At 42.3% G+C, this 267,633-nt stretch overlaps 2 protein-coding genes, 1 long non-coding RNA gene and 1 pseudogene across 7 annotated transcripts; 1 reads left to right on the plus strand and 3 right to left on the minus strand.

Moving 5' to 3' along the window:
• Positions 1–2,010: 2,010 nt before the first annotated feature.
• On the plus strand, positions 2,011–203,678 carry ZNF609 (zinc finger protein 609). Of its 5 annotated transcripts, none has more exons than XM_025296497.2 (10): positions 2,011–2,155; positions 28,236–29,109; positions 148,432–148,657; positions 192,832–192,919; positions 193,629–195,969; positions 196,861–197,227; positions 198,713–198,888; positions 199,137–199,353; positions 199,773–199,851; positions 200,156–203,678. In XM_025296497.2, the coding sequence occupies exons 2-9, from the start codon at positions 28,363–28,365 to the stop codon at positions 199,844–199,846; spliced, it is 4,236 nt and encodes a 1,411-aa protein (XP_025152282.1). In that variant the 5' UTR covers positions 2,011–2,155; positions 28,236–28,362; the 3' UTR covers positions 199,847–199,851; positions 200,156–203,678. The 5 variants fall into 5 exon arrangements, with proteins under 5 accessions (XP_025152282.1, XP_025152283.1, XP_025152284.1 ...); XM_025296498.2 differs by having other exon boundaries at positions 199,788–199,851; XM_025296499.2 differs by having other exon boundaries at positions 199,272–199,353.
• On the minus strand, positions 18,887–24,467 carry LOC102410431 (annotated as a pseudogene).
• On the minus strand, positions 143,054–162,039 carry LOC112587961. The gene is made up of 3 exons (XR_003112520.2): positions 161,892–162,039; positions 156,849–156,985; positions 143,054–143,261 (listed from the first exon to the last, which is right to left on the minus strand). It is a non-coding gene; the product is annotated as an uncharacterized LOC112587961 (long non-coding RNA).
• A 2,103-nt stretch (positions 203,679–205,781) lies between the features above and the next one.
• On the minus strand, positions 205,782–218,586 carry OAZ2 (ornithine decarboxylase antizyme 2). Its single transcript, NM_001291404.1, is given in 5 exon segments — positions 205,782–207,022; positions 207,247–207,332; positions 208,195–208,370; positions 209,517–209,674; positions 218,360–218,586. Coding segments are annotated over 5 exon segments (570 nt in total). The 5' UTR covers positions 218,380–218,586; the 3' UTR covers positions 205,782–206,891.
• Positions 218,587–267,633: the final 49,047 nt, after the last annotated feature.

A 267,633-nucleotide genomic window follows, 5' to 3' on the forward strand; every position in this document is an offset into this window, starting at 1 on the left:
TGTTTGGAGTAGGGGTCAGCACACTTTCTCTATAAAGAGCCAGACAGCAAGTATTTTAGGCTTCTCAGGTTATACGGTCCTTGTTACAACTACTCAGCTTTGCTATTGTAGTGCAAGTGAAATGAATCCATAGATAATACATGGGTGAATGAGCATGGCTTATGAGCTGCTAAAACTTTATTTATGAACACTGAAATTTGAATTAACATATTAATATAATTTTCACATCACAAAATAGTCTTCTGGTTATTTTTCAGCCATCCAAAAATGTAAAAACCATTCTTAATTTATGGGACATATTTGGCCTGTGGGCCGTATTTTGCCAAACCCTGGTCTAGAGGAATAAGGAGTCAAAACTTAAGATTCTTTTACTGTATAGGACCTCAATTGCTTGAAAATTTTTAATGGTACTTCTAAGCTTGAGAAATTTCTCTAAAAATTCACTGTAGGAATGTTTGCTTTCCTTTGTTCCCCATTTTTGCAATTCAGTGTTTTCCCATGGTAGAGTCATGCTCTTTAGTAGGAGATGCCACTTTAGTGTTAACTCTTAAGTCATACCTGTCTCAAATCTAACCCTTCTCTTTGTCTACCTGCAAGTAGCTGAATCGTCACTTGTAACATCATCACCTGGGGTCAGTTTTATTCTTGTACCGTCCTAGAACGCTGAATATGGGTGGATCAAGGGGAGATTATTTTTCCTAGGCCAGAGCAGCTTAGTGTTCATCTTTAGCTATTACCCCCTGACACACACACACACTTTTTGCATGCATATGTGGAAATGGAGAGCAAAGGGGTTTTATGATCTGCCTTTATCCTCAAATCACATGCTATGGTGAGTGGTACTGTTGAAGGATGCCTCAGGGTAAGGGAAAGGAAAGATAAAAACTGCAGAGCTGGGACTTCCCCGGGGTCCAATGGTTTGGACTTCCAAGCTTCCACCGCAGGGGACACGGATTTGATCCCTTGTCGGGGAAGTAAGATTCCAAGTGCTGGAGACTGCAACCAAACAAAACTGCAGAGCTGACTAAGATGGCAAGGACACAGGAAGGACACTAAGACTTGAGAATTAAGATAAATTTCTTCTCGCTAGGAAAGGGAGTGGACGTTTTAGGGAAGAGGTGGTGAAGTGTATGATGAGGTTCGTGAGTGAGAGGTAGGTGGGAGGGTTCACTTAAAGAAGGGCTGAATGCCTACTAGATCGTGTGCTGGGCAATCAGACGAATGGCAGATAAGAAAAGATAAAAGCTAAACTCGTTAGAAATAGAATGGTGTGTTGGAAAAGGACAAAGTAGGACTTAGGGATACGGGGTGGCAAGGTGAAAGGTGATATTGGATTAGAAATGGGTGCTTTGAAGAGGAAAACTAGTGGTAATCCTAAATAAGAAATTGGAGAACAAAGGATGAAATATTAGGGGTTGCTACTTTCCTGAACCAAATGATAAAGTGGATGAAACCACGATGAGCTTTGCTGATTCTTTGTGATGTTCACGTTCAGACAGACCCTTTGCTCTTCCCATGGCTGGACACCTACAGAACTGGTGTCTTCCGTGTTTAAGGTACGATACTTCCCCAGAGACCTCTGCGAGGAAGTCTGGTCCAGGGAGAGTTCTTTCCACGAGGAGAGAGCGTTAGGTTTGAGCTCTCCAATCCAGGCTGCTTCGAGTTTATCTCTGTTTTAACTGGCTTGCCGGGTTTTCCAGCATTCCCAGAGCTCCGAGTCTCTAATCCGGGCTCCGAGTCTCTAATCCGGGCTCCGTGTGACCGCGCGTTTGGAGACCCAGGATTTGGCTCCTCCATCCAGGTTCCGGGTTTCCTCTGCGCTCTACAGCTCCAGACGGCACAAGGATCCGGATCCGAGGGCCCGGTAGTCCAGTGTCCGGGTCTTCTGGGCGGCCCTGGTTGTCCCGGATCGCGGCGGCGGCGGCGGCGGCGGCGGCGGTGGCGGCGGCTGAGGGACCCGCGGCCCCGGACACAGCGGCACCGGCGGGCGGGGCGGAGCGGCGCGAGGAGGGGGCGGAGAGCCGGAGCCGAGGCGGGGTGGGGAGGGGGGGAGGGGCCGCGGGAACGGATGGCGGCCTGGGCCCCGTAGCAGCAGCGGCTCTACGGCCCGGGGCCCAGGCGGGCGGAGGTGGCGGCTCCCGGGACCGGCCGCGCGGTGAGTCCGGAGCTTTGTGTGGAGCCGGGGCTGGGGGAGGAGAGAGGCGGCGGCGCTCAGGGGGCCGGGGATAGCGGCGCCTGACGGAGGAAGTGGGGGTTGGGGGCCGGGGAGGAGCGAGGAGAAGGTGTGTAGGGCGGGGGGGTGGGGGGGGGGGTCGTTGCCTTGTTGGGGGAGGGGGCGTCGAGGGGCGCAGGGTGAAGTTCAAAGCGTGGCCAGGGCTGGTTCAGGCAGAGCATAGGGGTGCTCGAGAGGGGATTAGGGTCTGGCCAGGTTGTGGGGACAGGCCAGAGAGTTTCCGAGGCGAGTCTGGGTATCTTGAGGGGGCCCGGGGCGACTGGAGCTAGTGAGGGAGTTAGGGGGGTTCAGGGCGAAGGGCTGGGAGCAGGACGTGTGCGTGGCCCGGGGGGTGGGGGGGCAAGGTGGCTGGGAGTGTGCAGTAAGTAGGCTGTGGGTGTGTGCTCCTTCCAGGCTTCAGGTCACATTTACTCCTGTCCTTTTCTTCAAGATGGAGGGATTCCTGGGCCTGGCCTTAACTGCTGTCCTAGTGCCCCCGGGAGGGTTTGTGACCCTGTCCTGTTTGGAAAACCCGTGCTGCCCTCTTTTCCCTTTATGTGTAATTACGGTTGGATCATCTCTGTGCTTTGCTCAGATTCTCCTTCCTCCCTCTGGGGTTGAGGAGGAGGAGACACATCTGACCAATTAATGTGTGTTTGTGAAACAGGCAGCAGCAAACAGTCATTTCAGCTTCTAGGAATTAGGCTCACACAGGGTGGAGAGATCAGAGCCCTTCAGGGGGAATATTTCTGAACAAATCACAGATGATTAAATTCTCTAAGAAACAGCTTCCTACCTAAATGAGAGTGGGAAAGATGGGGGAGAAAGCCTGTCTGTTTCCAGCCATGTGTCCAGAGCCCCAGGGGTTGAGAAGGGTCCCCAGTCCCCCCACAGGCCTCTCTTTTCTCTATGAGGCTTTGCTCTGCAGCCTTGAGTTAATTTCACCCCTGCTGCTTTGTCTTGGGGGAGGGAGTGCTGGTTTAGGCTGTTGTGAGGAGATGACTGTTTTGCTGCCACACACAATAGTCGTGTCATTTTATCGGGAGAGCTACCCCAGGGCTGAGAACTGCTGCTGCAGAGATAAACAGGTCCCTCTCACCCGCCTATTGTGTACACAGTGAAGGTCATAGGTTCAAGTCTTGTCTGAGAGCTTTGGATAGGCTCCATCTCCCAGGCTCCTCAGTGCCATTTTCTTCCTTTTCCAGACTGGGGCTTGCCATTGGAGGAGGCCAGACAGAAAGGCTCTTCTTTTTGAGTGAGGAACAATGCAGAGCTCATTGGCACACATTTTTCAGAAGAATAGGGAATGCCAGCCATGTTGTGCCTGCCTCTTTGGCTAGGCTGTACTAAGTTGAGGAGAAATAGTGGCTGGAAGACTCAATCCTGAGATTTGTGTCAGACTTCTAAGGAAAAAGACTCTAAGCTAGTTCAAGCCAGCCAATTTAATCCTTTTTATAGAGATGGGACACTCCTACAAAGATGTTTGTTTATTTGTTTAGGAATACCACTAAAAACCTGTGCAGGGTTAAGATAGGGAGTCACGGATCAAGTACCTTTTTAATGGGGACTTCCTGGTCAGAATAATTGCACAACAAAAAACCCCACAGAATTTGCCTATCTGGATAAGAGCTGGGGGAACCAAAATAACTTTCCTTTTTATCTTTAATTCTGATGAAAGGATGTGACTTGCTCATTGTGCAGAAAATCCATATATGTGTCTGTGTTAGGGAGAAATTTGCCAGAGTAACAAAAAAATTTGAGATCTTGGGAGTTATTATTAATGAGAGAAGGATGAGAACAAGCTAGAAGAAACCCTATCCTTGTATTTACCTCATAGAAATGCCCGAATAGTACTACTAGTTGGGTACTTCGGTACTGTTAGTTGGGTAAACAATTATTAGGGACTAGAAATGAGGCTTCCCTTTAGGACTTTAAAGAAAACTTTTCTTTGAAAAGAGATTAGAAATCAGTTGTCATTGTGAGAGGACAGTTGTACACAACATACGTGGTACACAATAGCTAGCCATTTCCTATAGGGTGTCATTGAAGAGGAACCTGAGCCTTTGGTTGTGGTAAGGGTCTTTCCAAGGCCCTCAGTCTGACGACGTTGCCTCCCTTTTCTCTTTATTTCAACGAGTTTCTTGAAAATGACGGCTTGCCGCTGAGGTGTTAGGCTTTGTTAGGAGGGAACAGGTTGTTCTGACCTTTCTATTTCTTGGTGACAGAAGTGTCTTAAGGCCTTGCTAGAGGTGGTGACTGTCTTTAGACTGTTTCCAACTGTGTGTCCTAGGTCCCTGAGTGAAGTCACCTAAACTGAGTCCAAAACTTTTTGCTCTTGGGCTGTTGACTTTCATTTCTGAATCCTGTCAGGTGACAGTGAAGGCAGAAGCCTCAGATTAAATTTGCCCTGATTAGACTTAGTGGTTTCAGAATTGGGCCCTTGCCACAAGGAAACTTACAAGTCTTCTGATTGTGACCATCTTTCAGAGAACACTTTGGATTTCCACCGGCTCCCCCAGCTTCTTGTTAGAAAATGTTTCCTTGTGAGAGGTCTAGATAGCTGGACAGATTAGTGCTTATTTTGTGTGAGGATATGGAAGCATAATTTTGGCTTCTGGTAGTAATTATGTTGCAATTAGCATATAGCAGCTAAATGACTGGAACAGGATAATTTGTTGAGGGGTTTACTGATTGCTCTGTCAAGTGGAAGTGCCACTCCTTACTTATTTGACTCAGAATACCACTGCCTGGGCTCAGCCGTGGAGACTTAACAAGTACAGGAATGATGTGTGGTCTCCAGAAGTTCTCTGCTTTCTCTCTTATTACTGCCAGGTACAATAGAACCTTCTAGTGCCACTTTCTCCTGATCATAGGTACCTAAGCAATTGTTATTTCCCTTGTGGAAACTGGTCGTGAATGGGAATACTGCCAGACAGATGGGGCCACTCTGAAATGAGGCAGCCTTATGTTTTGTGGCAAATTTTCTTTTAAGCAGCTGAATTCTCACTTCTGCCTGATTTTTAAAAATCAGTTTCCTTAAAAAAAAACTTGCAAAATACAAAATCACATAGTGACTAAATATACCTTTGTGATATCTCATAAAAGTTGGCTGTGACAGAGAAAATGAAGACAGGCAATGCTGATTGGCATGTTCTGGGCCCACTAAGAGTCAGTGAAGGGCTCTTTTCACTAGGGAACAGGTAATTCACCAAAGCACCTGCCTGGCTGGGCATGTGGAATTGGCAGCAGCTGTGCAGCTGAAGAGGGATTATTGAGCAGGTGGTTAAAGAATCACATGCCACAGTGACAAGAAAATACTTGGTCTTCCGTGGTTTAGGTTCAGTTCATATGTGTGAAATTCTTCTTTGTTTCACATTTCTTAATGTCTGATGCTGGTGCGTTAGTGAGGCGATAATGAAATAAAGGGAAGAGATTCTTCCTTCTCTGTATTTCTTTTAGATTACTGAGTAGCATGCCTTAGATGTGGTCCTAAAGGGCCCTATTGTATTTCTGTGAGTTCTGGCTTTATGCCCTGTGAATGGGAAGGAAATAATGGTAATTCAGTGTTTCTAGCACTTGTTTATTAGGGGGATAGGGAAGGAGAAAATTCTTTACTTTTAGTGTGGTGAAAAAGATTTAGCCCACTGGGATGATACCCAGCAGGTTTTGTGCAGAGGATGTAATTGACTTTTTGTGTTAAGTCTACCTGACATGGCTTACTTAAGACTTCCACATGTGTTTTTATTTTATGAATGTAATTCTCCACATGAAGTTTGCCATTTTTAGTTTCTCCCAACACCTTTATAACTCTTTTTTCCTGGCTTTGAGTTTAACATCACTGTTAGGATCAAGTCATCACCAGAAGACTAAATCATGTCAAGGAAGTAGCTCAAGTAAATATTTATCTTAAAAACAAGTGTAGCATTTCCTATAACTTGGAGGAGGACTTTCTATTTTGAGGTTTTCTGCAAATTCCCAGATTTTCCTCCCAGGTTATCATCATCTTCTGTTAATGTGATTTCATTTTTCTTTCACATGTTCATGCCACTATAAGTGGCAGTGCTGTAGAGCCTAAAATTCATAAACAAGCATCTTGATGTTTATTTTGTGACTTCTCTGGTGTCCTCCAGTCATTTTCTGTATTAGGCTGACAAACTGTGTGCTTGAAAAACACGCATGCGCACATATACACATGCGCAACCTAATTGAATTCACAAGGTATTAATTAACAGTTGATTGACAGGAAAGAAGATATAGTAACTGTTTTGGAGTTCAGAAGTCACTTTTCCAAGTGAAGTGAAGGCTTAGATCTGTTAGAAGGATTGAGACAGATTTGGATATTATAGATGGATGGATAGATTGATTTTTTTGATTGATTCAGGGAAAAGGGAGGCAAACGGTGGACCACTGCAAAGACAGGGACATTTGCAAGAATCTGTTTACACCTAGTTCGTAACCTAGCTATGAGTAGCAGCCTAGCCGTTCTTTGTATAATTTCACTTCTGGGAAAGAATATAAACTTCTCTGTATCCCTGGATGAAGCCATCACAGGTGTTTGTTTGTTTTAAACTGTTCACAAAGCACCATGTATTTTCCTAGCATTCTCAGTAGTTTGCTTCCTCCTGTTTTCCCCCCTCCCCCATGGCCCCTCCACATTCTCTGCTCTGAAGAGTTCTCCAGCAGCTTGGAAACACTCTAATTACTGTAGCTATTATAGTCACAACGCAGATCTTCCACCTCCTTCCCACTCACCCCTTTCTGTCTTCCTTCCCCCTCCTCTTGCTCTAGCAGCAGGAGTTGAACTGCAGTCTCATGAGCACAGTCAGATCTATGAATGAGCTTTATATCTTGTCAAGGCAGAACTCCAGATCCAACAGGGCTGATTTTTCATGGTTCTCTTGCTGTTTGTTCTTGGATCAGAGTCCCAGAAATAAGAGATGGCAAATACCTATTAGGTCATATCTAATCCATCACGCAGGAGCAAACCTGTGATCTTTCTTTTGTCTCTGTAAGAATCTTTTCCTTCTTTCTTTTGCAGGTGAGAACTGTCTGATGCCAGGCAAACTCTGAAACTGCTTTCTTTTTATTGTGCTCTCTGGTCATTAGTATCAGGCCAGCTTTGCTCTTGGATTTTTATTCTTATCTCATTTTCAGGATTACTTGCTCCCAGCAGAATATCCACCCTCTTCAACTCGGTCTTCTCTTCTTGATTGCTGGCGCCACTTGTGTGTATGTGGGTTCCTTTTGTACCATCAGTTATCTGTGCCAGAAGTTACCACTTCTCAAACCTTTGCTACCAGAGTCACTGTGGCATCCTCTTAAGGAGTTTCATTTGATGAAAGCACAGGACACAAATACCCGCAGGTGATAATTAATAAAATGGCTCAGAAAATATGTGCCAGGTTGTGCCCTCAGGAAAGCATGTACTATATGAACAAATGCTGCTTCTTTCTGTTTGATTTGGGGTACTTCCTGGTCTAACCCTTTGTTCTCTTTATATGGATAAATTTTATTTTTGTGTGGCTTAGTTACAGTTACTTATTTTCTGATTTAATAGTGTAAAATGTTTGCTAATATGGCTTTTTAAAGCATAGAGGAAAAAGCATGGAATTGTGCGCCATAAATCCCAGATTTTGATCACTGTATTGCCTCTAACAAGCTATGTAACCTTGTGCTAGTCACTCCTATGTTTTTCTTTTCCTTATCTGTAAAAGGAGCATATTAGACATGATCATCTCTAAAGGTTACATGTAGTGTTGAATTTTATGATATCAAGATTGTGATGAAAGAATGGGACAAAAATGATTAACATAAGCTTTTTTTTTAAATCGTGTCAGTATTTAGAAGGGCAAATAAGTGCAATCTTAGTTTCAGGGGCTTGATTCTTACTTCTCTTTGATATGTGTATATTGGGTTTTTTTTTCCACTAAGCTGTCTTCTTTTGGAGAGTCTTGTATCCTCATTCTGCAGGTTCATCAATTTTTCAAATATATCTTTTTCTAGCTTGCTCCAGCTATAGCAGTTGGGATCAGAAAGCTGTAGAAAAAGAACCTCAGCTTGGGAAAAGGAAATCAAACCTAGAAGGATTTACCTGATATCAATAAGAAGTAATTTTGTGTATTCAGCCAGGGATTTAAGATCCTTAAATCTCTTATATCTGAAATCTTTAGCCAAATGGAACTGATATTGGAGGTAGGATTGGGCATTTTTCTGTTTCTGTCCAGTTAGTGGGAAACCTGCTTTGAATTAACTTCTTGGCATTGCATAAAAGTTGCCCACTGTTTTGTTTAGAAAATAAAATTGTTATTTTTAATGCTCGAATGCAAAATTGGCAGTTTGACCAACAAGGGGGAATCTCTGAAATACCCCCTAAAAGGGATTGAGCAATTTGAAGCTGATGGGTGACTTTAGGAACTTTGAAATTGGTAGTACAGTTGATCCTTGAACAACACAGGGGTTGGGGTACCCCCCCCCCAGTGAAATAAAAATATCCTCATATAACTTTGTAGTTGGCCTTCCAGTATCCAAGGTTCTAACCAGCTTCTGATTGTGCAGTACTGCAGTGTGTATTTATTGAAAAAAAAAAAAAAAAAATCCAGATAGACATGGACCTAACATCACAGTTCAGACTCGTAGTGTTCAAGGGTTAACTGTGATGTTAGGAAGTCTTTGCTTTCAAGTAGTTTAAAGGAATCGGAGAAGGCAGTGGCACCCTACTCCAGTACTCTTGCCTGGAAAATCCCATGGATGGAGGAGCCTGGTAGGCTTAAGATTGGGTCATGGATGTCGCTAAGAGTGGGACTCGACTAAGCAACTTCACTTTCACTTTTCACTTTCATGCACTGGAGAAGGAAATGGCAACCCACACCAGTGTTCTTTCCTGGAAAATCCCAGGGACGGGGGAGCCTGGTGGGCTGCCATCTATGGGGTCACACAGAGTCAGACAGGATTGAAGTGACTTAGCAGCAGCAGCAGCAAAGGAATAAAAGTGTATAACCTAGTTGTTAAGCCCCCAAGTTAGAATTTTAATCAGCATTTCCCAGTTAATTTTTGGATTTGGAACTTCCAATAGCAGCTTTTTGTTGAATGTTAAGAGAGTGATGGTCTTTTCTTTCTTTATTTTGAGAGAGTGTATGTTAACATAACAAAATTACATGTTTAATCTACCTTTGAACATTGGAAGAAGCATTCACTGTTCTTAAATTTATACTTAAAACATCCATCAGTCCATAATAGAAAAATGTGGTGGGCGGAACTATTGTTTATTTTGGACTCATAGAAAGTCCTGAGAGTGTTCTGCTTTATTCCCAGCCATCTGTAGAGCATTACTAATTCTCAGGTAATCTAAAAGTTATTTTGGGAAGTGTTCTACTTGAATGAGAGTTTTGAAAGATTTGTATTAGAAATATAAGTGTCTTTTGTAGATAGATTTTTTTTTCCCCAAGTGTCTGGGTTTTGAATTGGACAGTGGCCAGAATAGGTGCTGTGCAACCTTTGGAAATCGTACTACACCGTGATTGAAATCCAAATCTGGCAGTTAGGCCATTGCGTTGTATGCTGACACCACATTGCATGTTAATACCTGTAGTTTCTTAGGCTGTGGTTCAGTATAGAGTAAGGCAGCATTGTCTTACCTATTCTATGTACACAGTAAAGCCAGTGGGTTTTTGGTATGTTACCAGAATGTTCCTGGTAATATTCCTAGGTGAGCTCTTTGGGTTTGGTTGAGATGAACATTCATGTGAGCAGTAGTGAATTCAGGAATGTACCTTGTAAACTGCAGTTACAAATTCTGAGGTTTCACGTGAAGCTCAGCAAGAATGGTATTAGCAATGGAGCTAGAGAAATTGGAAGAGACATTGAAATTGTGAGCCTCACCAAGTCTATGAATCTGAATGGGATAGAGGAAAAGGGGAATTTTTTTCCTACTTGGTATTTGCTTTCAAATGTACCTCCAGTCCATCATTTCTGGAACTTGCTTCCCCTTTTCTCTGCTAAGCATTACAGTTCTTCCAGTTGCCATGACACAAAACTTTGGGATTGTGTTTTCGTTCTTTTTTCTTCCTTACCACCTCATCTCATCACCTCATTCACTAAACTTGAATCATTCTAGATATCTTTTCATTTGGCGTTGCCTTTTCACCTGACCTAGTTTATGCCTCCATATTGTGTATTATTGTAGTAACCTCGTGGTTAAAGCTTCTTTCTGTATTACATGTCATATACTGCTGCATTATTATTATAGTTTTTATTTGGTTTATACAGACATCCCTTTCTTACTGTGCTTCACAGATACTGCATTTTCTACAAATTAAAGGTTGGTGGCAAGCCTGTGGCAAGCATGTCTGTTGGCACTGTTTTTCCAACATGTGTTCACTTCATGTCTCTGTGTCACAGTATTTCTCTAGTTCTTACAGCATTTCATACTTTCCACCATTATTATATTTGTTATGGTGATCTATGATAGTGATCTTTGACGTTACTCCTGTGACTTGCTGAAGGCTCAGCTGATGGTTAGCATTTTAAAATTAAGATATGTACCTTGTTTTTCAGACATAATGCTATTGCATACTTAATAGACTACAGTATATTATAAACATAACTTATATATGCACTGGAAAGCAAAAAATTTGTGTGACTTGGTTTACTATGATATTTGCTTTCTTGTTGTGGTCTGGAACTGCATCCCTAATGTCTCCAAGGTGCGCCTGTGTTTATCGAACACTGTGTGCCAGACCAGATGTGGTCTCTGTCCATTCAGGACTTACACGTCTAGTTGGGGAAACCAGCAGTCAATGAATGAATGTATGATTATGAGCTCTAGTGCTCTGAAAGGAAAGAATTTGTTTCTAGAAGAGTATGTAGCAAGGAATTCTAGTGTGGACTTTTCAAAATGTAGTTCTGATCATTTTACTTCTTTGCTGAAAACCTTTAATCACTCCTTGTTGCCTGTATAGGCCAGCACTTGATATCCTCTATAACCTGACCAACCCTGGCCTTCTTCAGTCTCATTTCATTTATTTCTCACTCTTTTTACAGCCATTCCTTCTGCTTACCTTGCATTTTTCAGTCTCAACACCTTAGTTTTTTTCTTTTCTTTTTTTGTTGGAATGCCCTCCCTTACTCTAAGGCATTCAACTTCAAATTTGACTCTTCCTTCAACCTACCAAAAAATTTCCTCTCCTTCCTGAAGACTTTAACTTTCTTCTTCCCATCTGCCTGTGTCTCCAGAATTGATTTTGTATTCCTATCTCTTTAACTCTTTGCTACAAACTCTGTTATAGCACTGTGTCATACCCTGTCTTTGATTATAATTAGATGTGAATATGTTTTTTCCTCCTTCATTCTAAACTCCATAAGAGACCTCAGTCTCCTGTTTCCCATGACTTTCAGCCCAGTGCTTTGAATATAACTTTATTATGTTAATGCTTGCTGAATTGAATTGGAATTTGTTTTTTTGAAAATGGAAACTTCTTGAGATTTTTTTTCCCCAGAACTTTCTCTGTGTTAAGACAACTTGCATCTAACACATTTTGTCCCAAACTGAATAACCTGGGAACAAGGTGCAGACTACGAAAGCCTTCAGGAATCCTTCAGATCAAGGACACTCACGTGTCGCCCGTAGTTGTCTGCAGTACTGCTGTGGTTCCGTGTATCCTAGCTGATGGAGGAACTGGGATGAGGAGAGGTAGTACGCGACAGACAGAAGTGCGGTAGGTCAGGCACGGGAACCAGGCTGATTCTGTTAGAGGAGCACAGGCATTGTTGGGCCTTCTGGATATTGTTGGCCTCCAAGAGGTCTTTTTAGTTTTTCTTATTTACTTCTTTCACTCCATACATACTTACTGGAGTCCTGCTATATGTGAGGTCCTGTCCAAGCTGCTTAGGATCTATCAGTGAGCAAAATAGACAAAAAATGCCAGCCCCATGGATCTTTTAACAAAAGGAAATAGAAATAAGCATAATTAATAATTATGTAGTATAAAGAGGGTGATAATTGATGAGGGGAAAAAATAGAACAGAGTAAGGAGGATTAGTAGTGTAGAGGAGGGATAGATGAAGGAAATAGGAAGCTTGCAGGTTTAAATAAGATGATCAGAGTTGGCATCTTTGAGAAATACGGTGCAAGTGTGTTACTGGGTTGTTAGGCACTTCCCTGGGGTTGCTGAATGTTCTTCTGCCCAGAGGAGAGAAAGAGGCACTGTCTGTAGTTGTTCCAAAGGGTCTAGCCGACAGTGAGGGGGAAATATGTTCTTTTTTCCTGGCTGCTCCTCTGGCTGGCATTCCTGGAAGTTAATCATGGTGAAAATTGCAGTTATGTCTGGAAGACAGCAGGGGTAGAACAGAAGGCCTTATAGCCAGTTTCCCTGAGGAGTGGTATTTGAGCCTTGGGTGCCTTGAGTAATAGGTGAGTTAGGCCTCTGAATTTTCTCCTTCCTCAAAAGGAAAAGCCCAATATCATGATAGTCCCTCTTTCTAGTGAGGTCTCAGCAACTCTGGGGGTTGGGGTAGCTCATTAAAAATAAGCTTTCAGGGACTATACACTTAGCTTCCAGCCTAAAATTTTAATTTTGAGGTTTGTGTTATTTTGATTTCCTCTCAATGCATAGCTGGCTTTGTTCTGGAAGTCTCAGTACCTAATTCATCAGCCTGAGGGTGAAGATGTCTTGTGATGTCTAGCTGCTCTCGTTTGACTTGTGTTTTGTAAATTTTCTTATAGTTCCCTTGCTTGCTTTTTCCTAACCCTTCTAGTATTTCATTATTTTTCCTGTTACCTCTTCCCTTTTTTCTTTACATGAAGCTGATAGGCAACAAAAATCCCTTAGGCCGACTGCTGTTTGGTAATTGACTGGAAGCTAAAATTCCTACCTAATATGTAGAGATGTAATGTCTTACTTCTGTCCTTGGGTTGTATAGAATGCTCCTTGTGGACATCAAGCTCTCAGCCTGTTTGTTATACTGTATGCCATTTGAGGTAGCTGAAAGGTGCCGGGTACCTGTATACTCTATTTCTAGTTATTTATATCATCAACTTGTGTGGTTGCAATATACAAGGAGGCCTATTTGCCATTCTATACTATACTATGTGCTATTTTTGATATAAAATTTTAGAAGAAAGGTTCTTAATGAACTTGGGATTGATGCTTAAGAAAAATCTGTTTTAGGCAGAGAGGGTCCTAGGCAAATATCACATTGCTTTTCTTTGTCAGGATTTGCTACATGTCAGACTTGACGTCATAAATTCTCACCACATACGCTCAAGTGGTACAGTAAAGTATGACTGATATTGTGAATTTTAAAGCCGGTGGCTGTTAATTCGTTATGTCATTAATTTTCTGTAGTGGTTAAAAAGGTCTCAGTTTAACTGACCAGGTAGTTTTGCTTTATTAGTAGAAATGCTTTTAACATAGTTTAGTTTGCTAGTGATAGTTGGTTTTTTTTCAGTAGTATTGTTTCTGGGGTTTGTATTAGCAGGCCCTTATAGTCCTAATAAAGCTAAAAATCTGGCAGTGTGGATTTCAGATGAGTTCAGTAACACCATCTGACAGAGAGGGAAATGCAGGACAGTGTCTGGTAATATTCTTTTCCTTATGGAGCCTTTCTAAAAGAAAGAAATTCAGTTTTAACAAGATCACATTGAGGTGGGTAATATAACAGTGAAGTGACATTTTCTTCCAACAACAAGTCTGTAATGTATTTTACCTGAATTTGTGATCAGAAGCATTAGATTTATTTAAAAGTGTTACATAAACATGACGAGTGCCATTTCTGTCATCCTTATATAATTTTTTTCCTTCTTTCTTGGTAGGCAAAATAATGATAAACAGTGAATTAATTCACATCTCAGATACTTGATGGAAAGAAACAAATTGTTGAAGTGTGGTGCTGTTAGGCTGTGCCCTTCATAGGGATGACACAGGCAACAAGCGATTACATTTTTATAAGGATCGAAATCCTTAAAATGTCACAGTCCTAATCAAAATAATGTGACTGAGTTGCAACTGTTAAAGGAGAAGCTACAAAATTAGGCCAGATAATAATAATACGGGGTTTATTTACTCTTCATAGATTGGTTAACTACTTTATTAAGAGCAAATTTAAAGTATGGTTTTGAGTAAAATAAACTTCTCTGCACAGTTGGCAGTTTTAGATCCTATAGTGCAAAGAAATAACCAGGATTTTTGCTTTGAGGAACAAACAAGAATTGAGAAAGGTTTCTGTAGGTCAACACTGTTTAAGAGAAATCATATCTTGATTAAGCTCAGCATTCTTCAGGGAGAGGAAGAATAAAATCTATTAGGTGGGGGGTTCATTTTTAAGAAATTGAGCTGCGATAAAGTGTGTACAGTAGGACAAGTGGAAAGATTTCAAATAGCAGATAACCCACTGAAAGTTTAAAGACTTAAAAACCATTTTATTAGAAAGCAAGGGATCAAAAGCACCATACAAAACAGATGGTCATTTGGCATAGTCTCAGAGGCTGTCGAGAGGAGAAAAGCATCTTTAAAAAAAACTTAAAAACATTTTCAGTCAAGACCAAAGAAACCCACAAAGTGATGATGGTTAGTCATGCGTGCTGCCTAGAAATTTTAGGTGAAAGAAGAAAAAGATGTTGAATTAGTTAAGTTCTTTGCTAAACTGATGGTAAGAGTTTTTGTTAAGAGCTTTTTTAAGAAGACCGCTAGAAAATTGGTAAGACTACTCGATCATTGTGTGAAAGATCCATTCAGGGATGAAGAGGTTGGAGAATTTTCACTTCTGTTTTTCCCTCTTTCCAAGCAGTTTAAAGCTTCTGGTCAAATGATGATAAGCTTAACTTTAAAAAATAAGAAATTGGGACATGAATTAATCTCTTTTAATGCATATAAAGTACAGAAAAATGTATAGAAGTCCCAAAAGTTATTCCAGAAGTGGTAATATTTAGTTAGTCGTTCCAACACTTTTTTTTCCCCTAGCTGTCTAACTTTTCTCGATCAGATCTCTAAATCTATCTACCCTAGAATTGAGGAAAAAAATCCAAGGATAAACTGTAACTCCCAGTGAAAGCACATCACTTCAAATTAAGTAGCATGATCATTACATGAAGGGACTGGAGTAGATTTCACCATAAGAAGGGTTTGGAGGTAGCGGGAATAAAATCTATATTAGAAAGTTGATCAAATGTAAATTAAAGATTGAGATGACTTGGTATCATTAATATAACTTACTGGGGCCAAGGCAATGGGTTAATTTACATAAAGAGAAGTCACATATGACAAATCATTGACAGTTGTGTGTGGGCAGAGTGGTTACCAGTAGACATCATTTAGTTTTATTAAAGTCAGGCCAAAGCTGTTTAAAAACTTTAGCCTTGGAATGGGAGAAAATGTTTTGTTTTGTATTAGTAAATAAACTGACTTTTTGACAGTAATCACATCCATCTAGACCTATAGTTCCTTCTTTGTAGTTCTGAAACCCCCAAATTCTGAAAACTGGTTTTTTTTTTTTTTTTTTAAGGTAGGCACAAACCTGACTTCAGCTAATGAGGCTATTTATGGCTATTTTCATTGTGGTTTGTTCTGTTTCAAGTAAATATTCATTTTATTGTAAGAATATTAATGAGTTTGATGTCAGGGTGCTATTCTGGTTTCTCCTGAGAGTATTACACTGTATGGTATATTAATTATCTCAGCTTTTTATAGGTGAAATAACAGAGGCTCAGATAAGTGCAGTGACTTGCCCAAGATTCTTAAACATCTTCAGGGAGAGTAAGACTAGAATTGAGCTTTTCCTGCCACCTCATTTGTTTTTTTTTTTCCATTGCATTGTGCTGGTTTCTCATGACATTACCTCCAGAAATTATCTCAATGATAAGTTCTTCTAGGTGGAAGGGTTTAAGCAGTGACACTTATTTTATTTGACAGTTTAATAAATGTTTTACAAAAGTGACATATTCAGGTTTTCTCATGACACTAAGCTCTTTCAAGTACTTAGGTTCCCAATTGTTTAAGATTATACTTCCAAAGTATCTTGGCTGTGTGGGAGGGATGAAAACTCAAAGATGAGCTTCAGTGTGGATAGTATTACATTAAAAGGAGGCAGTAAGTCCAAACCACTTTGCTAGCATGAGATTTTCAGCCCCTAGAGGAGACTGGAAATCTTGGTAAGCTATTCCTTGAAAAATTAGTTCAGTGTGCTGCCAGGGAAAGCTAGGCATCATTAGGAAGAGAACTAAAGAAAGATAAAAATAAACATCCCCCTGTACAAAACCAAGTTTTGTCCGTGTTTGTAATATTGCCCCTTCTTTTCATCCCTAAGAAATATGTATCAGAACTGGAGACCAAATGAAGTGAAGGGTTTAATGAAAACATGTAAAATGATTTTTTTAAAAAATCCAGTTTTTAAAGACAGAGGTAATATTATCAGACTCCATCAAGCGATGAGAAGAACTTGTTCACCAGTTCTTAGGATCTGTATTGGATAGAGAGCACCTTTTCAAATTAGAAATAAATTTAGCTTAATTACTGGGTTGCTCTTATCAATAGTAAATAAATAAAATTTGTTAACAGTAGAAGTAGTAGAAATTAGAAATAGGGTCTAGAAGGGTTTTGTGTCTGTGTGTGTGTGTTTTTAATTAAAACTTTTAAGCTAATTGTAGGAGTCTCATGCATTTGTAAGGATAATACAGAGGGATCCTTTGTATCCTTTACCAGTTTCCCCTGGTGGTAATGTCATGCAAATATAGAACAATATCATACCCAGATATTGACACTGATACAATCTACTCAGGTTGTTCAGATTTCCCTAGTTTTAGTTGTACCCACTTATGAGTGTGTGTATTTGTGTTAGTCACTCAGTTGTGTCCAACTCTGTGACCCCATGGACTGTAGCCCATTAGGCTTCTCTGTTCATGGAATTCTCCAGGCAAGAATACTGGAGTGGGTTTCCTTGCCTCCTTCAGGGGATCTTTCCAACCCAGGGATCAAACCCAGGTCTCCTGCATTGCAGGCAGATTCTTTACCATCTGAGCCACCAGGGAATTCCCACCACAGTCAAGATACAGAACAGTTTCATCACCACAAAGGTACCTCACATTGCCCTTTTATATCTGCTTCACTCCTGCCTCTCATAAGATTTTTGATAAATTATTGGATTAATATGTTTTATAACTTGTAAGGGAATCCAGGAATATTTGGAGAAGTATATATTTTTATAATATTATTTTTAAATATTTTATTTATCAGATTAATTGTTGTCATTCAGTCTCTAAAGTGGTGTCCAACTCTGGTACTGCAGACTCTTTGCGACTCCCATGGACTGCAGCACACCAGGCTCCTCTGTGCTCTCCTATCTCCCAGAGTTTGCTCAAATTCATATCCATTGAGTTGGTGATGCTGTCTAACCATCTTATCATCTGCCACCCTCTTCTCCTTTTGCCTTCAATCTTTCCCAGCATCAGGGTCTTTTCCAATGCGTTGGCTCTTGGCATCAGGTGGCCAAAGTATTGGAGCTTCAGCTTCAGCAACAATCCTTCCAATGAATATTCAGGGTTGATTTCCTTTAGGATTGACTGGTTTGATCTCCTTTCAGTCCAAGGGACTCACCACCACCACAATTCAAAAGCATCAATTCTTCACCTCTCAGCTTTCCTTATGGACCAACTTTCTTGTACGTGACTGCTGGAAAAACCATAGCTTTGAATATACAGACCTTTGGCAGCAAGGTGATGTCTCTGCTTTTTAATACACTGTCTAGGTTTGTCATAGCTTTCTTCAAAGGAGCAAGCATCTTTTAATTTCGTGGCTGCAGTCACCGTTCGGAGTGATTTTGGAGCCTAAGAAAATAAAATCTGTCACCACTTTCACTTTTTCCCTTTCTATTTTGCCATGAAGTGATGAGACCGGATGCCATGATCTTAGTTTTATGAATGTTGAGTTTCTAGCCAGCTTTTTCACTCTCCTCTCATACCCTCATCAACATGCTCTTTAGTTGTTCACTTTCCACCATTAAAGTGGCATAATCTGCATTATCAGATTAATACGTACACTTTTTTTGTTTTTGTCCTCCATGAGCTTTATATTAAAGGTCAAATATTGCTTTTAATGAAAATCCGTAATCCACTATTTTTTTTCATAGTACACTTTTTTATGTATCAAATATAAGGTTCAAAGTAAATGATAATAGATGTTTTTGAAGCTAGGAAAGTAGGTATGCCATTCCCAGTCAGATGCAAACTTAGTTATCACATACATAAATCAAAAATGACACGAAGCAGGAAAAACAGAAGAACTTCCTTTGCTTTCCGAAAACAGCCAAGAAACCAAAGAAAATTATTTTTAAAAATTCAGAGAAGAATTTTTTTTCATAGTAGCCAACATGCCTTCCTTAGGTATTAAGACATATTTCTGTTCATAACCTTAATACAGCCATATTTTTACTCTTTATGAAAACCAAGTCTCCCAGTAAAAATGGTATTTTACCACACTAATCTTTCAATTCCATCACTAAAAATGAAGTTATACTGACCAATTTCTAACCTCTTGGAACATTCTGCATAATGAACTTTAGTCACTGGAATGAGTAATTGCCCAGAAAAGCAGCGCTGTCTGAACTGTGGTATGATTTGTAGTCAATATTCTTGTTTTCCAGTAAAAAGGAGATCTCATAAGAAGAAACACTGGGCTCCTTGTGGTTTCATTGATCAGGAGAATGTTTCTGATCTGCTTCTGAGCAAACATTTCTTAATAGGTTGATCACCGATCTGGGGTCTTCACTCATAATGACACTGCCAGACACGATCATGTTAGCTCCTGCCTTTGGCATCATATCTCATGAATTTCTGCCCTCCAAACCCAGGTTCCACTGTCATAACCAGTGCTATATCTATCTGATTAGCCCATGGTACCAGATACTCAACTGTAGTTCCTGGTTTGATCGCAATGCCAACCTTCATTCTGTTTTCCTATGTGTCTTTGATCAAAGCTCCTGGGTTCTCAGTAGCCTCGAGATGAAACATATATTAATTGGCTCCTGCTATAGCCATTGGTTTTACCCAGTTTTTTTGTCTGGACACCTTCATGTACATGTCAAAGAAAGGGTCCTGGTCTAGCTGCTTTTGGAGGCTTTCTACCACAGGATGACCAAAGGTGATGTTGAGAGCAAAATGCCCACCCGCCTGTTACATCCAGGTGCAGATAATCTACCTCAGAGTCCAGCATCTGGAGGCACTTGGCCCCTAAACTGGCCACATTACTGTTGAGGATGGATGAGCCAGTTTGTAGCCAGATGCCATGGTGCTGTTTCTCTAGAGCAAGTTACTGCTCAAGAGCCCCAGCTAGATGAAGGCACCTTACCCCAATTGGCCATGCCATTTTTAGTAATCCACTATTTACCCCTTCCTATCACCAAGTCTCACTCCCAGTAGGCAACTGCTTTAAGATTTTCAGTCTTTTTCTTGTATTTACTTCTGTATTTCTAAAAAATAATCTGCTATCCTATTGTGCTCTCCTTATCAAATCAAATTTTTGCTTTTATCAGTATCCATTAGTAAGTAAATATTTCTTATTGAACTATTTAGTATACTACTATGTTTTCTTATGCAACTTATGTTTTTTTCCCCAGGGTTTAATATCATTAATTACCTCAGTGTTTTTAGTTTGTCATTATAATTCATTCAGACTCTCCAACAGATGTATAAATCTCCTCATAATATAGTGAAGCACAGGGTAATCCTTAAATGTAGTTTCTTTCCTTCTTTCCTTTCTTCTCCATCCCTCTAAATATCCTAACCTGTGAAGACTACTGGCCTAATTCCTGTCTACTGTGATCACATAAAATGCTCTTTTAGGAACAGGACCATGATCCAGTAGTATAGTACCTTTATTCATAGGTGTATGATTTTACCTTTTTTAAAAAAGGTAATGTGCATATGATAAAGTGCATTGAGTATACCAATCTTCAGTGCATAACTCAGTTTTGCATGTATAAGTAGCCATAAAACCACCATCCAGTTCAAGATAATAGAGTATTTCTAACACCTCACAAGTTTCCCTCATGCTTCTTCCCAGTCAGTAAACTCCTCTCAGAAATGGCCATTTTTCTGACATTTGTCCTCTTTGATTCATAGGTGTTTAAAGTGTGATACCTGGACAGTTTAAGTCTGATAGAATATATCATACATTTAAGTATGAGGGCTCCCAGGGGTTGGTTATATCCTGGTTTGTGGGCTAGCCCTATTTTGGGCAACAGCTCTACATGGATGAGGCTGAAGGCTGAGAGGATTCTGGAGCAGTTAGGCATTTTAAGACATGTGAGGACTGGATTGTTTTCTAACTTTCCCCCTAGACTCTTAATAAATCTGTATCCTTTTTATGTATCTTAGAAAAAAGAGAAATCCACTCTCTTTTCTGGTAAGTTTGAAGCCTGTTAGGTAATTGAGACAGTTTATAACTAGTGACAAATCAAGCTCAAGTAAGAATGAAGAAAAGAAATGGCAGCCTTGGCACTGTTGTGGTTCTGCCCATTGAGGAAAGTAGTGTTCATTCACTCATTTATTGACCAAAATATTTATTGAGGGAGTACTGTGACCCAAACCCTGTTATTGGGATATAATGATGAACAAAAGAGAAACAGCCTCTTGCTCTCAGGGTGCATGCAGTCAGGTGGAAGAAACAAATGTTAATGAAATCGTTGCACTGGGAGGTAGGGTGTGAGCAGGGAATGTCTGAGGTAAACGCCATGGGGCAGTAACGTGGGAATGGGGTGCAGAGGACTGTGTCCATGAGAGAAGGCTGGAGAAGTCAGTCTGGCTTAGACATCCTAAAGGATGTGGGTGTGTGGATCCCACTAGTTTTATGGTTAGCCTGACAGTGTAGATACTGTCTTTTAATAGAGAAGTTTTCTTTGTGTACACTTTAGAGTTCTATAGGATAGTAGATAAGAGGTTTAAGAAGGGAGATGAGGTCTAGAATATAAAAACGAAGGTAATTCCTCATGTTTCCTGAAAAATGCCTGAGTTTTTTCCTTTCCCTCATTCCTGTGAACTTGACCCACGTTATTCCCTGTTCTAGAGGTGAGGAGACTGAGCCATAGAAAAGCTTTGCCACAACAGTTCTGTATGGAGGCCCAGTTTCTTAAATCTCCTGATTCCTAAGCTAACTCCACTTTTTTCTTGAGAATTTGACATCACCTCTTTGGTATATAAAGTTTACCTCTGGGGAAGAGAACTGAATTATGAAGGGTTACAGAGCCCTGCTGTTGGGAGAGAGAGGATGGTGAAGTGTTACCGTCTGTTCTAGATGATCTTTGTCTTCGGCTTCTTGGCCTCCTTACACAGAGGCCTTGATAAGGGTTTTCTCTGTGAACCAGTTCCACCAGTGAATCCCTGCAGGGTTGGGACTGAATTATTTGCATATTTAGTATGCTATTTAGCCTGTTCGAAATGTATGCTGGTACTAAGCAGTGTTGACAAACACCAAGGCTCTAAACCTGAGCCCTGTTGAATAGCTTTGTCTAGTGGAAGTGTCAGTTGATGATGTGAGATGAAACAGGTCAAGCCTCATAGTCTTTGTCTGAGAATAGCAGCCTGTGAAGACCATAAAACTACTCATGATATGCAGCATATAAACACTGAGGGACTGAGAGATGCTGCGCTTTTGCTCTTCTGTCCTTAAGTGACATGTGGTCAGAGGAGCTCTGCTGAATTGGATCCATCTTCTCAAATTGGCACTGTTTGTCTGTATTTGATTCCCATTGGAGATATAAGCTAAGAGCCGTGGTACTTGAGGATATGACACAGTTCCTTTGTTACAGTAATGAATGTAATAAATTAAGGGAGAGACCCAAAGGAAAGTTGGTTGATTGTCGTTAGAGCCCTAGTTGGAAGTTCAGTTCATGAGTGAGGTCTAGTGTGGCAGGTAGAGAGGGAGATGCCTGTTCCAGCTGGATAAGCTGAGTCACCACTGCAGGTTTACATGTTGTACTGGCCTCACCTAAGGTTGACTGAGTATGATGTGATTTCAGGGTAGCATCTGAAATTCAGGGAAGATGGTATAGTTTGGTTTTCTTCTTGCAACTTTTGTTTTATCCCACTGATTTAGTGACAGTTTCCTGGACATCAAACCCTGTGAACCTCACACAGTTTAGATTTGAAGGCCTGTTGGGGGTTGGGGGGGTGGTGGTGGTTGGCTCAATAAACTAGTAGATTGGAACAGTTTGTAAAAGAGTTAATCCAGAGGTTAAAAACATGAGCTTTGGGATTGGTACCTTGGCCCTGAGGGATTTTTGAAACAAAATGGAGTCTTTCTGTCAGTCACTACAGTGTAGAGTTCCATGAGCCACATCTGAAGGTACTCCTAGCCTCAACGGAAAACCAGGACAACTGAGTAGTTGAAAGAAGAAAGGATTGCCATTTTCTTTCATAAAACTCAAATGGATATCAGTACTACCTATAATTTAATTTGTAAAAGATTTTCAAATATTTATTTTTCCTTTATTTAAAATACTTTAGATCCCTGTACAGCTGTGAAACAGTCCTCTTATAGTTGAGACCCTAGAACATTATGAGAATATTTGGGTCATTTTATTTTTTTGATTGTCAAATTTTTTAGATTTGGATCCTCATAATATGCTTAGAACCATGATGAATTCTCCCTCCATTTTATAATAAAAAATTAATATTTAATAAAGCAACTTGACTGACATCCTGGCTAGGATCATTGGAAATTTGAGTCTGGAAATCACTTCTCTTGATTCTAAGCTCAGTTTTCTTTTTTTTTCTACACCATGCTGCCTTCCTGGAATTGAGCATTGCCTATTTTTTCTTTGTCCATACAGCTTTTGGTGAGAGCTAGCTAGCCAAGACTGATCACCCTCACATCCAAATGTGTGTGACCTGTCTGGTCACAAGCAGATTATACTCACTCAGACACAACTGTCACTTGCTCAGACCAAAGCCTGTGAGAAGATTGATACAAAAACTGTAACAACAGGGGAGGACAGTTAAATTTACAGTGAAACAGCACTGGACAATTTGCTGCTTAGACCAGATTAGCTATAGGTAATTGGCAGTTAAAGAGATCCTGTGTCTTTGAAGTCCTCTACGATGGATATAGAGCTCTATCTAGCAGAAAAAGAAGTATTATTTTTCTAATTGTGTTTGGACATAAGTAGGGTCAGCTGCTGTTTGTGTCCTCTGGGCAGAGCCAGAGTCCTCTCATGAAGACTCTTTTTCCCATTCTTAGCCTGGAAGAGAGGCCTTGCTCATTACTGAGGTAGGGAGGTGGTGTGATCTATGGCATATGTCCTGATAAAAAGCAATTAATGACCTGAAATGTGTGATTACAAACCAGTCTGTGGGCTGGAAGTCTGAGAGATGGAGTTGGGTTCCAGAGAGGAAACGGGAATTTGAACATTTGTTGTTACAGATACAGGGAATGGGGAATGATTGTCATGGCCTATTTTGGTCCCTTAGCTATAGCCACTCAGAGGAGAGTTCTTGATCAGGTGCAGAACAAAGTGCAATAGCAGTGGCAAGTAATTCCAGAATTTGGTACATAGGGAAGTATAGTACAGTTAGGCAGAAGGAGACGAGAGAGGAAAATATATACAGAAACTCCTGCACGTTGAAAGTGCTTTGTGGTCTCTGTAAGGTATTGGCCCTCCTGATTCTGTACTTTCTCTGCCATAAAGTAGCAGGTCAGCGCTTTTCATTTCCAGCTACCATGTTGGTTACCCTTCCTTCTGTGGTTAAACATCTCTGCAGTGACCTGTCAGAGAGTTGATTATTAACTGCATAAAGCCAGGGATGCTGGAGGGAGCAGATGGAAAGTGGTTTGGCTGCTACAGCCAGACTGGTAAAGAATCCTTGGCAATTTTTCCGTGTATCTTTGGAAAGATACCTTCGAAGTTACTATGAAGGCTGCTGGGTTTGGAAAGCTGAATTTCTGAAGATTCACCTGGTTGAAAAGTGGTAGTTACTTAACACACTCAGAAATAGGAGGGCAGTGCTCTGTATAGAACATCAGAACCACTACTTATTGGTTCTCAGGATATGTTTTCTTTGTTTACATTCTGGTCATTCAGAAATTCTAGGTAGTTTTCTAGTAGGGAAGGCACTTTTTGATAGGTACATTAATAGAACTTCAGATTTGAAAAAGGCCCTGGACATGTCCAGGTTACGCCTGCCACACACAGAATTCTTCATGTAATTAGCTTGACTGGAGATGATGCTTTTTCTGATCACTGCTTTTGATAGAGATATGGCTTCATTACGCATTGTAGGTCATTGTTTTGGGAATTTCAGATTATTACATTTTTTTCTCCTGAACTAAACATCTGTCTTTCTGTAACTTCTACTCATTGGTTCCGTTTATACCCTCAGCATCACAGAATAAGTTTCTCTTCCACACTGCAACCTTCATACCCATCTCCCTTCAGTTAACTCCTTTCCATACTAAAGAATACCAGTTTCTAAGACCTTTTCTCTTATGAGATGGCTTCTTGATGTTTTACAGTACTCTTGGCTATCTCTCCATTTCATGAATATCTCACGGAAGATATGGAACCTGAAAATGAGCACAGACCATCAGGTGTTCTTTTCATCTCCAGCTACTTTTTAAGAAACACTTTAAAAAAAATGTTAATGGCAATATTTCTGCTTACTAGAAAAACCAAAGCAATTTGCCACAACAACTTGGAATTGGGACAAAAAGAATTTGAGGAAGTCTTTTTTTTTATTTTTTTACTGATACTAAGGCTGTAATTTTTGAGGTTCGACATTATTATAAGCATTGATTTTGCCTCATATCTTCTCCAGGAATATATGCATTGAGTTTACCCTTAAAATTATAAAAATAACTTGATACTTATGTTTACAGGAATTATTCAAATTTACACTACACTGAAGTGACTTTAATGTTTCAGATAGTTTTTAACAAGATGGATATATGTATGTTACATATGGAAAATCTGTTGTTTTAACACATAACAAACAACGTGACTCAGTGTAAGATTCTTGAAAAATAATTTTCTCTTCAAAACTATAGATTTTTTATTCTTTTTTAACATTTAATGTTACAGAACAGTCTGAATGTTACAGAACAATCTAAGGTTGGCCTAATTTTGTTCTTTGTAATTTAAAAATTTTGCTAGAATGTGTGCAAGTTTGGCTTTTTAAAAAATTGATTTTGCTGAAAAAATAGTGAACTTTTTCAAAATCTTTTTCAGTTCAAGGTGTTAACTTACATATTATGTCTTGATGGGTTGCTTTTTTCCCATTTGTTCTAGTCTCTTCAGTTTTGCTTTGAGTATTATTAAATACTTCCTTTTAATTTCCCTCATTATTTTCTTTTTACTGTCCTTTTTCCTTTGAAATAGGATCCTCTACTATTGGAATAGTATCCTCTACTACTCCAGAGGAGTATCTCAAATTTTCTTGTAATTTCTTCCACAATTTTAGTTCTGTGCTTTTTTGATTTCTGTATGAATTTTAATTGGTGTTACCACCAATTAAACCACCAATTGGTTTAATTGGTGAATTTTAATTGGCTTTTCATTTCCTTGCATATTCCTTTTTTTTAAAAAAAATTACATTCTTTTAAGTTCATATCTTTTCACTTCAGCCTGGTATCTTCTTAATGCTCTGCCTTACTGTCATGCTTTGTTTATCTTGCTCCATACTTGACAGGTCAGCCCATACAGTAGAGTGAGAACTATCAGGAGCTCTCAGTGAGCTCTAACATTTTCTTGTACTTTATATTCTTTCCTTTATATACCCTTCCAGAGTCTCTGTTTCATTACCATCCTGTTTTGTAGAGGAAGAGTTTTTGTTTGTTTTTTAGAGGAAGGTCTTTTGAAAGTTCTGTTGTTTTTCCAAGAATAAAAAAGCATGGGATTGTTCTAATGGTTTACATTACATACTAATGATGGGGCAGCTCCAGGGGAAAGAGGGTCAGTGGTAGGTGAATGTGGGTTGTGCTCTATGCCTCACAACAGTTGCAGAGATTGAAGAGGTGATAAATTATGATATCGGGCAGAACTATGCTTTAATAATGCTTTGTAGTGCAGATTCAGTTGGCGTTCCCATTTCTTTGCCCTTCATAATACAATTATTTTCAGTATTGTGTTTCACTGCCTTATTAACTCTCATTTTCTGTTGTATTCCCAGCGCATAGTTTAGTGCCTGGGACTTAGTAGGCAATTAATACATTTTTTTTTTTTTTAATGAATCAGTAGATAGCATAGAGAATTCCAAGCATTTTACTAAAAATTTCTTCAGAGTTTTAGATCATTTTCAGCAGTATCATTTCTCTAATTCTTCAGAGATTATGTTGCTTTTACCATGCGGGTCTCATTGTTTCGTAGTTCCTATGTTTTCCCTCATGGTTTTTGTTCATCCTTTTATGAAGTAAGATCTGTGTGGACTCAGTGCCAACTGTGGTCAGGTGCTGTTGCACTAAGCTCTCTACTTGGTTAAAGGATGTATTTTCTTCTCAGTGCGTGTGTGCTGTCGCTTTAGTCTTGTCTGACTCTTTGTGATCCTAGAGACTGTAGCCCACCAGGCTCCTCTGTCCATGGGATTTTCCAGGCAAGAATACTAGAGGAGGTTGCCATGCCCCCTCCAGGGGCTCTTCCGACCCAGGGATCAAACCTGCATCTTATGCCTCCTTGTTGGCAGGTGGGTTCTTTATCACTAGTCATTTTCTTCTCAGATCTGTGGCCAAATGGCAGATTAAAGTGCAGTCCTTTCTCTCTTAAATCCCAGTTGCTCTCAAGCATTCACTTGGTATAGCGCTGGTCTCCTAGGGTGACATCTTCTCTTGAACAGTTTCTCTTGAACCCTGGTTCTTTGACACTGCCTTGAGAGAGAAGGCGGAAAAGTACAATTTGTCTTATCCCTGTTCTATCTATAGCATTTACCTGTTAGATTTTTACTTCATAGGATTCATCGTGCCCCCTCTGGTTTCCTCTTTCTGCTCTGCCATCTTCTGAGGGTTATTTTCTAAATGCACATAGAAAGATGGTAAACAAGGGAGTAATTAAGAACAGAGTTCTTTGGCTTCATGATAAAGTAATATCTCAATGGTATATTTTGGCTGTCAGGTTTTCAAGATGGTACACTCCCCAAGGAAATATATATATTTCCTTTTTTACCACCCACTTCACCCACCCCTCTTTTTAGCTATCTCTGTTCCATGTTGTGAGGCCCTGATGTTTATCAATATAGTGTCATCAGTCTTAAAAGAATAGGGAGACTTATACCACATTCTAGCATTAAGTTTTTTAGTACTGTTCAGTTATTGATAGGGTAACATTTTTTTCTCTGTGTGAGTGTGTGTGTATCTTCATGAGGATTTTAGTGGGAAAGACTACATTGAATTCTGCTATTTAGACATAATTTGAAACCTGGAGTTTAATAACGCTGGCTTAACTGAATGTAAGCTGATGGGTTAAGTCCTCTTTGAGGATTGTCTCCTCTAGTTGCAGTTTTTGTCCCTATCCTGATATTGTATTTTTCCCCAGTCCTGTTTACTTTTCTCTTTTGCTTACCTACAATTAGATACCCTCCCCCTGCCCCATATTATTTTTAGTAGGAACAGGCCCTGTTAGTAGAGGGATTTAGCTTTTGCTAGGCAATGTTCTAAATCTCTGATAATTCAAGAAGAAGTATGGAGAAGTGATGTGAGTAAAATTGTGCTGGGGGATGTGCCAGGGCCCGTATTGACTGAGGGAAGATTGCCAGCTGGCAGTGGTAGTAGAAATCAGTCTCTTGGGAATGGGAAACTAGAGGATTCCTAGTTAAATCTTAGCACAGACTCTCCAGGCAGTTGGAAATATTGTACTGTCCCCTGGGGAGATGGAGTGGGAATTAGCTTTTTCCTTGATCCAAAGTGACTTGGCTGGAAATACAACTGAACCTGTTTGTCTTGTCCATTGTGATGTGATAGCCACCTCGCAAGGGACTGTTTTGTGTGGGAGTTTATTTCAGGCTGTCTCTTTGCCTGTATTGTTTCCTTTAACAGCTCTTTACATTTTCTTTTTCCAGCAATGATGTTGTCCACTGGGCATGTACTGACCAATGTGGCAGGTCTGAGAACGTAGCTGAAGCTGAAACTAGGAAAGCTGGGGGCAAGGAAGAGCCTTGAATCTTGAGGTGGGACGTTGACTCTAAGATGTCCTTGAGCAGTGGAGCCTCCGGAGGGAAAGGAGTGGATGCAAACCCGGTTGAGACATACGACAGTGGGGATGAATGGGACATTGGAGTAGGGAATCTCATCATTGACCTGGACGCCGATCTGGAAAAGGACCAGCAGAAACTGGAAATGTCAGGCTCAAAGGAGGTGGGGATACCAGCTCCCAATGCTGTGGCCACACTGCCAGACAACATCAAGTTTGTGACCCCAGTGCCAGGTCCTCAAGGAAAGGAAGGCAAATCCAAATCCAAAAGGAGTAAGAGTGGCAAAGACACTAGCAAACCCACTCCAGGGACGTCCCTGTTCACTCCGAGTGAGGGGGCAGCTAGCAAGAAAGAGGTACAGGGACGCTCAGGAGATGGTGCCAATGCAGGAAGCCTGGTTGCTGCTATTGCTCCCAAGGGCTCAGAGAAGGCGGCTAAGGCATCCCGCAGTGTAGCGGGCTCCAAAAAGGAGAAGGAGAACAGCTCGTCTAAGAGCAAGAAGGAGAGAAGCGAAGGAGTGGGGACTTGTGCAGAAAAGGATCCTGGGGTCCTCCAGCCAGTGCCCTTGGGAGGACGGGGTGGTCAGTATGATGGAAGTGCGGGGGTGGATCCAGGAGCTGTGGAGCCACTCGGGAGTATAGCTATTGAGCCTGGGGCAGCGCTCAACCCTTTGGGAGCTAAACCGGAGCCAGAGGAAGGGGAGAATGAGTGTCGCCCGCTAAAGAAAGTCAAGTCTGAAAAGGTAAGAGGTGGCCAGATCTGGCTGCCCACTGCCAGTCAGAACTGCCCTGGACTAACCACCTAATGTTATGTGCACTCTGTGGGAGGCTCATTAGTTTGTGGGTAATGACCAATTACAAGGTCAGAGCAGCTGGTAATGATAATGTGGTTTTGTTCCAAATTAGGGGATTCCCTGCAGATTCATTAACAGCAGGCCTGGACATTTTGGAGAAGAATATCTGTTGTTGGGGGCAGCTGCTTGGTAGAATGAATTTTCTATAAGCCAAGAACCTCCCACCTTGTCCTTGTCCCACACTTGTTACTAGAGATTGGCATCAGTCTTTATGTGGTTCCCAGCTTGACATTTCATCCTTAGAATGATTGATAAACTTAACAAGTTGATAAGCTTAACAGGCTTTCAGTTGAATGCTGTTTTTAATGGGATAAATGGTGATGCTGGGTCTCTGGAAGAGACAAGGGTTAAATAATTTTCATTGCATGTAATCTACCAAGCGTTCTATTGGTGACTGCCAGAGAGCAAAAGGACCCATTTGGGGCAAGTAAACAATGGAGCAGGAGGTCCTGAAGTGCTTAATCAGCTCTTATGAATTAGTGTTGTGGCCATGCAATTTTGGCCTTGAAAGAGTGTCTTTGGCCACTAACGTATAGTTCTTGGCCAGGTATCTACCTCAACTATTGGTCAAAGTCTCCTGGTGGTTTAATAGCTGCCAAACAGTGTAATGATACCTTGCCTTCTGCTTGACTTGGAAGGACAGGTGCCTACAGCCCCACCAGGGGCTCTCCTTCTTTGGGGAAAGTATCTTAGTTCATGTCTCAGTAAGTGGAACTTGCAGGTCTAGAGCAGAGTGACTGTGCGTCCAGGGTCAGCTCAGGCTGCTTAAACTTGTGCAGTTTACAGTTTCCTACACAGTGGCTGGCCTGGTAATGAGCTCTTCATTGGCTCTTGATTTTCTGCTGTCTGCTCACCCTGTGCTTTCAGCTGATCCCAGTAGATGCAATATAAATTGATTTCTCTGTAATTGCATCAGCTGCAACAGGGAATACCTATTTCCATATGTAAGTGTTAATAAATAGAGGCTGGATGTGTATGTTTGGGTGGTAGTGTCCTCTCAGTGCTGGCTTGTGTTTTCTTTGCTGTAGGTATTTTGGCCCTTGCCTCTGGCACATCTATAAGTCTTAGCAACATCTGGGCTTCCCTGGTAACAGTGCTGTCAATTTTTTTTCCACTAATAACCCAATGGTCTATTCCCTTTTACCAGTGGCAACTGCCAGAGAGACTGCCTGTTTAGGTGACAGATGCTACAGGCCACCTCAGTAGAGTCAAGTCCAGCAGGTTACTGGTGTGGGGCATCCTGTGCTGGCTGTGATTTACCATTTTCTTTGGGGTGCAGATGGGTAATAAATGTTTTAAAGAGGCCTAGGAGTACCAGGAGTTCTTGCTTCTGTTCCAGGCCCTTTAGACTGTTCCCTACATCTGGCATCAGTAAGCTTTTGCCACATATCTGTTCATGTTCATAATCTTTGTTCTTCCTGTGCTGCAAAGTGGCCACTTCTGAAGGTGACCTTCATTTTCCTTTCTGTTTAGAACTCTTGACTCATGTTGCAATCTTCTAAGCCCAGTAGTGGTCTGTGGGTGAAAGGATTAATGATGCTTAGCTTCATGTTGGGTTTAAGTCTAAATGTCCTTAAAAGTCTCCAACAGAGAAGCAAATGGAACCCTTTTTCTCTTACAGGTTCAGGGACTAGGTAGGTGGCTGCCCTTCGGATTATAATTGGGCTGAAAGATACAGTATGTTCAGAGAGGAATATATTTTGGTCAAGGGAAGTTTGCTTCTTAATAAGGTAGCTGTGTTACACACTTTGTCTCCCAAAAAGACTGAGAATGGGGCAGTGGAATGAGAGAGAAAAAGGAGAGAGACTGTGCTTCTGTTTTTGGAGGAAAGATGAAAGTGCTGAGAAGTACTTTTAAAAGAGGAGATTTGCTGCACACTTTGCTGTTACTCTAGGCAAGAACCTGCTTTCTCAATTCTTTTCCTTGTTCCCTCAACCCTTCTGGACTGTCTGGTTCTGGGGGGTGCCATTCTAAAGCATTTGGCTGTCGGAATAGATAATTATGTAAATAAATGTTTGGAAGTTGCTAGGAGATGAAAACACTGTGCAGAGAGACAGCATTTCTGGAATGGGAGGAGGGGAAGATGCAAAAGGGAACACAGGTTAGGAATCTTGGAGTAGAGTAGTGTTTGAGAAACAAGGACCCCAGGGTTTGGGGCATAAGGGGTTTTTGAGTCAGTGTTTGATGATTGATAATTTACCTTAAAAGCTAAGTCTTGGAAAACTTATTTAAGGTTTTTCTCTCTGAGCTATGGGCTTGCCTATGGCTTAACTGGTTTGGAATGTTCTGTCCATGTGGGGACAACCAACAGAACCAAAACAGCAAAACAGATGTTTTGATACAATCTAGGAATTACATATGCTGAGCTGGAAACTGTCATGAAGAGGGGAAACTCATAAAATTTGGAAAGGTTCTTAGCTGGAGTCTCCTTAACCCATACCCACTCCTCTACTGCTGCTGCTAAGTCACTTCAGTCGTGTCCGACTCTAGCCCCTTGGAAACAGGAGAGAAGAGAATGGAGTTTGTGGTATAGGACAGAATTGTTACATGTCTACTGCTAGCTAATGAGGGGGATTTGAATATTCAAATTCTCTACTTCAGGATGTTCTTTCTTATCAGGGTATAGGTGTCTCAGTCTCCGGCTGAGCAAATTCCTATCAGCAAAGGAAGTGGATTTCCCTTCATGGGATCTCACTGCCGCTCCCCACACTGCTCTCTGGCAAGGCTCACTGTGCTGTTTCCCAGAGTTCTAGGAGAGACCAGAGATGGCTCTTAGCAACTACTGCTGCCCTAAATTGTCATCGAACACTCCTGCCTCATACTTCCTGCCAGCTGAAGAGATGGGGGAAGGGAATGTTGAGGCATAAACAAGACAGAGCCTTCCGGCTCCTGTCTGCTCCCTTGCCTCTGATTTGATTGATAGGTTGTCAGGTTAGGGATGGAGGGGGAGGTCCTATGAGGGAGGGTGCCGGTCTGAATGTCCCCAGCTTAGTGCTCGCGCTGCTGCTCTGACAGGCAAGAAAAAGAATTTCCATAGCACCGAAGGCAGTGATCTGTCTGGACTTTGAGGTAGGGCTTAAGCCGGGAATTTAAGGTGACCCCACCCCCGCCCGCAAATCTTGTAAAGTTCTAGTGGCTAAAGGATCTAGAAATTTGCAACCAGAAGCTCTCCTTGTCTCTTTAGCTGCTGTTTTTGATCTTGGAAGGTAGAAACACTCTGCAGTGTGCTTTCCCCACATTTGTGTCTCAGCTGCTGCTGCTCTCAGAATGCTGCATACACATACTTACCACTTCCCTCACTAGTTAGGATACAAAGAAAGCTCAAGTGTGCTCTTTGCTCTTTCGCCTTCCGATCATGCTTGCTGTCATATCCTGTGTTCTAAGAGCATCTTCCTTTGCCCTTGATTTTGTTTTCTTGCCCTAGTTTATGCCTTCCAGCTCATTTCTCTCGTGTTGCAATCCCTCATTGCTCAACCAAGGTCAGGTCTCTTTTATTCTTTCTGATCCAAGGCTTTCTCTTTTAACGCCTTCCTCCTTTGCTAGCTGTTCTTTCTCAGCTATCGATGACATAGCAGTGAGCCTTGCTTCCTGAAGCCAAATGTCAAGCATTTTCCTTCATGGAAAAAATTAAAAAGAAGTTGAGTTGATATTTATGGGGGACAGAGATGCATTCTCAAACTACAACGAAGCCTGAGCTTACTTTCAGTTTTTCTTCAGCAGCTAGGTTTTCCACCTGGGTGTTGTAATTCAAGGAGGGCCCTGAGAAAGATTATCTAGTCCAGTCTTCTCACTTTATAGAAGAGGGGACTGAGACCAGGGAGGTCATGCGACTTACCTAGACTCTCAGAGGGAGTCAGTGGCAAAGCCGGGGTTTTGTTTACCAAGTTCTTGTGGCATATCGTTACTCTGGGATTCTTAACAAATCCTTCTTTGTTATGAAGGATTCTATTTTCCCACTCTAAAGACTACCTTAACAACATTGGGTATATTAATAAATGCCCAGATGCTCTTAAGACTGCTTTCATTGGTTTTCTGTATTGATTTTAATATTGTAGGCACTCAGTAAACAACGGATCTTTGAGTTTCGCTTTCTTTGGTAAGGTGATGATGTTTACAAAGAACAACCATTCGTAGCTGATGCTGAACCTCCTTTATTGTATATACAGAGGGAAGAATGTTACTTTTAACTCTGTACTTTGAGCTTGACTTACTGAGAGTGTGTGTGTGTGTGTTCTGTAGTATTATTGTTCAGTCAGATTTTCATTTTATCACTGTGGCATTGCCAGCTCCCTCTTTATTTGGCAATTGCAGGTATGAAAAAACAAAACAAAACCCTGCCTTTGTGCTTCTTGAATATATCACTAATAGGCAGAGCTTAAATGTGTTAATATTGTGGATATGAACCATTTTGTAAAGACATGATATACTGTTAGATACCATTATCATCTTTCATTCATTCTGTGTATTAATGGAGTGCGTTTTAGATTCCAGATATTATGCTTAGGACTGGATATATACTGATGAACAGAACAGAAATGGTTGCTGCTCTTTGAGGAGCTTACAGTTTACCGGCTAGGGCAGAGTTCTTGAAATTGTGGCCCATAAAACCATGTGCATGATATCATTCGAGTGTCAGAAATGCATATCCTTGGACTCTACCCTAAATCTGCTAAATAAGTGTTAGGGGTAGGGACCCAGAAAACTCTCCAGATAATTGCTATATACTTTAATGTTTGTGAATTTTCTTTAACCATTGTTAAAGATGGGCACTTCGTAAGGTGGGCATTGAGAGCCACTTCTAACCTAAAACACCAGTCTTGTAAACTTAAATTGCACATTAGCTCTTACTTATAATTTAATGGTTAAGAGTATAAACTCTGGAGCCAAACTACCAGGGTTTGTATCCCAGCCTTGCCACTTATTAACTGAGTGATATTGAACAAATTACTTAACTGAGCTGCCTCAGTTTTCTCGTCTACACAATGAGGAAAACAGTAATTCTTTACTAGAATTTTTATGAAAGTAAATTAGTTAATCCATATAAAACACTTAGAAAAGTGCTTGGCACATAGGGAACATTCGATAAATATTGGAAAAGAAGAAAAACATGACTTGAGTTGAAATATGTCTCAGTTGACTCTAGGCAGTAATAAGCTGAACTATCACAACATTCCACCTATACAGGAAGCCCAGTATAAATAGATAAGCACGTTGGCTAAGACTTTATCAGCACTGTTCTCAGAAGACATTCCAAACCTGGATTGGGACCCGTATATGCTTGTGATGTGTTCTAAAGGCCTTGGTATTTATAGTGGGGTTTGGTGAGGTAGAAGACCAGAAATTGCTTTCCAAAGATATTGCAGCGGCCCGTTGAAATTCAGGTTTCATATGAACTGAGTTTCCTTCTTGGCCAGAGCCCTGGCGTGGGGCTGAGTATGTTGGATAGATACTGCTGTGGGTTTGCCAGCATGTGCAGTCTCATGTATGCTGGAAGAGCACTGAATGTTTTTGTTTCTGCACAAGAGTGCATGGAAAATCTAAGTCCTATCCTTAATCTTCCTCCCCCAGTGTGAACTTGTATTTTTGCCATTTGGGTATAAGAGCTGTTACCAACAGAGCTCATCCAGGGAGGTAGCAGGGCTTGGGCTTTCAGGCTGGAGGTGGCTGTAACATGCACAGCTGAGATCCTGCCACTGCTGGCTGTCTGAGCCCTCCTCTCTGTGGTTTTCACTCTTCAAGCCATGCTTGAGTAACCCGCCTCCAGAGCTGCTGACAGGGCTGTGTTCAGAGGCCTTGGAAATTACACTGTTCATTTCCTTATCATCCCCTGACCTGCAGTGCAGAGCCTTCTGGTGCAGGAACAAGGCAGAAAGAAATCCAGACGGCTCCCAGCCAGCATGTGTCAGGGACTACAAAGAAGGAAATTGGACTTGCTCACTTAAAAACCATGGGGTTAGGCTTTGATTTTTGGTTCCTGCCGAGACTTATTTGTGTGTGTGCGCATGTTCTATCTCATTGTGCATGTATAGAATGAGTCTGTACATGGCAGAGCTGTAGAGGAGGAGCGTCTGAAAGTAGAAAGCAGAAAGGAGATTGCTTTTCTCATCAGTTAATTTCCCAGTCTTGCCACTGGGTTGGGCCTGGAAGGATCACCATCAGGAAGGTGCCAGGCCATATTAATATTTTAAAATATATATCTCTCTAGGTACAGTTTAGTCATGGTTGAGAGCACCCACCCAAGTAAGAAGCTTCCCAGGCTAGCTGAGGAGACATTTTTAACAAATCCTATTCTCTGAAGTTGTTCATCCTAGATGACATTGACATAGTCAATGTTTAAGCTACCTAAGAAAGTAGAGTTTGGCCAGTATCGGGTAAAAGGGGTAGCTCTTTTGTGATGGGGGGTAGTATGACAAGGAAAGGTAGGAAGAATTTATAGCATTTTGTGACTTTTTTTTTTTAATTTCTGGTGCAAAATTCTATTATGTTTTCAGAGCGTGTCCCTGTGCTTTTGTCTTATGATCTTATGAAACAGTCTACTTCTTTTTTTCTTTTGGCATTTCTCTTGCCCTAGGAGACCCAAAGGAAACACTTTTCAGAATGAAAAAGTACTATGTGTATGGTAAGGTTCTTGAGCAGAGTGTACAGTCATTTGGACCTTAATTTTCCTTTTTCTGTATTTCTACTACTTTAATGTCCCTCGTGTCTCAACTGGTAAAGAATCTGCCTGCAATGTGGGAGACCTGGGTTCCATCCCTGGGTTGGGAAGATCTCCTGGAGAAGGGAACAGCTACCCACTTCAGTATTCTGGCCTGGAGAATTCCATGGACTATGTCCATGGGGCTGCAAAGAGTCGGACACAACTGAGTGACTTTCACTTTCACTCTAGTCTATAAAATGCTTGCTTTCTGCAGAGCTATAATATTATGCTGTCTGCTTGCAATGTTGGTTGATATAAGAAATGGCCAATGTCATTTGTGATATTGGAGCCCTTGTGAAGTGGGAAAAAAAGAAGTCTTTTAAGCTTTCAGTCCTTAGAGATATTTTTAAATCCTAAGTGTCTCTCTTGTTGGAAGTGCTCTGTAGAGAAGTGTTTTTACATGAGAAACATGACAGCTAAGATGAGAGGGAATTATTTCCTTTTGTTGTTGTTGTTCAGTCGCTAAGTCGTGTTCGACTCTTTGCAACCCCATGAACTGCAGCATGCCAGGCTTCTCTGTCCATCACTGCTTCCCTGATGTTCACTGAGTCAGTGATGCCATCCAGCCATCTCATCCTCTGTCACCCACTTCTCCTCTTGCCCTCAGTTTTTTTCTAGCATCAGGATCTTTTCCAGTGAGTCAACTCTTCTCTTCAGTTTGCCAAAGTATTGGAGCTTCAGTTTCAGCATCAGTCCTTTCAATGAATATTCAGGACTGATTTCCTTTAGGATTGACTGGTTTGATCTCCTTGCTGTTCAAGGGACTCTCAAGAGTCTTCTCCAGCACCACAGTTGGAAAGAGTCAGTTCTTCAGTGCTCAGCCTTCTTTACCATCCAACTCTCATATCCATACATGACTACTGGAAAAACCATAGCTTTGACTATACGGACCTTTGTTGGCAAAGTGATGTTTCTGGTTTTTAATACACTGTCTAGGTTTGTCATAGCTAGTCGTACCTTCTCGTAAAGCAGTGAACCCTACATCAGCAATATCAGCATAGCACCTGGAAACTTGTTAGAAATTCAAGTATCAGACCCCACTCCACATCCCCAAATCAGAAACTTCAGGCTTAAGGCCCAGAAATTTACGTTTTACCATTTGCTCTCCCACTGATCATGTTATACTTTAAGGTTTGAGATCCACTGTGGTAGAGCACGTTTCCTCTTAATAGTGAAGATCAAATTCACCATAAAGTTTAAAAGGTAAAAAATAACTCTGGACAGTAGGTATGATTTTTTTTTTTTTCCTCCTGAATGATGTTCAGATATATCTTTTTCTTTATGGACAAACTGACAGGAACCTAAAATTGGAAAGAGTACCTAAGGATTTGGGAGTTTGAGAGCAGAAGAGATATTTAAATTATTTATAACTTTTCTCATTCTCACTTTTCTCATCTATAATGTGGAAGTGAATAACTACTGACTTCATAGGATTATTATGAATAGATTAAATAAAGAAGGTTAAACACTCAGCACAGTGTCTAGCATGTAAAGTTGAAAGTAAAGTTGTTAGTTGCTCAGTTGTGTCTGACTCTTGGTGACCCATGGACTGTAGTCTGCCTGGCTTCTCTGTACATTGAATTCTCCAGGCAAGAATACTGGAGTGGACAGTCATTCCCTTCTCCAGGGTATCTTCCCAACTCAGGGATTGAACCTCAGTATCCTGCATTGCAGGCAGATTCTTTACCATCTGAGCCATCAGGAAAGCCCATCTAACATGTAGTAAGAACTCCGTAAATATTAGCTGTTGCTGATGGTACACTGTTACTAGCTATGAGGTGCAGGGTAATTGTGAAATTAAGGAGAAAGGATATCCTTTGAAGAGATTAGCCCCTAGAGGTTTTGGAAAGTAATGAGTTTATGATAGCTAATATTTTTAATCCTGGTTTCCAGGAAGGCTTAGGAAGAGACTGATTCAGAGCATTTGGAACCATTAAGGTTTGGGATTTTATCATTTGCTGGTTAGTTTGAAAGGGTTTGTTGGACTCCTTTTGGTTACAGAGCTGATCTCATGTTGAAGAACATGGCTCTTGCTTAGCTATTTCCCATTAATAGCTAAGGTTTGATATAAACTCCAGTCTTCTGAATTATTTTTCTCAGCATTGGAATGGCCATAAAGTGATTATTTTGTGGCAGGAATGGGGACCTCTTCCAGGGCCCTAGAGTGGGCTCTTGTCTAAGACTCAGAAATGTCCAAGGAGACACATGTGCTGACAGCAAGAGACTGTATTGGGAAAGGGCTAGGTGGAGAGCAGCAGGGTAAGGGAACCTAGGAGAACTGTTCTGCCATGTGGCTTGCAGTCTCAGGTTTTATGGTAATGGGGTTAGTTTCCAGGTTGTCTGTGGCCAATCACTCTGACTCAGGGTCCTTCCTGGTGGTGTGCGCTGCACTCAGCCAAGAGGTATTCAAGTGAGAAAGAGTCTGGGAGGTTGGCAGGACATATGGACTGGAGTCTTCTCTCTCCTTTTGACTTTTCTCTAATTCTTCCTTTTGGTGGTAGCTTGTTAGTTCTGTATTCCTTACTAGGACCTCCTGTTTTAGATAACTCATTCAAGTGGTTACTGTCAGGCCTAACCAGGGTGGGTGGTTTCAGTCCGTGGTTCCCCTAACATTTATAGTTTAGAGAGTTTTTTCTTCCCCTCTGTTAATCCTTCAAGAGTGCAGACTTTAACCTTTTGAAAGGATTAGAACTACAGGTAGTCCAAACAGTCAAGAGAAGAATAAGGATTGAGATACTTCTTTTTGTGAAGTTGTCACTAGCTGCAGGAAATAAAAGAGCAGTCCTTAGGTTTTTAGGAACTGGTCCATTTTCAATCTGAAATGTCCACTGAGAGAGTACAATTTGACTGTGTGCTTGAAAAATACACTAATTGAATATTTTTAAATTTGAAACCACTGGGTTCCAGCCTTAGTGGCACTACTAGCTTGGTTTAAATGAACCAGACCGGGCCATTAAATCCTTTCTTGTCCTTTTTTTTTTTAAATTGAGGTACAATTGACATAACATTATGTAGTTTCATGTGTACAATGTAATGATACCATGTTTTTGTTGCAAAATGATCATTTCAGTAAGTTCAGTTACGTCCTCATTGCTACAAAATTTTTTCTGTGTTAAGAATTTTCACGATTTACTTCCTAGCTACTTTCAGATATGCAATAGAGTATTATTAAGTGTGTGTGTCTGTGTTAGTCGCTCAGTTGTGTCTGACTCTTTGCAACCCCATGGACTGAAGCCTGCCAGGCTCCTCTGTCCATGGGATTTCCCAGGCAAGAATATTGGAGAGGGTTGCCATTTCCTTCTTCAGGGGATCTTCCTGAGCCAGGGATATGTGGTCTTAATTTTCCAGAAATCTATGACACCCCGATATAAAATAATAAAGACCTTATTCCTGAACCTGCTTCTGGACACATTCAAATTAAATACACTCTTTTAAGAAGAGACAGAATCACTTCAGATAGGAATAGTAAAGGTTCACTGTCTTTGCTTTTTTTTTTTTTGTAAACACATACTATTTCCTTGAAATCAGGAAGAAATTAAATGTTTTTTAATATAAAGTGTTTCCCTGGTGGGATTCTAAATCTCATACCCAAGAAAGAGTAATTATAGTTAGAATGCTAATTGTTATCAGAGATGAACATATACTTGAATATGCTGCAAACTCATAGTTAAAATAATTATGGAATATCATGTTTGGGGCAAAATCATAATGATAGAACCTTAAATTTTCATATAATAGTTTTGTTTTGTTTTTTAATTTGATTGCACTACATGGTATATGGGATCTTAGCTCCTCAACCAGGGATTGTACCCAGGCCTCTGCAGTGGAATCATGGAATCTTAACCACTGGACTGGCTAAGGAAGTTCCCATATAATAAAATTTAAAACATAGTTTTTAGTACTGATACAAGTGTTATCTATGCTATCAAGATTTACATTAATCTGTACTTTAGATGGATCTTTTTTGGTTTTGGTGTATGCATATACCACTGCAAAGGAGGAGAAAAAAATGGCAAATGTAGGGAAGAAATCATACAAAGTGACTGCACATTTATATACACCATATTAGTCTAGATCTTAATTCTCTCAGTATGCAGATTTCTAAACATCTGGTAGAGTGTCTGTTTTAGATAAGATATGCCATAAGGCATTTTTCATTTCACTTATACATATGTGCTTAGATTGAGAATGTGATTGCTTATTACAATTTCAGAAAGAGGTTGAGAAATTCTTTAATTTATGTTTGTTCTCTGATATCTCTCCTGTCCATTCCCATCTCTCACAAGGATCAGGTTCTAAAGTCAGGGTTTGAGATACTTGGTCAGAAAGTACCCTTGAAGATTACATGGGTGGTACCATGTTAGAGTGCCATACAGACTTCACAAAGTCAACATAAACAATTTTTTCTTTAGCATTGAAACAAACCATCATTTCTTTGGTTGAAGTCTCATGTAAAAGCTGGCTTTTATTTGAGGACTGAATTGATGAAAAATATGTTTTTGTAAATACTAGAATTAACCAAACCCTTCAAAATACGTACACTATGAGGAGACACAAGGAAATGGAAACCAGATAAATGAACAGCCAATTCAAGTCTCCCATCTCTGGCTCCCTCCAGAGTGTATACTCAATGGATGGAATAACTGCAAGGCCCACACCATTCACATTATTCTTTGTGTTTGTTGTTGTTTTGCCAGTCACATAAAGTTGATTTGTTTATGTTATCTGTTTAGCGTACAAAAGTATTTTATGGCCGAAGACATCTTGGGCTCCACTTTCTCTCTATAGTGTAAGATTACAGGTCTGTGGATTGAATCCAGCCTAACGATTATTCTTTTATAGCATTCCTACCAATATAAATATTCTTGAGTCTCTTTTTTAGGTCTAGTGCCTTTGGTAGCCTCTTTCAGCTACTCTTCATTTTCTATCCTTTTCTGACTTAGAATCTAAATCATGCTTTTTTAATATCTTGTAGTTGTTTTATAATAATTGTTTTTTGTTATTTATGATACTCAGTTTTACGTTTGTGAATAGGTCCTGCCCTAACCAGATGGGATTATATTTAGTTATGGAGATTTAGAGAGGGAGCTTTTCTCTTCCTCTCCAACTGAAATAATTAACTAGGAAAAAATAGTCATTTTTATATGCTCTACCATGGGTATTCATTACAGTCTGGGCATAGCATTGGTTGTATCAAGAAAACCACTGTACTACTGACTACAAGTCTTTACCCATAGTTTGAAATCACTATTAGCTACTGCTTAGGGATGATGCTGTTGTGATAGAATGCCTTATTTGAAGGCTTGGTGCCAGTGCTGTGCTTTTGGCTGTGTACTGGTGGCAGCTCTTGGCCAGCACATTGCAATTGCCCTATAGGACTGGAGAGACAGAAGTTTCCATGTTGAAGAGCTAAGTGCAAGTGTTTCTGGGTGTAGGCCAGTACATCTCTGAGGAAGAAGAAAAGTACAGTTTGCCACTCCCTGGGAAGCAATCTGGCCAGGGCAAGCCTCCCAGAACTGAACGTTTATTGATTTAGGAAGGTCTGGGGGTTTGTCCCTCAGCCTCTGTGATATGGAACTAATTTTCAAAGCAAGGGAAGGGATGGGATAGAGCAGACTTAAAAGTAATGTCACTTCTCAACTCTCTAATGCCCCTTTTAGAACTAAGCAGGTGGTGGTGGTGGTTTAGTTGCTAAGTCGTGTACAACTCTTGCGATCCCATGGATTGTAGCCTGCCAGGCTCCTCTGTCCTTGGGATTCTCCAGGCAAGAATACTGGAATGGGTAGCCATTTCCTTCTCCGAGGATCTTACTGACCCAGGAATCAAACCCAGATCTCCTGCATTGCAGGTATATTCTTTACTGACTGAGCTATGAGGGCAGAGCTAATATTACACAAAGAGGAGAAGATTGATTGTTGTTTAGAAACCAAGTAGTTAGGGCTGTCCCTAGCTTCTGCTGCGTTAGTGACCTGAAATGGCATTTAATGTAGAGAAAAGTCTGGGAAAGTAGTTGGAAAATAATACTCCAGTGACATTTTCATGTTTGACTAAAATTTTTCAGATTTTTTCACTTGTTTTTATTTTATAGTTACATTTCATCTTCTATTTCATATCTAAACAAAAGCAGGAGCAAAGGGCTAGGTAAATCACACTTTAATCCTTCCCATTCCCTTGTCGGAATAAAGCCTGATACTAAGGAAAGCTTATTGAAATGAACTGGGAGCAGCTGGATAGGTAGCTTGGAAGATTGTGAGGAGGTAGTGGAGTTGGGTTTTGAAATGGTGTGTGTGGGGAATAAGTGCGTAAATATAAACTTTGATGGTTTAGTTTTATTTTTAACAAATAACTACTTTCCTTATCACCTGTTTACTTGCCACTGGCAAGAAAAACAGCAAATGGCTAGTTTACCACCCTTTAAGGATTGTTTTAACTAGGAATTGGAGATAGGGTAGTTTAGGAGTTGATAGTAAGAGATGATATCTTTGCTGTAAGTAATACAAAAAACAAACTTTTAAAGGAAACTTAATCTTATTTATTTATTTAATTTATTAATTTATTCTTTTTGGCCAAGCCAAGGGGCTTGCAGGAGTTCCCTGACCAGGGATTGAACCTGGTTTTATGATATTGATAGTGAAAGTCAGATCAGAGATCAGTCGCTCAGTCGTGTTCGACTCTTTGCGACCCCATGAACCGCAGCACGCCAGGCCTCCCTGTCCATCACCAACTCCCGGAGTTCACTCAGACTCACGTCCATCGAGTCAGTGATGCCATCCAGCCATCTCATTCTCTGTCGTCCCCTTCTCTTCCTGCCCCCAATCCCTCCCAGCATCAGAGTCTTTTCCAATGAGTCAACGCTTCCCATGAGGTGGCCAAAGTACTGGAGTTTCAGCTTTAGCATCATTCCTTCCAAAGAAATCCCAGGGCTGATCTCCTTCAGAATGGACTGGTTGGATCTCCTTGCAGTCCAAGGGACTCTCAAGAGTCTTCTCCAACACCACAGTTCAAAAGCATCAATTCTTCGGCGCTCAGCCTTCTTCACAGTCCAACTCTCACATCCATACATGACCACAGGAAAAACCATAGCCTGGACTAGACGAACCTTTGTTGGCAAAGTAATGCCTCTGCTTTTGAATATGCTATATAGGTTGGTCATAACTTTCCTTCCAAGGAGTAAGCGTCTTTTAATTTCATGGCTGCAATCACCATCTGCAGTGATTTTGGAGCCCAGAAAAATAAAGTCTGACACCGTTTCCACTGTTTCCCCATCTATTTCCCATGAAGTGGTGGGACCGGATGCCATGATCTTCGTTTTCTGAATATTGAGCTTTAAGCCAACTTTTTCACTCTCCACTTGCACCTTCATCAAGAGGCTTTTTAGTTCCTCTTCACTTTCTGCCATAAGGGCAGTGTTATCTGCATATCTGAGGTTATTGATATTTCTCCCGGCAGTCTTGATTCCAGCTTGTGTTTCTTCCAGTCCAGCTTTTCTCATGATGTACTCTGCATATAAGTTAAATAAACAGGGTGACAATATACAGCCTTGACGGACTCCTTTTCCTATTTGGAACCAGTCTGTTGTTCCATGACCAGTTCTAACTGTTGCTTCCTGACCTGCATACAGATTTCTCAAGAGGCAGGTCAGGTGGTCTGGTATTCCCATCTCTTTCAGAATTTTCCACAGTTTATTGTGATCCACACAGTCAAAGGCTTTGGTATAGTCAATAAAGCAGAAATAGATGTTTCTCTGGAACTCTCTTGCTTTTTCCATGATCCAGCAGATGTTGGCAATTTGCTCTCTGGTTCCTCTGCCTTTTCTAAAACCAGCTTGAACATCAGGAAGTTCACGGTTCACATATTGCTGAAGCCCGGCTTGGAGAATTTTGAGCATTACTTTACTAGCGTGTGAGATGAGTGCAGTTGTGCGGTAGTTTGAGCATTCTTTGGCATTGCCTTTCTTTGGGATTGGAATGAAAACTGACCTTTTCCAGTCCTGTGGCCGCTGCTGAGTCTTCCAGATTTGCTGGCATATTGAGTGCAGCACTTCCACAGCATCATCTTTCAGGATTTGAAATAGCTCAACTGGAATTCCATCACCTCCACTAGCTTTGTTCGTAGTGATGCTTTCTAAGGCCCACTTGACTTCACATTCCAGGATGTCTGGCTCTAGGTCAGTGATCACACCATCGTGATTATCTGGGTCGTGAAGATCTTTTTTGTACAGTTCTTCTGTGTATTCTTGCCATCTCTTCTTAATATCTTCTGCTTCTGTTAGGTCCATACCGTTTCTGTCCTTTATCGAGCCCATCTTTGCATGAAATGTTCCTTTGGTATCTCTGATTTTCTTGAAGAGATCTCTAGTCTTTCCCATTCTGTTGTTTTCCTCTATTTCTTTGCATTGATCGCTGAAGAAGGCTTTCTTATCTCTTCCTGCTATTCTTTGGAACTCTGCATTCAGATGTTTTATATCTTTCCTTTGCTCCTTTGCTTTTCGCTTCTCTTCTTTTCACAGCTATTTGTAAGGCCTCCCCAGACAGCCATTTTGCTTTTTTGCATTTCTTTTCCATGGGAATGGTCTTGATCCCTGTCTCCTGTAGTCTAAACAGATTTGACTACAGTAGACTACGAATCTTAAACGATAGACTACTGTTAAAGTAGTCTTGAGCTTCCCTGATAGCTCAGTTGGTAAAGAATCCGCCTGCAATGCAGGAGACCCGGGTTCAATTACAGGGAATGGATCGGGAGGATCCACCCCCTGGAAGAGGGATAGGCTGTGGTGGTGGTTTAGTCATTAAGTCATGTCCGACTCTTACAACCCCATGGACTGTAGCCTGCCAGGCTCCTCTGTTCACGAGGATTTTCCAGGAAAGAATACTGGAGTGGGTTGCCATTTCCTTCTCCAGGTGATCTTCCCGACCCAGGAATCGAACCCAGGCTACCCACTGCAGTATTCTAGCCTGGAGAATTCTATGGGCTGTATAGTCCATGGGGTCACAAAGAGACATGACTGAGCGACTTTCACTTTCACCAGAGAACTCCCAGAAACTTAGATTTTAGTGTAGTTCTGTTAAAAAAAATTATTTTTTCTTATATATTCTTGTGTTAATCTTATCTTAGGAATGGTTCCTTATCATTACATTTATCCTGCTTATGTTCTTCTACGTGTTTCAGAAACATTTCCAAAGTTTGACTTGTAGCTGCTGAGTAATAAGTCTAGTAGGAGGGACAGAATGTAATCAAATAAATACATAAGCTTATGAAGGCTAAGGTCAAAGAAAATATCCATGAAGATATCTGAAGAATGAATAGGATCAATAGTTAGTTTGGCGAAGGGAGTAAAATGAATGAACAACCAAGTGGAAATGTCCCTTAAGGTCTAGAGGTTATGAGAGAAAACTGGAAATCTAAAGATGTGAGAGTTACTAATGTGAACAAATAAATGATAATTGATGCCATGAAGGTGGGTGAGCTTACCCAAGGAGAATGTGTCTGTTGAATGAGACAAAAAGAAAGGGGCCCAGGATAGATCTCTGAAGAGCACCGAGAATATAGCTATATAGATGGCCTATTAGGCAGTGCTTCCCTGTGTAACGGAGAGAATATAGAACTGCAACAGGGGACACATGTCTACAAAAACATTTAAAAATTCTCTGAAAGTGCTTATAGAACTTGCTTAGTTCTATAGTTAGATTTGGACTGAGTCATGCTTTAAGGGGAGAAGGCAATGGCAACCCCTCCAGTACTCTTGCCTGGAAAAGCCCATGGATGGAGGAGCCTGGTGGGCTGCAGTCCATGGGGTCGCTAAGAGTCGGACACGACTCAGCGACTTCACTTTCAGTTTTCACTTTCATGCATTGGAGAAGGAAATGGCAACCCACTCCAGTGTTCTTGCCTGGAGAATCCCAGGGACGGGGGAGCCTGGTGGGCTGCCGTCTATGGGGTCGCACAGAGTCGGACACGACTGAAGTGATGCGGCAGCAGCATGCTTTAAGGAAAAGTGCCTTTCCCATGCTGCTTGTGAACAATGAAAGAGTGATCTTCGGTTTTTACTTTAACCACTTTCCATACTTTTTCTGCTTTTCACAGCCTCTTCCAAATCATACTTATCTTCCACCGTGGAATTAAAATGAAAGAGTAGACTTTGTAATTAGACCTGTGTTCGAACCCCAGCATTGCCACTTAATAGATGTGGAATCTTGAAAACCTCCTCTCTGGATCTCATTTTCCTTAAATTTTTATGGATTAAAACCACACTGTAAGTGCACAGTATATGGTAGTCTGGTAGTTGTTAACCAGCAACAAATGTTTGTTCTGTTTTCTTTTTTCTTCCTTGAAGCTTCTCCTGTTTTTCCCAGGCAGGGTGATTTTTTTTTTTTTTTAATCTGTGATCATGTTAACCGCAGCTTTTCTGCTAGAGCAAAGGAGTTTTGCATTTTTGGTAAAAGCCCTTACTAGAGAGGAAGTAGAATGAAGGCTTCCAGAAGGTAATCCAGAAGTTTCAATGACAGCATCATTGGTAGTTGGGGCTAGGGGCAGTCAGGTGTATTGTAGGATGTTTAGCAGTGGCTTTGCTTTTACCCACTAGGTGCCAGGAGCATTCCCCCCAAGCTGGGACAACCAAAAATGTTTCCACACGTTGCCAAATGTCCCTGAAAGGACAGAATTCCATTTGAGAACTGTTTGCTAAAATACTTTTTCTTGATATGTGTGTTACTTACATGACTGTGTTTATGTAATTTTATGTTTATGAAAATGCAACGAGTTGCATAATAAATGCAGTTTTCTGTTGGAAATGTTATGTTCCCACACACAAAAAAGTCTATAATTCTTTTTTTACCAAAAGCAATAGAGAACCAGGCACTAATCAATAACTGTGTCTTAAGTATGTCTACATTTTCATCCTCTTTCAATCCCTACAAGATGGTGTAGAATTAGCAGAAAGAGGGGTCTGTGGTAGGATGGAAAGGCAAAAAATAGCCTCAAAACTTGGCTTCCAAACGTCTCTTTTCAGCTCCTAGTTAGTAAGATGTTGAATTTCGAAGATTTCAGTGTTGAACTCTGGGTTCAGGACAGAGTTGAATTATTAGCAAAGCATGTATCTTCCTCCCACCCTCTCTTCTGTACTGTGACAGCAAAAGAGAAGGTCACCCAATTTGGTGACCCTCTTTCAACTCTCAGGACCTCATTTGAACTCTTGGTACCTCACTGAAGTTACTTCTGAAAGTGTTTGCTTTTATCTTTAATATAAAATCTTTCGGTTTTTCTCTACTTGGTATGGGTGAGTAGTGTCCTTTGGTATTGGATGATGTTGACTGCTCCCAGTGAATACTAACTGTCCCCAGAGAAGTCCTTGACTAGGACCTAAGCTGGAAGCAGTAAGTTAAGTAAACCACCTCAGCGTCTTTAGAGGAGTCCAAAAAAAGATCCCGTTTTGAAGTTTGAAAGATCCTGTAAAGAGAGGGCAGGCCTTAGGCCAAACAGCCTTTGAGGTGGTAACCGGCTCATAAACGAGAACTGGCATGTGCCAACAGAATCTCTCATCCCGGCTCCAGAGTTGGCTGAGGAGGTTAATGTGTGGAAGGCTCTGTAAGTGGAAGGATTGTTCTTGGCTTTGGCTGTAGTGTAGCTGGAAACAGCAGGGCAGGAGCTTGGACCTGATCTCTGGCATCTGGGTATTTCTCTGAGAAGAAGGATTTTTTCCCTTCTTTTTCTTGTTGATATTTTTCCTCTCCCCTCCCCCCTTCTTCGTATTAACATTTCAAGGTACAGGAAATGGTTGGATATTGAGTGTTTTACAGCTCTTCTATTAATATTGGTCTGCCAAGACGAAAGCCAGAAGGGATTTAACTAGGTAGAATCAAGGCTCATAACTTTTATGAAAGTGCCCCGAGCAAGGTATACTCAATTTATTTGGAAATGTTTAAGTTTTACTGAAATCCCATCATTGCCAGCATGTTTTTATAAAGAGGATAGACAGCCATGGTGGCTAAACCAAGGAGAAACCTTAAGACCTGAAGTTGGCAGCAACACAAGCCATCTGAGTTCAGAAGGAGAGCATTGGTATGGCCAAAAAATGCAGCTATGTCTCTGGACCCCTGTCCCCTCATTATTCTCTACTGGCCCTGGCAGCTGCCAAAACTTGCTCAATAGAGTTGTGGGCTGGGGATTGTTTCTTAATCCTTGTGAAGAGTACCAAACCTCAGCTGTGTTATCTAGGCTCTGAGCCTCTGGCACTTGGCGAAGGAACTTGCTGAGGCATCTGGTGACTCTAGACAAAAGCCTATTTTGTCAGTGAGAAGACTGGGGCAAAGTACAAGCATTGTTATCTCTGATGCCCTCAGGGCAAACTGTCTACTTGGCAAGTGGGAGAATCTTGACCTTGTGAATTACAGCAACCTCTCCACTGGGTTTTAGGTTTCTTGGAGATTATTTTCTATTTGTCCACTACTAATGCTTTAAAAAAAAAAGTTTTAAAAATAAAAGCATTAAGCGCTTTATTATAAAGAAGGTAAAAGGAAGAAGAGAAAAATCATGTTTAATTCTACCATGTTTATTTTCTTCACAGAAGAATTTCTTTAATGTTGTGAAACTGGTTGAGATTATTAGTTCACAGTTGGTTTGTACATGACCTGTACCTCATGAAGCTCACCCTTGTTCCCTTACGCATCTTTTATTTTACCATTTGAGAACTGACCTGGTCTGGCTTTACTTGGCTAGATTTCATTACATTTGATGAAATCTCACCCTGGAGTATGAAGTTATCTTCTATATTTAAGTTTTTGTAACTTGTCTCAAGCCAAGTTTTTATCTTCATCTGTGATTGTCTTTAGAAGGCTGGTTGTTTGTTTTTTAAATTAGTGATGGTGAATTAGTCTGCCGGGGAAAATGATTTTGTTAGTGACTAATAGATAGCTGGAAAATTTGGGGGCAAGCTATGAACTGAACAGGTTATAGATGGAGATTTTTACCCCTCATACATATTTTTTTAGATTAAGGTCACATTTCCTTTTTTTAAGTGTTTAACTCAGTGGTTTTATAGTCACAAAAAATGATGGTGCAGCCATCACCATTTCTTAATTCCAGAATATTTTCATCACCCCAGTTAGCAGTCTCTCTCTCTCTCTCTCTCTCTCTCTCTCTCTCTCTCTCTCTCTCTCTCTCTCTCTCTCTAACACACACACACACAGCCATTTTCCCTTTCCCCCACCCCCTGTTGACAACTAGTCTACTTTCTATCTCTGTGGAGTTGCCTATTCTGAACATTTCGTGTAAATGGAATCCCACAACACGTGACCTTTTTGTGTCTGGCTCCTTTCCCTTAGCATAATGTTTTCGAGGTTCATCCATGTTATACCATGTATCAGTACTTCATTTCTTTTTATAGCTGAATAATGTTCTATTATATGGATATATCACATTTGTGTGTCCATTCATCATTGATTGACATTTGAATTGTTTATACTTTGGGCTATTATGAATAATGTTGCTGTGAACATTTGTGTATAAGTTTTTGTATAGATATGTATTCATTTCTCTTGGGAATATTCCTATGAGCGGAATTCCTAGGTCATGTGATATTTAACTTTTAGAGGGATTGCCACCTTTTTCCTAAAGCAACTGCACCAATTTTCCATTTCTACCAGTGGTGTATGAAGAGTCCCATGTCTCCACATCCTCACCAACACTTGTGATTGTCCATTTTTTGATAATAGCTATCTTAGTGAGTGTGGAGTGGTGTCTCATTGTGGTTTTGATTGACATTTCCCTTCATGTGCAGCTTATCACTTCATGTGCTTATTGGCCACTTAGATATGTTCTTTGGAAGTCATGTCTATTCAAATTCTTTGCTCATTTTTTTTTCTCTAAAATTTTTGTTTTGTTTTGCCCATATTTTTAATTGAGTTGTCTTTTTATTGTTGAGTTGCAAGTCTGTCTTTATTATTCTGGATACCAGTCTAGTCTCTTAATAAATATATGATAGGCAAAATTTTCTGCCATTTCTGTAGACTGTCTCCTCAGTTTCTTGATAGTGTTCTCTGAAGCACAGAAATTTTAAATTTTGAGAGAGTTGAGTTCATCTTTTTTTCCTTTAGTTGCTTGTGCTTTTTGGGGTCATATTTTATTTATTTATTTTGCTGTGCCTTGGGGCTTGCAGGGTTTTAGTTCCCTGACCAAGGATTGAACCGGGGCAACAAGCAGTGAAAGCACCATGTACTAACCACTGGATCACCAGGGATCTCCCAAGGTGTCATATTTTAAATCACTGTCATGAAGATTTATGTCTATGCTTTGTTCTCTGTTTTATGATTTTAGTTTTTACAATTTGATCTTTGATCCATTTTGAATTAATTTTTGTACATGGTGTGAGGTAAGGGTCCAGGTTTATTCTTTTACATGTGAATATCCAGTTTTCCCATCACCATTTGTTGAAAGTGAAGGTGAAAGTGAAAGTCACTCAGTCGTGTCCGACTCTTTGCGATCCCGTGGCTGTAGCCCACCAGGCTCCTCTGTCCATGGGATTCTCCAGCAAGAATACTGGAGTGGGTTGCCATTTCCTTCTCGAGGAGATCTTCCTGACCCAGGGATTGAACCCAGGTCTCCCACATTGCAGGCAGACGCTTCAATCTCTGAGCCACCAGGGAAGCCCCCATTTGTTGAAAAGGCTATTTTTTTCCCTATTGGATTGTCTTGACACTCTAGAAGAGAACTGCTGCTGCTGCTGCTGCTAAGTCGCTTTAGTCGTGTCCGACTCTGTGCGACCTCATAGATGGCAGCCCACCAGGCTCCCCCATCCCTGGGATTCTCCAGGCAAGAACACGAGTGGGTTGCCATTTCCTTCTCCAATGCATGAAAGTGAAAGTGAAGTTGCTCAGTCGTGTCCAACTCTTAGCGACCCCATGGACTGCAGCCTACAAGGCTCCTCCGTCCATGGGATTTTCCAGGCAAGAGTACTGAAGTGGGATGCCATTGCTTTCTCCGAGAAGAGAACTAACTGACCATAAATGTATGGGTTTTTATCTGAGCTCTCTATTCTGTTCCACAAATCTCTGTGTCTATCCTTACACCAGTAGAACCATCTTGATGACCACAAGTTTGGTGTTTTTTTTGTTTTTGTTTTTTTTTTTTTTTTTTGGCCCTGTTGGGTCTTAGTTGTGGCACACGTGGGATCTTTGTTGTGTCGTGTGGATCTTTTGTTTTGGTGCATGGCTTGGACTCAAGTGTGTGGGCTCAGTATTTTTGGTATGCAGGCTTAGTTGCCCCATGGCATGTGGAAGTTTAGTTCTCTGACCAGGGATTGAACCTGCATCCCCTGCATTGCGAGGCAGATTCCCAACCACTGGACCACCAGGGAAGTCCCAATTACTATATCTGTATAGTAAGCTTTGAAACCAGGAGTTGTGAATTTTCTAACTTTGTTCTTTTTAAGAGTTTTTGGATTCTGACTCCCTTGCATTGCCATAGGAATTGTAGAATCAGCTTGTTGATTTCTACAAACAAACAAAAAAGCTAGCTAGGATTTTATAGTGAATTGAATTTGTCACATAATTTACAGAGTATTGCAGTCTTAACAGTTTTCCAGTTCATGAACATAGGATATTTTTCCATTTATTTGGATGTTTAATTTCTTTCAATGATGTTTTGTGGTTTTCAGAATACAAGTCTTACATTTTTGTTAAATTTATTCTCAAGTATTTTATTCTTTTGATGAAATTTGTTTTGTTTTTCTTTTTCACATTCTTTTCCCATTTAGGTTATTATAGAATATTGGGCAAAGTTCTCTAAGCTCTATAGTAGGTCCTGGTTGGCTCTGTGTTTTAAATATAGCAGTGTGTACATATCAATCCCAAGCTCCCAATCTGTCCCTCTCTGCCTCCCTTCCCTGCTGGTAACCATAAATTCTCTGTTTCTGTTTTGTAAATAAGTTAATTTGTGCCCCCCCCCCCTTTTTTTTTTTACTTTCTGTGTATAAGTAATATCATGATATTTGTCTTTATCTGTCAGACTTACTTCACTTACCATGATAATCTCTAGGTCTATCCATGTTGCTGCAAATGGCAGTTTTACCCTTTTTAATGGGTGAGTAGTATTCCGTTGTATATATGTACACATCTTCTTTACCCATTCATCTGTTAATGGACATTGAGGCTTTTTTAGCTTTATTTGTTTATTTAATTTTGTGGCTGTGGTGGGTCTTCGTTGCTGCATGTGGGCTTTCTCTAGTTGTGGTGAGTGGGGGCTGTTGTCTAGTTGCAGTTCGAGGACTTCTCATTGCAGTGGCTTCTTTTGTTGTGGAGCACAGGCTCAAGGCATTTGGACTTGAGTAATTGCAGCGAGTGGGCTCAGTAGTTGTGGCTCACAGGCTCTAGCTCTTGAGCTCGGTAGTTGTGGTGCACGGGCTTGATGCTCTGTGTCAGCATGTAGGATCTTCCCAGAGCATGGATTGAACTGGTGTCCCTTGCATTGCAAGGCGGATTCTTAACCACTGAACCACCAGGGACACCCCTAAAATGGAATTTTGAAGGGAACATTTATACTCTTGAGATTTAGGAGTATTTTTATTTTTTAAATTTTAAAAAATTTTGACTGCTCCATGCTTACGGGAACTCAGTTCCCCTACTAGGGATCGAACCTGGCAACAGCAGTAAAAGCCTGAAATCCTAACTACTAGGCCACCAGGGAACTTTATTTTTCATAATAAACAGTCCTTGAGGTAGGTGGGTGTGTGTGTGTATTTGGAGAAACCTGTGTAATGTAAAGTATAAAAGATTGAGAGCACCTGAATTCTAGTGCCCATTCTACCACTTAAATTATATAACTTAGGACATTTTGGTTTATTCTCTTGCTCCCTTCATTAATGCTTTCTTTTCATTAGATATTTATTAAACGTCTGGTTTGCCTTATACATATTTGAGGGTAAAACGACTGAAGTCATTGTCCTCGGATAAAGCCTCTTAGACTCTGTGCCAACAACTTCAGTTTTTTTATCTAAAGATAGAGGTGTTGAGCTTATATTTATTTGTGGGCACGTGTTAAGACTCTGCTTATTTTCAGAGTTCAGCATGGCTTTGGTGTTAGACTGGCCTTATAAGCAGATAGCATATGTGTCAATCGTGTACTCTCATTTTTTAAACTACTGTAGTCACAGCTGCTGCTGCTGCTGCTAAGTCGCTCCAGTCGTGTCCGACTCTCTGCGACCCCATAGACGGCAGCCCACCAGGCTCCTCTGTCCCTGAGATTCTCCAGGCAAGAATATACAACAAGGACCTCTAAATCCTTGTCCTCTGCCCTGACCTCTTTCTAAAGTTAGGCCATGGTTTCCAGCTACCTAACATTTCCTTACTTGGTTGTCCCAAACATAATTCAAACTCACAATGTCCAAAACAAAATTGTCCCTAAAGCCCACCTCATGCTTACTCAGTTTCAGTAGTGGGATTATTTCCTTCCTTTTGCCCAAACTAAAAACTCCTGAGTCACCCTTCCCTTTTCCTGTCTGCTCACATCTGATGTATCACAAAGACCCTTTGAGAGCCCTTCTCCTGTGTATCTCTTGTTATGTCCCCTCTTTTCTGTACTAATTTCCACTTTTTTGTTCAGACATTTTTCATTTCTTACCTAAACCAAACTCGACTCTCACCCACTTTGATTCCCACTTGGTAAATTAATTGTCATTCAGGATCCAGCTTGAATGTCACTTCTTTTCGGCATATTCTTATTAGCCAAGTCCTCAGGCTTCAAGGTGAAATGAAACAGCTTTCTGTTAATATTATGGAGAGTTTGAATGTTGTATAGGTATTAATAACATCCGTTGAAAAATCATACAGACTTGAGTTTGAATCCTAGCTAGTTAGTAGCGTATTATGCAGCTTCTCCAAGCCTCTGCTTCCGTGGTGGCTCAGAATCTGCCTGCAATGCAGAAGATCAAGGCTCAGTCCCTGAGTCAGGAAGATCCTTTGGAGAAGGAAATGGCAATCCACTCCAGTCTTCTTGCCTGGAGAATTCCTTGGACAGAGCAGCCTGGCAGGCTACCACAGGGTTGCAAAGAGTTGGACACGACTAAGCGACTAATACATACACACACTCTCTAAGCCTCAGTTTCCTATCTTAAAGTAAAACTAATAATTACTTCATAGAGCAGAAGTAAAGACTAAATGCAGTTATGAAGGTAGTGATTATAGTAATCCTGGCTATGATATATTGAACATTAAATACAATATAATACTTGTTTCAAATTGCATATTAAAAGCATCTAGCTTAGTACCTATTGTATAGCAGACATTCAGTTTTTAAAAAGCTAATATTTTCTGTGTTGTCTTCTTCCACTGAGCAAGAATCATGCCTTATTTTTATGATAGTGTGGTAGATCATCAATAAACAGTTGTTGAATTTGAATTTATTTACTGTGATTTGATGAAATGTTGGGAGGGTCTTATAACATTCCCTGCCAACTTGACTGTAGTTCTTTTGGGATTTAAAGGTTTTGAGTTTCCTGTTAAAGTAGATACCCCTGGAGAGAGATAATACCTTGCTATGTTATCAAGAACTATCCTGTGGGAATTAGTTGTTTATCAGCTACTTTCTAATCTGCAAAAGATCTTGCAGGATGAGACTGGTGGGGAAGAAAGGGGAGAGGAAGAGATCTGAGCGCATAGTATCATGGGGAACAAAATCGCCGTTTCCCATTTGCCGCAGAATTATTGACTCTCTTTCCTAATTTATAATGAACATCACACCACCTAATATGCAGGGGCAACATTTGGTAGTCTTGGCTGTAGAGCCACAGGATTAGACCATGTAAAAGTAAGTCATTTCTATTCCTTGAAGGTCTGAATTAGTTACCACTTTGTGATGTTACTAGCGTGATTGCAGACTCACTCCCTGTATAGACAGTTAATAGTTTTATATTTAGTACGAAGAGAGAGGATATTCTAGACATAGTTCCTGATTTTGGCCAACTGTCTTGTAAATGGATGTCAGCTATCACCTACCCAATGAACTGCCCGGAGGATTGCTGAGCACAAGATCAGATGATAGACCTAAAAGCACTGAAAAGGCTACACAAATGCAAAGTGTATCATTCCAGAGTCTAATACAGTAAGTCTCCTACATTCAAACAAGTTCCTTTCCCAGAGCACATTCATAAGTCCAGTTTGTTCATCAGTCCAACAGAGTTACCTTAGGTACCCAACTAACACATTCAGCTATCTAGTACGTACTGCACTAGGTTTATCATACTTGTCATACAAATAATACATAGAAAACAAACACAAAAACTAAACTATTTTAAATCTTGCAGTACAGTACCTTGAAAAGTACAGGAGTACAGTACAACAGCTGGCATACAAGGCACATTCGTTTGTTTGAAAGTTCATAACTTGAAGGTTTGTATGTAGAGGACTTACTGTAGATGACTTTGGAAAACTCGTTTAACTTCCTAAGCCTTGGTTTCCTTATCTCTAAAATGAAAAACTTGGTAAAAGATATTTCCAGTACTTCTGTCAGTTCTAAACTTCTGCGATACTCTATTCTGTCTTGCCTTTTAACTGATGTCCCTTGCTTCCATGCAATCTTAGCACATCAGCCGTAGTTATTCTATTAAAGCTTGTCAGTCACTATGATTTCTTTCCCCAGAACCCTCCACTGACCCTTTGTTTCATCCTGTTAAATCTGGTGGTCCATAATGCCGTGCATGGTCTGTACTTCTCCCTGCCTTGCCTCTATGACCTTATCTCCTGTTTTCCCCCTCTCAACTCCCCTCCAGCTTTTCCTTTGAACATCTCAGGTGTGTTTCGGGCTCTCACACTGAAAGTTTCTGCTTCTAGAGTTCAGAGACCGCAGCATTATCAAGTCCCTCATCTCCAAGTTTTTACTCACGTCACTCTGTTTTAAATTTGCACCTGCCTCTGCACTGCCTCCTGCTTACTCCTTTACCCAGTCCCGTTATTTTTTCTCAAAGTATGTATCTCCTTCCAGTGTACAAAATGTGTACTTTATTATAATGTTTATTGTCTGACTCTATCTTAGACTGTAAGCTCTACTCACCCTTGTTTCCCAAGCACCTTTCATAGTACTTGCCCCATTAAATATTTGTTAAACATGTGGATGGGCTGTGCAGTGTGGTGAATACTAATTTCATTTTTAGCTGATATAAGCCTCAGTTGACTCATTTATGAAGTGCTGGTTTTTTATCTCTTATCTTTTTTTAAGAGGTTTTCCTCAGATATTTGATAGTCCTTGGATGTCTGCTCATGTTTTAAACATCTTTGAGATGGAACACTCAATGATTGGAAGCTGAGTGCATCAGCAGAGCATATTATAGTGAACTTCACAGTGAGACAGTTATTAAGTTGGCAAACCCTAAATTTCAATATCTCTAGGTCTTTCCTCATGAATTTACCAGATTCCTTAGAAAAACCTCTTCTAATCCTCCTGCAAGGTAAGGACTTACTGCCAGCTTTCTTTGTTCAAGTGAAAAAAGAGGATTGGGGCCTCGGCCTTCAGCAATCAGTATGCTTAAGTCCATATTTAACCCCCTTATATTAGATGTTCCTTGTGCCCTCCCCTATGCCTGAAGTACTCTAGTCCAGAGATTCTCTTTGACTCTTTCCAGAGAATAAATCTCTAAGCTTCTTAGTTGGGGAGGGTATCTGAGTGAGAAGATGGACTAAGGATATAATTGTTTCTGAAACAATTTTCAACCAGCCTTATTCAGACTAAATCACCAGGCTACCACCTACCCACTCCCAGCTTGAGTTTATCTGGCTCCACCAGTTCCTGAGCTCTTGGAGATAAACTTCTGTGATGGTGATAGGTGTAGTTGAAAGTTTTCTCTATTGCAGGATTAGTAGTCATCATTCTTATGTTGACTTAGTCTGTTTCAGTACTTTTCTTTGCTTTCTATATTCCAGAATGTTAACTGTTGTCTCCTCCTCTTCCCTTCCTTTTGAGTTTATCTTTTAGAAAATCCTTCAGTGTGGTTTTAATGTGTTTTTGTCTGCTATATTTATTATAGAATTTTCTTCTCTGTCATTTGCGTTTTTAAAAAATATTTATTTATTTACTGCCTGCATCAGGTCTTAGTTGTGGCACCTGGTATCTTTCTTTGTGGGCATGTTGGCTTTAGGTTGCGTGGGTTCAGTAGTTGGGGCTTGCGGGCTTAGTTGCCCCACAGCATATGGGATCTTAGTTTCCTGACTAGGGATTGAACTTGTGTCCGCTGCATTGGAAGATGAATTCTCAGCCACTGAACCACCAGGGAAGTTCCTATCTTTTGTTTTTAATTGACATTTTATTTGAGATAATTATTTAGAGTCACATGTAGTTAAAAGAAATAATACAAAGATTTCCTTGTACACTTTACCCATTTTCCTCCAGTAGTAACATTTTGCAAAACTATAGTATAATATCAACCAAGATAATGACATTGATACAGTCCACCAGTCTTGCCCACATTTGTTTGATTTTGCTTGTTTTTGTGCAATCTTATTGCATGTGCAGGTTTGTTTATCTAGCACTATCAAGATTCTGACTCAGTCTACCACCACAGTCAGCGTAATCCTCTCAAGATTCATCAGGGTTGTTTTGTGTATCAGTACTTCATTCCTTGTTATTGCTGAGTTTCTGTGGTATGGGTGTGTATGTGCCACAGTTTAACCAGTCACCTGTTGAAGGACATTTGGACTGTTGGCCGTGCTGTGCTGTGCTGTGCTTAATTGCTCAGTCATGTCCGACTCTGTGACCCAATGGACTGCAACCTGCCAGGCTCCTCTGTTCATGGGAATTCTCCAGGCAAGAATACTGGAGTAAGTTGCCATGCCCTCCTCCAGGGGATCTTCCCAATCCAGGGATCGAACCCAGGTCTCCCACATTGCAGACGGATTCTTTGCCAACTGAGCCACCAGGGAAGCCCCGGACTGTTTCCAATTTGGAGTTTCAATGGGAAAAATTGCGGTGAATGTTCATATACAGGCATTTGCAAACATAAGTTTTTATTTCTTTGGGATAAATGCCCAATAGTGCAATTGCTGGGTCATATGGTAATTGTATGTTTGATGTTTTAAGAAACTGCCGAGTTATTTTTTCCAGAGTGGCTGTACCACTTCACATTCTTACCAGCAATGGATGAGAGATCCTTTTTTTTTTTTCCCCCACATCCTTGTCAGTATTAGCAGTGTTTTTACTTTTGTCATTCTGATAAGTGTGTAGTAATGTTTCATTGTGATTTTAATTTGCATTTCCCTAGTAACTAACAATATTGATGATTTTTTGTGTACTTGTTTGTCATCACATAACCTCTTCAGTGAAATGTCTCTGAATGTCTTCTGCCTTCAGTTAGGGTCAGTGATTCCTCCCACTTTATTTTTCTTTGTCGAGATTGTTTTAGTTATTTGTATAGAAAGGCCAACGCCTTAGTTTATCTTTATCTACAGAGGACCTTGGTAGGATTTTGATAAAAAATTATGCTAAGGGGAGAATTGACATATATCAATTTTTTTGTTTACTTATACATGTTTTTTATTTAATGAAAGTTTATATTTTATGAAATCTGAAAGGTTTTTTTTTTTTATGACTCCTGAATTTCGTATCTAATTTAAAAAGAACTTCCTCATCCAAGGTTATAACAATATTAACCTGTTTTTTTTTCCTTTAAGTTTTTTAAACCATCCAGTATTTTTTAGGTATCCTGTAGGAATCTAATATTGTGTGTTTTAAAATCCAATTGGAGAGTCAGTTGCTCTCATTATTTACTGATTATTATTCATTGATTCGAGATGCCATCTTTATCATAATCTGAGTTGTTATATGTATTTGGTCTGTTTCTGGGCTGTCTTAGTCAGTCTAGTCATCTATTACATTATCATACCTCACTTCTCATCTTTTGTAGGCCTATGAGACAACTACTGTCTAGGAGGAGGCACAGCATGATAGTTAAGAATTTAACATGGAGGTTCAACTTGCCAAGTTGAATGCTATTGATAGTTCTACCTTTACTAGCTAAACGACTTAGTATGAGTCATTGAAATTCTCTAGACCTTAGTATTATCTGTAAAATGAGGCTTATGATATTATATACATTAGTAGATTATTGTAAAGAGTAAAAGCATTAATATATGTAAAGGTCTTTTAATGTATAACAGAGCCATGTAAGAGTTAGACTATTGTAACAGGAAAAAGTTGTGCTAATAGTCTTTTCAGATTAGCTTTCAAAATGTTTTTTATTCTTCCTCAAATCCAATTCAGCTATTGATGGAATTACATTGACTTTATAAATTTAGTTTGAGGGAGAAACAGTCTTTATAATAATGTAATAAGCCATTGCATTATCATTATACGTTATTTGTTTACCACCCAAGAACATGGCATAATCTCTTCATTTATTCAAGTTTAGAGTCTTGTGTCAGTTCTGGCTTAATTAATGGAGAGAATATTTTTTGTTCTCTTCCAATCTAAAACATGAAAAGAGAGAAATATTAGAACCTATGTAAGCTTCACAAGTATAACATTGCCTTTCTTTTTCTCTAGAATAGCAACGCTGGAGAAATGTGATACCATAGACGACATCATTAGGTGCTCTGTAGGAGTTTGTACCTATGTTGGTAGTTTAAACACATTTTCTCAGTGTTGTCTCACATTTCTTTGCCCTAAAGTACATGAGTGTTTTAGCAAATAAAGAAGAAAAACTCAAAGAATGGTAACCTTTGGAATGATAATAAAACGCAGAATATATGTGAAAAAATATATGTGTATATACATGTGAATATTGAATGAATATATGGAAATGAAATATACAAATATAATTGATACCTTTGAATTTGGCCATTGGAATTTTCCTAAGTGAGAGCCCCCTGCCCACCCAGGTCCCTGCTTTAGGAGAGAATGCCTGTATATTCAACCCCTATCTTCTTTCCTCTCCTCAGTCTTTCTTATCATCTGCGTACAAACGCTAGCTATATTCTTTACATTTTAGATTATTCATTTTTAGAAGAGAAACTGCTTTTGATTGTGTGTAAATGAAATACTTGAAACCCAATTCCCAGTCTGCATGTATCAGATTAACTGCTTCAAGAAAATAGCAAATTAAAAAAAAAAAAGAAAGTACCAAGTAGAGTGAAAAACTGTTTAATTCCAGTGAGGGCTGCGGGAGATGTCATGTACACAAGTAGTTAAACCATGCTTGTTCTTGTTTTTCTGATTTTTCTCCCCGAATTCTTTAGGTTTGATAAGTGCTTATATTTATAGTAGGAAGTGGTGGACTAGGGATAAACAACAATATAGCTGTATATTTGGATAAGAAGTTTTGAGTTGAAGGACAGATCAGTAAAGATACAAATCATGATGCACCAATATATACTATTCTCTCTGTATATTTGAAGTTTTTAACAACATTTGGGAGTACAACAATATATGTAAGTATATAGAGGTAATAATTATCAATCATATAGAATAATATATACTAAAAAAAACCATGTTATTATACATAGAAAAAAATGCACTAGTTGTAAGTTTACAGCTTACAGATTGACAAATGTACAGCTCAATGAATTTTCTCAATTTGAACACACTCATGTAACTAGCTTGGAGATCAAGAAACAGAACATTACTAGCCCCTGGAAACTTCCCTTGTGCTGTTTTCTAGTCATAAGTCCTCTAAGGCTAACCACTATTCTGACTTCAAACAGCATACATTAATTTTGCCTATTTAAAATTTTTTTTTAGTTGAAGTGTATTTGATGTACAATGTTACCACATAGTGAATGACAATTTTTGAAGGTTATGCTTCATTTTTAGTTATTATAAAATACTGGCTGTATTCCTTCAGTTGCACAATATATCTTTGTCAGTTATTTATTTTATGCATAGTAATTTGTACCTCTTAAACCCCTGCCCATATCTTACTCCCTCCTCTCTACTCCTCTTCACTAATAACCACTGTTTGTTCTCTATATTTGTCAATCTGTTTATTTTTTGTTATATTCACTAGTTCTTTTTATTTTTTAGATTCCACGTGTAAGTGATATTGTACAGTATTTGTCTCTCTGGCTTATTTCACTTAGGGTAACACACTCCAATCCATATATGTTGTTGCAAATAGTAAAACTTTATTTCTTCTTAGTATTAATAGTAGTCCAGTGTGTGTGTGTGTGTGTGTGTGTGTATTTATACACCTCATCTTTGTCTATTCATCTCTTAAGGGACACTTAGGTTGCTTCCATATCTTGGCTATTGTAAATAATGCTGCTATAAACATTGGGATGTGTGTATCTTTTCAAGCTAATGTTTTCATTTTTTTCAGATGTGTACCCAGGAGTGGAATTGCTGGTTCATATTGGCAGTTCTTTTTATAAGATTTTTTTCATGTGGACCATTTTTAAAGTCTTTATTGAATTTCTTATAATAGTGCTCTGTTATGTTTTTGGCCACGAGGCATGTGAGCCTTAAGTTTCCTGACCAGGGATTGAACCCATAGCCACTGGACTGCTAGGGAGGTCCCTCTGGGAGTTCTATTTATAGTTTTTTCGAGAAACCTCCATATTGTTTTCCACAGTGGCTATACCAATTTACATTGCCACCTGCAATGTATTTTTATATAAATGGGGAGTCATACTTTTTTTTTTTTTTTTTTTGACATGTAGGGTCTTAGTTTCCTGACCAGGAATTGAACCTGGCCCTCCTGCAGTGGAAGCGCAAAGCCTCAACAACAGGACTGCCAGGGAAATCCAGGGGTCATATACTTTTGAACCTATCAAAGTCATATACGTTATTGCATGTAGTTGTAGTTTATTCACTTTCATTGATCCATAGTAGTCCATTGTGATAATAAACCACGATTTATTAGCAGTTCTATTGTTGAATATTTGAGCATTTAGACTTTTCAGGATGGGCTTCCCAGGTGGCTCAGTGGTAAAAAAAAAAAAAAAAAATCCACCTGCCAATGCAGGAGAAGCAGGTTCAATTCCTTGGTTGGACATATCCCCTGGAGAAGGGAATGGCAACCCACTCCAGTATTCTTGTCTGGGAAATCCCATGGACAGAGGAGCCTGGAGGGCTATAGTCCATAGGGTTGCAAAAGAGTCAGACACGGCGTAGTGACTAAACAGCAAACTTTTCAGGGTACCTCTGGCCACTTTTTAAATATCGGGGCTGTGGACATTTTCTGAAATACACTGTTGAGAAAATCTGAAATTTCTTATTTATCAGTTCCCTACTTTAGAAGCTCCATAATAGTGAATATACACCTTTTATTTTAGAAATTTACAGTCCGCATATTCTCCAAACCCATTGTTTCAGTTACCTGTAACCTCAGCTGGCTTTTGCTGTATAACAAGCACTCCAACTTAATGGCTTGAAACAACCATTATTTACTTAGCTTTTTCTTTTTTTAATTCTGAGGGTTAGCCATTTAGGCTAGGTTCTGGGCTTCCCTGGTAGCTCAGTTGGTAAAGAATCCACCTGCAATTCAGGAGACCCTGGTTTGATTTCTGGGTCAGCAAGATCTGCTGGAGAAGCGATAGGCTACCCACTCCAGTATTCTTGGGCTTCCCTTGTGGCTAAGTTGGTGAAGATTAGCCTGCAACGTGGGAGACCTGGGTTCGATCCCTGGGTTGGGAAGATCCCCTGGAGAAGGGAAAAGCTACTCACTGCAAGTATTCTGGCCTGGAGAATTCCATGGACTGTATAGTCCATGGGGTCGCAAGAAGTTGGACAGGACTGAGCAACTTTCACTTTCACTTTCTTTCTGGTGATCTGGGCCAGACTTGGCTTACCTTGGTTGGGACAACTGGGCCACCTTCTCCATTGGTTTTATATTCTGTAGCAGGCTGTCTGGGAGTTACTCACTTGGTAGTTAGCCCCCTCTCCAAGAGGAAGTGTGAGATGTGTACCAGGCCTCTTGAAAAGTGCCCAGATAGAGAGCTGGCAGTGCTTTGCTTCCTCAATTTCTTTTAGCCAAAGGAAATCACAGGGACAACACAGATTAAAGTGGTAAAGAAGGTGAATTCCATCTCTTGATGAGAGAATTGCAAGTGGGTGGGGTTAGGGACGAAAATAGTTTTTTACTTTTTTTTTGTTTTGCAGTCTATCCACATTTTAGCATTTTTTCTTAGGGAAATAAATCCCAATGTTCCACCTTGACTGACATCTTTCTTGTTTTTGATATGCATTTGTATAAACTTATTTTCACCTCTGTTTAAAACAGTGTTTGGTACAATAAGTTGAACTAGGGCTTTCTTGTGTTAGAGTGGTATTTTAATTTTATTTCTTCTCTCCCTGCTTTTTTTTTCTTCCTGTGCTAGCCACCTCATCATTCAAGATACTTAAGAATACCTCTTCAACAAGCCTTTTCTGACTTTGTGTCCCCTACCCTGGCATCTTTCCTTTGAACATCTCATGACAGTATTTAGTAACATAACATTGTATTACATTCAGTTGTTTTCATGTCTTTTTCTGTTATTAGACTCGAAGCATCTTTCTGTATCTCCAGTATCTGACATGCAAGTTTTTAAAAACGATAGATGAAATCGTGACAGAGCTGCTAGACTTTTTTATTTATCAGATCTGTCTTCTCCGCTTTTGTTTTGTTTTGGCCTTGCTGCACGGCATACGGGGATCTTAGTTTCCTGACCGGGAATTGAGCCCAGGCCCGTGGCAGTGAGAGCATGGAATCCTAACCACTAGACCGCCAGAGAATTCCCTGTCTTCTCCATTTTAGTACAGAATTGTTTGTGCCTATGCTTCTGTTGGGTGTAAATGCTGCTGCTTTGACTGGATGACAGTTAGTACTGATATTTAGATTTAGGTTACTAAGAAAGGTCAAATATCATCATCCATATATAAAATACTTGTTGTTACTTATTTTTGTAATACTTGTGTTATTTTGATTAAATATAATTTTTACTTTCTCCTAAGAAACTATGCTTTATTTAGAAAGTATTATTTTATATAAATATGCATTTAATATTTTGGAAGATGAAATAATTCATACAGCTAATGACATTTGTCCTTTTTTACTGCTACCAGTTATCTGAACCTCCAGCCATTGGGGAGATTTCCTCACCTTATAAGACCAGTGTCTACTGTAAAATCAGAAAATGCCACATGCTTAACTCGACTAGCTCTGTTAGCAATAAGGGCTTGAGGCCTGACCCAGGCCTCACCAGCTAAGGTTGTCACCCCTGGTGTTTTCAGTCAGTCCCTGATGCCCAGGAGTAGTGGAAGGTTGTTTACAGTGCTGGTGAGAGCACCATCCAATATCCAGTTGCATCACCGGTTCACTGGTGGCAGCAGCGGTGTCCTTACCAGACTGATAGTGTGGCGTGATTTTGTAAATGGTTCTGGTTGTATAGCCTCTTCCTGTGCCTACTTGTTTTCTGAGATTTACTCTTCAGACTTTCTGGGAGTTCTGTGAGTCACCCACTTGCATCATTTGCTCAAATCAGCCACAATTAGTTTCTGTGAGCAACCATGAGAGATACAGTAAGTAGGTGAATTTTGAGAGTGGAAACCTCAGTATATATCAAAGAAGCTCATCTTACCGAGAGACAAAACGCATGAAATAGTAGATCTATGTTAACAGGAAATTGATAGCTTATGTAACACAGATTAAAAGTGATGTAAGGAGAACATAGGCAAAACACTCTCTGACATACATCACAGCAGGATCCTCTATGACCCACCTCCCAGAATATTGGAAATAAAAGCAAAAATAAACAAATGGGACCTAATTAACCTTAAAAGCTTCTGCACATCAAAGGAAACTATTAGCAAGGTGAAAAGACAGCCTTCAGAATGGGAGAAGATAATAGCAAATGAAGCAACTGACAAACAACTAATCTCGAGAATATACAAGCAACTCCTACAGCTCAACTCCAGAAAAATAAATGACCCAATCAAAAAATGGGCCAAAGAACTAAATAGACATTTCTCCAAAGAAGACATACAGATGGCTAACAAACACATGAAAAGATGCTCAACATCACTCATTATCAGAGAAATGCAAATCAAAACCACTATGAGGTACCATTTCATGCCAGTCAGAATGGCTGCGATCCAAAAGTCTACAAGTAATAAATGCTGGAGAGGGCGTGGAGAAAAGGGAACCCTCTTACACTGTTGGTGGGAATGCAAACTAGTACAGCCACTATGGAGAACAGTGTGGAGATTCCTTAAAAATCTGGAAATAGACCTGCCTTATGATCCAGCAATCCCACTGCTGGGCATACACACTGAGGAAACCAGAATTGAAAGAGACACGTGTACCCCAATGTTCATCGCAGCACTGTTCATAATAGCCAGGACATGGAAGCAACCTAGATGTCCATCAGCAGATGAATGGATAAGAAAGCAGTGGTACATATACACAATGGAGTATTATTCAGCCATTAAAAAGAATACATTTGAATCAGTTCTAATGAGGTGGATGAAACTGGAGCCTAAGAGTGAAGTAAGCCAGAAAGAAAAACACCAATACAGTATACTAACGCATATATATGGAATTTAGAAAGATGGTAACAATAACCCTGTGTACGAGACAGCAAAAGAGACACTGATGTATAGAACAGTCTTATGGACTCTGTGAGAGAGGGAGAGGGTGGGAAGATTTGGGAGAATGGCATTGAAACATGTAAAATACCATGTATGAAACGAGTTGCCAGTCCAGGTTCGATGCACGATACTGGATGCTTGGGGCTGGTGCACTGGGACGACCCAGAGGGATGGAATGGGGAGGGAGGAGGGAGAGGGGTTCGGGATGGGGAACACATGTATACCTGTGGTGGATTCATTTTGATATTTGGCAAAACTAATACAGTTATGTAAAGTTTAAAAATAAAATTAAAAAAAAAAAGTGATGTAAGGAAAGGAAAGATCAGTGGAAGGGTATGAGGAAACTGATTTATAGAGAAAGTGGGACTCAAATAGTGGGTAGAATTTGGATAGAAAGAAGAAATGTTTAGAGAGTTATAAGTCTTATACCTGTATTGTTAATTATCATCACTGAGAACTTTTGAATTATTGTCACCCCCTAATTCAAACTAGGTGAAATGGGGAAGGGGATGTTAGGAATAGGAAAAGAGGGCAGTGGTTAGGACTGTATATTAAGGAAGCTAGATAAGTTTGTCCTTTCACTGTTAGCACTTCTCATGACTGTATATGAGTGTTACAAGTCTCCCTATGGAAAAATATGTAGACATTTACTTTTTCAGAATTTCTTGTTTTCAAGTTCACTTGAAAGCTATAAATAAAGTTTTTTGAGGACAGGGAGATTTCACTGTTTCTTTCTCTTTCTCTGTCTCTCTCTCAAACTTAAAAAAAAGCTGTTTGATACATGATTTATTTTCGAAGCTTATACTCCCTAAAATTTCTTGATAACCAGTAATCTATTCATCAGTTATCCTAAGCCTCAGGGAGCATGTTGGAGCTTTCTCTCTCTTTATTTGGTAAATGTATTTAATTTTATTGGAGTATAGTTGATTTACAATGTTGTGTTCATCTTGGCTGTACAGCATGGTGATTCAGTTATGCATATACATATATGCATTAAAAAAGGAATTAATTTTTTTGTTCTTTTTCAGATTATTTTCCCATATAAGTTATTACAGCATATTGAGTAGAGTTCTCTGTGGAACTACTGTATAGATCCTTGTTGGTTATCTATTCTGTTTATAGTTGTGTGTGTATGTTAATCCTTAGCTCCTAATTTATCCCTTCCCCTGATATCCTTCCCCCAACATTTCCTCTTTGGTAACCATAGGTTTGTTTTCAAAATCTGTGAGTCTTTTTTCATTTTGTAAATTAGTTCAATTATATAATTTTAAAAAATTAGGTTCTGCATATGTGTGAAATAATATATTTGACTTTCTCAGTCTGATTTACTTCACTTAATATGAAAATCTCTAGATCCATCCATGTTACTGCAAATGCCATTATTTCATTCTTTTTTATGGTTGAGTAGTATTCTGTTTGTATGCATCACATCTTCTTTATCCATTCCTCTGCACATGGACATTTAGGTTGTTTCTGTGTCTTGGCTGTTATAAATATTGCTGCAATGAACATTGGGGTGCATGTAGCTTTTCAAATTATGTTTTTCTTGGGCTATATGCCTAGGAGTGGGTTTGCTGGATCATATGGTAGTTTTGTTTTTAGTTTTTTAAGGAGCCTCAATGCTGTTCTCCGTAATGATTGTACCAATTTACATTCCCACCAACATTCCCACCAGTGTAGGAGGGTTCCCTTTTCTCCACATCCTCTCCAGCATTTATTGTTTATAGACATTTTGATAATGGCTATTCTGATCACTATGAGGAAGCTTATTGTAGTTTTGATTTGCATTTCTCCGATAATTTAGTGATGTTGAACAACTTACTTTTTGGCCATCTATGTCTTTTGGGGATAAAAGTCTATTTAGATCTTCTGCTCATTTTTTTTTTTGATTTGGTGGTTTGTTTGTTTTTTGACATAGAGCTGCATGAGCTGTTTGTATTCTTTGGAGATTAAGTAAATATTAATGTATTTTATAGTTGACTTTGTCCAGATAAAAGTAAAGATTAATTGAGGCCTGTTCTTCTCCAGCAAATAGATTGCAAATGAGTATCCTTTTTCTTTGCTCCCAGGATTGTTTTGCACTTTATTATGGCACTGATTTGTTTTATTCTATTGTAATTTTTGTTTTTGTCTGATTCCCTCCCCTCTCTTACCTCCCCCATCCCAGTCTATGAGCTATTTGATAAGGACCAGGACTCTTAGGGCAGTGGCACCCCACTCCAGTACTCTTGCCTGGAAAATCCCATGGGCGGAGGAGCCTGGTAGGCTGCAGTCCATGGGGTCGCGAAGAGTCGGACACGACTGAGCGACTTCACTTTGACTTTTCACTTTCGTGCATTGGAGAAGGAAATGGCAACCCACTCCAGTGTTCTTGCCTGGAGAATCCCAGGGACAGAAGAGCCTGGTGGGCTGCCGTCTCTGGGGTCACACAGAGTCGGACACGACTAAAGTGACGCAGCAGCAGCAGGACCCTTACTCATCTGTGTATCTCCAATGTCTGGCTTGTAATTGGGCTCTATAAAATTTTTTTTTAGATGTAATAAATTATTTCCTTTAAGTGCTCCTTAGTAGGAGTTGTGAGGAGAATTAAGATTTTTTTTAGCTCAGAGTTATCATGGACATTAGGATTGTCCAGTTGTTCTGATATGTTTGTTTTGTTTTGTTTATACAAAAGCTTTAAGATACCTTGGTCAAATATGATTTGTTTTGGGGTCCTTCTTTTTCAATGATTCTTTCTTTACCTTTTAGAGCATTTTCGGATTTACATAAAAATTGATAATAGTATAGAGTTCTTATATATCTCAGATTCCTTTACTATTAACATCTTCTGTAATAATTTATATGGTATATTTATGGCTCTTATTGAAGCAGTATTAAAACATTGTTATCAACTAATTTTCTTACTTTATTCAGATTTCGTTAGTTTTTGCCAAATGTCCTTTTTCTGTTCCAGGATCCCATCCAGGAGATCACATTGCATATAGTTTTTTGTGTCTCCTCCTCTAATTCTTCCAGATGTGGAAATTTCTCAGATTTTCCTTGTTTTTCATGACCTTGAAAAATTTGTCAAATTTTATAGAATGCCCCTCAGCTGGTATTTATCTGATATTTTTCCTTAAGATTAGACTGGAGTTACAGATTTGGAAAAGGACCAGAGCGCTAAAGTAACATTTTCATCCCATTACTTCAAAGGTAATGCTGTTTACATGATTTATCACTGTTGATGATGACCTTTTTCCCCTAGCTGAGATAGGGTTTGTCAGGTTTTTCCACTGTAAAGTTACTCCCCGTCTCCCCATTTCTGTAGTCTTTTGACCAAAGTCACCCTATGTAGCACACATTTGAGTCAAAAGTCCAAGTGCTGTCCCTTCTTGAGGACAGAGTAGCTACATAAATTATTTGGAATTTTTCAGCATGAGTTACTCTGTTATGGTTTTTTTTCCTTTTCTGTAATGCTTTTTAATGGTGATGGAGGAATGTGAAAAGGTGCGGGGTGTTCAGTAGAACTTTGTATTTCCTTGCTCCATGGGTCTTGTCCCTGTTCTTGTTTCTGTAGGTAAAGTCATGATTCTTCGGTTGAGATTGTGCTCTAAGTTATTCTTTGGTTTAGGTTCCTTTTGTTTCACCTCCTTTTGCTGCCTAGACTATCTTTGAAAATAGTATTAATAAACCTGTGGAAAACACTGAGAGCTTTGCCTGTGTACCGTGTCCCCCCAAAATATACCTCGGGCTCTGATGGTTTCTGAAGAGCGAGCTTTAGTTTTAAGGAAGGAAGAAGAGGTTTTATGATTACATATATCCATACTGCACATTGAAAGAAAATATTTGTTATAGTGCTTTAGGAGTCAGAAATCAAGATCTACTGGAGTCAATAAAAGAAGGTATATCTTCATTTTTCCTTAAATGTTTGTATCTGGTATAGGACTGAAATATAACAATAGTAAATATTTCACTAGTACAGTCCATTAAGTTTAGGGCCATGATTTTTAGAGTGTGGGCCCCAGATCAACAATGTCACCATCATACGGAAGCCTGTGAGAAATGCAGATTTCCATTTTCATCCCTGAGCTACCATCTTGAAAGCTCTAGCAGTGAGGCCTTGCAACCTGTCTGTCTTAAGCCCCCTAGCCCTTAAAGATTCTGATACCCTGTGAAGTTTGAGTATCTGTCTGGTTTATTGAGTGTGAATGGTAGCCTAAAGAGCAGTTCTTAGGGTAGACTGGCTGTGTGTAGCATTTGCTTTTCCTACAGGGCTATGAAAAATCTTTCTTCTTTTAATCAGAATGTCTGATATCTGAGATGTTAGTTTATATTTTCTTCCCTTAAGATCATATTTACTGAACTGCTATATCTCTAACAGTGGTTGGCAGACCACAGACTACAGGTCAAATCAGAGACACCCCCTGTTTTGTAGTCTGAGCTAAGAATGGTTTTAACATTTTTTTTAAAAACGGCTTTATTGACATATAATTCACATAACATAAACTTCAGCCATTTAGAACATTCAATTAAATGATTTTAATATATTCACAGAATTGAATAGTTTACCACTATCTAATTTTATCTGATCTGATCACCCCCCAAAAGAAGCATAGTACCCTTTAGCATTCAGACCCATTTTGCCAACCCTCACCCTACCCTAGCCACTCTAACCCAAGGTAACCACTAATCTTTCTCTCTGTATATATTTACCTATTTTGGACATTTCATATAAATGAAATTATACAGTAAATATGTGATCTTCTGAGACTAGCTTTTTCCGCTTAGCATAATGTTTTCAAAGGTCATTCACATTATAGTCTCAATACTTTCTTCTTCCTATTGCTAAATAGTATTCCATTGTGTGGGTACATCCCATCTTATTTATCTATTCATCAGTTAATAGACATTTGGGTTGATTTTTACATTTTTAAATGGTGAAAAAAATAAATATTTTGTGATGTGAAAATTACAGGAAATTCAAATTCATATTGTCCATAAATAATATTGATACACAGCCATACCTACCCCTTTGATGTATTGTCTATGGCTATTTTCATGCTACAGTGGGAGAATTGAATAGTGACAGACTGTACAGTCTTCAAAGCTTAGAATATTTACTATTTGGCCCTTTGGAGAATAGGTTTGTAAACAGTACTTCTCAACCTTTTTCTTCATGATTGTTTCCTAAGGAGCCTTTTTTGATACTTTTTTCCCTACTTGCCTTCCTCCCCATGATATTTTAATACCAAAGATTGCTATCTCTTTGTATATTGATGCCTTGGTGGAACACAGACTGTTACAATAATATCTTTTGTGGGTTTTTTTTTTTGTCTCCTCAGGGATGATATCACCCTAATTGAGAGTGATACTCTAGAGCAGTGTTCTGGTTAGGTTAATATTCCTTTGTTACAGTAGGAGGTGAAAATTTTTTTCAGATCGGTTATATTTCTCTCAGAACTGTTTCTAATGTTGAGGTATTTAAGCATTATGTTATGATCTACTGTTAGATCTCTAAGCTATGTGTCAACATAGAACACAAGATATTACCATATTGACATTTCTAAATTTTGGAAATTTTTGATGATTCTTCATCAAAATACTGCTTTTGATATTTATATCAAAGCAAAGGCTTTTGCTTTAGTTCATATTAATAGGTTGGTTTATTAGATTATCAGTGTTTATTAGTAAATTTGACTATAGGCAGAGGGCGGAGAGTTTAATTTTTTTTAATTTTGTCTGTAAAGAGAAGAGTTTTATTACCAGTTGGTTTGTGGTGTTAGCTGTCTGCATTTCTCCTAGGCCTTATAATTCATTACAGAAAAATTCTTTTATCTTCTCCCATCCTCATCTTCTTTTCTTCCCTAGAGTGTATGTTCTTGGAGAGGTAGGAATATGCAGGGCTTTATGCAGATTTGAAGGCAGGAGAGAAGAAGGCTGGTCAAAATAGGAGATTCTGTTTACAATTTACTTTGTAAATTGGAGCAGTCACTGTGGAGAACAGTATGGAAGTTCTTCAAAAAACTAAGAATAGACTTGCCATATCATGCTGCAATACCAGTCCTGGGCATATATCCAGACAAAACTCTTAATTTGAAAAGATATGTGGACTCCAGTGTTCATAGCAGCACTATTTACAATAATCATGATGTGGAAGTAACCTAAATGTCCATTGACTGATGAATAGATAAAGATGTGGAATATTATTCAGCCATAAAAAGGAAAGAAGTAATGCCATTTGCAGCAATATGGATGGACCTAGAAATTATCATATTAAGTGAAGTATGTCAGATAGAGAAAGACAAATATCATATGATAGCACTTATATGGAATCTATATCACATATGGAATCTAAAAAAATGAAACAAGTGAACTTATTTACAAAACAAAGACTCATAGAAAATAAATCTGGTTACCAAAGAAAAGACGGGGAGGGATAAAGTAGGAGTCTGGGATTAACAGCTATACACTAGTATATATCAAAATAGATAAACAACAAAGACCTATTGTATAGTACAGGGGACTATATTAAATGTCTTATAGTAATATAACAAACAAGCTATAATGGAAAAGAATTTGAAAAAAGAATAGGGGTGTGTGTGTGTGTGGCTGAATCACTTTTCTGTATACCTGAAACTAACAGAACATTGTAAATTAACTATGGTACAGTTTTTTAAAATGTTTTTTAAAAAAGATTCTAATTTAAAGCAATAGAACACTGATGCTAACTACCTCTTTTCTTTTTGTCAATCTCTTCTCTTTGCCCTAGCCTTTTGGGTCCTGCTATTTAGTGAACTGTGTCTTTTTTTCTCATCAGTTTACTTCTTCTCTTTAGATTGTTTCTCTCCTGAGAAAGGTGAGCCCAGAACTTATTCCCCAGTATATATTTTCTATGCTATATGAGACTAGGGAAGCTTAAAAGTGGTCTAAAGCTATCCTTTCTCAGACTTTGAACTTGCCTTGCATTATTTAATAGGCCTCTTGGGCAAAATTTGAAATATAATTTTTGCCAGAATTCACTGGAATTGTTTTACAAGTAGTTTTTTTGAGAAATGGATGAAGAAATGATAACCTATTTCAGGCTCTTACATCTATGAGAATGTTATTCCTAACTTAATTTCCTCTCTGTTATTTTTCACATCATTAATGGAATGTCAGCCCTGTAATTCTGAATAGAATTTAAATATTGTCACCTTTCAAGGTTCCATGTACTATAGTCTAGTACTCATTATATTTTAATCAACATATCTAAAACATATCTTTCCACTTAAACTGGATCGTCTAGTAGTAGTCTATATCTTGGTGATGCTTAATGCATATCCATTCAGTTGTTGAATCTGAAGAAGTAAATTGTCCTAGATTGTCTCCTTTTCACTTATCCAGAGTCAGAAGTCCTGTGAATGACTCCACTTGAAAATGTCCTCTCTTTTCCTCTAAGACCTACAGTCCTTCAGAATCCCATCTCTGATTTTTCCTAGTTTCATCTTCTACCACCCCTCCTCTATTTCAGACATACCAAAATACTTGCACTTCCCTAGACATGCCATGGGGTTTTATACCTCCTATTGTTTTATACAGTCGTGCCTTTGTATATAATTTTTTTCTCTGCCTAGAATACTTTTCTCTTCCATTTTTGATCAAATAACTTCTGAGTCTGCTTCACAAATCAGTGGAAGTTTTACTCTGGAGGGTTTTTTCCAAGACCTCATATTTATTTGTGTTATAGCATTTATCACACCATATTATAAGATCTAATTCTCTTTTCCACCGAGACTGTAAGTTTGTTTGAGGGCAGGTATTGTATTATCTTTATCTTAGGCTCCGTATTATTTAACACTGCATCTTCTTCCAAGTAGCTACTCCATAAATGCTCATTGACTGAATTCACTCATTGCTCAATGACTGAATGTCATTCATGTTAAAAAGAAAAAAATTTCAATGAAGCAGACAGGTTTTCAACTTGAGCTTTGAGCCCATTTAAGTAATATTAATTAGACCCAGGGTCCAATGAAATCAAAGAATCTGAAAGCACTTTGGGGCCTGCTGAAATATAATTTGGTGCACTCTATACATTTACTGATTTCTGGTATCCAGATTCATGCAGAATGTGATTAAAGTAAATTTTAGACAAATGGTGTTGAAAGTTCTCTTTTCAGGCTGATTTTCATTCCTTTGTATTGAAACAGCAGGCAGCATTCTCTTTTGGTTATAATGAAGGCGTGGTTTCTTCTACTGCCTCATCTGAAACCCCTTTACAAGGCCATGGGTCACTGTCATACTTTGCTCAGTTTTCTCAACAGCAATGTCAGGACTAATCCCCTCTCATAAATCCTCTAAGCTGTCAGCAAACAAACCCCTTCTTACCAGTCTCGCACGAAAGCCATGAGCTAGGAATACAGAGCAGGTACATGATTTATTTAAGGGCAGTTGTTTTTCAGTTTCGAGATTGCCAGTCAGTGCTTCTTTCTCTGCTGTTGGCCCATCGAGTTGTAGGTGTTGTGCTGGGTATCTCAGGGTTGTGCCTAAATGTTGAACACTTGCAGAAAGCTGTGATTTCCCTGTTATGAGAGACCTCTGTACCTGTGGTTTCTGCCACTCTGATTAGCAGGTAAAAGAGATTAAGACTGACTGTTTTCAGGATTAAGTGAGACTAGAAATCCACTTCTTTCTTAAAGCCTTTGCGTCATTCCTAGAGGTACTTTCAGCTGATTCTTTTGCAACCAGAGCTGTTTGATGAAAGGGGAAAGGACTGGTATGGTGAGAAGAGGATCCAGATAATCAGGACTTTTTAAAATTGTTTGTTGAGGTATAATATCTGTACAATAAAAATCATATATTTCAGTTATACAGACAGATGATTTTTGACAGATGATTCCATCTGTTTAACCATCACCCAAGCCAAGTTGTAGACCATTTTAATTTTTTCAGAAAATTCCTTTGTTTCCCTTTGTAATCGGCCCCCTCCCCACAATCAAGCACTCATCTGATTTCTATTTCTATAGATGAGTTTTGCCTGTAAGGAACCATATAGAATTTATTCTTGTGTGTTCAGCTTCTTCCTCTCAGAATGACATCTTTGAAACTTGTTCTTGTTGTTGCATGTATTAGCAGTTTCTTTCTTCTTATTGTCTTATTGTTGAGTATTATTTCATTGTATGGATATACCAAAATTTGTTTTTTCACTAACTGAAGAAATTTGAGTTATTTCTAGCATTGGGCTTTTATAATTATATAAAGTTGTGAATTGCTTTTTATGGGTTTCATTTTTCTTGGATAAATACCTAAAAATGGAATTAACTGGGTCATATGGTAAGTGTAATTTAACTTTATAACAAACAGGCAAACAATTAAGTGGCACCATTTTATACTGTGGCCAGCAATGTGTGAGAGTACTAGTTCTGCATATCTTTGCTAAAACTTGGTATCTCTCTTTTCATTGTAGCATTCTAGTGGATATGAAGTAGTATTTCATTGTGATTTTAATGTTTGATGCTGTTCTAAATGGTATGTTTTTAATTTCATTTTTCATTTATTTGTTGCTAGTACATGGAAATGCAAGTGATTTTTGAGTCATTTAGGTCTTCTAGCAGTTTTTTCTTTTTGTGTGTGTATTTTTGTTTTCAGATTTCCTACATAGACAATCATGGTATTACTATTACACTTACCTTATTCAACTTTAGGCAGTAAGATGAGATCAACATAATCTGGATTTGGGGCTTGTTTAATTTTCTGGATATTTGAAAATCTTATCTTTTTAGGCCTTTGCAAGCATTTTAGGATGACATAATTGAAGTGTGAACCATGAATATGAAGTGGATAAATAGAGTTGCTGTAATAATGATATGTAGAATTGGCAAGGCAGATGGTAAAGAAGGCTCTTTTGCTTTTGAAAATTTAGAAGAAAGGCCCTGTGTTCTAAAGAACAATGGAATTTGACTCTGGCCCAAAAGAAGCACTTCCTAAAACCAGGTTACATCAATTAATATTGGTAGTTCCTCTGGCCATGTGTAAAGCTGTTTACCAATACATTCATTGGACAAATATTAATATTTAGTGAGTGAATGCCCACCTGGTACTAGGTACTGTTTTGGTACTTGGGATACACTAGAGAACAAAATAGTTTAAAAAAAAAAAAAAAAGAAAAAACCTGTTTTGACTACTTTCTTGTTGGAGAAATACACAGTAAAATATTAAGCATGAAAATCTGCCTCTTGGTCTATTTAGAGTGAACAGGGCTTTGGAGAAAAGAGAGGTAGAGAAAGGGAGTAGGGGTAATATAGGAAGTATGTTGTTTTTAGGACCTGTATAGACTACTTGATTAAAACTGGAAAGTTGTCAGATTTATCCCCAAAACCAAGTACTAGGAGAAATATTAGTTTATAATTAATTATTCAGTCAATAATGATCCTTTGATAAGGATAATCTCAAATGTAGATACATATTCCCTTTGTTTTCGTCTCCAACCTAATTGTATTATTTGCAAAGAGTTTTTAGAAATGGTTCCAAGCAACCTGCACTAATCCCTTGTCACAAAACATCCATTTTCACAGGAAAAGATTTGAATTTTTTCAGCATCTACAAACACAAAATAGGAAACAAAGGTCATAGTATTACACAGTTGCATAGTTGTTCGTTTTACCCTCTTGCTTAGAAATGATCACTATTATGTTTGAGATCAGTGAAGAAAAGGAAATAGAAAAGGTGCTACTTTTGAGGAATTCTACTTGTGGACATTGTAAAACATCAGATTCCAAAAAAATAGAACTTTATCCGATGGCTATTAAGCCTTGCTTTTCATTACAGATTGATGAATCAATAGATGTTAGTAAGTGTGCCCAGTTAATAGTACTGGTTAGAATCCCTGAAGAGAAATTTCTAGAACATTGTTTGTTCTCTGCACATCTATGGAAACAAACTACTTGAACTACTCAAAATTGTAAATGAAACCTAATGGAAAAATAAGATACAATGGATATCTTCCCTCAGTTTGTGTAAATGGTAGTGCTGCATTACATCAGGAGTTCACCTGGAAACCTTGAATACAAGCGCACAGATTATTCTATCCAATTTTGCATTGGAGAAACTCAATTTCGCCTGTAGATCTGACTTCCATATTAAATTGTTTTCAAAATGGTGAATCTAATAACTATAACAAGGACTTAAAACTGGTACTCACTGAGTGCTAGGACTGTTGCTAGAAGTTCATGTATATTTACTAATTTAATCGCCACAACAGATTAATGATATAAGTACTATTGATATTAATGCTATCCCCTCTGTAGCTGAGAAATAAGACACAGAGCTGTTAGGTAATTTGCCCAGAGTCACATAGCTAGGAAGTGGCAGAGCCAAGATTCAAAGCCAGGTAATCTAGTTCCAGAGTCTCTACTCAGTGTTTTTGGTTTTGTTTTTTAATTAAAAAAACATTGTAATAAGTCATCCCTAACATAAAATTAAACCATTTTTTAGTGTACAAATCAGTCGTGTTAAATGCATTTTTTTTGTGTACCCAATCTCCAAGAACTCTCTTCACCTTGCAAAACTATGTCCATTAAATAACTCCAAATTTTTCTCTTCCACTGCCCATGGCAACTAACCGTTCTACTTTCTGTCTCTATGAATTTCAGTACCTCATATAAGTGAAATCACACTTTTTTGTAACTGAGAACTTTTTTTTCATATAATGTCCTCAAGGTTCATCCATGTTATAGTATGTGTCAGAATTTACTTCCTTTTTAATATTTCATCATATATATATGTATATCATATTTTGTTTATACATTAATCTTTTAATGGACACTTGGACTACTTCCATCTTTTGGCTGCTGTGAATAGTGCTGCTATGATCATATGTATGTGCAGATATTAGCCTGAGTCCCTGCTTTAAATTCTTTGGAATAAATGCCCAAAAGTGGAATTACTGACTCATGTTGTAATTCTCTGTTTAATTTTTTGAGAATTTCTATATTGTTTTCCATGATGGCTGTATCATTTTTTATATTCATACTAACAGTGCACAAGGGTTCTGATTTCTCTACATCTTCACCAACATTTGTTACTGGTTTTTGTTTGTTAATAACTGTCCTAATGTGTAAAATGATATCTCATTTTGGTTTTGTGTTTCCCTAATGACTAATAATGTTGGGCATCTTTTCATGTGCTTTTTGTGCGTTCATATATGTAATTTGGAGAAATAATTATTCAAATCTTTTGCCCATTTTTTAATCGGGTTGAATTTTTTTGTTGTCGTTGAGTTGTAGGAGTTCTTTATATATTTTGGATATTAATCCTTTATTAGATCTATGGTCTACAAATATTTTCTCCCATTCACCTCTTGATACATGGAAGTTTTAAAATTTTGATGAAGTTGAATTTATTTTCTCTGTTGCCTGTGCTTTTGGTGTCCCAGTGAAGAAATCATTGCTAAATCTAGTATCCCCTATGTTTTTGTCAAAGCGTTTCATAGTTTTAGCTCTTATGTTTCGGTCTTTGATAATTCTGAGTTAATTTTTACATATGGTATAAAGTAAATGTCCAGCCTTTATCCTATGGCTTAATTTCTGGCCCACTGTTTTTACTTCTAGGGGTACTTAACCCTCAATTTAAAGAGTTGACATAGAGAAGTGGGTGGTAAAAAAGTGGCAGTGGTAAAAAAGTATGGATTACTCACTTAGAAATTTTAGTAGTTAGAAGGAGGAGAAAAAGAAAAGGAATGCTTTTTTTTTTTTAAAGAGAGATTATGTTTTTTAATAACATACTCATTGAAAAAAATTGGAGAGCTCAAGAAAGTATTAAGAAAAAGGGTAAACATTTTGGATAACAATAATATGTAATGTTTATAGATACATATGTGTATGTGTGTGTGTATAAAATAAGTGCTTAAAGTCTATGCTTGGCAATGATAACCCCTGAATTCTTAATAGTGGTTTTACCTGGGGTGTGGACAGATGAAGGGAAACAGGATGAGGGAAGTGTACATGTATAATGTTTTAATTTTTTTTTAAAAAGGGACATCTGAACTAATAAGACCTAATATTAACATTCAAAAAAACTCATTGATGGGTACAAGGTATTTATGTTTATTCTTACCTGTTTGAAATATTTTAAAAATAACTTAAATAAAAGAGCAAAGCCTAGATAGTTTAGTCACATCAAGGGAAGATTAGGTCTTCCTTTAACACAGGAAGGGGCAGAGAAAATAGAAAGTAACTTTGAACTGAAAAGAATAGAAATTTAAAAGAGGTCATACAGATTTGTCATACAGGTCCTACAAATCTGAGTCTCAGTGGCAGAGTCATTTGCTGAGGGTAAGGTGGGATTAATTGAATGGTTTGGGGAGTTCCAGGTTGGTTGGGAAAGTTTGACAAATTCAGGGTAAGGAGTCATGAGGAAGAAATAAGTTGATTGCTGCATGGTGTTGAAGGGCTTCTGAAGAATGGTTATCAGAAATTTGGTTTTGGGTGAGATAAACGATTAGATAGATTTACTAACATTGCTCCATAGCCCAAGAGAAAAATGAATGAAAACAAAACAAAAGCAAAAAATTGAGTGAATAATTGGATTAAGGTTGTATAAGGAATAACTGGGCTATAAGGAAAAGAAGTCCACTCTAACAAAAGTCTGTGGGAGAGTTGCTGTAAGGCTTCAGGAGACAATCATAAGGGCACCCAAAGGCAAAAGTACAGCTAGATACCTTCTGAGTACACTTCTATCCGCATCTCTTCTTCTCTCCTCTTTCTTGACTGGCCTGCTCTGCCCATGGCTCTGTATGACTGACATAGCACTTCCTTTGCTCAAGGCCCCACCCTTCTCATGAATTGAAGATTTGACTCATTAGTGGGTTGTGAAAGCATGTTGGTTACAGTCAGCATTTTTTAAAAAAAGAAATTCAGTACAGTTAGTAAGGTTAAGTTATGTGTTTGAGTGCATACTTATTGCAACATAAAATTAATTTATCCCACTTACTGAGTGCCTACTTTGTGCCACATAGGGATACATTAGTAAATAACCCCAACTCCCTGCCCTTTGCTTCTTCCTGTCCAAAAAAACCTCTTTTAGGCAGAGAAGGCAGAGTTTAGTTGCACCATGGGAAGACAAGGGAGTCAGTGCAAGGGATAGGGGTTGAATGATTTGAGGATACCTGCATGAATTATATGCTATATTCATCTTGCACTGTGTAGGAAACAGAGGTTATCTGCCACTGGGGTAATCTCCACCCCTGAGGTTCAGATGTACAGAGCCTGCCTAAGACTGAAACTGGAGGAAGAGTAGTCTGTTCCCACCATTAGCCTTACACCAAATAACAGGCTGCAGCAGTCTTGGGCAAGAACACAGAGAGATACCTTGTCTGTGGCACAGGTATACAAGATGAGCTGAAAACGGGATGGCGCAAGAATTCTGAGAAAAATTCTCCAGCACTCTATTCCTTGCACTCAAACACAAGGTAAATTGCCAGTTCACCACTGGGAGAATTTGAAGCCTATGATGTACTAAAGCTGCTGCTGCTGCTAAGTCGCTTCAGTCGTGTCCGACTCTGTGCGACCCCATAGACGGCAGCCCACACAGGCTCCCCCATCCCTGGGATTCTCCGGGCAAGAACACTGGAGTGGGTGTACTAAAGCTAATTAACCAATAATAAAACCCAAACCTAGCTCACTTACTCACTAGATTGATTCACATCCCCACCTTAATGGCCTGATAGAAATAGATGTGCTTATTTCTAAGCAAAATGTTGTTTTTCTGTACTGTTCTTTTAGGCACAGTACTAGTTCAATAAGACATTAAGAGCTTTGTAAAAAGGCAAGAAAGGCAGTGCAAACATAACCAGACCTAGAAGTTATCCAGATGTTGAGACTATGACATATTGATTTAAAGAACTGGTAAAGAATCTGGAGGAAAAATTCCTACCTTTATGGAATTATAATCTGGTGGACAGAGACAGACAAAAAGCAAAATAAATATGTGGTGTGTTAGATGGTGATGAATGCTGTGGGGAGAAATAAAGCAGAGAGAGGAAGTGGGGAGGATTTGTGAAGGAAAAGAGCAGAGAAGATGACAGTTGATAAATGACCTAAAGGAGGTAAGGAATCAAGCTTACGAGGATATCTGGAGGGAAAATGTCCTTGGAGGATTAAAAATAGCAAGTACAAAGGTACTGAGGTGAGAGGTTGCCTGCATATTCAGGGAACAACAAAGGGGTCATTGTGACTTAGATCTAAGAGAGGCGAGGAGGTAAGTAGTAGGAGATAAAGTCAGGGAAATAAGTGGTTGGGGTGGAGTACATTACAAATATTTAGGTTTCTACTCTTGAGAGTGAAAGCCATTTTAATAACTTTGTTCCAATTAACATACTGTAAATTATGCATATTTAATGTGTAGTCCTGGATAAGGAAATGGCAACCCACTCTAGTGTTCTAACCTGGAGAATCCTATTGACAGGGGAGCCTGACGTGCTACAGTCCATGAGGTCACAAAGAGCTGGACATGACTGAGTGACTAATACTTTTATTTTCAGTGTGTATAGTGATATTCTTTGATAGACACACATATATATCTGTGATATATATATCTATATGAATGAAACAGTCAAGATAATGAAGATAACCATCAGCCAGAAAAACTTCCTGGTGCCCTTTTGTAATCTTTTCCTCCCACCCTGTTCTTTGCTCTTCATCTCTTTCTGCTCTTACCAGGCAACCATGGACCTACCAATAGTATACATTAGTTTGCATTTTCTAGAATTTTATTTAAATGGAATGTATTCTCTTTTGGGGGTGGGGTCTAGCTTCTGTCAGAATTAATAATTTGAAATTGCATTTATATATAGTTTATTCCTTTTTATTCCAAAATAATATTCCATTATATAAAATGTATACCATGATTTATCTATCCAGCTTGTTACTGGACATTTATGTGAGTTGTTTCTGTCACGCGAGTGTATGTTCCTCGGTTCTTTGTCTCCTCACAACAAAGATTTGGAGCAACGGACATTAAAGCCCTCGGCACATCACAGCTCTCGGGTCTTGGACAAACTGTGTTACAGCTCTTAGGCAAATCAGTGTTACAGCTCCATTTTATTTAGAAGATAGCAGGAGAATCCAAGACTCGAAGAGAAGAGAGTGGAGGAGTGCGTGGGGAGGGGGGAAGGGGGGGAGAGAGAGCGAGAGCGAGAGAGCGCATGCAGGCGGGAGAGAGAGTTCCAGAGAAAGAGCTTTGGCTCCTCCTTTTATATGTTTTTTCCTCCACCTGGGCCTGCCCTATGCAAATTGGGCTTAGCCAGGAGTGCTGTTTGTTCTGTTTGTTCTGCCTGAAGTCTTCACTCTGGTCCTCGGACCTTCCTTGTCTTTTAGCCACCACCATTTTGGACCCCTTTTCCCTCTTCCACCTACCTAACATTTCCAGATTTGGGCTGTTACAAATTAAGCAACCCTGAACAAGTACAAGTCTTTGTATGGAGAGATGCTTCTGTTTCTCTTGAGTAAGTTGTTAGGGTTAGAATGGCTGGGTTACTTTGTAGTATATGTTTAATTCTTTAAGTAACTACCAAATTAGTTTGCGAGGCGGTTATACAATATTACATTCCTACCAGCAGTCTGAGAGTTCCAGTTGCTCCATAACGTTGCTAACACTTAGTTTGGTTTGGGTTTTTTTTTTTAGGCCGGGGGTCAGGGGGGGTGCTTTTTGTTTTTTGTTTGTTTGCTTGGTATTTGGTTATGTATTTATTTATTTATTTACTATCTATATATTTTCTCTAGTGAAATGTTCTCTTAAAAATCTATTGCTTATTTTTTAATTTTTTTCAACTCAGTTTTGAGAGTTCTTGATGTATTCTGGATACAAGTTCTCTATCATGTATCTGATTTTGAAGTCTTATCTCCCAGTCTGGTTTGTCTCTTCATTCTCTGATCTGTGATAAGAGAACAGAAATTCCTACAGGGAGCCCAGGCCTAGGGCTCTGTGATGACCTAGAGGGATGGGATGAGACTGGGAGGGAGGCTCAGGAGGGAGGGAATATATATATATATATGAAAGTGTATATGTATATACATATTTCATATATATATATGAAAGTGAAGTCACTCAGTTGTGTCCGACTCTTTGTGACCACATGGACTGTAGCCTACGAGGCTCCATCCATAGGATTTTCCAGGAAAGAGTACTGGAGTGGGTTGCCATTTCCTTCTCCAGTTGATCTTTCCAACCCAGGGATTGAACCTGGGTCTCCAGCGCTGCAGGCTTTACCATCTGAGCCACTTATGAGAGGCAACAGAGGATGAGGTGGTTGAATGGCATCATTGACTCAATGGACATGAGTTTGAGCAAACTCTGAGAAATAGTGAAGGATAGGGAAGGCTGTCATGTTGCAGTCCATGGGGTCGCAAAGAGTTGGACAGGACTGAACAACAACAATGACTGATTTGCATTGTACGGCAGAAACCACAACATTGTAAAGCAATTATCCTCCAATTTAAAATAAAATCCTTCATCTGACCTGGGGGGAAAAAGCTAATTCTTCAGGAAATATACTAAGTGTTAGAAACCATGGGGGAAAAAAAACAGAAATTCTTCATTTTATTGTTCAGTTCATCAATACTTTCTTTAATAGGTCATGCTTTTGGTTGGAGAAGGCAATGGCACCGCACTCTAGTACTCTTGTGTGGAGAATCCCACAGGCGGAGGAGCCTGGTGGGCTGCAGTCCATGGGGTCGCTAAGAGTCGGACACGACTAAGCGACTTCACTTTCACTTTATGCATTGGAGAAGGAAATGGCAAGCCACTCCAGTGTTCTTGCCTGGAGAATTCCAGGGACGGGGGAGCCTGGTGGGCTGCCGTCTATGGGGTTGCACAGAGTCGGACACGACTGAAGTGACTTAGCAGCAGCTTTTGCTGTCATATCTTAAATCTTTGTCTAAACCAAGATGACAAAGCTATTTTCTACTTTTTTCTTCTAGAAGGTTTATAGTTCAGGTTTTATATTTTAGATCTTTCATCTATTTTGAGTTAACTTTTGTAAATGGTACAAGGTGTAGATCAAAGTATTTGTTTTTACTTACGAACGTCCAGTGCTCTAGCACCATTTGTTGAAGACTTCTTTTTTCCCACTGAGCTATATTTTCACGTTTGTCAAAAATCAACTAACCATTTATCATACATGTGTGGTTGTATATCTTAATGCCACATTGTGTTGTCTTAAATGCTCTAACTTTATAATAAATCTTGAAGTCAAGTGGTATAAATCCTCCAACTTTGTTCTTTTTCAGAGTTGTTTTGGCTCTTTTATGCCCTCTGATTTTCTACATTTTAGAATCTGTCCACTTCTTAAAAAAAAAAAAAAAGCCTGCTGTAATTTTAATTGGGAATTCATTGAATCTATTGATAAATTAGAGGAGAACTGGCATCTTAACAATATTGTCTTCTGATCCATGATCACAGTATATCTCTCATTTATTTTAGGTCTTCTGTAATTTCTCTTGGTAGTCTTATTTTCAGTGTATAGATTTTGTACTTTTTTGTCAGCTTTATTCTTAAGTATTTCACATTTTGATGCTATTGAAAATTTTTGCAATTCAATTTTGAGTGTTCATTGATATATGATAGAAATAAAATTTATTTTTGTAAATTAAACTTATATTCTGCAACCTTGCTGAACTCATATCAGTTTTTAGTAGCTTTTTGTAGTTCAGTAGTATCTAGCTAGACAAACATGTCTTCTTCAAATTAAGAGAGTTTTACTTATTCCTTTCCATCTTAAATACTTTTTATTGTTCTTTATTGCACTGACTCTAACCCCTATAATAGCTCAAGAGAAGCGATGAATAGATATCCTTACGTGGTTCCTGACTTTAGGGGGAAGGCATTCTGTTTTCATCACTAAGAATGATGTTTTATCTGTAGGTTTTTCATGCATGCATGCTTGCTCAGTTGTGTGCAACTCTGTGCGACTCCATGAACTGTAGTCCTCCAGGCTCCTCTACCCGTGGAATTTTCCAGGCAAGAATACTGGAGTGGGTTGCCATTTCCTGCTCCAGGGGATCTTCCTGACCCAGGGATCGAACCCATGTCTCCCTGTGTCTTCTGCATTGGCAGGTGGATTCTTTACCACTGAGCCACCTGGGAAGCCCAGGTTTTTCATAGATGCCCTTTATCAGACTGAGAAAGTTCCCTTCAATTCCAGGTTTGCTGAGCATTTTATCAGGGATAGATGTTAGATTTTGCTAAGTACTCTGCATTTACTGAGATGATTACATACTTTAAAAAATTTTTAGTTTGTTACTGTTTACTCTGCTAGTGGTGAATTATGCTGATTGAATTTCAGATGTTCAAACAACATGTTCCTGGGATAAAATTGAGTCGTGATGTGGAAAACTTTTTATATAGTATTGGATTTGACTTGCTAATTTTTAAAGAATTTTTATGTCTATAATCATTAGAACATTAATCTAAAGCTTTCATATAATATCTTTGGTTTGGGTACCAGAGTAATTCTGGCCTCATAGAATGTGCCAGGAAGTATTATTCCCACCTCTTGAATTTCCTGGAAGAGTGTGGGCAAATTTGCTATTATTTCTTCCTTTAATGTTCAGTAGAATTTACCAGAAAAGCCATCTGGGAAGTAGAATTTTTCAGGAGGTGGAGGATTGGGAAAAATAGGAGTAGGAATGCTTTTAACTAAAAATTCTATTTGTTTAACAGATGAAGGACTATTCAGTTTATATCTTTCTCCTTGAGTGAGCTTTGATAGCTTATGTTAAATCTGTGATCACCCTTATATTTATTTCTCTGTATGTAAGTCTGCTTTTAAATTTTCAATAAAATTTAAGTAAATTTAGTGAATACAATTTTTTAAGCTTGGCTGCTTTAAATTTTTTTTATCACTTGTTTTTGAGATTGATTCTGATGTACCTTGATGTAATTTTCTTCACGCATCTTGTCCTTGGGATTTGTTGTGATTCTTGTTGCTGTGAATTTATGGTTTTCATCATCTTTGGAAATTTTTCAGCTATTATTCAAATATTTTTCTTCCCCTCTTTGCAAACCTGAATTACGTGCTTGTTATTCTACTTGAAGTTGGCACTTTTTTTCAGATGTTTTTTCACGGTTTTTAATTTTGTATCACTTCTGTTGCTGTGTTTTCTTTCTTTCTTTTTAAAATCTTTTGACTGCACCCCAGGGCTTGTGGGATCTAAGTTCCCCTACCAGGGATTGAACCCATGCACCCTGCACTGGCTGCTCAGACACTGGACTGTCAGGGAAGTCCCTCTTGTTGTATTTTTAACTTCACCAACCTGCCTTCTGAATTGTCTCATCAGCAATCAATCTCCAACAGTGTCTGTTTCATCCTAGACACTATTGTTTCATCTCTGGAAGTTTTATATAGATATTTTTTAAAATATTTTTGTGCTTTATTCTGAGTTGTGGTTAGATTTCTTAGAAATAATTTATCCTATTAAACTTGCTTAGTAGGACCAAAGCAGCATTAAGATAGGGCTGATTTCTTCAACTGCTAAAGCTGAACCCTCATGTGGATCCTAATTCTCTGTGAATTATGAGGTTTTCCTCCCTGACAGTAGGAACAGGCACTCTTCCTTCTTCTATGTGAGCTATGGGCATTTTTCCCTTCTAATTCTTTTGGATGATTCTCTTCATAGACTTGAACAGTTTCCTCACAGACATGTGCTAACTGGTACTCAACGAACAACCTACAGGAGCCTTCTGCAGATCTCCAGAACTGTGACAGCACTTTCCTTTGTTGTACTCTGCCCTGCAGACTTGAGCTGTTTTGACCTCTCCAAACTTGCAGCTCTGTCTTCTCTGGATGACTGCTGGGTTGTGATTGGGTTCCTCCTCCGTAAACAGCTCCTTCTTCTCTCAGGTAGAGCTGGGGCATTTGGAGAACTTACCCCATTTGTTTCTCATCTCTCAGGAATCATTATTTTCATTTCCTGATGTCCAGTATCTTGAAAAGCACGTCATATATTTTTATTGGTTTTTTTCCTTGTGTTAGGCAAGAGGATAAATCTGATCTCTTGTTATTCACTGGAAGTGAAGGTCTCACCATTTAGTTTTTAATGGGATCCCTCTAGCGTGTCTTGAGAATGCACTGAAGGTTGTCAAGAGTGGAAGCAAGGAGACCATTTAGAAGAGGAGTATATGATAGTCGAAGAGAGATGATTAAATACAATGTAATTTTCACTATATGTTACAGTCAGAGAGGATGTGAGTCATTGATCTAATTCACATCTCTTGTTTTAAATTTTCAAAAATTTAACTTGGATCATTGAGTAGTTCTCCTCAGAGCTAGGTCTTCAATACCTCTCATCCTCCTCTTCCCACATTGTGCCTTCAGTTATTGTAGGTGTCCCTGGAAGAGGTTGGTGTGGACAGGGCAGATTTCTTAAAGGAGAAAAGGAAGAATCAATACTGAAGTGTAGAAAATATCTTCTTAAAAGAACTTCCAAAAGATATGTTCTAAAACAGAGTATCCATGTGTATTTTATAGTAGTCTTCAAATTTTCTTCCGTATATATTTTGCCATCTTCATGTCAAGTGATGGAAGATGGCCCTACAGCCTTTTCCAGACCTGGTCTGCTATGCCCAGCCCTTCAGGGAAAAGTCCAAGTACTGCTGAAGGGTAGACACTGATGTCCCTTAACTGCCTCTGTTCACCCTGAAAATTCAGAACTGACATTCAAGCTTCAGTTCTGGTGCATTATGTCTTTTTTTTCTTTTCTTCCTGGGAACGAACTGCCCTTTATTTTGAAATTGCCTTTTCATTTTTGGTATGTAAATATCCTCTAATGAAATTATGATGGTAAATATCAGTGTTTGTTTTTTTTTAACGTAAGTTGTCAATCATGTATTTGTCTCCTTTTTTTTTTTTCATAATTATTTGTATTCTATGAAATCCACCATAGTGAGATACTAATTTAAATGGTCTTAAAGTCAAGCCAAGTGCAAGGAAAGTGTTGGTGAGAATCAGGTAAACCTGGAATATGAGAAATCAAAGTACTGGAGTTCTCCAGTGATTCACAGTAACTGATAGTAGGGACCTGTAGGACCAAGGGCTTAGAATTATAATTGGAGGGCTTTTGTCATTTAATATCCTAGAGATGAGGCAGTTCAGGGTGATGATGAAATCCATAGAGTAGCAGTGTTTGTGGGGATAAAAATAATTGTGAAAAGTTTCATGTTATACCTTGGTCTTGTTTTTTCTTTGTTTGGTGAGGCTGTAGACTGTTGGGGCTAACCCAAGTATATTTAGTACATTGTGTAAACCAAGAAAAGATCTCTTTACTTCTGACTTTTGATGAAATCTAGACTCAGGATGAAGTATTTTCTCTCTACTGTCATCTTATCCTTGCTACTGCCTGCTTGTTCTTCCTTAAAAAGATGTTTTTATTGGAGGTATGCTGCATGTGGTTTGGAAAACAAGTAAAAACCATCACTTCACTATACTTGTGGGTCCTAAATGATTTTGGTAGAATTTTTTTCTAAACACAACTTTGTAATAATTGCTTTGGTAGGAATTATGTAGTAGGAATTCTAATCGTCTCTAGTTCTCTGCATAATGGATCCCAAAGATTCTGTGTTTTTCCAACATGTAGCAATAACCACTTGTAACATTGGGTTTATTTCTCTTATATACATTTTGCTTCCCACCACTGAGCACCTACTACTTTTTCAACTTTTTTATTTCATTTAAAATTTTCTGTAAACATTTTTACTTGTTGCTAAATACTTCAGAGTCAAGGTGTATCATAAATTACCCAACAATTTCCTTAACTTCCTAATGTTAAAATTTTAGAGCTTTTTCAGCTTTTTATTTATAAACAAAATTTCAGATTTTTTTTTTTCATTAAAATAATTTAAAAAAATCTTTTGGTTATGCTGAACAGCATATAAGATCTTAGTTCCCCAACCAGGGATTGAACCCATGTCACCTGCATTGACAGTACAGAGTCCTAACCACTGGACCACCAGAAAAGTCCTTCAGATTCTTTTAATAGACAGTGAAAGCTGAGCACCGAAGAATTGATACTTTTGAACTGTGGTATTGGAGAAGACTCTTGAGAGTCCTTGGACTGCAAGGAGATCCAACCAGTCCATTCTGAAGGAGATCAGCCCTGGGATTTCTTTGGAAGGAATGATGCTAAAGCTGAAACTCCAGTACTTTGGCCACCTCATGCGAAGAGTTGACTCATTGGAAAAGTCTCTGATGCTGGGAGGGATTGGGGGCAGGAGGAGAAGGGGACGACAGAGGATGAGATGGCTGGATGGCATCATCGACTCGATGGACGTCAGTCTGAGTGAACTCCGGGAGATAGTGATGGACAGGGAGGCCTGGCGTGCTGAGATTCATGGGGTCGCAAACAGTCGGACACGACTGAGCTACTGAACTGAGCTGAACTGAATTTGTTTTTATTTTGTGGATAGATTATTAGATATTAGTCCTATTACCATGGACACTTTGGTGCATACATCTTCATTTGTGTCTGTTGGGTCAGTTCTTAGAAGTAGAATAATAGAGTTGAATAATTTTTCAAAAGTTTGGTACCTGTTTCTATAAATTTTTTGTAAGTTCTGTTTTGATTTTTTTGTTTGTTTTTGTTTGTTTTATCTTTGGAACTTTGTGGGTCTCAATTGATTTAATTACTTGTATGAGCCCTTTGCTGTAACCACTAATCTGCTATCAATAATAACAGCAGCATTTATTAATTGCCAGGATGCTTTGAATACAACACAGAAATCTTTGTCCTTCACTCCTAGCCACTAATAAGACTGCTAATCTTTGGTATTGTACCAGTGTGCTTAATCTGACTAGATTAAGCCTCATGACATCATCACGTTGGCTAGTACTCAGCTGTTTATACACATTGTGTTTTAACAATTGTAAAATTAGCTAGGTCTATTGAGATTTTTTCATAATGACTAAGATTTAGTATATATTTAAAGTATTCACCACTTCTAAGAATTTTCGATTTATATCCTATCTGCTTTGAAAAGGCCATTGAATGTAGCTTACAGTAAATGAGACATACAGTAGGATTTTTAAACTTTAAAGATCCAAAACCTTAAAGAGGAAACAAGATAATTATACCCCCAAATCTAAGCTCATTTGGTATTAAATTTAATTCTCCTTCCTGACATTTTTGGTCAGAATGAAATTGTGGCTCTTGAGGATAGGCCACATTTTTTTCACTTAAAATTGTGGTATTTGGTATGTTAGATATTATTCTGAATGCTAAAGTAGCTATGACTCAACAGACTTGAAATATGTTGTGTTTGTTTTTAACACTAGCTGGTGGTCAGAGGTTTTTTTTATACATGTAATGATATTAAGGAGCATTGAGAAACTGCACAAATTCACTCTTTTCCCTCCTCTGTGAACCCATTCAAAATTGTGAAACTGTGAAAGTGTGATAAATATATTGTAGGTTGAAGATGATACAAAGTGTGAAATTGAAATATTTCTTCCAAATTTTTGTTCAGCAGAGTGTTTATTCCAAGAGCAAAAATAATTGTATCTGAGGCTGAAATTTGTGATTGGGCTTGGCAGAAAACAAAGTTTTGAAGAGCGATGGAGGCTATTTCACAAGGCTTAATAATTTGGAATGAATCCTATAGTCAGCAGAGTGCTACTAAAGACTTTTTGAGCAAGGGGGTGATATCATGAAAATGATGTTTTAGGAAGTTGAATTCTGATGGTTGTATAAAGAAGATTGTCCCAAAGGAAGAGACACCGAAAAATAACTTAATAAGCTCATTGCAGATTCTTTAGCGTCTGAGCCACCAGGGAAGCCCTTGCTGTGATATACACACGAATGATTCTTGGGTTTAAAATTGAAAGTCTTATTCCAAGGTATAAGTAAGGAGCCCCAGCTTAATCTGGTTTCTCTTACATTTCCTTTTTTGCCACCCTGGTCTTTAGTTGTGGCATGCGAACTCTTAGTTGCAGCATGTGGGATCTAGTTCCCTGCTAGGGATCACACCTGGCCCCCTGCATTGGGAGTGCAGGGTCGTAACCACTGGACCACCAGTAAAGTCCCTTAGATTTCCATTGTTGACCTTCCCCCAGAGCCCACCATACTGAACTTCCTTCAGTTCTTGCTTTATCTTTTCTCGAAGTTGTAACACATATATTTCTCTGTCACACTTTTATTTTCCCTTTCTTCACCGTTTCTTTCCAACCCTCCCCATCACCTCCTATCTTGATGTAGAGAGAAAAATAGAGTTTCTAGAGTACGTTAATTCTAATCCTGGTTCTGCACCTTCTTAGCAGTGTGACCTTGGCAGATTCTTCAAACCCTCAATTTCTTCACCTCTACAAGGTAGGTAATAATAATAGTACCTAATTCATAAGGTTGTTGGGAATCAATTGGTTAATATATGGAATATTATAGTACTTGGCACTTAAAAAGCACCATATAATTATTACTGTTATTGTTGTCTGGCTTATCATATTCTCTTCTGATCTCTGCTTAAATTTTACTTCTGAGAAGTCCTTCCTGACCTCCAAGCTGGGTTAAATGCACCTTTGGGTTCCATTAGATTCCTGTACTTCTCTCGTCATGTTGTACTATCACTAGCTGTTTGACTGTCACACATTCTTTTTCTGCTATCATCACATTGTCAGATCCTCATTGACTGACACATAGTAATTGCTCAATAAAAATTTGTTGTCTAGTGCACACAATTCAAATAGAAAATTAAAATTGATGCAATGTCAGAAAATTTTGTTATTCAAACTAAACTATTGAGGTTTATTAAAAAGAATTTTAGTTTACAGATTCCTTTGTATAGCTTTGAAAGTCTAAAATGTTGCTTTGTTTTTTTCTTTCTTTCCTTTTCCTATTACCATTTTCTTTTAGTCAGCAAGTCTTTCATCTGGACCCAGGAAGTTAAGGTTATGGGTGTGAATTCATGCATTTACAGTTGCATTCACACCTTTAGCTATGAAGCAATGACAAGAGAGGATAATTCCCAGGCTGGGCCCTAACCTATGAACAATGTGGAGCCTCAAACATGTAAATTTTTCATTTTAGACAGTGAAGGTGCTTGTTTTTCTGCCTTAATAGCAGTGTTTGGAAAGAAAAGATGCCTTGGCTTAAATATGGAATAAAACATGACAGTGGGGAGATTGGATTCCTGGAGATAAGAAGTGGGGAGTCAGAAGCAGACCTGACTTTCTTGGTTAGTCAGCCAGGGTAGGATGGAGGAAAACCACAAAGATTAAAGTGGCCGAGTGGCAACAACCACTGAGGCCCTGGGGTCTGATACAAAAGGGAGACTGACCGCTGGTAGTCAAGTGAGAACCTTTCAGAAAGGCACCTGCGGCTGAGCAACTAGAACAGCTTTTGTGTGAAGTAGTCCCAATTCCGACATTTATTTATCATCTGCTATGTTCCAGGTGCAGTGGTCATTGTTTGGGGGAATTAAAAAATGACATGGTCTCCTAGAGAATTTCAGAATTTGATAGGAAAGATGTACATATAATGAATTAGTTATATTAATAATGGCTAACATTCCCCATTACTTCCAAGGATATAAACTCTGAAAACACAGACCATATCTGTTTTATGTGTTTGGTACATAGTAGCTGCTCAATAAATATTAATTGAATAAATTAGTTTACTCCTTCCCAGTTTACAGATGTCTTCATTCAGTATTCCACCCTTCTCTCCTATTCACCCACTTTCTAGTATAAGCAAGATGGATAATAGTATCCATAAGAATAATAGTGTAACATACGAAGGAATAAATTGAGTTAAATAGGAGTTCAGATATGAGACTGTAAAGGAGAAAAAAATAATTCTGGCTTGCTAGGATCACAGAAAGCTCCTCTAAGGACATAGTCATTTTACCAGGCTTTTTAAGGAGAATAAGGTTTTGATAAAATAGGAGCTTATGTAGCCATGTCTTACACCAGATGGGTTGCTATTTATCTGTCCTGGGCCTAGAGTAAGTAACCTTTTACTCTAGGTCTTTCAATATGTTTTACTCTTCCTACTGTAGCCCTAGTTTTTGTTTTATCTTCATCAACAAAGGATCCTTTGGCTTTCTACAACCCTTCAGGTGCCATTTCTTCTAGACAGAGTTTATATATTCCTTGTTCCTATTCCTCTCATACCTAGTGAATCCCTTATTTCCTCTTCCTGGAAATGAAATACTCTTTTATGCTCATTTAGATTCTGGCAGAGGAAACTCAGGGACCTCCCTACAAAATTATCCCTTCATTTTCTGTGCATTCATATGCACGGGCACATGATTAGGAAAAGGAAGAAAAGAGCGCTAAAAAAGATTTTAATTCTTGATTCTTGGCAAAAGGAATAAATAAATGATAGATAAGTAAGGAGATACTGGCAAGACTTAACTGACTGGATCAGGGGAGCAAGGAATAGAAACAGGTCAATGATGACTGAAATTCACAGAATGTGTATTTGAAGTGCTAAATTTCCTCCTTACATTCCTTATGAATATTGAAAGACTTTATATGAACCTGTGAACTTTAATGAGAAAACAGCATCTTTAGATTTCAGTCAATCTCAATGTCCCTAATTTCCCTGCTTAAAAATCCTCTGACTCACTAAGTTAGGATAAAATCCAAATTCTTTTACCAAGGCCCAAGAATCCTGCATATCTGACTATGACTACCTATTTATGTGATCTTAATCACTGTTGCCCATTCATATACCAGTCATCCAAGATTTCTATCTAGTTTTGCCTCAGAGTTTGTGTTCTTGCTGGTCTCAGCCTGGTTGCTTCTCTTTAACATCTGAGTTACCATTCAGCCATCAGTTCTTCCAGAACCGCTTCCTTCTCCAGTTATACTTAATCTAACTCATTATCTTCTTTTATTTTCTAATAACACTTACCACTTTATTGTCTTGTTTGTCAGCCATTCTATTCTAGAGAGATCTTTATGGGAGTTCCTTCTTAGCTATTCTTCACTGATTGCCAGAGTCCCATTGTTCAGCCTTGGTATTCTGTAAGCCTTAATGTGTGTGTGTGTGTGTGTGTGTGTGTGTGTGTGTGGTATTCTGTAAGCCTTAATGTATGTGTGTGACTGATTGCCAGAGTCCCATTGTTCAGCCTTGGTATTCTGTAAGCCTTAGTGTGTGTGTGTGTGTGTGTGTGTGTGTGGTATTCTGTAAGCCTTAATGTGTGTGTGTGTGTGTGCGCGCGCATGTGCGTGCGCGCGCCATGCGCTCAGTCGCTGATCCAGGGATCAAACTTGGGTCTCCCGCATTGCAGGCAGATTCTTTACCCCTGAGCCACTGGGGAAGCCCAAGTCTTAACATAGCAAACCAAAATATATCTTAACTTCAAAAGAGTAATAATGCTGCTTGTTGAGATTTGATTGCTTAAGGCTTGAGCTTTCTGTATTCTAATTTCCCTTTTGCAGTGGAAAACAGATTTTCTCACAGCAGTTTTCTTATCTTTCAGAGCTGATCTCTAAAGGGCAACTTGTATCTACCAAAGTCTTTTGGCCCAAAAACAATCATAGGCAACAGATAAACTGTTAACATTATGTTTCCTGTCCTCTGAGGGCTAGGAACTAAACATGGGTTGTGTTGTGAGGATGAAAGTCTTTCAATTATTATTTTTCAGAGCTGTTCAATGCATGCCATTTTGTTAAGCTACCTTAAGAACTGGAGTTTGTGCTTAAATTTAATTGAGATAAGGGCGTATCTATTACTACCTGTGAAAATTTGGATATTATGTTTAATAGCGTAATATCTGACATCTGAATTATCCTTTTGAATTTCATAGATCTCCAAACTTCTTACAAATTTCTGAGAATAAATCCCAGGTCCTGGTATAAAACCTATTGATTTCATTTCAATCTTTTCATTCTCCAAAGTCCACTTTTCATTCTTTTAAGTAGAAGCCTATTTATCAGTTTGGCATACTACCAAGGATATTGATGAATGTTGGTTGCCAAATGTAAAAAGTCTGTTCACTAAAAGTCACTGTAATTAGTAATAATGGCTGTCATTTATTTTGAATGTCTTCAGAGTAGACAGTGCTAGGCAATAATTTATCTTGATAATCTCACAACAACCTTGACAAGTAGATGGTAACTATTCTCGTTTTACATTTGAAGGAACTTTGGCTTAGAAACATTTAATTCTCCAAGATCACACAACTATCAAGGAGCGGAAGTTGATTTATAGCCTAAATCTGTGCATCACTTTAAAACTGGCCATCTTACCACAATCTTGCCTGCCAGTATGGTTTAATTTGATGGAGGCACTAATATGACACTACACTGGTCTCATATGTCACTGATGATCCCTCTGTATCACAGCCACACACATTCTTAAGAGTTCCTGGTTGAGATAACTATTGAATTCTATTATTTCTCAAATTTAACAGATAATGCTAGACAAAGAGGAAATAGGTTTCACATTTGCAATAATCTCATGATTGTTATAATTAAACAATAACCTGAGTTTAGAAGCCAGCAAAAATTTAATCGTAGTATTAGCGGCAGCTTTGTGTGTGCTTGAATGTGTGTACATGAGCACATGCGTGCATGCCTCTAAGAAGAGAGAGTTACTATGCCAAGTAAGCGGTCTGAAGTCTAATGAAGGAGGAGGTGACCTGTACTTATAAAAAGAATTAAGAAGATAACTAACTATATACCAAACAATATGTGAGCCAGATGAATGATAGTCACAATAATTGCCACAGTGGCCCAGAGAAGAGAGAGCTGTTGAAGTCAGGGAAGCTGCTTGTTTGGAAATCCAGTGGAGTGCAAGATAATCACATGAGAGCTGCTGTAAGCATACTGAGTGCTCTTGCTTCTCTGGTCTTATTTAAGGTGTGGGGTGATTTTTAACATTCAGAGGTCGAGAGCAAACAGTGAAGGTTTATTTTTACTTTTTACAGAACTTGAAATAAAATGTGTTTCATTTTGTTTTCAACCATGATATCCATCCGTAATTAGAACTGATTCTCCAAGGTATTTTGTCATACCAGAGGTATGTTTTGTTGTAAAGCAAGTAAAGAGTACCCATTTCAGGGTGGCTTCAACCTGTATGATCTAAGTTTAATTAAACTGGCTGTATGTAAGAGCGTGTCAAACTCAAACACTTCCCTTCAGCCCACCTTCATGTCTGCTTAATCTACTAAGAATGCCCAGTAAGTTACAGAAGCATTTTAGTAAATGAATTTAATGTCTTTAATTTTATTTTATTTATTTATTTTTAGTTCTACCAGTTTATTGCTACCAACCCGTCACCCTCCACCCTCATGCACGCATGCTCAGTCATGTAACCCCATGGACTGCAGCCCACCAGGCTCCTCTGTCCATGGGATTTTCCAGGTAAGAATACTGGAGTGGGTTGCCATTTCCTTCTCCAGTGTCTTTAATTTTAGAAGCACTGAATGCAAGAAGGAAAATTAGGAAATTTCAGTTTGGCAAAAAGGCATTTGAAATCATTGCTGTGGTGATTCTGATTATCTCTTAAGAGAACCAAGATAGGAAGGATACTATACAGAATAAGCATCGTGTTTTTTGTTTTGGCTGTGGCATGTGGTGATCTTTGTTTCCCAACCAGGGATTGAAACTGTGCATCCCACCACTGAAGCGTGGTGTCTTAACCACTTGACTGCCAGTGAAGTCCCCAATAAGAATCCTTAATATTGAGCCAAGTTTCTTTTTTGTGTCCCTTAAAATTCACCATAAGTTTTCGTTAAAGTAGTAAGGGCAGTATCCACTTAATACTGACCTATTTATTCATTTAGGTACCTTTCTGTTATATTTTAAATGAGTCTTCCCAGGTACCTGTGGAGAAAGAAGTAAGCATGACCATCAGTGACTGCCATTTGAATTGTCTGCAAAATGGATTTTGTTTTATAAGAACTTCAAACAAGACTCCATAGGTGGATACTTGAGAATATGTGTGTATGCAATAGATATCAGAATAGGTGGCCATGATATGATTTGAAGAGACTCTTGAGAGTCAGAAATTCTAGCCATTTCTAAAAAGGCCAGTTAGCTAAACATATTTAATTAGGATTAATTTATTTAGTTGGCTTACAGTTTAAAATTAAATGTGAGTTAAAGAACAGGTACAGAAGAAATTGGGAAGGTTTTAGAATTGGAGGCTCCTAAGCTGCAAGTGGGAAATGGCAACCCACTCCAGTGTTCTTGCCTGGAGAATCTCAGGGATGGCGGAGCCTGGTGGGCTGCCATCTATGGGGTCACACAGAGTTGGACACAACTGAAGCGACTTAGCAGTATCAGCAGCAGCAGCAAGCTGCAAGTGAGCTTCCCTGGTGGCTCAGACAGTAAAGAATCTGCCTGCAATGTGGGAGACCTGGGTTTGATCCCTGGGTCAGGAAACTCTGTGGAGAAGGGAATGGCAACCCACTCCAGTATTTTTGCCTGGAGAATTCCATGGACAGAGGAGCCTGGGGGGCTGCAGTCCATGAGGTTGCAAAGAGTCAGACACGACTGAGTGACTAACACTTTCTTTTCTTTCAAGCTGCCAGTGAAGGAAGCAGTAGAGACTGTTGCCTTCTTCCCTGTTTTACCTTGGGTGACCCGGGTTACAGTTTACTACTACTGAGCTGCTTTTGAGAGCTAGTAGAAAGAGATTGTATTACAGCCTTGTAATATATGACTTGGTTCTGCTGGAAGCCACCATCCTCTTCCAGGTCATGGGTGGTATCACTGAGTGTCATTCAGAGGTGAGGACTGTTTCATGGCAGGCAGCCAGAAACTGCTGATAGCACAGAGGCCTTCAATGGTAAGCTTTGGGAAATCTGATTCCCGGAAAGAGTAAACATCATAAACCCTGTAGAGCGTATAAGTTTCACCTGTTATGCAGTTATAAGGAAATAACGGGCTATAAAGGATCTGGTTCAGTAGAATTGAGAGGAAATATTTATAATCTATAAACAGACTAAATATTTTAAAAGCAGGTTTTATTGTATACTTTCAATTGCTGTAGTGCAAACTGGCATTCTGTCTTTAAAAAATTACCATGATAGCTTTTTAAGTATAATGGACTAATTATCAATATATTGTGGCAGGAGATTTCCCCTCGCTCAGCCTTTTCTTATGAAAAGTTTTAAATATGCAGAAAAGTTCAGAGTAAAATGATCACTCACCGCCTATATTCAATAACTGTTTCAGTTTTGCCATATTTGCTTTGTCTATATATGTGTATTTCATTTATTTGTTTTGCTGAATATTTCATAAGTTTGAGACATTGTTTCTCTCCTAAATACTTCAACATGCATTTCCAAAAAATGAGGGCATTTGCTTATACAACCAAAATACCATTACTATACTACATAGTAATTCCTTAATATCATCTGTTATCCATGTGTAGCAAGATATTTTATTTAACCCCTTACTTTAGCATGTTTCTTCTTGCTCAAATAACCCTGCTGCCCCGAGGGCCTTAGTTTTTTCTTATGACTTTGCTATGGACCTGATGCCCAGCAGCAGTTGATGAAATTGTTTGCATGTTCACATGGCTTTAAATTTGAGAACGTCTAGGGCAGTGGTTCTCAACTTGGGGTGCATTAGAATAATTTCGGTGGCCTTTAAACATTAGAATCCCCCTTCATTCCAGACCACATATGTCCTGATTTCTGGGGCTAGGGAACTCAGGTATCAGTATTTGTTGGTTTCCCAGGTGATTTTTTAGTGCATGGCCAAGATTGAGAATCACAACTGTATAGATCCAACTGATCTTTGATGAGACCGTTCAGAAGTGTTGAATGGTCAGTTGACATTTTTCTGACCGGTATAGAAATGAGTGGTATGTGAAGATCCTTAGGCTTTTTCTTTTTCTTTCAATAAACATGTATTAAACATCTACAGTGTTTAAAGCACTGAGCTAGGAATAAGATATGTTAACTGTGATGTCCTGGGAAGATTGTGGAGTTGAGGGTCATAGTTCTGTGGAATTGAATTCTAATTTTACCAGGGGACAGGTTGTATAATTTGACAACCTGAACATCAGTGAGGCTTTACTATGAGGCTTTTCTTTCAGAGGTTAACTCTACCACTTGTCCCACCTCTCTTTGTGCTCCAGCCATACTGGCCTTCTTTCTGTTCCTCAAACATTATGAAGCTCATTCCTACTCGAGGACTTTTTTACTAGCTCCCCTATCCCTATCTTGCAGCCCATAACACAGTTTGGCCCTTACTAGTCATTTAGGTTTCAATTTTTTTTTTTAATATTTATTTATTTGGCTGCACCGGGTATTAGTTGCAACATATGGGATCTTTAGTTTTGGCCTGTGGGATCTAGTTCCCTAATGAGGGATCGAACCCAGGTCCCCTGCATCAGGAGCATAGAGTCTTAACCACTGGACCACCAGGGAATTCCCTAGGTTTCAATTTAAATGTCATCTCCTTAGTGAAGCTTTCCCTGACCACCTGATCTGAAGTAACCTCCCAAACAGTCCATATCTTATTATCATGTTTAATTTTCATTTTGGCACTTACTCTTCTTGAAATTTTCTTGTTTTATTTGTTATGGACTCTCTCTTCTCTAACATGAGGACACCATGGGACCTTATTTGTTTTGTTTCCTGTGTTTCCAGTAACTATAGGAAAATACCAGAGATAAAGAGGATGCCTAATAAATATTTGTGGAATAAATGAATAAGTAAAGTGGTGACAATAATCCTACCTTGCATTTGAGATAACTTGTGAAAAGCTCCTAGGGACAATCTCCTATCCATCCTCATGTATCTTTTCCCCAAGGAGCATCTTTTCTTATGCTGAAAGCTTAGAAAATCTAAGCAGCTGGGGAGTTTCTGCTGACTGTGTCAGAGAGTGTGTTGGTTGTGCCATCTCAGTAATCCCCTTCCCAGACTGGGTTTGTTGGGGTCCTTCTTGATCTCACAGTGAGTCTCCTTGTGAAAAGGCATCAACAGTAATATTAGTGCCCATCTTAATACTTCTCTCTCTGAATGAGAATTTGTTGTTTAACCTTTGGCTAATTCTAGAGAAATACAATGTATTGATAAGTCAGTTTTTGTGTATCACTAAGAGTCAAGCCGTCTGTGGGGTCGCACAGAGTTGGACACAATTGAAGTGACTTAGCAGCAGCAGCAGCAAGAGTCGAGCACTATGAGGCAGCATTAGTGAACTAGTTAACTTTCTTTGTTATCTTTTACAACTGAAAAAGCAAGTGTGTTACAGAATATTCTTCACTTCTTTTTCTTCTGGTGTATTTTTTAAGCCTTAATTTATTGGTCTTTTATGCCAGGCACTGAATGATTAGAGCCCATCTCACAATATCTCTATGTTGTTCAGTCACTTAGTCATGTCCAATTCTTTCTCTCTATGAGATAGGGACTATTTCTTATTTTGTTTTATTCGTGAGTCTTAGGAAGTTAAGAAACTTGCCCTAGTTGGCGATTTGTGAAATCAGGATTTTTAGTTCAACTTTATATTCCACAGTTTTGACCACACTGCCTCCCATTATGGGCTTCCTGGGTTGCGCAGTGGTAAAGAATCGACCTGCCAATTCAAGAGACTTATGTTCAATCCCTGGGTAGGGAAGATTCCCCTGGAGGAGGAAATGGCAACCCACTCTAGTATTTTTGTATTCTTGCTTGGAAAATTCCATGAACAGAGGAGCCTGGTAGGCTATAGTCCATGGAGTTGTACAGAGTCGGACTCAACTCTGTACACAGAGCACACAGGCGAGCGTGCATGCACACACGCACCTCCTATTATATCCTTTTTTCATCTTGTCTTAATCATTAAATATTTCTGTAAATGCATTTGAGATGACTCAGGGTGAATTTATGTTTCCAAGCAATGAATACCAGGATAACAGTTCCCAGTGGCCTTGTTCAGAAATCATGTTCTATTCCATTAAGACTCTTAAAGAGTATTAGCATCTATATTTGTTAATGTGTGTTAGTGGCTGAGTCTGAAAATGGAACCAAGTTTTTGATAATTAAAAGAAAAATAGTTTTATTTCATTCTTAATTAACCACAGTTTCTTAACTAATGTGATATGTGGACATGTTGGGATGTACATTTCCAAACTTTTGGAGTCAGATTGGATGTCAGCCATTTCCCATCTCACACTGATTTTTCATGTACTTTCTTTTAACCACAACAGTTGAAAATCCAGTTTTGTAAAGATATGAATATAGAGTGATCTAGTGTTGAAACTATGAACTACCTTGTAGTGTGTATGGTGAGTTTGGTGTAGTTTATATTGGTAACAAACGTTACTGTGTTTCCCTCAAAATTTTAAAATATCCAGCGGTGCCTTTTTGAGTTTGTTGTACTCCCCAGGGTAGCTTAACACTCAACTTAACACTTAATACTCAACTGGTAAACACAGCACTTTACCAAAAAAAAAAGCTTCTATATAACTAATTTTATTTCACAGCATTGCTGAAACTTTCTACTTCAGTCCCCCCAAAATTAAAACAATAAATATTTGCCTTTCTTTATGTACAATGCACCCATTTCCACTATTGGAAGAATGGTGCATACACCATTCTTCTAAACCACATTTCTTCCCTCCCAAGCTCTACTTTAAGACCTATCTCTTTAGACTCTGGTTACCAATCTGTCACCATTATTCATATTCTACTGTGGAAGACTGGAAAAATGTTCCCCTCAAAAGAGATCCACGTCCTAATCCCTGTTACCTGTAGAATCCCTTTACTTTGTATGGGAAAAAAGTGCCTTTGAGGGTGTGGTTCAGTCAGGAAGATTATTCTTGATCATCTAGGTGGGCTCTAAATGCAGTCACATTATCCTTACAAGAGAGAGGCAGAGGGAGGGAGAATACACAAAAGAGAAGGTGATGTAAAGAGAGAACAGAGAGAGATTTGAAAATGCTGGCCTTGTGCATTGGAGTGATGCAGCAAAAGCCAAGGAATGCTGGCAGCCACTAGAAGCTGGAAGGGTCAAGGAACAGATCCTCTTCTAGAGCTTCCAGAGGGAGTTTGGCCCTGCCAACACTTGATTTCAGCCTGCTGAAACAGATTTTGGACTATAGCCTTCATAAATATGAGAATGCTATGTTGTTTTCAGCCAGTAAGTTTGTGGTAATTTGTTACAGCAGTCACCAAAAACTAATACATCCACTTTCTATATTAGTTAGCACTTTTTTTGGTATATGGCATATCTAGGATATTTATTCTTTATAGAGCCAAAGCCTAAGAAGTTCACTTCCAAGCTGTCAAAGTTCCTTTGATCAGCTCGACCTGCCTGTGGTTAATTACTTCATTTATTTATGTATTCATTCATTTGATAATTTTTGAGAACTTGCTATGTGCCAAACACTGTGCCAGCTATCATTTTCATGATTAAATCGTTTCTAAAAAAGGCATCCACTCATAAGTTAATTATTGTACTTATTTGTTGTATATCATCATTAAGGAAGGAAAATCATGTTGCTTATCCTAAAAGGATGTAATGTTATGTCCTGTATTTGGGTCAAACCCCATATTTTTAATGTTGAAAGGCATCTTAAAAATAATTAGCCTAACCTTCTCATTTTCTGTGCACAGGGACTTAGTTATAAAGAAGAAAAGTAATTTGCTTGAAGTAATAAGAATAATGGCAGACCTAGAATTCTATCCCAGTTTATCCTTCTTACCACTATGGGCAGAACCTAATTTACTCTAACACAGTCTTAGAATTTACATTTAATCTGGGAATTTTGCTCTGAAGGCTGTTTCCCCCCAAAATGAGATTATTTCATTATGGCTTTTATTTTGGCTCTGCCAGGTGGCATGTGGGATCTTAGTTCCTCAACCAAGTGTCGAACCTGTGCCCCCTTCAGTGGAAGCACAGAGTCCTAACCACTGGACCACCAGGGAATTCCTGATTATAGCTTTTAAATACCACACCTATGCACTGAAATACTTAACTCCTTTGGATTCAATCCTTTTGCCTTCCAAACTTTAATCTAGTGTTAAAAGCCTAAGATTTCCCCAAATTGGAAGTTTATATATATATATCTCTTTCTTGGTTTCATTTCTATTAGAATCACTGTATTAGAACAGATTCAGGAGAGACCTGTATAATGAACAAGTTTAGTTCCCTTATTCTCCAGGTAGCCACTTTGGTGGTTCTATGGAATAATGGAAAAGGTGCTGGATTAGGGGGGAGAGATTTAGATTCTGTTTCCAGGATCATAATGAACTACCTGTAAGTAACAAGGCAAGTTGGCAAATAACTTCCTTCCTCTGAACCTCATTTTATTCATGTGTAAAATGAAAGATTAATCTGGATAACCTCTAGCATTCTGTGATCAGTGAATCTGGGGATGTTGGCTTCCAGTTCCACACTGTCTTACTACTTACCCTCTAGAGACTTTTAAAGCATATGATCCATAGGACAGGCTTATGTCTTTTCCTTTTTTTAAGTCCATGACATTGCCAGAAATGAGAAATCATTTTGCACAGAGTGAGAGTTGAGGTTGATACATAAATTCCTTCTTTAGGCTGTTAATCCTAAAAGGGAAAGAAGGAACTTTGGAGCCTGGATCCGTCAGTGGAGCGGAAAGGCAGAGTGCTTAAGATACTTCAGTAGAATAGCTCATAATGCTGCCACTGATGCTGATGGTAATGAGAATGACTGCCAGCATTTCTTTACTGAATATGGTGCTAGGCACTTTAAATGGATTAATTGAATGGATTAAATGTGTTAATAAAAGTAGAACACATAGAATAGTGCTTGGTACATGATAAGAACTATATAAGTAATCATTGCTATTATCGTTTTCATCGTTACGTTATTGTGGTGGTAGTAGTAATAATTAATTTTCATAGCAGCCCTAAAAGGCAGGTACTATCTTTATTCATTTTGCAGATGAGGAAGCTAAATAACAGATGTTAAATCAAGAAATATTGATAGAATAAATCTAAACCCTAGTCTATGTAGTCAAGTCCTCATTTGGTTAGTAATGCCTAGAGATATTGGGTAGCTATTATTTTATTTAGAGCAGCCAGGGAAGGCCCCTTTGAGCAGGTGACATTTAGGCTGAAATTGAAAGATAAAAAACTAGCTATTAAAAACTGAGGGTGGGGGGTTGTGCCCTAGGATGTATTCTAGGTACGTAATAAGGCAAGTGCAAAGGCCTGAAGACGAGAAAGGGGTTGATAAGGTTCTAAACATAGAAATGTGTCACTTTCTTAGTGAGTACTCTAAAATTACATGCCTACACAAACTTTCTATCCCCTCTTCCCTGTTTTATTTTCTCCCTAACACTTCTCACTGTCTCATGTATTACGCAGTTTATTTTGGTTTTGTCCACCTCACCCTGCAGTGGGATATAAGGTCCGTGGGGGAGGGATTTTTGTCTTGATTTATTTGTCACTAAACCTAGGGCCTCTCTTAGGCCATGAGACTTCTTTCAGCAAATTAGAGAAAAAGTTTCCCTTCTAAGAGGTTGCAGGCCCACACCAGGACAGGCAGCCTAGCTACCTGTCTGGACTTCAGCCTTCTCCTGCCTCCTCAGCCAGAGAGCCCTCATATAAGACATAATCGAACAAGCATTACATGAGAGTCCTGCATGCATCCATAGTACCTATAACAGTGCCAGCATGCAGGAGGCACTGAATAAATATTTACAGAATGACAGCATAGTTTGGAATGAAGTGGGTAAGAGGTTATGAGATGAGCAGGTAGGCAGAAACCAGATCTCGTGGGGACTTGTAAGGAGTTTGATTTTTTTTCCTCTAATAGCAGTCAGCTGAGAATTACTTTTCACTAAATCATAATCTTCCATATTTTTAGTAAGCAGTGCAAGTAATTCTGTAGTAGAGAATAGGCCAAGTTAGTTAAGTCCAACTTGCAGTACCTTTGGACCTCGGCCTCAGGAGTCTGTCTCCTGCTTGCTTTATCCTTGTCTATTTGGTATTGCAGAGCTTCTCTGATAGCTCAGTTGGTAAAGAATCCGCCTGCAATGCAGGAGACCTGGGTTTGATCCCTGGGTTGGGAAAATCCCCTGGAGAAGGGAAAGGCTACCCACTCCAGTATTCTGGTCTGGAGAATTCCACGGACTGTATAGTCCATGGTGTCGCAAAGAGTGGACACAACTGAGCAACTCTGACTTATTTAGCGTTGCCTTTTGTCTGCATATGTTGGTTTGTCATGTTTTATTAAGATCTGTGTGAAGGACTTTGGGATAAGCTATATATATATAATGATCATTTTCCTTACAATCTCAAATTCAGACACAGTAGGGTAAAATTTTTCAGTGAGGGTTGTTGCAGAAAACCCAAGACCTCTGGTCCTTATGTTTGAATTGTGACTGAGCAGGGAGTTGAGGGCATCTGAGTATCACTCTCTTTTGAAACTCCCTGTATGAATTAGTCAAGACCTTCTAATTTTTCATCAGTTCCCACCCTCACCCCCCCAAAAAAACACCAACCTTAAGGTTCCCAGTTCACTGGGGAGATAACAGCTGGAATTTTGGCACTAAATGACTTTTGTTTTTCTTTCGTGCTGATGTTTTTTTGGTACCCAAGGCCACATTTGAGAATTTACCTTCTCTCTGAGAAGTTTTTGTTGGAAGTTTTTATCTTTCTCTTCTGTGACAGGGTAAAAACATAGCTTGAAAAAAAAGAGGGAAACTGCAGGGGATTATTGATGGAGTTCCCGCCCCCTAGGCCTTAGGCCTAGTATGTGCATGCTTCTGATGAATCACTGCTGGTAGTATTTAGTATTTACTGATCCTCATATCCAGTGTTGTAAAAAGCATAGAATCTGCCCAAGGGACTTAATAGCTGAGTAACCTACTTGATCTGTTGGTTTCTCCCCCCCTCATCTCTGTTGGTGGCTACAGGGAGGAATATGGGAGACATGAAACTGTAAGCAAGAGGAAACCTAGACCATGTAGCTTTATTGCTGCCTGGGAAGTGGCCTGGGCGTTCAGATGCAAGGAGTTGATGCTCTGTGCAGCTGCCATAAATAACCTAACTCTCACTGAGGTAAGGATGAAGTATTTCCACATGGTTGCTCAAGTGTCTGTTCTCTTTGCCCTGATGCTTCCTCCCTCTTTCTGTCTTTTCATTAATTGCTTAGCAGTTGCTGATGCAATTAAAAAGAGATGTGTCTGCAGCCTCTGTGGTTTGCTGTCAGGGCCCTCTCTCTGAGGTCTTCATCTTGCTGCTAGGGATGGGTGAACATCTGATTTTGAAGCCATAGGAGGCAGGGACCTGTGGCTGCAGTTAAATGCATTTTTTCTTTTTAAACGCAGCAGCTTGCAGAGCTAGATTTCTCCTGACACGCTAATCATTTTACCAAGCCAAGCGCTGGTCCCTTGTGCTGTTCATTAATAGAGCTTATATTTGGCAGCACAATATATAGAAATGAATTCTGCTGAATTGCTTTTGTTGGTAATATAGAAAGTGCTTTTTCATTTTTAAGTAGGCGAACACAAGATGGAAACAGCAATCTCAAAGTGCGGAAGAGTCAAAACTAATCCCCAGGTTTCTATGAAAAGCAAGAACCTAGAGATGTTAAAAGAGCTGGATTACAACACTTAATCTGTTGGGGATCACTGAGTAGCATATACATTACACCTACTATTACGTTTATCTGGCCAGCATTTTCAGCCTGCCTCTGACTTCTGTTCGTTTCTGCTTGTCTTATTGCCAGGAGATGCTCAGAGGATCTAACCATTGTGTTTCTACTCAGTATCTGGTAGAAGAGTGCTGATTGCTCTTTACCAGTGCTGCTTGGTAATCACGTGGCACATGTGTTGCTGTGAGACATGAATTCTCCATCTGCTTACCTGCATCCCAGACCACTGTATGAATTTGCTTCATTCATGCTGCCTACCATAGTGAGATTCATTCACATTACCTGGAGAGGATGTTAAAACACAGATTTCTAGGTTGAATCCACCAGATATTCTGATTGAGTAAATCTGGTGTGATGCCATTTGGCACTTTTAAAAAGTTCCTAGGAAATGCTGATGCTCCCAATCTGGAGACCTTCCTTAGAGCTTAAAGGAATCTAGTCTAAGGATAACTCTTGCATATAAATAAGACTCAATATTTATTGATTTAATTTTTCTTGTCTTATATGTGTTTATGATTAGACAACTGGTCTGATATTGTGTGACTGGATAACAGGTTCCAGTTTTTTTCCCAAGGTAAGGGGGAGGTATGCAGTATGTGTTTCTTTGTGAACTCTAATTGAGTTCCTTTCCCATCTTGGTTTGGTCAGATCACATTCTACCCTAGCTGCAGGGATCATTATTGTTTTTTTCTTTTTCATTGACTTTACTGTTTTAGTGCAGTTTTAGATTTGCAGAAAAGTTGAGAAGGTAGTTTAGACAATTATATATCCCCATACCCAGTTTTCCCTGTTAACATCCTATATTAGTAGATGAAATACTCCTTACAATAGTGAACTAATACTGCTTTATTCTTATTGTCTATATCTAATGTAGATTAACCTTTCCTTTTTCTGTTCCAGAGTCTAATCTAGGATACCACATTACATCTAGTTGTCATGTCTCTCTAGGTTCTTCTTGGTGGTAGCAGTTTTTCAAACTTTTCCTTGTTTTTGATGACTGACAATTTTGAAGTGTAGTGGTCATGTATTTTGTAGGCGATTTCACTGTAGGAATTTGTCTGAAGTTTTTCTTATGATAAAATAAAGGTTACAGGTTTTTGAGAAGATAACCGCGGAAGTAAAGGGCCATTTTCATCATCATACCAAGCGTTGCACATGTGCTTAGTCACTTCAGTTGTGTCCGACTCTTGGTGACCCCGTGGACTGTAGGCCACCAGGCTCCTCTGTCCATGGGATTCTTCAGGCAGGAATACTGGAGGGTTGCCATGCCTTCCTCCATGCTTTCTTTACACATGAACATTGAGTCTAGGCTAGCTTAAGTGTGTTATAAATTCTGATACAGACTTCTGTAGTCATGTGTTTCTCAGTTCCTGTGTCAACTCAATTAATTATCAAAGTTCTGCTCTAAAAATTAAAATCAGTGCACATCATTGTCAGAAACTGTATCCAAGAACAGAGCCTAGACTTTTTTTTTTTAATTCAGCCAAACTATCCGTCTTGTCTAGAAAGCTAGAATAAACTTGCAGTGTCTCAAAAAATGTCCTTCCTTCCCATGCACCATTCTCGGAAGCTACTGAAAAATGTTCTCCACAAAATAAGGTCATAAACCAGGAAAGACGGAGACGTGATTGAGGAAATGGGAGACTGAGTAAACAAGATGAACTAGGGGATTCCTCAGATTAGTGAATGGAGATTTCAGATAAACAGTTTACCAACACTGAGAGGGCAGCCAGTCCAGATTGGAGAAGGTTCAAAGTCTCCAAGAGAGACTTCTTTAGGAAGATGAAATAGAATACTTTATTGATATGAATATCTTGACAGAGAATTTAGACAATTGGCAAAGATTTTCTGGGTCAAAATGCCGATAAATACATAGAAATCTAAGCAAATGAGTTAAAAAGATAATACTTAGAGAAAAATAAAAAACTTGTGTAGGAAAGGAAAAGGAATCATGGTTTACTATATGGCTCAAGTGTGAATAGGCTTACATAATCACTACTTGCACTGAATATTGAACTAGTCAGAGTTATAGTATCACTATAAAGCGTAGTTTGAGAGAGAAAGGATGCATGTGTATTTTGGGTACAGAAGGAAGAAAAGAGATCATCTTCCAAAGTGGGAAATCAAAGGATAATTCACAAAACTGAAAAATCAAGAGGTAGCAACACAAGCATGTCATTTAGAAGCATAAAGATTAGTTTGAAAATAATTACTTAAAAGAAGTTCAATGGTTTATTCTCTAGGGAGTAGAAATGGGACAGCAACAGGGGTGAGGGGCAACTTTTTTTTTAAACACACTTGGTGAAACTCTTATTCTTTAAACAATGTGTATGTTTAACTTTAATCTCTAAAGAATAGTTGTGTATGGCTAATCATCAGGGAAATGCAAATCAAAACCACGAGATGATACCTAAAACCTGTCAGAATGACTGTCATCAAAAAGAACACAAATAACAACATGTTGAGGGAGAAGAGGAAACCGTAGTATACTGTTGGTGGGAATGTAAATTGAAGCCATTACTGTGGAAAACAGTATGGACGTTTCTCAAAAAACTAAAAATAGAACTACCGTATTATCCAGCAGTTCCACTACTGGGTATCTTCCCCCAAAGCATAAGCATTAATTCAAAAAGATACACACACCCCATTATTCATAGCAGCATTATTTACAGTTGCCAAGATATGGGCACAACCTAAGTGCCAATCAAGAGTGAAATAGAGGGACTTCCCTGGCATTTGCAGCAACATTGATCGATTTTCGGGGCATTATGCTAAATGAAGTAAGTCAGAGAGTGACAATTATGATATCATTTATATGTGGAATCTAAAAACTACAACAAACTAGGGAATTAAAGAGACAGGGATATAGAGAACAAAGTAGTGGTTACCAATGGGTAAAGGAGAGGGGGAAGGGGCAAAATAGAGGTGGGGGAGAAGTGTTATCATGGGATTATATGAAATCACGTGTGTGAAACTTTGAAAACTGTAAAACGCCATAGAATTTAAAGAATCTTTTGTTCAATTGAAAAAAAAAATAGTTGTATATTAAACAATGATAAGGGAGAAAAACCAATTTAGAACAGTTATTCTCTGTAAACAATAAATTTTACTATGGTGAAAATCCTAGTTCAATACATAGATCTTTGTCTACATTTCTGATATATCAGTTAATGTGCTTTTGCTAACCCTGTTTTTAAATGGCATTAGGAAATTTCTTATCACTCATAACAGAATTTGAGAAATAGGTCAGGTGTGGGGTTTTTGTTTATTTGCTTCGGATTATACGATGATTCCAGCTTTGTAAGAATTTCATCCAAATACCACAACATGAGGTTAAGAAGGGGAATTTGCTTCTAGCTCATAGGAGCAAGAAAGCCCTTCCCAGAAGCTCCCAGCAGACTTTTATTCTTACATCTCTAACCATAACTGGGTCACAGTTCAGTTCAGTTCAGTTGCTCAGTCGTGTCCAACTCTTTGCAACCCCATGAATCACAGCACGCCAGGCCTCCCTGTCCATCACCATCTCCCGGAGTTCACTCAAACTCACGTCCATCGAGTCGGTGATGCCATCCAGACATCTCATCCTCTGTCGTCCCCTTCTCCTCCTGCCCCCAATCCCTCCCAGCACCAGAGTCTTTTCCAGTGAGTCAACTCTTCACATGAGGTGGCCAAAGTACTGGAGTTTCAGCTTTAGCATCATTCCTTCCAAAGAAATCCCAGGGCTGATCTCCTTCAGAATGGACTGGTTGGATCTCCTTGCAGTCCAAGGGACTCTCAAGAGTCTTCTCCAGCACCACAGGAAATGGCAAGAGTGAACATCGACATGCTAGGAATCAGCGAACTGGGTCATAAGCCTTCTTTTAAACTAATCACTGACTTGGGGAATGGGATTTCAATAATTGTCTTAGACTGATGTTCTCGGGTAAAATGGATGTTGAAAGCTGACCACAATGTCTGCTACCCTAGTCATTATGTGTTAAGTACTTTTTGAGAAACTCCTCTTTCAGAAAGCTTTACTCTTTAGTTGAAGGTAAAAAATGAGTGGACAAAGCAATCATCAGTATGGACAGGGCCACAGGTCCATATTTATTGAATGAATAAGGTGAATGCAAAAAAAGCTATTTGACATAGATGTAAGTGATTTAGGAGTTGTAAATTAGGGGGAAATAAATGAAACTAGTAACACCAGACCAGAAAGCTTCTTGAAGAAGAAAGAAGACTTAAACAACTGTTTCCTTATTAGCTAGTCACAGTGCTGGTCTACTTTTGTCCAGGGGTGTGCTGGTAAATGTTTAACCACCTTGGAGGAGGAGATGGGACTTTTTGTAGTGTTTACCAGTTTTCATAATGTAAATAAAACCCTGGATGATTTTAATCTGTCAAAGTGGAGTCAACTGCTTTGCATACCACTGCTTCTCTTTAAAGAGGAGTGTTTAAATTTCTAATTAATCTCCTGAAACCACATATTGACAAAAGTAATGTTTCACTTTTTTAGCCTTGTAAATGATCAATAATAAAACTTAGGTTACCAATATAAGGTAGTTGGTTTTGGTGTTTTGGACAGTGGTGTGTTAGAGAGTTGTAATTTTAAAATAATATTAAATACTGGTCTTGGTAGACTTTGAGAAATGAAAAAAACCTGCTGTTCGCCTTAGGCGGTGGGTGAAATGTTACTAATTCAGCTTTTATGGAGCACCAACTATGTGCTCAGCGCTGTAAAAATGAAAATAAATAAGACTAGAATCTCACGGGCCATTCTCCTCAGTCTGATAGGAAGACAAAAAATTATCAACGGATAAGTTCAAGTGGAAATGTGGTAAAGACTCTTGGGCTTTAAAGTGCTGGAAGAACACAAAGGAGAGGTCAGCTAAATTTGGGGACATCATGGAAGAGGGCGTTTGAATTTTATCTTGAAAGGAAATATGGCATTTGCATTGAGGAGAGGAAAGGATCATTCCAGACAATAGAAAGCACATGCTTCTAATTGTTGAGGAATGAAAAATCTAATATGTTTCATGGTTTTTTATGTGATGTGCAGTTAAAACCCAGGATGGGTAGAGGACAGAGAGAAAAGAAAGATAATCCAAGGCCATATTGTGAAAGGGCTTAAGTCATATTGTGGGGTTTGGATTTCCTTATTATTGAGTATGAAACTTCTTAATATAAGATTTTAATATGAAAGTTTCTGCTACTCCATGTCTTTAATCAAACCTGGTGTTTATGATTCTTTATAATTACTGATTTGATGAGGAAGATGCTTTTGTCATTTTAATTTGTGCCTTCCAAGTTATTAGTATGGTTAAATATAATTTTTAGAATATATCTGTTGGTCATTTGTATCTCTTCTGGGTGTTGCTTGTTCCTAACCTTTACTCAGTTTTCTCTTGAATTATTTGTTTTTCCTAATTTGTAGGAGCAATTTATATGACCTATAGATATGAATCCTTCATTTTAAGGCTTTTCTAGCTTTTGTGATGGATGGATTGAAAGAAGAAGAGATTATTGTCAATTTGGCCAATTCACCAACATTTGGGAGATATTATAATAACCTATAGCCATAGACCAGAGATGATGATGTTTTATTTAGTCACTAAGTTGTATCCAACTCTTTTCCAACTCCATGGATTATAGCCTGCCAGGCTCCTCTGTCCCTGGGTTTTCCCAGGCAAGAACACTGACATGGGTTGCCATTTCTTTCTCCAGGGGATCTTCCCAACCCAGGAATCGAACCCATGTTTCCTGCATTGCAGGCAGATTCTTTACCACTGAGCCACCAAGGGAGCCCCAAAGGTCTTTGATAAGATTGTTGTTGTTTAGTTGCTAAGTTGTGTCTGACTCTTTTGCAACCCCAGAGATAATGTGATGTTAAACTGGGGCAATGAGGGAAGAGGGCAGTAGACCAGAGATCAAGCTGCCTGCCATCCAGTGGCTTTGTAGTGGAGTTTGGATTAAATATGTCAGTACTACTGCCTTTTAATTTAGTGCTTTTTCTATAATACATTGTCTCCTTTCCTTTCCTTCTGATTTATGAAAGAAAAATAAAGAGAGTTTTAAACAGCAGAGTCTACACTAAGGTTAAAATGAACTGAGGCTCTAATTTAGGAATAGTATATAAAAAAGAGAAAACATAGATGAGTATTTTTTATTGGCTCTCAGAATATGACTGCTTTTCTAAGCATGAATGCTATGGGAAGAAACATAAAGGAAAAGATGGATAAATTTTTATGAAACAAAAAATCTCAATTTTGTTTTGTCAGAAAAGATCATAAACATCTCTATAGGATCCTGCTTCAGTGCAGTCCTCTCATGTTCCTTGTGTCAGTCAACCTAAAAGTGGGTGTCATCTTTTTTCCTTCTCAGCACTTGTGGATCTCGCTCTCTTTCCTTATTCTTTAAAACCTCCTAGGTTTGTAAGTCTTATCTTTTGTCTGTTTTAGTAATTTTATAGACTCTGGGCTGCTTCCCCTCGTTCATTCATTCATTTTGGCCATGCTGCGTGACGTGTGGGATCTCAGTTCCCCAACCAGGGATGGAATCCATATGCCCTGCGTTCGGAGCACAGAGGCTTAACCATTGAACCACCAGAGAAGTGCCCCCTCATTCTTTAATTGGGGTGTTTAATTTGGTTACATTTAACCTGACCTGCCTCTTGAGAAACCTATATGCAGGTCAGGAAGCAACAGTTAGAACTGGACATGGAACAACAGACCAGTTCCAAATAGGAAAGGAGTACGTCAAGGCTGTATATTGTCACCCTGCTTATTTAACTTATATGCAGAGTACATCATGAGAAACGCTGGACTGGAAGAAGCACAAGCTGGAATCAAGATTGCCGGGAGAAATATCAATAACCTCAGATATGCAGATGACACCATCCTTAAGGCAGAAAGTGAAGAGGAACTAAAAAGCCTCTTGATGAAAGTGAAAGTGGAGAGTGAAAAAGTTGGCTTAAAGCTCAACATTCAGAAAACGAAGATCATGGCCTCTGGTCCCATCAGTTCATGGGAAATAGGTGGAGAAACAGTGGAAACAGTGTCAGACTTTATTTTTGGGGGCTCCAAAATCACTGCAGATGGTGATTTCAGCCATGAAATTAAAAGACGCTTACTCCTTGGAAGGAAAGTTATGACCGACCTAGATAGCATATTCAAAAACAGAGACATTACTTTGCCAACAGGTCCATCTAGTCAAGGCTATGGTTTTTCCAGTGGTCATGTATGGATGTGAGAGTTGGACTGTGAAGAAGGCTGAGCGCCGAAGAATTGATGCTTTTGAACTGTGGTGTTGGAGAAGACTCTTGAGAGTCCCTTGGAGATCCAACCAGTCCATTCTGAAGGAGATCAGCCCTGGGTGTTCTTTGGAAGGACTGATGCTAAAGCTGAAACTCCAGTACTTTGTCCACCTCATGGGAAGAGTTGACTCATTGGAAAAGACTCTGATGCTGGGAGGGATTGGGGGCAGGAGGAGAAGGGGACAACAGAGGATGAGATGGCTGGATGACATCACCGACTTGATACACATGAGTTTGGGTGAACTTCAGGAGTTGGTAATGGACAGGGACGCCTGGCGTGCTGCAGTTCATGGGGTCACAAAGAGTCGGACATGACTGAGCGACTGGACTGAACATAATTACTTACGAGAGATTTATGTCTGCCATTTGCTGTTTATTTTCTATATGTTTTATGTCTTTGTTCCTCTATTCCTCCACCAAGTCTTCTTTTGTGTTAAAGGGAGGTATTCTAATGTACCATTTAAATTCCTTGATTGTTTCTTTTAATAAAACATTTAGAGCTGTTTTCTTAGTGGAATAATCTAGTTTGGATTAATACCAATTTAATTTCAGTAGTATGCAAAAACTATATATATGTGATAAGCAGAATAAAGGACAACTAAAGATATCCTGTGACCCCTGGAACATGTGAATGTTACCTTACATGCATGTGTGTGTGCTCAGTCACTTCAGTCATGTCCACCTCTTTGTGGACTGTAGCCGCCCAGTTTCCTCAGCCCATGGAATTCTCCAGGCAAGAATACTGGAGTGGGTTGCCATGCCCTTCTCCAGGTGATCTTCCCAACCCAGGGATTGAGCCTGTGTCTCCTGCATTGCAGGTGGATTCTTTACCAACTGAGCCTCCAGGGAAGTTGATTACCTTACATCGCAGAGGAATTTTCTATATGTGATTAAGGATTTTGAGATGGAGAGAGTAGCCTGGATTATCCAGGTGAGCCTAGTATAATCACAGAAGTCTTGATAAGGGAAAGTGGAAGATAGGGAAGTAAGAGAGAAAGATTTCAAGATATTATACTGCTGGTTTTGAATATGGAGGAAGAAGGTGCCATGAGCAGAGGCATGCAGGCAGCTTCTAAAAACTGGAAACAGCAAGAAAACAAATTTCCCTTAGAGCCTCTGCAAAGAAATGTAGCCCTACCAACTTCTTGTCCTCTGCCGTTCTATAGAAACTGCCCATGTCAAAGTCACCAGTGACCTCTACATTGGTAAATCCAATGATCAATTCTCAACATTTTTTAAATAGGCATTTTCTTGAGATGCAATTCACATGCCATAAAATTCACATATTAAAAGTATGAAATTTGGGGGATTTTAGTGTATTCACAGACTTATGCAACTATCACTATTATATGATCACTATTTTACATCATTTACATCACCCCAGAAAGAAACTCCATGCCTGTTAGTAGTCAGTATACATTCCTGCCTCCTCCTCACCTTTGGAAACCATTACTCTGCTTCTGACTCAACATTTCATATCAGTGGAATTAAATAATATATGGCCCTTTGAGTCTGGTTTCTTTCACTTGGAATAATGTTTTTAAAGATCATCCATGTTACAGGATTTATCTATACTTTGTTTTTTTTTTTTAATTTATTTATTTTTGGTTGCACTAGGTCTTCAGTGCTGTGCATGGGCTTTCTCTGGTTGCAGCGAGCGGGGACTCCTCTCTAGTTGCAGTGTATGGACCTCATTCGCATTGTGATGGCTTCGCTTGTTACAGAGGACAGGCTCTAGGTGCTCAGGCTGAGTAGTTGTGGCATGCGGGCCTAGTTGTGTGGCATCTGGAATCTTCCTGGACTAGCAATCAAACCTGTGTCTCCTATATTGACAGACTGGTTGTTAATCACTGGGCCACCAGGAAAGTCCACTTTGTCCTTTTTATAGCCAAATATTCCATCGTATGGATGTAAACATTTTATTCATCCATTCATCAGTTGATGGACAAATTTAAGTTCATTCTCTTTTCTGGTCATTATGAATAATGTTGCTGTGAACATTCATGTGCACAATTTGTGTGGACATGTGTGTTCAGTTCTTTTGGTTTTATACCTAGGAGTGAAATTGCTAAGTCACATGATAACTCTGTTTAACATTTTGAAGACCTGCCAAACTTTTCCAAAGTGGCTGCACCAGTTTACAGTCCTCCCAGCAATGTTAGAAGGTTCCAGCTTGTCCTTACCAGCACTTGTTATCCTCTTTTATTTGAACCATCTTCGTGAGTGTGAAGTGGTTTTAATTTGCATTTTCCTAATTGTTAGCTGGGTTTCCCCGATGGCTCAGCTGGTAAAGAATCTGCCTGCAATGCAGGAGATGCAGGTTCAATCCCTGGCTTGGGAAGATGCCCTGGAGTAGGAAATGTCAACCCACTCCAGTATTCTTGCCTGGATAATCCCATGTTCAGGGGAGACTGGTGGGTACAAAGCATAGGGTTGCAAAGAGTCAGACATGACTGAGCATATGGCACATGATAATTAGTGGTTCTGATCATCTTTTCATTTGCTTGTTGGTCATTTGTATATATACTTACTTTTTTGGGGAAAAAAATCTCTATTTGGATCCTTTGCCTTTGTTGGTGGTGGTGGTGGTCACCCAACTTGTGGGATTATGATTCCCTGACCGGGGACTGAACCTTCGAGCTTGGCGGTGAGCCCCTGGAAACCTAACCACTGCATCAACAGGGGCTTCCCCAGACCCTTTGCCCATTTTTAATTGCGTTCTTTTTGTTAACAGATATGTGATTTGCAGATATTTTTTTCCACTCCCTAGTAGGTTGTCTTTTTACTTTAATAGTTCTCAGTTCTCAATCCTTATCTTACTTGGCCTTTCAGCAGATTTGATTACTTTCTCTTTCCTATATTTTCTTTACTTGATTTTGAGAACATCAATTTCCTGATTGTTTTTCTCACCTTACTGTGTTCTTCACCTCAGTCTCCTTTGCTGCTTATTTTTAATCCCTCCAAACTCTAAGCATTGAAGTGCCCATGGACTCAGTCCTATTCTCCATTATCTCCTCTGCTCTCATTTATATGCTGACAGCTTCACATTTACTATCTGTCTTGTGTATTCATCTGCCTACCTGACATTTTGACTTAATAGATATCTGATAGGCATTTTAAACTTAAAAAATGTCCAAAATAAAAACTCCTGAATTTTTTGTCCAAAACCTGATCCTCGCTCAGTCTTCATCATCTCAGTAAATAGCGATTCCATTTTTCTAATTGCTTGGGCCGAGGAGTCTCTCTTCTCATTCTCTCCGTCTCCACATACAATCCACCGACAAATTATACTGGCTTTATCTTCAAAATATTTAGAATCTAACTCTTCTTACCACTTTCCCTGCTTCCAGCTGATCTAAACAACTGTGGATTATTGTAATAGCCCTTAACTAGTCCCCTTGTGTTTAGTGCCTTAGCAGTCAGAGTGATCCTTTTAAAGCATATAAAATTATTTTACTCCTCTACTTAAACCCATATAGTGGCTTCTCATATCATTCAAAAATCTCGAAGTTGTTATAGTCGCTTAGATCATCTGGCTCCTGTTTTCACTCTTACCTCCTTTACTGTCTCCTCTCCCTCTGTCACTCTTTTCCTTAATATCCCGCAGATGCTCCAGGCACACCCCTAGCTTGTGGCCTTTATGTGTGTTGCTCCTTGTGTCTGCAATACCCATCCTTCTGTTATTCTTAGGGCTTCAATAACAGTGCTCTGCAGACCCAAATTAAAGCCAAAAGCCAAAGGAAAAATCAGTAAGAATAATCTGATCTTTATTTAAATCTCAGTATTTTGTTCATTGTGATTTTTTGCATTAATTTTGACTTTTAAAAAATACTGTATTAAAATATCATTTCTCGATTACGGAGGTTCTTGGTACTCCCTTAAATTTTGCACCCACGGTCAATACTTTTCATGGCTCATTTGCCTGTCATTTGCCTTACCCTATTCAAGAAACCAGGAATAGAAGGGAGTCTCTTCCTGATAGAGAGTATCTATCATAAACCTACAGCTAACACTGTAGCTAACATTGAAAAACTGAATACTTTTCGCCTTAGGATAAAGCCTGAGGTAAGGATGTCGCCTCTTATTCATTCTATTCATCATTACTCTGGAGGTTCTAGCTAGTCCAGTAAGACCAGAAAAAAAGAAATAAAAGACATCCAAAATTGAAAAGGAGGAACTAAAACTGTCTTTATGTAAATAAAGATGTTATGATCATAGTGTAGAAAATGCTACGAGGAAAAAAACAGATAACATGAGGATTTAATAAAGAAATATTTTTTATAATCTTAAAAAGAGAAACTCTTAAGTTACAAAAAACTATTAAAACAATAGTAATATGTGAATTTAGTGATAGTGCAGAAGTTCATTGTATTAAAATTGATTGTATTTCTATATACTGGGAATCAGTTTCTAAAACATAATTTTTAATAGCATTAAAATATAAAATAGGGGTAAACCCGATAAAAGATATGTAAAACGTAAACACTGAAAACTATAAAACATTGCTGAAAGGAATTTAACACATGAAAAGATACTCAACATTGCTCAGTATTAGTGAAATACAAATCAAAACCACAATGAGGTATCATCTCACACCGGTCAGAATGGCCACCATTAAAAAGTCTACAAACAATAAATGCTGGAGAAGGTATCGAGAAAAGGGAGCCCTCTTACACTGTTGGTGGGACTGCAAACTGATACAGCCACTATGGAGAACAGTGTGGAGATTCCTTAAAAAACTGGAATGAGAACTGCCGTACAACCCAGCAATCCCACTGCTGGGCATACACACTGAGGAAACCAGAATTGAAAGAGAAATATTGAAAAAGGGTACAGTGTTCATTGCAGCATTATTTATAATAGCTAGGACATGGAAGCAACCTAGGTGTCCATCGGCAGACAAATGGATAAGGAAGGTGTGGTACATGTACATGATGGAATATTACTCAGCTATAAAAAAGAACACATGTCAGTCAGTTCTAATGAGGTGGATGAAACTGGAGCCTATTATACAGAGTGAAGTAAGTCAGAGAAACACCAGTACAGTCTATTAATGCATATATATGGAATTTAGAAAGATAGTAACAGCAATCCTATATGCAAGGCAGCAAAAGAGACAAAGATGTAAAGGACAGACTTTTGGACTGTGTGGGAGAAGGTGAGGGTGGGGTGATTTGAGAGAATAGCACTGAAACGTATATTATCATATGTAAAATAGATGGCCGGTGCAAGTTCGATGCATGAAGCAGGGCACTCAAAGCCCATGTTCTGGGACAACTCAGAAGGATAGAGTTGGGGAGGAGATGCGGGGGCGGGGGCGGGGGTGGTTCAGGATGAGGGGATATATATGCACCCGTAGCTGATTCGTGTCGATGTATGGCAAAAAACACCACAATATTGTAAAGTAATTATACTTCAATTAAAATTAATAAATAAAATTTTTTTTTAATATATGACAAAAACCCTACAATTCCCCTTGTAAGGAGTTTACCCTTGCAGAAAGTAATTGGAAACGTTTTGCAATAACTTACAAACAAGGATGCTTAAAAGAAAATTCAAGGACTTCCCTAGTAATACAGTGTATAAGAATCTGCTGCCAGTGAGGCCAACATGTGTTTGATCCTGGTCTGGGGGATTCCTCCTGCTTTGGAGCCACTGGGCCTGTGTGCTGCAACTACTGAGCCTGTGCTTTACAACTGGAGAGCCACGGCTACAGAGCCCACAAGCCACAACTGCTGAGCCTGTGTGCTGCAACTGCAAAAGCCCATGTTCCTAGAGCCTATGCTCTGCAACAAGAGAAGCCTGCGGACCCCAACAAAGAGAAGCCCCTGCTTGTCGCAACTAGAGAAATCCTGTGTGCAGCAATGAAGACCTAGTATAATCAAAAAATTAATGAATTATTTTAAAAAAATTCAAGCAACCCAAAATTCTAATAAGGAAGCAAGTTAAGATAAATTTCAGTATATGTCCTCAAACCTCCTACTTTGTATATATATATATATATTTTTTTTTTTTTTAATTTCTACAGTAGCTTTCTTATACTCTGAATGCTTTTTCATAATCTCTTGTTCTATGGATGCAATATCTTATATATGATACAGTAATTTTTTCTTTTTTTTCTTTCTGCTCTACATTATCTTAACTTGTTTCAAGTTCATTCATTGTTTAAACTCAGGGTGTTTTTTCAATCAAATGTCTTGCCATTCTTGATTATCCACTTGTGTTTAAAAGCAAAACACTACAGGGGCTTCCCAGGTAGCTCAGTGGTAAAGAATCCGCCTGCCAATCCAGGAGATGCAAGACACACGGGCGTGATCCCTGAGTTGGGAGGATCCGTTTGAGGAGGAAATGGCAATCCACTCCAGTATTCTTGCTGGAAAAATCCCATGGACAAAGGAGCCTGGCAGGCTACAGTCCATGGGGTCACAGAGTCAGATAGGACTGTGCAGCTGAGCACACATACACAGGAACTAAGGTTCCCAGCCAGGTGGTGTATAATAAATACTTGCTAAGATGCCAAAATAATTGGAACCTAAAGAATGATTATAAAAGCAAAACACTACAGTCCATTTTTTTTTAGAAGCTGTTTTTTCATTGATGGAGCTTGTCAGTTGTTAGGCTTTACTGTAGGGGTAATTGACTGTTTAGGTGAGGGTCACCCAGTCACCAACAGTGGTCTTTTGACTTAGGGAAGAAGTCATTTTTCCCTCAGAGGAATCAGCCAATCTTTTGCCTGCTTTAGCAGAGCCCAGTGAAGGGAAAGGAGTTTTATGTTTCACTGTTGTCAGTGTTGTACTTTATTCTCAGTTGTGCTTGGTGTTGGTAAGTACGGAGTCTGTTTGTTCAACATATCCAGAGAATAAACCTGCAGACTTCTGCTAGAATTGTGAGGGGTAGTGGGTGGAGAGGTGAGGAAGCTGCATTGTTGGTGAAGATGGTTTCGAGTTCTGATGTATCTTTTAAAGACTTGGAGCTGATCTTCCTGTTCTGAGCCCTATCCTCTTTTTAGAAGTACCTGAGCTTTTCCTGGGTTTTGGATATTTAATATAGTTCCTTTTCCTTTACTTTATAGACTGAGGTCTCTCATAGGTTTCCTTTGATCTGCTAGGTTAACATTTGTACATCTGTTTTCTAGTTTCTGAAATGTTTTTGATATCTCATGTCTCCTCTGCTCTTCTCTCTTGCTCCTCAGAGATTTGTGCCTATATTTTTTTTGTTTATACATTTTCATTTTAATTAGGTTTTGGAAGACAGAAGAGAAAAACATTATAAGACAGTCATTCTCAGTTGTACAGAGTGTTGCCCTTCAGGAAGGTCCCCTCCTGAGAGGTGCTGAATAAAGGGTTGATATCCAGCCTGAGCTTGGCTCACACTGTCTTGAACCTGGTCAGTATGTTGATGGCAGCTTCTCTCTAATTCAGAAAGGTATGCTGATGGTAGCCCTAGATGTTTTATTTGTTGCTGCTGTCTTTAGGTAATAATTTGAATCTGATACACAGTTCTGCTTTATTTTTTCAATTCTACAGCAAATTGTGAATGCTTTTTAACTGAGTTAAGTTACCCAACTTTTGGTAAATATCCCTATATATTCCCTTTGAATACACTAATAAATAAATTTTATTTCTAAATTTTCTATTATGGTTTTTTTTTTTTTTTTTTTACAACTTTTAATTTTATTTTATTTTTAAACTTTACAAAATTGTATTAGTTTTGCCAAATATCAAAATGAATCCGCCACAGGTATACATGTGTTCCCCATCCTGAACCCTCCTCCCTTGCTGCCTGGTGCACGGCGTGTGGAATCTTGTTCCCTAACCAGGTATCAAACCCATGCCCTCTACAGTGAAAGCACAGTCTTAAACACAGGGCTGCCAGGGAAATCTCAGTTCCTAAATTTCCTTAACTAGTTTCCAGTTTAGCTACCAAGCACCTAATTGAATATTCAGTATCCCTGGTTAATGCTCATTTACCTTTGGCCTCATTGCCCCTGTGCCAGCCATACTCAGTCTAGATTTGGGCATGAATGAATTACTTCAACATTCCGAGTGTGGAGTTCTTCTTCCATAAACAATGACTCACAGAGATGAAAACTGAATATACTTTGAAATGCTTTTTTTTTTTAGTTTTTTAATACATATTTTTAATGGAGATAATGTACAAAAGGAAATAATGCCTTGCAAAGTCAAATTACTGATAACTTTGTTAAATTTTCAGGAAGCAAGTTAATTGCCTAAGAAGGAAATAAAGCATAATCCATTTTGAAGGATGTCGATTGTTCCCTAATTACACTACTCAGCAACTTTCATTTCTGAAATTTTAGGTTGGCTCTAGGAAGAAGAAGGGAGTCAGGAATAACTAGAACTGCTAATAGGTGTCACAGCATTTTCTACTGTGGCCTTTAAAGGAATGCTGGGTAGAATGATGACTGTATTGAAACAGAATGAAAAGCAGCAGAAGTTTTGAGTTCAGTGAAATTTAAGTAGTTCTCAAGCTTATTACAACCACCATTTAATGCTTTTCCATTCCTTATCTCTAATTTTAACCTTTTTTATTAATCACAGCAGAGGCAGCTGTAATGTGACCACTTATGGCTCACGTCTTTTATCTCCAGAATAGAGATGTTTGTCTTCAAGATAATAATTACTTTCCTTTATAGCTTTCCCTCCTGTGAGGTATGTCTCTGCCTGTTGCTTTCTAGAAGAGGTTCCAGAAGGACAGTGCTTCACTCTGTATTCAGTGCTTTAGGAGAAGCTACTCTGCAGAATGAAGAATAATTTAAGTCAGAGACTAAAGGAATTAATTCATTGTTTAGAGCAGCAGAAGGAAATAGCAGCCCATTGTTTTCCACAGTGGATCTTGCCACACACCATTTGTTGAAATCTCAGGCTTGCCTTTGTATACATTTCAGTGTTCTAAGAGGTCAGTGGGGACAATCCTATCCTGCCATCACCTTTACACCACTGAACGGCTGTTTTATAGACAAATGAGACTATGCTATCCTGTCACTGCCCTGTTTTTAGCACCCAGGACAGTGCCCACTTACAGTGAGACCTTAGTCAACTTTGTTTCATAAATGCTGAAATATCTACTAATTTCTAGGACAGGGGTTCAGAGAACCAAATGACAGGAATGAAACATGAAGTTTCTGAAGAATTGTGGTGTGTTTTCCTACATTTGTGGAGAGACTAGATAGTTGCCCCAGCCTAATTAGATTCTCAAGATCATTTATTCATTCAGAAATTTTTATTGTGTACTTCCTGTATCAAGGAACAGTGTTAGACCTCGGGATAGAGTGTTGAAGGAGAGAAGGCCTTCCTTCATGGAATCTCCAGTTTATCATGGAAAGGAGACATTATACAAAGTTCTATTATATGAGATAACTATGCTGCAAAGGAAACTTCTCCCTCTGAGATACTATGGAAGTGGACCCATTAGCTAATTTTTCTGAAAACTAACATGGTTATGCAAATCTTTTACCACTTGAAAGGGTTGTCGGAAAGCTTGGCATGTTTCCTCATTGTATCAATGTGTAGATACTAGATAATAAGGAATATCTTAGTGTAATTTTTTTCTTTTATTAGTTTTAAACTGAGAAATATATCCTGTTAGGATTCAAAGAATAATGATAAAAAGAACACATGTACATGTTACCTACCTTAAAAAGTAAAGCTTGACAACACTTTAGGTTTAGAACCTCCTGTGTGGCCCTTTCTTCGCTGTACCCTGTCCTTCCTCTTTACCTCCCATTATCTGGCGTTTTGTATTAGTCACCTGCTTGTTTGTCTGTGTCACTATCTATCTTTCTTCGTTTTACCTGATTCTTTTCTGGATTTAAGTAGAGTCAGTGTCACACCTTTTTCTGTGACTTGCCTTTTCCTTGTCGTGTTGCTATATGCAGTATAGTTAATTTGCATTATTTTTTGATGGGCATTTAGGCTCTTTCCAGCATTTTTGTTATCACCAACACTGCTGCTTTGAACATTGTTGTCTCTAGGCCACAAGTGCCAAAGTTTCCCTATTGTTCAAATCTAAGGGTGGAATTGCTAGGAAGTTGGATGCGCACATGTTCTACTTCACTAGGTACAGCCACTTGATGAAAGTGGTTGAACCTGTAGTTTATGCCACCACCAGTCTTGCTTAATCAGTTCCTGGTACTGTCAACTTTTATTTATTTATTTATTTTAACCAGAATCATGGGTGCATAATACTGTTTTAAATATGGCCAGAAAGTGATTAAGGACAGTATGAGCACCTGTCAGTATGTTGTATACTGAAGCCTGTCTTTTCTTTCCCTAATCTCATGCTTTGAAAGAACAAACCCAAAGGGGGATACAGGGTTGGAAATTTTAAAATTCTCGGGGCATTCCCTAAGATTTATAAGGGGAAAATTCTCACTTCCTCTGAGTGCTGTGAAACAAGGACAGTGTACTAAGATAACATCCTTCTAAATATATGTGTATTTAGACGTCCACCTGAGCGGAAAGTCTTACTTTCTCTTCCTCATCCTACTCTTAAATGAAACAGCTTAGTACTTTGCCACATGGTTTGGAATGTACTATATATGAAATGAGAGCTTCTTGGAATGTTGACTTTATTTTCTACAGGAGATTAGAAAAGAAATTTTTTTATATACTGTTAGGCAAAACCTTAGTGTAAGAGACAACAGAAAGATCTGGTTTGGGTCTGCTGGTGTGGTCTTACTATGGCACAGAATGGTGCCCATAGTGAAATTTTACTAGGAGTTTCTCTTTTGACCATTGGGATTAACTGGATGTTGATTAAGGACGTGAGGTAAATAACAAGTTAAAAAGCATGTGTTTCTGCCACTCGGACTTGTTAGAAATATAAATGTAATATACTTCTTCTATACTTTGCCTCCTCCTTTTTGGTAGTTGTGACTTGGTTTCTTTCATTCTTATGTACATGTGCCTGCTTACTCACTCTCAACTTCTACTTGATCAGATCCACCCAGCTTTGAGGCTAGAAATCCATAGAATCTCTTCTAGCAACCTGAGCAAAACCTGTAAAGGAAAAAAAGAAAGAATATCTTTAGAACTAGACTCTAGAATACTAGAGATGTGAAAACCATACCAGGGTAGGCCATTTTAGTATTTTATATACTGAAAGAAGATATCTCATTGCCTGAGGGATAAATGCATCTCAACTTTTCCACCATTTATTGTATTTGAAATACACAAATCTCTATGGAGCTCTAAAATTGTGTTTCTTCCAACACCTGTCATGCTTGGACCCTGAACCTGATGCTAGTCCAAAACCACTGTGGTTTAGGTGCTGCCTTTATCTTATCTATATCATTCTGAAGATGTTCCTGGTTGGCACTGTTTTATTTTCATACTGAAAATGTGTGTCTGAATGTAGAGGTTTCATTTTGATGAATGCCCTTGTAAGAAGGCTGAAGTTAATAGAAATGGTATTAAGGATAGCTCTACCTGACAGTCACAGGGTTCCCTTATATCTCAGTTGGTAAAGAATCTGCCACAATGCAGGAGACACGGGTTTGATTCCTGGGTCAGGAAGATCCCCTGGAGAAGGAAATGCCAACCCACTCCAGTATTCTTGCCTGGAGAATCCCTTGGACTGAGAAGCCTGGCAGGCCACAGTCCATGTGGTCACAAGAGTTGGACATGACTTAGCAACTAAATGACATCTTGACAGTTATACCAGTTTGGATTTAAGGAAGATTAGAATTTAGGAATATAAAATAAAATCCTAGCTACTTTTTTGTTTTTTGAATCTCATAAAGAAGCTGAGGTTAAGAGAGCTTAAATGACCACAGCTATTATCTAGAAATCTTGAGTGCTAGAAAATAGTCATGCTATTGCTAAGTCACTTCAGTCGTGTCCGACTCTGTGCAGCCCCATAGACGGCAGCCCACCAGGCTCCTCTGTCCCTGGGATTCTCCAGGCAAGAACACTGGAGTGGGTTGCCGTTTCCTTCTCCAATGCATGCATGCATGCTCAGTTGCTTCAGTTGGTTCCAACTCTTTGCGACCCTATGGACAGCAGCCCACTAGGCTCCTCTGTCCACGGGAGTATCTAGGCAAGAATACTGGAGTAGGTTGGGAAATAGTCATAGAAGCCAGGAAACCTTCCTTTGCAAAATTAAGGTCTGATGGTTAGAGAGGGCCTATATAGGAGGAACAGGATTGAGGGAGGGCTTCTGTGATCTTTTTAAATACTTTAAACAATTAAAGTTTGTTTGAGATTCCCCATAACATGGTATGGAAAAACCCAAACAAACTTTTTGGCCAATCCAGTATTTGTGCTCTTAGGCATTTCCACCTTATGGGAAGATATCCTACTCATTTGTTTTTCCAAAAGTTCCTTCTCTAGCAGATTAGCCAAATGCCTCATTGAACTGATGATTAATTGCTTTCTCTCTGACTCCTTAGAGAATTTTTGGATTAATACCATTTGTCACCTGCTGACCAGTTTTATCTGCTTAGGGAGACTGTGCTGGCAGATTATACAGTGTCTTCTACAGACAGTTGGAGATTATGGCAGCCTCTTTCTCAGTCTTTGTAGTATGACAGGGACGATGTTTCAGCTACTCATGCAAGACAGATCATTAACTACACATCAGAATGTCATTTGGGGACTTTTTCTCCTGGGTTTGTTCCTGGGTAGCTCAGAGGCACACTAGTAGAGTTCCATTCTAACTCTTCTGAGGGAGCCAGGTGTAGAGGGGTACAGGAATTATGGAACAGGTACTTACCTTTTGTACACATCTCCCAACCTGAAATAAGAATGGGCTTGATAAGCTTTAAAAAAAAATAAAAAACTCATTTGATTTTTTTAAATTGCTGATTTAGTAGCCAACTCTTGAGCTGCTTTGAGGCTGAAAAGAGAATGCTGATATCTGACTTGTGAGCCTTCTAACCTGACCTTTACTTGTAGTAAAGGTCAGTGTATGATGCCCCTTTGGAGGATCCCTAGGCCACATTTAATAATAACAGAAACTGGAGCAGTGTTTAGCATTTATCAGAGTATGTGCTAGGTAACAAGGCTGAGTGCTATTTGTATAGTATTTCATTCTCACAGTAGTTCTGTGAGACATGTATTATGATTTCCATTTTACTAATGGGAAAACTGGCTTAAAAAGGTTAAATGACTTGTCTAACATTGCACAACCGATCGTGGAAGATCTGTTTGAACCTAAGTTGACTATCGTCAAAGTCCATTTCTGTTAATCATCTCTTTTTATTTATCTTCACCTTTTTCTTCTGTTTGAAGATGTCTTTCAAACCCTTATCACACTCATTCTTAATCTAGAAACTTCCTCTTGTTGTTTAGTTGCTAAGTCATGTCCAACTCTTGCAACCCCATGGACTGTGGCCTGCCAGGCTCCTCTGTCCATGGGATTTCCCAGGCAAGAATACCTGGAGTGAGTTGCCATTTCCTTCTCCAGTGGATCTTCCCAACCTAGGGATCAAACCTCTGTCTCTTACATCTCTTACATCTCCTGCATTGTCAGGCAGGGTCTTTACCCTGGCACCACCTGGGAAGCCAGTCCACATCTATGTAATTTTTCAGAGATGTTCTTTTATGTGAAATTGTCTTTTTTACAAGGTCCAGATTATAAATAAAGTAGTTAAGAAAGTTTACATATTGAAAATAGCCCCAGAAACTCAAGGTTTGTTGATTATTATAGAGATTTGTCGAGAAAAACTTCATAGGTAAGTGACTGAAAACTGAGACTGATAGATACTGGTAAAATATTAGATGGTATGGTTGATCCTGTTGGTTATGGTAAAAGCTAAAACATTATCCTAGTTTACTAGAAAGTTGAAGAGCTGCCAGAAGAAGTTGGAGAGAGGAAGAAAAAAACACATACTGTGCTTTGCCCCCAGTTCATTTATAAACTTAAGTCTTTCCTGTCAACCACTTGCTGGTTAGAAATCTCTACTCCCAACCTATACTCCAGGAAATCTAGCTTTTTAAAGATTCCAAGCTTCCAATGCAGGGGCCCAGAAACAACCCCTGATTAGGGAACTAGATCCACACCCACATGCCACCTCTAAAAATCCCACATACTGCAATGAAGATTGAAAGATCCCAACAAATGTCTCAACTAAGACCTGACACAGCCAAATAAATAAACGTTTTAAAAACAAATTTTTTTTTTTTTTTTTTTTTTTTTTTAAGAAAGAAAGAAAGAAATCTAGCCTTTTATTGTCCTGGCTTAAGAGGCATTCAGACTGCCCAGTATTCAAGCTGTGGGGCCTGAACTATTTGAATATTACCTATGGGCTCCCCTGGTGGCTCAGATGGTAAAGAATCCGCCTGCAGTACGGGAGACCTGGGTCCGATCACTGGATTGGGAAGATCCCCTGGAGGAGGGCATGGCAACCCACCCCCGTATTCTTGCCTGGAGAATCCCATGGGCAGAGGAGCCTGGCAGGCTACAGTGTATGGGGTCGTAAAGAGTCAGACACAACTGAGCAACCAAGCACAGCACATGGATAAATATAAGGTTGTGTGTATAGGAGGAGGCATGATATATAGGGCTTCCCTGGTGGCTCAGCTGGTAAAGAATCCGCCTGCAATGCGGGAGACCTGAGTTCAATCCCTGGGTTGGGAAGATTCCCTGGAGAAGGCAACTGCTACCTGCCCGGTATTCTGGCTTGGAGAACTCCATGGAGTGAGGGAGTGAGTGAGTGTGTGTGTGTGTGTGTGTATCTGGGTTTGGGGTAATCATTTGTAACCCAGGAAAGGAATCAGGAATTAGTGTAGACCTGCTTAAGTGAAGGCAAGAGCTTAAGTGAAGGCAAGAGTAGTGGCGATAAATGCCAGTTTACAGGGTTATAGTTTAATAATTTTTTTAAGCTCTAGTGAGCCTGAAAGTTGATGAAATAGTGTGTATCAAAAGCCATAAAATATCCATACCCTTTTATTCTCTAATCTCATATATAGGATATTAGCCTGTGAAAGTCATAAAATGGGTATAAGAAATGTAGCCATTAAGATACTCTTTTTTTAATATAAATTTATTTATTTTAATTGGAGGTTAATTACTTTACCATATTGTAAGATACTCTATTAGCCTTGTTTATACAAGTGAAAATTGGGACAGCCTAAATATCTACCTCGGAGAAGGCAGTGGCACGCCACTCCAGTACTCTTGCCTGGACAATCCATGGGTGGAGGAGCCTGGTAGGCTGCAGTCCATGGGGTCACGAAGAGTCGGATATGACTGAGCGACTTCACTTTCACGCATTGGAGAAGGAAATGGCAGCCCACTCCAGTGTTCTTGCCTGGAGAATCCCAGGGATGGGGGAGCCTGGTGGACTGCAGTCTCTGGGGTTGCGCAGAGTCGGACACGACAAGCGACTTAGCAGCAGCAGCAGAATATCTACCTGTAGGAAATTGGTCAAATAAATTATTGTTTGTTGTTCGATATATTTGTGTTTAAGCACAAATATTTAAAATTATGTTTTAAATTACTTGACACAGAAATGTTTGTGGTATAGTGAAATTCTGATAATCTGGGTTTTTGCAATCTGAAAATGCTGTTTGGTCTTCAAGAAAGTTCCCATATTTAATAATAATTCAGAATATTATAACAAGGCAACTCTAACTCATTTCTGTAGTATAATTGAGTAGATAAGAAGGACTTATGTTTGCTGTCTGGCCATATTAATACTTTTGTGATGTGCCTTAACTATCCCTTAAGTGTTTTGTTTGAGGCAGATGCAAAATTTTAATGCTTTTAAGAGCAGAAGAAATTTGAAGGGTTTTATATCTTGAAGAGGCATATTAAGGATGAAGCATGACTCTCTACCTTCTAAAAAAAAAAAATGGAATAAGTATTCTATCAACAGCTTATTTTAGAGGAAATAAGTAGATTGATGGTGAACCCCTTCCAGAGACAGGTGACCGGAGAGGCACTGTGATTGTCTGTCTTACTAAGAGCACAGGGACTGGGGAAAGGGCTGTTTTCTATGGAAAATGGGTACTGGGCAGACAAAAACTATAGTGTACTATGTACACTATGGTTTTAAAAATTAAAACCTGAAAAGGCAAAGACTTGGAGGGAATACGCTCAAATATTTGCAAAATATAAAGATTAGAATGAGTTTCAGGAGCTGGTCCAATCAGAAGGAGCTTCAGGGGTTTTGTTAAAGTGCTGAGGAGAGAACCTGTCTTTCCACTGAGTTAAGAGTGCTGCTGCAGCTGCCCAGGAGGAGAGCCTGTCTGAAAGTGAAGCAGAGTGAAAAAAAACAGCACCAAGAGAGGGAGGGATAGACACTAGGCCCCCATGGCATCATGTGAGCCCCTAGATCAGGTCATGCCTAGTTTGAGCTTTTTAAGTATTATGGTAGCCTCATTTGGACTTTTTAAGTCAGTCTGGCTGTGCTTTTCTGTCACTTGTAACTGAAAAAGTCCTCATACAGTCTCCTTAGAGATCACAAAGTCCAACTACTTCATTTCATAAGGTCAAAGTTTAGAGAAGTAAAATGACTTGTCTAAGGTTATACAGCTAAGTAGTGGGAAACTGGGACTAAACCTGGCCTGCTACCCCTTTATAAGCTCATTACTCCAACGTAAATCAGTTTGTAAGTATGTTTGGGGTAAAGTCTTTGGTGAGTTTGAGGGTGCCATTTAAGATAAACTGTATCAGCTACATACAGTGTGTCTTTTGGAATGACAGTGACTGTTATTGGCAGAGAACTGGCTCCTGTATTTTTCAAATTATTAGATAAAAGTTCTGTCCATTTGCCTTCATGACTGATGACTTAGTGACTCAGTTATCTGTGAACTTAGTGGATAATATTTGATTAGCTGTTCTCATGTTGCCCATTTCCTGAGCCTCCTTAAGCTTCTAGAATAAGCAGCCTCAAACATTTTTGCATAGGCTTGTGTAGTAATTAAATGAAATATGGACCTCAAATGCATGCTGAGCTCTTTCCTGCCTTGGGGGTTTGCATACACTGTTCCCTCTGCCTGTATTGCTCAGTCCTAGGTTCTTCATGTCTTCTCATCTTTTAGGTGTCAGCTTAAATCCATCCTCTTCAGGAGGCCAACCCGACCTACACCCTAGGTGGCTCCCATGTCCTCCAACCTCTTACACTTGCCCTGTTTGTTCCTTAGTGGGATTCTAATTTATAGTTATGCACCAGTCTCTTTCATTTACCACTCCATACCCAGTGTCTAGGACAAGACCTACACATAGGGAGTACACAGTAATTATTTGTCAAGTGACTGAATTTTAAAGGTATTCAAGGCTTAAACAATAAAAGCTCTGAGTATTCAGGCCCTTCCCCTAGCCCTGTCCCAAGTACGTTAAACTGCTCACACACCTCCGACTAAACATACGGCACAGATCCTGAAGACAGTGGAAACTAAAAGCTGTCCTTAACCACTGTACTGATTATTGTCTCAGGCATTTTTGAGTTAATATTTTATTACCTCTATTCTTCAGCTTGTCGTGCCTTTTTTTTTTTTTTTTTTTTTCTTCTCTGGGACTTCTCACCTACCCACTTGACTGTGACTCAGACTCCTCACACTGAAAGGGAGTATTGGAGAAGTGAGTGGCCCTGAGAGCAGGGGAAGGAAGGATGGAGTGACGAGGGCCACCAGCAGTCTCTTTCAGAACTCTAATCGCTCTCAGGTCACCGCTTCAAGTCAAGAATGAGGAGGACTTTGAGTGCCTCTTTTTCTTGCACAGTGCCCTCAACTTGAGTGTTTAGCTGGCAGGCAGGCACCTTTTCCTCCTCAGTTACTGTCAGAACAACATGAAGGTCAGGCAGAGAAAGACAAATGAGAGCAGCTCAGGGAAGGGAGGTTACCACGGTAACAAGCAGGCCAGACTGCTATTTGGAAACAGGCCTAATCTTTCTCCTCCTCCTCCCTCCTTCTCAGCACAAGAAGATGGGTATTGTTTAGCTGACCTGCATCCTTGGGGTGGGAACCATAATCCTTTTCTGACAGTTCCCAGTGACACAGGAATGAGCTGCTTTGCATTTTAATTTGATAAGCAGCAGCCGCAGTTTTCTCAGAAGTAGTGGAGACATGGCTTTTTCTGGCCCTGTTCCAGGTAGGATTCTGATTGCCACAGAGAGGGATTTGGGATTGTTGTTTATTTCTCAACAAAGAATGTGCATATTTGCACATGCGTGGAAGATACCACTCAGTTCTTGGCAATTAGAATCAAATGAATACAGGCAGTCATGAGTTATGAATATTCACCTTACAAAGGTCATAGAAATGTTTATGTAATACGGCCCATATCCCAGCTCTTAGGAACAGAGGCCAGTCCTGTGGCCCCTTGTCCCAGTGACCTATGCAATGGAAGTACTGACTTAATGTTGTTACTTTTCTGCTTCCCCCTCCTACTTATGTGCCCCCATTATTCTCACTTTTTTCACCTGCCTCCCAATTTTCTCGTTAACCTAGGCCCCTTTTCTTACAATAAGCCTCCACATATATAAATATCCCTCCCTTTTCCCTTTTCCTTTAAAATAAAAATAGCTTTAAACTAGACTAATAAATTTTCAACATAATGAAAAAATCAAATACTGAAAAATATAAGGCTGCGTCCTTAGTTGCTCAGTCATGTCTGACTCTACGTCCCCATGGACTGTCACCCACCAGGCTCCTCTGTCCATGGGATTCTCCAGGCAGGAATACTGGAGTGGTTTGTCATGTCCACCTCCCAAGGAGCTTCCCAGCCTAGGGATCAAACCCAGGTCTCTAGCATTGCAGGCAAATTCCTTACTGTATGAGCCACCGGGGAAGCCCAAAAAATATAAAAGAAATGAAGCAGCATCCAGAATCTCACTACTCAAAGATGATTACAAAGAAAACTCTTCTAGATCTCAACTTATGTTTCTCACTTCTGATCTGCATAGTACATAAGAAGCGTATATAGGGACTTCCCTGGTGGTCTAGTGGTTAAGACCTGAGTTTCTATCCTGCACGCCACCCAGGGTGTCCAAAAAAAAAAGGAATCATATGCAGTTGCATACAATAAGTTTAACATTAATGGACTAACTTAATATATGCTGTAGTGTAATATTTTTTTTTCACTCAAAAATATGCTGTGGATATGTGTCCTTGATGCTAGTTATAAATCTGTGCTATGATGGGCATTCAGATTGTTTCTGGGTTTTTGTTTGGTTATTAAAAACAACACTGAGGGTTTCCCTGGTGGTCCAGTGAATAAGAATCTGCCTGCTAATGCAGGGGATAGGGGTTTGATCCCTGGTCCAGAAATATTCCATGTGCCCTAGGGCAACTAACCCCCTGTGCCACAAACGCTGGACTCTGCACACCCTGGAGTCCATGCTCCACAACTAGAGAAGCCACCACAGTGAGAAGCCTGCACACCTCAACGAAGACCCAGGACAGCCGTGAATGAATAAAGTGAACATGTTAAAATGTTTAAAAAAAAACACTGAAACACACTGTACATCATACATTTTTGTGCACTTGCCCTTTCAGAGTTTCTACCAATTCATACTCCCATCAGCTAATACTGTGTAAGAGTGTCTGTTTTTTTTCCATCAGTCAGTTCAGTTCAGTTGCTCAGTTGTGTCCGACTCTTTGTGACGCCATGGACTGCAGCACGCCAGGTTTTCCTGTCCATCACCAACTCCCAGAGCCACTCATGTCCATTGCATCAGTGATGCCATCCAACCATCTCATCCTCTGTCGTCCCATTCTCCTCCTGCCTTCAATCTTTTCCAGCATCAGGGTCTTTTCCAATGAGTCGGTTCTTCAAATCAGGTGGCCAGAGTATTGAAGTTTCAGCTTCAGCATCAGTCCTTCCATTGAATATTCAGGACTGATTTCCTTTAGGATTGACTGGCTGGATCTCCTTGCAGTCCAAAGAACTGTCAAGAGTCTTCTCCAGTACCACAGTTCAGAAGCATCAATTCTTCAGCACTCAGCTTTGTTTTTAGTCCAACTCTCACATCCATACATGACTACTGGAAAAGCCAAACATGACCACTGGGGAGAAAAAAAAAAACATTTTTTTCCATACTTTTGCCAAAATGTTCAACTCTTTCATCTACCCCTTCAGATTGTGCACTGCAGACCCACCTCCTCCTTCTAACACACTTCCAGTCTTTTCCTGGAATGCTGGCAATTAAGCAAAGTAAAAGCAAAGTAAAACTAATCTCAATCTTTCCCCAGCCTCCCCAGATCAAAACTAAACCCTGTTCCTCCTCTTTTTCCTTTCTTTTTCTTTCAGTAATAGAATACCATCCATTTGAACTTAAGTTCCAAAGACTGGGATTTTGGTCTGTTTTGTTCATCACATATCCTCTGCACTTAGAATAGTGCTTGGCATGTGGCAGTTGCTTAGTGAATATTTGTGGAATGAATAGTCTCCCAACCATATGAATTAGAAATTCTAATCATACCTGACTCCTTCACTGATTACCTACATGTCTGATACTTCATGAAGTCTTACTTCGTACTGCTTACATACTTACATGCCCTGAACTGCTTACATGCCCTGAATGTCTCCTGAACCCTCCCCCCAGGGTTTGTAGCAGCAAGCATCCATCCAGCTAGGGCCCCTCCTTTTCAGTCTCTTTTAGTCTACCTGCTTCTATTAACTTCGCTTTTAAATATACAAACGTGATATCACTCCTTTGCTTTAATTCCTTAGAAGTTTCTTAATACCTGCAAAGTTAAGTCCAGATTTTACTCTCCCTGTACTGCTCCCTATTCCAACCAAATCAAACAACCTGTGGTTCTTTGAACATACTAATTGTGTTTGTTCATGCTTGTGTACCTTTGAACAGGCTGTTCCTTCTGCTTGGAGTATGCTTTCTTTTTTCTTTTCATTTTTTTAACTTGAAGTATAGTTGGTCTACTTTGTTGTGGTGGTCTCTGGTGTACAGCAGAGTGATTCAGATATGCATATATATTCTTTTTCATATTTTTCCCATTATGATTTATTATGGGATGCTGAATATAGTTCTCTGTGCTGCACAATAGGACCTTGTTGTTTATCCATTCTGTATATAATAGTTTGCATCTGCTAGTCCTAAATTCCCAATTCAACCCTCCCTCACCCTCCTCCCCCTTGACCACCACAAGTCTGTTCTCTATGTCTGTGAGTCTGTTTCTGTTTCATAAATAAGTTAATTTCTATATTTTTTTTAGATTATGCACGTAAGTCATATCATATAATATTTGTCTTTCTCTGATTTAGTATGATAATTTCTAGGTCCATTTATGTTGCTGTAAATGGCATTATTTCATTTTTTTATGGCTGAGTAATATCCTGTTGTATTTATGTATTATATTTTCTTTATCCATTCTTCTGTCAGTGGACATTGAGGTTGCTTCCATGTCTTGGCTAATTGTAAATAGCGCTGCAGTGAATATTGGGGTGCACATATTTTTTCAAATTATAGTTTTGTCTAGATACATGCACAGGAGTGAGATTGCTAGATCATATAGCAACTCTATTTTTAATTTTTTGAGAAACCTTCATACTGTTCTCCTTAGTGGCTACACCAATTTATAGGATTTGTTATTTGTAAACTTTTTTATTGATGGCCATCCTGACCAGTGTGAGGTGTTACTACATTGTAGTTTTGATTTGCATTTCTTTAATAATTAGCAGTGTTGAGCGTCTGAATGTGCTTGTTGGCCATCTGTATGTCTTCTTTGGAGAAATGCTTATTTTAGGTCTTCTGCCTATTTTTTGACTAGGTTGTTTTTTTGTTTCTGTTATTGAATTGTATGAGCTCTTTATGTATTTTAGAAGTAAAAAGCCCTTGTCGTTCACATTTGCAAGGGTCTGCAAATGATACAGTCTTTAGGTTGTTTTTTCATTTTGTTTATGGTTTCTTTTGCTGTGCAGGTGAAGTATGCTTTCTACTCTTTTCTTTGGAAACTCCTTAGATCCACTCCAGTATGAGGTCTTCCCTATTGCCTCTAGCAGTCACTCCCTGGACAGGGTACTTGCAGCCCTCTGTTCATCTTTGTTATAATTTGTTTATTAGTTTGTTTCCTAATCTAAAATGAAGTTTTCCAAGTAAGAATATAAACTTTGTGTTGACTCTACAAATACAGGATATCTGTATTTTTTCTGAGCCTTAATAGTTTTCCATTTTATTACTCTGATGAATGGGTTTGTGAGTGTTACAATAAGGACCATGTTTAATAATGAAGGCAGTAAAAGTCTGTTACCTAGAATATAGTGACTCTTATTTACGTTGTTGGGTTTGCCTAATGCTGTACCTTGGTGAGAGATTTTTAAGGACAGAGTTCTTTCCAGTATTGAATGCTCTAATGCCTTTGTAAGTTATCATGCTTAGAAAATTTAACTTTTCTGTCCCTTGAAAGATGAATTGCCCCTCTCAGTTTCTATAAGATTTTGTGAGCCCTGTATCCTAAGTATGTTGTACAAAATTCTAAATTTCATAGAGTGTTGTTATTTGGTATTTTCATTTTTGTTGGTCTGTATTAGAGGAGCTAAGCTAAGTAATTGTTGAAAAGTAAAATATAGTTTAGCAAGGCTTAACTGCATTATGATAGGTATTTCATTTCCACTTCAAGAGGATATTTGTACTGAAAAATCAGAGCCGTATTATGATGCAACTTGAAGCAAAAATTTGTTGTATAAAACTAAGGATTTACCAAAATAACTGTACAAATCCAGACCTCAAAGACAGATTAAAAACTCTTGAACAACCTTTGTTCTTTTTACAAAAGATGAGTTTGCTTTACCAAATACTAAACAGCAAGTACAATCTTTCTTTTCTGACAGAGCACCTCAATTTTTGACAGAGTTCAAATGTCTAAATCCAAATTAATCACACTGTAAAATTTTGAAAGAGTTTGCACACGTAGTCAGAGATCCTTTTGTCCAAGGAATCCTGGTAAATCGGAGAGAACCATAAGACTGCAGACAGGCAAATGTCCACATTTTCAAAATGGTAGGCCATCAAATTTAACACTAATCTTCAGTGAAATCCTAGAACAAAACGTTAAACAGATAGTTTGTGAACTATTGACACTCACTCTTCTTCCTGGTCATGCCAAAGCTGCTTTGGAATAGCATTGTGTCATGAAAAAGAGCATAAGCTAGGGAGTCGGACATACTTTGGTTCATATCCTGACCCTGGTACTTTGTGACTGGGTCATTATGGACAAATCAATTACCCTTCATGGGACTTTATTTTCTCTTCTTTTAAAAAAATTTATTTATTTATTTTAAAAAGAATTTTATTAATTTATTTATTTTTGGCTCTGCTGGGTCTTTGTTGCTGCACGGGCTTTTTTCTAGTTGCAGCAAGTGGAGCCTGCTCTCTGGTTGCAGTGTGTGGGCTTCTCATTGTGGCTTCTCTTTTTGTGGAGCGGGGGCTCTAGGGCACACGGGCTTCGGTAGTTGCGGCCTGCGGGCTCAGTAATTGCAGCTCCCAGGCTCTAGAGCACAGTCTCAATAGTTGTGGCTCATGGGCTTACTTGTTCTGCTGCATGTGAGATCTTCCCAGATCAGGGATAGAACCCTTGTTTCCTGCTTTGGCAGGTGCATTTGTTACCACTGAGCCACCAAGCCACCAGGGAAGCCCAGGCTTTGTTTCTTTTCTATCAAACAAAGCAATCATCTACTTCATAAGGGTATAGGAGATTCACAAGATACCCTATGTAGAACTCATGGCACACAGTTAGATAACTGCTGATAATCTTTCCTTCACTTGTCCACGCTTCCCTTCACCCAGTGTGATTTAACCTTCTGTGCTTCTATTACTATGATTTTTACTATTTTAAGCTTCTTTGTAGTCCTTTCTTCATGGATTTAAGCCTCTAATGTTGATCATCCTTACTTTCTCTCCCCAGCTTTCTTCTTTTTATTTTTTCTTTTCTATCCTCTATCCCTAAGGTATCTTACCCAAGCGAGCTCATGCCCTGACCTTTCTCCTGAGTTCCAGTTCTATATATCCAGCTATCTACTTAAAGCTCATATGTAAAGTTTAACTTGTTTTCTGGTTCTGTCATTCATTGCTATTGTTTTCTTCTGTCTCTTGTCCAGAGAAAATGGCGCCAGAAACCTTGAAGTCAGCCCAGATTTTTCTTTACCTCTCTGATACTGAGTCACTCACCAAGTCCTATTAATTCTACCTCTAACTCATTCCTTTCTTTCCATGACAGCTACTACTGCCTTGGTTCAAGCCATCATTATATCTTATTTGGTTTACTATAGTTGGTTTCTAACTGGTATCCTTCCTTCTTATTAATCTCCCTCAAAGCCAAGGTAACCATTTAAAAAAGCTTATTGGACCATATCTCATTTCACATGCTAGTAAGGTTATGCTCAAAATCCTTCAGGCTAAACTTCATCAGTCCATGAACTGAGAACTTGCAGATGTACAAGCTGGCTTTAGAAAAGGCAGAAAAACCAGAGATCAAATTGCCAGCATTCACTGGATCATAGAGAAGGCAAGGGAATTCTAGAAAAACATCTGTTCTGCTTCATTGACTATGCTAAAGCTTTTGGCTGTGTGGATCACAACAAACTGTGGAAAAATTTTAAAGACATGGGAATACCAGACCGCCTTACTTGTCTCCTGAGAAGCCTGTGTGTGGGTCAAGAAGCAATAGAACCTTACATGGAACCAACTGGCTGGTTCAAGATAGGGAAAGGAGTACATCAGGCTGTATACTGTCACCCTGCTTATTTAACTTCTGTTCAGGGTACATCATGCAAAATGCCAGGCTGGATGAATCACAAGCCAGAATCAAGATTGCCAGGAGAAATATCAACAACCTCAGGTATGCAGATGATTACCACTCTAATGGCAGGAAGTGAAGAGGAACTGAAGAGCCTCTTGATGAGGGTGAAAGAGGAGAGTGAAAAAGCTGGCTTAAAACTCAACATTCAGAAAACTAAGATCATGGCATCTGGTCCCATCTCTTCATGACAAATAGATGGGAAAAAAATGGAAACAGTGACAGATTTTATTTTCTTGGGCTTCAAAATCATTGCAGATAGTGACTGCATCCATGAAATTAAAAGACACTTGCTCCTGGGAAAGAAAGGTATGACAAACCTAGGGAGAGTATTAAAAAGCAGAGACATCACTTTGCTGACAAATGTTTGTATAGTCAAAGCTATGGTTTTTCCAGTAGTCGTGTATGGATGTGAGAGTTGGACCATAGAGAAAGCTGAGTGTCAAAGAATTGATGCTTTCAAATTGTAGTGCTCGGGAAGTCTCTTGAGAGAGTCCCTTGGACTGTAAGATCAAACCAGTTAATCTTAAAGGAAATCTACCCTGAATATTCTTTGGAAGGACTGATGCTGAAGCTGAAGCTCCAATACTTTGGCCACCTCATCCTAAGAGCCAGCTCTTTGGAAAAGACCCTGATGGTGGAAAAGACTGAAGGCAAAAGGAGAAAGGGGCGCCAGAGGATGAGATGGTTAGATAGCATCGCTGACTCAATGGACATGAATTTGAGCAAACTCTGGGAGACCGTTAAGGACAAGAGACCCTGGCATGCTGCAGTCCATAGTGTCGCAAAGAGTTGGACACAACTAAGCGACTGAACAACAGCAACAGCAACATTGGATTGTATCACTTTCACGCTTAAAACCCCACAGTGACTTTTTAACATGACATGTAATTTTCCCACCACTTCCACCATTCCCTTCTTGTCGAACTATTGTAGTTCCCTCTCTAACCACGTCTTTGGTATTGCATCTAACTAAAATAACCTAATTTTTCTTCCTTGAACTTGCTCCTAAAACTCAGCTGAAATATCACCTGCTTCTCTCCCAGGTGTACAGAAGTGATTAGCCACTTCTGTGCTTACCTCTTTTTGCATCCTTTATATTTCTTTAATTACCTGTTCACATTTGTTTGCCTGTCTGGACCTAGGGACAGAAATCATATTAAGATTAATCACTTGCCATAATATAATGCTTAGATTGTAGCAAGTATTTACCGTTTCTGAACAAAGAGAGGAATCTGGAAAAAAAAAATAATAATGCTTATTAGAAGCCAAGTTAAGTTCTAAAACATAGCACTCTAAACTTTCTTTTCCCAAAAGAGTTCTTGGATGGGTAGATTGGAGTGCCTTGATTTCTTCAAGATATTTGAAAAAGCCTGTTATGATATTTTGATGACATGTCAGTGAAACAGTGGACAGGATGGTGATACAGTTGGGTGACTTTATAGTCGGCTGAAAAGCTCCAGATTTAAAGAGTATTGGTCACTGGATGTTCCCTCGGATAAAGGTGGTATACCACAAGACTCTGCCTTTGGTCTAGTCTTGTTCAGCATTTTCATTATAACTTGTGAATAAATAGAGAGTATGTATATAAATTTGTGGGTGATATATTGTGGTCAAGACTTTTTCAGTTGTGTTGGAAACCTGGCTCAGGCTAGTTCAAGCAAACAAGGGATTTATACATTCTCACCAGTGGAGTTTTTTAGTTTCTGACAGGGGTTCAAATAGTGTCACTGGGATTCTACCTTTGCTCATCTCTCTGTTCTACTTTCTCCTAAATTGACTTTATTCTCAGACAAGCCTTTTTGAAGTATTAAGGAAAAATGGCCACTAGCAGCTCCAGGTTTAATTAGTCCTTCCAGCTTAAGGGACCAGAGGGAAAAAGAATCTCTATAACCTATAGAGGGATTCCCTGGTTGCTCAAATGGTAAAGAATCCTCCTGCCAATTCAGGAGACCCAGGTTTGATCCCTGAGTTGGGAAGATTCCTTGGAGAAGGGAAGGGCCCCCCACTGCAGTATTCTTGCCGAGAGAATTCTATGGACAGAGGAGCCTGGTGGGCTACAGTCCATGGGGTCGCAAAGAGTTGGACATGACTAAGCGAGTAACACTTTCACACTTCAATAACTTATGGAGAACCTATCCTATATAGTTAGAACATATACTGTGTCTTGGGCACTATACACTGTATACTAAACTTTATATTCAGTTGATTGCTACAATGACCATAGGAAGTACTATACCTCCATGTTTTTACAGAGCTGAGATTTCATCCAGTCTTTTAGGAAAATGAGCATTTAAAGCTTAAAACAGTTACCTACATTTTTGTTCCATGAGAGACAAGGCACAGAACCGTGTGTGCAGTGCAGTGTGGTGCGCCTCACAGCACAGGCGCAGCTGTGGGGCACGGGCTTAGTTGCTCTGCAGCATGTGGGATGATCTTGGACCTGGGATCGAACTCATGTTTCCTGCATTGGCAGGCAGATTCTTTACCATTGAGCCACCAGGGAAGCCCCTCAGAGACGTCTTATCCTTAGCAATTTGAGACACAAAGGCACTAGAGAGACTGATCCCCCCCACCCCAGTAAATAAAAGCTCTTTGGGATTCTCAGCTTTTTATTAATCTTTTTATTTTGAGATAATTGTAGTTATAATAAACAATTCATAGAGATCTTGTGTAACTTTTACCTAGTTTTCCCCAATGGTAACTCCTTGCAAAACTATAGAACCAGGCCACAATAGGGATGTTGACATTGCTGCAGTCCACCTATTGTGTTCAAATTTTCCCCGTCTTGCTTGTACTCACGTCGCGTGTGAGTGTGTTTAGTTCTGTGCAGTGTCATCACATGTCTAGTCAGGGCATCTACCACGCGGTCAAGAACTCAAATCTTTCCGTTTTAATTTCTAACACAGTAAATATCAATAGATACAGCCAACATAGATAAAAGCTGTGTAAGGTTCTCAATTTTAAAATCTGTAAAGGTTTCCTAAGACCAGAAGTTTAGGAACAGCTGGCTTAAAGCAGAGAGAGTCCTTCCCATGTCACCTTCCCAAGCTACTGCAGAGCGCAGTGTGGTTTGTGATGTCTCAGTTAAAATGCTCGTAGGACTGTCGATGCAGACAGTTAATTAGGTTCTTTAGTACAATTTGTCCATCCATATTAGAGGATAAGTTGAGACTCTTCTTTGACATCTGTGATTCTGAATGATTCAGAGAAAGGTTTAGCTTTCTGTTGTGTTTACTTAAGTGGGAAGAGAATGGAGTAGAAAAGACACATTCCAGCCGTGACTTTTTAGGAAATAAGTAGGTAAAAGGAGGTATGACATGTGTTCAGGAAGGGAAGTAGTTGTAGCCAAAGGATGAATTTTTATACAGTCCTTTATTCTTGAGAGCCAATTCTAGTGCTTCCCTTGGAACATTATAGGAATGGAAGGGCAGGGATCATCAACCTTCTGTGGGAAAAAAACTGTAGTCAGTTTCAGAGGTAGTTCTTGGGTCCCTGTGGTAACTCATCACAGGGGATAGCTGTGCTGAAGGAAAATAGGTGAATTCAAGCAGGCAGAAGATTGCAGAGTGAGAAGACTTGGAAGAGCAAAAGAGACGCTGCATTCAGCAAAAGCCTTTGCCACTGCATTGGACGCTGCCATATGATTTGTGTTGTGCGTTGGTTTTGCTTATAAGATTTTTTTTCCTTTGTTCAATTCCCAGCATAATTTATTCAGTCCCACACATTGGGAGTTTTAGAAAGGCTTGAGTATTAGGATCATTTGATCTGATATCTCCTTCTCTTCACTAGAAGAGGTCTTTAGGGTCTGAGCCTGAGATTCTTTCTATAGGAATCATCACAGGAGAATTCCCTATGGCTAATCTGTAGTCTTCAAATCATGTGTTGACTGCACTTGCATTGTCTAGTGCACATTGGAACAGCCTTCACCGCTGACCTTGACCGGGTGCTGACTGGTTAAAATTGAATGCGAAAGTAAGTCTTCTATGAATAATAGAATATGTAGCTTCTAAGAGCTATTTGATGTTTGGCAGTGATGCCAACTACCACAGCTTTTGCTCTTTTTTCTCCTTGTCTTGTGCTTCAAAATGTTCTGAAGTTAACCAGAGTTACAATAAAATTCTTCAAAGCAACCCGCGTGAAATCTGGAAGTTCAGGAAACCAGCAAACCTCTTTCTCCCCACTCTGCCTTCCTTTCCCCTCCCCTTTCCCCCTCGCCCCTTCCTTCCTTCCTTCCTTCTTTTCTCTCTTCCTTCTTCCCTCCCTCCCTTCTTTCCTTTACTCAGAGAGATAACTTGGAAAGATACTTAATGTTTGAAAGGGGCTATTTTCTCCTTCACTAATAGTTAAACCTTAAGCTGTTTTCGGATTTACAAGGAATGTTCTGTTGTGTTCTGAGAAGAGCTTCATGGAGAGGAAGAATTTGGACTTCTGCCTTCATCTTCAGTTATTCCATGATTTCCACCACCAGCCTCTAGCAATAAGGATCCTTCAGAATAAGAAAAAAAAATTCTAAATTTTTAAAAATATTTATTTGGCCATGTCAGGTCTTAGTTGCAGCACATGGGATCTCTGTTATGTTGTGCAGGATCTTTTGTTGTGGAGCACAGACTCTAGTTGTGGTGCGTGGGCTCTGGAGTGTGTGGGCTTAGTTGCTTGAGGCGCGTGAAATCTTAGTTCCCCAACCAGGGATCGAACCAGCATCTGCTGCATTGCAAGGCAAATTCCTAATCGCTGGACCACCAGGGAAGCCCCCCATATTTTTTTTAAATACATTTATTTATTTATCTTTGGCTGCATGGGTCTTCAGAGCTTTGCACAGGCTTTATTAGTTGTGGCGAGCGGGGGCTGCAGTGGCTTCTCGTTGCAGAGCACAGGCTTCGGGGCACATGGGCTTCAGTAGTCTTAAGCACATAGGCTCGGTAGGCTTCAGGGCACATGGGCTTCGGTAGTCTCAGCACATAGGCTCGGTAGGCTTCAGGGCACATGGGCTTCAGTAGTCTGAGCACATAGGCTCAGTAGGCTTCAGGGCACATGGGCTTCAGTAGTCTCAGCACATAGGCTCGGTAGGCTTCGGAGCACATGGGCTTCAGTAGTCTCAGCACATAGGCTCGGTAGCTGCAACTTGTGGTCCCTAGAGCTTGCAGGCTTCAGTAGTTGTGGCCTGTGGGCTTAGTTGCTCCACTGTATTTGGAATCTTCCTGGACCAGGGATCAAATCTTGGTCCCCTGCTTTGGCAGAAGGATCCTTATCCGCTGGGCCATCACCGAAGTTCCAGCCCTAAATTTAAAACAAAAACAATACAGTAAACTTATTTTATCTCAAATTGCCTATCAATAGAAGGCAATTCAAATAATTTGAGAATTTTTTCCCACTGTGTTTTAATTTGTTGTTGTTGTTCAGTCACCAAGTCATGTCCAACTCTTTGCAGCCCCATGGACTGCAGACACCAGTCTCCCCTATCCTTCACTATCTCCAGGAGTTTGCTCAAACTCATGTCCATTGATTCAGTGATGCCATCCAACCATCTCATCTTCTGTTGTACCCTTCTGATGCCCTCAATCTTTCCTAGCATCAGAGTCTTTTTTCTCAATGAGTCGGCTCTTTGCATCAGGTGGCAAAAAAAGTATTGGAGCTTCAGCATCAGTCCTTCCAATGAATATTTAACTTGAGAGAAATATAAATAACACAACAAACTGATAAATGGGATATTTTTAATTACTTGGTTTTTTAAATAATGTGTGTTAGTCACTCAATCATGCCCGACTCTTTTGACCCTTGGACTGTAGCCCACAGGCTCCTCTGTCCTTGAAATTCTCCAGGAAGAATACTGGAGTGTGTAGCCATTCTGTTCTCCAGGGAATCTTCCCAACCCAGGAATTGAACCCAAGACTCCAGCATTACAGGCAGATCCTTTACCATCTGAGCCACCAAGATGGCCTTATGAGCAAATCAGGTTTGCTGTACTGTATCAGGGTGAGTACTTACATTTGTCCATGAATCAAGAACATACATTACTGTTAGTATTACTAATGTCAAGTCACTATAAAATCTGGAAGAACCTTTGGAATTATTGAAGAAAGAGGACTGATTTTATTAATGTGTGTGTGTGTGTGCATGCGTGCCGAGTTGTGTCCAACTCTTTGCAACCCCATGGACTGTATGTATATGTAGCCTACCAGGCTCCTCTGTCCATTGAATTTTCCTGTCAAGAATACTGAAGTGGGTTGCCATTTCCTACTCCAGTGATCTTATTAATATAGTATTTAGTATATCTGATGACATTCTACTTTCTGCACAATCTTTTCTGATTAATCTGAACACTCATCTAACCATCATCCTCAATAATCTTTCATTCTTGGATAAAAGGGAGTTTCTGAGAGCTACTGAAGTTATCAGTAGAACCAGCTTCCTTTCTGCCTTTTGAGTGTGAAGGTAATGTATCAGACTCATATTTGTGAAGGAGAGAGTCTGTCCCAAATACTTTTTCGCTTCATTTTCTACCCCTAAAATTATGTTGCAGCCTTTTCCTCCATTAGTGCCTCTCAAGTGTGGGAGGCAGCTCAAGTCCGTATATAATCACTTCTTGCAGGGTGATTAATGGCTCTGGCCTTTCTTTATTCTCCCAGTCCTCATTTCTGTGTCACCTGCCTATCAGCACTCAGATCCCTAATAGGTGCTATTAGGCTAATATCTAAAGGTGAATTGAAAAGAAGTATCATTAAAAGATAAAGGACATGAAATATTAGGAAACTTCAGAGATCTCCATCTTTACGTTTTCTGTCTCTTTTCAGGTTTCTCTTTCGTTGTGTTGTTTACCTTCCCGTGCCAGTGAGCCCCTGGAGCCACTGTGGCACTTCTTAGCATTTCAGAATCTGATTGGCCAGCGTTTACTGTTGTCATAGTTGTGAAGGTATTCAGTGACCCTAACTTCTCCTATTTTTATTCCTTATTTTCCCTGCTGGCATCAGTCTTTTGACAATCCCTGCTTTTTGCATCCTAGGTATACAGGAAAGGTGGCAAAATGAGTCCTTTTTTGATTTTTATCCTCTCCTGGAGAGTGATAAATGAAGCTATGTTTGTTCCAATGAAAGTAGAATTTGAAATCCCACAAAGTCACCTAGTTTATTAGATGAATATCACAGAGCTGCTTATTATGCACTATGGCTTAATGTAGATTATAGATGTGACCAAACAGTAATTAGCAGAGCTAGAGCTGTAATTAAACATTATTGTGCTGCTCTGTGATTTCTCCTTAGATTTCTGTTGCAAAGTAGAAGGAAATTGAACAGTAGTTCCAAATCCAAAGGTGCATGTTCTCCCTTCTCCTCATTCCCAGAAATCCTGTTTAACTAATCAAATAGTTAAGTAAAGTCATCCTCACACAAACAGATGCTGAGCTCTACTTAGTAACTTACTAATAACTTCGATTATTGGGAGTAGTTTGACGTGCACACACACATTAATCAGCTCCTCATGTATTAATTCTGTTATTCTTAGTGATCAGTTCAGCTAAGTTTCTTCTCTTCAGATATTTAGGGTTTAATTTAACAAGCTGCTTGAATACAACAGTGGTGTTTTGTGCTTACATCTTAGATGTTGTTTTCTGAATCTGTCAGTATAGAATTGGGAGCTTAGCTTTGTCCAGAATGTCAGTAGCTTATCTTTTCCCTGGCCTCCCAGCAGTACTGAATAAATTAACAGGAAATGAAACCACTTCTAGAAAAGAGCTCTCTTGATGGCAGTGTGTGTGTGTGTGTGTGTGTGTGTGTGTGTGTGTGTGTGTGTTCGAGAAAGAGGACTTTGCAGGAATTTCTCTTGCTAGTAGAAGAAAGGTATAGAAAAGGGGACAAATTCTAAGCAAAGGAAATGCACATATTAACTAACTCTGAAGTTACTTCTATCTCAGTTCTTCCCCAAGAGAAAGACCCGAGAAACAGAGGCAAGCCTAAGAGTAAAGATGATCTGAATACTCTCTAATTTCCCTTTCTGATAATTCTCATGGGTGAAATCTCTAGGAAACTTTATATTGTAAAGCTTAAAAATAAAATAAAATTTAAAAAAAAATGTCAGTTAGCACTGAAAAAAAAAAAGAGTTAATGAACCATCATCTAAAAGCATTCCTGAGAGGGCTTAATGATTAGACCCAGAGTCTAGCACTACACAGGAGTAGTAGGAAATCCAGTTTATTTTTTCTGTTCTTAGCTTCAAATCTGTGCTTAGAAATTTTAAAGAGTTTTTCAGGGATCTAACACATCCCAAGAAGTTTGTCAAATTGAATTATAAACGCCTGATTTTCAGGAGTACAAAAGACCAAAAATGCCTCTTGGCATTTATCATTATGCAGAAGATTCACTGGACAGGCTTCCACTTTCATTTAATGAAAAGGGTGGAGTTAGGAAAGTACAGGGTGGATGTGTGTAACCACAGACAGATAAGGATAATGTTTTGGCAGCTATTCAGGGACCAGAATTAATCAGAACCAGTGTTTTAGCATTCTGTGGACTCTGATAGTGATAATCTGCAAATATCACTTGATTTTTAAGCCAAGAAGTCAGAGCTACTTATAGAGAATGGATTCAATACCCAGACCTCGGCTTCCAGGGTAGTGTTTGAGGCCAGGAAGATGTTTGTGTGTGCATGTTTGTGTTTAAAATGAGGGAGATGGATTATAGGTAGAGTGGTGGTCATGCAGAAAACTATTTCAGGACCAAAGTCCTGTCGCAGAACTGTGCAGCAGCTTTGATAATGGGTACATGGGTGCCCCACTCTGAATGTGGGCCTGCTGAAGGAGTATAGTCAACCTGGTCTTTCAAAAGGGAAAGAGTGTCCCACTATTTGACTCCACCTTTTTAGGTCTTCTGATTGGTATCATACATAATCTTTAGGGAGGATCAGTCAGTGTGTACTGAGTGCCTTTGCATGTGCCAGACACCGTTTAGTTAGGATGTGAAAGTGAAAGTGATGTCGCTCAGTTGTATCTGACTCTTTGCGATCCCATGGACTGTAGTCTACCAGGCTTCCTGTCCATGGTATTTTCCAGGCAAGTGTACTGGAGTGGGTTGCCATTTCCTTCTCCAGAGAATCTTCCTGACCCAGGGATCGAACCCAGTCTCCTGCATTGCAGGCAGACGCTTTACCCTCTGAGCCACCAGAGAGACACTGGTGGAGACACCAGGGAATCTGCTAGTTAGGATGTGGGCACTATTAACTCAGAATTGGTACTTTGTCAACCTGATAAATGCTAGTGTTTAAAGAATTAAGGGGTTATTGCTCTTTGTTACAACTTTTAACTCTAGATGTGTTAATTTCTTCTTGGAATCTAAGTAAAACTGCATTCTCGTGAGAGGGTCTAGTTTTGGTGGTAGAGATTGCTGGTTCTCTTGAAGTGGGGGGCTATGCTGGGTCTTCGTTGCCACAGGCAGGCTTTCTGTAGTTGCGGGGAGCAGGGGTTACTCCCTAGTTGTTGTGCATCAACTTCTCGTTGCGATAGCTTCTCTTGTTGCAAAACATGGGCTCTAGGGTGCCCAGGTTTCAGTAGTTGGGGCACACGGGCTTAGCTGCCCCACAACATGTGTGATTTTCCAGGACCAGAGATTGAACCCATGTTCCCTGCATTGGCAAGCAGACTCTTAACTGCTGGACCACCAGGGAAGTCCCAGACTGCTGGTTCTTGTGTTTGACTACTCTTATGTATGTGTGTGTATTCAGCTTCATGTGCAGACTGCTGTGGATTGGCTTCTGGGTAGTAACAGTACCTCCTGTTTCTTCTCTGCACATCTGATGTTAGATTCACACTCTGAAATGTGAATTGTCATTAACCTATCATTATCGTTATCATTGTCATTAACCTATCGCTGTTATAATCTCTATGGGTTAGAAACCCCCATCAGCCCTCCTGTAACTTTTAAGTACATTTCCTTTTACCCAAAGATGAACTAAAGCTCCTGTCTTCCTGGAGTGGCATTCCTAGGATCTGGATATTTCTCCATCTCTTTATCCCCATATGTATTCTTGGACTTTATACCTGGTTAATGTATTATTTGTTGAATGATAGGTTGCAGAGAAGCAGAGTGGCAGCAGTAGTACCTGCCTCAGAAGCTGAACCTTTCTTTCTCATTGGTCTGTGTGCTCTCTTCTCTTGCTGTTGAAGTCTGGCCCTGATTCTCTTTCAGCAGATTTTTAAGAGAGACAATTTTTTTAATACACTTTCAGCCAAGCACAGTTTATGAGGAGGGCTGTTAATAAGAAATAAAGCTTCTCCTAGCCCAGGGTGCACTCGGATTTATAGTGGTATCATGAGCTAGAACTTGAAAATAAGGACTAAAGTCTTCTATTTAACGCCCTCTGCTTTCTGGCAGGAAAGGATGTAGGACTAGATTAAATGCAGAGAAGCTGTTTCCTGTGAATGCTCTCCTTGCAGCTCATCTGCTGCTCTGTCTCCCCACAGATGGAGTCCCCTGTCTCCACACCGGCAGTGCTGCCACTGCACCTTTTGGTGCCAGTGGTCAGTAACGACATCTCATCCCCCTGTGAGCAGATCATGGTGCGCACCCGATCCGTTGGGGTCAACACGTGTGATGTGGCTCTGGCCACAGAGCCTGAGTGCCTGGGCCCCTGCGAACCTGGGACAAGTGTCAACCTCGAGGGCATCGTGTGGCAGGAAACCGAAGACGGTAAGTACTGCATGTGGCTTTCCTGTACCTTCTCAACCTGCTTCTGTCATCAAGGACTGATGGTTGTAAATAATACCAAGTATTTATTAGGAGTCTCATATGACCATCATTTGCTGGTGATGCCTACCCAGAGGATTATAGCAAACTTCTCTGTAAAATTGCTTAGCTTCTAGAGATTGCCAGTTTTTTTAAATTAATTATCTCCCCTTCATAGCCATTCAGCAGTGTTGGCCCTGGTACTTAAGCAGTCGTTTGATAGGTGCTGGCCATATAACTCAAACTGTATCTATACTGTTTCCCTCTCTTATCATTTTATATGGGAGAATTTGAATATACATGAACTTTTGGGTCAGGCTTGAAGAGAAAAAGTAATAAAAGGGCAGCTGTGGGAGTCAAGGAAATGGAAAACAGTCAGTCTTGACTTAGTATTGACTCATTGAATATGCAAGTCTTGCCTTTTTTAACACCTGGAGGCACAGCCAGCTCCTTCCTACTAGTTGCCTCATTGTCCAGCCACCCACACCACTTTATGCATCTGTCACTTAGTCCAGATTTTATAGGCCCAGGCAATAGGGAACTGTTTACATGGTCTTGTTTTCAGGCGTTCAGCAAGCAGTTGGCTCACTGTAGGGTGCTGCTGCTTGGATGTTCCGCTTGTCCCTGACAACAGAATCTCTTCTGTTTTGAAAGTTTGTTAACCTGAAAAATTAGGGGTACAAAGGGACTTAACCAGATATTTTAGATCCCCTTGGTACCATCTATGGCAATTTGATTTCAGTATACATTCTTTTTATAAAGAATCCAAGTCCTTATCAAAGAATGTGTGGTTAGAGAGGCTGGGCCTCAGAGTCCCATCAGGTCTTTGCATCAGTAACCAGGCTTTCAAAGCATCACCACTCTGAGGAGTTTAGAAGCCCAGAGGAGCACAGCTAATTATCTCTGATTATCATAAGCTATCTTGTCAGTCTGCCCATGGAAATTCAGGCATTTCATTTTAATCATTCCAGTAAAAAAAAAAAAAAAAATTCTGTTTCTCTGAATATTTTGTTGTGATTCAGTTTTCCATGCAGTAGGCACTGATGTGATACAGGATAAAAATTCTGTGTTCTTGGCTCTCTTGTTGTTAGCAATATAGTAAAGTTTCAGCTTTCAAAATAACATTGCTGATGAGGTTTTATTGTGTGTCTGAGACCATAATGCAAAAAGAAGAAGAAAATAATCCCATTGTGTTAGAAACTGTGAAGAGAGAGGTTGACCTAGAGGTTGACACTGTGTGTATACAGTATACAGTCTGGAAATCACAAGTGGCTATCTCTGATTTTAAAAATGTCGTCTGCCTATGGCCACATGTCTGAACAGCCAGAGTCTGTTGGAATTACAAACATATCCAGATCACAGCTCTGTGCCACCAAGCAAACTTCAGGGCCTATTGCTTCAGTATATTGAAGATCAAAAACATCAATCTCCTGCCAATTTACTGTATTCCACCCATCTTTATAGTAGTGATTTTCTCCAAGGGCAATATACTTTTCGTGTATGTAAACCTGATAAAAGCTGTGAGAACGAGGCTAATAACCTTTTCCCTCTCCTGAGAACAATGGTTACCTTTTTATCTGGGGATTCTTGTTCTCCCTCCCTACTAGGGGGATGTTAGCATAGGTTTTTTTAATTGTTTGTTATGAAAGACTCTGGCTGTCACTGGCAGCCCATTAGCAAGTTCCCCTGGTACACATTTTCAGTGCGCCCTGTGTACTTTCACAGCACTTGCCACGATTTGTAATATTGTGTATAATTACATTTTTCTGTTTTTAAAGCATATTATTTATTTGGCTGTGCCAGGTCTTGTAGCATGTGGGATCTAGTTACCTGAGCAGGGATCGAACCCAGGTCCCTTGCACTGGCAGCACGGCAGTCTTAGCCACTGGACCACCAGGGAAATCCCAGCATTTTTCTATTAATGTCTATTTCTTCCAGTGTTCTAAAAGTTTTGTGAGCTCAGGAACTGTTTTTTTCTCACTATTATATCCCCAATACTTAATGCCTGGCACCTGTGCCAGGCTCTCACAAATATTTATTTGAATGAATGGATGCTTATACCATCTCATTGTCATTTCTGGATTTATGTTAGGATATATGTACTAGATACTTTCCAGAATTCTATACCTTCTCTGAAACTCAGAATAAATATTATTTTCACCAAGTTTAAGATCATTCTATTCTAATTTATTTAAACCTGTAAGGTGTTAGTTCTCTTACTTTTAATACTGTATTTTTCCCCACTTAACATATTGTGTTTCAGGGCTTATTCTTCTCTTCTTTTTCTTTCATCCAAGGGAAAGAGAACTGTTCTGGAGTGATACACTCTACTCTGCTTTCTGGCCGTCCCAGAGGGCCTTCACCTGTACTGTCTGTTGACAAAGGTCTGAATTGGGATCAGAGCTGGTTCACATTCCTTTTCATCTTTAGATAACAGAGATTTCCTGCAAGGGTCATTCTTGGCAAATCTAGAAGACCTAGTATACTGAGTCCGTTTCCAAGTTAATAGTAAGAACTATATATATATACTTTAAAAAAAAAAAGTCCTGCCGTGTAGGTTTCTTGTCTGCTACCCCAGTTTTTTATACTTTGTCTCTTTGCCCAACAGACTACTGTCTTCAAACTGAAAAGCCCTTCTGCCTTAGAGAGAAACTATAAATGTTTGGGCTCCGAGGGGAATGGAGGGTCCTGCGCTCCCTGTAGAACTGAGCCCCCTTGCAGAGAACAGGTGTAGGGGTCATGGCCTGAGTTCTTCCTGATTTCTTTGCTTACCTGTTCTGCATTGTTGCTTCTTTCTTTCCTATTTCTCACTATAAACCTTACCTTGGAGGCATTTTGAAATTCCTGCAGATCTCATCTCTTTTTAGGTTGTTCGTAATTCAGTCGGCATCTACAAAGATCCTCCTTAACTAGGCTCAACTTTAGGACTATTAAGAAGACCCAGGTATAACCTGGACTGTCTTGTCTTCCTTTGGTTTTTTGAGATGTATTCTTAGCATTTATGCAGAGGTCTGCTTCTCCCTGATTTCACCTTGTCCTACCTTACTTCAAATAAAAATAACAGGTCCCAAGTCTATTTCTGGTTCACAAATCTTACCTTAACCCACGGTCCTGGAAACAATGTATAAGAAACCTCAGTGTATAAGACCATATACTTCTGTTGAGGCAAAATCGCTTACTGGCTTCTATGGTATTTTAAAGAAAGGCAGAGCTGACTTATTAGATAAGAATTCCAGGAAGTGCTACAGATTCTCCTTTCTAAACTGTAGCACTAGGTTGAAGGCTATCACTAGTGATATATTTTACTTTGGCAAATGTGCTTTCTAGACAAATTTGTGATATACTGGAAAGAACCCTGGAGTGAAAATCAGGAGACCTCTATGTCTCTACCACTATTGTTGTGACCTTGGACAAGTTTCTTAACTTCTTTGGACCTTAGTTACCTCATATCTTAAGTATAGTGGAATTGGATGACCAATAAGGACATATCCAAGCTTGTAAGTTATTATAATTTACGGCTTTAAACCTTGAAATCAGCATGGACTCAATACTAGTTGACTATGACATCTTGAAAATGAATGGTTTCATATGTCAGTCACGAGAGTGAAGACTGAAAAATATTAATACCATTGATGAAATTATATTATACACTTGTTTGTATAGAACAGAAAATTAATCTGCTTATCTTGCCAGTCTCAAATTCAGGAAATCTCCACCTCCCATTTTTCAGCCCCCAATCCTAGACTGACAATGAAAGAATTCACAAAACTGAGCTGTTTTTGATGCAAGTTTATGCTGGCTGACATAAAATGAGCTTGCAGTGCTGCGTGGCAATCCCTTCATCTCTCTATTACATTTACATTCCACAGTACTTACTTCATTCTCAAGATTTCATCAGTCCAATTCATTCTCTCCTTGTGCTCTTAAATAACTAAGATCAAAGCCACCCCACCTAAGTTCTCTAGCTTCCCTCCTCTTTATTAAAGTGTATTTTTCTTATGCTGTTACTTCCTTTATCTCTTATTCCAAAGATTCTTTGACTTGACACCTTGAATTTTATCTACTTTTTTCTTCATCTTCATGCTTTCCACTTCTGTTTAAGCTCTTTCCCTCTTCAATACTTCCTTATAGTGAAAATATTTTCCTCATCATTGCTACCCCTTTGAACTACTGACCTATCCCCTTTTCTTCACTTCTTGCTATTGCTGTTTTCAGTCTTTTTTTACCTGCCCTTTATCATCTGTCTTGCCATCAGATTTCTTCTGCTACCATTTGTCTGAAACATTTCTCATACCAGTGATCATCTGCTTTCCAAAGGTCTGCTCTTCCTAGGTCTTTCTCTCTGCTCTTCCTAGGTTTTTAGAAGCTCTGCTATTTATTCATTCTCTGAACTCACCTCTCTTCCTTTTGTAATATTGAACTTCCCCAGATTGCCATGTTTCTTTCTAAATTGGTCATTCTGTTTATCTTGTGTCAGTCCCTCTTCCTCCTTGTACTTATTAGGTAGAAACTCCTGATGGGTTTTAGGATGCTGACGTATTGGCCATTTCTGTCCCAGTGTGCTCTAGGGTAGGACCTGTGGCAGCTGGTGCCCGCCACGTCCCTTTTCCTCCAGACAAGCAGCTTTATCCAGAGTGTGTTTTTTCATTTACTATGTGTGCCATAGTGGGGAAAGTTGAGGAAACATTGAGTTGAGAATGGAGTTTGGCTGCTAGAAACAGAAAATGGTGTAAATGTATGACAATTCTAAAGGTAGGCAATCTAAGGCTGGTATGATGGCTTCAGTGTAATCAGTGTTCCAGGCTCCTTCAAGTTACTTACTTACTGTGAAATTGCTCATGTAGCTCTAGCTATCACATATACTCTTCAGGCTTGGAAACAAAGGAGAAAAGTAAAACAGCATCTGCCTCCCACCTAATCCATTTCCTTTTGTCAAGCTTTTGAAAAAGTTTACAAACCCCTGGTTTTATGTATTACATCTAATACACTGAAAACCCCATCAGACCACTTAAATTTTTTTCCCTTTCAGTCATCTTTTATACTTTAAAGAATTCAAGAAACTAGTTTATTATATTTACCCAGACACTTCACATTTCTGTTGTTCTTCCTCCATTCCTAATGTTCTGAGTCCCCTCTGTTGTTTGCATTCTGTCTGAAGATTATCCTTTATTAATTCTTTTAGAGTAGGTCCACTGCCTATTAATTCTCAGAGAATGCCTTTATTTCACTTTTATTCCTAAAAATTTTTTTTCTTATATAGAAATCTAGGTTTACATTTCTTTTAGCACTTTAAAAGTGTTTTACTTCCTTTTGGCTATCATGGTTTCTGAGAAATACACCTTTAAATGTATTTTAAGTTGTTCCCCTGTAAGTAATATGTTATTTTCCCCTGGTTGCTTTCAAAGCTTTTCTGTCATTTTCAGCATTTTGATCATGACGTGTGATGTGTCTAACATGGACTTCTTTGGGCTTATCCTGTTTCGGGGTTCACTTAAGTCTGTGAATTTCCTTTTTCCAAATTTTGGGAGTCTGACCTTTACTTCTTCATACATTTATTCTGCACCATCCTCTTTCTCTTCTTCTAGGACTACAGTGACATGAATATATGCCACCCACAATTCCTATGTATCTTTTCTCCTTTATTAAATTATAAGATGGTTGAAACCAGAAACCACATTTTATGTATCATTTTATTTCTCCCAAGAACTAATTCAGTCTTTACACAAAAAGTAAAATAATCAGTAAATACTTGATTAATAAAATTGTGCTTGTACTCATATGTTCTAGGCATGTAGGTAAAAATGGTAATTTTTTATTAGCCTCTCTCGGGCTCATTTGCTATGTATTGATCAAAAATAATGAGGGATTTTGTAAGGTATTGAATACTTTCTTTAAAAAAAAAAAAAAAACAAAAAAAAACAGTGGCTTCCACCTTCAATCTTTTGAGATTATAAAAGTCAGAGATAGAACCTTCAGACATTTTCAGAGGAAATGGTTTGAAGTTATTCTCTGAGGAACATGAGCATGGAGGAACCTCAGAAGCAGTCATAAGGGGTGAGAGGTGTTGAGTGGGCAGGCCCCAGCTCCACCTCTGCTACCCAATCAGATGCAACCCAGAGCCATTCTACTTTGGGATGATTTATATGTTAATCCTTTGAAAAACTATAGTTGAAGAGGATTCTGCTGGTAAAAAAAAAAAGTTTTGATAATAATCTATCTAGGTTCATCCTCCCATTCCATGTAGAAAACCTTCTTAAAACATCTCTAAAATTGGTCTGATCTTTAACAAAGTATCAGAAAGACAGAAGTTGTAAAGCTGTAAGACCAGTTTTTTTTTAATGGGGTATACTTTTCTTTTTTAAGATTTACTTAAAAGCAACTGCAGCGCGGGGGCGGGGGGGTTGCTGTTTGTTGCAGTGTGCAGGCTTCTCGCTGTGGTGCCTTCTCTTACTGTCAAGCACAGGCTCTAAGCCTGTGGGCTCAGTAGTTGGAGTATGAGGGCTCAGTTGCTCCAAGGCATGTTGGATCTTCCTGGACCAGGGATTGAACCCATGTCCCCTGCGTTGCAAGGTGGATTTTAACCACTGGACCACCAGGGAAGCCCTAAGACCACAGTTTTGAAGTGGGAAGGAATACAAATCCCTCGTATGTCAGAGGGTATGAAAAGCTCTATGATAAGCTTGGCCTGTCTTCCAAAGCTGAATTCTAGCTTAATGATTTGGTGGGTAGGAGAAAGTTTTCGATTTTTGTGATTGGAAAAGGTTTTGTCATATATGCGCACAAACATGAAAAGGCTGTGCATCCCCAGCTCCACATCAGGGTATATATTTTTAGTCCAACAGCTAGGAGTGTCTGAAGCTGTTTAAGGTGAGTTGTTTCAAGGAATAATAGTGCTCTAAAGGCATAGTAGTACAGAACAAATACCTCTGAACTAGAGTCTGGAGAGTTGGATTCCAGAACAGATTATACAGTTAGCAAGCAGTGTGATCGTGGAGAAGTCTCTGAACTTCTGGCATGAGATTTCTAATTTATGGGACCTTGGGCTAGATCTGTCCTGTCCAGTAGAACTTTTTGTGGAGGAAAGAGACTCTCCAAAATGATAGTCTAGTGACACATGATATTTGAGCACCTGAAATGTGGCACACTAAACTGAGGAACTGAATTTTAATTTTTATTAAATTTAAATATTCTTTATAGCTAGTGGTTTACCATATTGAACATCATGGGGGCTAAGTGGTCTTTAAATTACAAATATTCTGAAAGTGTATATGTGCTCTGAGATGGAAAGAAAGGTTATCTATGGAGGAGGATGAGGGCAGGTAAATAGGTGACATCTCCAAGACCCAGGGTGACTTCTGTGTACTGTGGCCCCTGTTACCTAGCAGAACAATTGGCCCTGCTTCAGACTCTGTGGTTGAGCCCTGTACTTCGGTCTGTGGGCCGAAGTTTTCTTATTATCAGAGTAGTAGGCAGTGGTTTTGCTTAGCAGGAAGTTAGTTTGCCTGTGGTAGCTCCGCTGAGAACCTGCTTCTTTATCCTCATCTGCTTACAGATCCCAGCTGTGGGTCTTTGTTGTTCTCACTAAAATGAAGAGGCTGTCCATTAATCTTGCATGAAGATGATAACCTTGATAGTTAGCCTTGGTTACTCTGTGATTCTGATGTAAGAAAGTATGTATGTGAACTGTGAAATAATCTACTTTTAGATATTTGTGCTGAAAAGTTGGGGCTTCCCTGATAGCTCAGCTGGTAAAGAATCTGCCTGCAATGCAGGAGACGCTGGTTTGATTCTTGAGTCAGAAAGATGCCCTGTGGGAACGGCTACCCACTCCAGTATTCTTGGGCTTCTCTGGTAGTCCAGATGATAAAGAATTCGCCTGCAATGAGGGAGACCTGGGTTCGATCCCTGGGTTGGGAAGATCCCCTGGAGGAGGGCATGGCAATCCACTCCAGTATTCTTACCCGGAGAATCCCCATGGAAAGAGGAGCCCGGTGGGCTACAGTCCATGGGGTCACAGAGAGTTGGACACGACTGAGAGACTAAGCACAAGCACGCTGAAAAGTTAAGATGGGTCTCAAAATCGCTACTGATTGTTCTTTTTCCTTAGCTTGATTAATACTCTTTCACCTTCAGCCTCGCCTCGGGCAGCACTTACCTAGAGAGAGATGGTGCACAGTGACCGGGGTTTCTCCACTGCTTAGCCAGTTGCTTACCAGCCTGACTCCTGCAGAATCAGCTGTACCCATAGCACAGTCATAAAGAGTCTAGCAGCCATTGTCTGGCACCGCAGATCTTCATAGCAACAGACCACCACATGGCAACAGCAGACACACAAAGGAAACATTAGGGAAATCAATACTTAACTTTCTCCCAGCGCCTCCTATACAGCAAAGCAACAGCCAGCACATTCTTCCCACCTAGCAGTTTACTCCTAGGGGATGCTTTAGGGCAGTTACATGTTTGTACACCCTGATGGATCGTGTTATCTGTCCACTGTCATATATTTGAATCCCAAAGCCCTAAGGAAAAATTTCAGTTACAGACTATTTTTTGAGTTGCATTTTGCAAATTGCAAAATAAACTAATCTCCAAACAGAGAGATTCTTTTGTGCACTCTTACCTACCTCCTCCCTGCCCACCAGCAAAGGACAATCAGGCAACAAGGTGGCCAGGATTTGGGCTTGCCAGATAGGTAAGAGTTATTTCAAATGAGATTCTTTTGATATTTCAGAAACAAAAGCTTCTCAGATGGGCTGAAAAAAAGACCCATGTTGTTACTAATGCTATCCTTTAACAGTGTAGTTCCTGATACTTCTGTGTAAACCTTGGTAAGTGATACCTAGGCAGTAAATATAGTTCTGGTCTAAAGTGGGGGGCTGATCACTGTCCCCAGCTAATTCAGCTTTGACGTATGATTCCAAGGGAGAAAGACCCTGTTAGAGACCTTCCCATTTTCTTGTCCTGTTGATGAGGTTATTTAACTGGTCTGGGATTTAGTTTGCTCATTTGTAAAATGAAGAGGTTGGACTGCAGAGCTCTGTGGTCCTTTCTGTTCTGATATTTATGATTCTCTGATCATTTGTGTGGGACAGAAGAGGGATTGTCTTTGTTCATCATTGGTTGTGGCGAGATCTGCTGAAGATGTTGTTGTACCCTCCTGTTTCAGTGCTGCTCAAAACAGGTCCTGGCCCTGCCCTGATTGTTAAAGCTGCTGTAACTATGATGGGCAGAAGCTGTTAACAAACTTGGCAACTAGCCTTTTTCTCCCACAGCAGTAGTTTCAGACCAGTTTAGACAGAGCTTTGCTTGCAGGTCGCTGCTGCCGCCTCTTAATGACACCAGTGAGATTCTCATATTCTTTCTGTCTCTCTCCTCGCACCCCCTCTCTGTCTCTTGACTACTCTGTGAAACGAGAGGCTGTTCTCTACCTCTTCTGCTACTTCATTATCCCATCTCCCTCAGGCTTTTCAGAACAAAGAAATCATAGGGCATCAACTTTGTAATTTAGGCAGCTGGAGATAATTTCCCCAGGATAGGGTGGGTAGGTAGATGCTTCCCTCTGGCATGAGGCAGCCCTGCTAAATGGCCATGTGTTTTGTCTGCCAGGCTTGGGCTTTGTTAGGCCCATTTAGGCTCCTCTGTATTTGAGTGAAATTATAGTGGCAAGCCAGGCCCATGTACTTTTAGAGGGTTAGGGGTTAAGAAAAAATGGAAAGTGTGTCGTTTATAGGCGCTGCTACTTGCTAATTACATAAGGAATTTCTGTTTAAACCACTGTCCCTGTGCTTACTGCTGCCAGATCCTTTATTTCCCTCAGTTGCTGCCTTCATGGCCTTCTCCATAGCAACAAGGTCTATGACAAAAAGGCTATGGTGAGAAATTGAGCAGTTCCCCTCCCACAAGTTGTACTCTATTTTCTCGTTAGGATGTCTCGAAAAAGCCTGAAAGACTGCTGTCAAATAATTTTCTACCCCCATTGAACTCATAATCAAATGAAAGTTTTAACCCTGAACTAATTCAGTGAACAACCTGCTTTCTCCTTATTTGACTCTGATTATTCCCATCTTTTGAAATTTTTCCTATTTCATTCAGTACACTTGGAACACAGTGCATCTTCCCATTTAGCAAACTCGCCTCTGCTTTTTAGCTTTTACTGTGTTCCTTTGAATTGTTGTATTTTTTAAATCTACCAAAATCAAGTATCAATATGGAGAAAGAAAAGTGGGAACCCCACCCCCACCCTCACATGCTGCTGCTTTAGATTCCAGACTGGTCTGCCACACTGGAGGCTGCCACACTGGAGACTGGACAGACTGCCTAAAGGATAAAATTAGTGTGCATTTCAGCTGATCCTGGCACTGATCTACAGGAGTCACAAACCCCAAGTCTTTGTTTTTATGTTAATAGATCTTGTTCAACAATAATATAAATATAAGTATTATACAGGTCCTTGAGTTTTCAAGATTAGTGTTACCCATTTTGAACCTAAATAGAATATGTACTTACTTGTGTGTTTGTATATCCTTGTAGCTGTTCAGCATTATGCCAGTGAAATTCATCATGTTGTTGCATGTAGTTGTACTTTGTTTATTCTTTTTTTTAACAGTATTTCGTGAATATAGTGTGAATATAACACTACTTATTTACTCAGTTGTTGATGGATATTGGGTTGTTTTCAGTTTGGAGCTATTATGAAAAGTGTTGCTGTGAAAATTTTTGTACATGTCTTTTGGGGGAATATATGTACACATTTCTATTCTATATATTTATTCTATATCTATTCTATTCTATATATTTAGGAATATATAGATATAGGTATATAGATATAGATAGATATAGATATATAATATATAGATATAGGAATATATATCTATTCTATTCTATATATTTAGGAATGAAATTCCTGGGTCATAAGGTAAACATATGATCAGTTTTAATAGATGTTGCCAATTTCCCAAAGTGTCTGAACCAATTTATAACTCCTACTTCCAATTAGAATCCTGGTTGCTCTATATCCTTGTCAACACTTGACATTATGTCTTTTTCATTTTAGCCATTCTGGTTGATGGGTAATGGTATCTCACTATAGTATTAATTTGCATCTCCATGATAAGTCATGAAATTAAGCATATACTTATTGGACATTTGGAAATCCCATTTTGTGAAGTACATGTTCAAATCTTTTACCTATTTTTGAATTGGGCTGTATGTTTTCTTCTTACTGATTTGTTAGGAGTTCTCTTTATAGTATGGTTTAGAGTCCTTTGTTCGATGTACATATCATAAATATCCTCTCCTGTTTCCTGTATTTTCTTTTAATGGTACCTTTTCATGAATGGAAGTTCTCTGTATAAAGGCTAGTATTTTTGGTTTCTTTTTTTTTTTTTTTTAAGTTAGTGCTTTTTATGTCTTGTTTAAGAAAACTTTGCCTTTCCCAAAATAATGAAGATATTCTCCCTTTTTTTCCTGAAATTTTATTGTTTTTCTTTTCACCTTTAGATCTGTAATGTATCTGAATTTGATTTTTGTTTAGGGTGTGAATAAGGAGCCAAGATTCTGTTTTTTTCATATGGATACCTAACTGACCTAGCACCTTACTGAAAAGACCATCCTTTCCCCCACTGAACTTCAGTGTCACATAAGTCATAAATCAACTGATACAGAAGTGGATTTATTTCTAGGCTCTCTCTTCTGTTCTGGTCATCCATTTGTCTAGTCTGTGTCAGTGCTACCCTGTCTAAATGACTGTAACTTCACACGTCTTGCTATCTAGTAGTGTAAATCCTCCAACTTTACGGTACTTCAGGATTGCCTTGGCTGTCCTTGGCCTTTGGCATTTCCATATAAATATTAGGATCAGCTTGTGAACTTTTACTTGGGTCGGGGGGGAACCTGTTGAGATTTTGATTGGAATTACATTGAATCTGCAGATCAATTTAGGGGAAGACCTAAAGTTTTATCCTTTTATTTAAGCTTAGTATTACTCAGTTGGCAGGTGGTGCAAAATCAGAGAAAGTCAGTGATATCCCTTGAGATTGTTTAAAATACATGTAAGCTACCCTCCCCACCCCTCCCCCATGCTCATATTCTGAATCATCAGGTTCAGGATGGAGCTTGGGCATGTTTATTGTGAAACAGTTCCCAAGATTTATGATTTGCTGCCATCACCACTGTTCTCCACCTACCTTGTTGGCGAACTGCTGACCTGGACTATAATCTCCTTGGCTAGTGGCAGTAATTCACTGAAGCTAGTTAAAGTAAAATCTGACTTGTTTAATCAATACCACTCTGCTGTTGGTGGGCTGCCATAACAACGAGCCAAAAGTTGGGTGACTTAAAATGACAAATTTATCGTCTCATGGTTCTGGAGGCTAGAAGTCAGAAATTAAGGTGTTGGCAGAGCTATGCTGTCTCTGACAGTTCAAGGGGAGAGTCTTTCCTTGCTTCTTCTAGCGTCTGGTGTTTGCCAGCAATCCTTGGTGTCCCTTGGCTTGTAGGTGCCATCACTCCGGTTAACATGGCTTTCTTTTCTTTTCTTTGTTTTTTTGCCACACCATGGCATGTGGGATCTTAGTTCCCAGACCAGGGATTGAATTCGCACCCCCTGCAGTGGAAGCACTGGAAGTGTGGAGTCTTAACCACTGGCCCACCAGGAAGTCCCTCACATGGCTTTCTTTTCCCTGTGTGCCTTCACATTTTCTTCTTTCTGAGTGCATCTGTCACTATGTCCAAATTTATCCTTTTTATTAGGACACCAGTCATACTGGATTAGAGCCCATTTAAATAACCTCATTGAAATTTGATTATCTCTGTAAGGACCCTGTTTCAAAATTAAGGTCACAGTCTGAAGTACTGGGAGTTCAGACTTCAGTAGTCTACCTTTTTTTGGGCTGATGGGGACACAATTCAGCCCATAACAGAGGCCATCGAAAATTTCAGAATAATTTTTGTCACAAGTTAGAGAAAGGAAGGAAATCTAGAACTGCACATACTAATGAAAGGCATTGCTTCCCAAGCCAGTCTGGGCAGAAGAGCATCCACCCCATGATCCCAGCTGTTCCTCTGCTACATTACTTTCCCCTCCTCCCCTCCTTGGCTCTGAGAGCCACAATGTGGTTCAGTTCTGCTCTGTTAACAAACCCTGAAAATGCCAAGTGGAGATTACCAGCAAGACAAAGAAGCTTCAGCAGTTACTTACCTCTCTCAACCTCTAGCTGAAGAGGGCTGAAAGGAAAAGTACCTCTTGTAGGCTATCCCCTAGCTATGTTCTTATCTTGATTCTTCCTACTAGGTCTTAAAAGCAGTAAAACTGTGGCCAAGTGTGATTCCATCTCAACCCCAGGCAAGTATTTCCTCAAAACTGTCCCACTGAGATGATACCTTCCTTCTTAGACCCAGAGGTTTTCAGATAAAGACTTCAGATGGACAACCAAAGGCGTGATGGTCTCTCTTAGCCACCTCTCACTATGGGTATACAGTGTGGTTGCCTTACCAAGAGGAAAGGGAGGGTGTGAGATTTAAGGGTGTGGTGAAGCAGCCTCTGTTACACTTACACAGTTTCCATGGTGTGGGAACTTGTAGGTGGGAGGAGGAACTGTTAGATCTTTAGCTTTCCTCCTCAACCTCTTGGTCCCCATGGTCTGGGGGTGGAGTGGATTACACTGGGTGGATGTTCCACTTTGGCCTTACACCTCTAACGTATACTTGAATATAGTTTTCCTACTTAGAGTTTTAGCATCAGATCTACCTAACCTACTCCCCTAATTGGTACTTGCCTGATACTGGTTTCAGCTGGTCTCTATTATTTTACCTGAATTTCTGTGGAGAGAAAACACCATAGTCATGTGAAAAGGGTTCCCGGCTGATGGGTATTATCTTTGTACTTTCTTTGGCTCATTCTGCCCCAGAGGATCCCAGAAATAAGGGTTTAGGATATTTGTTTTCTGTCATGCCTAGAACACCTTTGCTGCCCATTAGAATGTGGGGGCAGGGACTTAAAAAGCCCTGATGCTCAGGTCTCACCGAGTTAAATGAAATCAGAACGACTGTAGGTGGGAGCCAGGTGTCAGTATTTTTTAAAGATCTCCAGGTGCATCCAATGTGCAGCAAGTTGGGAACCACCGCTCCATAGGTTCCAAACACTTCTGCAGAAGACTTTATCCCAAATTGCTCTATTGGATAACCTCACAGATTTCTACTTAGAATGTTAGTAAAGGGCTCCTGGAAAGTGTAGATTCTCTTTGAAAGTATTCAGGTATTCTCTTTAAAAGAATAATAACCACATTTCTGCCTTTGGGTTTCTGGTTTTAAAAGATCCATACATGATTTGATCCTTCCCTACAGTCAAATCTATGACTTGAAGATGAATTCCTAGGATAAGTGAGATAAAAACCTGGAAATGTTGCTGTTAAGCTGATTTTAGGTTCTGCCTGCATGAGGCTTGATAAGACATAGAATTTATAGATAGCAAAACATTCTTTCTAATAATTTTCACTGCTGTAGACAGATTTGGGACTAGAGTTTTCCTTGAAATATGACACTCTTTACCAAAGTTCCTGATGTTACTACATAGCAAACCCATAAAGTGGTTTTCAGATAATAACCAACTTACAGGGAAAAAAATCTTAGTTGGTAGATGAAACACAGATGGTCCTAATTTTCCCTGGCCTTTTCAGAATTTCTGAATGCTGCTCACTCTTGTGAATTTCTGATTATATTCACCCTTTCTCTGCATCTGTGATTTGAACTTTTGTCCTGGAAGAAACAGTGCTCAGAAATTTGCATAATCTCTTATCACTTGGCAAGATTAAATATTATTCAATAATGTACCAGAGATAAGCTATGGGAAGTGAGCGATTCCTCCATTCCCCTAGTTGAGGCTTCCATGGAGGTGGTAGTACCCACAGTTTCAAACCAGCCTTCCTCACCAGCATCCCCTTGTAACCCCTCCTAGCCCCTTTCCTGTACTACGCTGCTACTGGCCAGCTGCAGGTGTGCTTACAGGCTTCCAGAAGCTGTGGCTTACTGACTTTCTTATGATCTCTTTCTCTTATCTGTGTCGCTAGAGAGGACTAGAAGACCCGAAACTAGTGTTGACTGGGAGCTGAGATTTGCCACAGATGCATTTCCCTCCTAACATTAGTAGACAAACATGTCTGTCTTTCCCCTTTAGAAAGAACTTGGACTACACAGAGCCCATTAGTAGGCTCTTGATTATTTAGTGGTGGCTATATATACTGATTATTTACCATTGGCCCAGATAAGAGGCTTGGGAAGGGTAAGGAGGACTTTACCAGGAAAGCAAAGAGCACAGCTGAAAAGCATACTCAGCTTCTATAGGACAGGACTAAGTGAAGTGAAAGTTGCTCAGTCGTGTCTGACTCTTTGCAACCCCATGGACTATGCAGTCCATGGAATTCTCCAGGCCAGAATACTGGAGTGGGTAGCCTTTCCCTTCTCCAGCGGATCTTCCCGACCCAGGGATCGAACCAGGGGTCTCCTGCATTTCAGGTGGATTCTGTACCAACTGAGCTATCAGGGAAGCCCAGATAGGACTAAATTGAACAGCAATTTGGCACCAATGTAAAAAATGTCAGCGACAACCATTAGTGTTTATTATTAACCATTCCCATTAGGTTTAGCTCTTTTTCTAAGGTGACAAGCTTTTTAAAGAGACTAACAAAGAAACAGGTTTGTTTTGTTTTAAATAACAGGACTAGTGTTCACACACCCAGGAGTAAATCTTTTTACCAGAGCTTCTCTTGAGATGCGAATCTTGGGGATCAGTTGTAAATTGCATAAAATGTATAAAATCATTTGATACCAAAGGGCTGTTGCCAAGTGCTTACTAGTTTTTAAGTCCGAAGTGGACACTGAACAAAGATCTGACATGCCATCTGTAGTTGGTGAGACAAATTGACAAGCCCTTGATCCAATCTAATCTTTTTTTTTTTACAAGAAGTAATTCTTATGGTGATTTTCACAATATTCCCCAAAACATTTTAATGTTGATCTGAACTGTTTTCGTTTATTGAGGTATAGTTGATTCATGAAGTAGAGAGGTGTTTATACGCACCTTTGGACCAAGAGCTCCTCTACCAGGTCATGTTCTAGGAAAAGGAGGGATCTGGATCCTTAAAACAGTCTTTGTTTTAAGCTGTGTTATGCTGTGCTTTGTATTCAGAATGAGAGAAAATAAACTATACTTCCTCCTACATTTTCTACCCCACTATTAGCAACTACTTTTTCCCCCTGATGTTTTTTAAAATTACATTTTAAAAAATGATTTAAAAAGTGATGCTTTGATCCTTGGATATGACACCAAAAGCACAGGGCAAAAAAAGAAAAAATAGATAAATAGAATTTCGTGAAATTAAAACATTTTGCTCATCAAAAGACACTATCAAGATAATGAAAAAAGACAACTCACAAAATGGGAAAAATATTTGCAAATAATATACCTGATAATTAATATCCAGAGTATATAAAAACTCCTACATCTCAGCAAGAGCAACAACCAAAAGAATGGAACAACCCAATTCAGAGTAAAAGGACTTCCCTGGCGGTCCAGTGATTACCACTGTGCTCCCATTGCAGGGGTCATGGTTTCAGTCCCTGGTCAGGGAAGATCCTACGTGCTGTATGGCGTGGCCAAAAAGCAAACAAACAAGAAAAGCAACAATCAAAACTGAGCAAAGGACTTGAATAGATGTTTTGCCACCTGACCAATAAGCACTTGAAAAGATGCTCAGCATAATTAATAAGAGAAATACAAATCAAAGCCACAGTGATATACCACTTCATACCCCACTAGAATGACTGTACTTTTAAAATGGAAAATAAGTGTTGGAGAGGGTGTGGAGAAGTTGGAACCTTTGTGGACCGCAGGTGAGAACATACAATGTTGCAGCCTTTGTGGAAAACAGTTTGGTGGTCCCTCAAAAAGGTAAACATAGAATTAACAAATGATCTAGGAATTCTGTTCTTAGGTAGGTATGCACCCAAAAGAATTGAAAACAGATATTTAAACAAAACTTGTACACAGGAATATTCATAACAGCATTATTCACAATAGCCAAAAGATGAAAACAATCCAGTGTCCATCAGCAGATGAATACATAAACAAAATGTGGTATATACTTACAGTGGAATAGCAATAGAAAGGAATGAAATTCTGATACATGTTACAATGTGTGTAAGCCTTGAAGATATTTTGCCAAGTGAAATAAGCCAGACAGAAAAAAATAAATGTATAATTTCACTTAGATGAGGTATCTAGAATAGGCAAATTTATAGAAACCAAAAGGCGAGAATAGAGTTACTAGGAGCTAGGGGGCAGAGGGAATACAAGTTACAGCGTTTCTTTTTCAGTTGATGAAAAAGTTTTGACAATAATAGTGATGATGGTTCCTCTCACAAAGTAACAGCTTTTTATTGGCAATTTGGGAATCAAAGAAAAAGGAGAAATCCTAAATTGCAAAGAAGAAAGTCATAAATCATCCAGAGATAAAGCCACTATTATAATTATGTTATATTATTCATATACTTCTTTTAACAAATTGGTGCCCATCTCTCTATATTTGTAGTCTTTTTTGTTTATAGAGGAAAATACCATGAGCATTTCCCTGTAACATTAAATGGTCTGCTATAACATTTTAAATAGCTACATATTATTCCATGTTAAGGATGTATCATGACTGATTTAGGTAAGTAGTTGTTCATTTGTTGTTCAGTTGCTAAGACATGTCCAACTTTTTGTGACCCCCATGGATTGCAGCACGCCAGGCTTCCATGTCCTTCACTGTCTCCCCAAATTTGCTCAAACTCATGTCCATTGAGTCACTGATGCCATCCAACCATCTCATCCTCTGTCTTCCTCTTCTCCTCTTGCCCTCAATCTTTCCCAGTATCAGGGTCTTTTCTAAGGAGTCTGCTCTTGTGGCCAGACTATAGGAGCTTCAGCTTTAGCATCAGTCCTTCCAGTGAGTATTCGGGGTTGATTTCCTTTAGGATAGACTGGTTTGATCTCCTTGAAGTCCAAGAGATTCTCGGGAGTCTTCTCCAGCACTACAGTTCAAAAGCATCAATTCTTTGGGGCTCAGCCTTCTTTATGGTCCAACTCTCACATCCATACATGACTACTGGAAAAAACCATAGCTTTGACTATACGGACCTTTGTCAGCAAAGAGTTGTCTCTGCTTTTTAATATGCTGTCTAGGTTTGTCATAGCTTTACTTCCAGGGAGCAAGCATCTTTTAATTTCATGGCTGCAGTCACCATCTGCAGTGATTTTGGAGCCCAAGAAAATAAAATCTGTCACTGTTTCCACTTTTCCCCCATCTATTTGCCATGAAGTGATGGGACCAGATGCCATGATCTTCTTTGAATGTTGAGTTTTAAGCCAGCTTTTTCACTCTCCTTTTTCACTTTCATCAAGAGGCCCTTTAGTTCCTCTTCACTTTCTGCCATTAGAGTGGTATCATCTGCATATCTTGTTGTTCATATTTCTCCTAGCAGTCTTGATTCCAGCTTGTGATTCATCCAGCCTAGCATTTCGCATGATGTACTCTGCATATAAGTTAAATAAACAGGGTGACAGTATACAGCCATAACGTATTCCTTTCCCAATTTTGAACCAGTCCGTTGTTCCATGTCTGGTTTTAACTGTTTGCTTCTTGACCTACATACAGGTCTCTCAGGAGACAGCTAAGGTGGTCTGGTATTCCCATCTTTTTAAGAATTTTCCACAGTTTGTTGTGATCCACATAGTCAAAGGCTTTAGTGTAGTCAATGAAGCAGAAGTAGATTTTTTAATTCCCTTGCTTTTTCTGTAATCCAGTGGATGTTCACAGTTGGATCAAACCCATGTCTCCTGTGTCTCTTGCATTGGCAGACGGGTTCTTTACCACTAGCACTACCTGGGAATCCCAAGACATGAGAATTTGCAGCTCTTTAAGAACTGAGCTTCATTTCTCGTGTCATCAATAAAATACTCATAGACAAAGGGAACACAGTTCCCTTTGCAAAGGGTCCCTTTGCATGGCCCTCCCTATGCAAAGGTTCTGAATCAACAGATTCAACCAAGCATGAAACAAAAATCTTCAGGAAAAAAAAAATTCTGAAAAGCAAAACTTGAATTTGCCATGCACTGGGAACTGCTAGCATTTTATTTACAACTGTTTACATTGCTTTTACATTGTATTAAGTATTATAAGTACTCTAGTGATGATTTAATATATATGAAAGGATGTACATTGGTTATATGCAAATATTGTGCTATTTTATATTAGGGACTTGAGTATTCTCAGATTTTAGTACTGGGCAAGGGGTAGGAGGTATTCTAGAACCAATCCCCTGCAGATACTGAGGGATGACCGTATGTGTTTCATGATAACCTTGCAGCTTGGGACTTTTGAGTTTCTATCTCCTGTTCTTTTTTCTATTTCTATCCTCTTGGTGCCTTTTGCTTACTTTGACATTTTCTTTTTGCTTCTTGCCTCTTCTGCTCCATATATTTTTCTCTTTGCCACCAATATGCAGTTTTTATTGCTGCTTCTATTTATTTTCTGGTAGAGAGAGGTCAAACATAAAATCAATGAGCTGCTTCTCAGCCAAAAATAAACCTGTAAGTGTTGATGTCTTTCACTCCAGTCCACAATTTTATTCTCAAGTACAGTACATGGACTATTTAGTGTCTTACACCTGGAAATGTGAGCTGCTGAGAACCAAAAAAGTATATCCTCATCTTGCGAGACAGCATAGTTAAAAATACAGGCTCTAGTTTAGAGCCAGACTGATTTGTATTCAGATCCTGGCTTTGCATCTTGTTTAGCTATGTTACATTGGAACAAATTGCTCTAAGCTTCCATTTCTTCATCTGTACAATGGGAATGATAATACTTTGGGGGTTGTTGAGAGGATTAAATATAAGATAATACATGGAAGGCTCTTAAACACAGTAAGTGGAAACTATTATCTTGAAAGCCGTCAAGCCTTCACAAAAATAATGTACACGCCACCTCCCCCACCAAAAATTTAAAGAAAAAAAAAAAATCAGAGAAAGCAACAAAGCGTTTAACCCATTTTATGTGGGACTAAGCATCCTTTTGTATCATTTAGGATTTGGGAAGCCTTCTCAACAAAGTTAGGAGATTAAATTGGAGTCCAAATCTTAATTCAGTGGGCATATTCAGTATGTGATGATGGTTAAGGTCTAGGATACTACTGATGGTTCATCTCATAGATGGAAGGGGAAGATGGATGCTTATTGCCAAACTTACAACAGATTTTGTCTGACAGCAGGACATAAGTAAAAGGCAAGAATTTGAACTGACTGCAGTTTTGATTGGTTGGAGAAATTCAGATATTTGCTTTTAAATATGAACCCAATGTAATAAAAACATGTTGTTGGGTTTTTACAGTGTTTAACCCTAAGGTGATTTTGAAGAAGTAGAATTGTAACTTTAAGTGAAGCATCAGAAATTTAAGACCCCCTTTCCTTGTGTTTGTTGTTCAGAAAGAAAATCTAAATCTTTATACTACATTTTAATACCATAAACTTGTGCACACTTCATTGACTTTTCTTCGTGTTAAGAGAAAAAATATTTCTGATGTGTTAAATAAACCTTTGGAGATAAATTAGCAACATGACTTAATTTACCCGTTGCTGTCAGTCACCTTCAGTTCAGTTCAGTCGCTCAGTCGTGTCCAACTCTTTGTGACCCTATGAATCGCAGCATGCTAGGCCTCCCTGTCCATCACCAACTCCCGGAATTAACTCAAACTCACATCCATCGAGTCGGTGATGCCATCCAGACATCTCATCCTCTGTCGTCCCCTTCTCCTCCTGCCCCCAATCCCTCCCAGCATCAGAGTCTTTTCCAATGAGTCAACTCTTTGCATGAGGTGGCCAAAGTACTGGAGTTTCAGCTTTAGCATCATTCCTTCCAAAGAAATCCCAGGGCTGATCTCCTTCAGAATGGATTGGTTGGATCTCCTTGCAGTCCAAGGGACTCTCAAGAGTCTTCTCCAACACCACACTTCAAAAGCATCAATTCTTCGGCCCTCAGCTTTCTTCACGGTCCAACTCTCACATCCCTACATGACCACTGGAAAAACCATAGCCTTGACTAGACGAACCTTTGTTGGCAAAGTAATGTCTCTGCTTTTGAGTATGCTATCTAGGTTGGTCATAACTTTCCTTCCAAGGAGTAAGCGTCTTTTAATTTCATGGCTGCAGTCACCATCTGCAGTGATTTGGGAGCCCAAAAAAATAAAGTCTGGCACTGTTTCCCCATCTATTTCCCATGAAGTGATGGGACCAGATGCCATGATCTTCGTTTTCTGACTGTTGAGCTTTAAGCCAACTCTCTCACTCTCCTCTTTCACTTTCATCAAGAGGCTCTTCAGTTGCTCTTCACTTTCTTTCATAGGGTGGTGTCATCTGCATATCTGAGGTTATTGATATTTCTCCCGGCAATCTTGATGCCAGCTTGTGCTTCTTCCAGCCCAGCGTTTCTCATGATGTACTCTGCATATAAGTTAAATAAGCAGGGTGACAATATATAGCCTTGACGTACTCCTTTTCCTATTTGGAACCAGTCTGTTGTTCCATGTCCCGTTCTAACTGTTGCTTCCTGACCTGCATATAGGTTTCTCAAGAGGCAGGTCAGGTGGTCTGGTATTCCCATCTCTTTCAGAATTTTCCACAGTTTATTGTGATCCACACAGTCAAAGGCTTTGGCATAGTCAATAAAGCAGAAATAGATGGTCACCTTCAGACAACAGCAAAAAACAAAACAAATATCATAAACTGATTATTGTTGATAAGGATGTTGTCACTTAGGCTTTCCAACACTTCTTTCCTGAGCTCTAACCTGTGTGCGCATGCACTCATGCTGCTGGAAATTTGGTGAACCACACTGGGTTGGTAATCAGAAAGTAACTGGAATTTTTAAGTAAGTAGTTGAGGAGTTCCTATACCCCTTGTCATCCCATCAATCAAAGGTGAGATCTGGTGCCTATCCAAACCCTGCCTTGATGTATTGAACCAGTATTGGGGTTATTCATCCTGTTCAGCAGTTACTGAGTACCTACTAAGTATTTATATAGGGAAAAAATGTAGATATTACCTCTTCTAATATAGCATCATTGGGGTTTTGACAGGGGAGCACAGGTTATTTTTCATTTTTTACATGCAAATATAGCAGCTCAGTAGGGCTCCCCTGGTGGGTCAGATGGTAAAGAATCCACCCACAATGTGGGAGACCTGGGTTCAAGCCCTGGGTCAGGAAAATTCCCCTGGAGAAGGGAATGGCAACCCATTCCAGTATCCTTGCCTGGAGAATTCCATGGAGAGAGGAGCCTGGTGGGCTGTAGTCCACAGTCCACGGGGTCGCAAAGAATGGGCCACGACTGAGCGACTTCACACACACACACACACACACACACACACACACACTCTCTCTCTCTCTCTCTCTCTCTCTCTCTCTCTCTCTCACACCAATTTGACAGTTCAGAAACAAGCCCTAACTTATACACAAACTAAGGGAAATGGAAACGGGTTTTTAGTAATATAAGTATTGAGGAAACCCTCTGTGAGGAGAAAAAAAAAAATTGATTCACAGACCTATCTTACACTCTCTAAGTTTACATAAAGGTATACATATCTGTAATTGACACGTTGTATACTTTAAATGTCTGAAAATTTTACTTGTCAATTATATATTGAGTTTTTAAAATAATTCTAAAATAAAATAATTTCCAAAATAGAAAAAATAAGTTCTATGTGTACATCTATGTGTATATAAATACACATATATATTCAAGATTCTTAGATATGTGTTTTTTTTTAACTTTTATAAAGTCCTTCAGTTAAATTAATACATAAGTAAATATCCAAATTTATAGATGAAAAGGCTTAGCATAAATGGACGAAATCACAAAGATTGATGGATTTGTTATGTTAGAAATGTAAAACCTTCACTAAATCAACAACTTTGCCTAACGCTAGTCCTACTTACTTTCAAATGAGCCAGAATTAAAAGAAATTTATACCTTGACATATTTTTGCCATATAATGCCAAAAAGACAGCTTTGGTTCCAAAATTTGTGGAGTTTTTTTTTTTTTTTCATATTTGATTTGTATATGGGAGCTCATATTCAGGAAATTTTATAACTGAAGTACCGTCAAATAAATAATGTGTAAATAAGCCCACCAAACAACATGTGTTAAAAGTTCTATGAATGATATAGCTACTAATAATGATATTATTGATATTCTACTAATAAAAAACTAATATCATGGCATCTGTTCCCATCACTTCATGGCAGATAGATGGGGAAACAATGGAAACAGTGAGAGACTTTATTTCCTTGGGCTCCAAAATCACTATGGATGGTGACTGCAGCCATGAAATTAAGACACTTGCTCCTTGGAAGAAAAGCCATGACAAACCTAGACAGTGTATTAAAAAGCAGAGATACTACTTTATCGACAAAAGTCCGTATAGTCAAAGCTTTGGTTTATCCAGCAGTCATGTATGGATCGGAGAAGGCAATGGCATCCCACTCCAGTACTCTTGCCTGGAAAATCCCATGGATGGAGGAGCCCGGTAGGCTACAGTCCATGGGGTCGCTGAGGGTCGGACACGACTGAGCGACTTCACTTTCACTTTTCACTTTTATGCATTGGAGAAGGAAATGGCAACCCACTCCAGTGTTCTTGCCTGGAGAATCCCAGGGACGGGGGAGCCTGGTGGGCTACTGTCTATAGGGTCACACAGAGTCGGACACGACTGAAGTGACTTGGCAGCAGCGTATGGATGGGAGAGTTGGACCATAAAGAAAGCTGAGCACCAAAGAATTGATGCTTTCGAACTGTGGTGCTGGAGAAGACTCCTCAGAGTCCCTTGGACAGCAAGGAGATCAAACCAGTCAATCCTAAAGGAAATCAGTCCTGAATATTCATTGGAAGGACTGATGCTGAAGCTGAACCTCCAATATTTTGGCCACCTGATGTGAAGAACGGACTCATTGGAAAAGACTCTGATGCTGGGAAAGATTGAAGGCAGGAGAAGGGGATGACAGAGGATGAGATGATTGGATGGTATCACCAACTCGATGGACATGAGTTTGAGTAAACTCCAGGAGTTGGTAATGGACAGGGAGGCCTGGCATGCTGCAGTCCATGGGGTTGCAAAAAGTCAGACATGACTGACTGACTGGACTGAACTGAATGATGTAGCAGATGCCATATAATCAAGAACTGAAAGAGAACACATTTGGCTAGGTTACAGAGCTCAGTTCATTTTCAGCTTCTTTTGAAAGGGTTACTCTGGGTGAGGTAGCTGAGCAGACGGCAGCAGCTCTTCTTCAGCCTAGTTATTTTTAACTAGGAGACCAGGTAACTGCAGTAGGTACCTGTTGTTATAATGGATTAGTTAGGAGCAGTGAGCCATTGCTTAGCTTCTTTTCAGTTAAGGGAGGGAGTGCCCAGCCAGTTTAATCACTAGCATTGGAGGGGAAAGAATGTAACGGGAGCTTTTAAGAGGACTACATGAGAAGGACATATGACCTAAAGGTTTATAAGCTGCTTTGGTAGTGGTAACTGAGAGTGAAGGCCTGGTTAAAAGTTTTGTCACCTGTGTTCTCCAGACATCAACACTATAGTTTTCTACAGATGCTCCCATCTCAGGGAGGAAATGGAAACTGGTTTCTATTCACAAATTATGTGTTAGCTGTCTCACCTTACTCTCTGATTAACCACTGCCATCACCACAACCCCACCATCCTCAGCTCTCTGCGTGCTAGAATTTCGGTTATTCAAATTAAAAAAAAAAAATTATAACATGCAATCTTAGAGCTCAGTCATTCTCCATCATTATACCCCATATTACATGAGACACTGAAAGTCTATACAGAATACACACCATTCCTGTTCCTAGACAGGGCTTCTATCTGGGTATATCAGATGCCTGGGGTCTTGAGGAGCTACTACATGTACATGCAACAATAACTTCAAGCCAATTTTTAAAAAAATTATTACTAATCTTTAAGGAACCGCTTTTATCCTTAGGCAGGTTAGAATATTCTCTACCTACTCTTGTTATTTCTCTGATCTCTTACATGCTAGAGGCTGGTGATAATGTCCTCCGTTTTATATTAAGAGTTCTGTCCCATCATTCTAAATTATATGCTTCCCGGAATCAGAGACTGAAAATTATACAACCCCACTTCTCTACCCCAAACACATACAAATAGTACAATGTTTTGAATAAATAGTTTTTTGTAGGATTAGAAACCATTATGGGGTTTGAGTTGTCTGTGACTTAAATTTCTTAGCAGTGTCCAGGACGTCCCACTATCCCGGACACTGTATGCAAGCCAAAAGGCAATAAAATTGGTAGAGGAGCCATCAAGTTGTTAATGAGTCATAAATTACCTCTTACTCATTATAATGTAAAAGGAAACTTGAGTTACAAAAGACAATCTGGTTGTTCTAGCACCATCTAGAGGAAGGCATAGAAATGGTTAACAGATTTTACAACAGCACCATATCAGTTCATTTAATATCAGTTCATATCAGTCCAAATACACATCCTTCCTATCTCTCCTTTTGCACTAAATATGTCATGATATAATAAGGTATAATTCATTTGGCCATTCAGCCAAACTTTACTCTCTTTTTATCAGCTCCTGGCTCATAGCATGTTATCTTTTTGTGTGTTTATCTGTTCCAGCTGGGTTGTAAGATAGGATAGGGCTTAAAAAAAAAAAAAAAAAATTTATGTGGGATCTGTCAGTTGTGGTATGCAGGCTCTTAATTATGGCATATGGGACCTAGTTCCTTGACCAGGGATTGAACCTGCACCCCTTGCATGGGAGCACGGAGTCTCAGCCACTGGACCACCAGGGAAGTCCCTATAACTTATTTTAATGTATTAGTACACTAATCAGTAATTAACAAGAATTTTTTTAGCATGAAATATTAGACTTTTTCAGATCTTCTTCCTGCTGTTCGACACGTAGCCTCAGCTCATTATCATATGGTTTCACTCTTCCTTACGTGTGCCAAGCTCATCCCAGATCCTCTTAAAAGTTAGAAAATCCTACCTATTCTTCTCTGATCTTTCTATACCACAGTATGTGTGCTGCTGCTGCTGCTGCTAAGTCGCTTCAGTCGTGTCCAACTCTGTGCGACCCCATAGACGGCAGCCCACCAGGCTCCCCCGTCCCTGGGATTCTCCAGGCAAGAACACTGGAGTGGGTTGCCATTTCCTTCTCCAATGCATGAAAGTGAAAAGTGAAAGTGAGGTCGCTGTCATGTCTGACTCAGCAACCCCATGGACTGCAGCCCACCAGGTTCCTCTGTCCATGGGAGTTTCCAGGCAAGAGTACTGGAGTGGGGTGCCTTCGCCTTCTCCAACAGTATGTGTAGCATATTTTTTTAAAATAATGATTTGATATATATTCATTTTCCCTCCCCCCAAACAGAGTAAAATTTTCAGTTAAGGTTTGAATCTCCACTAGCACTTGGCATAATGATGAAGTATAATAAGTAATGTATATTTGCTGGCTCATTGCATGAAAGCAATGTTTGAGGCATATTCATCTGAGAGCAGTTTACTAGCTGGATTGACAGAATTAAAGATTGGAGTTAGGAGCATAATTCAGTCTGTTAGAATAATCTAGAGGTAAGTTAATGAGGACTTGGATTCTGATGGTTGTGGTTGGGGATGGGGAAGAAGATATTATTCAGAGAGAGTTCAAAGGCAGAATAGACAGGCCATGGTGACTGGCTTGTATCCAAATGCCACAGAAAGCCAGCTCTGCTTCCTCTTTTTACTGCCTTTTCATTTTGCCCCAGATTTCCTGCTTTCTTTAGAGATCATCAGTTGCCTCTCCTTAGGGTCCTGAATTCTCATAACTTAGGAGAATTCCAATGGGGCAAGTGGATCCCCACAAGGCAAAACTGACAATAGTCATAGAACTGGCTGGTGCCCAAGTTTCTGTTGCCCAGCATGAAGATGGCTGCAGCTTAGTTAACAGCTCCATGAAAAGGCAGAAGTAAAAGAATGCTTGGGTTGTATGCCTTAAGTCAGCAGTTCTTAAACTTTTTAGACTTAGGACTCCTTTTCATCCTTAATAATTATTAAGGAACTCTAAGAGCTTTTGTTTAATATGTATTGATATTATCATTATTGACATTTGCCATGGTAGAAATTAAAACAGAATCTGTTATTTATTAATCTATTTAAAAATAACAATAATAAACCTGTTACATGTTAACATATTTATGAAAAATAATTACAGTTTCTAAAACAAAAATTTAGTAAAAAGAGTAGTAGTATTTTACATTTTTACAAATCTTTTTAATGTCTGGCTTAATAGGAGACACTCTGGATTGTGATATGTACTTCTGTATCCAGTCTGTCAAAATATCATGTCATGCCTCCTCTGGAGAACTCTTATGTACACTCAGGATAGAATGAAAATAAAAATCCAAATTTGTCTTAGTATTATTATGAAAATAGTTTTGAGTGTGCAAACACCTTGAAACTGTCTTTGGGACTGTCAGACATCCCTGAACCATACTTTGAGAATCCATACCTTAGGCAATGCTTTTTAGTTTCTCTAAGAGAGTCTTAAAGATGTATGTTTCGTTTTATAGACATGTGTAAGCATTCTTGGCATCTATATTGAGACCCTTATTACCTATTAGTAGAAATAACGTACTTAAAAGTGGAATAAAAACAAGTCTTCAATTAAAAAAATTTTTGTTTATTGGACATTGATCATACACCCCATACTGCATTCAAAGCTCATGACAAATTAATTGTAGAGAGTTACCAAAAATGATTTTGTCTGACTAACTGATTCCTTTGGCTAATATCAATAGAATTTTTCCCCATGGACTTTGCATTGCAAATATAACAGATAGAATCATGGAATTAATGCATGTGGAATGTATATGGCCATGCCGTCAGGTAAGAGCACCATAGGGCCTGATAATAGAGTTACATTAGTATTAACTCCTTGATTTTCTCATCTAAAGTAGATTATAAGAAGAAAGTTGGATGTGATAGAGAGCTTGGAAATATGGAAATGACTACTACTGCAAAAGGTAGACATGTTGGGCTTCCCTGGTGGTCCAGTGGGTGGAAGTCCACCTGCCAATGCTAATCCAGTAAAAGCAAAACACAAAACTCAACTGAGAAGTCTGATCTCAATGAATAGAGTCATGAACCCTTAATATTTCAGTAACCTTTAAAGGGACATTCCTTTACCACACCACAAGATAATCATATCTAGAATAATGTCCCTGAGTCATGAAGAAAAATATTAAAATATACTTCATGTATTGAATCCTCAATTTATGAATGGCTTTTCTTCCAAAGTTAATTTAACTTTCAAAAACATTTATTTATAGGAGCAGCTAAGTAATTATTATTTTGGGTCCCAATCTTATCTATTCAACAAAGAACCTTTGAATGCTTAATGTCAATAGGAATGTTTCAGTTAGCTCTCATTTATAGCTTTGTTTCAGTGAAGGAATACACTAAGGCCAAAGCCTGGGCATATATACTGTTTCCCTCTGGCCTCCATTATTTGTCGTATAAGATGCTAAACTTTTGCTATCAGGGTCTACAATTACAGTCCAAGTGCCAAATTCAGTCCACTGCCAATTTTTGTAATTTCACTGAAGCACAGCCATAACCCGTTCATTTGTGTATTGTTTGTGACTATGCTACAAGAAATGAGAAGTTACCATAGAGACTGTGTGGCCTGCAAAGGCTAAAATAATTTGCTGTGGGTACCTGACATTAAAGGTTTATAAACCGCTCGTCTACACATTCTGGCTTGCACTGATCTCTGACCTCATTTCTTCCCACTCTTCTTACTCCACTTGAGTCTCATTCCACTTTGCTCTTCCTGAAAACACGCCAAGCACATTCTCACTACAGTGCCTTGGTACCTGCTTTCTCCTCTGCTTCAAATGTTCCTCTATCTAATTTCCTCATGGCTCACTCTCTCAGGTTTCTCAGTTTCTCATGTCATCTTCTCAGTGAGGCTTCTCTTGACTGCCTGTTGTAAAATAGCAACATCCCATTCCTCGCATTCTTTATTCTTTTGCTCCTGTTTCATTTTTCTCCATAGGGCTTACAATATCTAACATATATTTACTTGTTCTCTGTCTCCCATCACTTGAATATAAGTTGTATAAGAGCAAGAGCTGTCAATTCTGTGCATTGCTATATCCCAGATAGTCTGTGCCAGAGTAGATATTCAATTGTTGAAGGGAGTGAGGGAGGTAGGTAGGAGGGAAAGGGAGATTTGCATGTTAATCTGGACTTCCCTGGTGGCTCAGATGGTAAAGCATCTGCCTACAGTGTGGGAGACCTGGGTTCAATCCCTGTTTTGGGAAGATCTCCTGGAGAAGGAAATGGCAACCCACTCCAGTATTCTTGCCTGGAAAAATCCCAAGGACGGAGGAGCCTGGTAGGCTACAGTCCATGGGGTCCGCAAAGAGTCGGACACGACTGAGCGACTTCACTTTCACTTCTGTCCTTTATAGTTGTTGGCAAATTGGGATTGAAACAAGATTTAAAAGCAGCATATAGGTACATACTTCTGTTTCCAGTTGAAAACTTGAGGCTACTGGCAAACTCAATCTCGTGTGACCTCTTCCCCCAACCTCTTTTTCAGTCCCATGAGAGCAAACAGCTGTCCTTGTTTATCTTTGTTCTCCATACTAGTCCAGTGTAGGCTCTTAATATTTTCTCCCAGCCCAGAAATGGACCTTGGTATCTTCTTAGTTATTTTTTTTTAATATGTATATAACTTCAATACTTTCCATAATGCCTGGCAAATAACAGAAGCTCAGTAAATATTTGCTCCATGAAGGAATAAGTTAAATTCTTTGTCGACTTAGGATAAAATACTATCATAGGTTTTCTGTTGTTGTATAACAAATTATTCCCAAAATGTAAGGATCTAAAACTTAAAAACTTTCTGTGGGTCAGCAATTCAAGAATGGCTTAAGTAGCTGATTCTGTCTCAAGGTTGCTCGTGAAATTGCAGTCAGAATGTCAGCTGGACTGCTATCATCTGAAAGCTTATTTGAGGATCACTTCCAAGTTGGCTCACTCACAGGGCTGTTAGCAGAAGGCCTCAGTTTCTGGCCTCATGCACCTCTCCATAGGGTACGCTATTTCGGTGTCCTTATGACACAGTAGGTAACTTCCTCAAGAGAAGTAATCCAAGAAGAAAAAGGTTGCCTTTTATCATCTAGTCTGAGAAGGCTACGTCCACCACATTCTTGTTTGTTATAAGCAGGTAGCTAAATGTAACCCACACTCAAGGTGAAGGGAATTAGACCTCTCTTTTTTTTCCCCATGATATATATTTTTTTAATTGGAAGAAAATTGCTTTACAGTGTTGTGATGGTTTCTGCCATACAACAATGAAAAGCAGCCATAATTAAACATATATCACCTTCCTCGAGCCTCTATCCTCTCCCCCATCCCACCCCACTAGAGCATCACAGAGCATCTCTCTGGACTCCCTGTGTTATGTAGCAACTTCTCACCCGCTGTCTACTTTACGCACGGTAGTGTATCATCCCACTCTTTCCCCAGTGTGTCCACAAGTCTGTTCCCTGTATCTACATCTCCATTCCTTCCCTGCAGATAGGTTCATGAATAACATTTTTTCTAGATTCCATATATATGCATTAATATACAATATATGTTTTTCTCTTTCTGACTTCACTCTGTATAACAGGCTTTTAGGTTCATCCGCCTCACTAGAACTGATTCAGATTTGTTCTTTTTTATGGCTGAGTAATGTTCCATTGTATATATGTACCACATCTTCTTTATCCATTCATCTGTCGATGGACACCTGGGTTGCTTCCATGTCCTAGCTATTGTAAATAGTGCTGTTGTGAACATTGGGTTACATGTTACACTTCTCCTTTCTGAAGGGAAGAATATCAAAGAATTTGTGGTCATATTTTAAAACTTCCACAGTTACTTTGATACTCCAAATTGAATAAAGAGACATTTCCCATTTACAGGAAGTGAGACGGGGTTTCAGAGATGGTGTTATCCTGCCACTTATTTGCTCTTTTCAAGTATATTATTGCCTGTGCGCTTTCCTAAAGGGAAAAACATTTTTGAAATAGTCCTACCAAAATTAATTACTATTTTTACCTTTTTTTGAATAGGTAACACATGTATATGGTACAAAAATTCAACAGTAAAATGAATATACAATGAAAAACAAGTTTCTTTCCCCTGAATTCCAGCCAACCAGTTTCCCTCCATAGGGAAAACCACTAATACCAGTTTATTCATCCTTTAAGAGACCTTCCGTGCACTTATGAACAGATATTTATATGCTTGTTTGTTTTTTACACAGTGGTAGCATACTGTAATTGCTGTTCTGTATCTTGCTTTTTTTTTTGCCTGTATATCTCAGACTTTGTTCCATATCAGTTTGTTGAATAGTTGCTTTGTTCCTTTTAATAGCTGCATAATATCCCATCATGTGGATGTTCAAAAACGTATTTAATTGCTTCTTCATTGCAGCACATTTAGTTTCCCATCTTTTGCTGTCATAAACACTGCTGCAGCAAGCACCCTGTTCATTGTGTACACTGAGAGTATCTGTGGATAAATACCTTCAAGTGGATTTGTTGGGTTAAAGAGTATGTGTTTTTTGAAAGATAATGCCAGATTGCCACCAGGGCTTGAACCAGCTTTATACACCCACCAACAACATATGAATTTCCTGTGCCCCTCTAGGCATAGTAACAGTAGAAACATGTAGAAGTGTTGCCAATAAATAAAGGATTATTATACATATTTTACACTTCAGGCCTGACACTATCCCCTGGCATATGTTGACACCAATTTTTTTTTGGTTTTGAAAGTTTTTTAAATGAAGTATAGTTGATTTACAATGTTGTATCAGTTTCTTATGTATTTGGCTGTGCTAGGTCTTAGTGCAGCACATGGGATCTTCGTTTCATCATGTGAGGTCTTTGGTTGGGGCACATGGGCTCTCTAGTTGTGGCACATGGGCTCTCCAGGTGCGGCGTGAAGGCTCAGTAGTTGCAGCATGAAAGATTGGTTGCCCTGCAGCATGGGGGATCTTAGTTCCCTGACCAGGGACCAAACGCACGTCCCCTGCACTGGAAGGCTGATTCTTAACAGGACTGCCAGGGAAGTCCCATACAATGTAGTGTTAGTTTCTGGTGTTAAAATATTGTTTGTTGATTAACCTCAGGGGAGGTAGACTTTCTCTGTGGAAGTTGACTGAGTTGGTAACCATATCCCAGAGTTTTTAATTCTTTGACAGAATAGAATGCTCCTGAGAGAGAACTTAATACCTGCTGTCAGATCAGATCAGATCAGTCGCTCAGTCGTGTCCGACTCTTTGCAACCCCATGAATCGCAGCATGCCAGGCCTCCCTGTCCATCACCAACTCCTGGAGTTCACCCAGACTCACGTCCATTGAGTCAGTGATGCCATCCAGCCATCTCATCCTCTGTCGTCCCCTTCTCCTCCTGCCCCCAATCCCTCCCAGCATCAGAGTCTTTTCCAATGAGTCAACTCTTTGCATGAGGTGGCCAAAGTACTGGAGTTTCAGCTTCAGCATCATTCCTTCCAAAGAAATCCCAGGGCTGATCTCCTTCAGAATGGACTGATTGGATCTCCTTGCAGTCCAAGGGACTCTCAAGAGTCTTCTCCAACACCACAGTTCAAAAGCATCAATTCTTCAGCGCTCAGCCTTCTTCACAATCAAACTCTCACATCCATACATGACGACAGGAAAAACCATAGCCTTGACTAGACGAACCTTTGTTGGCAAAGTAATGTCTCTCCTTTTGAATATGCTATCTAGATTGGTCATAACTTTCCTTCCAAGGAGTAAGCATCTTTTAATTTCATGGCTGCAGTCACCATCTGTAGTGATTTTGGAGCCCAGAAAAATAAAGTCTGACACTGTTTCCCCATCTATTTCCCATGAAGTGGTGGGACTGGATGCCATGATCTTCGTTTTCTGAATGTTGAGCTTTAAGCCAACTTTTTCACTCTCCACTTTCACTTTCATCAAGAGACTTTTTAGTTCCTTTTCACTTTCTGCCATAAGGGTGGTGTCATCTGCTTATCTGAGGTTATTGATATTTCTCCCGGCAATCTTGATTCCAGCTTGTGTTTCTTCCAGTCCAGCATTTCTCATGATGTACTCTGCATAGAAGTTAAATAAACAGGGTGACAATATACAGCCTTGACGTACTCCTTTTCCTATTTGGAACCAGTCTGTTGTTCCATGTCCAGTTCTAACTGTTGCTTCCTGACCTGCATACAAATTTCTCAAGAGGCAGATCAGGTGGTCTGGTATTCCCATCTCTTTCAGAATTTTTCACAGTTTATTGTGATCCACACAGTCAAAGGCTTTGGCATAGTCAATAAAGCAGAAATAGATGTTTTTCTGGAACTCTCTTGCTTTTTCCATGATCCAGCGGATATTGGCAATTTGATCTCTGGTTCCTCTGCCTTTTCTAAAACCAGCTTGACTATCTAGAAGTTCACGGTTCACATATTGCTGAAGCCCGGCTTGGAGAATTTTGAGCATTACTTTACTAGCGTGTGAGATGAGTGCAACTGTGCGGTAGTTTGAGCATTCTTTGGCATTGCCTTTCTTTGGGATTGGAATGAAAACGGACCTTTTCCAGTCCTGTGGCCACTGCTGAGTTTTCCAAATTTGCTGGATTGCTTTAATGTTTTATTGAAGTATAACATAAATAAATGCATAAATATTAAGTACATGATTTGATGACTTTTTACATATTTATATGGCTGTGTGACCACTACCTATATCCAAAATTAGAACATTACCAGTTCCCCTTGAGGATTCTGTCATGCCCTCTGCAGTCAATACCATCCCAAAAGGTAACCACCATTCTGATTTCTACCATTATAGATGAGTTTTCCTATCTTGAAATGTGATCACAGAGTATGTACTCTTGTTTGGCTTCTTTCACTTAACATCATGTCTGTGAGATTCATCCATTACGTGGTGTGTAGCAGTAGTTCATTCTTCAGAGCTTTATAGTATTACATTATGAATATACCATAATTTATCCATTCTACTTTTTACAGACATTTGTGTTATTTCTAGTTTGGGACTATTATGAGTGAAGCTGCTATGAAGATTCTTTTACATGTCTTTTGTTAAATATGAGTTCTTGTTTCTGAGAATTGCTGGGTCATAGATTTGTTGTTGTTGTTCATTGCTCAGTTGTGTCCAACTCTTTGTGACCCCATGGACTGCAGCATGCCAGGCTTCCCTGTCCATCACTATCTCCCAGAGTTTGCTCAAACTCATGTCCATCAAGTCAATGATGCCATCCAACTGTCTCATCCTCTGTTGCCCTCTTCTCCTGTTCTCAGTCTTTCCCAGCATCAGGGTCTTTTCCAATGAGTTGGCCCTTTGCATCAGTTGGCCAAAAAAGTATTGGAGTTTCAGTATCAGCATGAGTACTTCCAATGAATATTCAGGACTGATTTCCTTTAGGACTGACTGGTTTGATCTCTTTGCTGTCCAAGGGACTCTCAAGAGTCATCTCTAACACCATAGTTCGAAAGCATCAATTCTTTGGAGCTCAGCCTTCTTTATGGTCCAACTGTCACATCCGTACATGACTACTGGAAAAACCATAGCTTTGACTATACGAACCTTTGTCGGCAAAGTGATGTCTCTGCTTTTAATACACTGTCTAGATTTGTCATAGCTTTTCTTCCAAGGAGCAGGCATCTTTTAATTTCATGGTTGCAGTCACCAGCCACAGTGATCTTGGAGCCCAAGAAAATAAAGTCTATCACTATTTTCAGTGTCAGAGGTTGGGTCATAGGGTAGATTATGTTTAGCTTTACAAGATCTGCTTAGAAATACATGAGTTTGGTAGAAATAAAATAGCTTTCCAGAGTGCTTTTACCAATATATACTCCCACTCAGCTAAAATTTTTTTCTACCAGGTAAATAATATCTGAAATGGCATGCCTTATATTTCTTGCCTTGTATTTTCTTTAGCTTAAGTCTTTCATCATTGGTAAGAATCCATAGGAAATAATATATTATTAGTCATTTATACTTTTAAGTGCTTGAGTTTCACAGCCTTTCACAGAATCACAGAATTTTAGAGGTCTAGTCCTGTAACAAAGGAAGATAAAGTAGCTTGCCCAGAATCATACAGTTGGTTACTAACTCAGGTGAGTACAGTAGATGCTTATTCAACTCACAAAATAAACCATTACTGTATTCAAACACTAGTAAGACTCCCACTATGTATAAGAATGGAACTACTAGTAAGTTTTTCTTTTATTGACTTAAATAAAACTGCCAAATATTGCTCCAGCAAAGAAGTGTTCATTCAGGACAGACAGAAATGCAGTTTGGGGTCTGCAGCTGTGATGAGCCACATGCAAGTCCCCATATGGCAAGGGAAGGAAAACACTTTTATAGATGGGAAATGGAAGTTGGGGAGCTAAAGAAAACAAAGAAACCCTGATTGAGTCCTTGCCAGGAAAGAAGAGGATACATTCTTCTTCCTTTTGGGCTCTGCTGTTATCACAGGGCATAAGAACACCTTCAAGTCTTGCAGTTCTACTTAGGGTTTTGCTTATTAATTTTTTACACATCCCCCCTCCCTTTTAATCAAGATCTTTCTCTGAAAGTATCACTGACCAAAAGTCAGTTTAGGTAGTTTGAGTAGGTTTTTGTCTCTCAGTGCCAAGAAGGACCTTTCCTGGGTGTAAGGTCTCCAGAGGGAAAGTACAGATTAGAAACCTATTTGCAGTTACATCCTAGTGACAAGGGAAGGCAGAAGGGAGAATTCACAATCACATCTTATCTAAAGTCCATATGTTATCAAGATCTTAAACATTTCAGATCATCTGAAGTGTTATGTCAAATAATCAGAGGTTTGGCAGTAAACTTGCAATAGGGCTGGTCCAGGTGTCTTGGGAAAGCTGGCTCAGTGGATGTTGTTGCTTCATTTCTGGGAAATCTTCATTTTCAGATAACCAGATACTGTGAGGTCCTCAGGGTTTGCTGCTTTTTTCACTTGTATCACATGATTCCCCAAGAGTCTGTTCCTTGGAGTTAGGTGGTACAGGAGTTGGTGGTGCCTGATAGGGGCCTTTGCAGTGAGGTATAAGAGAGTTCTTTCCCAGTAGATGAAATCTCCAGGTTGCTGGGTGTAATGCTTACAGTCTTCACCTTCCCCAGGGTGCACTGTGAAAAAGACTGCGCTATCAAAGCGTGGTGATTTTTAATAGAAGCAGTTAGGCCTCTGCAATATTGGACTATCTCTCCTTTTATTGCTTGTGGGTCAAAAGAAGCAGGAGCCAAGTGCATCGGACATCTTATTACTATCTCAAAGGGTGAGAGTTTATGACTTCTAAAAGGGGTAGATCTGAAATATGGAAGGACTAACAACAACAGTTTTAGCCAAGGATTTGGAGGGCCTCCAACAATTTTGCAAATTGAATCTTAAAAAAAAAAATGTGTGTGTATTTATTTGGCTGTCAGGTCTTAATTGCAGCACAGGGATCTCTGATCTTCACTGTGGCATGCAGGGTTTAGTTGCGACACAGGGAATCTGGTTCCCTGAACAAGGATTGAACCTGGGCCCCCTGCTTTGGGAGCAAGGAGTCTTAGCCTCTGGACCACCAGGAGGCATGCATGAGTGCTCAGTTGCTCAGTCATTGACAACTTCATTTATGACCTCATGAACTATAGCCCACCAGGCTCCTCCGTCTATGGGATTTCCCAGGCAAGGATACTGAAGTGGGTTGCCATGCCCTCCTCCAGGGGATCTTGCTGACCCAGGGATTGAACCCACATCTCTTGCATCTCCTGCATTGGCAGTTGGGTTCATTACCACTGGCCACCTGGGAGGCCCTAGTTAGAGAGCTAAAGGTGCTTAAAGTACTTAAATTTGTAACAATTTCATTTCCAATGTCCTGACTCTTTGCAATAGTATCAGAAACTGGGGGATTTGGGTTTTGTTTAGGAGCCTTCATTTGCTGGATTTGAAGATTAAGAATTTTGGTGGTCTCCCATTTAGTCATTCATTTAGTGTGCAAGAGAGCTAGTTTGTCATATTAAATCTCAAGTGGACAGTTTCCCATTCTATTGTGGTCCTTTTTAGTAGAAGGGAAAGCTCCCGGTTCAGCTCATTAATAAACATAGAGTTGAAAATTTCTCAGGTGGCATCAACATGTTAAGGAAGACCAGAATTTTTTTTTTAATTTGAATTTGACTTAATATTTATGAACAGATTCACCAGATTTTTCTGTGCAAACCTGAATTTTGTTTCGATTAACAGGCTTTGAAAAAGCCCTAGGAATTGCTCAGTGAAGTTGCTTAGCAATAGCTCAAACCTGATCATATAGTAAGTTAGTGGGCTGGTCTCCCAGTCATTATTCTAGAGACATTTCAGGATTTTCCCAATTAGAAGTTTTCCTCCAGTGCTGGGCGTAGCTTTCACCAACATGTATATGAACTAGCTAATTTAAGCCAGGGAAACCTGTTTGGTAAATTTGAGTGATTATATTAAATTGCTCAGCAAATCTGTGAGGATCTTCCATTACTTTGGGAAAATCTTTGACAATGGCTTACAGTTCAGTATAAGGGAATATAAGAAATTAGAGGTTTAACCTCTGAATCCTGCTCAGAAGGCTTAATTTTAAAGGGACAGGTTTTAACAATTTGAGAAGAACAGGGAACTGGGAGAGTTTCAGAAATGGGGTAAGTTCCAGGAGAAAATCTGTATGAGGGAACCAAGGACATGGAGGAGGCACAGGCAGTATAGAAGGGAGGCACAGAGGCAGAGTCTGGCCCCAGGAAACCAAGGGACAGAGACAAGATGGTGCTGAGGGTGGAGGGTAAAGGTTGGTGCTGGAAACAGACATTTGAGTCATTAGATGTGAAGAAATAACAGCAAAAGGTACTGAAGAAAAGCAAGCAGAACAGCAAGAAGAAAATCAGGCCAGAGTGGTATCCTTGTCCTGAAGACCAAATGAAGAAAATGTTTCAAGAAGGAGATGATGAAAGACTTCCCTAGTGGCTCAGTGGTAAAGAATCTGCCTACTAATGCAGGAGACACGGGTTCAATCCCTGGTCTTGGAAGATCCCTGGAAGATGCCAAGGAGCAACTAAGCCCGTGCACCACAACTATTGAGACTGCGAGCCCTAGAGCCTGTGCTCTCCAACAAGAGAAGCCACCGTAATGAGGAAACTGCACATGACAACGAAAAGTAGACTCAGCTCTCTGCAACTAGAAAAAGCCTGAGCAGCAGTGAAGACCCAGCAGAGTCAAAAAATAAAAGTTTAATAAAAAAGGAGAGTGGTCAACTGAGATGATTGGATGACATCACCTATTCAATGGACATGAACTTGGGCAAACTCCAGGAGATGGTGAGTGACTGGAAGGCCTGGCATGCTGCAGTCCATGAGGTCACAGAGTTGGACACGACTTGGTGACTGAACAGCAACTGAGCAGGCAGGAAGCTACTAGATCCCTGAGAGAAAGAATATACTTAGTGGAAATGGTGACAACGAGGGCTCTGGAGGTAAAATTTGCTTTTCCAGCTATTGCGCCAATATCAGTCTTGATTGCACAACTGTTTTGAACTGTCCTCTGAAACAAAGTAGTGCTGCTTTGGCATCAAGTTGTCTTAACACTGTCACTCCTGTGACTTGGGGGAACCTGACTGCTGCCTCATACCTAAGTCATTTCCCCTTTACTGTGTTCCCGTGTTGATCACCTTTAAGAAGGGAGAATACTCAACACTCTAAAACTTAATAATGGTTAATGAGATTATGTCTGTGAGGTCCATGGTAAATACGCAGATAACTACCTAGAGAAACACAAAGCAATACTTCTACTTTTAGCATTATTATTATCTTTAAATATGCCAAGCCTTTCCTTATTTTGTGAACACTTATTCAAAATAGGGAACTTTCTCAAATGAAAACCAATTTTTCTCTTTCTCTTCAGCCTCTTTGCTGCCCTATAGTTAGCCCCTAATAGTGAAACTAGGTCTGTTAAGTGTTATTTTCTGCTTTTTCCTTCCTGTCCTCTTATTCACCCAGCTGTCTCAAGCCAGAACCTTGTAGGAAGAGAGTTATATTTCAGAAAACTGTTTGCTCTGACATTTAAACAAGCTTCCATTTTGTTTTTCCATATTAGAATTTTTTCTCTTCCCGTTGTCCACTTCCAGCACTCTGTCTGACCTGTCATCTTTTCAGCTCATTCATTATTGTTAAGGTTTGCAGATTATACCAGTGGAAGGAGACAGATTTATAAACGTGTGTTCCTGGCCAGCTGTTTCAAGAGGAGGAATAACATTCTTATTATTATTGTATACCTGCTCTCTGTATACAGCTGTGCTCATCTGCCCTTGTTAATGAGGCACCTACTTCGAAGTCTTACCTTGTCTAGAAATAAATGGATTCTGCTCCTATTCAAATTGGTTATCCGGTAATCAGATCAGGTTATCACTGGGAAGAGACATCCATATGAATTCACTTTGCTAACAGCCAGAGAGAATTTAGCCCAATTGCTTTCTTAGGAGGTCTGTCTGTGTATATGCACACACACACATACACACACAGAGCTGAATCACTTTACTGTACACTTGGAACTAACACAACATTGTAAATTATACTTCAGTTTAAAAAATAAATATATGAGAGGAAAAAAAAGAAAATGGTTAAAAAAAAAAAAATCCAATTGACTAAACCAAAGTTCTTTCCTGCCCTGATTTCATTAGATTGAGATTTTCTATTAGGATAATCTTTTTTTTTTTTTTTCAGCTGCCTTGTCTGTTCTGGTTATATGATAGAGCATTCTAAAATATGATTCCAAAGAGAACAGGAGCATTAAAAAAGTACCCTTGATAAGGAATGACTGTTACTTACAGTCATTTAAATTTTTAAAAAACTCAATACATTGGATAAATTCTATCCTGTATGTTGTAGTCAAAGAAAATATTATAAGTTGCAAAAATCAGAAACAAAGTGAAAAGAATATGAAAGATCAGTATGAGTCCTTAGGAAAAAAAAATAATGAAAGAAATGGCAGAAATTTAAAATACAATAGTAAAAGTGAAAATTTGCTAGAAGATGAAGGAAATCCCTTAGCATCAAAAGACAAAGAAATGGGAAGTAGGTTGGAAAGATAAGAGGATTAGTCTAGAAGGTCCAAATAGGAGTTCCAGTAAGCAAGAACAAGCAACAAGTGTAACTAATAAGAAGACAAAATTAACAAGGATGTGCAAGATTTGAAAACCATTTATCATCAACTTGATCTGTACAGGCCACCCAGCAACTGCAGAACATACATTTTGAAATATTCTTTTCAAGTGCCCATGGGATATTCTTCAAGATAGGCCATATTTTATACCTAAATTGATTCTCCTTAAATTTAAGAGGATTGAAGTCATATATAGTATGTTCTCTAACTACAGTAGAATTATATTAGAAATCAGAAACAAAAAGATAGTTGGAAAATTCCCAGGTATTTGAAAATTTGACAACACTTCTAAATAAACCCAGAATTTAAAAAAAAAAAAGGGAAACTAGAAAATGTTTTGACCTGAATGATAATAAAAACATATTAAAACTTATGAAATGCAACTAAAGTGGGCTATGAGGGTAATTGATACCTTCAGTGCTTATATTAGAAAAGAAAAAAAGATCTAAAACAGGTGTTGGCGAATGTTTTCTATAAAGGGCTAAATAGTAAATATTTTAGGCTTTGAGGGCCGTATCGTCTCTATGACTCACACTCAGCTCTGTCCGCCTTGAGGTGTGAAATCAGGCATAGACAGTGGATAAATGAATAAATGTGGCTATGTTCCAATAAAACTTTTATTTCTGAGCAATATCTGAATTTCATATAATTTCAGATGACATAAAATATTATTCTCTTTATCATTTTTTTCTACCACTAAAAATGTAAAAACCATTCTTAGCTTGTTAAAGATACCTTTAAAATATTTCATGGTAGAATGTTCATGACCTTGTGATAAGACATAAAAATCACAAACCATAAAGGAAAAGCTTAATATATTTTACTTCATTAAATATAAAACTAACCAAAAATAATTTAGAATTAAGGCAAAGCAAACAAACAAAAAGTCCATGTCAGGGAATTCCCTGGAGATCCAGTGGTTAGTACATCACTCTCGCTGACAAGGGCCCACGTTCAATCCCTGGTTGGGAAACTTAAGAAATCATTAAGCCATGCAGTGTGGCCAAGGGAAAAAAAAAAAAAAGGCAAACCAAACAAAAAAAGTCCATGTCAGACATTTTATACCACGTTAAATTCCAGATGGATGAAAGAGTCAAATATAAAAATTCAAACCATAAAAATACTAGGAGAAGCCATAAGAAAAAAAAAAAAAACTGTTAATGAAGTGATGGACTGGGGAAAGCCTTTGGAAATATGACAAAAATTCTGAAGCCATAAAAGACTGATAAATCGAACAACCTAAAAGTAAAGAATTTCTGCATAGCAATAACCACCATTAACAAATAACCAATATTTGTTTTTGCGACCCCATGGACTGCAGCACGCCAGGCTTCCCTGTCCATTGCCAACTCTCGGAGCTTGCTCAGACTCAGGTCCATTGAGTCAGTGATGCCATCCAGCCATCTTATCCTCGGTCATCCCCTTCTCGTCCTGCCTTCAATCTTTCCCGGCATCAGGGTCTTTTCCAATGAATCAGTTCTCCCCATCAGGTGGCCAAAGTATTAGAGCTTCATCATCAGTCCTTCCAATGAATATTCAGGACTGATTTCCTTTAGGACTGACTGGTTGGTTCTCCTTGCAGTCCAAGGGACTCTCAAGAGTCTTCTCCAACACCACAGTTCAAAAGCATTAATTCTTTGGCACTCAGCTTTCTTTATGGTCCAGCTCTCACATCCATACATGACTACTGGAAAAACCATCGCTTTGACTAGACAGACCTTTGTGGGTAAAGTAATGTCTCTGCTTTTTAATACACTGTCTAAGTTTGTCATAGCTTTTCCTCCAAGGAGCAAGCATCTTTTAATTGCATGGCTGCGGCTACCATCTGCAGTGATTTTGGAACCCAAGAAAGTCTCTCACTGTTTCCATTGTTTCCCCATCTATTTGCCATGAAGTGATGGGACCGGATGCCATGATCTTGGTTTTTTGAATACTGAGTTTTAAGCCAACTTTTTCACTCTCCTCTTTCACTTTCATCAAGAGTTTCTTTAGTTCTTCTTCGCTTTCTGCCATAAGGGTGGTGTCATCTGCATATCTGAGGTTATTGATATTTCTCTTGGCAATCTTGATTCCAGCTTGTGCTTCATCAAGCCTGGCATTTTGCATGATGTACTCTGCATATAAATTAAATAAGCAGGGTGCTAGTATACAGCCTTGACATACACCTTTCCCAATTTTGAACCAGTCCATTGTTCCATGCCAAGTTCTAACTGTTGCTTCTTGACCTGCATACAGGTTTCTCAGGAGGCAGGTAAAGTGGTCTGGTATTCCCATCTCTTTAAGTATTTTCCACACAGTCACAAATAAGAAAAGACTATAATTCAGTAGAAAAATGAGCAAAGGATATGAACAGACACTCCACTAAAAAGGAAATACAGATGTTTCATGCAGGTATCTTGTAATGAAATGATATACAAACTGATAATAAAAAACATGACATTAAAAGTACATAAAACACTATTTGTCTCCTATCAGACTGGCGAAACCAAAAAAGTCTGAGAACACTGTATTGCCAAAGGGAAAGAATAACAAGTGTTCTCATGCACCAATGGGTTTATAAATTAGTACATCCTCTTTGAGGAAAAATTGGAAGTATTTATGAAAAATCCAAATACAAATACTCTGTAAGTAGCAGTTTTACTTATGGGAATTTACCTTACAGACATATTCTATAATATGTAACATAAAAGCATGTGTTCAAGATTAGTTATTCAGCGTTATTTGTAGTTGCAGAAGAGTGAAGCAACCCAAATGTTCATCAACAGGGAAGTGGTCAAATCAATGATGGTACAGTTTGAAATCATGCATATGCAGCCATTGAAAAGAATGAAGTAGTTCTATGTGTGATCATATAGAATGATCCAAAATATATGGTTACATGGGAAATGTGTATAATATTGGTGTACACTGCTACCATTTGAGGAAGAATATATAAACATATTTGCTTATAAATATATAAACTACCTCTAGAGGAATACATGGATATCCATGGATGTTTCTGAGTAGGGGACCTGAAAAGCTGAAGAATAGTGACAGGAAGAACACTTCATTTTATCTTGGGTTTGTTTGCTCTTTTTTTTTTTTTTTTGGCTACCTTTTAAATTTTGGAATGTGACTGTATTATTTATTCAAAACCATTTTAAAATAAAATGAACATGTCAGGAATGTTCATTATGATGTCATTTAGAGTGAAAATGTGCAAGAAACATCTAAATTTCCATCAATAGGATGTATAAATTGTGGTCAAGTCATGCAGTGACATACTTGAGCACCGTTAAAACAAATGGGTTAAGCTCTTCATGTCAACACTGATATATCTCAAATTTGTAATGTTAAGTGAGAGAGGTAAGTTATACAACCAGCATGATCCCATCATTGGCAGGTTTGAAAATATAGTCAACAATGCTTTTCAGCTATGATATTTTGTTCTTTAAAAAAGAAATTTGTTGCAAGTATAGCATAAAATCTTATAAATCCAATGAACTGGTACATGGGCACATGAGCTTTTTAAGTTAACCTTTGTATTTTTTAGTGTATTTGAAATGCATAGTTTTTTAAAAGTTAGGAAAATGTACCTTAACTGGACCTTGGAATCTTTGCAAATGTTCCCATCCTAAGGGCCCCTGGTAGTGTTGTAGGCAGTTCCCGTGGAACTATCCCAGCCTAATGCTGTTTGGCCCGTTGGGACATACAGCACCCCCTAAACCCTCCTACAAGAGCTAGAAAGCTACTCAGACGGAAAACACTCTTCTCAGTGGCCAGCAGCGTTCCTTCTGTGTGTATCTGAGTCTTCTTGTCTTTCAGGGATGTTAGTGGTGAATGTAACGTGGAGAAACAAGACTTACGTAGGTACACTTCTTGACTGCACACGGCACGATTGGGCACCCCCAAGGTAAGCACGCTACAGCCTCTGTCTGAACCACCCTTATCAGTAATCTCTCATACCTTTATCTTGTTAGAGTTGGATAGCTTTTAAAGGACACTCAGCTTTTAAAGGACAGTATGGTATAAAAACAAAGGAAGGCATCGTATTCATCTGGCATTCAAGAAGAATAAATCAGTTAGGTGTTGGTTTGGGTAGGAACGGTGAGGAGATCCTGTTTAAGCCTTTATCTAGAATGACTGAATTCTGGCTTCTACCTAAAGTCATCTCGAGACAAAGGTCAGAATCTGACTGTGGGGGAACAAGCATTCATTGATGATGTTTTTTGATAGTAGCTATCTCTCAGAAGTTAAAACTCAAGAACATTTTCAGTTTCATAAGCTCCTTTAGACAATCTGGATTTCACAGAGATCTTTCAAGTTGCAGTTGGCCATAAGACTGATATTTCTGTGAATTTCAGCTAGTTCCTATTATTAATTTCCAGTTCATCAGGGTTGGGGGAACCCAATCTCAGGGAATAATGTATAGCTACATGAGGTAACATCCTAGGAGCTCACCAGTAATGCAGTTAGCATGTTTTCAGAAGTTTCTTTAACAAATGATATTCATCGAAAATGATAGTTACCATTTGGACAGTTCTTCTGGAGGCTGCAGCTAACCTGGTTTGAAGGTAGCTTCTTTTCTTAATAATATCTTGTTGTGTTTGTCATTTGCCAAGGTTCTGTGACTCTCCCACCAGTGACTTGGAAATGCGCAATGGTCGGGGTAGAGGCAAACGCATGCGTCCCAACAGTAACACGCCTGTCAATGAGACAGCCACAGCCTCTGACAGCAAAGGGACCAGCAGCAGCAGCAAAACCCGAGCAGGCGCCAATAGCAAAGGCCGTCGGGGCAGCCAGAATTCTTCAGAACATCGTCCACCTGCCAGTAGCACCTCCGAGGATGTCAAGGCCAGCCCTTCCTCTGCTAATAAGCGGAAAAACAAACCCCTTTCAGACATGGAGCTGAATTCTAGCTCAGAGGACTCCAAAGGGAGCAAACGTGTCCGTACGAATTCCATGGGCTCAGCCACTGGCCCCCTCCCTGGGACCAAGGTGGAACCCACTGTTCTAGACAGAAATTGTCCTTCCCCAGTCCTGATTGATTGTCCCCACCCTAACTGCAACAAAAAGTACAAGCACATCAATGGACTTAAGTACCACCAAGCTCATGCCCATACAGATGACGACAGCAAGCCAGAAGCAGACGGAGACAGTGAGTACGGAGAGGAGCCCACCCTCCATGCAGATCTCGGGAGCTGCAATGGCGCATCTGTCTCACAGAAGGGTTCCCTATCCCCTGCCCGGTCAGCTACCCCCAAAGTTCGGCTCGTGGAGCCCCATAGCCCTTCTCCTTCAAGCAAATTCAGCACAAAAGGCCTCTGTAAGAAAAAGTTGAGTGGGGAAGGGGACACAGATCTCGGGGCCTTATCCAATGATGGCTCTGATGATGGACCCTCAGTAATGGATGAAACAAGCAATGATGCTTTTGATTCTTTGGAAAGGAAGTGTATGGAAAAGGAAAAATGTAAAAAGCCCTCTAGTTTGAAACCTGAAAAGATTCCTTCCAAAAGTTTAAAGTCAGCCCGGCCCATCGCCCCTGCCATTCCCCCACAGCAAATTTATACCTTCCAGACAGCCACCTTCACGGCAGCAAGCCCAGGCTCCTCCTCAGGCTTGACCACCACTGTGGTCCAGGCCATGCCCAACAGCCCCCAACTGAAGCCCATTCAGCCCAAGCCCACTGTGATGGGAGAACCTTTCACAGTCAACCCTGCCTTGACTCCAGCCAAGGACAAGAAAAAGAAAGAGAAAAAAAAGAAGGAATCTTCAAAGGAACTTGAAAGTCCTCTGACCCCTGGGAAGGTATGTCGAGCAGAAGAAGGCAAAAGCCCATTCAGGGAATCATCCGGAGATGGGATGAAAATGGAGGGCCTCCTGAATGGCTCCTCAGACCCCCACCAGAGCCGACTGGCCAGCATCAAGGCAGAAGCTGACAAGATCTACAGCTTCACAGACAATGCTCCCAGCCCTTCAATTGGAGGCAGTAGCCGCCTAGATAGCACTACCCCTACCCAGCCCATGACCCCGTTACACGTAGTGACCCAGAATGGAGCTGAAGCCAGCTCAGTCAAAACCAACAGCCCTGCATACTCTGACATTTCTGATGCTGGGGAGGATGGAGAGGGCAAAGTGGACAGCGTCAAATCCAAGGACCCTGAACAGCTGGTCAAGGAAGGGGCCAAGAAAACTCTTTTCCCCCCTCAGCCACAAAGCAAAGACTCACCATATTACCAAGGCTTTGAAAGTTACTACTCTCCAAGCTACGCACAGTCCAGCCCAGGGGCTCTGAACCCCAGCAGCCAGGCAGGAGTGGAGAGCCAGGCTCTGAAGACAAAAAAGGATGAGGAACCTGAGACCATAGAGGGAAAAGTGAAGAATGATGTCTGTGAGGAAAAGAAGCCTGAGCTGAGCAGTTCCAGCCAGCAGCCCTCCGTCATCCAGCAGCGTCCCAACATGTACATGCAGTCCCTGTACTACAACCAGTATGCCTATGTGCCGCCCTACGGCTACAGCGACCAGAGCTACCACACCCACCTCCTGAGCACCAACTCCGCTTACCGACAGCAGTACGAAGAGCAGCAGAAACGGCAGAGCTTGGAGCAGCAGCAGCGAGGACTGGACAAGAAGGCCGAGATGGGCCTGAAGGAGCGGGAGGCAGCCCTCAAGGAAGACTGGAAGCAAAAGCCGTCAATTCCACCAACTCTCACTAAGGCCCCCAGCCTCACGGACTTGGTGAAGTCAGGACCCAGCAAGGCGAAGGAGCCAGGGGCGGATCCTGCCAAGTCAGTCATTATTCCCAAGTTAGATGACTCCTCCAAACTCCCCAGCCAGGCCCCAGAAGGACTTAAAGTAAAGCTGAGTGAGGCCAGCCACCTAGGCAAGGAGGCTTCTGAGGCCAAGACAGGTGCCGACTGTGGCCGACAGGCAGAGGTGGATCCAATACTCTGGTACCGACAGGTAACTGTTTTGGAAGGAAATGGAAATACTGTTGGATAGTCTTTCTCTCTTCCTCATAAATCAGGGCCGTCCTTGTGTAGGGAATCAACATAGTACAGATAGCAGGAGAAGAAGTCTATAATGTTAGGGATTCTTTACCTTTGTAAATCATTTTAATGTTTTTTTAAAAGCACTTTTTACACCAGTGAAAGAGGTTTTTCCCATTTAACAAGCGAGGCCCAGGTAAGTTAGCTTGATTTGTCTGGAGGTACTCAAGACTTCACCAGCAGAGCCAGAACCGGAACCAGGTATCTAGTGAAGCCTAATCATGTCTCGTCCGCTGTGTGGTTCCCACGGAATGAGGAAGGGTGGTCTCTCCAGTTTTTAAAGTAGGCGGAAGCACACCACTCAGACTGAATTACTCTCGATAAGATTTTATAGGCAGAGTTAGAACTAAGAGCTTGGTCTTACTTGTTTCTCTGTTCATGAGGCTTAGGAAGGCCCCCTTTGGTGCTGCAGTTAGCCCGCCCTCCCTGAGCGGAGCGGCTCCTACAGCTCCCTGCCCCCAGACTTGCTCTGAAGAAGGGAAACCACCTCAGTATCCTTGGAGCAGTAACAGCTTCTTCCAGTCACTCCCCTCAAATGCTTGTTTTCTCATAGAGAAGACCCCCCCAGTGGATTTTCCCTATCTTTCCCCACTTTTATAGTCTTTTGTTGGGGGGAGGGGACAGGCATTTAAGCAGGGGGGACCATACTTGATTTTGAACGAAGATCAGTAGAGGCCAAGATCCCGCAGTGCCCCAGGAGTCTGGTATTGTCTGCTCTGCACTGGTGTTTCTATTGGGACCTTGGGCTTGAAATCTCTCTCTGTCTTATCTGTACAACACTCACATCATTCTGTGATTGTTGCAGGAAGCAGAGCCCCGGATGTGGACATATGTCTATCCTGCCAAGTACTCGGACATCAAGCCAGAGGATGAGCGGTGGAAAGAGGAGCGGGACCGCAAACTGAAGGAGGAAAGGAGTCGGAGTAAGGACTCTGTTCCCAAGGAGGATGGGAAGGAAAGCACAAGCAGTGACTGCAAGCTGCCCACATCAGAGGAACCCCGCCTTGGGGGCAAGGAGCCCCGACCCAGTGTCCACGTGCCTGTGTCCTCCCCTCTCACGCAGCACCAGCCCTACATCCCCTACATGCACGGCTACTCCTACAGCCAGTCCTATGACCCCAGCCACCCCAGCTACCGTGGCATGCCCGCCGTGATGATGCAGAACTACCCAGGTACAGTACGCAGCCCAGCTGCTGCTCCGGTCACTGGGAAGGGAAACGAAGCAGATTTCAAATCCAGTTTTCTTGCTCAGCTTTCTTGCTAAGGCTACTGAGGCTCAGGTAGATGGTAACTCTGATGTGAATGTGGAATTGTGGTCACTCCAACCCTGAGCTCCTTGAGTGACCCCTGCTTACAGTCTGTGGGACCATGCCTTCCTCCCTTGCACCAGGTGGAGGGTTGACTCTGCAGTCAGTTTTCGTAGATAACTGAAGGCGAAACCCTATCTACCAGAGGCATCTTCCCTCAGCTGGGATTTTCCAAACACATACTTTAAGGACTTAACCACTGGCGGTCCAGCTGTTAAGACTCTGCTTCCACTGCAAGGGGGCATGGGTTCCAGCTTGGTCAGGGAACTAAGATGCCTTGGGGTATGGCCAAAAGAAAACCACATACTCTATATTTTGCCGTGTGCTAGACACTGGGGGGAATATAAAAGAAATAGAGAAGACTACTCCAGTCCCCTCAAGGAGCTCACAACTTAATTGCAGCAGGAGAGACACATGGAACAAAGTAAAATTCACATCAGGAGAATGCATGTATTCATTTGCAAGATCATGTTTAGCATAAAGTTAGCAGGCAGTCAGGGAGGGGAGGTCCAGTGAGGGAAAGGTTCAGTTTGGGAAAAATAAGCTCTTATACTGCCATGAAGTATAGAGGAGGGGAGGGCAGCACAGAGTAGGAGTTTAAGTGTTTTTGAACTAGTCAGAAGAAAATGCTTCCTTTACTCACTTATCTCTGTTGCCTGAAGAGCCCTTCTTTCACTTTTTGGAGCTCCCACCTCACTGTAGAAAAGCAGCTCAAACAGTCTTGATAGTGACGTTTTAAGGCAGATTCTAAATAGGACATGTGAGCTTTTCAAACAGAAATAGGAAATTGTCTCTTCCTGCAGTATGCCTTTCTCCTGTTACCCCAGTCCTTCTGTATAAAAACAGTAGTTCCATTTGATGAGCACTTGCTGTAGGCCAGGCATTGGACTGTGTGATTCATGTACGTTATCTCACTTAATCCTGTCACCCTATGAAATCAGTATTAGTATCTTCATGTTGATGGTCAAGAAGTTGAACCTCAAAAGGTTAATTTGAGCTAATGAACTTGTTCATTTGTTCAGAGGTACCCAACTGGTAAGTCTCAGAGGTTAGATTTGAGCCCGAGGACATGACTTCAAATCCAGTAACCTTTCTAATCCTATGACTGTAGCACCTCTTGGAGATGAATCTGAGACTTGAGCTCTAAGGAAGTTGATTCCCCAGAAACTGAGGGCCATGTTCCCAATATCCCTTAGCTGTCTGCCTCCAGAGCTAAGTAAAGGAAGGACACACTCTCAGCCTGAAGACACTGTGGTGGAGCGTCCCTCAGCCTGAGCCTTGCCAGGCTCGCTCAAGCGGAGTCTCTCCTGCCTCTCCCATCTCTCTGACTGCTTTATTTCTCTCTCCCAGGTTCCTACCTGCCTTCCAGCTATTCTTTCTCCCCATATGGCAGCAAGGTCTCGGGGGGTGAAGATGCTGACAAGGCCCGAGCCAGCCCCAGCGTCAGCTGTAAATCCAGCTCAGAGTCCAAAGCCCTGGACATCTTGCAGCAGCATGCCAGTCACTACAAGAGCAAGTCTCCCACGGTAAGGGACGCGCAGAGACACTGGCCATTGTCAGAGACCAGGAAGGGTAGAGCCAGGGTCTGGGAGAAGGTGGGCTGGCTCGAGTCTCAACAACAGTGTGGTGTGGCCGACCTGACCTGAGCTCCCCCGGGCACCTCCTTGATTCTTGGGTGTCCTGCATCTCTAAGGAGTCAAAGTGTGGGCTCGGGGCATCTTGCTTTCGTGTGTGTGCCTCACAGTAGAGCTTTTGTGTCTGCTTTCCTTTCCAGATAAGTGATAAAACTTCTCAGGAGAGAGATCGGGGAGGCTGTGGGGTGGTTGGGGGTGGTGGCAGCTGTAGCAGCGTCGGGGGAGCAGGCGGGGGTGAAAGGAGTGCTGACCGGCCCCGCACCTCCCCTTCTCAGCGCCTGATGTCCACGCACCACCACCACCACCACCTGGGGTACTCACTGCTCCCAGCACAGTACAACTTACCCTATGCAGCAGGTAAGCCTCGTCTCCCCACTGCCATCCAGGAGCACTGCCATAGCAGGGGCCCTGGCAAGAAGCCCCTCCTCCTTTTCTTACCCTTGAGCCTCCAATCTGTCCAGAATCCTAGCCTCCTGCAGACAATCAGTATAATCATAACATTTACTTCCTCCCTTGGAGCTCAGGGATTCTCAAACTCCTCCAGAAAATTGACTTTGATATTCAGAAGAATAAGGAGCAGGTGTTCCCACAGCCAAAGAGTAACAAGCAACTGAAAAATAGAGCCTGACTGTCTATCCCCAGCTGCTATATCTGGCCAAGTATCAGATTTTCTTCTGTCAGCACCCCAAAACTCAGTGGAGCTAGGCATTGAAGAAACTCCTCCCAGCTGGCAGAGAGAGCAAGTGCTGCACTAACCTGTCCTCCTCCTCACTCAGGGCTTTCTTCTACAGCCATTGTTGCCAGCCAGCAAGGCTCGACTCCTTCACTCTACCCACCCCCCCGGAGGTGAGAATGGTGAGTAACTTTTTAACTCAGAGAGACAACACAGAGACAGCAGGGATATAGTTGATACCTGGATCACAGAATCCCTGTGGAGCCTCAGTGAAGGCCATCTCTGGGCTGCGGTCTGGAAATGGAGCAGCCCAGGCCAAGCCTCTTGTTTAAGTTTCCCGGGAGCCTCCGAGAGGGGCTGTGGCCCTGCGCCTCCCCTAGGGACCAGGACCGGCCTCCCCTGCAGCTCATTTTCTTGGAGCGCCACCTTGTGGTGCTCTTACCAGCCGGTTGAGCACCCGGTTTTCTGTCCATGTTTCCCTTGCAGAACACCAAGTGCCCGGATCAAGTCAGCCTCACGGCCCGGACTGGCTTACCCAAGGAGGTGCTGGAGGTGCCGTTTAGACATCAGTTAAATGGTGTTGATCATCCTGTTTGCCGTTCCCACCATGACTGAAGGCAGACCCCCGGACTCCCCGACCCTCCCTCTTCCTCAGGAGCTGGAAAGCTGGTACTTAGCAAAAATATTTATTCTCTTGGCCACGGCCGTGACTGTCGTGGCCTCTGTGGAGATGAAGGCACGGGGAGCGACCAGGGGAACATGGCCTCAGCCCAGAGAAGCCACTGCTCCGTTCCCCAAGCCCCAGTCAGCCACCGGAGCAGCACCAACCCCCAGGGAGGGCCCCCCAGCACTGGGCAAGGTCTGAAGACAGCACAGCAGCCATACCCCTCACCATCATTACCACCATCACCAGACCCTGCATCTCCCCAGTGGTTTGGGCCCTGGGAACTGGCAGCACGTGGAGGAATTAGAATCTCAGGAAAGAAATTAGGGGCTGTTTTCTCTGCAGTTGTGAAAACAAGGTCTTCAAACGTGAAGACTTTTCCCCTCTCACATGAGCACATGTAAACGCTCAGAGCCCAGCCTGGAAAGGGAGACCAAGGCATCTGCCCACCGTGGCCTTGGGCTGCCTGTCAGGCAGAGGACCGGGGTCCCAAGGCCAGCACCGGCCTCCCCGGGGATTCCAGGCGAGAGCTGGAGCATGAACGGAGTCTGTGAACAAGACGCTGCATCCCACCAAGTCCTGCTGCTGCTTAGCCTCCCCCTTGCCCTTTCCTCATCTCCCTCCCGACCCCTTGGTGCCTTTCCCAGGGGCATCTCATCTCTCTTCTTCTTTTCCACTGCTTGGCTTTTAAGACTCAGGCAGGTAAAATCGTATTCCCCCAGCATGGGGAGCTTTGGAGTCTGCTGGGAGGCAGGCCCTGGGACCGCCTAGCCCTCTAAGAGATGTCCTGTCCAAGCAGCCATCCAAGTGTCGGCCTCATCAAGGGGTCTGATTCTGTCCAGCCCAGTTTCTCTGTACACAACCACATGACTTCCTATAGCTCAGCCTGTAGCCCCACGCGTGCCAATATGAGCCGTGTTTCTTTGTAACACACGTTTTTGTTTTAGGGAACACTGCACCTTGGAGGGCGTCCGTCTGTCCTGTAGACCCTAGGACAACACATGCAAGCCATTACTCGTCAGAGCCACTGGGTATAGTCAGTGGAGCTGTGCTCTGAGGCAGAGGCAGTTCTCTGCTCTCCTTAGAAATGCAGTCCAGTCCAGGCTTTATGCTGTTTGTCCTGGGAAAGTGACAATGATCTGGTAGCTTTACTACAGTCGCTTCTTCCCCAAGGTGTGGGGAGCTTTAGCTCTTACTTTGTTTTTGAGATATCATCCCTTTGTCCTCCTCTCCTGTCTTTCCTTGACCCTCTGGATTGAGAGATGAAGACTTACAGACACCAACCTAGGTTAGAGACGAGTCTTTGTGACCAGAGTGCCAAAAATGACCATTTAAGAGCAGGGACTTGGCTCTGACAGTGTGGGGCATGGATATGGAAGACAGTAAGCACAACGCCCAGCAGAGGCTGCTTTCCAAGATCCCCGGAGCCCTATTCTAGAGAGGCTTAGGGTCTTTTGCCCAAGAGGGGCCCCTCTGATCTATAGACCTTTCCTCTAGGTTCCCATGTCCTTGTTTTTGTTCAAGTTGAGTTCTAAGCCCTCTCCCAAGCCCTGCTGACTTAGACCTCTTAGTAGGCCCTTGAGCAGCCTCCCTGTCCCCCTCAGTCCTTCTGCACCCCCCCCCGCCCCCCGCTGTCCTTTCGGGCCGTGCTCTGAGCAGTGACTTCCCTTTTACCCATGGAAGTCATCGGTGTGGACACCTTCACCCCACCTCGCCTGAGTTGTCCCCACCCAAAAGATGGCTCTGAATTTCAGCCTGCTCATGCCCTCCCAGCTCCTGTTGGGTGGAGTCATGGGCCCATCTCTGTTCCTGTTTGTTTTTAAATATTGTTGTGTGTTTTGTATCTGTGGCGCTGTCTTACAGCGTGCTCTGTACATATTGTGAAGAAACCGTTTGGAATAATTTTCTTTTCCGTTGGGCAGGCATAGCCCGGGATTCCTGCCCTTTCCACTTTGTTCTGTAACAGAGAAGAGGAACTTCTGTATTAGCAGGGCAGCCTTGGGTTCTGCAGAAGGGAATAGCTTTTTTTCTCTTTTTCTCCCCCTTAAAAAACATTTGGCTTTTTGATCCTTACATCCTGAAAAGCAGGAGCTGAGCTGCCCAGAAGAGCAGGTGAGAGCATCGATGGCAGAACAGCACTGCCCTTTTCCTGATCCTCCTGGTCCCTGACCCTTGCCAGGCCCGTCGTCCCCCCCTGAAGTAACATGAAGCAGCAGCAGTGACGGGTGAAACAGAGCCTTGAGGAGCACTGAGTGAAGGGCTTGCTGTCCACCTCTAGCCTCTCCCCCTGGGGAGGAGGACCACAGGTGGGGAACCCATGGCACTGGCAACCCAGTCATAGGGATGAGACTCTGAAGGATCCCCACCCCACTTCACCCCAGCAAAGGCTGGACGAGTTTGCTGCTAAGGGCCGAGGTCACCAGACCAAGGTTCTGTCTGAGCTATCCCTGGCCCAGTTCTCTTGACAGGCACGGCTCATCCGAGCCCCACAGAGAAGCTGGAGGGAGGCAGCCTCGTGCCCAAGTAGGACATCCAAGGCTTGGAGACCTGCTCTTTAGGACTCAAATCTGCTTCCTTCTCATTTAAGTTGTGCCAGTTCCCTTCATCCCCTTTCCTTGCCTGTACATGTATGTATACATGTATATTTCCTTCTCTTACCTCACCCCCTCCACATATCTCAAGGTCAACGGACCACATGCAGAAGGCTTAAAAGGGCACCCATGAAATGAAATGATGCTTCTTGAATCTCTTCTCTCCAGGCTCCAAGGTGGGGGTGGGAGGGCTTGGTCTTGGGAGCGGGAGGAAAAGGCTACAGAAGGGCTAGTGTCATTGTATATGGGCCACTTGTTATCCCACACACCTTATCACCATCTCAAGTGTCTACTCCGATGCCCCCAAGATTCAACTGGGCAGCTAGCTGGCCCCCTAATTCTGGGCCTTCGTTATTTGTTTTATTATTAGGGCATCCCAGGAAGCCTTCTGCTGATCCTCTGCCATGGGCCCCTCCTGGGATCGAGCCCCTCCCAGGCCCCGTCCCCAGCCCCTCCTGCCCCAGCCCACCCGCTTGCCTTGGTGCTCAGCCCCCCATTGGGAGCAGGTTGGGGCGAGCTGGAGGCCCGGGCTGGAGGGGCAGTGTTGCTGTTCATAGCTTTTGTTCCATTGGCGTTGCTCTGTTGGATTTAATTTCAGTCTTCCTGATTCTTCCCTTCTGTAAAGTGTACATTACCAAGTTCCTTGTTTTTTTATATATATATATAAATATATATATATACAAACTGTACTCTTTTTGCCTTTGTACATTCAGGCAAGAAGAGAAAATAAATCTTTTTAAGAGACAATCACAAATCTGTGAGGGCTGCTGGTTATTTATCCCGGAGTCTGCTGCTGAGCTGCCTCGCCCCTCCTCATCTTCCACCTTCCCTCAGCTCCCTGATCTTCCGGTCCTGCTCCATACGTACCCTCAGCTCCACCTTCCCTGGCTGATGGCATGCTGTTGAGTCCAGTGTCCAGACTATATGCCCTGCAGCCCTTCCCTGGCCTGGCCGCGGGCTTTCCCAGGAGCTTTATCCTGGGCCCTGGCCTCTCCTGTCGCCCCGCGCCAACCATCCCGCCCCCATGGATCCCATTCACCAAAGTGGCTTTGGACACTCACCAGTGAGTGGCTTTCACACTCGCTGTGAAACTATGCAGCTGGGAGCTAAGAGTTTGCACTACTTAAACCTGCCTGGGAGTTAGACGATTTTTAGGAATGAGTGGGAAACTGAACACTCCCCTAGATGCTTGTCGCCAGAGTTGCTCTGACTAGAGCCCAGAGCATCATGCTTGGCCGGTGGACTGCATCAGAACAAGGGCTACGGGCTTATGGGTCAAGAGCATTTGATCAGAATTTCAAAGGGCAGTACATTCAGAAAGGCAGCCCAACCAAACCATTGTTCCACCTCTTGAACTTTCTCCCTTCCAATTTCCTCCTCCTCCTCCCCTTTTTTCCCTTTCTCTCTCCTTCCTTTTCTTAATTGGCTTTGGAACTGAAGTATATTTTTAAATTATTTGTTGTATTTATTGAATAAAGTTTTTAATGTCCCTGTTTTTAAATTTAGACTTAGTTTGCCTTTCACATATCTCCCCTTCCAGCTCCACCCTCCCACTCCCAAGATACTTCACCTTCTAAGTTGTTTTAATTGGAGTGCAGAATTTGGATACCGTATTTCTGTCCTGCCAGTGGTCTCATCTAGCAAAAGTGCTTTTATTTTTGAAAGAGAAATAAAACAGTTGAGTGCCCAGGTTTCCAATTCAGCCTGACTCTGGTTGTTACTGAGGATCTGCCAGCAGATGGCAGCAAAGTCCCAGGTGTGTTTCCTGTCCACTCGGCTAGCTTTGCCATTGTCAGCCGTCACATGGTTTCCCATACTTGTAATGACTTTACAAATGACTTGTACTTTATGTTATTTCTAGGGATTATCTGCTCAGTGGAAGACATTTTCAAAGTCCTTCACATTTCAGTTGAATTCATCTCTAGGCCCAGACTTTTTTTTTTTTTTTTTTTTTGGCTGCACTGCACAGCATGTGGGATCAGATCCCTGACCACAGATCGAACCCATGCCCCCCGGCAGTGGGAGCGCAGATTCCTAACCGCTGAACCACCAGGGAAATCCCTAGGCCCAGACTTTCTCTACTAATACCACGTGGGATGGAGGTGTTGAATTCACTTCTTTTCATAAATGTTATATAGGGTCCAAGGTTAATGACTTGGTCCAGTATGAAAACACAAGCTGCACACAGAACAATGTGAAAATGCACCAAAGACTCAGAAAGAAAATAAGGACAGCTACAGTTCAACAGTAAGGAAATAGTTCTAACATCGTAGGAGGTGGAAGAACATGCCCAGTACTTCCTTTGGGAAAACAAGCAAAAGGAAAAAAAAACACTAGTAAAGCCTTGAGAGACTAAGGCCACACAGGTGAGGAGGACTGTCCCCCTCCAGCGCCACTGAGAGGTGGCTCAGCAGGCCAGCGGTACAGGGGAAGGGCAGCCGTGCCTTAGGGCCCTGGGCTCCAGGAGAGCACTGTCTTCCTAGGGAAGGTGAGTTCCGCTTCCTTCAGACGCTCCCAGGAACGGGAATGTCAGGCAGCTCTGTGTGAAAGCCAGAACCCAGTTTCAGGACCTGGCCTTCTAGACAAAAAGAAGTTGGGTGCTGGTATGTCTAGCCTCTATTCTGGATGAAGCTCTGTACATACCTGTCTCGAGGAGGCTCCAGCATTCTGTCCCAGACTCCTAGCAACCCCTTGCTTCGCGTTGTAATGTGGCCCCAGAGACCTCAGCCGTTTGTCCTGATGCAAGGTGGCTTTTTTTCCTGAGAAGTGTGTATCACAGCCCTGCTGGGTTCTAGACTCAAAAGACAACAGTAGAAGGAAGCCGGCCCTGGTTGAGGAGTAAAGGACAGACCAACCACAACTTTAAATCAGTTTATTGACACTAACACAACACACTTGCCTCCCTGACACCCCCGCCCCCCTCACCCAATCTAGATCTCTCCCCCTTCCTTCCCCCTTAGAACGAGCTGTTCAGTGAAAACAGAAAAGGGCAGGCCACTTTCTCACGCTCAGTCCCACGATAGCCCCGTAGAACAGGGTTTCAGGCACTACTTAGAGCCTGTTAGGGAGAGGGGGCAGTTAGCACTAGACTCAGCCAGGCAGAGACATCCAGTCCCTAACAGCAAGTTCCCCCACAACCCCCAGGCCCTGAGTCGCTATTCCTCTTCCTCTCTGCTGTTTGTGACCCTAGGAAGGAGACACCTTGGGGCCTAGGCCTGCAGCCCAGAGCAAGAACTCCTGGCCATAATCTGAGAATTGGGAGTTTTTTTAAGACCCAGGCACCCCCAAAATAAAGCCCTGGTGGTAGGAGTAACTTCAATGCCCCTATTTTGAATGCGCTGATAACAAACAGATTAAGCCAGCTTAACCAAATGCCAGAATAACACTAAGCTGTAAAGGAGGGGTCAGACCTGCTTTCTCCAGGCCAGATACAAATGCACAGAGAGAAGCCCAGGTGGAGTGTCAAAAAACAATAGAAGGACACTGCCCAGGGGCTGAAAAGCCTATACTCCAGAGTCCCCTGGGTGACAGGAAGCAAGGAAAGAAAATACACAAGTCTTAAAAACCAAAAAAGAAAGCCCAACAGCAGGGTAACCTGAACCCGACAGTGCTGTCCCCAGCCCTCCAGGCCTGGCCCCTGGACGCAGACAGTCCCTCCCCTCTAGGCAATGTCCTCCTCTAGGCTAGATAGAGCACATCACACAGCGCAGTTTAAAAAGCTTCTAATGCCAGTTCATAAACATTTTCATATTTACTATTGGTGATTACATGTGAATAATATGTTTATACTGTTCTTTATGGAAAACAATTTCAACAAGTCAACTCCGAGAACACAATAGGCAACCCTCACCCCAAGCCCCTCAGCGTCCTTCCCTGGACAGCAAGAAGCCCCCTCCTCTGTCTCAGGGCTGCCTAACTTCCCTGCTTCCCCAACTGTGGCTCTTGGGCAAAGCATCCTCATTGACCATTAGTCCTCATCGGACAAGTTCTGGTCCAGGGAGTAAACCATGAACATCACATCTGGTCGAGAGGGGACACAGGGATGGCCTGGACGCACAATCTCAAAGCCCAAGAAGCTGAAGGTCTTCAGGAGTGGAGCTGCAGAAAGAAGTGTAAAAAAAGATTCTGATAAGAAACAAAGTTAGGCTAAATCAAGGGAAAACCCAAAACAAAGACGGAATAAATGCACTGGTCTTTCCTAAATTTGGACACAACCAATCCCATGATTTCCTAGGGTTTATATGTCAAAGTCAGGAGCCCCACCTCACTAGGAGCCCCCCTTTTCTCTCCCCAGCCTGGTCTCAAGCTGCTCAGCCCCTCACCTCTGTCTTCCCGGCCCTTCCTGAAGCAGATGAAGACGTAGTTCACTTTCATCTTCTCTTCAGCAAACTCTAGCAGTGCTAACAATCTGCAGGAAGCAAAGAAAACCACTCAAGCCCACTGCCACCTGTGAACTTCACCCCGTCCCTCTATACCCCCTGCTCCCAAGGCTTTTCTGAGGCTTACAGTCAGCACTGTAAATAGGGAAGCTTCAAGGAGAACTTCCTATTTCAAGACCTCAGGAGCCCTGAGTTCAAAAAAAAAAAATAAACCACAATCACTTAAGAAAACTGTTAGAGAATTCTCTCTTCCAGGAATAAAGGTTCTTCATCTGAAATTAATACTGCTACTGCTAAGTCACTTCAGTTGTGTCCGACTCTGTGCGACCCCATAGACAGCAGCCCACCAGGCTCCCCCGTCCCTGGGATTCTCCAGGCAAGAACACTGGAGTGGGTTGCCATTTCCTTCTCCAACTTAATGCAATTTACAAGAAAGTATGGGACCTAGGAAGAGAACCCAGTTTCTCAGGGGCCTCCAAAGTTGCCAAGTCTGATGGTGACCACCTGCTGCAGACAGGAACTCTGGGCCCTACCACCACCTAAAAGGACTTCAAGAGGCTGGAGGCACTCGCAAGAACACCATCCTCAGGACTGCTGCTTCCACAACCGGGTGCTTGGAGGGCCTTGCCCAATCCAATGAAATTCCACTGCTTCTTTGAGCTTCTGGCCATTTAAACCACACCGTTATATGACAAGAATTTGGTTAATGTGGTAATGATCTGCTTTCATTATCACAGGCCCATTTTACTGGCTAAAACTAACCTTTAAAAAAATGGTACATACTTGGGCAGCTGAGAGCTAGGGGAGAAGGCTGGCCATCTGCTGCCCCCAGGAAGCACATGCCCTTCTCTGGAGCGGGCTTCCAGCCCTTGCCCAGCACTTGCTCCTTACCCTTCTTTGCTCCCATCAGCTAATAATCCATCTGGAATTTCTACAAACAGGCTCTGGCTGGACAGGACTGCATCCCAGGAAGAGACCTTCACCTCGGTGACCTCATACTGGAAGTGGACGATGTGAGGCTTTCCATCATTCACAGGGAGGTCCTGGGTCACAGTGAGCTTCTCGTCCTGGGAGGAGATCAGGTCAGAGGACCAGGTCACTACTGCTTCTGGCCACATCAAAGGCTCCCCAACCTAGGTGGTGCTGGAGCCCTCCTGGGCCAACCTCAGGGTAGCATGTGACATGGCATACTGGAACATCAGAGCAACATGCTGCCTAAAGGGAGGATCACTCACTGGGTGGCTACATGCCAGCATGACTGGAAGGGGATATTTACCAAGAGCCCACTGTCAAGTACTGGACAAGGTACTTTCCCATTTTTCCATCACTACAACAAGCACTTGAGGTAGGCATCAGCATCCCCACTTTAAACCTAAGACACCAGGGGCCCAGTAAAATTAAGTACCTGACTCAAGACTCCACAGTGAGTAAACGGCAGAGCTGAGATTCAAATGGGGTCTCCCCAACTGAAAGCCATGCTTGTCCCCCCAATATTGTGTTATTTCCCTTCCCTCTGAAACAGAATCATCAGAAACAAATGAGGATGTTCCTGAGGCTCAGCTGGGGCACAGGTCAACCCAAGCTAGCTCTGGGTGACTGCAGAGTCCATATTGTCACCCCTGCCACCGTCTCAAGAGCCCAGGACTCAGCTGCCCTGCCACCCCTCAATGCCAGTCCCAGGGAGATGCTAAACCAACTTCTGGGCTCACAGATTAAAAGACAGCAAATGTCCCAGCCCAGACCAATCTCAGAACAGACTCCAAGGGTTCTCAACAGCTACTGGGCTGTGCCCTGAGCTGCCAGGGTGACCCTCTCATTACCACCCCCCACCCTGCAACATGTGGTACCCCATACACTTGGTATAGACAAAGGGAAAAGCCCTCCTGGCTCTTGGCATTTCTCAGGAGAAAATGAAGAACTGCACTAGCAAGAGCGCGTGCATTCCTCCACTCACCAGTCCCCCTCCCCCTAGCTGTGCCCCCTCACTCAGGACCCAGAGCCAGCACTTAAGAGCTGACCTAGGCTGAGAAGACAGGGCGTCTGCTTGGTACTCCCCAAAAGCTTCCCAGCAGCCTCAGTTCAAAGTCCTCCCCAGTTCCACTACTGGCCTAAGACTCAGAAGACTAAGGAAAACCATCGCTGCCCTTAAGCAGCCACTCAGCAGTGTCTGAGGAGGACGCTGCTCCAAACCTTCCACCCCACAGTCCCCTTACCTTATATATTAGAGCTGAGAGAGAAGGATCCCTGCCGCCCCCTCGCCCACCGGGGATCTTCGACAGTGGGTGAGGGGCATCAGGAGCACCACAGAGGCCCCGGAACAATGTGCCTGCAGCACTGGAGCTGGGGACAGTTACTCAAAGGCAAAATACTACTGCAAGAGATAAAGACAGTGAGACAGTAATCAGAGTCCTGAAGATTTAACTCAGCATTCACCCACCCCTGCCCTGGTTCTCCCTGTCCCAGTCCTTCCCGCTACAGCTCTCAGAACTCCTCCTTAAAGGCAAACCCACCATCCTACAGAGGCACAGAGAGGCTCAGAGGGCTCAGGGTCAGGCCAAAGGAGCCCCCGTCAAACATCAAACAAATCTCCATGACACAGGCAGACCTTAGGAGGAACCAGATGCTGGCTCGCCTGCTAGGCAGAGCGCCCCAGACCCCCAGCAGCCCATCTCCTCACCCCAAGTGTCTCAACAACCTGTGTGACAGAATCACAAAGCCTCCACAATCGCCTCAGGGTGGAGAGGCATACGGGGCTTAGAAAGTCACAGGGGCTAGCACCATTGTCCCCGAGGAACTCCCAAGGCCACGTCTCCAATGATGGCGTCCCCAACCTGAATAATGGAACTAAACAAGAAATCACCCAAATCCCTCTAGGGTCAAGAACTGAGTCAAATCCCAGGATCTGGCTCCTGGAGAGGAGATGCACCACAGTACAGAGTATTATGGTATCTGAGTTAGTCCCCAGCGTACCACCAAAAGCAGAGTTGCCCTTCTTTGCTGGAATCTGACCTCAGCATGCATGGCAGTTCAGGTAATACCCGCGTGGTCAGAAGGGACACTCAAGTGAATGTATATTGCCGGCATGGGAGTTGCTGGGAAGAATTATATACATGCTGGGACCTGAGTAAGGAAGCCAATCATCAGCTGGGCCTCAGAGGGTGAATGGCTCCGAAAGAAGCCCCGTCGCCTTCAGGTATGTGCCCTTCCTGGCTACCAGGAGTTTCAGGTGGACCCAACAGAGCTCCAGAGCTACTCCACTGCCTCCTTTGAATCCAATTTACTGGCTCTTTCGACTGAGATATGGCTCACTCCACAGGCAAAGGGCAAGTGAAGCAAGCAAAGAGGAACACTGTCTGTACATGTAACACCATGACTCAGCAACAGGCCTGGCCCTGGCATAGCGGCCGAAGGCAGCAATAACATATAGGGGAGGGTGCGGCAGCGGGATGCTGGGGCCAGATCATCCACTGTGCGCCTCTCTTCCCAACCAAAGTTGTGTTTAGTGACAGCGTGTTGGTAGCTTGAATCAGCCATAGGGCGAATATTTAAACCACAGAAATCAGCATATACCATAAACCATGGACTTTGTTTCCTGAAAACCCTTTGTAAAATAATGAGGCACCGTTCTTTGCTTTTGATGGCACCGCATCATCTGGATTCTTTGCTTAGGCTCAGAGTGACAACTAAAACTCACACCTAACATGGAACAATAACCCGAGACACAGTCCCCTGAGGCCCTCAGTACTAAGAGGCCTATATAGGCATTCCAGCTGAGCCAGGAAGACCCAAAGCATCACCGCTGTAGCTCGGCTCCTCTGTTCTCTCAAGGATTTCAGCCAGGGGCCTGAAATTACACTTGGAAATTTTGCTGGGAGATGAAGTGGGCCCAGAGGAGCATCAACACTTGGGGATCAACCACATGACCACCTCGTGCCTCCTCTGGAGAGCCTCAGGACATCCTCATCTCCCTCAGGAGGCCTCAACCAACAGCTACTAGCAGAAGGGGCATGACAGAGGACTGTGCTGTTTTCAAGATCAGGGCCTGTTTTCTCCTAGGAACAATAAGTTGTTAAAATCCTCACCTTTAAATGTGTTAAGGGATAGAAAAATAGTGTGTCCAGACCAGAAGAAAAGAAGACAAAGGTGGGAGTTTCCCCAAGCAAAGGCACATACCCACCCCTCATGCAGTGGGTCCCTCCCCATTCCCTGGGATCCACCTTCAGGCCTCGGTGGAGGTTCCTGCAGGAGCACCAGGTAGGCTGGGCCACTGGAGAAAGCTGACTCGCTTGTACCGGTCAGTAGGGCTAGCCAGGGACTGAGGGTAGATAGCTGAGATGTAGACTTGTATATCAGGATAACTGTAGGGGTTCACAAAATAACCAGATCGCCAAGGCCCTACCAGTTCTAAAATTCTGGTGCTAGCTCACTTCCAGAAAAATTATCCCTCAATGCTCTCTAAATGGGAGAGCTACTTTCAACCCCGGCCTGCATTCCAACCACCACCTTTTTTCTGAACAATTTTCACTTGCAAATAGCAGAAGTGATGGGGCCAACCCACTGAAAAGAATAAGATGGGTTTTCTCTTTTTTAGATCCAGAAGCCCCTTTGTCTTCCTAGAAATAAACCCTAGGGCCTGCCCCGCATCCAGCACTCATCTATGAGCTCGTAGTCATATAACATCTATGAGCTGATGTCATGATCTCACTCCTCCTTCAAATAAAATGCAAGACGTCTATTCCATGGTAACAAATCATTTACTTTCCCATTCACACAAGGATTCTGGGAACTTTCCTCCCCAACGAAGTCTGCACAGAAAGCAACTGTGTATGTGTGCATGTGTGCGAGTTGCGGGTGGAAGGGTGTTTCAGGTCCCCACCCTGAGATCCAGCTCCAGTTCCCTACAAGAAACAGCTGGGGTTTGGGATAAGCTTAGTAGCTAGCAGTTCACAATTGTTACATTAATCGCCCATCATATTAGATCTGTTTTTAGTTACTTGCTGTGTAAATGCCAAACTGCTCTCTCAAAAAAAAAAAAAAAAACAACCTGACATGAAAAGGGAAAGGATATGGGTACATATGTTGTGGTTAAAGTAATTAAGGGGTATAAAATTGCCCAGCAATGGCCTTCTCATATCAGCTTTAGTGTTCAAAATATTGTGGCAAAATATGCCACCAACCTTAACAGGAATGTGAATCCTGGAGGAACTTAAGCACAAAAGAAAGTGGCTTTTAAACCCAAGTCTCCCTGTCACAGATCCAAATCAGGTGAGGTTTCACATTCCGTTTAGTCTTGTTTCTACTGGAACCAATGCCCAGCTTTCTCCTTTCCTTCCCCATATCCTGCTTACTCCACTTGGGGGCAGACATGGTTTAATCTCTACCACCGAAGGATGATTTAAGAAGCTCAGTCTAGAGGCTGAAAAGATCAGACTGATTAAGGAGAATCAAATGTGTCAGACTGGAACTCAACCATCCAGCTGGGCTGGTCCTGCTTTTGGAGAAGAAGAAAAAAAAGACCACATTGGAAATGAGGGTGTCAGGTATTCAAGTCAATTTGGAAGAGAGATGGGAGATTAGAGCCGAGCCAATCTGTTGGTGCTTTTATTTTCTCAGTTGTTATCAGACATGTCCTTGGAAACACTCCTCAGGATACATATGAATGCTACCGACTTATCACATCCTGCTGCCTCTAATTTAAAGCATTCTGTGAAACTGCTGTCCAAAGTGTCCTCAGCAGGTTATAATTTCATACGCCAGCTACAGACAGGCAGCGTATGCTAGATGTATTCCTGGGGAACGCTGCTAGTAAACTGACTTTTTATAATTCAAATCCTATTTTTAAATCTCTAGGATGCTTACTATTTAAAGGAAGTAACCTAAAATCTCTTCAGAAAATAAAAAGATTTCCTGCTAAAGAATCACTTCCCGTTGATGTTATGTCAGTTTTGATTTTCCCATTTAGTTTGCTCAAAGAGAGCACAGTCTGCTACACAGAGTAGAGATTTATATAAAAGTAATTCTATGGCTAGTTTCTATTCAGCTACATTCAACAAACACTTGAATTCACATTCTCCTTGATATACTTTCGATCATGTTTCACTTTAATCAGTGGCCTAAGCTTATCGGGTCTATACCCTCTCTCTCTGATTTCCATTCCCTGATAGAGGGTCAGATGGCCTTGGTACTACAGACTTTGTGGAATCAATCAAAAAGACATAAAAAACCACATTCCCAAGCATTCTACATTCAATCCCCTCTTTCAGCCTCTTCTGACCCATTCCTGTCTCAGCCCTGCCTCACAGAACTCTCTCTCTAGGGGGCCCTGACTACCCTTCACACAGGCTGCTTTTACTCTGAGATGGTCTCTGATGACTAATCCCTATGCAGCAAAGAGAGACCAATTCAGGGTTGCCATCGCACTGAGCTAAAGAGAAATAGGAAGAAAGGTGGGAGGTGAATGGCCACCTTCAGTCCAATGTGAGCACAGAAGCTGATTTCCAGCTGCCGATTCCTTTCCCATATGAGAAAGGGACCTGGTCAGATGCCAGGCATAAGTCATCTCACTAGGGCTGTTATGTGTGCCAAAGGGAGTCTACTTGCTAAGGACGATTATAAAGAAAATGACATCACCACTCTGAATCACAGACTGAAAGCAACACTGGGTTCTGGTTGATTTTCCACAAGAAACACACTTATGGTGGCAATTAGAATATCTATGTCTCTGAGATTTACTTATCGCGTTACACAGCTGATACTGCTAGACTTTCCGCCAAAGGTAGGCAAAACTATGTATGCTGCCAGAGGTGGGGAGATGGCTAGGTGATCATGCTTCCAAACAGGATCTTAATTTTGCATTTCAGATACATCAATTTAGTTTGTATAGTAAGCTCATCACCCAGTTCCATCCTCTCTTCCCAGGATAGAATTACTTCATTGTTTATACACTATCAAAGACCTGGGGCATTTTCTTGAGGCTTATCTTATACAAAGCATTTTACTCTGCTGCTGCTAACCAGGAACAACCTATTTTGTTCACTTCAAGTAACAAAATTCTTGCTAACCTACGTGGCCATTTCTGGTCTATAGATTTCAATTAGGCTTCATAGCCTTCCAAATCATGGTATCAACTTGAATCAACACTGTGTACTGTTTCAAAAAGGGATGAATTACTTTTTTTTCTAGAAATACACATATATAACATTCCTCTACCGCATACTTGAGTCCCCATTTTTTATATTTCTGAGTTGCTCTGAGGCTAAATTTGGATTTCTTGGCAACGTGAGGAATTACTATTATTAGTCCACACAGCTTTCTAAAGCATACCTCCAATTTGGGGGGATTCCTGACTATGCTAGGAGTGTGTGTCTCTCTCTCTGCAGGGATGACCTTGAAGGCACCTCAAAGGAAAACTTGCTCTCCCTACCACTCCACACCCAACAAGTCACAGTGCCAATAAATAAGGAATAATCAAAACTAAATTCTTAAAAAAAAAAAAAAAAACCTAAATTCTTGGTGGGAGAGACAGAAATCCCATTACTCAGGGAACCATTCAGTGAAGATGCTCAGTCACTAGGATGTGCCCTTGTACCCTGGCTGCACCACCACCCCAAAAAACCACCTGTGGAACCAAAAGCTTCTCCTCAAAGCCCATCAGACACAGACTGATTATAAGGCTATGAAGCCAGGGCAAGCTCTTCTCCTCACACTGTACCGTCGAAAGGTAATAAGCAAGCCCTAGACAGACACTTCCTGCACCCACAGTCCAGGGAGAGAAAGATCCATGAAGCTTGATTTACTTGGATTACCTGTTGCTCAAAAACCATAATAAAAGTTCTTGTACTAGTGTCTTCTTCCCTCCCCCACCATTAGGAATTTTGATATTTTGGAGGTACTGATCAGAACAAAACTGGAAAGGAAGAGCCTTGTTTTCAAAACATACTGCAGGCTCCTCTGTGACCGTTTCTTCCAGGAAACCAAGCCTCCACCTCTTGAGTATTTGACTGAAGCCAGCGAAGCTCCAAAGCCCATCCCCCACCCAATGGGCGCTCAACCATTGCTCGCCCCTCTGTGGACAGAAAGCATCAACACACTGACTGGGAAGGACATCCGGATCTTAATCCAAATCCTTAGTTAGAGCTCTACCAGGATTCCTTTTAGAAAGTCAGGCGCAGGCCAGAGGAGGCTCAGAAACATGCTATAGAAACAGGACTGCCATAACTCAAAGAAACCAGACACCCTGCACACACCACCCCACCCCCAGGCCAAAGTGGAGGAGCCTGATCCAAGGCCCTGCTCCTGCCCAGGCCTCGCAGGCCAGCTGGCTCCTCCCTCCACCTGCCTCTCACACAGCCAAGCCCCTCAAATTACCAACACGCTAAGCAAGGGTTCTCTGGAGACAAGCAAGCCTGTTTTGCCACTTAGGAGTCTGGAAGAAATCTTCAAAGTTAAGTGAACCCAACCCTCTCTTTTTGTAACATGTAAGCACATTGGCAACACCAGGACTGGAACTCACAGTGGGCAAAGACCCTTATAAACTGGTCCCAAGTGCTCAACTCTCAGGGCTCAGGCTGCAAACGACTTGGCACCTAGACCAGTTCAGTCTGGAGGACTCTAGAGAAGGCCTGCTGAGACCGCACCACCACTTTCCAAATCCCACTGCAGAGACAAGAACCTAAGACTAGAAAAGAAAAACCCATCTCACAAAGCCCTGGAATTTCTGGCAGGTTCCTTAGCTTCCCTCCGCCCCTGCACTTCATCATGCCCTCTCATACCTGGGTTCTATCCTCAGCACACACAGCCTTCCTTACCACAAGCAACATCTTTTGCATCCAGCACCACCCAAGTACATATCCACCTCCACCTCCTCAGCTCCAGAGGACTGGTTTAGAGAAAACGAAATAAGGGACTGCAGAGGAAGATGGACATCGAGAGTCTTGGAAAAGGGAAATAGCACCAGAATGGGGCTGTAGGTAAAGAGGGCTTGGGAGGTCGGGGTACTGGATCAAACAGGACCATTACAAACCAGGAAATGAGTGAACTTTCTGGATGTAGGGAACAAGGATGTGGGAGCTAGTTAAGAGTCTAAGAATTAGAATTTAAGAGGCCGCTGCTGATATCTTGCATATCTCTGGAGAAATCTTGGAATAGTTCTGGAGAGTTCCTGGAAGACTAAGAAATCCCTGAACATGACAATACCCTTTTCCTTGGAGAAAGGAACCCACTAAAGGAATATGATGGGAATGGTCTTCTCAGGGGAAGGGAGAGGAGGCAGTGTTTCTCAACCCTGGGTGCCCATTAGAGAGCTTCAAATATATGCTAATACTAGGCCCCACCCTAGGCTAATTACACAAGCTCTTTGAAGGGTGGGGGCCAAGGGATTGATTTTTCACATGTGCACCTAGGGTTGAGAAACACTGAGATGCAAAAAAAAAAAAGAAAAAAGCTGAAAACTCAGATGGAATATTTAAGGATGGGGCTGCTAAAGGAATGGGAAATAGCAAGTTAGAGACCACTTTTGGTGAGAAGGGAACCCAAGTGTGAGAGAAACCTTGAGTGGTAGTTAAAAGCTTTGTGTGAAGAAAAGCAATAGGGAGGGCTACGTTTTTAAGAGGAACTAAAATCCATTTCTAGACAGACCATGGCACAACTTAAGGATGATCTGCAGAAAATGAGTCCGCTTGCAAAACAATGAGGCTCAAGAGAGAGGCAGAAGCCAGAAGGCCAAATCTGGAGACAAAGGGCCTGGTGTGGGGAACTAATGAGCTTCAAGCTCTTTCTGGAGGGGGCAGCAACAAGTCTTGGGAAACAATGAGGAAGAGAATTAGAACCCAGTTTGTAAATATAAAAGCCATCCTGATGTATAAGCAGCTGGGGTTAAAAATCATGGGGAATTAGGAAACAATTTCACAGAAGAGTTTGGGGGAGAAATATGGGGTACGCTGGAGGGAGAGATGCATGACGAGGGCTGCTTTGGAGAAAAAGAGAAGTAGAGAAAGGAAAACTGAATAATGAACTCTGCCAAGTGTCCAAGGGGGAAGTACATATGAAGCAACTTTAGAAAACTACTGGTGCTCAGTGTCAGAAAGATGTGCAGCCTTTCTCTACAATGACTGGGGGAAAGCTGGGGTTAGGTTTTGAGGGAGAAAACTTGCAAAGGCCCAGTGAACAGAGTATGAGGACTAATTTGAAAGTACTGGAGGTACAGGTAAAGAGGGCAGGTCTTCAACAGAAGCTGAATGGGCTGAGTTCTGTGATCTAATATTCTAGAAATGGGGTTCAGTTGGGATGGGAGGATTAAGAGCAGTCATGAGAGAAAGTGTTTAAGGGGTAGGAGTGTTTAGCAGAGTGTTAGGGGGAACGGCATTAGGGGAACAGGATGGCGGACAGGAGTCAAGCCCAAAGTGAGAAATAAAAAAAGATGATGTTGTGAGACAGGGGAAAGGGGGCCTAATTGGGGAAAGGGGTGTCTAAGGAGGACGGGAGAGAAAAGACGAAGCTGGAGTGAGGGACCAAGGGGAGGGCCAAGCATCACTGTAAAGACTATTAGCCCGGGGGGGGGGAGGGTGGCGGGGGGCGGGTGGTGAGGGTGACAGGTGGGGATAATGGGTCCAGTTGAGAACTGAAGGACGGACGGAGCCAGACCGGGGCCAGGGGGAGGGGGGCGGGGGGAGGAGCAACGATAAAAGCAGCATCTGGTGGGAAGGTGCAGTTGAAATAAGGGAAGGGATTCAAAGGGGAAGATGGAAACAATTTGGGGAATGGGCCGCCGTTCGGCGGGGCTGAAGGCAAATGTGGACAGGACTGAAAGATTGGGTCCCGGTCCGTGGGGGCTTTACGCCGCGATGAGGGGGATGGGCTGGGCTGGAGGGAGGGAGACTGAAGGACGGAAGAAGGCCCAGTTGCGGGGCTGAGGCTCGGACTGGGTGGCTGAAGTAGGGAAAGGACCCAGTGGGGGTCGGCTGGGGCCTTGTAGAAGGGGCGAAAACCGGCTGGGGAGGAGGCCCTCTGGAGCAGACGAGGGGAGGATGGGGGCGGGGAGCCTGGACCGGGCCGTTACCTGTCCTGGGTGTTTATCATCCTCGGCGGCTCTGCTCAGGGTGGGAGGAGGCGGCGCAGGGAGTGGGTAGGTGGATGAGTGGGTGGGTGTGGGGTCGCGCGCGCGCGGGGCCGATCTCTGCGGGCTAAGTCCCTGTCAGGCCGCGGGCCCAGAGCCCTCCTCCTGCCTCAGCGAGCGCCTGCCTCCAACTGACCCTCCCCGGCCGCCGCCGACGCCGCCGCAACCGCCCCGCCCCCGAGTGCCTTATCTGCATAGCCCCACCCCAGCGCCGCGCGGTGTCCTGGGAAACTGGGGCCCACAACAAAGGGCAAAGCACCGCCCCGCCTCCACGCAGGCGCACCAGGGGCCGGTAGGGGCGGGACCCGGTAGCGGAGGGGGCCGAGCAGGGGGAGCGTCCAGAAGAAAAGCAGCTTGCGGGGTTGATGCTGGACCTGGCGGAGTCGTGGCGGCGGTGGTGGTCTAGAGCCCGGAGCGAAATGTTGAGTTTCAAACGGCGTTTCCTGAGCATTGGTCCTGGTCTCTAGCCCTTGTTTGCATGGGGCTGTGCTGGGCTGTGTCATTTGTAGGCCCCAGGAGGATATTTTATTAACCAAAATCAGGAATCTAGGAGTACTACACATGTATTAGTGCCATTTGAGACTAAGCCCAAGCCCACAAATCCGTTATCTCAGTTCATACGCAGATCAATAACCTCAGCTGTCACCTGAGATCAACAATCTCCGCACCTTGTAAGGTCTCAAGGGCAACGGTCAAAGCTTAACATTGACTGAGGTCATCTGAAGTTTAATGGCCGTGGGTCAGGATCGCAGTCACCTGACAGCAGTAGTGGAAGGAACCAACGCTGACTTGTTTAGAAGAGCTTCGCATTACAATCATGCAAGGTTACTAGTTAACAGTCACTGTCCCTGCTGAACCTTATCCCAGATCAGTGCCAACAGGTTACAGTCACCGGTGCACAGAACCCTCAGATCACAGTGACTGCGGGCCACAATCACAGACACTTCAGTAGTCATCAGAGCTTCTGACTCTGACTCTGTCAACCCAGACTACAAACAAGAGCGGTCAATGGGCAGCTATCACCTCAAATCCCATTCATTCATTTATTCAACTGATAAATTACTGAGCAGCTACTTACTCTATGTTCCTGGCATGTGCTGGAGTCCAGGAATACTCAATGATCAACTAGGCAAAGTTCCTGCCTTGGATGTCACAATCTGATCAGAGGGACATAGGCAGGCCATCATAATATGAGGTAAGTGCTCAGTCTGAGGGAGGCCACAGAGAAAGTTACTAGGGAATTAGAGATGTCTTCAAAGAAAGGGTGATCACAATCACTCCAGATCAAAGGTTACTATGACCCCCAGTTGACAGTAGCCTCAAGTCACAAATGTTCCACCTTAGAGCCATTTAGGACACTATAACTCTTCTTCACAAAAACATGCTTACGGTTTTTAGATGATGGGAATTCAGGGATGGAAGTGATGGAAGATGAACTAAGGTTTTTACAGCAAAAACTGAAGTGGTAAACCAGAACTGCCCAGATTATCACTAGATATTAAGCACAACTAGTCCCTCAGGGTCCCATACTCAGCTCATTTTAGACCCTCTACCTTGTCCCCATGATTATGCCTACCTGCTTTTCTACGTTCAAGCCAGGTATGTTCTTAGTGCACAACAGAACTGAACAATTAAATCCAGCCCTGACCTACCCATCTCATAGTCCCAGAGACCTGGGCAATCCTCCTGCTCCCTAAAGGAGCTGGGGTAGTTTACTTCTGCCAACCCGTCACTGGATAAGTAACCCCTTGACCTAAAGGACTGTTTTTGACCAACCAGCAGATAGTAACTCACTATGTCAATAATAGCCACCATTTATCAAGTATCATACTACTAAAGTGCTAATTTTTATAACAGCTGCCCACTCCCATTTTACACATGAAATGAGATTTTGCCAACTATCCAGGTGAGTTAATTTATCTGCTCTAATTCAAAGCTACTAAGTAGTGGAGTTAGAATTTGGACCCAGAGTTGCCTATCCTGTGCTTTGTTTTCACATTGTGGAGGAATGAGAAGGGATCTGTCACAACTTGCCGCTTGAAGGAGTGACCACCTTGATGTCTGCCTGAACAGCAAGTAAAAAACTCATAAAAAACAGGGAGCCACCTTCCTCTAATCTGTACTGTCAGATATGTCAGCCACTAGCCACACATGGCTATTTAAACTTAATTAAAATGAAACAGAGTTAAAAATTCAGTTCCTCAGTCCCAGTAGCCACATTTCACATGCTTCACAGCCACATGTGGCACATTGTTACAGCACTGATTACTGCAGATTTTCCATCCACGCAAAGTTCCAGAGAGCCCCGTATCCCATCCTTCCCTAACCCTATTTACAGCAGCCATCATCACAGGTTCCAGCCCCATCGCATTCATCTATCATCACCCATCCTCACATCCGCTCCCCTCTCTCTGCCCCAGATCACATTTCCCAGCCCCTGCCTTACGATAACGCTACCTTCACCTCTTCACCTTACCTGAAACCTGGCTCTGTCCTGCTTCTTTAGCAGCCCTCTCAGGGGAATGCTATTTTCTTCTCAGTCTTGTGTACCTCAGGGTCAGGAAGAGGGTAGGCCTGTTTTTCTTTCACCCCCAATGCCATTCTTAAACCCCTCCCTCCTACAGCACTTCCTGTCCCTCCTACTAAACCCCAGTTCCTTGGAAGCTTCACTCTCTGGACATAACCATTTTGGTTGATATCATCAATCAACTTGCCGGTCGATGCCCCTCATTTAGTTCTTGGCTCACTGCCTCTCTGCCCTCAATTTTGTTATATTTGGACAGCTCAACATCGCTGTGAATGGCCTCTCCAACATCCTCCTCTCATTTCCTTGACCTCCTCATCTCCAGTGCTATTTCCCACAGTCCACAGCAGCTGCCCACTCCTGGACTCACACCCTCAACTTTTTCACCCAGAACCACATGACTTCCAATATGTAGACTCTCTGACCACAACCTTTTCCTTAATTAAGCCTTCCTCAACAATTCATGAGCTCGGATCCCTTGACCTTCCTTATTTCTCGCTATTCAAAGGCACCCCACTCCAGTACTCTTGCCTGGAGAATCCCAGGGACGGGGGAGCCTGGTGGGCTGCCGTCAATGGAGTCGCACAGAGTCGGACACGACTGAAGCGACTTAGCAGCAGCATGAGCCCCAGTTGCCACATTTCTCATTCTGTAGCTCAATTTCCATCATCCCTCACTGTAAACCCTCTCTCACCCTGTCTCCTCTGAGAAGGAAATGGCAACCCACTCCAGTGTTCTTGCCTGGAGAATCCCAGGGACAGAAGAGCCTGGTGGGCTGCCGTCTACAGGGTTACACAGAGTCGGACACAACTGAAGCAACTTAGCAGCAGCAGCAGCAAAACTCTTACTCTGGATCAACCCACCATTTGCCTTTCCAGTGCTTTTGCTGGAGCAAAATCACACTGCCAGGTAGACTATTTTCACTTCACAAATCCAAACCTCAAACGAGCTCTCAACACTGCCTGGGACTTCCTACTACATTTCTACAATTTTTCCATTCTCTAAGATGAATTGTATACCTATTCTCCCTCTACAAAACCTCTTCGCCTCTCGTTTTAGCTGATGGCCTAACCTCTTTTTTTTCCCCCCAGTTTTACTAAGCTATAATGGACATATAACCTTGTATTAGACTTTGGTGTACAATAGGATGATTGGATATGTATAAATATATACATAAGGGACCTCCCTGGTGGCCCAGTGGTCAAGACTCCATGATTAAAATGCAGGGGACCTGGGTTCAATCCCTGGTCAGAGAATTAGAATCCCACATGGTGTGAGGTGCAGCAAAAAAAAAAAAAAAAAAAATCCCAAAAGAGGGTCACGTACACATTGCTGTATTTAAAATGGATAACCAACAGGGACCTACAGTATAGCACATGGAACTCTGCTCAATGTTATGTGCCAGCCTGGATGGGAGAGGGGTTTGGGGGAGAAAGGATACATGTATTTGTATGGCAGAGTCCCTTCACTGTTTACCTGAAACTATCACAACACTGTTAATCATCTATCAGATCAGATCAGTCGCTCAGTCGTGTCCGACTCTTTGCGACCCCATGAATCGCAGCATGCCAGGCCTCCCTGTCCATCACCAACTCCCAGAGTTCACTCAGACTCACGTCCATCGAGTCAGTGATGCCATCCAGCCATCTCATCCTCTGTCGTCCCCTTCTCTTCCTGCCCCCAATCCCTCCCAGCATCAGAGTCTTTTCCAATGAGTCAACTCTTCCCATGAGGTGGCCAAAGTACTGGAATTTCAGCTTTAGCATCATTCCTTCCAAAGAAATCCCAGGGCTGATCTCCTTCAGAATGGACTGGTTGGATCTCCTTGCAGTCCAAGGGACTCTCAAGAGTCTTCTCCAACACCACAGTTCAAAAGCATCAATTCTTCGGTGCTCAGCCTTCTTCACAGTCCAACTCTCACATCCATACATGACCACTGGAAAAACTATAGCCTTGACTAGACAGACCTTTGTTGGCAAAGTAATGTCTCTGCTTTTGAATATGCTATCTAGGTTGGTCATAACTTTCCTTCCAAGGAGTAAGCGTCTTTTAATTTCATGGCTGCAGTCACCATCTGCAGTGATTTTGGAGCCCAGAAAAATAAAGTCTGACACTGTTTCCACTGTTTCCACTGTTTCCCGATCTATTTCCCATGAAGTGATGGGACTGGATGCCATGATCTTCATTTTCTGAATGTTGAGCTTTAAGCCAACTTTTTCACTCTGCACTTTCGCTTTCATCAAGAGACTTTTTAGTTCCTCTTCATTTTCTGCCATAAGGGTGGTGTCATCTGCATATCTGAGGTTATTGATATTTCTCCCGGCAATCTTGATTCCAACTTGTGCTTCTTCCAGTCCAGCGCTTCTCATGATGTACTCTGCATATAAGTTAAATAAACAAGGTGACAATATACAGCCTTGACATATTCCTTTTCCTATTTGGAACCAGTCTGTTGTTCCATGTCCAGTTCTATCTGTTGCTTCCTGACCTGCATACAAATTTCTCAAGAGGCAGATCAGGTGGTCTGGTATTCCCATCTCTTTCAGAATTTTCCACAGTTTATTGTGATCCACACAGTCAAAGGCTTTAGCATAGTCAATAAAGCAGAAATAGATGTTTTTCTGGAACTCGCTTGCTTTTTCAATGATCCAGCAGATGTTGGCAATTTGATCTCTGGTTCCTCTGCCTTTTCTAAAACCAGCTTGAACATCAGGAAGTTCACGGTTCACATATTGCTGAAGCCTGGCTTGGAGAATTTTGAGCACTATTTTACTAGCATGTGAGATGAGTGCAATTGTGCAGTAGTTTGAGCATTCTTTGGCATTGCCTTTCTTTGGGATTGGAATGAAAACTGACCTTTTCCAGTCCTGTGGCCACTGCTGAGTTTTCCAAATTTGCTGGCATATGGAGTGCAGCACTTTCACAGCATCATCTTTCAGGATTTGGAATAGCTCAACTGGAATTCTATCACCTCCACTAGCTTTGTTTGTAGTGATGCTTTCTAAGGCCCACTTGACTTCACATTCCAGGATGTCTGGCTCTAGGTCAGTGATCACACCATCGTGATTATCTGAGTCGTGAAGATCTTTTTTGTACAGTTCTTCTGTGTATTCTTGCCATCTCTTCTTAATATCTTCTGCTTCTGTTAATCATCTATACCCCAATGCAAAAATAAAAATTTAAAGTTTTGGGGAAAAAAGCCCAAAACAAACAAAAAAAAAATGTGTGTGTATACACATCTCCTTAACCTCTTATGTTACTGAGGAAATAGAAGCAAAGAACTCCCTCTCATTCCTAATAAAACCTGCAAAGCTATCTGCTTCTCCACCCACTCTATCCACTTCTAGTGCCCCCTCCCTTACAAAAGACCAGCCAGTCCCTCCACAGGAGCTATGGAAACCATCCTCTCTCCCCTTTTCAAAGACCGGGCTCAAACAATCTAATTTCACCTTTCCACACACAAACACACTCTCCAATCCTTAAAAAAATAACAACATGGCCATTCTAGAAAACAGTTTGGCAGTTTCTTAGGAAACTAGCCATGCAACTGTCAGGTGACCCAGAAATTGCACTCCTGGGCATTTATCCCAGAGAAACGAAAACTTATGTTCATGTAAAAACTTGTATCTTCCTAGCAGCTTTATTCATAATAGCCAAAAACAAATCAGCTCAGATGTCCTTCAGCAGCTGAATGGTTAAACAAACTGGTACATCCAAACTGTGGAATATAATTCAGCAATAAAAAGGACTGAACTATTGATTGGTACATGAAACAACTTGGATGACTCTCCTAGGAATTAGGCCAGTTTCAAAAAGGTCACATATGGTATTATTCCATTTATATAACCTTTTGAAATGACAAAAACATTAGAAATAGAAAACAGGTTAGTGGCTGCCAGAGGTTTGGGATGGATGGAGGAAGGCGGGAGGAAGTGGGTGTGATTACACAAGGGCAACACTGGTGGATCCCGGTGGTGATGGAACTGTTCAGCATCTGATAGTGGTGGTGGAAACATGAACCTACCCAGGGGCTCAAACTGTATAGAATCAAACACCCAGGCACATGTAAATGAGGACAGGAAAAACTGGGATAACCTGAATGAGATAGGTAGACTGCATGAATGTCGATATTCTGATTATGTGGTAGGTTTTGCAATATGTTGCCACTGGGACAAATTGGACAAAGTGTATAAGTGCATAGTATTTCTTACAACTCCATATGACTCTATAATTATCTCCAGCAAATATTCAAATAAAAGTTTATATATATATATATATATATATATAAAATGTGAAAAGTTTGCATTCTTGTGATAAGGTTATATACGTGTATAAATACATGTGATAAGGTAATTACATATATATAAATATAACAAAAAATGTATTTAACAACAACAACAAAAGCTATGAATTAGGTTACAGGGCAGAGTATTCTAGTCCCTAGGAATTGCTCTTGCAAGTATGAGAGTGACAAACTCAAAGGGAAAAAAGTAAGTAAGGAGAAAACAGAAGAGGCAAAAAGGAGGCTAGAGGGGTGATCAGTGGGCCTTAGTGTCTGTAGGATCTCATTCAAGAAGGCCATGTGGTTGATATCACTTATATGTGGAATTTAAAATGCGACACAAATAAACATATCTGCAAGATAGAAACAGACTCACAAATGTAGACAGCAGACTCGTGGGGCCAAGGGAGAGGGAATGAGTAGGAGTTGGGGATTAGCACATGCAAGCTATTACAGATAGGATGGGTGAGCAACAAGGTCCTATTGTATAGCACAGGGAACTGTATTCAATATACTGTGATAAATCACAATGGAAAAGAATATGAAAAACACTTTGCTGAAGAAATTAACACCACATTCTATATCAATTATACTTCAATAAAATTTTAAAAAATAAAGCTATGTGCCATGTGGCTCCAACAAATCTGAGCTTGGCCACTGCCTGGCCATATGATTTTGGACAAGGCAGGTGGCTACTGAGGGCCTGTCTCCTCCTCAGTGAAAAAGAGGGGCCATGGCACTTCCCCTCCAAGACTGCCATGGGATTAAATAAAATAGTGTGTGGGGGGACTTCTCTGGTGGTCCACTGGTTAAGACTCTGCACTTGCAATGCTGGGGACATGGGTTTAATCCCTAGTTGGGGAACTTAGATCCCACATGCCAGGTGGCACAGCTGATAGATTAAAAATATAGTGTATGTGGAAACACCTAGCCCAGGGTCTAGAAGATGTTCCATAAATGTAAATTCAGTCCCACTTCTCTCCATATAAAAATCTCTCCAGAGAAGATCTGATTAAAAATTAATTTATAATGATAAAATTCATGAATGCTCATTGATGCTCAAAAGGAAAGTGAGAAAGAAATTATAGGAAGAAAACCCATCATTGACCACCTTTAGAGAATTCAAAGGAACCAACTCATTTTCTGAAAACTGGTAAAGGGAGAGAATAAAGTCAAGCATTTAACTTGTCTTTCTTATCAGAACTGTATTTCAGGTTAACAAAATGATTGATGGGAGATGATTCTGAAAACTGGTAAGAAACAAGCATTCAACCTGATTTTCTTTACAAACATGCTGCAAGACAAACAATTAGGTGATAAAATGAAGACGGAATAATAGAGTATCACCATTTTGTAAACCCTTAATGAGATCATGTGGAGAAGGAAATGGCAAACCACTCCAGTATTCTTGCCTGGAGAATCCCATGGACGGAGAGTCCCATGGACAGAGAGTCCCATGGACAGAGAATCCTGGCGGGCTGCAGTCCATGGGGTCACAAAGCGTTGGAAACGACTGAGTGAAATGAGGAGGAGGAGTGTGATCTTGATCACCAGTAGCTCTTAATATGACAAAGAAAGCATATGAATGAAGGTTATATGCCTCCTGATGAAAGGATGCATCACCACCTATGAAGTATTTTTGAAAAAAAAAAAAAACTTGAACCTGAATCAGAGCAAGCCTTTATATCTAACTATGTGCTGAGTCGCTTAGTCACATCCAACTCTTTGCGACCCCAGGAACTATACCCCACCAGGCTCCTCGGTCCAGGAGCCTGGGATTCTCTCGGCAAGAGCACTGGATTGTATCTAACTACAGTTTACAGTTCCGTAAAAGGAGACAAAGGAACTTGTCGAATGGCATCATGGGACTGTTAAATGCAATCAGCAAAATCCCACATGTTGGAAATTTCTAAAGGACAGAAATCTCTACTTTTTCATCAGAAAATAAAAGGAGAAATCTGTAGATTAAAATTGACTTAAGAGATTTATCCATCCAACGCAGTAATCAATGACCCTTTTTATAAGGTGATTCAAATAATCCAACTGTTTAAAATACACACACACACACACACACACACACACACACACACACCCCCCAACAGTGCACCCTGCAGGGAATTCAGGAATGAGAAAAACAGGATACTGGCCCTAGACAGTTGAGATGCATATCTAAGAAATGATTTCAATGAGCCCAGACTCTTGCATCTTCTCATACATAGAAAAGCACTAAAATAATGAATTTGAGATACGTGATTTCTTTTGTGATTAGCAGTAATCTTTTGACATTCAACTGTATGGTTTGGTTTTGTTTTCCAGCAAAACTCCTATATATCCTGGCTCCTTTCTTATGCCTTTGGGAACGGTTTCTCAGAGCTGCCTCAAAGATTGGCTCCGAGGTGATAGTCCTTAGTAAGGTTCCCAAATAAAACACAATTAGAAACTTTTAGGTTACAACAGCAATTGTGACCATAATTAACAATACTGTGGTACATATATTTGAAAGTTGCTAAGAAAGAGTTCTCATCACAAGAAAATAAAATCTTAATTATGGTGGTGATAGATGTTAATGTATTCTGGTAATCATTTCCCGGTATATGCATGTTATCAAATCATTATGTTGTACTAAAACTAATACAGGAAGTAAAATTGAAAGTGTTAGTCACTCAATCGTGTTCGACTCTCTGAGACCCCTGGACTGTAGCCCGCCAGGCTCCTCTGTCCATGGAATTCTCCAGGCAAGAATACTGGAGTGGGTAGCCACTCCCTTCTCCAGGGGATCTTCCTGACCCAGAGATTGAACACAGGTCTCCTGCATTGCAGATGGATTCTTTACCATCTGAGCCACGTGTCAATTATGTCTCAATTTTTAAAAATTAGATTTTTTATGTCTGATAATTGTATATTTTTAAAAAGAACCATGTGTTTTTGTGAAGCACACTGAACTATTTGTGGATGAAATGAAATGCCTGAGATTAGCTTAAAAGAATAAAAGAGAGAAGAGGATATGGATGAAACCAGAAACCATGAGTTGATAATTGCTGAATCATGCTTTTAACGTGAAAGTTTGACAGTTTTTGTAATAAAAATTTTTTAATTTAAAAAACAAAACAAGGTGAGGGGGACTTCTCTGGCGGTCCAGTGTTTAGGTCTCCAAGCTTTCCCTGCTGGGGCCCAGGTTCGATCACTGGTTGGGGAACTAACACAGCCATATGGTGTGGCCAAAAAAAATTTTTTTAATTGGGGAAAATACAAAAATAAATTAAAAAACAAATAGTAATAATAGCAACAACAACAAATCTCAAACCCCACCACTGATATCCACCCTACCACTCCACAAAGACTTCTCCTGTGTAGGGCCCCTCTAATCTCTAAGTGGCCAAATCCAGAGTTGGCTTTCTGTCCTATTGACTTCAGGAATGCTTTTCTCTTCTTTTTTTAAAATCTGTTATTTTTGGCTGCACTGGGTCTTTGTTGCTGCGTGTGGGCTTTCTCTAGTTGTGGCGAGCAAGGGCTAGTCTCTGGTTGAGGTACATGGGTCATTGTGATGGCTTCTCTTGTGGAGCATGTGTTCAGGCTTAGTGTCCAGGCTTCCGTAGTTGCTGCACGTGGGCTCCAGAGCACAGGCTCTGGAGTTGTGCACAGGCTTAGTTGTTCTGCAGCATGTGGGATCTTCCTGGATCAGGGATCGAACCTGTGTCCTTTTGCAGGCGGGTTCTTAACCACTGGACCATCAGGGAAGTCCTGACTTCAGGAATACTTAAGAGTTGACCACTCCTTCCCTCTTTGGACACTCTCCTTTCTTCCAGGACATTCTCCCAAGTGGCTCTCTGGCTGATTCTTCTAAATGTCCTTTTCAGTTTTATCAACTGAAGGTGAAAGGTTTAATCTCTGAAAGAAGGTTTAATCTCCCCAAGATCCAGTCCTGGACCCTCTTCCTTATATCCCCAGGTAATCTTTTTCACTGCCATGGATTTCAGTATCATCCTAGTCTAGTGGCTCTCAAGTCCATGTCTCTAGCCTAAAATCCTCTTTCAAGTTACAGACATATAGGTTATATGACATGACATCTGACAAGGCGAGCCTGACATGTCTATTAAATGGCTTTAACCTGACAAGCCCAAATCCTTAATTCTACCTGCCACCTCAAACCTGGTCCCTCCCAGGACTTCCCCATTTTTTCCATCTCCTTAAATGACCCACTAACATTCTGATTGCTCAGGCAGGTACCAAGATGCTGTCACAATTCCTCTCTTTCCCTCATTTCCCTACCTCTTGTCATCCAACTCATTTTAACAAGTCCTGTCATTTCTGTCTCCAAAAGGAGTATGTGTATCCTCCATTTGTCCCACCCTGATCCAATCCACCACCATCTTTTGCTCAGATTACTGCAGCCTCCTAATGGTCTATCTCCTTTCTTGTCATCTTCCAATCCATTCCCCTCAAAACAGCCAGAGTAATATTTTAAGTATTAAAAATATAGATTGTGTTATTCTGGTACTCTAAACCCTCCAGTGGCTTCCTATCTCGCTTGTTGTTGTTGTTCAGTCGCTAAGTCATGTCTGACTCTCTGTGATCCCATGGACTACAGCACACCAGCCTTCCCTGTCCTTCACTGTCTCCCAGAGTTTGCTCAAACTCACATCCATTGAGTTGATGATGCCGTCCAACCATCTCATCCTCTATCACCCCCTTCTCCACCTGCCTTCTATCTTTCCCAGCATCAAAGTCTTTTCCAATGAGTTGGTCCTTTGCATCAGGTGGCCAAAATATTGGAGCTTCAGCTTCAGCATCAAAATCCAAATTCCTAATTAAAAAAAAAAAAAATCCAAATTCCTCACTTCACCTGCACACGAGACCATGCAGGATCTGAGCCCTCCCATCCTCCAACTGCACCCCAAGTCCTCTCCTTCCTGGAGTGCCTCTGGCTGTTTTTCAAGGTCTTAAACATAGCACACTGCTCCTTGGCTGAGCCATTAATTCCTACTACTCCCTTGGTCTGGCCCACACTTCCCCAGATCTCTACCAGGCTGGCTCCCCATCCATAAGACTGCTCCTAAAATGCCACCTCCTCAGTGAGCCCTGGGGAGCTTTCCTGTGCCCTGGGCATTTCCTTCACAGCAACTATCACATCAGTAATCATTTAGTCAGTTGTCTCCTTATGCAAAGTGTCTTGTGCCCTTTCAACTGAAAACTCTATAAGGGTGAGAAGCTAAGAGCTTGGGCCATAAGCAGTCAGTGAATTTTCTTTTATCATGGTAGAATTCCTTGAACCTTTTGTGAAGCACAAAAGCTTACAGTCTTGTTGGAGATGTGGTTTATACATATGCAACAATTAGGAAGCAAATGCAGACGGCATAATTAGTGCAGAAGTGGGTTGCCCAGCTTGTGAATGCAGGAGTGTAGAAGAATTCACATCAGCTTCTTTATTAAGAACAAAGACAATTCACGTGCCACTTTTTCAAGGTGGAAATAGAGACTGGGGCACTGAAAAATACAATAAAAAAGAAAGGTTTGGAAAGACCCAGACAAGAAGATCAGGATACCAAGAGATTGGCATTTTTCTCCTGTTCCTTCCCAATGCATGCATGCACGTTCAGTCACTCAGTCATGTCTGACTCTTTGTGACCCCATGGACTATAGCCTGCAAGGCTCCTCTGACCATGGGATTCTCCAGGCAAGAATACTGGAATGAGTTGCCATGCCCTCCTCCAAGAGATCTTCCCGACCCAGGGATCAAACCAGCATCTCCCTGCATCGGCAGTTGGATTCTTTTACCACTGAGCCAACTAGGAAGCCTCCCCCAGGTCCCCATTCCCTCCCAGGGTTATGCCAAAATCACCTTTGAAAGTCGCAGAAGGTTATAGACAGGCATTGCTCTTTGTGGCTCCGTTTCTCACCTAACACACAAGGGAGCATACTCTTGAAGGCTTTTGCCTGCACTCCAGAATTTTTAGGTTTCCAAGTGACCACGTGTAGCTGGGTGAGCAATGAAGGGGCGAGAGATCACTTACAGGGTGAAACCAGAGGTCGAGAGAAAGCCGCTGGGACTCAGGGCCCATCTCAGTGCGTTCTGGAACCACACTGGGTGTGTTGGGAGATCAGCCTAGTCACCTATGCAGTAACTGCTTCTATCCACTCCTAGAATCAGGACCCAGGGAAGAGAGGGCAGGCTGGCTTTCAGACGCAGTCAGAGATTTGTGAGAAACCCTGCCCCTTGGCTCTCAGGCCAGGAAATGCCTGGCGGAAGGCGAGGCAGTTGAAAGCTCTCGGACGAGGGCCAGCTAGCAAGGGGCAGGGCAGCCCAGGGTGTGGGGTTCCGGGCCCAGGGAGAACATTATTTTAGACCCACAGGAAAAATAAAAGTCGTGGTTCCCACCAACTGCCCGGCCCCTGGAATTGGGAATCACTAGCCACCCCCAGGCCTGTGAACACTTCCACCTCTCCCGCCCCACAGAGATGGCTCTATCCAGAGAGGAAGATGAGCCCGCAGCATGCACTGTTCCAGCACAGTCTCCATTTACAGGGCTTGCTTTTGCTTCTGGAGAAAAACTTTAGGAAAAAAAAAAATGTCTTTTCAGTAAGTTTCCTGGTGACCCAGTGGTTAAGAATCTGCCTTGCAATGCAGAGGACACAGGTTTGATCCCTGATAAAGGAACTAAGCCTGCATGCCATATGCCAAAACCAAGATCCTGCGTGCCACAACTAAGACCCACTGCAGCCAAATAAATAAATAAACATATTCCTTCAAACGACCTTGTCTTCCCACCCACCCCACGGGCCACAATCTCTCTCCGAGCTCGGCTTCAGCCCCTCATGCTAGGAATTATACCCCAGTGGGAGCATGGACACCAGCGGCCACCACGCTGTAGGAGAGAGGAAGGGCGGAGAGAGTCGTCAGCTATCTGGAGTTCCACAAGGATGGGGAGAGAGGTCTGTGGAAGGCCAGCCTTCAGGGAAACCAGCTGAGGGGGTGGGTGTGAGGTGGAGAAGGGCAGCCAGGGTGGGAGCCCAGGCCCGCCAAGGACCGGCCCTGGGTCCTGGGCCCGGTGCCCATTCTCTGATCCTCCACATTGTTCAGCTACTTCCTCCCTGGAAGTAGTAAGCAAGCAGAGGGGGCCACGGGGTGTGTATGGTGGGGAGTGAATGGAGCAGGATGGAGCGTCCACTGGGGGAGGGGACCTCTGGTCCATTCCCACGACCAGCTGCCCTTCCGGCTGCCCTGGGGCTTTGTGGGAAAAGGTCTTGGAAGTGCTGGGACAGTGTGTGTGTGTGTGTGTGTGTGTTTTCATTTTTGTCTGATTGCCTTGCTTGGCTTCAGTCACAGGACAAAGCCCTTTGAGAAACAGTCACCAGTCTACATTCCCACTGGGCTGTGTCCAGGGAGAGGTGTAGGAGCCTGCCTCAGCGCCTGAGAGAAGAACCCTGGATGCCTGAGGTCCAACTCCCTGGGGAGTCTTGGCCTCTCATGAGTCCACATTGGCTGACTTCCTGGGTTTATGAGGATGCTTCTGGAACCTTCTACTAAGTTCCTAGCATCCTGATAGAGCTCTGTTACTAGCTGGATGTTGGAAAGGAAGTGGGAACTGGACATGAAGAGTGAAGTCAACCATTTCCACAGCATCTCCGTAAGAAGCCCAGAATCCTTCATAACCACTTAGATCTTAGTGCCAAGTGGCTTGCCAAGAGATTATGTGACAGGCCAGTGCTCTGCCTTCAGGCAAGACTCCGTAAAGCACAGACTAGCAATCCACAGGCCAGGTCCAGCCTGCAGACACATTCCTTGTTTGGTAAACACAGCGCTTAAAAAGATTTCGAGACAGTGTTGGGAGATTTCACACCAAAACCTCCATTTTTGAAAAGGCCGCAGGTGTGACTAACTTTGTTGCCACATCCTCCCAAGATGGCCGTTCCTCCTGATCCCGTGACAAAACCGAAAGCCCTTAGCCTAGGTGCTGTATCAGGAAGAGACCTGCAGCACGGGCGCACACATCCACGGGAACACATCTGAGAGATCCAGCCCCACGCTGAAAACCAAGGTCACCTCTGGAGAGGTAGGAAGGGGACCAGAAATGGAGGAGATGGAACCAAGTTTATCCGTAAAGTTTTACTCTTGTACCAGGAGATTAAAACCTTACAAGACTTGAGTGTAATTAAAATTAACAAGAAACCAAAATGCCTCAGCTATGAACTGCCAGTCTGACTTCAACTTACCTTCCCAGTTCATCTCCGATTACTCTCTTCCACTCAGTCTCCTGAGCACACCCTCTTCCTGCTTGTGTATCACTTCTCTCTTCTTCATACCCACAATGCCTTTCTCCTCCCCCACCCCTCTTCCTCAAAGCCAGCTCCAGTCCACCTTTCAAGGCGGTAGTCTTTCAATAATTTAACTTATGCACACTCTAAACAAAATTTTAAAGTATATACTCCACAATAAAGCTGGTTTGGGGGACTTTCCTGGTGGTCCATTGGCTAGGATTCCAGCTTCTCAAGGCAGTGGGCCTGGCTTTGATCCCTGGCCACAGAACTAGATCCCACATGCTGCAACTAAAGATTCCACATGCCGCAACCAAGACCTGGTGCCAAATAAATAACTAAATATTAAAAATAAAGCTGGTTGGGACTTCCCTGGGGGCACAGTGGATGAGAATCTGCTTGTCAATGCAGGGGGGACACGGGTTCGATTCCTGGTCCAGGCAGATTCCACATGCTGCAGAACAACTAAGCCCATATGCCACAACTACTGAGCCCACGTGCTCAAGAGTCTGTGTACCACAACTCTTGAGCCTGTGTTTTAGAGACTGGGAGCAGCAACTGCTGAAGCCTGAGCGCCCTAGAACCCACGCTTCTCACCAAGAGAAGCCCCAGCAATGAGAAGCCCACACACTGCAACTAGAGAGTAACTCCCTGGCTTGCTGCACTTAGAGAAAGCCCAAGTGCAGCAACAAAGACCCAGCACGGTCAAAGAGAAATAAAGACATACCCCCCTAAAAATAAATAAAGCTGTTTTTTAAAAATCAGGTATTCTCTTAAAATTTTTAAATAAGAAAAAAATGTTTGCCAACCAGCTTTAAATAGTTGCAAAGGTTTCTGGTATGTTGGAAATATTGACATTTAAAAATAAAACTTAAATGTATCCAGTAGAATCACAGTGATTTTATATCCATCATCAATCATTTGCAAAATACATAAGCAAACTCTTCTTTAACAGAGGAAAATTTATATCACTGCTTTTTCTCTTTGAACACATATTTTCTTTCCTCTTCCCCCTATATAATGCTGTCCTAATAGAATATATAGTTTATGCTTGAAAATCTCTTATTGATCATCAAACCATACTTCTCTACATAAATATATATATATATAAATTAAAACAATAATGAATAAACAAATTACAGTATATACATCCAAGGGTATATTTTTTAGTCATAAAAAGAGTTCACTCTTTTTCTCACTCATGTACTGATACATGCTGCAAGCATTATGCTAACTGGATGAATCTCAAAAACATTAAGTGTAAGAAGCCAAGCACGAAGGGTCACATTATTATACAATTCAATCCATAGGAAATGTTCAGGAGAGATAAATGCATAGAGACAGAGCACAGATTATTGCCAGCAGCTGAGCAGAAGGAACGGGGTGGCTGTTTAGTGGGTATGAGGTTTTTCTTTGGAGTGAGGGAAACACTTTGGAACAAGACAGAGGTAGTGATTGCATAATATTGTGGATATACTAAATGCCATTGAATTGTTCATTTTAAAATGATTACTTTCAAGGACTTCCCTGGCAGTCCAGTGGCGAAGACTCCACCTTCCAATGCAGCAGGCCTGGGTTCCATCCCTGCTCAAACTAGGGTCCTACCTGTTGTGGGGTGCAGCCAAAAATTAAAAATATATAAAATAAAATGGTTACTTTTAGTTACATGAATTTTACTTCAATAAATTATGTTTTAGAAGCTTAAAAAATTAAATTTGTATCCTTTTCCTATTTTTGGTGTCCGTAAGTCTCTAGAGTCCAAAGTCTTCTTCTGGACTGACTTATTATTCACTGTCAAAACAACAAATATATATGCAAATGCTGATGAGGAATTATTAAACATTAGAAGTAAAATTTTATAGGAAATGCATCTCATATTGAGATCGATGTATACAAGCTGGAATGGAGAAGGAACTGGCAACCCACTCCAGTCTTCTTGCCTGGAGAATCCCAGGGACAGGGGAGCCTGGTGGGCTGCCGTCTATGGGGTCACACAGAGTTGGACATGACTGAAGTGACTTAGCAGCAGCAGCAACAACAGCATACAAGCTGGAATGAGACATTGATCCACACCAATTTAATTTCCGCATTTCATTTTTATAGATGCTAATGCCGAGAGTCATATTCACATAGATAAGGGTGCAAGAGTGGGAAGTTCTGCCAGAGCCCCTCAACACCACCTTATCATCCAGCAGGTGACAACTGAATTTGTTTCACCTCCTTCAACTGTTGAAAGCAAAATACTGCAAAATCTTTGATTTGCAAAAGGATTTATTGCCTAGTCATTTTGAGTCATTCACTTTCTCAATACTGAAATCAGTCTTTTGTTTGTTTTTATATTTTTACCCACACTGCGGCACATGAAACTTCCCTGATCAGGGATCAAACTTGCACCCCTCTGCAGTAGAAGCACAGAGTCTTAACCACTGGACCACCAGGGAAGTCCTGAAATCACTCTTTTAAATTGTTTCTTTATTTGGAACCCCAGAGAATTTTACACACCAAGCCAACATACCAAAATAAGATTTAGGATGGGCAGGAGATAAGTCCTTTATATAGTCCAGGCTGAGTTATCCTGTAGGAACAAGTAACCTCAAAATCTCAGTTCCTTAAACCAGCAAAGGTTCTCTTCTCCTCCACCCCAACCCCCAACTCACAATACATGTCCATCGCAGGCCAGTTGGAGGTTCTGATTCGTGCCATCCTCACTCAGGCATCCAGACTCCACCATCTGAAATGTCATCGGTCACCATGGCAGAGAGAAGGTAAGAAGAAGAATCACACACTGACTCTTAAATGTGTCCACCCAGAAAAGACTCACTTTTGCTCCTGTTTCACTGGCCGGAGCAAGTCACACAGCAATACCTAACTTCTAAAAGATGGGGAAGGACCTGGAAGGAGGAGAACTGGAAAGCAGGTGAACGGCACCAGGACCACCAGACCTTCCTTCTGTGAAGTGGGAGTCAAGCATCGTGGAAAGGAAGCGAGGAGAGGCATTCTCAGGTGTGGAACAGTACTTCTTCACAGTGTTTTCTGGAGACGGATCCCCTTCAACACAACCCTGCCGCCTACCCTTAGAAAAGGCTTTCTGTATCTCTAGGGGTACAGATGCCCAAGCTTGAAGACCACTGCTGTCCTGGCAAAGCTCCCCTACCTTTTATGTGCAGGGACCTCTCTCTGAGCTCCTTCTGTTCTGGAATAGCTGTTTGGAAGCTTCTAGGAATGAGTTACCTTTGATTCATGTGTATCATGTTTTCCTAACAAGCTGTAGTCTCTCAGAATGGGAATGATATCTTCAAGTTTTTAAATCCCTTAGGTTACCTCTCAAGGATGCTCAGAAAATATGAGTTCTGCTTGTTGGTTGAATTGGTCACTTTCTCTGTATGCTTCAGTCTCCTCATCTGTGAAACTGGAATTGCAAGGCTTGCCTTTATGATTACAATTAAGGTGACAGGAAATCTGTCCACTCTCCTTTATTTAACAAGGATCAGCATCTTGACACTGCACATCTGAAAAGCTGTATGTGATCATGAGCCACTGAGGGCTCTTGAGAAGCTCTGGGGAAAGCAGGTTTGGGCAGATCAATTTGACATCAGTGATTGATGGGTGGTTGGGGTACATGGGAAACAGTTTGGGTCAAGGGCTAAGGGCAGGAGGTCCAGGTAGAATGTTTCCCCAGTGATACAGAGGTGAGACAATAGCACCCACTGGGAGATGAGGCAGGGAATGGTGAGCTACACTGCATCCTCAGGAACGACCACAGATGCCTTCCTGAACACCTACATCTGGATTCAAGACAGATCGGCAACCTTGGCAGAAATCCTCACTCCCGGCCAAAACCAATTGTTTCCTGCACCCTGCCTCTGCCCCCTGGTGGCCTCTGGAGACATTGCGGATAGAGTGTCAAAACAAAGCTGAATGCTTCTAGTTCCCCACAGGGAGACTCGAGATTGATGTGGTACAGGGAAAGATGACCCAAGTTGCTTCTGTAGTTAAAAAAAAAAAAAGAAAGAAAAAATGGAACAAGGGAGGGATAGGAAGGGGCCTCAGATACCTCGGTAACTGAGAACTTGGGGGCAGTTCACAAAGTGAAAACCAGAAGCAACCTTAGATTTGCCAACCGACAGCATATGGACCTTGGTTTAGCCTGCACAACAGTTTTAAATTTTGGATAGTTGCCAACACCCAGAATCGTGGATTTTCACATTAAAATCTTAATGTCCAGTTTCTCTTGAAAAATCAAAACATCAGGTCACATGGGGCCTCCACCCAGCTGACCAGCTGACCGGAGCTGAGGAGAAGCCCGGGCCCCTTTAGTGCAGCGTGAGTTCTCCTGCCGTCCAGTCCCCCAGGCTGCCTCCCCCAGTCCCATCACCCCTGGCTGAGAGCTTACGACTCCTAAGGCGGGCACATCATCAAGGAGAACAAGGTCAAAACATATCAGCACAGAAGCCAACCAGTCATCCAGTGCTTGATTTGCCTTCTGAACATCCCCACCAAGCACTGTCCAGCAAGCATATGCTTGAAGACCTTCAGGCACAAAAAGAGTCATGGCCCTTATGGCAGCTCACAGCACCTTCAGATCGCTCCGACTGCTTTCACAGCGTGGGAACCTCGGTCAAGTGTGCATTCCCATGAGGACACATGTCCAGAGAGAAGAGACTTGCCTGCTGTGTGTCCCAGAAGGGAAGGAACCAGTTAGCAGGCTTGCGTTATGTACCACCAGGTGCCCTAGACTATGCTGGTGAGTGAGGATGGCATGATCTATGCCTTACAGAAACAACCCATCTGGGCAGGGGCCAGCTAAGTCCACATAGATGAGATCAATGCTTGGTAGTGCTGATAAGACTGACATCTGGGTCAGGTGCACTGAAAGTGCTCAGTTGCATCTGACTCTTTGTGACCCCATGGACTATAGTCTGCCAGGTTCTTCTGTCCACGGAAATTTCCAGGCAAGTATACTGGAGTGGGTTGCCATTTACTTCTCCGAATTTTGCTTATATGGCTAATTGCTTACATGGGTCTTGCCAATGACAAAATAACAAAGCTTGATAAGTTCATCCATGCCCTGTGAACTTTGTACACTGAAGGGGAACCATCCAAATAAGAGCTCCCAGGGAGGTCAAGCCTGGCCACTCCAGAGGGTGAAAAGTAAAATATGTAAGCTCTGAAGATATCAACTGTGGTTTTTAAACTCTATGTCATTCCTGGCTTATTACTATGGACATACTGGGATTTCAATCAGTGAGATGAAAAAGGAGGCAGGTAACTGACTGGATTGTCTATGAAACCATGAGTCAGGACACCTGAGTTTTATGTTCGCTCTGCATAACTGAATGCACTTGGGCACATCTCTTTGCCTCTGATGGCTGAGGCTTCTCCATCTGTGAACTAAGTCGAGGTGAATCCAGTTTCTCGGGACCTCATATTCACTTTCTAGCTCCAGTGCCAGAGCAGGGACTGGCCACCTATAACATAAACCAGGTTCCAATGGAGTAGGGGCTCCATACACGTCTGCAACTGACTACCAACTCTGCCTCTGAGAGCACTGGGCAGAAAAGAGGCTCCCAGGCCGCCCAGAGCAAATGGACCCTGAATTTTTTTCCCAGGCAGAGTTCCTCCTGAAAGACCAAAAGTAAAAAACATCTGCGAGGCATGTGAGCATTTTTGACCACAAGAGGGCACCCCAGACTCACTCCACGCACCCAGCACCTGGAAAGAAACAGGCCAATAGTGTAGTTCTCTTCTGTGAGCGTAAGTCTTACCTTGGGTATGGCCAGGGCCAAGATAAGATGCCTGACATGTAGACACAGGTGGACATAGGACAAGGGAGCAGTGAAGAATGCAGGGGTGGCAGGACCCGCAAGGGGCCAAAGAGAGAGAAAGGGACTTGCTACGGTCATAGAGTGCCTAGACCTGGAGTGATTCTCACCAAGGCCCCCACCCCCTTGAGGATGAATGCAGTACTCAGTTTCATAGGGAAAAACCTCTCCCTGTGAGCATCTCAGAGTCTGCACATGTCTTGACTTGAGCACACAGTGAAGAAGAGGCCAGAAGTCAGACTGTGTTGAGTCTTGAATGCCTGACTCCGGCCATCTATCTACCTATAGGCTCTAGAAGACCAGGAAAGAAAGCTCTTTGAAATCATGAAAGTGTATTTTGGCATGATTCATCTGGTGGCTGTAAACAGAAAGATAGATAGATAGATAGATAGATATATCTCCATGCAATGTATAAGCAAAACATATTTGGGAGTATGGTCTTTGGGGAAAATCCTAGCGATGACCATTGCTCTTTGTTCCCCTTTTATGGTGCTTCTGCCTCCATCCTTCTAATCTAGTTTCCAGCAGATATACCCTGTTGGTTCCAGGAAGAAGAACCCAGGGCTAAAGAAGCAGGCACATTTGAGACACCTCTACAGTGAGAGCCCACGTTCACCAGAGGACGGAATCTGAGTGTCTTGCTCTGGAAGCCAAGAGGGGTGACCTTGGGGTGGAAAATGGGGCATCTCCCTCCATGCCTACCTCTTAAGTCTCCCATGTAGCTGTTCTGAGAAGCCAAGCACAGAACCACACCACTGCAGGCTCGCAGGAGGGTCTGTACTCATGCAGGGAGGAAGCAATGGGACAGCGTGGGGGCAGGAGAGGGCACCAGCCATTTGAAACCACTGACTCCTAAATCTCCCCCTTCCTGGTTACCCCTCATTTCAGTTCCTCCACAGTTCAGGGCCTCAGACCCCAGGCTGGACCCTGAGAACGGTGACTGTACCTTATCCTCCACCTCAGCCCCAAACACAGGCTCCAGAGAGCAGATGCTCAGTATTTGCCCAAGGGAAGGATGAATGGGTGGAGGCGTGATACTTTCCCAGGGGTGACAAGAATCCCAGAGTTCAGTGCCTCGCCCTGGCACTCACTGCCAAATGTGACTTTAACACCTCTCCAAACTTGAACTTCCTATTCATGAAATGGAGATAGCTGTTCCCTAGACCACGTCCCAAAGACAGGAGTCGTGGCTAAGCCTGTGAACTTTGGTCCCCTTATCCTCATGTGGTTACATTATTGAAAACAACAAACTCAAGCACTTCATCATTAGTAAGAACTTCTTCAGGCAGCGCTGAGGATACAGTCACTCACAGACCCTAATGAGATACTCAGACACAGGTGGTTGATATTGACACATGAATAATCCTGCTCTGGCCAAACTAGGAAACAAGTCCACTTTAAGAGATTTCTGAGGATGAACTGGGAGATTGGGATTGACACACCCTACCATGTATAAAACATAACTACTGAGAACCGACTATAGAGCATGGGAAACTCTACACCGACTATAGAGCATGGGAAACTCTACTCAATGCTCTGTGGTGACCTAAATGGGAATGAAATCCAAAAAAGAGGGGAGATATATATATATATATATATCTGATTCACTTTGCTGTATAGCAGAAACTAAAGCAACACAACACTGTAAAGCAACCACACTCCCATAAATATTAATTAAAAAAGAGCTTTTCTCACCCTTATCCAGTCAACCTTTTTTCCCTCCCACACACCCTAATGGTTGTAGCCTTTGTTTTTCTCTTGTTGGTTGATTTCTTAGCCAGGTTACTAGAGAGGCTTGGGGAATGGCTGGCCCTTCTAACTGCTCAAGTAGGGCTTCTCTGGTCCCCATGACGCCCCTCCAGAGTGCCCCAGGAGTGCTGGCCTTCATGGGATCCCTATGACCCAGAAACCCCAGAATCATTTAACTGTGGATGGTAATACCAGAAAACCAGGGTCTTGAGCCTTCTGCCTGCTGTTGGACCTTCTTAACTTGGGTTTCCATAAGTGCAAAAAATAGGTAATAGTGCCTTTCTTGCTTCGGAGAAGGCAATGGCACCCCACTCCAGTACTCTTGCCTGGAAAATCCCATGGACGGAGGAGCCTGGTAGGCTGCAGTCCATGGGGTTGAGAAGAGTCGGACACAACTGAGCGACTTCACTTTCACTTTTCACTTTCATGCACTGGAGAAGGAAATGGCAACCCACTCCAGTGTTCTTGCCTGGAGAATCCCAGGGACGGGGGAGCCTGGTGGCCTGCCGTCTATGGGGTCGCACAGTCAGACACAACTGAAGCGACTCAGCAGCAGCCTTTCTTGCTTATCTCATAGGGCTTCTGAGAATCACCAGATATAGCATATGCAAACATGTTTTGTAAACTATAAAGTTGTATATAAATGTATTACTATTACTTTCTGCTGCTGCTGCTGCTGTTGTCAGAGCTCTGAAATCCTACATGATTTGATCAAAAGGCTAAAGTCAGATCCAAAAGTGCCTAAGTGCCAACAGCTAGCTCTGGGCGCTTGTAGATGGTTTCCATGGCTCCTGGGTCCCTGCCCTCTCCTTCCTCCACCTCTCCTCCCAGCAGGGGAAGGGTTAAACACCTTTCAAGGATTTAATACACCGTTAGAAAAAGAACCAAGGAGAGTATAAATTAGCATCAACTCAATTTCATTTCTGGTTAAGGATGAAAGAAAGAGGAACCTGTGTTCTTTGAAGATGACTGCAGTGAGTATGTATGGACTACCTCCCCTGGAAGAGGCCCGTTCCTGCACTTTCATGGACTCCCACAGCAGCCCTGTGAGAGAAGGGCACAGATTTGCAAAGAAATAAGACATTTGGAGAGGAAAGATGGGCTCTCACGGAACTATACAGCCATTCTTTAGTTCTTAGACTCCTCCTACTGGGTTGCGTCGCATTTTCTCTACCACGCACAGAGGTACAGTCTTGGTTCTTGCATGCCCAGATGGGTCTTGCAGACCCAATGACTCTGTCCTCCAGGTTAAGAGGCCAGAGAGACTGCATGGGCTAGACTGAAGCTAGTCACTGGGGGCCCTCTTTTTGTCCCCTGATCAGGGAGCAGCACGCAGGAATCTAGGGAGAGGTCAGGCCGGAGTGTAGCTGGTAGGGGACATGAGCTCTAATCCTGATTGAAACTGCAGAGGAGGCCGCCAAGCCCACGGCCATCCTGCACCTGCTGCCCCTCTACCCGGGGGTTAGAGAGCATGTGTGTGGTTCTAGAACAGCCATGCGGGGCAACGGACTGGGAATCAGGAGACATGGGTGGAGGACACCTTGGCCACCGTCTTCCTGACCTTAGACCAAATTTCGTCACCTCTCTGTGCTTCGATTTCCTCATCTGTAAAATGGGAGACGGGACTGGATCAGAGTCTCCATGCTGAATTCTGATTCTGATGGGGAAAAGCCCTTCTGATGGTCTGCTCTAAGGTCAAGAAGACAAAAATGGCCCAAGGGCACCTGACCTCACTCACTGACTTCCTTCAGACCCCTGCTGGGGCTCCCGCTCACTCACTCGAGAGCCCAACCAGAAGCTAGAGGGTGAGGGGGCCCGTGGATGTTGTCCACGCTGCCCAGAGGGTGTGGGTGGGCTGTGTGACAAGCGAGGAGATCCAGGGCAAACAGGAGCTCAGGCCCCTTTCTGGTCAGCTCTGGGAATGCTGCCAGGGCAGTGCCCAGCCTCTTTCCTTACAAGGGTGCACTCTCAGCTCCTATGGCCCCTCTTCTTTCCTGAGGGAGCACTTCAGGGAGGAAGGTCTGCTGTCCCGGAGGCAGCCCACCCCAGTGGAGGCCCTGTGGATGGACAGAAGTGGGAGACGATGCAGCCAGGTAGAGAGGTTTTTGCTCTCTCCACCTGACACTATGCGGTAAAGTCTTTGCTCGCTTCCAGGGTCCCCTTCTGGCACTCTCCCTAAATCCTGCCCTGAAAGCTTTGCCCTGTTTCTCAGGGATATCTGTGTTTTGCCAGGGAGCTCCTGGAGATCACAAAGCCTGGATTCCGGACCTCTGCAAATGAGGCAACGCAGGCGTGACGGGCGGAACAGAGGGAAGGGATGAGGGTCAGAGCCTGAGCTCCCCGACATTTACCTGCACGGACTCCCCTGGAAGCTCAGTGTCAGGGCTTGGGAACCTGCTTACCTGTGAAGGCTCCAAGAGAAGCAACATCCTTAAAAACACTGGCCAGGTAGCAGCACCCAATGACCCAGCTGGGGTGACGAGCCTTGCCCCCAGCCCAGGAAGTACAGAGCTGGCTTCGGGCCAGGGCCTCAACAAGCATCCACTTGCCGCCAGCCTCGTCCATGTGAAGCAGTATGGAAGGCATTGCGCTTATGAAGGCGGCCTCCTCCGCCATGGGGGAGATTTCAGTGCTGATAGGAAGGGACCTCTGAGTAAAATAGGCCTGGTTATTCCAAGGCCTAAAATCCTTCCAGAAAGGAAAGAAGTATTTCAAGTAACTAGATGAGCTGGAAAGGAAGAAGGTGCTTTCTAAATGAGGAGTCAGGACCTGGCCACTGCTGACCTCAGCTTACTGTGTCCTTGTCTGGAAGCCCTGACACCTCCACGCTAGGTCCAAACGTGACTGTCCACTGAGGCCTCTCGGCAAAGGCCTCACCCTGAAAAAGGCCCCATCCAGCTGGAGAGCCCCTCCTGGGATGGCCTCAGGGCCTCCCTCCCCCCTCCTGTCAGACGCGGGCCCTGCTCAGTAAAGCGTGAAGGAGGCCCCCCAGGGAAGCCGCAGGAACAGGGGCCTTTAAATTATGAAACAGCTTTCTTAGCCCCTCTCAGAAAGGCCCAGGTGCCCCAGCTAAATAATTCACTACCTCAGGAAGACCCGGTGGCTCCTGCCACAGCTGAAGTAGGTCAGGCATCGGTCTGGCCCCCGATGGGGGCTGTGGGCCTCTGTGCTGCTTCCCCAACCAGCACTAGGAGGGGTGCCAGGCTGGGAAGGCCTTGCTTGCTTGGCAAGTGCGGAGCCGGTCCAAACACTGCAGAGGAGTCCAGGTAAGAGAAGCGTCAAACCCCCTCCTCTTGCTGGCGTGAACACAGCCACCAACCCCCTCTCCTCCCAGAGCCTCCCTCCGGAGCCCAGACAACCCACTCACCCAGCACCCAGCTTCTTAGAGGGCCAGGGCCTGGCCAGGATCCACATCCCTCACAGCACCTGGGGGGCAGCCTCCCTTCACATGCAGGTACCAGCTAGGCCTGCACATGTCACCCGAGAGCCTTTCACAGCAGGCAGACTCATCAGCAGGACACCTTAGATACAGGCAGCTCAGTGCAGGCCTGGGATTCAGGAGAGCAGGTGAGGCAGGAGTGGAGAGGGACACCAGGGGCACCCTGGTGACCAGGTGAGGAGCTGACCAGGGCCAGCCACAGCCACTGCAGCTTCGCTTGAGCAAGGCTGGAAGGAAGCCCAGCAGGAGCGGGGCTCTGGGGCCTCCTCTCCTGCCCTCCCCTTCCAGGCTCAGCCTTCAGTCAGGCTGGGAAGGGTGCGGGGGTGGAGGAAAGGGTCAGGAGATGAGGGCAGGGGATGGAGACGTTAAGGACAAACAGCTATCAGATCAGTGCTCCCACCCTCCAGAAGGAAAGAACTTCAAACCACCATTTCACAGATGAGGAAACTGAGGCCCCGAACTGCAAAAGGGAAGGATCAGGGTTGGCTGCTGGCACCCTGACAGGATCCAGTGCAGCCCGGGGTCTAAGCACCTCACCATTTCCCTGACCTCTGTACCCACACCCAGCAAGAACCCGGCTCAGGAATGGAGCTGCAGCTGGGAGCCTGCAGGGTGGGTGGGCTTAACCCTTCCAGGCCCAACTCCCCGGTTCTCTGCTTCTCTAGCACAGGGACATGACACACACCAAGGACACTCCCGCAGGAGCCCAACCTCTGAAACCACAGTCCTCTACGCAAGGGCTGAAAAGGCCATGGACTTAGGCCAGCCCGAAGACACCACTGGAAACAACGAAGGTCCCATCTGGGTGCTTAAACTGGGTGCAGGGAGTCTCCGCCCCCATCCTCAGACAAGAAAGCAAAGAATGAATTAAACACAGGCTGGGCTGATAGGCCCCTGCTGCATGACCCCTGGTGGGTCACTTCCTTGGCAGACTCAACTCACACACAAGAGGGCAGGAGGGAAAGGCCGTGTGAACCGAGGCCCAGGCCTGCCTTGCCTCCTCCCCTGAGTCCCCAGCACCTGTCCTCTGGCTGCGCCCAGCAATGGCCGTCTACAACCCAAGGAAGCACAGGTCGGAGAGCAGTTACTTTGGATGATTTCTTTTTATTTTGCGTTTCATATATTATCCAGTTTCACATTCTCACAGGATCAGCAATTACAACAGCCACCTCGTCTCCCAAGTCTGAAAACGGCAAGACGGCCACGGCCGCGGCCAAAGGCAAAGCACTAATGTGCTCACGAAACAAAAAATTGCACAATTTTTCCTTCATTTTTCTTAAACTAATGGCTGACGCTAAGGCTCACTGCTGGAGAACGGAAACCCTTTTCTTCTTCATGCCTCAAACGAAAACGTTAAACTTATCTGACAAGGCGGACAAGGTCTCTTCAATAATTAATTGCACACACACACGAAAAAATCCTTTATGTTGCATAAATATTTTGTTACAGAGGGTACAAAAATACTTTCACTTTTTTGGTTGGTTTCAAAGTTTGGAAAGAATGAGGAGCCATGGCAGGGGTGGGGTGCACCAGGGAGAGGTAAGCGAAACGGGTAGAGAAAGGATTTTCTTAATGGTTGTTGGCCCATCTGAGGAGGAGGAAACAGAGGACCCTAATTTGAAATGACCAGGAAAATGCTCTATCTTGGCTGGGTGGTCCTTCCTGTTCAGCCTGGAAGTGAGTGGGGTGGTGGTGGTGGTGGTGGTGGTGGGATGCCAGCCGCCGGGCGGAACTGGCTGCGGGGCTTGGTCCTCACTGAAGCCGGGTGGGTGCAGGGCAGGGGTGTGGGGAGAGGGACCTGGAATGATGAGCTGTTAGTGGCCAGGCCTTGTTGCCATGGTGACACAATGTGAGAACAAACTGTACACTCACATATACACAAGTTTAAGTGTCTTAATTCATGCCAGAAAACATGCAAAATTAAACGCCTCGTGTCTCTGGAGGTGGGGCTACGGAAGCAGATTTGGACTGGAGGTCGGGCCTTGCTCAGTTCCCAGGGAGGCCTCCCCGCTGGGCCTGGGGGTCCCAGCGAGAAGACCCCTGAATCCGGCCGTGAGGCCTTGGAGTGGGGCTGTGGGGCAGGACAGGGCTAAAGAGGAAGAGAGGAAGGAAAACAGTCCACTGAGTCAGGCTTAAAATTCACAGTCTTTGGAGGGCAGCAGCAGCAGCTCTGCAGGGCCACCTGGGGGCGGGGGGGGCGCTAAGGGCGGCTTCCTCCCCCGTGGGTGGGGGCCTCGAGCTGTGGTGACAAGACCTGGAGGGAGGGGGGAGAGAGGGGGCTGTGAGCAGAGGTGGGAGATTGGAGCAGGACCCAGGCCCGCCCCCTTGCAAGGAGGCTGCCAGGTGGAGGGTAGGGGGTGGCAGGGTTGGGGGAGTGGGGAAAGCCAGCCAGAGTGCCCCCGGTGCAAGCTCAGGTCGGGTGAGCACCAGCGAGGCCCCAGGAGCCACGGCCCTGCAGGAGGCCGGGCTCTGGGAGGCTCTCTGTCCTGGTCTCAGAGCCCGCACTTACTGAAGAACTAACAGAACTGCCGATATTTCCATCCTGGCTGGGTGGTATCAGAGGAAGGGTACCAGCGCACCTGTAAGAGAAGCCAAGGTTAGGAGCTAGCTGAGCAGTGCCTTCGCTCAACGGGGGAGCCCGAGAAACGGCCTTCCGTGCCCCTGTCTGAGTCCTGGTGCCATCTCTGAGGGCGGAGGCAGGCCAGTTACTCACCGCCGGGTGTCAGTTTCCTCATCCCCAAAATGGGAGAGTGCCTTCTGACCTGCCTCTTCTACAGGCTGGAGGTTCAAAGGAGAGGACGGTTACAAAGGTGTTCACGCTCCTCCACTGAGGCCGGCAGAAGTGGGAGGAGGCCTGGCAGCCGGCAGCGGGTGGCGGGCATGTGGGCCCCAGTCTGCCCATCCCCGTTAACCAGGAAGGAGAGTGTGGGACTGCTAACATCAAGGAAGGGACCTAACACATTTTCTCTCAACTTCTTTGAGCCTCAGTGTCCTCACAGCTCCAGAACAGACATGATTCAGTCACAGGGTGTGACTGAACTTCAGTACAGTCTGGGAAACAGTGGAGGACAGGGAGGCCTGGCGTGTTGCAGTCCATGCGGTTGCGAAGAGTCGGATGCCACTGAGTGACTGAACAACAACGAAGTCACAGGGTGTCCACAAGGATGAGGTAAGACAGAATACAAAAACTCGTTAGAAGCCCAAGTCCGTGTGGCCTCCAAGGGGTAGGCCTCCCAGATGTTGGTCCTGGCCTTGTAGGAGTCAAGGAAGCCACAGTCACACTTCCACACCCACCCCCACCCCTCCTGTCCCCTACATTATTATTGTTGCTTAGCCGCTCAGTTGTGTCCAACTCTTGTGACCCCATGGACTACAGCCCACCAGGACCCTCTGTTTATGGGATTTCCCAGGCAAGAATACTGGAGTGGGTTGCCATTTCCTTCTCTAGTGGATATTCCACATCCAGGGACTGAACCCTCATCTCCTGCACCAGCAGGTGAGTTCTTTACCACTGCGCCACCAGGGAAGCCCATGCCCCTCCGTTATAAGACTCCAAACCCACCAGCTGAGCCTCCCAGGAGGGGCCTGGCAGCGACCTCAACCCTGGACTTGCCAGAAGGCCCCACAGAGCAGTGGCCCCAAAGTGGGATTCCCAGAGACAGGCCAGGAAATGACACGCAGTCCCTTTTCCAAGGGCCGGGAGTCTGGATCGTGAGCTGTGATGGGGGCCAAGCCAAGATCGCGGGGAGGCTGCCTGCCCCAGTCACAGACAGCACGTTTGCCCCTGGCTGCCTGGGAGGGTGGGGGCAGGGCATGACAGGGCCCCGAGTCAGGGGTGGGGGGCGGAGAGCTCAGAGAAGGGAGCCAGGCTTCTCTTAGGAAAGAGAGGGAGGGCTCAGGAGAGCCCTCGATGAGGCAACCGAGTGGCAGCTGGGCACAGAGACAACCCTCGCGAAACTGCAGTCGGACCCGGCACCCGCTCGGCTGCCGGGAGTCCCCGCCACTGCAAGCAAAGACATCAAGCGACGCCAGGCTATCTGGCGGCTAAGAACTTGCCCCTGTGCCCCCTCAGAACTCCAGGTGCTGTTCACTACAGCTCAGGACCACTCCGTGCTCAGCAGGAAGTCGGCGCTGTTTCCTCCGAGATGCCAGGTCACTCGGCACTTGGCACGTCTGGGTCCCGGGCCACCTGTCCAAGGCCGGAGGACACTCTGGGCTCCCAGGATGGGGCACCACTGTTGTTGACACACGGCCGACCCCGACCTCCCAGGATCAGGATTAGGACCCGCATCACATGGACAGGGTCAAGAGCCTCGTGGAGGCATCCAGCCTCAGAGGCAACCTTATTTTCTCTCCTGTCTTTTAAACATCTGGAAGCACTTCCCTCCCTTCCTGGCTGACAGCTGAGTGGGAGGAAGCCTTTCCTCCCCTTTGCTGAGCTACGGGCTGCCCTCCCAGCTGGAAGCCCAGCTGGACACCAGAGCCAATTCCCCAAGAGAGGGGCGACGAGGAAACCAGCACCGCTGCCACGGGACGAGCCTGCAGCCAGTCCAGCTCGGGGAAGCCCTAGTGGGCCCAGACCACTGCCCTTCACCCAGCCTCAGGCTGGAGCGGCCCCTCATCAAGGAAGTGCAAGGCAGGCTGGGTGCCCTGCAGGGCTGGAGCAGGGAGAGCGTCAGATAAGAGTGGGAGGGACCCTGGAGGCCTCCAACCCAGCCTCCTCCCCCAGCGGCTGCTAAGGGGCCCCTGCAGCAAGCCTGCCTCATCCGGCCCAGCCCTCTTCACTAGGTGCTGCACCCCGCACTGCAGAGCCTGAGACAGCTGCCACCTCCTTGGGGAGGAAGTAGAGGAAAACCCTCATTTCTGAGCTCGGGATGGTCATGCCACTGAAGTGGACAGAATGTCCTTGAAGCACTGTGCTTCCACTTTCCTCAGATGCCTGGGAGAGGCTGGTGGTCCAGGTCCCTCAAGAAGCACGGTCCCTTCTGGCCCCAGCTCAGGCTCAGGGGTCAAGCCAGCTCAGCAGGGAGCGAGCGGCCGGTCCCCTCTCAGGGCCTCCAGTAATTCACAGGGCGGGCTTGGGAGGCCTAAGTGGCCATCCCACAGGGACAGGCCATGGACATCCAGAATGCCTACAGCTCCAAGAAGAGCAGCAACCAAACAAAGGAATTGGGGGTACACACTCAGTCCCCCCTCAAACCTGGGACTGACGGAGAAGATACACAAAAAGGTGGGCAAATGGATGAATCCACATGAGAAGAAATAGGAACAGCCAACAGATACAGGAGCCTCGCTCACCACAAAGTCCAATTTGGGGACTTCCCTGGTGGTCCAGTGGTTAAGACTCCAAGCTCCCACTGCAGGGGGCATGGGTTCGATCCATGGTTGGGGACGTAAGATCCCGCATGCCGTGTGGTGCAGCCAAATTGAACAGTACCCAGTCTTAACCCAGACTGGCAAGTCTACATTTTGACCTTGTGATAGTTTTAGGAAATTTATGATAAGGAAAACAAGCAGGACAGGTGCCCAGAGAGGTGTGAACAAGGGCATCCATGGCAGCATAGCCTATCAGGGCAAAAAAAAAGTGTAAACAGCCTCAGCCTCAGTTACCTGCCATCTACAGGGAGCTAGACACACTTATACGCTGGCAGGACAGCCAGAATGTAGATTAGACTTACTGACATGGAAGCATGCCCCGACACCTTAGTTCTAAAATGATTAAATATGTAATTTGTGTGAAAGGTTCATACCCATGGATTTACTTATACTCCTGTGTCCAACCACCTACGAAGTCTAAGGACTAAAAGTGCTGATATTCTGGGGAGCAGCAAAGGGAAAAGAGAAAAAGCCCTATCTATTTCTCATCATGAATGCAGACCTCTAACAGCTTAATGCTTAGGCACTCGGCACATGCCAGATGCTGTTCTTAGCGGTTTCCACGCACTAAGTTCACTTAATCCTCAGAAAAGCCCTCTGAAGTTGATGCTATTATCATCTCCATTATACAGATAAGAAAAGAAAGGCAGGGGGGTTTGTCTAAGTCATCGGTAAGTGGCTGGGCCAGTGTAAGGGGGGGTGGCGGGAGAAGGGCCACAGTGAAAGATCCATATCCTCAGGTTGAAATGGAAAAAGAGGTCCAGGCTGGGAGGGCCCTGGTACGCATGGAGACATGCAGAACCCTGCTTCTAGGCCAACATCTTCATGTGCCCGACGCTAGCGTGCACCTGCCACCCATACCCTCTGAAAGGAGATGTTTCTATCAAGACGATCAGAAGGTCCAACAAGACAGCCTCATTCATGCCAATACAGATTCAGGCCTGAACCATCTAGCTCATCCCCTTTCTTTCTGCAGGTCTTGTCCTCACAACTACACGAGGACCCCATTCAGTTTCGCTCGGGCTGAGCTACTGGCAAAGGGCATGAGGTCAGGATGTACGTGCTGGGGTACAGAATGGAAGGACCAGTGCTCATCCCCTTTTGTCTAGTGGCTGCTGCTGCCTCTCCAAGTCACCTCCTTACCCCCAGGGACAGAAAAACGCAGGCTACTGATCCTCTGAGTTCAGAGTAACCTCCTTAGTGTCCACTTCCTTCATGCAGGCATTTGCAACCTCCACCTCTGGGGCAGCACTGTCGGGGGGCAGAGAGGGGGCTCTTGGAAGTTAAAGAGGAAGTGCTACTACTTAGAAAATGCTTTTAGGGACTTCCCTGGTGGTCCAGTGGTTAAGAATCTGCCTCCCTATGCAGGGGGAGATGGGTTCAATCCCTGACTGGGGAACTAAGATCTGACATGCTGTGGGGCAACTAAGCCCGCAAGCCACAAACCATGGAGCCAGCCCATGGGCTCTGGAGACCCAATGCAGTGAACGTAGGCCCAGTGCAGCCAGGAAGGGAGGGAGGGAGAGAGGAAGGAGGAAGAAAACACTTTCAGGCCTTTCACTGCATTTGGTCCTAACAGTGTGTTTTACTGTCCAGGACACGGCTGTCCAGAGAACTCAGGTTGCGGGCCTGAACTAGTCACCACCTGATCCAATCACTGATCGTCAGGCTCCTCCTGAAAAAAGCCACCATCCTTTGAGGTGGCCTTCATCCCATTCCCAGGGAGGCCAAGGTGACAGGAGCTCAGGCACAAAGAGTCCTCTGGCCTCAGAGGTGACCTGGGGGGAATTAGACAATACTGATGTTAAATGTGTGCTTAGTTGCTCAGTCATGTCCAGCTCTTTGTCACCCCATGGACTGTGGCCCCCCAGGTTCCTCTCTTCACGGAATTCTCTAGGCAAGAATACTAGAGTGGGTAGCCATTCCCTTCTCCAGGGGATCTTCCTGACCCAGGGATCAAACCAAGGTCTCCTGCTTTGCAGGCAGATTCTTTACCACCTGAGCCACCAGGAATGTTAAATAATAACCATCAGCACTCCCTCTATGCTTATAGGCTACCAACCATCCTATAAAGGAGCTAAGGCTATCATCATTTCACAAAGAAATGAAGACACAGAGAGGTCAAGAAAATTGCACAAGGTCACACAGGTGTTGAAAGAGAGCCAGGGCTTAGACGGAGGCGGCCACAGGGTATGGGGAGGGAGGGAGGAGGCTGGAAAGGCAGACAGGAGGCGGGCACACAGTCCTGCTGTACAGAAACTTAGGGAGCAGCACGCTACTCCTATCCAGCTGGGGCACCACCTTGAAAAGGGCAGCCACATCGCTCCTGAATAATCCGACATCCTGACTGTCCTGGCTCCCAGACTCTGCCTCATGTGGTCATGGCCTAGCATCTCATAGCAGATAGGGGCAGAAGCTCTCCACCCAATCTGGTCCTGCCCTCTCGTTTTACAGATGAGGACCATATGGAGGCGCAGAGGTGAAGTCACCTGCCGAAGATCAGGTGGCCAACTAGTGGCAAAGCTGGGATCAGAGGTCTCATGGGGCCCCTGCAGTTAACTGCCCCCCAACCCCACTGCTTGGTGGGGCGCACCATCTACCTTCTGCACTCCACCAGGTCAGAGAGGACTGTGTTCACTCACGGCTCTGTGCCCACCACAGTGCTGGTCTGCGGTCAATCCCCAAACAGTGCCCAGGAGAGGAAGAGCCTTGCCACCTCCCTGCCTAGATCAATTTTCCAGTGTCTGTGGTACACAGCTGGGGAGACTGCCAAGTGCAGCCACGTGTCTGCTCTCATTCAACCCAAGCAGCCGTGGCCAGGGGACTCTTTGAAGGGTAGCATCCAGAGAATCTGAGCCCTCCACCTTGGGGCTGGGTGAATCCTTCAAAGGCCTGGGATGGGACACACACTTGGCCTTCCCGTGAGCAGACCCCCAAATCCTCCCATTTCAGCTTCCAGTTTCTGCAAACCCTTCGTCCTGGCTTCTCATATCCTGAACTGCTCTGTCTCCTTCCACTGCCCTGGTCAAGTGACCTGTGTTCCCCACCTCTCAATAGCCAAGCTGCTCTTCCCGAGCCTCAGCTAGCTCACTTCGCTGATGAGAGGCCCAGGTGTGCTCGCCACTCACCCCAGCCCTCCTGTGCTGCCTGGTGGTGCCCTGTCACTGTGGCACCTAGGCATGGCTGAGAGCTGACCACCTGGGGTGGTAGCCAGCATGGCACTGGGCAAACATAGAGCCCTCCCAGCCCAGCTGTACCCCCCACCCCCAGAAGCGCTGGCTGCGTCTTCTGCCCAGCCTAGAGAGTTTCCAGGCTCAGTGAACACAAGAGCAAACAACCGAAGGGCACCTCGGAGGTTCCAGGTGCAATTCTAGCCCCTCACATGTCTTAACACTTAATTCTCACAGCAACCTGAGGCAGATAATACTATTCTTATTTTTCCAGATGAGTAAGAAAAAACAAAAAAATCCAGACAAATCTTTCAGAGCCTTCTGGAGTTCATGAAGACAGGAGGAGGCAGAGGTAAGCGGTCTGGGCCCAGTCACCACACTCCTCACCACAGGCACAATGGGCACAGCCTGCCCACAGGCGTCTAGTGGACCTACGGCGGCTCTCACACACTCCATGTTAGCAGCGTAGCCTGAACGTGGCCTCACAGCTTATCCTCTCCTCCCCCTGTCACATCCCAAACCCCAAAGGTACTGTCAAGCAAGAAGCAGTGCTGTGCCAGCTCTGAGGAGCTGGGCGGTCCATGGCCAGGTGGGAATGGAGCCTGGCCAGCTCAGAGCCTTCCTTCTCCCCCATCCTGCTTGTCCTATCCAGGCTTACCTGAGCATGCAGGGCGGCGGCGGCAGCGGTGGTGGCTGGGTAGGTGAACGCAGTATGTGAGATGGCTGGGGTGAGCTCTGTAGTGTACAGAGGGTAGGGGGCCCAGGCCTCTGGGGATGCGGGGATCAGAGCGGCCCCCATCAGGTCATCTGCAGCGGAGACAAGATCCCCCATCATCAGAATGCTGGCTCCCCCTCGCACCACCCCATTCCGAGCAGAGAAGGGGACCCAATGCTATCATTGAACATGAGGTCCCTTCTCAGCTCCCCCAAAGGACCCCAAGACTCTAGGAAAGAAACTATAGTAACTTGGCCAGGCTTGGCAAGCATCCTGTCTGCTTCAAGAAGCCCTCGGATGGGCTCGTCTCAACCAAGAGTATCAGCGCGGGCTGCAAGGAAGCTGGGCAGAACCAATAGCTCAGGAGCTCAAGCTAAGGTGCAGCAAAGGCTGTGGGGGTAGAAGGAAGCCTGGGACCCATGGGCATGAGTAATGGTGGGTGCAAGAAGCTCCTGGAAAAAGGGGCGAGCATCCACTCCCGCAGGGGTGCCTTCTGCATGCAGCTTCATCCACAAGGGCCCCCAGCTCTGCCAGGCAGAAAGCAGCAGATGGCCGCTGAGTGCCACTCACAGGGGTCCCGTGCAATGAAGTGTGCTCCAAGGGTGGGGTGAGCATTGGTGGGATTTGGTGTAGCCATTAGCTTGTTCTTGGCCATCTTGGTGTTGGCTTTGGCAAACTCTAGCCTCAGGGTCTGCGGGTTCTCAGGATCAAAGCGAATACCCTGTGAGAAGAGGAGGAAGGGAGAGGCTTTACTCTGTGGGACCCGGACTGTCCACTGCACACCTCATGATCTATCCTGAAAGACTCAGCCACACAGAGGCCAAGACAGAGGACACGCTGGTTGGGCCTTGGAAGGAGTGGCATTTGGCACAGATGGTAAAGCCAGAGATTCTGCCCCAGGATGGCTGGGGAAGGTACGTCTGCAGGCCCTTTCCTTAGGTGTGGAGTGGAGGAAGGTTTGCAGAAGACACAACAGAAACCCCACTGTCTAGAAGTCTGCGGGTTGGAGAAAGGCCTGTTCTCCGTCTACTCACGTTCAACGCGTTCTTGGCTGCTTCTGCTCCTGCCCGGCTGTCAAAGATCACAAAACCAACAGGCTAGTAGGAAAAAGAGAGAACACCCTTGCATCGCTCCCAAGACTCCATCTCCCCCTTAAGCATACAAAACAAATATATATATATATATATATATATATATATATAAAATTCTTGTCCATATCCTCCTGATGTTCAACAGGAAGAACAGTGAAAGGTTCTTGGGCACCAAAACCCTCCCACCCAGGTACCACTTTCTGGGAAATGATGCCAATAGAGCGCTATCCCACTGCATGAAACATCACCCACTCTTTTGCTGTAGTTGTTTAATGCACGCAGGTAATTAAGTGCTAGTGTTTTGTCCAGCAAGGAAGGGAACACTGATGTATCAAGGGCATGGGAAGGATCCAGGTTCAATCAAGGGGCAACAGGTTCAAAACTTCTCCAACTTCATTCTGCCAAAGTTCAGTCCAGACCACAAACGGCCCCTAAAGACTCTGGACCCCAGAACTCCTGGCACTAGGAGCCAGGGCACAGCCACCGCCTCCATGGTCCTCAGCCTCCAGCCCCACTATAGTTTCTCAAGGGCCAGAGAGTGGGGACCAGGAGCTGACCGGTAAGGAGAGGGAACCTGTCTACTTTTTCATCCTTTTACAAAGGAGGCTACTTTTTCATCAGCCCAGGACAGGACCAGGATGACAGGGGACAGGTCTCAGCTGCTAGATGCTTCATGACCAGCTTAGGTCCAAGCTCAGCAGTTGGTCGGGGCTTGGAAGAAGAAAAATCTTGGAGAGAAATTACCTGTCTTGACGTGAGCTTGATCAGGGACCCTTCATACCCCTGCAGAGAGAGGTGATCAATAACAGGGAAGGTCAGATGCCTCTGTTGTGCTACCCCAGCCACCCTGCAGCCCCACCTTTCCCCAGCTCACTCTCTTCTCCCCCTCAAAGGAGACCCACCCAGATCTCCACCCCCCAACTGAGCGCCCTCAGCCCTCGAGTCCCACATCACATGGCCTAGCACATGGGATGGGCATCACACGGCAGCATTCATCCTTTCGTGCAGGAATTCCCCTTTGCTCCATTAGCCTGTCATCTGGAAGCTCAAACCTCCCCTTTTTAAGTTTTCTTATCCGCAAATGGAAAATGCCATGCTGAATCTCAAAGATTCCTTATATGGCAAAGTCTACTGAGGTTCTACGGTCTCCACTTTACAGATGAGAAAACAGAGGCTCAGAGGGGCTCAGCAATTGACAAAAAGCCACATGTGAGTCAGCCGAACCGGGGCAGAGAGCCAGGTCTGCGGTCACGATTTCTAATAGTTCTGCTGCCCAGCTCGGGTCTGGACTCATTCCTGATGCTTCTCCTCCATCCGAGGCTCTGCCCATGGGTGGCTGGGTCCAGACTCACTTTGAACGGCCTGAAGAGCAGGTAGAGTTCTCTGGGTTTAATATCCACAGGGAGCCCACTGACGAACAGTGTCCGGACCTGGGGAAGAGACCACGGTGGTGAGGACCAGGCTTACAGGAGAAACAAAGATGACGCCTCCTACTTCAGGAAACGAACTGGAATCCTTCCAGGGTTGAAGGAAGAATTCAGGATTTCCTGAGACTCCTTTAGAGGTTGGGGCAAATGAGCACCCAGAGTTTGACAGCACTTAACCTTTCAGAACCCTTTCTGGACCCTCCCCTCTCTCTGGTTTCATCCTGCAGGCGTCACAACAAGCACGAGCCGAGCACCTTTGTGCAGACTGTCCACTGCCAAACAGCCCCAAGGACAGCCCTGTTTAACAAGAGCACAGACCAAGGACCCCTCCGAAGCTTGAAGAAAGCTATAGTCTCTGACCTCCAAGAAAAGCAAAGGTAGAATCATACATATTTTTCAGAAGATGCCATGGAACCCTGGGGGAGAGAGGCTCTGTCTGGTTTGATAGGGAGGCAAAGAAGTAAACTCTATGCCCTGGAGTGATTTCATCAGAGGGCCCAGCACTTTCATATCCATCTCTTCCTGCTTTCTAAGCCAGATGTAGGCTCTTCAGTGGCCGGGCATGTGTTGTGTTCTTGCTTCTCTGCCCAGCTCTCTGTTGGGTGCTGGTACTAAATGTTTACTGAATAAGGAACTTAGGGAAGGAGTCAGAGATGGAACAATGATGCTGGGCTTTGAAGAATGAGTAGGATCTTGCCAGCTTCTAGTGAGGCAGAGGATGGTGTAAGTTTCAAGCCTTGCCTTCAACAAAGTTACAAGCTGTAGGTGAAGCTGGGTCTCGACACCAGGTGCCCATCTCGTGACTCAGGTTTGGCAAACCTGACCTCCTGAATGGTGGGTGAAGTCCAGGAGAGGACTGGTGGGAAAACTTTCTTAATTCACCTCTGCTGGTTCAATGCAGCCAGCAAGACCAGATCAGCCAATTATTATTACAAGGGAGGGAGATCTTCCAGAGTGTAGATTCATTAAAAACATCTTGAAACTGTGCTTTCCTGAGTAATGGAAAATCTGAAAGAGCAGAGCTTCCCAATACACTTGACTCCTGTTTTGTTTTTGGCTGCATAGCTTTCAGGACCTTAGTTCCCTGAGCAGGGATCGAACCCTTGCCCTCAGTAGTGAAATCTCAGAGTTCTAACCATTGAACAGCCAGGGAATTCCCTCAACTCATGTTCCAAGTTGCATCTCATACCACTAAGCCAAAAGTAAGTCTTCAACTCATCACTGACAACTAAGAACAAGTTCACATGCCTGATGGCTCAGATGGTAAAGAATCCGCCTGCAATGCAGGAGACCCAAGTTTGATCCCTGGGTCAGGAAGATCCTCTGGAGAAGGAAATGGCAACCCACTCCAGTATTCTTGCCTGGGAAATCCCATGGACAGAGAAGCCAGTCGGGCTACAGTCCATGGGGTTGCAAAGAGTAAAACACAGCTGAACAACTAACACTTTCACATGCCTCAACCTACCCGTCACGTGGTTTATTCTTGAAAGCCTTTTAGTGTACCACATCCCCCTCCAGAGGCACCAAAGAACTTCCGTGCTCTGATGATGGCCTGCGAGATGAACCCAGGCAATAGCCTTTCTGGAGACAATGGCGTAAACCAGGAGCCCAGAGCAGTCAGGCAAAGTTACACCCAACACACACATTCTCTCTCTCCAATGACACACATGTCAACAACAGAGTCAGGAATGGCAAAGGAAACCAGCCCCACCACTGCTCAGAACCAGTGGCCCCACCCCCACCCCCACAGGACTGGCTCATGGAACAGGTGAAGGACAGCTTCTTCTCTCACATGAGTTTCTGCCAAGAAGCAAACTGAGCAGAATCCCCTGCTAGTTAGGACACCCCGTCCCCTTCAGTGATGCTTTCCCTCGCCACACACACTTCTGCTTCTGGGTTGGGGGTGAGGCTTCCCTATGTCTCACAGCCCTTGGCCGCTGTGTCCCTGCACACACAGCTCCTGAGCACCGCCCTGTTCCAGAAACAGCTGGGAGAGACCAGACAGCCCAGGCTCCAGGAGGGTCCGATCAAGCTCCTGGACTCCAGAGGGCAGCTGTCCCGACACCCCTCTGCCCTGTGATGAAAGGCCTCTCATTCACATGTAAACCCCCAAACAGAAGTGTCTCTCTCAGGTCATGCAGCTTGTTTTTTTAAAGGCAGAAGGACTCAAAACCCAGGTCTCCCTCCCAACTGCCCACCCAGGCTGGTAGAGACGATGCTTGCTTTGGGGTGCCACGCTGGAAAGCCCAGCCTACACCCCAGAGAATGGACAGTGCACAAGCCCGTCAGGGCCCTGTTCCCTCCTCTCAGGATGATGGGACGTACTTTGGGTCAAAGACACAGAACCAGAACTGCCTCGCAGCAGAAACCTCTGCCTCAGTTCTCCCCAGGGGCCACCCATCTCACCCCGGCTAATTTTAAATCCTTCTTCCAATGGCTCCTTTCTGGCCAGATTTCCCCAGAGGCCCCCTAAAATAGAAAGTTCTCAGCACAAAGTTTCCTGCTTGAGGAAGCAGATGGGAGTGAGTACGGGGGATCTTTCCCTCGTTCCCAGCTCAGACCCTGGTTTCCATCCTTCTCTGGGCTACACGACTCTTTTCTTCTGCTTCTCATCTTTTAGGTTCTAGAGGCTACAATACAGGTCCCATCCTATCCTGGGCCATCATCCCTTAGGAAGCAAGCCCAGGTCGAAGCCTCTATGGGTTATGTGGTGGGCCCCCATCTGCCAGTTCACAGACCCTTCGCTGGGAGGCTAACCTGAATGCTCTCCTTGGTTCTTACTTGACCCTGGACACCCCAGCAAATAACGTGCCCTCTGTCTGTCCCCTTTTGCAGACATGGAAACTGAGGCCCCAGAAAGGGCTCATGAAAGCTTGGAGCAGAGCTGGGTAAGAGCCAGGAAACCCCGATTCAGCCATCCGTGCCTTTCATCTGGCTGTGGGGAAGAGGGAGCCATGGCTGGGCAGCCTCGTTAGCCCCAAGGATGGGTCAGGTGCTGCCATGCATCCTTTCAGTAGCCAGGCCCTTCCCTGGGTGCCTGTTTAGGATGACGGTAAAGTTTCAGTGACAAGAAGCATGAGCTTAGCAGGCTAGCCAGTCACATGTTGAGACAACAGAGTTTCCAGAGCCCACCTACCCGCTGTGCTGCTTCAACTGCATCAGGTCCTGCCCCAGCCCACTGACCCCAGGTCCCAACAAAGACCCACATAGACCCACTGCTCGGCAGCTGCTCACGCTGCCCCACAGCCCACCCCTTCCTCATTCCTTAACTAAAGGGCATCCACCCTTCAGGTCCCTCTATTTCCTCACTCCATTTTCCTTCAAGTCTTATGAAGGCTCTTAAAGACCCCCTGGGTCTTTTACTGGTCCTACCAGTCTGCACTCACCTGGATTCCAAAACCCATAGGCAGGAGACAAGTCTCAAAACTTTCCTATCCTCCAAGATGTCTAGAGCCAGGTTCAACACCGGAGACCTCCCTCATCTCTACACCCCTCGGTCCCTCCAAAGAAGGGACTCAGAGCCACAGACAAACGTGGCCGAGCATAGCAGAGTGCTGCCGTAAATGGGAAAGGCTTTAGTTAGTGAGACCAGGGTTTGCATCCCAGCTTTATGCTTGGCTTGGTGAACCTGCTCCATCTCTCTGAATCTCAGTTTCCTTATCTGTGCAACACAGATATCATCTACCTTCCATGATGACGAGCACGCTTTACTCTATGCCCAGCATACAGGAGAGGCTGAACAACATCCATGTTCACTTAGGGCTCCTGTAATCTCAGCATTTACCTGCACAAAAACCTCACCTATCAGGTACCGCAGGCCATTTAGTTATAAGCCTAAGGAGGCTGGGGGGCTTCCCTGGTGGCTCAGTGATAAAGAATCCACCTACCAATGCCGGAGACGTGGGTACAATGCCTAGGTCCAGAAGATCCCCTGGAGAAGGAAATGGCAACCCACTCCAATATTCTTGCCTGGAGAATCCCATGGACAGAGGAGCCTGGCAAGCTACAGTCCATAGAGTTGCAAAAGAGAAGGAAACGACTTAGCAACTCAACAACAGTGAGGCTGGCTCAGGCCCAGATCAGACTGGGGCTAGGAATGTACAGGAGACGACCTTAGGCAGTCGCCGGATTCTTTAGTGCTCCTCTTCCCCAGGGAGCTCATGTCCCAGGTGGGAGGCACCGTGGAGATCAGCTAGTTCAACCTCATTTTATAGATGAAGAAACTGAGGCTCAGAACAGGAAGCTGACAAGGCAATCTAATGACACAGTCAGGATCCTTAGGTTTCGCAGGGACAGACACATGCGGTTACTTCTGTAAGGTCTGGTCAACAGTCCTGCGTCTCAGGCCAGCGCTGGTGACCACTGCTCCATGCCAATCACTAGCACCAGCCTCACAACAATAGGACACAACACTCAGCAAAGAGTCAAGCACAGACAAGGAGTCAGGGACCAACTGCCATTGATACAAGATGGACAGATTAACCAAAGAACCCATGGCCTATTCCACAAGGCTTTCCAGGTGGCTCAGATGGTGCAAGAATCCGCCTGCAATGCGGGAGGCCTGGGTTCAATTGGGAAGATCCCCTGGAGGAGAGCGAGTCAACCCACTCCAGTATTCCTGCCTGGAGAATCCCATGAACAGAGCAGTCTGGTGGGCCACAGTCCATGGGGTCACAAAGAGTCTGACACGACTAAGTGACCAACACTTTCAACACAAAAATGTTTTAGGGTAATTGGAGGAAGTGTAAGGGGTTGCTCACACAATCCCAGGCTGCTGGAAGGCACCAGTCTTGTTTACCTGGGCCCTTCTCCTTCCATACACTCACCCTCTCCAAAAGCATTCACACAAGCCAAGAGAATACCTCTCTTGCCACGAAACATGGAAAGCAACCATGGTCCTGTTGAAATGGTCACTTTCATGGCAAGTACCAGCAGATCATGCTGGACCACAGCCTCATCCTTGGCACAGTTAGAAGGCAAGTTTGGAACAGGGTGGAGAAGGTAGTGTCTGGGAAGGGGTAGAGAAAAGATAGGAAATCCTTTGCAATCCCCTGGTAGCCTAGTGGTTACAACTTGGTGCCTTTACGGCTGTGGGCCAGGATTAGAACCCTGGTAAGGAACTAAAGATCCCACAACCTTCATGGCTCAGCCAAAAAAAGAAAAGATGAGGAATCTTTAGAGGCCAGTGAAAGAACACACATGTTGAGGAACCTGCTGGAAGCATAAAATTCAACCCAGACAAGGAATTTGGCCAGAGAGGTGTCCCCACACAGGACCATCACAGACACGGTGTACGGTTTTCATGATGGTCAGCAGCAGACTCACTGGAGGCCCCAGCCAGCACCAGGCCTGTCTAAAGCAACAGGCTGCCCTTCGGCACAACGGTGTCCCCAGCCAGCATGGCACGGGGGCTCCCGAGGCTGCTCACTCAAGCAAGCCCTACTGCCTCTCTTGCCCTCAGGCTGCCGGGAGCCAGGGAGTCCAGCCCACAGGTTATCGCTGGTGGGCAGACTTCCTGGGCTCGGCTCGGTCTTCACTGTGGTCCTGGGCCCTTTTCCTCCAGCTAGAGCCAGACCTCGGGTGCATGGAGCTCCCAACGACCTCTGGCCTGCTCCTCCCTCCTCCCATGCTCTGGGGAGGGGCGGAGGAAGGCACAGGAAGTGGTGGCCTCCACCCTCAGCCTTACTTTTTTTTAAAAAAATATTTATCCTTATCTTGGCTGCACTGGGTCTTAGTTTGCGGCGTGCAGGATCTTCATTTCCTCATGCAGGATTTTTTTGTGGGGGGCACAGACTCTCCAGTTGTGGTGGGTGGCCTCCAGAGTGCCCAGGCTCAATAGCTGTGACATGCAGGCTTAGATCCTCTGAAGCCTGTGGGATCTTAGTCCCCCAGCCAGGGATTGAACCCACATCCTCTATATTCCAAGGTGGATTCTTAACCATTTGACCACCAGGGAATTCCCCCTCAGCCTTTTTTTTCTTTTTTTAGACTGTGTTGGGTCTCTGTTACCATGCATGGGCTTTCTCTAGTTGCAGCAAGTGGTGTCTACTCTCTAGTCGCAGTGCACAGGCTTCCCCGGCGGTGGCTTCCGTTGTGGAGCACCAGCTCCAGGGCGCACAGGCCTCAGTGGTTGTGGTACATGACTCAGGTGCTCTGTGGCATGTGTAATCTTCCTGGACCAGGGATCAAACCTGCGTCCCCTGCCTTGGCAGGTGGATTCTTATCCCCTGGACTACCAGGGAGCCATATCAGACTTATTTTAAGGCACATACAGGGCCCAGACCGCATGCAGGGGCCTTGCAGGAGGAAAACCAGAGGAAAGCCCCCATGTGGGATAGGATGGGGGTGTGGGGTCCGCAAGGCTACTCCCCAAAGTACTCCCTCCCTAGTGGGGGGGAGCCCACACGCAGTCAGCCCAGGCTGGGGCCTGGCTGCTCCACCTTCACTCACAGCATAAACACTCAACTTCCCAGGTAAGGGCAGCAGCAGGATGCTGTGGCTGAGAGGATGGGCTCTGTATGCACCAGTTTCTTTCGTTGGGTCTCAGCTGTAGCATGTGGGTTCCTCTCTAGTTTCGGTCTGCAGGCTTAGTTGCCCCACAGCTTGTGGGATTTTAGTTCCCTGACCAGGGATCAAACTCGTATCCCCTGCTTTGGAAGGCAGATTCTTAACCCCTGGACCACCAGGGAAATCCCCACCGGCTTTTACAAGAGATGAAAGGGGTAAACATTGCTGTCAAAACAGTCGTTCATCCTTGGATATTAAACCCCCTTATCCTTCAACTCCAAAAGACAACACAGCCTCCTTCTAAACCCCAGCCTTATATTGTCCAAGACAGCACCCTGGGCTCCGGGGACCCCGTTTGGGGTCCAGATCTTAGTCCACAAAGGATGCTGAGGTAGAAAATACTAGGGCCACCCCCATCCTTCCCCCACCCAATAAATCCCAGTGGTCCACCAGGAACACTACTCACTGAAGAGACCTCATGAACTCGTGCCTTCTAGGCAAATCTCTGCCTCACAAGGCTAGGAAACTTGACTCTGGGCAATAGAAACATCACACCAAAGAGATAAAAGATGTTCTTTGAAAACTGATTCCTTGTAGCAATCCTTTAGCAACTCTGATAGTTAGAATCCAGTCCGGAAAAGGAACTGTTTCAACTGTCCACTCCATCAAAACATCTTGCTAGCTTTGAACCCTGCCTGCTTGCTGCTTAGCACAGGGAGCCCTCCTGGTGTCATCTGGATGGAAAACACCACTTACAGAAGTGGGTGGGGGAGGAGGGAAATCCAAACAGGGGAAAAACAAGCCTCTCAAAAGCCCCTCCCACATCCTTCCCCAACTCCCAGCCCTCTCCAGCAACCCAAATGCAGAATATCTGAGCTGGAAGAAACCTTATTTTTAGCTGAGGTTCAGGGAGTTGCTCCAAGTTACTGAGCGCGTCAGAAGTACCCCAGTGTCCCCGGGTGCCCAGCTAACAAGTCAAGGCTTTTTGGCAGACCTTGATCTCACACCACCAACCCACTCAGACCCCATTGGGGGTCAGCCTTAGGTGTCCAGAACAAGTGACCTTCAGCGTCTGAGCTAAGAGGGCAGAGGGATGACTGGGGGAGCACGGGGGTTCCACTGGAGGACCCATGGTTAGTCTTGAACAGTGAATTATATAGGGAAGTCAAAGGCAAGACTGACAGACTGCCAGCTCTCGGCAGCTGAGCGGAAGCAGCCGTGTACAGTGGGAAGGGGCTAGGAGTAGAGCAGGGCCCCTCACAGCCTCAGAAGACCCGAGAACAAACAGAAGCCCAGGACACCTCATTCCGGTGTCTCACTACCGCCCCTGCCAGCCAGATCACGGGAGTTTATGAGCTTCAGACCGCATTACATAAAGCTTGCGGTTTTCCTGCTGCAAAGTCCACTGCCCATCATCACGCCCAGGTCAACTCTGCCTTCTCCAAGGGGAAAAGAACCATTGAGAACCAAGACACAGGACTCAGGCTCAGCTTCCTGCTCTGCCAACAGAGCTGACACCGAAACAAAAGAAAAAGTGCCTCAAGCCAACTATCAAAGAGCCTGATTGAAGTCCCAGCCCTGCGGCCAGGCAAGTGGCTTCAAGACCTTCAGCACTGCCTCAGCAATAGAGAGGAAGGGTGGGCTAGACGCAGGGCCCTTCACGCTCTGACCTTCTAAGAAACCAGGCAAGGGGGAGAATGTGATGGAGTCTCTGAGTGATGCTCGGGCACTGTCCTCCATGGGCTCAAAGCTCCTACGCCTTCCTTTTTGCCCACAAGACGGCAAGGAAAGCAGGAAAGAAGGGGACAGAGGTTGTGAGGGTGAGAAAGCAGGATGCTGGAAGCCAGGCCCTGGGGGTTTCAGAGGGGTCTCTCTGCTGGGGCAATATTGCAGCTGCCAGATGGAAACCTCAGAGCAGGCACCGTACCCCTGCAGGGATCTCAGGGGCCTGGGCCTTTTCTTCTGTATACATGTGTAGGGGGTGGGGTGGGGCTTGGTTCTGCCTGGGTCCTGTGCTTAGCCTTGGCACTGGTAGGTCACTCTTACCCCTCCCAGGGGAAATAAGTCCCTCTCAGTGGGGCCACTTGACGAGAGGTGGATGGAATGTGGTGACATGGCCCGCAGACCCAGGACTTATAAGGGCTGAACAAGGACACAGGGAAAAGAGCAAGCAGATACAGCCAGACAGCAGAGCAAACAGATACAAACACACACGCTCCCAGAACCCCAGGGCCTCCCATGTCCTCCAAGGAGCTCTGGGCTGCTCAGCTCCCAGCTAGGACATTGCCCGGCTTCCCTCCAGCAGGCCCCACCTGGGACACCTCCAAAGTCACCACAGTCCGACCTGGTGGGGTCCAGGTTTGGGAGCTGTTCCACAGTGCTGTGCCTTCCTCTGACAATTCCGGCCCCAAATCACACGAATCAGGGCCTGACTCTAAGGCCCTACTTTGGGCAGCACTTTGTAATTTCCACTTCTTTCACACCTACCATGGGAGTGTGAGCCTGAAAGGCCTCTGATGTAACAGGCAGAGTGATACAGGCCCATTTTACAGATGAGGAAACCAGCTCAGGAATTAGGTGCCTGGCCAGCCATTGGCCGAGCTGGGGGTCAAGTCCAAGTTGCCTGGGAAGTTAAGGAGGGAGGAACTAAGACAGCCAAAATAAAGCTTTGGACCTTATAGTCCAAGCTATTTCTAGCCCCAAGAATGGAAGGCCCTGCGTCGTGGGAACACACCTGGTCACAGCTGCTGTGAGCCCTATTCTACACCTCATTAGGGAACCCAACCAAGTAGCATGAACTGCGCTATGCAGACTCCGTGCTCCCAGGCTGGCTGGAGGGAGGGGCTGGGCCTGCTTTCCATCTGGTTCCAGACAAGCCAGAGGACCATGCTTTCAGAGGCAACTCAGAAAGACAGGCTCACAGGGCCTCCAGCACCAAGCTTCCAGGCATGGCTCCCTTCCCCTCTGTGCCATCCACCCACCCTGTCCCTCCTCCTGCTGTGTGGTCAGCCAATACCCGTCTACTGCCTGACCCTGTAGCTGGCAAAGGTTTCAGGTATCACCACCGCTACACACCACCCCACAGATTCAAGGAGTTGTCCTAGGGGAATCCCATGCCCTTCCCTTAGGTCCAAAATCAGTACCTCCAACCCTTAAACCATGTAACATTAATCCACTGAACATGGCACCATGAACCCAGAGCGCTGAGCCCTTCACATCTGTACACCACCTGACTGAGGCAGATGAAGTCTGATGAGTTTCCTAAAGGGATGCTCCTGTTGGGTGAGGGTCTCTGTTCAGGGATAGAAACGCTTCTAGAACCTGTATTCTAGTTTGGAATAGAATGCTGCCCTGTCTCCAACACAGTAGGACCCCTCCATCCTAAGTCGTGCCCATATATAGCTACAGCTACACATGAGAACAGGGATCAGTCTGGGTGGAAGTTCTTCACAGCTGTGATAGCAACAAAAGTTCCCCAAACTGGTTTCAGGTCCTATTCCAAAAACTTCTCCAGATCTTTCCCAATTAAAACCCCAAACTCAAAACAAACAAACAAATCACTCACTTGGGAAGAGGGAGGGTGGCTAACCATAAAGAGGAGGTAGAGACTCCAGGACACTCATGGCATGGCATGGTTCAGGTCAGGCCCTGCCCTTTCTCCTTGAGGGTGCCAGGCTTGGTCAGAACTATACAGGCAGCTGTGATGACTTCACAGTCAACGGCCTGTCCTCAGTCGGCTCTAAATGGCTGTAAATGACAGATGGGCCAAGGCAGACCCTCCCAGGACTACACCCAGCCCCTGCTATACTCTGGAGGCACCCAACATGGATGGATCCACCAGCAGACTCTTCAGGAATGGAGGACTCAACGATCCTGCCACCTGTCTAGCCTTGATACACCTCACAGGTAACCTTATTCTTTCCATCCAAGAATGGAATAGGGAAAGAAGCTGAAACCGGGGAGGTCATGCTGGTCCCTGGGCAGGCAGTAGACAGGGTTCGGCATAGGAAGCTCTGTGGGCTGTCTGCAGTTCCCACCTCACAGCAGCGTGGTTTCTCAAGTATAGCAGATGGACTCTGCCCCAGGTCCTCACACTGTGCCTGGGGTGTGAGGTCCCCTCTGAGGTAGCCATGGTTAGGGGATGGCAGAGAAACTGACAACTTACCAAATGTTGCTGCTGCCCCAAATCAATGGCTGAGCAGAGGCTGGGGGCCACCAGGTGCAGCCAGAACCCACCACTCTAGTTGAGCTCTCGGAGATGGGTGGCCTTGGGCCAGGAGCTCAGCCCTCAGGGCAGGTGGGAGGACCCCTCTCCTCTACCTCTAGGACTCTCCGGAGAACCAGTGTGATAAATGGGTGGAAATAAAGCAAGCTGAGTGCTGACGAATTGATATTTTCAAACTGTGGCACTGGAGAAGACTCCTGAGACTCCCTTGGACAGCAAGGAGATCAAACCAGTCAATCCTAAAGGAGATTAACCCTGAATATTCATTGGAAGGACTGATGCTGAAGCTGAAGTGCCAATACTTTGACCACCTGATGCAAAGAGCCAACTCACGGGAAAAACACCCTGATGTCAGGAAAGATTGAGGGCAGGAGGAGAAGGAGACGACAGAGGATGAGACGGCTGGATGGCATCACCAACTCAATGGACATGAGTTTCAGCAAACTCCGGGAGATAGTAAAGGACAGGGGAGCCTGGCGTGCTGCAGTCCATGGGGTCGCAAGTTGGACACAGCTTAGTGACTGAACGACAACAAACGGGTGGAGAGCAAGAGAGCAGAACAGTACATCCCGCGGTTCCTGTCCTGTCTCCACTTACAATGCTGGCCAGCCTCCTCTGCCCTGCTCCACCCCAGAAA

Source organism: Bubalus bubalis, chromosome 11 (genome assembly GCF_019923935.1).
Source record: "Bubalus bubalis isolate 160015118507 breed Murrah chromosome 11, NDDB_SH_1, whole genome shotgun sequence".
Classification (NCBI taxonomy): Eukaryota; Metazoa; Chordata; class Mammalia; order Artiodactyla; family Bovidae; genus Bubalus; species Bubalus bubalis.

Bases quoted from the DNA above. Each gene is read 5' to 3' on its own strand.
- ZNF609 (XM_025296497.2), top strand. From the start codon at position 28,363: ATGTCCTTGAGCAGTGGAGCCTCCGGAGGGAAAGGAGTGGATGCAAAC. The intron at 198,889-199,136 runs GTAAGGGACGCG...TTTCCTTTCCAG, and splicing joins ACAAGAGCAAGTCTCCCACG to ATAAGTGATAAAACTTCTCA. The intron at 199,354-199,772 runs GTAAGCCTCGTC...CTCCTCACTCAG, and splicing joins CAACTTACCCTATGCAGCAG to GGCTTTCTTCTACAGCCATT.